The sequence below is a fragment of the Telmatherina bonti genome (genome assembly GCF_933228915.1).
Source record: "Telmatherina bonti genome assembly, chromosome: 10".
Classification (NCBI taxonomy): Eukaryota; Metazoa; Chordata; class Actinopteri; order Atheriniformes; family Telmatherinidae; genus Telmatherina; species Telmatherina bonti.
Window position 1 is genome coordinate 38,792,264 of NC_136628.1, and position 288,358 is coordinate 39,080,621.

General features: G+C 47.6%; 8 protein-coding genes and 1 pseudogene across 9 annotated transcripts in view; 3 read left to right on the plus strand and 6 right to left on the minus strand.

Annotated features, from left to right (window-relative positions):
* Window positions 1-5,113: 5,113 nt before the first annotated feature.
* On the minus strand, window positions 5,114-19,227 carry LOC306761370 (odorant receptor 131-2-like; the record flags this gene model as incomplete). Its single annotated transcript, XM_079247494.1, has 4 exons — window positions 5,114-5,227; window positions 10,016-10,954; window positions 18,505-18,730; window positions 19,223-19,227. The coding sequence occupies 4 exons, from the start codon at window positions 19,225-19,227 to the stop codon at window positions 5,114-5,116; spliced, it is 1,284 nt and encodes a 427-aa protein (XP_079103620.1).
* A 166-nt stretch (window positions 19,228-19,393) lies between these two features.
* On the minus strand, window positions 19,394-20,329 carry LOC306761371 (odorant receptor 131-2-like; the record flags this gene model as incomplete). The annotated part of the gene is made up of 1 exon (XM_079247495.1): window positions 19,394-20,329. One exon carries the CDS (start codon window positions 20,327-20,329, stop codon window positions 19,394-19,396), a length of 936 nt encoding a protein of 311 aa, XP_079103621.1.
* Window positions 20,330-54,233: 33,904 nt separating this feature from the next.
* LOC306761372 (odorant receptor 131-2-like) lies at window positions 54,234-55,184 on the minus strand (the record flags this gene model as incomplete). The annotated part of the gene is made up of 1 exon (XM_079247496.1): window positions 54,234-55,184. The coding sequence occupies one exon, from the start codon at window positions 55,182-55,184 to the stop codon at window positions 54,234-54,236; it is 951 nt and encodes a 316-aa protein (XP_079103622.1).
* Window positions 55,185-59,085: 3,901 nt separating this feature from the next.
* On the minus strand, window positions 59,086-60,053 carry LOC306761373 (odorant receptor 131-2-like; annotated as a pseudogene). Its single transcript has one exon. The product of its transcript is annotated as an odorant receptor 131-2-like (transcript).
* A 15,784-nt stretch (window positions 60,054-75,837) lies between these two features.
* Window positions 75,838-76,677, plus strand: LOC306761375 (odorant receptor 131-2-like; the record flags this gene model as incomplete). The annotated part of the gene is made up of 1 exon (XM_079247498.1): window positions 75,838-76,677. One exon carries the CDS (start codon window positions 75,838-75,840, stop codon window positions 76,675-76,677), a length of 840 nt encoding a protein of 279 aa, XP_079103624.1.
* Window positions 76,678-85,822: 9,145 nt separating this feature from the next.
* On the plus strand, window positions 85,823-132,434 carry trappc14 (trafficking protein particle complex subunit 14; the record flags this gene model as incomplete). Its single annotated transcript, XM_079247499.1, has 13 exons — window positions 85,823-86,015; window positions 87,483-87,817; window positions 91,166-91,261; window positions 91,359-91,488; window positions 91,913-91,999; window positions 100,894-101,014; window positions 101,171-101,318; window positions 106,727-106,809; window positions 108,930-109,081; window positions 118,665-118,801; window positions 118,882-118,960; window positions 132,095-132,209; window positions 132,278-132,434. 13 exons carry the CDS (start codon window positions 85,823-85,825, stop codon window positions 132,432-132,434), a joined length of 1,833 nt encoding a protein of 610 aa, XP_079103625.1.
* A 6,697-nt stretch (window positions 132,435-139,131) lies between these two features.
* On the minus strand, window positions 139,132-196,044 carry LOC306761377 (polyunsaturated fatty acid lipoxygenase ALOX15B; the record flags this gene model as incomplete). The annotated part of the gene is made up of 14 exons (XM_079247500.1): window positions 139,132-139,311; window positions 140,184-140,354; window positions 142,021-142,121; window positions 142,588-142,703; window positions 142,821-142,990; window positions 186,085-186,171; window positions 188,464-188,667; window positions 188,751-188,894; window positions 188,968-189,140; window positions 190,559-190,674; window positions 190,746-190,835; window positions 195,429-195,510; window positions 195,594-195,825; window positions 195,898-196,044. The coding sequence occupies 14 exons, from the start codon at window positions 196,042-196,044 to the stop codon at window positions 139,132-139,134; spliced, it is 2,013 nt and encodes a 670-aa protein (XP_079103626.1).
* An 11,632-nt stretch (window positions 196,045-207,676) lies between these two features.
* Window positions 207,677-222,084, minus strand: LOC306761378 (uncharacterized protein; the record flags this gene model as incomplete). Its single annotated transcript, XM_079247501.1, has 9 exons — window positions 207,677-208,212; window positions 208,347-208,393; window positions 208,985-209,146; window positions 209,596-209,769; window positions 211,502-211,675; window positions 211,770-213,546; window positions 213,652-213,856; window positions 214,019-214,097; window positions 220,976-222,084. The coding sequence occupies 9 exons, from the start codon at window positions 222,082-222,084 to the stop codon at window positions 207,677-207,679; spliced, it is 4,263 nt and encodes a 1,420-aa protein (XP_079103627.1).
* A 13,426-nt stretch (window positions 222,085-235,510) lies between these two features.
* Window positions 235,511-288,358, plus strand: part of LOC306761379 (rap1 GTPase-activating protein 2-like) — a gene marked incomplete at both ends in the record, with an annotated part of 87,437 nt that continues 34,589 nt past the window's right edge. The window contains 8 exons of the mRNA XM_079247502.1: window positions 235,511-235,554; window positions 240,755-240,790; window positions 282,918-283,002; window positions 283,426-283,461; window positions 284,465-284,512; window positions 287,528-287,560; window positions 287,731-287,943; window positions 288,016-288,119. Coding sequence (XP_079103628.1) covers window positions 235,511-235,554; window positions 240,755-240,790; window positions 282,918-283,002; window positions 283,426-283,461; window positions 284,465-284,512; window positions 287,528-287,560; window positions 287,731-287,943; window positions 288,016-288,119 — 599 coding nt within the window. The remainder of the gene's footprint in view (window positions 235,555-240,754; window positions 240,791-282,917; window positions 283,003-283,425; window positions 283,462-284,464; window positions 284,513-287,527; window positions 287,561-287,730; window positions 287,944-288,015; window positions 288,120-288,358) is intronic.

Below are 288,358 nucleotides of genomic sequence, written 5' to 3' on the forward strand. Positions count from 1 at the left end.
CCCCCCTCCCTCCCATTCCACACACCTCCTCCCATTCAATCCTTCCTCTCCCTCCCAATTCCCCCCCCCTCAGCGACAGCCGGAGCCGGAGGACTGCAGGCCCCAGACCTGAACTCCCCACATTCACACACCCCCACACACACACTTATGCAGCCAACCAGAGACCCTGCCGGCCCCCTCATGCGGCCCAGGCATCGCCCAGGACAGAGGGCCCCCCGCAGCGCCCCGTCCCCAACCCCCAGGCCAGCACCAAGCCCGCCCCCCGTACCCCGAGTGCTCCCCATGAAGAGGGGACATAGGAAGACTCCTGCCCCCCCACCCGCCCGCCTCTGTGGTGTGTGCATGGGTGGGTCGTGGTTGTAGTGCAAGTAAAAAAAGGGGTGGCCGTGGGGGGGTGGGACCAGCTGCTGCCAGACAGCCAGACCCCCCCTCCCCAGCATTCCCTTGTTTATGTGAGTGTGTGTGTGTGTGTGTGTGTTAAGTGTGTGTGCTGCTTGTGTAAATGTAATAGTGTCTAAGTTGTGAGTAAAATCGAGGGGAGAAAGACCCGAATGGGAGGGGATGGGCAAGGGCCCCCGCTGTAGCTCCTGTCCACCCCCCATGGCCAAGGCGCCTGTCCCCTCCAAACCCTAAATGTATATTGGTGTCTATGTTGCAGTTAAAATTTAGTGGGGCAGGTGGTCGCCGGGGTCCATCGGAAAATGCCCCTTAGGGTTCCCGGGACCACCGACTTCACCCCCCCACCGTGCCCTATATGCTGTATGTATGATGTCGGGTGGCGGAGGAGGAGGGGGGCATGGGGAGGGGCACAACCAGGGGAGAAGGACTCCTCCCCTGGGCGACCAACTCCTCAGCTGGCGCAGTAGGTGCCCCCACCTCACCGGGACAGCCCCAGGGCAGAAGGGCAAGCTCCGGCCTGCCAAGTGGAGCAGGAGGCAGCACCCCAGTTGTTCCCCCATTCCTGGCGGCCCAGCGCCAGCACTCCAGGGGCCGGAGAGTCCCCGGCTCCCACCCAGACATCCATCCAGGTCCGGGGCCCGGTGCCACCAGCAACGCCAAGACTGCCGCCGACGGGAGGAGACAGAGCCAGAGGGAGGATCCCCTCCGCCATGGACCCTATTCCTACCCCACCCATTCCCAACCATCCCCCTCCCTCACACGCGCCCCCCCCACGTCCACCCCCTCCTCTGCTGCCACCCCCCCTCCTACCCTCCTACACCACCCCCCCCTCCCACGCCGCCCTCCACCCCCACCTCCTTCGCGCCCCCCATGCCCCGCCCCCCCCCCCCCTCCCCCCACCAACCCGCACCAAACCCCATCCCTCTACAGACACATCACAATCCCCAGGGAACCCGCCAGGTACCATAGCAGCGCGACCCCGAGGGCATGCCCCAGGCGACCAAGGCCCCCCATGTCCAGTACAGGCCCCCCCATCCTGGAGGGAGGCAGCCCCAAAACCCGGGGGCCCCGGCCCCCCACGCAGCCCGCACAACAGCAACCCGGCTACCCAGCCCAGGCCAGCCCCTGACCACCCCGAACTCCCGGCCGCTCCCTGGCCCGCCCCCAAGCGACCCCAGCCTCTGGGCCACCAGAGCTCCAAGCCAGCCAGGCGAGCAGCGCCCAAAGCAATGACCCGCCTAGACCCCCGGCCCGAGAGCCGCCCCGCCCCAAGGACCCCAAGCCCCCCCAATCCACCCCCCAGGGCCGCCAAGGTCCCAGCCCCCAGTCCTACTAAGTGATGTGATTAATTAGCAGGGTCCAGGGAGAGCGAGCATTGGCCGATTCATTTTTGATGGAAGCAGATGTGATCTGGAGACTTATGTGTTCCAACAGGAGATTTTTTTAGTAATTAATACTTAGACTTCTTTTGGACTCCCAGTTTAATAGGATAGTTTTTTTTGCTATACATAGGGCCACAAGGATAGTGTGTGTGTTGTTGGGGTCCATGTTGATGTCACTAAGGTCTCCCAGTAAGCAAAGCTTGGGGCATGCAGGAATGCTGCATCTGAGCCATGTTGATAATTCCCCACAAACCTTATTCCAGACATTTTGAACAGGTGGACAGAGCCATAGAGCATGTAAATAATTATCAACTGCATTTCATGTGCACTGTGTGCAGATCTCTGAGTGATTTAGACCCATCTTGAACATTCTTTGTCCTGTGTAATGTGTTCTATGAAGGATTTTGTATTGGATGAGTTGTAGATTTGAACGGTCTGTCATATTAAAAGCATTTAGACATATTTGCAGCCAAGAAGGTTGACTGAGACTGATAGATAGGTCTGCCTCCCATTTGGAAGTTGGCAAGGAATTTGAATCATCTATTTTTGACATCGACCTGTATATTTTTGAAAGTAACTTTGGGCTACGAAGTTCCATAAATTCTGCTACTGTGGGAGGAAGTTCCAAGTCTATTTGATGAAGGGGGAATTTCGTAAGTACAATGGATTTGAGTTGCTGATATTCTAGAAATCTGCTACTATTAATTCCATATTGTGATGATAGTGTTATGATGAAGTGGAGATGTGGACCCAAACGCAGAGATGAGAAAGCAGGGAGGTGTAGATTCCAGAAGGTTTAATTAACAGAGGTACTCAGGGAGACTAACAACCATGTAAGGCAACAAAATGATCCAACACACACAACTGAAACAGAGGGGTATAAATACACTGGAACAAAACGAGACACAGGTGAAACCAATGAACCCAGGTGAAACCAATGAACAGAAAATCAATTAAGCTAAACAAGAACCAAGAGAACTAAACAGGAAAAACTACAAAATAAAACAGGAAACTAGAAACTAAGGCACTGAATGAAACCACCACATCAAAACAGAAACCACCACATCATAACAGATAGTGTCAAAAGATAAAATTCTTCTGTTATGGATAATATGCTCTAAATAATTAATTCCTCTATTAATCCATTGTTTAAAGTTGATCATATTTTTTTAGAAGAATGTCAGGGTTGTTCCAGATAGGTGTGAGTTTACATGGGATTATTGATGAATTGTTTTTTTTAAGAAATTCCCACCAAGCTGTCAGAGAGGTGCTAATGTTGACGCTTTTGAAGCACTTTAACTTTTTTACACTGAAGCTGAAGAATGGAAGATTAGAGATTTCCACATTGTCACAGAATGTTTGTTCTAAGTCTATCCATGGTTCATCTAATGGACTCAGTTTAAGCCATTTTAAGATATGTTGCAGCCTATTGGCTAAGAAATAATGTTGAAAGTTAGGCAAGTCTAAGCCTCCCCGATCTTTAGGTTTTTGTAATGTTTTTAAAATAATCCGGGGTGGTTTATTCTTCCAGAGAAATTGGGAAGTGTATGATTCTAGTGATTTGAACCAGGTGGAGGGAGGTTTCATAGGAATCATGGAGAACAAGTCGTTGATTTTGGGTAGAATCATCATTTTTATTGTAGCAACTCTCCCCAAAAGTGAAATGGGGAGTGACTTCCAGCGAGTGAGATCATCTTCTATTGTCTTAAGAAGGTTAGTGTAATTACATTTTATCAGTTCTGAGAGCCTGGGGGGAATATTTATGCCTAAGTATCTAATGTTACCTGATTGTAAATTAATGTTGGATGGATTTCTAAACCTACAGTTAATTGGTAGGACTGTGCTCTTAGACCAATTAATAGAGTAGTCAGATAGTGATGAGAATTTATTAATTATTGAGATTGTTTCAGATAATGATGTTAGTGAGTTTTGGAGGAATAGTAAAATATCATCGGCATAAAGGCTTATTTTATGAATTATATTTTTGGACTGGATGCCCTTTATAATTTGATTCTGTCGAATTGCAGCAGCTAGTGGCTCAATAAATACAGCAAAAAGTGAGGGAGAGAGGACAGGCAGTGGATAGGCTTCACTTTTAACCGCCAGAGGTTGCCCTTAGAACCCTTCTGGGCACTCAGCGTACGCGGGGCAGAGAAGGAGCTGTAGTGAATGGCAGAGCGGTTAACAGGGGGTGAAGCAGATTGATTAAAGAAGACAATAGGAAACACAATGATGATAGCTAAAATAACCAAGCAACACATTGAGCCCTTTAATGATCAGACATGAACCCTAAATGGAGGCCAGGGTTGATCTCTCTCCATGATGCTGGGTGGGCGGAGCTTGCATTGGAGCTTGGCACGCTACTGTTACAGATGGACACTAATTTCACTCCACACTGATCTTGCTTGAAAACAGCGGCTGGTCTTCAGGTGTGAGAGTAGACTGTCTCACTACCCACGCTACCACAGGGATTATTCTGCCCTCTGTCGGGTGGTGCGTTATTCTGCTGCGTCAGGTGTAGCAGCAAGCCGGGGAGCCACGGTCGGTGCAGGAACCTTTCTGCAGTGATACTATGGCAGTTGAATACTACGGGGACCAAAGTAGCATGTTTTCAGCCAAGTAGCACGTATTCAACCAAGTGGCACGGTCATCTGTCTGGGTCGCCAGAAGAATCTGAAATAGGTGGTCCCAGCACTGACGTTTGAAGCTTCTCATCAGGACAAAGTCTCCAGGCCGAAGTAAACAAAGCTGCTTAGATGCTGGTTCAGGAAGGCCTACAGCAACCTGAGAGCAAATGCCTGAAAAGGTTCACATGAGATCAGCACAGTATGATAAAACATTACTATCACACAGGGCCGTGTCTGGAGGGGGAGCCTCGGAGGGGCCCATGCCCATTCGGGTGGACCTGCGAACAGAATCTACGGGGGGACCTCATTGGTCCTCCCCTTTTACGCATGCGCATGGACAACAGCATGAGAGGAAGTGCTTTGGTCCAAGGAAGGCCTGAGAGAGACCAAGAAGGAAATCTCTCCATCTGTGGGCCGTGAGAGAAAAGAGGAAGTGAGAGGCTGCAAGAGGAGGGTGGGTCAGAGACACAGCCTTCATCTGCAGGAGAGTCGCCTGTAGAGACAGGGTCAGAAGAGTTAGTGCACATGTGCATACAGCAACCTGTCCAAGGAGCAAAGTGGCAGAAAGAAGGGAGTCAATAAGGCGATGGTGACGAACTGGGTCACCATCAGATGTCAGGAAACCACGGTGTTTCCACAGCGCTCCAAAACCCACACCTGGGTCTGGGTTCTGAGCCATCAACATAAAAATCAAGTCAGAGTCAACTAGAGGTTGGTCAAAGAGGTCAGGTCTGGGGGTGCAGAGGATGGCCAGTCCAGCCACACAGTCATGGAGCGTGTCATCGACAGGAGCGGGGAGTAGAGAGGCTGGATGTAGAACTGAGCATTGATTGACAGTCAAATCGGGAATAAAACATCCAACACTGATGTTAAAGATGATTTAATCTACTACAACAAGACTCACACACACACACACACGCCTATATGCACACACACACACACACACACACACACGTGCGCACGTGCACACTCACACCCACACACACAGCAAAACCTCCTTCTTGAGAATGTTTTTCACTGTTACACACACTTCTCCACTGGACTTAACACAAATGTGCGTATCAGAAAAGGCCAAGGCTAACGGTCTAGCATAACTAGCTTAACCTTGGAAAGATCAATATTATCCCAGATGATCGGCCTCATGTTTATGGTATTTTGAAGACCTACACGGTACAAATATTTGTTTGTTGAGCATGTTGACCCAGAGACCGGGCTGTCTACTGGCAGCCTTCACAAGAGTTGCTTCCCTTCGTCAAATAAAATCACTTGATGTGAAATTAATAATAACAGAGTTCAGATCAGGACTAAAACACCGGGCTGTCAGCAAATAAAAACATGGAGGATTCAAACCTTTCCTAATATTCTACTAAGATTGGTCACATTGCACCTGAGTGGCGTACACCGAAGCCAGGAAATTACCTTCTGATTTATTGTCATACAGTTAATGCAGCCTTATGTTGTCTGGGCTGAAAATTTAGAAATGTACACGAGCCGGGAATACTCAGAGATCATCTGTGTGCTGTCTTTAAACAGGTTTGCCACCGTAACAACTTGCCTGGTGCATGTTTTGTGAGAGACACTGAAGATAAATGTTTTGTGATAAGGCACAGCTAGAGATGTAGAGCGTGCCAGAGGTTGTTTTGTCTGTATGAACTGATGTTTAGTTTCACAGCAACAGAGCAGAGAAAACACTGGGACCTTGTTCAGTTTCAAAACTCTGCAGGACTGTATGCATGTTCAAAAGTGTAGTATGAAGCTAAGCAGAAATAGTGAGAAAATGTTTGATCTTTGGCCTAATTGTGTGGCCTGGTCATGTGGATACAATGCCAGGAATATATGTAGGTGTGTATAATCATTCAGCTCGGACCACTGGGTCTGCTCAGGAATCAGATCCACTACAGTCACCACGCCCCCCCCCCCCCCACCAATCAGCATACAAGCAGAAATTCATGCCAGGAAGTGCCCAACACATGTCTATTAAAGCTTCCTGGTAGATAAATCAGGTTCATATGTGTAATTAATAAAGACTGACATGTAAAGGATCAGAGAGGGGGGCAAAAGGTTCCAGGAAGCAGATCCAGGTTTTCCACAGTGAACTGAGTGAACACAACAGTCTTTCTGACAGAATCAGGGTGCAGCTTATTCCAGAAAACATCATCTGACTCTGTAGTCGGGGTGGGACTTGTGCTGCCTGCCGGCCACATCCATTAGTCTTTTACTTCCAGAAAATCCCACAGTCAGTCTGAGGACAAGGAGGATCCATCACCTTCAGAGGTCAAAGGTGAAAACCAAGCCCACATGTCCCCCATAAAATCCATATCCACACTGTTCACAGTCACAACCAGCAGGGCTCTGCCAGACCCTCTGGTTCTGGGATCCCCGGGCCCCATCAGCAGTGGCCGGGTCCCTGCAGTCACATCTGCATATCAGGTGCTGCTCCAGGACTCAGAGCTGACACAGGAGGGAGGTGGAGTGTTGCAGCATGTTGTAGGGACGGTTTCTGCTCCAGTGTCCTGACTGACAGCATGTGTGACACCCAGAACTCTGCAGTGGCCCAGACCAAAAACTCCCTCTTCCCCAGTCCTCCCGCTGAATCCCCCTCAGACATGATAGACATGTTGGGGTCCCTGTGGAGACCATGGGGCATGCTGACAAGGGTTAAAGGGGCGGTGAGCTGCCGTGGTCGACGCCGTGCAGCAGACAAGCTTCTGAGGCTGCATCTGAATCATTTAGTCATGTGATTATAGTCTCATAATTATAATGTTCTTCTGGTGAATACTGTTGCAAACATATCATCTGGACCATGTTCTGTGCTGTGAAAATCCTGGACTTTGGATCATAACTGTATCTGTGTGAGACTATAGTGGCAGTGGATCCATAAGTCAGTGTTTCCCTGGGAAAGCTGAACATGACCTTGCCAAGAAGATAACACAGCTTTAACACACGAAGATGATGTTGGTGTGCCGTTCCTGTTTTAAAGCTTGAGATTTTACCTTTTTTTTTTTCCTATAACACCATGCTTATTTTCAACATCTCTCAGCTGGGTATTTAACAAGCACAGCCCAAAGTCTTTCTCCGTTTATTTTCAGTCAACGTCAATTGTATTTGGTCATACTAAACATAAAAATAACTGTAATCTTAAAGAAACAAAAGTCACCATTTAATGTCTGAAAGGGATTAAACAGAAGCCCAAGCCCATCCAGTCCACGCAGTGCACACCAACCCAACAGAATCAGCTCCCAACGCCACACATCACATCCCTCATATTTCGGTTTATTCTTTACTTCATCCAATGTATTTTTACAACTAAAAATCTTCTCAGTTGATAGAATTGTGTTTCCTCTAGGAAAAGGGTTCCACATTCATACAAAGAGTGGCTTTTATGCAGTTACAAAAGCTTTAGGAAGAACCGCACAAAGCTAATTTACACAGGATTTTTGTTTGTTCCTGTCTACACATGCTATGACATCATCCTCTTCAGTGAGCATAAGGCCTTTAATGAACACCGTCTTCTTCCTCACTTCCCTCTCTCATGTTTTCCTTTCCTTTGCTCTGCCTTCCTCATCCAAGTTTCTCCTTATCTCCTCCACCTGCACTGATCAGTAGTTTGTAAAATACATGTAAACATGTTAGATGTGCTCTGAACTCGTCCTCTGCTTCCAACAGTTCTGTCTAAAGTTCTTAAAATTTGCCAAACTCTGCAATAATACATATTTGTCTGTCATTTAATCTCTAACCTCCTCTTCACTAAACTGTTAGAGGAAGATAATCTCTCTTTTCTTTCCTGGTCCATCCAGGCACGTTCTGTCACATCTAACAGAGTCTGCCTGAACCAGGCTTTACTGTCATCTTTTGGAGAAATGCCCGTGATCTGATTTTCAATCTTCAATATATATATTCTTGTTCTTAGACATTGACTTGAGAAAATTTGCTGAATCATTAGTGTGGATAGCAATTTTTGTATATAGTTTTGATGCTAGGTACAACAGATATGTGGATCCTCCAACCACTTTACCATTTGCAGATCTTTCACAGGACTTGCCACCATATGAGCAAACACACACACACTGATTTCTGTGTGAATGGCTGCTGTGGCCCTGTGATTTCTACCAAGCCAGCCAATCACAGTTTTAATTCACTCATGAAAAGAGTCACCAAAAATAACAAAAAATCTCCTACAATATTTCCACACAACTCTCCAGAGAATAGTAGGTCAGACCTCTACTTTTAATTCTTCTTATGGAGAGTGAACCAGCCCGCACATTAATTTCTTTTTCAGTTCCAACTTTTCCATCTGATACATGCTCATAAAGCTTCCTTCTGGAAACCCACATTCTTCACAGCAGACTGTTAAAAATTTACTTACGTCTCCACCATATTTCTGCTTTAAAAACACCATAATAGAATTTGGTTTAGGTTGCTCCTCCTTTCCCCCTACAGTCCCCATCGCCACCTGGTCTTATATTTCTGCAATGTCAGAATAGTCAGTCGTTTCTACTCACAGGACTTCGTTTAGTAACTTGATCTCGTACTCACAGGGCTTCGTTTTGGAACCTGATCTCGTAGAGTCTATGTCTCTATTTTTGTTTTATTTTTGCTTTATTTTTATTTATTGTCAAAGTCAGTCCTGTGGAAAGGGAGCACAACCACCATTATGATGAAAACAGTTGACAATTTTATAAACAAACTTTTTCAGTTCGATTAGCATGGAGAATTACTCAGTCTACAACATTATGTCAAAAATACTTTCAATCAGATCATAATTTGGAAAAATATATTTCTCACCAGATAAATCCACAGGTGGGTTGAGATCCCGTCATGCTCGACCGAAACCGGTAACTGTGGCCCTCGTCAGGTTTGAAGATGAATCTGTTTGGATTGAGGCAGCCTGCCCCTCAGTCCGGTCCTGGCAGAAACACATGGGATCCCACTTCTGACACCAAATTGTCGTGGAATTTATCCAATGAGGAATAAATCTATAAATCAACTGTTTTCTGTTCAGTTTATTGACCATGTACAGATGTTGCGGGCGAGAGGTCTCAAGAGCTCTGCCCCTGCTCAGAGTGCTACAGTGTTCTTTAGGCATACACAAACAACCTTTGCCTGGCAGCACGAGTCAAAACAACTGCTAGCTTGGAGATAACAACAGTCAAAGCTGAAACAGGTCTTGAACAGAACACTTAGTTTTATGCATGAATCTACTAAAACAAGCTTACTGAACTACTCTAACAATGCAGAATATATATCTTGTAATACTTAAAAGAAACTTAATAAATGAGTAACATATTAAAACTACACAATACGAATAATTCCACCACACCTGGTTAACCCCGTCCTAGCCCATCTACCATCTAGGGTGGAAAGTGGCAACAGGTGTGAACTCCGGAGCTAAAAGCCGCTAGTGTGTGAGAATCCCTCTAAAAACCAGCAAACGTGTGTGAAAGCAGCGTACGGTGGCCTGCTGGTACGACTTCTGCTATTGAGCTTTTCCACTGTAGGATAGCTAACACATTAGCATCTCTGATGTTTTATACAGCAAGTAACAGTAAATGATGCGACTCTTATGAAGCTTACAATGATTTTATAAAGATCTCAGGATGATCTTACGAAGCAACTGATGGCTCTGAGTTTCTGTCGACAACATAAATGACTGAGCAGAATCGGTCTGATGGTCTGGTCTCTTAGCCCATAGATGAGGGAACTCAGACATCTGGGGAAGAGGATAAACAATAGATAAAGAATTTCGTGTATGCGTATGAACACGGACCTCTCCACGACTCTGGAAAGCGCCACAAGCACCGGGTTGTAAATGGTTGAGGACAGACTAAGACTGAGTTGGACCAGATGCAGCAGCAGAGTGTTTCGAGCTTTCTGGATGGACGTTTTATCCGTGGAGGCCGACCTGGTGGCTAATACAACCCCAACAAAGGAAGAAGTTATGGTTCCAGCAGCTGCAACAAACAGAAAGCATGTGAAGCTTTTATCGTACAAATCAGACTCAGAGCCGAGCAACATGGCAACGTTAGAGCACAAATCTCTCATCTGCAGACTCTCCAGGTCTGCAAAGGGAAAATCCAGAAGCAAAACTACACGGATTACATTATCAACTGAACCAAAAACCCAGATAGCAAAAATAGCAATGGCTGTGTTTCTGATGGTGATGATGGAGCCGTGCCTCAGAGGATAACACACTGCCACATATCGCTCCAAGGACATGACAACCAGGGTGACAGGAGAGACGACGGTGGTGAGATTAGCCAGAGTGATGAGCGTTCCACATACAGGATACGTCAGTCTTACTCTGCAAACAGCCAGCAGGAAGAGGACCTGACTCTGGACCAGCTGACAGGTGTCCACAAACAGCAGGTTGTAGAGCAGAACGTAGCGGCAGGTGTCCCGAAACGCCGCTTTACTCCTCAGAGTCAACAACATGGTCCCGTTGATGAAGAGAAACACGCATGATGCTGCTGTACACAGAGAAAATGTCAGGACACTTTCCAGCGAGTGCTGGTTGGACTGGACGTCCACAGAGACGTTAGCCTGAGCCTGATGGACCGACAACATCACACATAACATTAACATCACACATAAATACAGTCAGAGCTCCTCCAATAGTCTGGAAACAACATCTAAAGACAGTTTTCTATCAGTCAGGCATGTCTCCACATGAAGCCAGAGACGCTCTGCAGGCTTTTTATGAACTCTACATGTTCATTACGTGATCCCTGATGGATGATGTCATCTAGTTATCCGCCCATCCAGTGACATCGATGGATAATGAAGGACTGTAACTGGGCCCATCCTTCGAAGTGATGGACAAACTGGTCTTTACCCAGTTAACATATGAGTGAATCCTCAGGAAAATGATTTTAAGCCTGTTTCATGAGACAAGTTTTATCTCACTGCGTTTCTATTATCCCTCAAATTACAGAAAAACCTAAATATCGCAACAAAAATCTGGAAGTGGAAGCATCGACAGGAAAGACTCCAGTATCTGTAATTATGCTCTTATGATCAGGTTTTTCCTGACATGTTAATACAGAAGAAGCGTAATGAAAAGATTTGTTTTCACATTTGCACATCAGGCATAACGTAAGAGGGAGAGGAGGGAGCAGGGTCACATGACCAGTTTATTTAAGGCATCTAGGGGTGACTTCTTTCGCAAAGCCATCGTCCTCAAAGTACAGTTTTACAGGACAAGGTTTTATGAGAGGAACGGTTTAATGCACTAAACACAGCCCAATAAAAACACCTGCAAGTTGCAATTGTACACTTTTATCTAGCGATGAAGGACATTTAGCAAAATATCCACAATGTCATGGTTAGTGGATGTTTTTACTGGAAAACGTTATGGCTTTATGGCTTTACGTTATGGTTATACAACGTTATGCCTAGACGAAGTTATAGCTCGATATAACTCAATGTTATGACTAGTGGATGTTAGGGCTACTGGAAAATGTTTTTTTTAATTTTTTTTAGATCAAATATTTATTTATTTGCTTGAGAAACAGCCAAGCATACAGCCACATACACAGAAAGCATATATACATGCTTAATTAAACAATCTGTATGTCTGGCTTAAACAAAAAAAAAAAATTTTCAACACTGTACAAACGACAACGACAACAACAATAACAAAACCCTTCCCCCCCACCCCAGTCCAGAGCACCATTCAGTGTTATTTTTTGCAAAACTGTTGGAGACGAGAAATGAAAGCTTGCCAAACCTCAATAGTGTCACTCTTAGCCCTATGTACTCTGGCAATAGAGAGTTCTAAATAAGCTATGTCTAAAAACATCAGTGACCATGCGTTAACAGAAAGACAATGTGGTGGTTTCCAGCATGTTGCTACCATTTTCTTGGCGGCCGTGAGGCCAGCCAATAAAATCCTTTGCTTGGCCACCTTTAAATTGACATGTGAGAAATTGTTTAAAATAAGCACATCTGGTGAGCAGGATAGAGAAATTCCAAGCAACCTCGAAAGGTTACCTGCAATCTGTTTCCAGAAATCCATCACTGGTGGGCATTCCCAAAACATATGCTTAAAAGTACCAACCTCATTGGTGACACACAACTTGCAAAAAGGTTCCGTAATTTGTTTCATAATATATAGCTTTTTGGGAGTTAAATATAATCGATGTATAAAGTTGTAGTGGATTTGTTGATGATCAGGATTTCTGGAAGATATGCTAATGCTTTCCCATACCCTGCTCCAGTCCAACTCGGGACTAAGGTCATTGAAATCAGCCTTCCATACAGAATCCAATGCCAGGGATTGGTAAGAACTAGTCAACAGAAGATTATAAAGCCTAGTGACATGCCCCCCCAATTTAGATGATGTAAACAATGTTTTCTTAATAGGAAGTTGATATAGTTTATTTTGTAATGGGACACCCTGTTCTTTCAGAACAGACCTCATCTGCAAGTAAAAGAAAAAGGTTGTCCGAGGTAGAACATACCTGGCACATAGTTCTGTAAAAGACCGCAAACCTGTGTCTCCAAATACATCTCCGAGAACAGCAATCCCTTTTTCTTCCCAAGCTAAACATTTCAGTGGTTGTTTGTCAATTTGCAATCTTTTAGTCTCAAAAAGTGGGATCCCAGGGTCCCAAGGGAAGTTTCCCCCACACAGTTTACCTGCTTTCTCCCAAATATCTAGTAATCGTGTCAAAATAGGGCCATAATTCCCTGCTCGGAAAGAACGCGGGTAAAAATTTAAAAATTTATGAAGAGGATAGGGATTGACAAAGCTTTCTTCCAACTCTCGCCATGACACCTGTGAGTTAGGATTTGACCAGGCAATCAGTGGTCTAAGTGTAAATGCCCAATTGTATAGTTTAAAATCTGGAAGTGATAAACCCCCATCTTTTCTTTTACGCTGCATTGTAAGTAGTTTAATTCGGGGTTTTTTCCCATGGCTACTGGAAAATGTTATGGCTGGACGACGTTATGGCTGGAAAACGTTATGGCTAGACAATGTTATGGCTAGATGACATTATGGCTCGACGATGTTATGGCTCGACGACGTTATGGCTCGACGACGTTATGGCTAAAAAACGTTATGGCTCGACGATGTTATGGCTAGTAGATGTTTTTTCTGGACGACGTTATGACTAGAGGAAGTTATGGCTAGGAAACGTTATGGCTCGACGATGTTATGGCTAGTAGATGTTTTTTCTGGACGACGTTATGACTAGAGGAAGTTATGGCTAGAAAACGTTATGGCTCGACGATGTTATGGCTAGTAGATGTTTTTTCTGGACGACTTTATGACTAGAGGAAGTTATGGCTAAAAAACGTTATGGCTAGACGATGTTATGGCTAGTAGATGTTTTTTCTGGACAACTTTATGGCTAGAGGAAGTTATGGCTAGAAAACGTTATGGCTCGACGATGTTATGGCTAGTAGATGTTTTTTCTGGACGACTTTATGTCCAGTGGATTTTGGGGCCAGACGACTTTATTGCAAGACGACTTTATGGCTAGACAATGTTATGGTTAGACGATGTTATGGCTAGATGACGTTAAGGCTAGACGAGGTTAAGGCTAGACAACGTTAAGGCTAACAATGACGCTATGGCTACACGAAGTTATGGCTACACAATGTTATGGCTAGATTTTGTTATGTCAACATGACATATGTAAGACAACATGATGGCGAGACGATCTAGACGACGTTATGGCTAGACGACGTTATGGCTAGACGATGTTTTGGCTAGACGACGTTTTGGCTAGACGACATTATGGCTAGTAGATGTTTTGTCTCGACGTCATTATGGCTAGATGACGTTATGGCTAGACGACGTGATTGCTAGTCGAGGTATGGCTAGACTGTGTTAAGTCAGGACAACATGATGGCTAGACAACGTTATGGCTAGATGACATTATGGCTAGACGACATTATGGCTCGAAGACGTTATGGTTCGATGATTTTATGGCTAGACGACATTATCGCTCGATGATGTATAGCAAGACGATGTATTGGCAGACGACATTATGCTAGAAAATGCTATGGCTGGACGACGCTATGGCTGGACGACGCTATGGCTGGACGACGCTATGGCTGGACGACGCTATGGCTGGACGACGCTATGGCTAGACGACGTTATGGCTAGATGACGTTATGGTTAGATGACGTTATGGTTAGACAATATTATGGCTATACTATGTTAAGTTTAGACAAAATGATGGCTAGACGACCAAGACGACGTTATGGCTAGACGACGTGATTGCTAGACGATGTATGGCAAGACAGTGTATGGCTAGACAACATGATGGCTAGACGACGTTATGGCTAGATGACGTTATGGCTAGACGACGTTATGGCTAGACGACGTTATGGCTAGACGACGTTATGGCTCGACGACGTTATGGCTCAACGACATTATGGCTCAATGACGTAATGGCTAGTGGATGTTATGGCTGGACAACGTTATGGCTAGACAACATTATGACCAGACGACCCCAAGCACTGGATCCAGTGCTTGGGGGTGGCTGCCGGTCACCTGGGTCTCGGGGTCCTCCTGGCCTGCTTCTGGCCTTTGTGTGGGTGGGGTCACATTGGCATGATCACTCTTCTCTGAACACATTCCACTCTGTATGTTCTGCATGTGAGACAGTCACTGAGTCATCTACAGGATCGTTCACTAACAGGAGCTTGTTTTTTTTTTGTCTCCCACTAATATTTAACCTGATAGTTTATGGTGCTCCTGACACTTGATAGTCTAGTCCTCTGCAGGGGAAATAAGAATCTAAGTTTGGCCTGTTTGTGTCTATGTGTGTGAATATGTAGGTACATAGGTCTATACAGGCAAATGCGTATGGGTGTATATGCGTACGTTTATGCAGATGTCTGTTTTTTTTCCCTTCTTTCTCTTTCTATCTCTCTCTTTTTCTCTATCTCTACAAAGTGTTTTCTTTCTTTTTCCATTTATCTTTCTGTTGCTCCTATCCTCTCTTGTCTGGTCCAGCAGTAGAAACTCAAACATTTACACACACAAAAAAAGAAATAAAATAAAAATCTAGAAAATCAAGGGGATCATCATACCAGTAATGCTCCCCTTGGCAAAGTAAATTTGATCAGCAGAACACAGCATCCAGACAATAATTCTGCTTGCTTAAATGCTGGACAAGACAAAAAAAAAGAAAGAAAAAAAGAACAGAATGAACTTATGAACTTATGAACGATGTTATGGCTAGTTGACATTATGGCTCGATGACGGTATGGCTCAACAACGTTATGGCTCGACAACATTATGGTTCAATGACGTTATGGCTCAACGACATTGTGGCTCGACAACGTTATGGGTCCACAATGTTATGGCTCAACGACATTATGGCTCAACGACATTATGGTTCGACAATGTTATGCCAAGATAACATTGTGGCTAGAAAACATTATGGGTAGACGACGTTATAGGTGGACGACGTTATGGTTGAACTACATTTTTGGCTAGACGACGTTATGGCTACACGGCGTTATGGCTGGAGGACGTTATGGCTAGACGACATTATGGCTAAACGACATTATGGCTAGACGAAATTATGGCTAGACGACGTTTTGGCGAGATGACGTTATGAATAGACGACGTTATGGCTAGACGACGTTATGACTCAATAATATTATGGCTCAAGGACGTTGTGGCTCAATAACGTTATGGTTTGACGGCATTATGGCTCGACGACATTGTGCCTAGACGACATTGTTACTGGAAAATGATATGGCTAGACAACGTTATGGCAAGACAACGTTATGGCAAGACAACATTATGGCTAGACGACACTATGGCTAGACAACCTTGACGATGTTATGGCTTGACAACGTTATGGTTTGACGACATTATGGCTCGATGAAGTTATGGCTCGACGACGTTATGGCTAGACGACGTTCTGGCTAGACGACGTTATGGCTAGACGACGTTTTGACTAGACGACGTTATGGCTAGACGACATTATGGCTAGACGACATTATGGCTAGACGACATTATGGCTAGACGACGTTATAGCTCGGCGATGTTATGGCTAGACAACCTAGACGATTTTATGGCTCGACGATGTTATGGCTAGACGGCGTTATGGCTAGACAACGTTTTGACTAGACGACGTTATGGCTAGACGACATTATGGCTAGACGACATTATGGCTAGACGACATTATGGCTAGACGACATTATGGCTAGACGACGTTATAGCTCGGTGACGTTATGGCTAGATGGCGTTATACCCCTTTTTGGGGTACTGGAGGGGGCATGGGAGTTTGCCCAACCAGTCTACATGTGCTTTGTGGACCTGGAGAAGGCGTTCAACCATGTCCCACGAGGGCTCCTGTGAGGGGTATTCCAGGAGTATGAGGTACCGGACCCCCTTGTACGAGCTGTCCGGTCCCTGTACGACAGGTGTCAGAGCCTGGTCCACATTGCCGGTAGTAAGTTGGATTAGTTTCCAGTGAGGGTTGGACTCTGCAAAGGCTGCCCTTTATCACCGATTCTGTTCATAAGTTATATGGACAGAATTTATATGCGCAGCCGAGATGTTGAGGGATCTGGCTTGGTGGCCTCAGGATTGGGTCTCTGCTTTTTGTGGATGACATGGCCCTTTTGGCTTCATCTGGTCGTGATCTCCAGCTCTCACTTGAGCGATTAGCGGCCGAGTGTGAAGCGGCTGGGATGAGAATCAGCACCTCCAAAGCTGAGACCATGGTCCTCAGCCGGAATAGGGTGGATTGCCCTCTCCGGGTCGGAAGTCAGGTCCTGCCTCAAGTGGAGGAGTTTAAATATCTCGCGGTCTTGTTCACGAGTGAAGGAAGGATGGAGCGGGAGTTTAAGAGACGGATCGGTGGAGCGTTTGCAGTAATGTGGACTCTGCGCCGGTCTGTTGTGGTAAAGAAGGCGCTGAGCCAGAAGGCGAAGCACTCGATTTACCAGTCTACATTTGCCAGAGTTGGCAAAAGTGGCTGGGGAGAGGGAAGTCTGGGCTTCCCTGCTTAGGCTGCTGCCCCCGCGATCGTCAGGTCGCTTATCCGGGGATAAGCGACCTTTGTTTACTCCCTTCCCACCCCATAATATCATCTATGTTATAATAATAAAAATGAATACCATAAAGTTTGTTTTTACAAACTGGGCTAAGTTCTCCAACTTTCCACTAAATACAGCTAAACTAAGTGTTGAAGTTCTCCTTGAAGAGCTGAGTCTTCAGCTGGGTCTTAAAAGTAGACAGGGACTCTGCAGAGCGGACAGAGTTTGGGAGATCATTCCACCATCGTGGAACAACAGAGGAAAAGAGTCTGGCTGGTGATTTAGTCCCACGTATTGGTGGTAACACGAGGCGTCTTTCACTGGTGGAACGTAGCTGTGGAGAGAGAATGTAGGTCTGGATTAGGGAGTGAAGGTAGACGGGAGCCGTTTGAGTTCTTGTTTTGTAAGCCAGAAGCAGAGCTTTAAATTTGATGCGTGCTGCGACCGGAAGCCAATTAAGAGCAATTAGCAGCGGTAGCATGTTATTACCTGCTGGGTCTTTACCAGCTGTATACAGGGCTGTAATAAACCTCCAGCTTTTAGCAGGTGGTGTGATTCTTGTGTTCCTCAGAGTGAAAGAAACTGGTGCATGATCGCTGATTGTGATGGGGTGGATCTGGGTTTCTAAAATTTCACTTAGAACTGCGAACCAGGAAATGATTTAACCTCAAGTCAGAATGGTGAACTGATAAAAACAAAGTGTTTAGATTGAGAGCTGAGGAAGAGGACCCCACAGTGGAAAAAAGCAGTTCCTGTTTAAGTGGGCAGGGTTTAGGCCTAGACCAGAAGCTTTCAGTTTTCCCAAAAGTAAGAACTTCAGGTTTATCCTCATTCATGCAGAGGAAGTTTAGCTCCATGTTCTAATGTTCTTTAAACACATTTTCTACACCACGGGATCCAACTGTCATGGTGTGAAGATGTTGGACCCACATGCACGATTAAGCAATCTGGAAATGTGAAAATGGTTTATTTGGTGAACTGAGGGGATGGTTCCGGAAAGACCCGAAGGCAGGGTTCTCTGCAAAGATAGATGTATGAGTAGTGGAAATGATGGAATAATTCTCAGGGAAGTGAAGGTGTCCTACTTGTTTCGGAGTTGCCGTGAATTCGGGTGGTGTCAGGAGGTCCGAGAGGATGGATGTTGGCAGTGGGTGCCAGTGAGGGTCCTCTCGGTGGAGGGCGGATAGGCAGCGACAAGCTGATCGGATCCGGAGGATAGCCAGTGAAGAGAAAGCCAGGTTATTGGTAGGGAGTGGTTGCTGGTGATGATTGGCTGCTGGGAGGAAAATCACAGGGAGCTCAGGAGTGTCTCTGGGAAAAAACAAGAATTCTTAAAGTTTCTCTCAAGGGTTAGAGGACACAGGAATTCACTGGAGGGCTTAGGTTTTACCACAGAGGCTCAACGCTCAAGCGACAAAGGACTGGCAATCAGCTGCAGATATAGTGCTGGCAGAAGATCTCTAATTCTCTACAGGTGTGCAGGTCTGCACACCTGTGGTGAAAACACCCTCCAGAAAATGGTTCCTCTGGCTCCCTCTGGTGGATCCTGAAAAGAACCCACACCCCCTGACACCAACAGACTTAAAGGAAATCTGAATGTTTTCAGCATAACAATGAAATGAAGATGATGATTGCGGTTTTATAACTGAGTAAACCAGGAAGCTTCATGTCATGATTTTAAGAGCAGGAGGTTTGTGTGATCCAGATAACCTGCACTGTTTATGATTCGGATTGCTTTTTTAAAGCTCATAGACAGACCGCAAATTTTATTTACATGCATTACTCCAAATCTCTGTACGGTACGTCATATATGGAAGTACCAGTGACATGTAAAGTATGGACAGAGATTTGTGATTTAGAAGGTGTATCAACTTCCTACTTACTGCAATGCTTCTTGCCAGTTTGGATTTGATATAGTTTAAAATGAAAAACATTCCGTCTAAATGAAAACCGGACTTTTTAACGACTGACAGCTCAGACTTTAAGATTCTGTCGACAGCATAGGTGGTAAATGAGAACCGGTCTGATGGTCTGATCTCTTAACCCATAGATGAGAGAACTCAAACATCTGGGTAAGATGATAAAACTGACATAAAAAGCATCCTGGACCCACACAAACATGATCCTTGGTAAAGTTCTGGACAGTGCTGTGATCAGAGGGTTGTAAACGGTTGATGTCAGACAGAGGCCCAGCTGCACCAGATGCAACAGCACAGTTTGGCGAGCCTTCCAGGCTGAAGCTTTGTCTGTAGAGGCTGACTTGGCTGCCACCACAACACCTACGTAAGAGAAAACAATGGCCAAACCAGCTGACACAAAAACAACACAGGTAAAGATGGTGTCGTAATGATGGGTCAAGGTTCCAAGCTGCACAGCTATGACAGAACAGATCTCCTCCGCTGGCATCTTTTTAAACGGAAACCGTAAAAATATCAAGACTTTAGCAAAGTTGTTCAGAAAGCTTACAGTCCAGCAGGCAGTAACAGCCACGGCAGTGTTTCTGATGGTGATGATGGAGGAGTGCCTTAGAGGATAACACACCGCCACATATCTCTCTGAAGACATGACAACCAGAGTGAGGGGAGAGATGACAGTGGTGAGGTTGGTGAAGATGAGGAGGGTAGCACAGAGAGGATAAGATGTGCTGACTCTGCAAACAGCCATCAGAAACAGGACTTGTGTCTGTGCCAGCTGACAGGTGTCTGCAAACAGCAGGTTGTAGAGCAGAACGTAGCGACAGGTGTCACAAAACACTGCTTTACTCCTCAGAGTGAACAACATGGTTCCGTTGATGAAGAGAAAGACGCAGGATGGTAGTGTACACACAGCACAAACCATCACCCGTTCCAGCAACCCCTGATACTGCGTTTCCATGGAGATGTTCGACAGGGATACGGAAAGATTCGGCATCCTACAGAATATTAAAACATGTCAAATTAAAATGAATTGATTCCACATTTCGTGTGTGACATACTCTTCCAGATTCACAAGAAAAACTAAATCATACATCAGGTTTCAGTCTGGGAATTTTCTGAGGGCAGAGCTGCTCTGCAGGGTTCACTTGGCTTTGCTCGTCATTTATAATCTCTGACTTCACGTGTTAACATGACATCTAACACGTATGACATTGTTCTGGGATCACCGCTGGTTGATGTAATGTGTTTTCCAGTTTTCAGTGCGTTTCTGTCTCCAAGGCTTCAAAGCAACGCTGTGAACTTCACCGAGTTAAGTCAAACAAAAGAAAGATATTTTAGAGGATAAACAAGATTTAATCTAACATAAAAACTTTATGGAAGTGTTTAAGAGATTTATATTTACATAAAAAACCTGAAAAAATATCCTTATATGCTCTTCCGGTTTAGATTGAGAGCTGAGGAAGAGGACCCCACAGTGGGAAAAAGCAGTTCCTGTTTAAGTGGGCAGGGTTTAGGCCTAGACCAGAAGCTGTCGTAAAGATCTATTTGGCATCTTGATGAAACTCTGTACGTTTGATGATGATCAGAGTCAATCTAGGTGTTTTATAGTGATTTATGATGTCATGGTGTCATGGCGCCATGGTCATGGCCTGCAGGTTGTGTTCACATGGCCAGACAAATTGATGTCCTCATAAAAAATAATGCTACTTGTCACCATAACTTTCTAGCATATTTCGATATAACTGATTGAAGGGTGAGTCTGTCTCCATCCCTTCCAAGTCTGGCTGAGATGAAATGTTTCTAGGACTTCCTGTTTCTTGGTCTCAGAGCAATTTTCACCTTGGTTACGTTTGATGTAGGAACTGGAGTTTTTGGGTTTTCTGTGGTGTTGCTAAGCATACCATGTAGTGAATGAAAAGAACAGATGTTTCAAACTGCTACCAAACTGACATTGGGGAGAAATTGTCTGAGCAATCTGTACTGAAACCTTTCTGATGGGCGATTTCGACAGGTTGCCACTTCATTTTATTGATATCAAATACGCATCTTATCATTTTTTGGCAAATGCTGTGAATGTCCAACATTCTGTGTGAAAGTTTCGATTTGATTTGGAACAAATGTCTCAAATTTCACACAATTATTTTGTTTTTATTTTCTGCCTTTGGTGTCGCTGTTTCCCCTTTCTCCAGATGTTGTGCGTACACCAGGGTCAGAGTTAGCGTGGAGGTCCAGACATTTTACCACCAAGTCGTGTTTTTATAAATCCCAGAAATTGACTAGAATTGGTGTACGCCAGGTTTTGTGTGACAGTTTTAGAAATGAGGCCCCTGGTTCGGGACAAAATGGGATGGATCAATACAAGACAGGCCAGTAGAGGATGGCTCTGTACCGAAGAGGTTGGTAAAGGTCGGGTCAGTAGGGGTGGGATCAGTAGGGGGTGGGTCAATACAGGGCACATTAGTACAGGACAGATCAGTGTGGGAGGGGTCAGTAGGGGACGGGTCACAATGGGAGGAGTTGGTAAAGGTCGGGTCAGTAGGGGAGGGATCAGTAAGGGATGGGTTGGTATGACCTGCTGTCCTTTTGTTGATTTAGTTTTTGTTTTAAGTTAGCCCGCTCCAGCTCGAGGTGTTTCAGGCCACAATTCGTGGTGACAAACTACTATTCAATTTTTGTGTTTTTTCCTTTCTTGGTCGCTCGTGCCCAAAAAGGATTTGTTCTCCGTGGTGCTCAGCACTGGTTTGTCAGATCCCGATTATTGTACATGAGATAAGTTGACTGATGGTGTGTAGTGGGTTGCCATGCAAACCAGGATGTACTAAGTGGGATAAGTTTTCCGTGTATTTTAGCAGATGAGCCACCCTGAGGTGTGCGTTTTTTAAAGGGCGAACTAATGCTGAGCCAGACGGTCTGAAAACAAGTAAAGGCAGCGATCGTACATGTAAAGAAATGATTAAACACTGTAAATGTTTCAATCTTTTATTTTAGTATTGTCTACATCCTCTCTCCTGTTACATTAAGGTGGTATGGTTAGCACTGGTGGGTCAGGGTTGGTTGGAACTGGCTCTGGGCTGGTTGACTTCTTGGGGTGGGCTGGGGAGGGGTGGCTCTGGACACCAGTGTCCAGGGCTGCCACACCTCCAGGTGGAAGGTCAGTTTGTGCTTGCGAGGTGTGAGTTGGTGCGACCTGCCAGTTGGTTTTCTAGAGCTCGGCCAAATGGGATTGGAGGGTGGAGGGACTGGGTTTGGAGACGGATGTAGGAACCAGGCTGGTGGGGGGGTAGTGGTGGGGGGGCGGAGGGGTGTTGGGTAGGGTGGGGGTACTGGCCTGATACACAAAACCTTTTCCATTTAATTGATTAAATATTATCACTAATAATAAATCCCTTTGATTGACCCTGGAAAACACTGACTTACAAATGTTTTGAATGAAAAATGCTTTAGAAAGATAAAATGATCAAACATGCAGAAAATTTTAAAATAATTTTTAATCTAATTCTTTATTCAGTTTCACTCATATATAGGGCCATTTCAATGCTTTTTCTCTTATGTGGTGTTTGGTTCTGTACTTTCCTGAAAACTTTGTTTTATATTTCAATGCTTTATTGGAGTTTTTAAACATAGATAACTTCAACAAAAACAACAAAAAAGCATGTCAGATTACACATTGTTGTCAAACCCCATACCGACAAAGGGGGAGAGGAGGAATAAGAGAAAAAAAAAGAGAAAAATTTATTAATTCATTTGTTTGTTCGTTCATTGATTAATTACAGATCAAACATCAAGGGTCAACTTAATCAGTTAATTTGTATGGTTGTTCTCAAAGTACATTAAAAATGGCTGCCAAAAACAGCTAAACTTTTGAACAGAGCATTGAGTTGTGTGTCTAAGCTGTTCCAGTTTCAGATGCGCCAACATGTTTATCATCAAACATCTATGAGAGGGTGCTTCTGTCTTTTTCCAGCCAAGCAAAATAAGCCGTTGTGCAAGAAGTGTGGTTCTGACAGGAACTATCTGAGGTGTTGATGTGATCCAGGCACCCTCAGTCGCAGGTTCTGGTCGGGCCCAATACTGAAGGGCTTTTAGGAGGGGGTTTTCAACAGCATTGCAACAGTGTGGCGTAAAGGGAGTCCCTTTAACCCTGTTGCAGGGCTTTTGGGGCTGGTACCACGGGACTGTGAAAATAGTTTGGTGAACTTGCTTTTGGAAAAGTGGAGTCTATGCAGCACGTTAAAGTGGAGCAGCCCATGTCTGATACATATAGATCAGTTATGCACCCGATCAATTGCTCTCTTCCATTCCGGTGGAGAAAGACTCAAGCCTAGTTCCATCTCCCACTGCTCTTCAATATGCTCCAGAGAAGAGTCTGTTGATTCTTGAAAGAGATCATAAGTAGTGGCCACTGGCCCTTTGGAGTGAACATTTAAGCATTCCTCCAACCACAAAGTTTATGGAGATCGGAGCGAAGGGGGGACATGTTTCTGATGAAGCTGTAGATATCTGAAAAAGTGTGGATTGTTGAATTTGGACCCTATATATATATATATATATATATATATATATATATATATCAGCCTGTCCTCAACTATATATATATATATATATATATATATATATATATATATATATATATATAGTTGAGGACAGGCTGATATATATATATATATATATATATATATATATATATATATATATATATATATATATATATATATATATAAATCCCTTGATTTTCAAAGCTGTACACCAGCTCAGAGGGATGTGATAGCCTGTACAGAGAGAAAGCAGATATAGCAGAAAAAACCTGTTTTACGCTGAGTTACTCCTACTGATGGATCCAGATATAAGGCAGTGGAGATCCACAATCCAAAAGCGTAGTGATTAAACAAACAAGGGTCAAAATTAAAAAAGGTCATGGGCATGACGGGTCATGCACAAGGAGATCGGAGGGGGTGCCTGGGTCAACGACAGGAGTCTGGGGACGAGATAAAACACTGGATACAACAAGGTGAGTACTGCTGACCATCTGGCAGGGAGGCAGAAACAGGAGATGGTTTAAGTGGGGTGGAGAACAGGTGAAGATGGTGGTAAATCAGGGAACTCAGCTAAAGGAGATGAGCTTGATGAGGAAAAAGAGGTTCCTATGGAGCTGCGATCATGACAGGTACAGGAAACAGCTCAGCCGAATGTTGAAGCAATCGCAGGTCAATGAGTAATGCAGTATGCATGCAGTACATGCAGTATTCTCTTCTAATCTAATCACTTCAGTGTCAAAGAAAACAATCGTTTTCCAGCTTTATTTCCTGCGCGTGGGTTTACAGGATCAACTCCTGAGTCTGAGTTCAACCCAGTTTGTTGAACCTCCTTTCTGAAGAGGCAAGCTGGTGCATCACAGAGAGACTTTAGCCTTAAGTGCGACACCTGGAAGTTTAATCCGACAGCACAGGTTGTACATGAGGACAGGTCGGATGGTCTGATCTCTGAGGCCGTAGATCAGGGAGCTCAGACATCTGGGAGTGATCATAATAAACAAATAAAAGACATTCTGGATGTGCGGAAACACACTGAGGGGAATGACTTTAAAGATGGCGTAAAGTAGAGGGTTATGCACAGTTGAGGACAGGCTGAAGCACAGCTGGACCAGATGCAGCAGCACCGTGTTACGAGCTTTAGTAGCTGATGTTCTGTCTGTGGAGGCCGATCTTGCTGCTATAATCACAATCACAAAGGAAGAAATGATCAGCAGCCCAGCAAAGAGGAACAGAACTGAAGAACAGGCTCGGTCGTAGTCAGAGATCCGAGGCGTGAGCATCATGGCTATCGTGCTACAAAAGGTTTTCATCTGCAGCGTTTCCAGCTCGTTAAAGGGAAATTCTAACAGAACCAGAACCCGAGCCAGAACATTCAGTAAACAAACAAACCAAACCAGGACCACGGACACGGCCGTGCTTCTGACGGTCACCACGGAGGCGTGCCTCAGAGGGAAACACACGGCTACACATCTCTCTGCAGACATCAACACCAGCATGAGCGGAGACACCTCATTGACCAGAGTCCCGAGCATGAAGAGGACGCCACACAGAGGATACGTCAGTATGACCCTGAAGATGGACAGCAAGTAGAGTAAATGACTCAGAGACAGGTGGATGGTGTCCACCAGCAGCAGGCTGTACAGCAGGACGTAGCGACACGTCTCACAGAACACGGCTTTACTCTGTGGTGGAAAATACTCTGGTCTTGAGAAGTTGTAATACATCTAAGAGTCAACTGTCTTCTTACAATGAACATTTTATTATAAACTAATACAAGCACACGCTGGAGCTTGGAGAGAGAACTCTCTCTGCAGATGCTGAAGTAACACCCAATTATAAACCATGCTTAACTCCTCCTAGTTGCTGGGCACACCATATGAAACAATCATTATCTCTTATTTAAGACTAAACTGAACTCACTAAGCATCAATCACTCACTATATTACTTTATTACCTTTAACCTCTAACCTTTAGACAACTGGTCAACCAAGCAGTTGACAAAACCCGATGCCCTGCATGAAACTCTTCCTGTCTCAGACTTTGTCTGCACATTCCAGACAAGGATCATATGACTTAAAGAAAGCTTTGTGCATAGACACAAAACACAGCAGGATCACAGCAAATCAATGCATATATGTCTAATACTTAATACAAACCAAACTCATAACAATTTTCCCCAACACTCTCCCTCCTCTTGGTCCTACAGGACCAACAATAAGAAGAGAAATTGTTATCAGAACGCAAAAATACATACAGAAGACAACATTCTCAAAACATCAGGAGCCTCATGCCTATCAGGTTTTAAAGAATCTTTCAGAAATTACAATAGTGAGGAGCCATTTGCTTCAGCTTCAAAATCTGAGTCTAACAATAAATGTAAGAAAAGTGGAAACAAATCATTCCTCTTAGGGGGTGACAGAGGTGCAGTGAAGACACTGTTGGCGTTCTGGTGGGACTTGGCATATCACAGTGGCAGTGGAGCGCTTTTTTTCACCTCACACTGATCTTGCTTGAGAGCGAAGGCTGGTCTTCAGGCGTGAGAGTAGACTATCTCACTTACCCACGCAACCACAGGGATTATTCTGCCCTTTGTTGGGTGGTGCATTATTCTTCTGTAATTTCAGACTGAAGAGCTTCAGGAGGTTCAAGCAATCTGTAGTGCCAAGCAGCTCACTCTGCGACCTTTACCGCTGTCTGGGTCGTCAGGAAAACCTGAAATGGCCTAAACCATCGATGTTGGTTCCAGCGCTGATGTTTAAAGCTTCTTATCAGGACAAAATCTCCAGGCTGAAGTGAATAGAGCTGCGTAGATGCTGATCCATGAAGGGCAGCTTTCACCTGTGTGCAAATGCCTGAAAAGGGTTCTTATGAGGTTACGACAATATGTTAAAACATTACTTTCACACAGAGCTGTGTCTGAACAGGCAGTCTTGGAAGGAACCATGCCCACTTGGGTGAGGGTCCTGCAAAAAGAATCACAAAAAGGCCCATGTTTCCATGTTACGCATGCGCATCAGAACCAGAAAAAGTACTTTTGGTCCAAGGAAGATCTGAAAAGAGAGCCAGAAGGAAATTTCCCCGTCTGCAACCTGTGGGAGGAAAACATTCAGGAAAATGGCATCCAGAAAGTCATTCATAAGAGAGCGCCAAAACATGGACTCGTTTTCAGCTAAAGAGTAAGCTCAAGTAACGAGAACTGAGACGGGAGAGCTGCAGCCTCCACCATGTCACAGTCAGAGCAAACAGCATCAAAAGGAAAATCAAGTCAGGGTCAACTAGAGGTCGGTCAGGGGCCAGGCCTGGGGGGTGCAGAGGATAGTCAGTTTAAGCTAAACAGTCATGGAGTAAAACATGAACAATACAAAGCAACAGTTAGGGCCACTCAGTTATCTGGTAGGTAAGCATTCAAAGTAACCAAATTCATTTAATTACTTATTGCAAAGTTCCTATCAGGTAGTCTCATCTTAACCAACAACCAGAAAAAATCCTCTACTACTGCATAGCAGGACATGTGTCAAACTGGACTCCCAGCAGTCTGACCAACACTTATCCATGCTGGAATTTCCTTTCTGATTTACTGCTCGTGTTGTTTATGTCATGTCCGCTAAATGACAGAAGCAGAACCACACTGAAGAATCTCTGCATATATTAAATAAAGCTCATTCAGAACTGTTGATTTAATCAGTAATGTAGTCTAGTTTAGTCTCATGGTTTACTCTGATTTGTCTCTCTTAGACTCCAACAGACCCATTCAGGAGCAACACACACAAAACTGAGATCATAATAAGACTGGCTTTCTATTCCAAATATATTGTGAACATAAGCATAAGCATAAAGCAACAAGATGTAAACCCATCTTTAACAGCTGGACTTCAGGTACTGAACAGCCAGAGACCTTCAGGTCATAATAAAGCTGTTTGTTTTCTATCTACATTTGAACTAAAGCAGCATTTAGAAACAAACTTCTAATACTGATGGTAAAGCTGTTTTCATCTACAACAACACGACGCACACATGTACGTGCACACACTCACAGCAGCACTTCTTCCTTAATGATTTTAATGCAAACGTGTGTAACAGAAAAGGCCAAGGCTAACGGTTTAGCATAGTTAGCTTAACTTTGGAAGTATCAATACTGTTACAAATAATCTGCCTCATATTCATGTTATTTTGAGGACATACAGGGCTTAAATGACTTGTTTGTTTACTTATTAAGCGTGTTAACTAAGAGACTGGTCTGTTTACTGGCAGCCATCGCAAGAGTTGGTTCTACTCTTTAAACAAAAATCATCTGATGTGTATTTTAACCGCTGAGCATATCTGCTTTAATTCAAAATAATGAGTTCAGATTAGGGATAAAACACCAGCTGTCAGCAAATAAAATACGGAGATTGTTGTACTTGTGTTGCATTCGCTGAAGTCAGGAAATTACAAAGCTACCTTCTTATTTAATGTCATATAGCGGCTTATTTTTTCTCTTTTGACATCTATTCTGTCTCAAACATTAAAAACTTAGTATTCATCACTTTTTTTTTTTTTTTTTTTTTTATAAGGCACAGCGTGCCAGAAGTTGACTAGTCTGTATGAACTGTTCAGCTTCCCTGCAGCAGAGCAGAGATGTCTGTGTCATTGTTCAGTTGCAGAAGTCTGCAGGAGTGCAAAATTTTATACATGCTCATAAATGTGGTATAAAGCTAAGCAGAAACAGTGAGTAAATGTTTGGTTGTAGGGCCTCATTTCTTGGCCTGGTCTTGTGGATAATCATTCAGCTCGTATCACTCGATCTGCTCAGGAGTCAGACGCGCCACAGCCACCATGCTCTCCTCCAATCAGCATACAATCAGAAATTCATGCCAGGAAGTGCCCGACACATGTTCATCAAAACTTCCTGGTAGATAAATCAGGTTCATATGTGTAAATAACAAAGAGTGACATGTAAAGGATCAGACAGTAGGCAAAAGTTCAAGGAAGGAGATCCAGGTTTTCCACAGAGAACTGAGTGAACCGAACAGTCTTTCTGACAGAATCAGGGTGCAGCTCATTCCAGAAAACATCATCTGACTCTGTAGTCGGGGTGGGATTTGTGCTGCCTGCCGGCCACATTGTTAGTCTTTTACTTCTAGAAAATTCCACAACTGAAACACAGTCTGAGGACAAGGAGGATCCATCACCTCCAGAGGTCAAAGGTGAAAATCCAGCTCACATGTCCACCATAGGAGCCATATCCACACTGTTCACAGTCACAACCAACAGGGCTCTGCCAGACCCTCTGGTTCTGGGATCCCCAGGCCCCATCAGCAGCGGCCGGGTCCATGCAGCCACATCTGCATATCAGGTTCTGCTCCAGGACTCAGAGCTGACACAGAAGGGAGGTGGAATGATGCTTTAGGTTGTAGGGACCGTTTCTGCTCCAGTCTCCTGACTGACCACGCGTGACACCCAGAACCCTGCAGTGACCCGGATCAAGAACTCACTCTCCCCCAGCCCCTCCTCTGAATCCCCTTCAGGCAAGATAGACATTTGAGGTCCCTGTGGACCAAGCTGCATGCTGACAAGGGTTTAGAAGGGAACGCTGCAATGTGTCCAACACCATACAGCAGACGAGCTTTTGAGACTGAACCATTTGGTCATGTGGTGTATTTTCTTCTCCAGTAAGGGGAAAATAAAGATCATAGCCTCATAATTATAATAGTTTTCTTCTGAATCCTGTGGCAAACATATTATGTGGACCATGTTCTGTGCTGTGAACATCATGTAACTTGAATATTACATTGTAATTGTGTGTGTGAGAGACTATATTATCAGTGGATTCATAACTCAGTTCTCTCCTGGGAAAGCTGAACATGATCTTGCTAAGAAGATACACTTGTTCTGAGAACTTCTCTTCTCGCCGTTAGCTCACATTTAGCTAAAGTGAACTTATTGCAAGGGAAATTTACTCTAGCACGTTGGTTCACCATTCCTATTTTAAGGTCAAGAATTTTCTTTTTTTCCTAACATTATGCTTATTTTCAGCATCCTTCAGCTGCATTATTTATTTCCAGTTTATCTAGATTTATTTAGACATGCTAGGCATAAATTTATAATTGCAGTAGTAAAGGAATAAAAATCACCTTATGAATGTCTGAAAGGGAACAGACAGAAACCTAAGCTTATTGCCTACACAATGTACAGTAATTTAACATAATAAGTTCCTAATACTATAAATCAAATCTCTCACATTTCAGATTTTTCATTCTTAATATGTTGTTGCTCTTTAAAATGTTCTCAGGTGATAATAGAGAATGCTTTTCCTTAGGAAAAGGTTTCCACATTCATACAGGGAGTGGCTTTTATGCTCTTATAAAAGCTTTAGGAAGAAAAGCACAAGCAGCTATTTTACACAGGATTTATATGTTTGTTTCTGCCTAACGTGCTATGACATCATCTCCTTCAGTGAGCAGAAGGCCTTTAATGAACACTTTTTTCTCACTTCCCTCTCTGGGCCTCCTTCATATCTGAAACTCTCTCATACATTTTTTGTTGTTGTTTTTTTTTCTTTTTTTTTTTTTTTTTTCTTACTGCAGTAAATTAGATTTTACACAAACAATTCACTTCAACAGTTGGATGAATGCATGTGAATGGGTCGTGCCCCCACGTTTGTCTACCCCCACACAAGCTTCTAGGCTCTCCTGCGAGAGTCCGGTGTGGCTTCACAAGACGTGGTTTTAATTCTCCACACAATCAGTCCAATCAAGTTTAACACAGGAAATTTTACACAACCACCCCAGTTTCCCCTCACATGAAGACAGAGATTTCAACTTCTTAATGGTGCTGTACATCAACCTCCTACTGCAAAGGAACTAGTTCTGTTTGCAGCGGATGTACACAGAGGGTCAATCCCACACCTTTGTAGAATTATCAGGCAAAACTCTCAATGTCTCCAGAAACCAGCCCACACAGTTTCTTCTCTGTTCCTCCTCACTCAAGATGGCTTTCCTCTCAGTTTTCTAACTCAAGGTTGGCCTGGTCTTGCTTCTCGAGCTCACAGGACTTACTGACTAATTTACTGGTCTCGGTCTTGTAACTCACAAGATTTACTGGTCTGGTCTTGCTACGTCTAGCTCACAGCACTTACGACTTGGTCTTGTTACTCACGATTTTTAACTTAAACTTTAACCTAAACTTAACTTAAACTCACAGGATTTTATTTATGACGTCAACCTGATCTCGTCTTAAGTTATTCTCTTATCCCTTGAGTTATTCTTTCGATGAGGAGGTGAGGAGGAGAATCCCTGTCACAATGAGAATAATGAAGACAATTGACCACAAAACAGACAAATATTGTGATTATTAATTAAGATATTGATTATTAATTTGTGATAAATTTCTAGTAATGTTTGACTCCAGTTTGAGTCTGAAAATTAATATAAATTTAGAATAACACTTCTCACCATTGTCTTTTCACACTGGTTCAGAAGGAGTCCTGGCGTAGTCGACCACGGGTGGGAGAAAGACGTCCTGTCCTCTGAAATACTCTAATTGAGGTTCTTAGGATGAATCTGTGGATTCAGGTGGCCAACCAGTCTATCACCAACCTGGGCGGACTGACGCAGGATCCCGAGACGAGCCCCCAAAAACTGTGGTGGAAAATACTCTGGTCTTGAGAAGTTGTAATACATCTAAGAGTCAACTGTCTTCTTACAATGAACATTTTATTATAAACTAATACAAGCACACGCTGGAGCTTGGAGAGAGAACTCTCTCTGCAGATGCTGAAGTAACACCCAATTATAAACCATGCTTAACTCCTCCTAGTTGCTGGGCACACCATATGAAACAATCATTATCTCTTATTTAAGACTAAACTGAACTCACTAAGCATCAATCACTCACTATATTACTTTATTACCTTTAACCTCTAACCTTTAGACAACTGGTCAACCAAGCAGTTGACAAAACCCGATGCCCTGCATGAAACTCTTCCTGTCTCAGACTTTGTCTGCACATTCCAGACAAGGATCATATGACTTAAAGAAAGCTTTGTGCATAGACACAAAACACAGCAGGATCACAGCAAATCAATGCATATATGTCTAATACTTAATACAAACCAAACTCATAACAATTTTCCCCAACAACTCCTCAGAGTGAACAACATGGTCCCATTAATGAAGAGGAAGATGCAGCAGGGGAGTGTGGTCAGACTGCAGTAGATCACTCTCTCCAGTAAAACCAGCTGGATGGTGGCATTGCTGGCAGACTGAGTGGGACTGGACATCTCACACACACATACAACATACAGTTCCCCTACACATCTGCAGACACGCGCTCCAGTTTACCTGCCGACAGCTGTTTCATCTGCATCCAAAGCTCAGCTCAGTCACAGGAAACTAGAACCTGGACTTGTAAACTGCTTAGATCCACCAGCGTGGAAGACATCATGTTACTGATCTCACCTACATGTTAACATGTAACACTTCCACCACTTCGTGTGTCTGCAGCCGGTCTGACAGGCTGATTTATACCCACCTCCCCTTCCTGGAAACCCGATCACATGATGCATCACATGGCAGGAAAGTTTATCTGTACAGAACCTTTCCATGTACAAGACCATTTAAAGTGCTTCACATGACACATTAAAAGGTCACAGATTGTGTAAAAACAAAAAGCACAAAAGACAACACAAAAAGCAAAATCACAAAAAAATAATAAATTATATTAAAATAATTAAAAGCAGAATTAATCATAAGTTACTGTGCAGATGTCATGCAGGCCCATGAGAAAAGAGATGTTTTTAACCTGGATTTAAAAGTGTCTCCATGTGGTGAGAGTTTCATCTCACTCTCAGATTGTTCCACTTGTTTGCAGCATAACAGCAAAATGCTGCTTCTCCATGTTTAGTCTGGACTCTGGTCTGGACTCTGTTCTGGACTCTGGTCTGGTCTCTACCCTCTGGTCTGGACTCTAGTCTCTGGTCTGGTCTCTGGTCTGGACTCTGATCTGGTTTCAAGCCTCTGGTCTACACTCTGGTCTGGACTCTGGTCTGGTCTCTGGTCTGGACTCTGATCTGGTTTCAAGCCTCTGGTCTACACTCTGGTCTGGTCTCTGGTCTGGTCTCTGATTTGAACTATGGTTTGGTCTCAAGCTTCTGGTGTGGACTCTGGTCTGGACTCTGATCTGGACTCTTGTCTGGACTCTGTACTGGTCTCTGATCTAGACTATGGTCTAGTCTCAAGCTTCTGGTCTGGGAAGTCCTGAACAGAAGGCGAGACGCAGCGAGATTTGGCAGGATCAACATGGCGCGCTACTGAAGTAAACAAAACCTTTATTACCAGGCTAACGGTAAGAAATTAAACGAATAATTTAAAACAGTTAAAAACTCCAATCACACCAACCTGGTCACTCTGGATAACAACGAAGAAGATCTCACCAGCCCGATAGAGGTAATCGAAGAAAGCTTCCAGCAAATCGTAATGGGGAAAACCAGCAACACCGCGGCGACGGCGTCCAAAACCGGTCCCACCTCCAAAAGAGTTCGCCCAGCGGATTCCCCCGAAGTAACCTCGCCAGGTTCTCCAACAGGTAGTGTTACAAAGTATATCCTAATCTCCATCGATGGGAAGTTATCCAGCCTAGACGCCAGGCTTTCCCTGCTGGAAGTTCTACACCGGGAGTTCCAGTCGTTAAAGCACAGTCTAGAATACAGCCAGCAGCAGGTAGAAGCTTCAGCTACGGAGAACAAAGCACTTAGAGACTCTGTTAAGACTCTCACGGATGGAGTATGCCGACTACCGGAGGAAAATAAAAAAATGAAAGAATTAGTCTTAGATATCCAGGCCCGTAGCATGAGAGATAACTTAGTTATTTCAGGGCTCGCTGAGCAGCCAGAGGAGGACGCAGAGGTAACCATGAAAGAATTCATCCGATCTAACCTGAAGCTTCCAGAGGAAAAGGTAAAAGCCGTCTCCTTTCACCGTGTTCATCGCATGGGAAGAAAAACATCGGAGGGCAGACCAAGACCAATAGTTGCTAAATTCGTGCTACACAAAGAAAAAGAAGAACATGAGCGATCAGTTCCCCAGAGAGATCCTGGAGTGTCGTAAGATCTTGTTCCCCATCAGGAGGAAATTCCTGGACGGAGGAGCCCGCGCGGTCATCTCGGTGGACAAGCTCTATGTCAATGGCCAGCTACATCGTGACCATAACACCACTCCCTGGCTCTACTAACCTCAGATATGTATCCACACTCTACACGCTTTGCACTGGTGATATTCAGGCTAATAAGTCTCACTGGGTTTAAATCAGAGTTTAATGTTTGCTCACAATAGTTAACAACACTGCCAGTCTCTTTCACAAAACAGATCTCCTTATGGGTTTGTTTTTCCTTTTCACCCACTTTCCTCTTTTGGTCAACTTCTGGCTCATCTTTTTCTCTCTCCTTCCATACTCTCTTCTTTCTTTCTTTTCTAGCTGCCACCTCACAGAACTAAATAACACAGATGCAAAACTACACAGTTCATTTCATAACACTTACATACATAACCCAACACTCTCACTGTTATTATTTCAAACATATTTAGTAACATTCAATACAGTCATACAACACAAGGCATACATACTTACACCTGCGCACACACTTATTCACATCAAGTGGAAGCATCTAACACCTACCCTGTCACCACAAGCATGACAGTACTTAGGTTTATCACACAGAGCTGGGACCAGAGAGAAGAGACTAAAAATCTTTAACAGGCTAAATGATCTACAGGCAGACATTGTGTTCTTACAGGAGATTCATATGACAAATACTTCAGTGGACGCTCTCTCTACATCCCAGTTTCCTCATGTTTACTCCGCCTGCTATAACTCCAGACAGAGAGGAGTTGCCATTTTGATAAATAGAAAAGTGACATTCACAGAAACCAACAGAACCACAGATCCAGAGGGAAGATTTATTATAGTGACATTAACTATTCAAAATATGAAGTTATGCTTAGCTAACATATATGGGCCAAATGTGGATGATTCCTCCTTCTTTCATTCCTTTTTTAAAACTGTCTCAGAACACTCAGACAGCACACTTATCATAGGAGGAGATTTTAATGTGGTAATGGGTCCCGTAGACAGGATGAATAATTCAGAAAACAATAGAAATTGGCAGTCTACAAACACTGTTAAACAATATATGGAGGAACTTGGTCTTTGCGATATATGGCGGTCTTTTCATCCTAACATCAAGGAATACACTTGTTTTTCCTCAGTTCACCACTCATATTCTAGGCTAGATTATTTCCTGGTTAGCAGCTCGTTGGTGTGTATGATTTCAGAAACCCAGATCCAGCCCATTACAGTCAGCGATCATGCACCAGTTTCCTTCACTGTAAGAAATACGAGAATCACACCACCTGCTAAAAGCTGGAGATTCAATACAGCACTGCTTAAAGACCCCGACTTTATCCGCTATTTCACAAAAGAATGGGCTGTTTACCTAGAAAATAATGATAAACCAGGAGTTTCAGCATGTGTTCTGTGGGAAGCAGGTAAGGCGGTAATGAGAGGAAAAATGATCTATTTTGCATCATATAAAAAAAAGAAGGATAACTCAAAAATATCAGAAGTAGAATTAAGAATGAAATCATTAGAGGATGCCTACAGTGCTTTACCAAATGAACAAACGTTGAATCAAATAAGGAAGGCAAAACTTGAATTAAACAAAATAATCAATGAAAGAACGGAGTTTCTGCTGCAAAGGTTACGCTTGGAGAGGTTTGAACACAGCAACAAATCTGGAAAATTTTTAGCCAATCAACTAAAAACAAACAAAGAAAGAGCAACTATTTCATCTGTTAAAGATCCAGCAGGTAATATCTTACATGACCCTGACACAATAAATAACATTTTTAGAGACTTCTATAAAAATCTGTATACATCCTGATTAGATCCATCAGATAATGACATAAATCAGTTTCTTAATAATATAGACCTCCCAGGACTACAGCAGGAACACGTTGCAGCCTTAGATTCCCCCCTTACAGCAGAGGAGCTACATGAAGCCCTCAAATATATGCCATGTAAAAAGCCCTAGGACCGGATGGCTTCCCAGCAGAGTTCTATCAAGTATTCTGGACAACACTGGCCCCTACGTTTTTCAAAATGGTGACACAAATAAAGGAAAATGGCTACTTACCCCAAAACATGAATTCTGCCAGCATAATTGTACTGTTAAAACCAGGCAAAGACTCCACACTACCATCTAGCTACAGACCCATATTACTGATAAATGCAGACCTTAAAATAATCTGCAAAGCTTTAGCTGCAAGGTTAGAGAAAGTAACTCCACTTATTATACACCCTGATCAGACAGGCTTTATAAAAGGCAGATATTCCTCTGTTAACATGCGCAGGCTAATCAATATAATAGATACCATCAATAACCTGGAAACAACTATAGTTTCTCTGGATGCAGAGAAGGCCTTTGATAGAGTAAATTGGAAATTCTTATTAGCTACTTTAAATAGATTTGGCTTTGGACCTTCCTTTCTTGACTGGATCAAAATCTTCTACAGCTCCCCTAATGCGAGAGTCAGGACAAACGATCAAACCTCTCCAAGTTTTAATCTTCAAAGGGGCACCAGACAAGGTTGTCCACTCTCTCCCTCACTTTTTGCTGTATTTATTGAACCACTAGCTGCTGCAATTCGACAGAATAAAATTATAAAGGGCATCCAGTCCAAAAATATAATTCATAAAATAAGCCTTTATGCCGATGATATTTTACTATTCCTCCAAAACTCACAAACGTTATTATCTGAAACAATCTCACTAATTAATAAATTCTCATCACTATCTGACTACTCTATTAATTGGTCTAAGAGCACAGTCCTACCAATTAACTGTAGGTTTAGAAATCCATCCAACATTAATTTACAATCAGGTAACATTGGATACTTAGGCATAAATATTCCCCCCAGGCTCTCAGAACTGATAAAATGTAATTACACTAACCTTCTTAAGACAATAGAAGATGATCTCACTCGCTGGAAGTCACTTCCCATTTCACTTATGGGGAGAGTTGCTACGATAAAAATGATGGTTCTACCCAAAATCAACTACCTGTTCTCCATGATTCCTATGAAACCTCCCTCCACCTGGTTCAAATCACTAGAATCATACACTTCCCAATTTCTCTGGAAGAATAAACCACCCCGGATTAGTTTAAAAACATTACAAAAACCTAAAGATCGGGGAGGCTTAGACTTGCCTAACTTTCAACATTATTTCTTAGCAAATAGGCTGCAATATATCTTAAAATGGCTTAAACCGAGTCCATTAGATGAACCATGGAAAGACTTAGAACAAACATTCTGTGACAATGTGGAAATCTCTAATCTTCCATTCTTCAGCTTCAGTGTAAAAAAGTTAAAGTGCTTCAAAAGCGTCAACATTAGCACCTCTCTGACAGCTTGGTGGGAAGTTCTTAAAAAAATCAATTCATCAATAATCCCATGTAAACTCACACCTATCTGGAACAACCCTGACATTCTTCTAAAGAAAAATATGGTCAACTTTAAACAATGGATTAATAAAGGAATTAATTATTTAGAGCATATTATCCATAACAGAAGAATTTTATCTTTTGACACTCTATCATCACAATATGGAATTAATAGTAGCAGATTTCTAGAATATCAGCAACTCAAATCCATTATACTTAGGAAATTCCCGCTTCATCAAATAGACTTGGAACTTCCTCCCACAGTAGCAGAATTTATGGAACTTCGTAGCCCAAAGTTACTTTCAAAAATATACAGGTCGATGTCAAAAATAGATGATTCAAATTCCTTGCCAACTTCCAAATGGGAGGCAGACCTATCTATCAGTCGCAGTCAACCTTCTTGGCTGCAAATATGTCTAAATGCTTTTAATATGACAGATAGTTCAAATCTACAACTTATCCAATACAAAATCCTTCATAGAACACATTACACAGGACAAAGAATGTTCAAGATGGGTCTAAATCACTCAGAGATCTGCACACAGTGCACATGAAATGCAGTTGATAATTATTTACATGCTCTATGGCTCTGTGCACCTGTTCAAAATGTCTGGAATAAGGTTTGTGGGGAATTATCAACATGGCTCAGATGCAGCATTCCTGCATGCCCCAAGCTTTGCTTACTGGGAGACCTTAGTGACATCAACATGGACCCCAACAACACACACACTATCCTTGTGGCCCGATGTATAGCAAAAAAACTGTCCTGTTAAACTGGAAGTCCAAAAGAAGTCTAAGTATTAATCACTACAAAAATCTCCTGTTGGAACACATAAGTCCCCAGATCACATCTGCTTCCATCAAAAATGAATCGGCCAATGCTCGCTCTCCCTGGACCCTGCTAATTAATCACATCACTTAGTAGGACTGGGGGCTGGGACCTTGGCGGCCCTGGGGTCCTCGGGGCGGGGCGGCTCTTGGGCCGGGGGTCTGGGCGGGTCATTGCTTTGAGCGCTACTCGCCTGGCCGGCTTGGAGCTCTGTTGGCCTCGTGGCGCCGGGTGGCGCCTGCCTGGAGGCTTCCACTGCTCTAGGCTCGGCGGACGGAGGCTCTCTCTGCTTTGCCTGCCCGGGCTCTGTGCGCGGTGGGCTTGCCGGGCCCTGGGGGCCTTGGTTTCCTCCCCTACACCTCGGGTCGTGGTCGTGCTCCCCTACAAGCACTCAGCTGATCTTTGATTGCATGATCACAGGTTGAACACTCACACGTGCACGCCCACAAAGCGCTCATCTTCCCATCTGCTTCCTACTAAATGTTGCTGATGACTCTCTGTAGGTATTTTTGATAACGGTTGGTATTGTAATTGTTATTTTATAAATTAATTTACTTTTTTTTTTACTTTCATTGCACATTTTTTGTCTGTTTTTGAATATTGTCACTATCCTACTTATGTCTTGTTGTATTTTTTCAGTACTTTATATTGTTTTGCAAATACTGTAACTTGAGCAGCTTAGACACGCCTTTCTTTTCTCTCTCTCTTTTCCTCCTTTCATTTCCTCTTTTTTCCTCTTCCCCTGCCAGGTCCAGCTCGGCCGTATCAAGACTGATGATGATTGCAAAATGATAAAAGGAAAAAAAAAATAATAATAAATAAACAAAATAAAATAATCATCATAATAATAAAAATATTCAGATTATCAAGGGCAGCTATATACATGAGATGTCTCCCTTGACAGAGCAAATCTGTCTGGCAAAAATATGGCACGCAGATTGCTGTTCTGTATGCTGAGATGCTGGACAGGACAGGTGTGGTGGAATCCTATTTTAAGATGTTACTCATTTATTAAGCTTCTTTTATGTAGTGCAAGTTATATATTCTGCATAGTTAGAGTAGTTCAGTAAGCTTGCTTTATTAGATTCATGCATAAAACCAAGTGTTCTGTTCAAGGCCTGTTTCAGCTCTGACTGTTGTTATCTTCAAGCTGGGAGTTATTTTGACTAGTGCTGCCAGGCAAAGGTTGTTTAAAGAACGCTATAACACTCTGAGCGGGGCAGAGCTCTCGAGACCTCTTGCTCGCAACATCTGTACATGATCAATAAATCTGAACAGAAAACAGTTGATTTATAGATTTATTTCTCATCGGATAAATTCCACGACAACAGGTTAAAACAAAACTAAACAAAAAAAGCTTCTGGTCTGGACTCTGGTCTGGACTCTAGACTCTGGTCTGGACTCTGGTCTGGATTCTGGTCTGGACTCTGGTCTGGACTCTGGTCTGGTCTCTGTTCTGGACTCTGGTCTGGTCTTTACCTTCTGGTTTGGACTCTGGTCTAGTCTCTGGTGTGGTCTCTGGTCTGGAATCAAGCCTCAGGTCTGGAGTCTAAACTCTGGTCTGGTCTCTGGTCTGGACTAGAGCCTCTGATCTGGACTCTAGTCTGGACTCTGGTCTGGTCTCTGGTCTGGTCTCAAGCATCTGGTCTGGACTCTGGTCTGGTCTCTACCCTCTGGTTTGGACTCTGGTATGGACCCTGGTCTGGACTCTGGTCTGGTCTCTGGTCTGGTCTCAAGCATCTGGTCTGGACTATGGTCTGGTCTCTACCCTCTGGTTTGGACTCTGGTCTGGACCCTGGTCTGGACTCTAGTCTGGACTCTGGTCTGGTCTCTGGTCTGGTCTCAAGCATCTGGTCTGGACTATGGTCTGGTCTCTACCCTCTGGTTTGGACTCTGGTATGGACCCTGGTCTGGACTCTGGTCTGGTCTCAAGCCTCTGGTCTGGTCTCTACCCTCTGGTTTGCTCTCTGGTCTGGTCTCTGGTCTGGTCTCTTGTCTGGACTCTGGTCTGGTCTCAAGCTTCTGTTCTGGACTCTAGTCTGGGCTTAGGTCTGGACTAGTTGACCTGCGTCATCTTGGTTTATATTTCTGAACATATCACAGATGTATTCTGTTCCTAAACCATTCTGGGAGTCTGTAAACAATCAGCAGGTTTTTAAATCTGATGGCCAGGGGTGCCCCCCGTCTCTTGGGGTTGGGATCAGCTTGAGGTCAGCTTGCACTGGTGGAGGGTTGGGCTGTCCTGGATTTGCTGCTGTGGTGGTGGCAGGTCTGTGCCCTGGTGCTTGGTTGTTTGGTGTGTGTGGTGGGTAGTGGTTTTGGCAGGGTGTGAGTGAGATGTACGGGTTTTGTGGCTGTGGGGTGGGACGTAGGGGTTTGGGGAGGGTGGGGGGGTGACGTAGGAGTTTTGGGAGGGGGTATGTACGAGTTATGGGGGATGCCATAGGCTGTATATAAAAGATGGGTGGAGACTCCGTGATGTTACACGTAGGTTTCTAAAAAGCTGAATTTAAGCTCACTGGACGGTTCCTACCATATCTCTTATCTACCATATCTAGCATAACGTGTTTTGTCTCTTCTGGACAATACAAAAATATGATGCCTAGGTAGCGTGGCTGGTGCACTGGGGTGTTGGGTCCTGGCTTTCCATTAGCGTGGGCTAGATCCTCTGACTGCAGGTTTGGGGGTTGCCTTCAGGCTCTTGGGGCCCGAGGGCTTGTGCTATGTTTGCCCTGGGCAAGGGCAAACATAGACCCACTTGGGTCTGTGACAGTGGGGGACTCTGGCTGGGGTCCCCCTCTACCACTTCCTGGGTGGTGTGCATAGCTGGCTCTGGAATGGGGCAGCTGGGGTCTGTGCTTGGGGCTGCTGGCTGCCCAGGTCTCGGGTTTCTCCTGGCCTTCCTCTCACCTTTGTGTGGGCGGGGTCACATTGGCATGATCTCTCTTCTCTGAACACGTTACACTCTGTATGTTCTGCATGTGACACAATCACTGAGTCGTCTACAGATTTATTCTCTGACAGCAGCTAGTTTTTTTCTGTCTTTCTGGTTTAACTTGCTAGTTTCTGGTTCTCCTGACAGTTGTTGGCTTTTTTCCTCCTGCAGGGTGACCATGAATCTGTGGTTGACTTATATTTGTTTATGTGTTTGTGTATGTTTTTCTCTCTTTCTCTGTCTGTACGAGGTGTTTGCTCTGTTTACTCCCTGCTCTCTAATGTGCTTTGCTTTCTGTCCCTCTTCTATCCTCTCTGGTCCGGTCCAGCAGTACATACTCTGAAATACAAACAATTGTACAAAATAAATAGAAAAATAAAATAATCCATCCATCTTCTGGCGGGATTTTCCCTGCTGACCTTAAAACGGCTGTAATGAAACTCCTCCTGAAGAACAATCTGGATCCTGATGTTTGTAGCAATTACAGACCAGGGTCAAACTTACCATTTTGAGACAAAATCTTAAAAAAGACTTGTTTTTATTCAGTGAACTGATTTTTTTTAAAAACTGCTCCATCTTTGATCATTTTAATCTGTATTTAGGATAAATCACAGTACAGACTCCACTACTGAACACTGTGAATGCTATCAGCTGCAACCTGGACTTATACAAGCTTACAGTCCTTGTGCTGCAAGATCTGAGAGCCACTTTCGATGTGGTAGTTCACCTGCTTCTTTTATATAAACAACAACACCCGGCCTAGTACTGCCCTTTACTGGTTTAGTTCCAGTCTTACAGAGAGAACTTTTGCTCTAAGTCTGGGTACTTGCACCTCAAGGCTCAGTTTTGGGTCCCATACTTCTAAATTATACATGCTACCGCTGGGAAACATAATCAGGAGGCATGGTATCCACCGTTATGCAGATGACACACAACTGTACAACTGACAAACTTCTCAGATGTATGTTGGATATTAAATCCTGGATGGCAGGAAACTAGAGCTGAAGTTTTAAATATTAATCCTCAGGCACAGAGACGAAAACTCCTTTTAAAAACTGCAAACCCTGTAATCCAACATATCAGGTGAATAATCTGGATGTTATCCTTGACTCTGAGCTCAGCTTTTTTCCAAATTAAACACATAACAAAAATAGGATTTTTCCCCGACCAGGGCCCCCATGACTACCACCCACCACCTCCAGAGCCCCGCCATCCCTCAGACTCCAGTCATGGAGTTCCTCAGGGTTCTGTACTTGGACAAATACTTTTCACATTATACATGCTTCCCTTAGAAAATATCATCAGGCAGCATGGTATAAATTTTAATTGCTATGTGGATGACACTCAGATCTACCTATCCATGAAGCTAGATGAAACCATTAAGTTTCTTAGATTACAAAGATGTCTTACAAACATCAAGACCTGGATGACTGAATTTTTCTCCTTTTAAACTCAGACAAGACAGAGGTCGTTATTTTTGGGCCTGAAAAACTTAGAATAAAATTATCCAGTTATGGAAATTATCTGGATGGCATTAATCTGGCCTCCAGCACCACTGTGAGAAATCTTGGAGTCATTATTGACCAGGACTTGTCTTTTAGCTCACATTTAAAACAGGTTTCTAGAACCACCTTCTTCCACCTGCGTAATATTGCAAAAATTAGGGGCATCTTGTCTCAGAAAGATGCAGAAAAATGAGTCCATGCCTTTATTACTTCCAGGGTGGATTACTGCAATTCCTTTTTCATGGGTTGTCCCAAATATGCCCCCTACAAGTCTCCAGCTGATCCAAAATGTTGCAGCGAGGGTTCTGATAAGGACTAGCAGGAGAGATCATATTTCACCAGTTTTAGACTCTCTACACTAGCTCCCTTGTCAGGAGGTGTGGGTTCTTTGAAGCTTTTTTCAGGTTCCACCAGAGGGAGCCAGAGGAACCCTTTTCTGGAGGGTGTTTTCACCACAGGTGTGCAGACCAGCACACCTGTGGAGAATTAGGGATCGTCTACCAGCACTATAGCTGGAGCTGATTGCCAGTCCTTCGTCGCTTGAGCGTTGAGCCTCTGTGGTAAAACCTAAGCCCTCCAGCGTATTCCCGTATCCTGTAACCCTTGAGAAACTTTAAGAATTCTTGTTTTTTTCCCAGAGACACTCCTTTGAGGACTCTCCCGAGCTACCTGTGATTTTCCTCCCAGCGGCCAATCATCTCCAGCAACCACTCCCTACCAATAACCTGGCATTCTCTCCACTGGCTATCCTCCGGATCCGATCAGCTTGTCGCTGCCTATCCGCCCTCCACTGAAAGGACCCTCACTGGCTCCCACTGCCAACATCAATCCTCTCGGACCTCCTGACACCACCCAAATTCATGGCAACTCCGAAACAAGTAGGACATCTTCACTTCCCAGAGATTTATTCCATCATTCCATTACTCATAAATCTATCTTTGCAGAGAACCCCGCCTTCGGGTCTTTCCGGAACCATCCCCTCAGTTCTCCAATAAACTATTTTCACATTCTCCAGATTGCTTGATCGTGCATGTGGGTCCAACATCTTCACACCATGACATCCCTGTTAAATCCAGGATAAAGTTTAAAATTCTTCTCCTCACATATAAAGCTCTCCATGACCAAGCTCCATTGTACATAAAAGATCTTATAGTTCCATATATTCCAAATAGAGCACTTGGCTCTCAGACTGCAGGTTTACTGGTGGTTCCCAGAGTCTCAAAGAGTACTATGGGAGGAAGGGCCTTTAGCTATCAGGCTCCTCTCTTATGGAACCAGCTCCCACCGTGGGTTCAGGAGGCAGACTCCCTCCACACCTTTAAGATGGAGCTGAAAACCTTCCTTTTCCATGATTCTTATAGTTAGGATATGAGCATCTCCTGAGTTGGAGTCTGCATGTACGGGACCCAACTGTCCAGGTTCTGCTCATTGCTCTTATAGTTATGGGTAGTCTAGCCATCCATTACTTATGTAGCAATGGGGATGTCACCTGATGCACTTAGAAGTACCTTTTCCGTCATGTACAAATACATGACAGTATTTCCATCATAAACATTTTTCTCCTCTTTCCGCAGGTCTTCCTGAATAAGTGCAGTTGTACATGTTGATCTGTCTTTCCTGTCCTCTCCACCCCAACCAGTCGAGGCAGATGGCTGCCCTCCCTGAGCCGGGTTCTGCCGGAGGTTTTCTTCCTGTTAAAGGGGAGTTTTTTCCTTCCCACTGTCGCCACGTGCAGCTCAGGATGGGGGGTTGGATCCAAGTCATGACTCGATGCAGTCAGTTGGTTTCTATTATAGGACATGTATGAATTGGCTCGAAATGATGTGTATGTTGATTCATGTATGTAAAGTGCCCTGTGACAACATTATTGTGAAGTGGTGCTATACAAATAAAGTTGAATTGAATTGAATATCATGAAGAAATTACATCAAATGGCAGAAAGTTTCCATTTTCTATTATATGTTCTAACTGCTTTATTCCTTTATTCTTCCACTGAGGGAAGTTAATCATCTTTCTGTTTTGCAGGATGTCAGGATTGTTCCAGAGGGGTGTGAGCTTGAACGGAATAAGTGCAGACTTGGTTGCTCTCATGAATTCCCACCAAGCCATTAGAGAGGAGCTGATGTTAATGCTTTTGAAACACTTATATGATTTAACAGTTGAACTGATGAATGGTAAATCAGAGATGAGTCTTCACACAATGCTTGCTCTACATCTAGCCATGGCTCATCTAGAGAACATTGTTTGAGCCACTTGGAGATGCACTGCAGCCTGTTACATAAAAAACTAATGATTGAAATTTGGCAGGTCCAACCCACCTCTGTCTTTGGTCTGTTGTAAAGTTTTTAGACTAATGCGGGATGGCTTGTTTCTCCAGAGAAATTTGGATATGTGGGAGTCTAATGATTTAAACCAAGTGGAGGATGGTCTGATGGGAATCATTGAGAAAAGGTAATTTACTTTTGGTAGAACCATCATTTTAATGGTGGAAACTCTCCCCATAAGTGATATGGGCAAGCGGTTCCACCTTGAGAGGTCATCCTCTACTGTTTTTAACAATTGATCGTAATTTAACTTTACTAATTCTGTTAGTCTGGGGAAAATATTTACACCTAAATATCTAATGTTTCCTGACTGTATAATGGTGTTAGAGATGTTTTTAAAGTTGCAGTTAATGGGCATTGCTGTAGTCTTTAACCAGTTAATAGAGTAGTCTGATATTGATGAGAGTTTATTAATGAGTGTGATTGTTTGAGATGTTTGCGAGTTTTGAAGAAAAAGTAAAACATCATCAGCATAAAAACTTATTTTATGTTCTATATTTTTTATAGGAAATCAATTCCTTTGATTTCTGTATTCTGTCTTATGGCAGCTGCCAAGGGTTAGATAAAAATGGCAAAGAGTGATGGAGAAAGTGGACAGCCCTGTCTGGTGCCTCTCTGTAAGCAGAAGCTTGGAGAGATTTGATCATTAGTCTTTACACATGCATTTGGGCTGCTGTATAATATTTTAATCCAGTCAATGAATTATGTATAATATTTTAATCCAGTCAATGAATTATGGCCAAACCCAAATGTGTTTAGAGTTGCAAATAAGAATTTCCAATTTACAAGGTCAAAAGCTTTTTCTGCATCTAAAGATATAACTGTGGACTCCAGATTATGTAGAGTTGAACAATCCATTATGTTAATTAATCTGCGCATGTTGGTATAGGAATGTCTACCTTTTATAAAGCCTGTTTGATCAGGGTGAATAATGAAATGGATTGTTTTTTCTATCCTTCTGGTTAGAGCTTTGTTGATTATTTTGAGATCTACATTCATTAATGAAATTGGACGATAACTGGATGGAAGTACAGGGTCTTTTCCTGCTTTTAATAGTACTGTAATATTAGCTAAGTTCATATTCGGGGGTATTCTTTGTTTTTCTTTTATTTCCGAAATCATGTTGTAAAAGGTTGGAGCCAGTGTTGTCCAGAATGTTTTGTAGAATTCAGCTATATAACCATCTGGACCTGGTGCTTTATTATTTGGCATGTGATGGAGAGCTTCATGGGGCTCATGAACTGAAATGGGTGAATCTAGAGCCATTTTATTTTCAGGTTTTAATTTTGGGAGATTCATATCACTAAGAAACTGATCTCTATTCTCATCTGTTGGGTTTATTTGTGATTTATACAATGTTTTGTAAAATTCTTTGAAAGTGTTTATCTTGTCAGGATTGTGGATGATATTTCCTTCTGAATCTTTAATAGAGGAAATTGTAGTTTTCTCCTTGTTTGCTTTAAGTTGGTTAGCCAGGAACTTTGCAGATTTGTTGCCATGTTCAAAATTTTCCAATCGACGTCTTTGCACCATGAATTGTGTTGTTTTTTTTTTTTTCAATCTAATATTTCATTAAGTTCTAATTTGGTTTTTCAAATATCGTTCAGTGTGTGTTCTTCTGGGGAGACATGGTAAGCTTCCTCTAGTGATTTAATTCTGAGTTCTAATTCTGATGTTCTCAAAGTTTCCTTCTTTTTCTTATGGGAAGAGAAGGATATTATTTTCCCTCTCATTACTGCTTTTCCTGCTTCCCAAAGAACACACGCTGAAGTTTCTGGTCTGTTATTGTTTTCTAGATATGAGGACCATTCTCTTTCAAAGTAACTGATGAACTCAGAATCTTTAAGTAATGATGTATTAAATCTCCAGTTTCTAGTGGCTGGCTCACTGTCCTTCCTTCTAAGGGTTAATGATACAGGTGCATGATCACTGATGATTATGGGATGGATCTTTATCTCTGATATGTTACTCATGAGTGAACTGCTGATTAGGAAGTAGTCTAGTCTAGAATAGGTATGGTGAACTGCAGAGAAGAAAGTGTATTCTCTCAGTGTTGGGTGATGAGAACGCCATGCATCGCAGAGACCAAAATCCTTCATGTACTGTTTAACCGTTTCAGCTGATTTCCAACCTCGATGCTTCCCTGATGAACTGTATTTGTCTAGAATAACATTTAAGTCCCCTGCTATAAGTAATGTGTTATCTAAGTGATCATAGAGCGAAGTAAAGAGGGAGTGAAAAAAGGTGGAGTCATCAACATTTGGACCATAAACATTTTGGATCTGTGATTGTTTGGTCAATATCAAAATGTAACTTTTTATTAATAAGAGTGGCTACTCCTCTTTGTCTGGAATTATAGCAAGCTGAGTAAACATGTGGAAACTGGTCTGTTGAAAGATTTATTGCTGAATTAGATAAGTGAGTCTCCTGTAAGAGAACAATGTCTGCCTTCATTTCCTGCAACTGATTAAAGATTTTTAACTTCTTCTCCCTTGTACCAGCTTCACGCACATTCCAAGTGGCAAACCTCAGTGTGTTCATAAACTGATGAAGATGAAGGCTATTTGCATATTACTATTGCGTGTGTCTGTGTGCAACCCACTGCTTGTGCACCTGTTAACTGTGTGGACCTAGATCTGAACGTAAAGTGTCTCCATGTGTGCTTTCCTCATCCTTATGTGTGTGTGTGTATTTGTGAATCGTGCCAAATGCTGGGTCTGATGTGCAATCATGTGCATGCGCCGCGAGTCATATTTATAAAACAGCAGGTGAAATTACTGACAGAGGTGAAATGGTTGAAAAAAAGTAAAGTGAAAAGCGAGACTGTGTGAAAGAAAGAAAATAATCTAAAAAACACATTCGGGAGCAGTGTAGTGGAAACGGGCAGTGAAACTATTAACCATTATTAGGCCATTAACTAGGTGACTCTTCACCTGCTCTTTCTGTTTGTAATTAACAAACTTTGGCACGATGGGTCTTGGTCTGCTGGCACCGGGTTTTTTTCCTCCCAGACGATGGATTCTGTGGAAGGAGATGGTTTTTTTTTACCATTTCTTCCGGGAGCTTCAGGTGAATTTGGATGAAGGTTTTCACCGTGGTTTAAGGGTCCTCCTGGGTCTGCTCTGGGATCCCCGAAAACACCAAATTCTCTCTCATACCCCGAGCCTGCAGATCGATCACCGTTTCTTTAATTTTTTTGTCTTTGTCCGAGAGTCAAGTCATTCCCTCGGTGAGGGTTTTTACCGACTCTCTGAGGCTGGAGTTCTCTGTAGCAAGCGCTTCCACTTGTCTCTGGCTGAATACCAGCATGTCGTGGATGGCCTGGAACTCCTTGTGGAGGATTTCCAGAAGGCTCAGATGGGCGTCAAGGCTGAATAGTTTCTTATCTATGACGATAAGAACGTCCGTTGAGTTTTCTCCAGGTGGTGAAATGGCTTCAGGTGAATCTGCGTCCCGCGGTCTCTTTGCCTTGGCTGAGGTGGATGGAGTTGACATCTGACTCGGCTTCCCCATGACGATTCTGTCATGACACTGATCTATGTAATGCGTCAGGCTGGCCAAGTCCTCCTCGCTGTGCTCCAGAGTTTACTCTTAATAAAACAATTTTCCTAGTTTACAAAGAAGATTAGTAACAGGTATGCAGTTATATAGACGGATTACTTGACATTTAAGCACGTTTTGTGGTCTGTATCTGCCGTCTCGCAGCAATTACGTCACTACAGCATAGCGTCACTTACCTGCGTCCCGTCTAGGTGGGCATGCACCCATTTTAACGTCACTGTATTGGCTCCATATGCATTGTAGGGTTCATTTTAAGGTTCTTTTAATAATTTTTAAATGTCTTGTGGTCCTGGACCTTCTTATCTTTCAGAATTGCTTCTTGTAAGCCTTGTCGGACCCTGAGGTCTGCCGATAATTTGATAATCCCCAAAGTTAGGACTCAGACTTACAGTGACGCATCTTTCCAGTATTATGGCCTCCATTTGTGGAAGACCCTGCTGAAGGACCTGAGGGCCATAGACTCAAGACCTACCTATTTCCTACCCTGCTCTCAGCGAAGGCAGATGCTTTTTCCTCTGCTCCGTTTCTTCCTCCCTCCCACTCTGGCCTGCTGCTTTATCCTGTCTGACTCAGAGCCTCACTTTACACCTCTTATTCTTCCATCCATCCATCCATCCATCTTCTGCCGCTTATCCGGGGTCGGGTCGTGGGGGCAGCAGCCTAAGCAGGGAAGCCCAGACTTCCCTCTCCCCGGCCACATTTGCCAACTCTGCGGGGGATCCCGAGGCGTTCCTGGGCCAGCCGAGAGATATAAACCCTCCAGCGTGTCCTGGGTCTTTCCCGGGGTCTCCTCCCAGAGGGACGTGCCTGGAACACCTCACCAGGGAGGTCCAGGAGGCATCCTGACCAGATGCCCGAGCCACCTCAACTGGTTCCTCTCGATGCGGAGGAGCAGCGGCTCTACTCTGATCTCCTCCCGGATGACCAAGCTCCTCACCCTATCTCTAAGGGTGAGCCCGGCCACCCTGCGGAGGAAACTCATTTCAGCCGCCTGTATACGAGATCTCCTTCTTTCGGTCACGACCCACAGCTCATGACCATAGGTGAGGGTAGGAACGTAGATCGACTGGTAAATGGAGAGCTTCGCCTTCTGGCTCAGCTCCTTCTTCACCACGACAGACCGGCGCAGAGTCCGCATTACTGCAGACGCCGCACCGATCCGTCTGTCGATCTCACGCTCCATCCTTCCCTCACTTGTGAACAAGACCCCGAGATATTTAAACTCCTCCACTTGAGGCAGGACCTCACTCCCGACCCAGAGAGGGAAATCCACCCTATTCCGGCTGAGGACCATGGTCTCAGATTTGGAGGTGCTGATTCTCATCCCAGCCGCTTCACACTCGGCCGCGAATCGCTCAAGCGAGAGCTGGAGATCACGACCAGATGAAGCCAACAGGACCACATCATCCGCAAAAAGCAGGGACCCAATCCTGAGGCCACCAAGTCGGATCCCTTCAACACCTCAGCTGCGCCTAGAAATTCTGTCCATATAAGTTATGAACAGAATCGGTGATAAAGGGCAGCCTTGGCGGAGTCCAACCCTAACCGGAAACGAATCCGACTTACTACCGGCAATGCGGACCAAGCTCTGACACCTGTCGTACAGGGACCGGACAGCCCTTACAAGGGGGTCCGGTACCCCATACTCCTGGAGTACCCCCCACAGGAGCCCCCGGGGGACACGGTCGAATGCCTTCTCCAGGTCCACAAAACACATGTAGACTGGTTGGGCGAACTCCCATGCCCCCTCCAGGACCCCAAAGAGGGTATAGAGCTGGTCCACTGTTCCGCGACCAGAACGAAAACCACACTGCTCCTCCTCAATCCAGGATTCGACTATGCGGCGGACCCTCCTCTCCAGGACCCCTGAATAGACCTTACCAGGGAGGCTGAGGAGTGTGATTCCCCTGTAATTGGAACACACCCTCCGGTCCCCCTTCTTAAAAAGGGGGACCACCACCCCTGTCTGCCAATCCAGCGGTACTGCCCCCGATGTCCACGCAATGCTGCAGAGGCGTGTCAGCCAGGACAGCCCCACAGCATCCAGAGCCTTAAGGAACTCCGGGCGGATCTCATCCACCCCCGGGGCCTTGCCGCCAAGGAGCTTTTTGACCACCTCAGCGACTTCAGCCCCAGAGATAGGAGAGTCCACCCCTGAGTCCGCCAGCTCTGCTTCCTCATCGGAAGACGTGTTGGTAGGATTGAGGAGGTCTTTGAAGTATTCCTTCCACCAACCCACTATGTCCCGAGTTGAGGTCAGCAGCTCCCCACCTCCACTGTACACAGTATTGATGGAGCACTGCTTCCCCCTCCTGAGCCGCCGGATGGTGGACCAGAATCTCCTCGAAGCCGTCCGGAAGTCTTTCTCCATGGCCTCGCCGAACTCCTCCCATGCCCGAGTTTTTGCCTCGGCAACAGCCGAAGCCGCATGCCGCTTAGCCCGCCGGTACCCATCAGCTGCCTCCAGAGTCCCACAGGCCAAGAAGGCCCGACAGGACTCCTTCTTCAGCTTGACGGCATCCCTCACTGCTGGTGTCCACCAACGAGTCCTGGGATTACCGCCACGACAGGCACCAACTACCTTACAGCCACAGCTCCGGCCGGCCGCCTCAGCAATAGAGGCACGGAACACAGCCCATTCGGACTCAATGTCCCCCGCCTCACTCGGGACATGGTTGAAGCTCTGCTGAAAGTGGGAGTTGAAGCTCGCTCTGACAGGGGGACTCAGCCAGATGTTCCCAGCAGATCCTCACAACACGTTTGGGTCTGCCAGATCTGACCGGCCTCCTCCCCCACCACCTGAGCCAACTCCCCACCAGGTGGTGATCAGTTGACAGCTCCACCCCCCTCTTCACCCGAGTGTCCAAGGCATGTGGCCGCAGGTCCGACGATACGACTACAAAATCCATCATCGAACTGCAGCCCAGGGAATCCTGATGCCAGGTGTACATATGGACACTCTTATGTTGGAACATGGTGTTCGTTATGGACAATCCATGACGAGCACAAAAGTCCAATAACAAAACACCATTTGGGTTCAGAGGGGGGGGACCATGCCTCCCAATCCTCCACTCCAGGTCTCACTGTCATTGCCCAGGTGAGCATTGAAGTCCCCCTGCAGAACAATGGAGTCCCCAGAAGGAGCACCCTCCAGCACTCCCTCCAAGGACTCCAGAAAGGGTGGGTACTCTGAACTGCTGTTCGGTGCATAAGCACAGACAACAGTCAGGACCCGTCCCCCCACCCGGAGGCGGAGGGAAACTACCCTTTCATCCACCGGGGTAAACCCCAACGTGCAGGCACCAAGCTGGGGGCTGATGAGAATGCCCACACCTGCTCGGCGCCTCTCACCATGAGCAACTCCAGAGTGGAAGAAAGTGCAGCCCCTTTCGAGGGTACTGGTTCCAGAGCCCAAGCCATGCGTCGAGGTGAGTCCAACTATATCTAGTCGGAACCGCTCAACCTTGCTCACAAGCTCAGGCTCCTTCCCCACCAGAGAGGTGACGTTCCACGTCCCTAGAGCCTGCTTCTGCAGCCGGGGATCGGACCTCCAGGGTCCCCGCCTCTTGCTGCCGCCCAGCTCACATTGCACCCGACCCCTACGGCTCCTCCCGCAGATGGTGAGCCCACGGGAGGTGGGGCCCATGTAACCCTTTCGGGCTGAGCCCGACCGGGCCCCATGGGCGAAGGCCCGGCCACCAGACGCTCGCTCTCGTACCCCACCTCCAGGCCTGGCTCCAGAGGGGGGTCCCGGTAACCTGCGTCCGGGCAAGGGAACATTCATGCCCAGGTTGGTCGTCATCGTAGAGGTCGATGAGCCGTGCTTGGTCTGGTCCCTCCCCTAGACACCTGTTTGCCATGGGTGACCCTACCAGGGGCATAAAGCCCCTGACAACATAGCTGCTAGGATCTTCGGGACGCACAAACCCCTCCACCACGATAAGGTGACGGCTCAGGGAGGGGACCTCTTATTCTTATTCCACAAAAAAAAAATTGAGGCTAGAAAGAAAAAGATGCATCTACACTGTTGGGCCCGTACCACCTCACAAATCCTTTGCCACATGGCTCAGAAAACAAAGAGCCCTGCGTTTCACGACAAATCCCAGCATGCCCAGCCATTCTACCAGACGGATAATCTCTACAGAACCAAGGCCTGCTGCAGGACCCAGTCTGCTAGGGCCTCCAGACCAGAACTACGAAGGATTAAAGAGGACTCCTCGCTGTTACCAAAAAGAGTGCCAGGTAAGAGGCTTCTGTGTCTGGGCAGAGATAGTTTAAAAGATTAATTTTTTTTCTTTTACTATCGATTAGGAAGCATCATATCTAATGGTCTAGCAAATGAAAGCGCTATCTCCCTTTGATTTGTGTTGTTTTGCTGCTGCTGGTTTGGTTATTTTTCTTTTATATTTGGTTCTGAGTTTATCTCCATTTATCTAATTTTTGGAGTCAATATTAAGCTCATTGTTTTGCAAACCTGTTTAAATCAACTGTTTGGCAATTGGTGTTGTCATTCTAAATTGTAGCCACAAATTGCATCACATTGATTGAAGTGTTTGACGTGAACCTGTTAAATGAAATCTGCTTAATAAATTCTAGTGTATCTAAAATGGAGGTTGCCTGTGTTTATTTTGCATTTGTTTGTGTCAGATTGTCAGTGCCTGATCTCAGCCTTCACTGCTGACTCTTGAGACTGAGGCATTGTTAAGTATCTTTGTTCCTGACTTGTCAGGTGGTGTCCCAAACTTTGGTTTACTTGGTAAATCTAACATACATCCTCAACACTTGTCTATGGACATCTGTCGAATATATATATAGATATATATATATATATCTATATATATATACATATATATATATATACATATAGATATATATACATATATATATCTGTATATATATATATATATATATACACAGATATATATATAGATATATATATATCTATATATATATTCGACAGATGTCCATAGACAAGTGTTGAGGATGTATGTTAGATTTACCAAGTAAACCAAAGTTTGGGACACCACCTGACTATATATAAATATATATATATATATATATAAATATATATATAAATATATATATATATATATATATATATATATATAAATATATATATAAATATATATATATATATATATATATATATATATATATATATATATATATATATATATATAAAAACCTCTCCAGCCCCAACAACACTTTTAATCTCCAGGAACAACAAACATTTACATGTGAGCATCAGGACTTGTACTGATCTGAATATCTTTGCTCTGACTACGAGAACACTGGCATGCACACTACATTGTATTCTCTTTGCTTTTACCCTGCACAGAAACAGTTTTCATTCCACAAGTGTGCAAATGCATTTTGTTTTCATACACGTGAAAGAAAAAGTGTTGTGTGGAAAAATTGAGCGTTAATCAGGGCGTTAGATGAGTGTCATGCAAAAGCTAAGATTACTACTTGTTTAATTCTCTTTAAAAACAACAGCATCCCTACGTCTTTTATTATGTAAAATGACCGATCCTAAAAATGATAAACAGCTGCGTTCAAGGCCAATAACAGATTCTAATGCTGTTTTCATGTCATTAGGTGGCACTATCAAGACAAAATGTTTATTTCATTGGGCAGAAAGAAAACTGAAGGCAGGAAAAACTTAATAAAAGCCAGTCCTTGTAGTTGTTTAATCAGTTAATTACAGAACAATATAACAAGCAAATATCAGACTTTTAGAAGCTGATTTTCATTTTCAGTCGACAGTATAGGTGGTACACAAGAACAGTTCTAATGGTCTGATCTCTTAGTCCATAGACAAGAGAGGTCAGACATCGGGGGAAGATGATGAAGCAAACATAAAATACATTCTGAACCCACAAAAGTGCGATTCTTGTTAAAATTCTAGAAAGAGCAAAGAGCATAGGGTTGTTAATGGTTGAAGAAAGACTGAGACAAACCTGCACCAGATGCAGCAGCAGTGTGTTACGAGCCTTACGGGCTAAAACCTTGTCTGTGGAGGCTGATCTGGCCGCAATGACCACACTAAAGTAGGAGACGGTGACTGCAGTGCCAGCCGATAAAAACAGCACGCAAGTATAGGCTCGGTCATATTCCTCGGTCAGAAATCCAAGCAGCAGAGCTATGTTAGAACAGAGGTCTTTCATCTGCGGGGATGCCATCTTTTCAAAAGGGAACTGTAAAAGCAACAAACTCCGAGTCAGATTGTTTAGTGAACTAAGCGCCCAGATTAAACTAACAGCCACGGTTGTGTTTCTGATGGTGACGATGGAAGCATACCTCAGCGGGAAGCACACAGCTACATATCTCTCCAAAGGCATCACCACAAGTGTGAGTGGAGAAATCCCAGTAGTGAGATTTGCCAACATGCTGAGCACAATACACAGAGAAAATGGCAGTTTTATCCTGCAAATGGACAATAAGTACATGGCTTGACTCTGAGCCAGCTGGATAGTGTCTGCAAGAAGGAGGTTGTACAGAAGAATGTAGCGGCAGGTCTCACGAAACACCCGTTTACTCCGCAAAACGTACAACATCGTCCCATTAATGTAGAGAAACACACAAGATGGAACTGTGGACAGAGTGGAAAATATACTTATCCTCAGCAGCCCCTGATTGAGCAGGTCATCAGAGACGTTGGAGGGAGACTGAGATACATTTGACATGACAGAAGATATTAAACATCAACCTGCTGATGACAGTGAAATATATTATCCAGGAAATATTCCTTCACCAGTTTTAGAAACAGATACCTGGTGTATTCCCAGTAAGACTTAACACCACACAGAGACCTCTGCATCTCTGCAGAGAAAAGGTGGAAGTCAAGCCAGGATCCCCGGTTTTATGGTCCTCAGACATCACATGATACATCACATGATAAGAACACTGTCATACTGATAAATGATGAACAATGCTAAATTAATGTCTAGTCATTGCCCCTAGATACTCTGTAATATATGTCCGTGAAGCCAATTGGTTGTTCAGTGACATCTTAAACAAAAATAAAAGACTTTTTTCTGAACTATACTCCACAGAAAGCAACATGTTTGGCCACTTCTGTAGTTTGGTTTGGCCTTGGCTTGTGATGCTGACTCCATGTGAGTTTAACAGTCACAACTAAGCCACAGAATGTCCACAAGCAACCTGCCTAGGACATTTCCATGTGTTTTAATCACTTCTGGCCAACACAATACTTAAATCATATCCAAAACATCGACTGACATTTGTACCACGTCTCCCACATAGCATTTCCCATCACCCATATCCAGGCTGGCAACTGACATCTGGACCTCATTTTGTCCACACAACATTTAAGCCATAGGCACCAAAAGTAGTCCAGATTAGTCCTAAATGTGTCTGCTACATGGGTCTCCAGTTCCTCCCGGGCATCCTGAAGCATTCCCAGATTTAAAAGGATTAGGTCTGGGAATTCTCTTCGAATGACGAGGGTCCAAAATGAACTTTTTGAAAACATTCCATGGCCATGAATGCTGGCCAAAATATAAACTTATTTACACACTTACCTTTAGGCACATATTATTTCTATAATATGATATTATGCTGGACGCAAACTCAGATGAAGTCACGGCAATGTTTAACAACAAGAAAAAAGAGGTTTTTTTTTATGTCTGAATGTCCTTTGTAATGTCTGAATTCAGTCACTGAAACCTAATCAGAGTTGCTATCCACACTACTCTTTCACAAAGTCCATGAAGTCTGGGCTCCCATTCCTGACACAGTCTTTGTGCGAAAGCATTACAGGCTTAGTGGGATAACACTCCCTGATGTCTGGAGAACACAAATCGACCATAAGCAGACTGGACAGTCACTCATCTTTTAGATTGGACTGGCAGTCGGTCTCAATGATGGACTTGGAGTAGTCCACAAGTATTTCCAGAATTTGTTTGTGCATCTGCAATACCCCAAATGAAGCAGGCCATCCTAGCAAACAAACTGGCATTTGCATTACTCACTAAACAAAAACTTACATGCATTTTGCACCTGGCAAGAGTTAATTTCAGATCTTGAGTATGATGTGTTCATAAAGCCTGCAATGCTAGGTGACCAGGAAGCATCCTAATCACAACAAAACACCTCAGCTGATTTCTTTAAGGCCCTTTTCCATTTGTACCAACTCTGCTCTATCTTACTCAACCCTACCAGGTTTCAGGGTGTTTCCACTTGTTTTTTTTTTTCTTTTTGTTTTTTTTTAGTTTTTTTGGGTGGAGTAGATACTTTGGTGGTACTACCATAGAGGTTCCAAATAGGGAAAGTTGGCCTAAAAGTGTGACGTGTATGGGCTGATGGGCATTGATTGCTCTGATGTAGTGATGCCACAAGATAGCGACTCTAAGCCCTGCTTTTAAATACCACTGGCAATAGTGGCTGTGTGACTGTAACAGTGTTTATATTACATATTTGTTTACTAACCACTAAAAGAAACAGACTGCAAATTGATCATGTCTTTAATAATCCAATTGTAAATGGCTGCTCAGAAACCATCTCTGTGGTCAAGGACACAGGGGAGACATTTCTCTGCTATGTGGTTGATGTTCATACCCAAACTGGTCTGAGTGGATCCAACTGAAAGGATTATAAGTTTGTCAAATGGTCTATAGCTTCAATCACAGTGGCAGCTTCAAAACTGACACTGGTACTCTGCTGTCCACACCTTCAATCACAGCAGTGGCCTTAAAACCGACACTGGTACCCTACAGTCTGCAGATTCCAGCTCCCTTCAGAGGTATGAGCTCTTCCCCCAGTCAGATTGAACCATGTCATCCACAAAAGAAAGGTCATTGCAGTCACTTGTTTACAATCTCAGTCCTGGAGTGATTCCCCAAATCTCACTGGAACAAGGACAAACCAGTAAATTCCATCCTTTTCCATTTGGTTCAGTTTCTCTTCACTATAACAGACTGGTGTAGATTTTCATCACTGCTTATGAATGGGTCATTTAGGGGAATATCCCCTCAAGCAGAAGTATTTGCAACTATGTGACATTTAGGTGGTTTGGTCTGCTTGTGCAAAGCGGAGTGTGAAAGCAAATGGAAATTTATTGACTTGAAGTAATGAGTTGGTCCTCCCTTGGATGCTGGATGGTGGTCAAAGCTTGTCAAAGCACTGGTTTGCTACATCCCTCAACAGCCTGACTCTGGACACTGCTGACAATGCCAAGTTTGTGGTGAAATAATTTCACGAAGAGTTCTGATGAGAAAGATCCACTCACGAGTTTTATTAAAAATCTGATGCACAAAGATAGTCACCACACAGAGTCCCAGGACACCAGAAACCCTAACAAAGATTTGTCTACACTGTTTATCCACAGGAACAACAACAACAGGAGGGTACTTGACATTGCCCAGTATCTTCTGCTAGCAGGTGTTGTCTGAACATGCAGAAATCTGTAGAAAAGTTCCCCTTTAACAGACATCAAATCAGCTTCAGAAGAGGCCACAACAATATATTTTTACATGCTGAACTTCTGACCATGCCGACTGTTTTACATGTAAGCATCTTAACTAATACTGATCTGAATAAATGTTCCATCACTACACATGGTGATACCTACTAAGATTAGTTCAATGGAATTCAAGGGTACTTAATTCTCATATATTTTCTTTCTGGAAGACCAGGAAGAACCCAGGACACAGTTTGCACAGTGCCCCCACACCCCCCCCAGAGTTGGCAAGTGTGGCTGGGGAGAGGAAAGTCTGTGCTTCCATGCTTAGGTTGCTGCCCTTGTGGGTGGATGGATGGATGGATTTTCCTAAAAGCTCAACAGGAAACAGGAATTGTAAATTAGCTTAATGCTATGCACTTTATGAAAAACACCAGTGGTTCTAAACTAAACTAATCAATATTAAAAAGAATCCAAAGTTAAAACCCATAGATGCAGTTAAAAAGAACACAGTCTGTTTACTGTCACATGTTCATGTTCATGTGGACGGAAACATGGAGAACATGATGGAGACTGGAGCTGCTGGTTAAAGTACTTAACTAGCTAAATAACTCACACGTTTTAACTTTAGGTCTGTTCAGTTTTGGTCAGGGATGTGCTCTGCTAATTTCATTTTGCTGTTTTAAAAGTAACTGCATTTTCCCAGAAATTAATAGTGCCTGAGTTTACAAGTCTGTGTTTATTGTTTGTTGAGTCATCCATTAAAATTGAAAAAAAAAAAAAAAAAAAGGCTTTTTTGAGGCACATATTTTGTAATTTATTAAGATTCATTAAATACAAAGCCTGAATTGATGATCTGACATTACTAAAACTGGCAAATAAATTACATCCATACGGGCCCAATAAGGACTAAATCTGGGCTTGAGCTGGACAAATTTTGCAGGACCCACGTGGTTTCAGTTCCATCAGCCCCCTATGTGAAGCACATGTGGGCCCCATAAGGGATGTAGGTGGACTTAGAGGGCATGGGCAGCAGATGTGAGCTGGCTGAAACTCAGATGTGCAAACTACCATGAGGCCAGCGTGGAAACTAGACAAACCCAGATTTGACCCGATGGGACAATTGGACACATTGGGAGGTTCCAGCAGTCCTGCAATAAATCATTTTACCCGACGGTGACACCTGTTCTGGCTGGTAAAAGCTTCATTCCACAGCATAGATAATAAATAAGTACAGGTCTGATGCTCTGATCTCTGATACCATAAATAAACGAACTCAGACATCTGGGGATGATGAAAACACACACATATAAAAGATTCTGGATTCGGACCAACACTATCCTTGTTAAAATTCTGGAAAGAGCAATGAGCAGAGGGTTGTAAATGGTTGAGGACAGACTGAGTCCAAGTTGCACCAAATGCAGCAGCAGTGTGTTACGAGCCTTAGCAGCTAAAGCTTTGTCTGCAGAGGCCAACCTGGCTGCTATAATCACACTAATGTAGGTGGAAATAACAATCAGACCAGCAGAAAGAAACAGAAAACAAGTAAATATCTTGACATACTGATCAGAAATGTAGTCAAGCAACATTGCCACGTCAGAGCAGAAGACATTCATCTGAAGGCTCGGCATGTCGTCAAAGGGAAATTCTAACAACAAAAACACTCGAGTGAGAATATTTAGCGAGCTGAACGTCCAGACCACAGCAATAGCCACAGCTGTGCTTCTGATGGTGATGACAGAGGTGTCTGAGTGGATAGCACACAGCCACATATCTCTCCAGAGACATCAGGACCAGTGTGAGAGGAGATATCCCCGTTGTAAGGTTGGCCATGAAAGTCAGAGCGCCACATACAGGATATGTCAGTCTTGTTCCACAAGCAGCTATAATGTAGAGCAACTGGCTCAGCGCCATCTGCAGCGTGTCTGCAAAGAGGAGGTTAAACAGCAGGATGTAGCGAGACGTGTTGCAGAACACAGCTTTACTCCTTAAGGTGAAAATCATTGTTCCATTAATGAAGAGAAACACACAGCATGGCAGAGTGGTCAGGGTGGGAAAACAAGACCTTCTCCAGCGTGCCCTGATATTGCTGTTCAGTAGTTAAATTACCCACAGACCCATTTGCCTTTGGCATTTTATAAACAGACAAAAAAACATTTAGCATATGAACCCCATAATTTCCAAAGACCCTCCTGCTTGTGTGCTGACCATCAAATATGACAGATGATTGATCTTCTGTGGGTAGGTAGAAGGTTTTATGTTGTTCTGCATGTAAATGAGCTTTGATGTCACTCCCAGTTTACATGACAGCGTAGCATTTTCACCTATAAAACTGCAGGAACACCTGAGATTTAAAGTTTTTATTTCTGTTTGTCATCCCCCCCATTTACACAAACACATCTTTTATCTTTCCGATTGAAACAAGGCTCCTAGAGTGAGACATTCTGGTCACGTGCAACCAAAAAGTTGTTGATCACGACTTATTTCTTCGCTGCGCCGCTTCGTCTGACAATTCTCAGGACTAAGATGTTGGACTATGCCTGTTCCTGTTTTTGGAGTTTCCTCCTTGCCCGAGCTGTAAACTTGATAAAAAGAAGAGGGTGGTCTTAACCTCCATATTTGTGTGCTTTATTTCTGATTTGAGAAAAAGATGGGCGAACATTCAAACCAGTTTGGTGAAGAACGATAAATGAAAATCGTTGAAAAATGTTTAATATAGTGACATTTGATCAAATGTGATTATTTTTGATTATCCTCACTAATATCACCTAAGCGACCCTGCCTAAGTGACATCCACCAGAAAAGCAGGTGTTTTGAGTACTGCAGTCACCTAACTCTCCCTCAGAAATTCAGCAGTGAAAATGAATAAACCCAACACTACATAGCTGTAGAAACTCTGATTTCATCTGATGCATAAAAGGGAACATACTGGCTGAAGAACCGTAGGAAATAAATAGGACTATCAATTGTGATCCAAGACGAGACTGGACGAAGATGATGGTGATTGGCCTATGTTCAGGGAGATCTCATAGAAGAGACTGGACGAAGAGGATAGTGGCTTGGCATACGTTCAGAGAGATCTCAGAGAAGAGACGTGACCAAGATGATGGTGAATCTGCTTATGTTCGGGGAGATCTCAGAGAAGAGACGGGAGGAAGATGATGGTGGATTGGCCTACATTAGAGGAGCTCTCAGAAAATAGACTGGACGAAGATAAAGTTGGATTGGCTTAAGTTCTGGGATATCTGAAAGAAGAGATGGGACCCGGATGATGGTGGATTGGGCTACGTTCGGGAAGATCTCAGAGAAGAGACGGGAGGAAGATGATGGTGGATTGGCCTACATTAGAGGAGCTCTCAGAAAATAGACTGGACGAAGATAAAGTTGGATTGGCTTAAGTTCTGGGATATCTGAAAGAAGAGATGGGACCCGGATGATGGTGGATTGGGCTACGTTCGGGAAGATCTCAGAGAAGAGACGGGAGGAAGATGATGGTGGATTGGCATATGTTTGGAGAAATCTAAGAGAAGAGACTGGACTAAGACAATGCAGAATTAAAATCAAATCAAAGATCAAAGATTCTTTATTTATTAAACAGTAAAAGCTGTTTACTGTTACTTCTGTTTGTTACTTCTGTTTGTCGGTAAAGGGCAGAATGATGCTGGAATCAGAGAAAAAGGACATCCAACCAGATATTATAATGTGGGGGTTTTGCTTTTGGACAGTCCGTGGTGTTTTATTCATACCTTAAACATTTATCTTTTAATGAAAAAAACCAAAGCAAAGTCAGGTGTCGAAATTAAGACTTTTTGTTTAAAACTTGCTCAACTAACTTCAAACTTGTTTGCATCAACAAACATCCAAAGTCATCGAATTTGCTAATAAGCACTCAGAGGAGAGATTTATTTTTTCAGTGTTTACAGGAAACATTCACCGCTTCACCTCTGAATATTTAATGCATCTAAATTACTTCTCAGGAGACATCATGGATGTTCCTATCTGCAGTGTGAAACCTCAGGGTGTTTCACCAAACTAAACAACACCATTCCTAGGGCAACAAAAACACATAATTTAGAAAGTTAAGTGAAACTCTAACTTTTACATGATTATGCATGACATTGTTTGGAAGACAAAGAAAACATTAAACTCTAAAGTAATGTGTGTTATTGCCTCACCTCCATCAGAGAAAATTCTGTTCTAAAGCACTTAATAATAATAAAAATAACAAGAATAATAAAGAAAAAACTAGCATGTCTTCAAATGTCAATGTCAAATATGTTATTTTTTATCATTGTGATTGTTTGTGCAGGAAAGCAAGCCAAAGTTAACTTTCATCAACATACTCTGAACTAGTTCTTAAACATCTCCACCATTCCTTTAGGATTCCAGCTTTCAACAACAAGCACTAATGAGATCAATATTTACTGAAAATTAAATGAGGAGTGTGTGTTTGGCAAGCTAGCTAATCTAAATGAGTCATTAAGGGACGGGAATGTCTCTCTGCGACATCTCAAGAGAATTCCAAACTTCATAACATAAACTTCAAAAACAATTCATAAACATGTTTTCATAACAATTGACCAACATGAGTTTGAGTTTAGTGGAACTTTAGTTTTCATCAACTTTGTTTTGCCTTTTATTCCTTTTAGATGTTTGCATATGAATGAAAATGTAAAGATGATACTTGATGGATTTTATACTTTGTATGAGGGCTATATGTGTGAAAACATAAGGTAAAATACAAAATGAAATAAAGGTACATCAGACAAGTTAGTCTCTAAACATTTGTCATGGCGAAGACACATTGACACTGCTGCTGTTTGGTTCACTTCAACAGGACCCTTGTTAGCTTCTAGGGATCATACAATTTGTTTGGTGCAGTATGAACACCAACCACACTCTGATGCGGACCAAAGAAGTGGACTTTGGTCTTTGAAAGCTGTCGGTCTCGTTGGCTCGTTGGACTATCCAGCAATCAGAAAGTGACGTCTACCAATCTCAATAAAGCCTGAAGAAGATGAAGCAAGTGTTGCAGATGTTGTTTGGGAGAAAAAACAAGGCAAACAGCAGAAAACCAAGACCAGAGTCCTGCACAGGTCCAGTTTTACTCACCAAAATCAGTCTTCGAAGCCCAGTGTCCTCCAGGGATTTAATGTTTAACCACTCCAATACACCTGATGCAAATAAAATAGATCTACGCAACTTTTTGTCAGCTACAGGAAATGTGAGACCCATCGCCACTTGATTCTACATTACAAAATATTAAGTTAAACTTTTGCTGTTAGCTAAACATTTATCTTCTGCACTACTATACAAATGAATTGTCTAAAAATCACAAGTGGTTTCCTGGATTTGTTTTACATTCCGTCTTTCATAGTTGAGGTGTATTGTTTTAAGAGGGATAACTTGAACAGAGAATGGATTAATATGTGGTGGTATGGACAGGACAAGCTTTATTTTGGATTTACAAATACCTAATGATGAGCTATGCAGCCTGCGTTTCCACAACAACCGTATGTTTAACTGCTAAAGGTTATAAGCCAGGTAACGATGACACTTCATCTACACAACTGCAATTTGTTGTGTAGTTTTCTTTCATAAACTGCAATGAAGAATGACACTCAGAAATGTTTGAAACCCAGTAGTTTATCTTCTATCTTGACATGTGGCTTTAAAAAACATTCACACAAATCTATTGTGTTTATACAAATGTTCCTGCTTTGTTCTTACTGCAGAGTTGCACAAGAGCCAGTGGATTACAGTATGTCAAGCACCACCCTTTAAGGCCATCTTTGCCAGGTGCAGGCGATGTATACTCACCAACAGTTTTGTTCAGTGTCCTGTGTTGAATTTGTGTCTTGGTAAGTTAGCTTGGAGTTAGCTATCCGTCACTTGACACATAAAATGAACAATACCACCAGATACCACGGGGGCAGTGTTGAGTTGTATAGCTGACATGCAACCCGAGAAAGCCACAAACCAGAAAAGAGTAAGAACAGGAAGACAATAACATAGAAACTGCCACATCAAAAGCACCTGAAAGAAGAACACCAAAAAAATAGTTGCAAAAAACTTTATAGTGGTGCATGATGGTGTGGCGGGTGGGTTAATTCAAGGTCATATTCTCATAGGAGTATGTAAGAGGGGTGGGTCTTGTGCCCCGGGAGCGCGGCTGGTGCACTGGGGAGCAGCCTGGCCTCCATTCGGCGGCCGCCTGGGGGATCCTGGCTCTCCATTGGTGGTTGGGGGGGGTGCCTTCGGGCTCTTGGGCCCTGGGGCCTGCGCTCTGTCTGCCCTGGGTGGCCGGTGCCCGGCGGGGCCTGTGTCCCCTGACTGAGGGGGACTATGGCTGGGGCTCCCCTCTGCTGCCTTCTGGGTGGGTCCACAGCTGGCTCCGGGGTGGGGTGGTTGGGATCTGTGCTTGGGGACGGCCTTCCGCTGCTCGAGCCTATTAAAGAATGCGTACCAGTGTGGTCGCTCCCCTAGACAGCTCTTTGCCCTGGGTGACCCTACCAGGGGCACAATACCCCAGACAACATAGCAACTAGGATCGGCAGGCCACATAAACCCCTCCACCATGACACAGTGGACACCGCAGGGAGGGATGTCGTCCAGCTGAAAAAGGAGTCCTGTCGAGCATTTTGGCCAATGGGTCTCTACAGGCAGCTGATAGGTATCGAAAGGCAAATCTGGAAGAAGCTTCAGCTGTCGCCAAGGCAAAAACTTAGGCATGGAAGGAGTTTGGTGAGGCCATGGATTACTTTTCTATAAAAAATTTGAAACTGGTGGCATTCAAGGTTCCAGACTTAAGGAGGAAAACCAGTTAATGGTGGTGTTTAAGGTTCTAGACTTAAGTCTGGTGTTCAAGGTTCCAGACTTAAGGAGGAAAACCAGTTACTGGTGGTGTTCATGGTACCAGATGACAGGAGGAAAACTAGTTACTTGTGGCGTTCAAGGTTCCATACTTGAGGAGGAAAACCAGTGAATGGTGGTGTTCAAGTTTCCAGACTTAAGGAAGGAAAACCAGTTAAACCAGTTAAAACCTTTTTCCACCATGCTAGTAGTCTGGATGAGGGAGAGGGCTTAACTCATTGTTAACTGTGGCACTCTTATTTACATTTTACACTATTTTAGACCATTTTTTTATTTTGGCAGACTGCAGGCTTCTACATGTAACAAAAAAAGCAGACGCCATGGCTGTTTTGCTGCTGCAAGTTGTTTTAAGCTTATCGTTTCCTGAATATGAGGAAAACTAAAATAGTTATTTTTAAATAATCTTCAAAATGTTTTAGTTGCAAGCAGAAATAAAAAAAAAAAAAATTAAAACCGCAAGCGGTGATATAGGCCCTCGCACCATGGCGCCGCTCTGCATAATGCCACCGCCTCCCCTGGCAACATCCTTCCCATGTCTCAACCTAAAGTGCAGCCAGACTGCACTTCAGGCCATTTAGGCCTTATGAAGGGTCACTTCCTGTCACCAAGGGGCGGGGCTAACTTATAATCTATTTATTGCCATGCACAAATGTGAAGGATATGACTGGCATCATCTGTAGCAAATTTGGTGCAGGTTGGTTGTTTTTTGTGGGAGTTATGTCAGTTTTCCTTTTCGTTGCATCACATCTGCTTTGCTGCCCCGCCTCTCCTAAATGATATCCCCTATTAAAAGCAATAACACAACTATTAATCACACATGTCTCTTGAGCATCCTGACTCATTTGGGTTAAAGTTGGATAAAATTCTTAGGAGGACTTCCTCAAAATGCATGGCAAAGAAAATGACAAAATGACCCCAAATATGTCACCTTTTTCAAAATGGCCAACTTCCTGTTTGATTTAGCCCATATGTCCAAGAGACATTTTTGAAGGTACTGGAATGGTCTACAAGTGTGGTGAATTTTATCCATGTCAGTCAATGCAGTGGGCGGGGCTGATTGATTGAAATATTGTAGGGGGCGCTATGGAGCCGTTTACAATCTTCTCCACTATATTGTAATTTTACTCTATTAAGGAGATAACTGTCATGACTCATGGCAAGTATGGTGAAGATCAAAGGTTTCATGGCTTTGTTACAGGTACTTCCTGGTTCATGATATCAGACACTTGTTGTTGCCAAGGGGTGGGGCTAGTTCATAGTCATGTTATTGCATTGTATATTTTGTTCATCATGGAACTGGCATCAAATGGGTCGATTCCTGTGCTGATATGTTGTTTTATGTGGGAGTTTTAGCAATAAGTCTTTGTTAATGAGACATAAAACTTTGAGGGCCCACCCCTCCTAAACTAAATCTTCTATTAGAAGAAATAACACAACTTTAAATCACACATGCCTCCTGAGCATCCTGACTCATTTGGGTTAAAGTTGGACAAAATTCTTAGGACAAGTTCCTCCAAATGCATGGCAAAGAAAATGACAGAAATGACCCCAAAAATGGCACCCTTTTCAAAATGGCCGACTTCCTGTTGGATTTAGCCCATATGTCCAAGAGACTTTTTTGAAGGTACTGGGAGGGTCTACAAGTTTCCCGAATCATATCCATGTCAGTCAATGTAGTGGGCGGGGCTGATTGATTGAAATATTGTAGGGGGCGCTATGGAGCCATTTACGATCTTCTCCACTATATTGTAATTTTACTCTATTAAGGACATAACTGTCATGACTCATGGCAAGTATGGTGAAGATCAACAATTTCATGGCTTTGTCACAGGTACTTCCTGGTTCATGATATCAGACACTTGTTGTTGCCAAGGGGTGGGGCTAGTTCAGAGTCATATTATTGCATTGTAGATTTTGTTCATCTTGGGACTGGCATCAAATGGGTCGATTCCTGTGCTGATATGTTGTTTTATGTGGGAGTTTTAGCAATAAGTCTTTGTTAATAAGACATAAAACTTTGAGGGCCCGCCCCTCCTAAACTAAATCTTCTATTAGAAGAAATAACACAACTTTAAATCACACATGCCTCCTGAGCATCCTGTGCAAGTTGGGTGTCAGTTGGACAATATCCCTAGGAGGAGTTGTTTAAAATGCATGGCAAAGAAATGACCCCAAAAATGGCACCTTTTTCTAAATGCCCGACTTCCTGTTGAATTTAGCCCATATGTCCAGGAGACTTTTTTGAAGGTACTGGAAGCTTCTACAACTGTGCTGAATTTTTTTCATGTCGGTCCATGTAGTGGGCGGCGCTGATTGATTGAAATTTTGTAGGGGGCGCTATGGAGACATGCTCCATTTATTCCATAATGTTTCAATGGGGCTTAGTTCAGGGCCTTACTGTCATCAGTCATGACAAGTATGGTGGCGGTCCAAGGTTCCATGGCTTGGTCACAGGTACTTCCTGTTTCATGGCGTTGGACCGCCATTCGCCATGTCCCGTTTAGCGTAGCGACTTGAGGTTTTTATTGTGGCATCATGAAAGGGTTTGACATGTTTTGGAGGAGTCTCAAGTGTTTGGGACCATTTGCTTAGAAGCATGACCCTCAAACGTGGAAAAAACCACTTCCTGTTGTAAGTGGGCGGAGCTTAGGTCTAGACCAGCAATGGTCACAATAATCTTTTCAGGACTGATCCCTTATTAATCCCTATAAGTTTTAGGGTGATCAGATAAAAATTGACAATTTTATAGTGATTTATGATGTCACGCCGCCGCATAGAACTTCGCCATGGCGTCACGGGCACGCCGTGCAGCGCAGAGCAACGTCCTTTACCAGATCTCTTCACCAACATGTTTTGTGATGCCTGAGTGAATTTGGGCCATGTGGTGTCCACCAAGCCAGAGTTATGGGTGTGTGAGCAAAAAACAACACTTTCGACCTCCAGGGGGCGTGGCTATTTCACAATCAAAATATTGACATATAGAACTCTGTAGGAGGGGACTGCCATCATATCTAGCAAATTTGTTGCAGAAATGTTGCTTTATGTGGGAGTTATATCCGTTTAATTTTTCATGGCGAGACATCAAACTTTGAGGCCCTGCCCCTCGTAAACTAAGTCTCCTATTAGAAGAAATAACACAACATTTAATCACACATGTCTCCTGAACATCCTGAGCAATTTGTGGCTCAGTGGGATAAAAGCTCTAGGACGAGTTCGTTAAAATGCGAGGTGCTAAAACGCCAAAATATTGACTTTGACCTAAAATGGCCGCCTTCCTGTCGACATTTCACCGTGACATTAAGAGGATTTTTTGTTCGCCCTAGCATGTAGATCATGTGTATGAATTTTCATAAAGATTAACGACATGCAGTGGCGGGGCACCTAAAATAGGTGGCGCTCTCGTTCAGTTTCGCCCAAACATTCTGGAGCACCTCAAAATATCAAATTTTTCGTATTCCCTTGGGGGGGTACGCAAAATTTGGTGAGTTTTCGAGCACGTTCAGGCCTCCAAAAAAGCACGCGAAGTGTCCGAATAAAAATAATAATAAACACTGCAAATACAATAGGCCTTCGCACCGCCAAGGTGCTCGGGCCTAATAATAATAATAAACGCTGCAATTACAATAGGCCTTCGCACCGCCAAGGTGCTCGGGCCTAATAATAATAATAAACACTGCAATTACAATAGGCCTTCGCACCGCCAAGGTGCTCGGGCCTAATGATAAGAACCAGCATATGCAGTTTATGTTCCTTTTAGATGTCAGAATATTTTGGTGGCAGGAAACGGGTCCAAACGGCTAACTGTTTAAAGTTTTATCATCTTAACCTTTTCATCTTTACAAAACTTTGTCATACTTTGTGTCTCTAACATGAGTCTTCAGGTCCCAGAGGTCAACATGTGAGCTAATTGCGCCAGTATGCATGTAATCCAGTAAGGAATACCTGTTTTAATATTTAATGAAGCTAAATGAATTATCAGGAGACCGGGTCAAACTACAAAACAATATTTCTATTACAAAAATTACATCATTTGAAAAGTTCTGTAGACCTTTACTTATCACTTTTTTTTGATTACTCACAACATTTTAATATATTTGAAAATTTCGCAAGCTAGTTGTTGGGAAACAAGCAACCAAACTGTAATTTAAATAAATTTTAACTACAGAAATTGTTAAATGCTGCTGTTGCATGCAGGATTTTTTATTCCTTATGAAAAAGAAGACAGAGAGGACATGTCTAATGAACATCAGTCCTCCTGTCCAGTAGAAGACAGATAAGAGCATAATGTCCTTTCCACCAACTGGTGCGGGCCGAGATAATTTTTTAGTGTTTCTAAACATGCAAGCTGGGAAGGGTACCCTAATATCTGACCTGAACAATCCAACTTCTCTGTTGTCCTTTGACTAGGTCAATCAGACCAATCCGACATACTGCAATGACTAGTTGAAAAGAGATGTTACTTCCTGTGAAACCTGGTATAAGAAGCAGGAATGGGGTCCTTGTTTAGAGCAATAGGTCTTTTTGTCGACTAACTAAATACCTGTTTAAACTATGAAGCACATTCTTCAGGATCATTGGGGGGGAAGAGGTCAAGATATTGGCCTCTATGGCAATCCAGCTGATGTTCCACCTCTCTGGAAAATATACAGAGAGTCGTAGGAATGCAACGCATTACAGGTAATCCTCCTGTCCTGACAGCTTAACACACACTGGAAACAACTGTGGAGTGAAAGTGAAGACCACCAACTCCTCACTCAGAACCATTGGCTGACCAACACAACAGCAAACCTGAAACCAGAGTGATGAGAATTGCAGGAACAGTTGGAAACTAGGTCCTACAGGCAGGATGGAGTCATGCAAAACTCACCCTATTCAGTGAGAAGCAAAGAGGTTTGAAGTAGACCACAGGAACTGGACTGTAGAAGACTGGAGTGATGTTGTCTTATCCGAGACCCAGTGGTTTTATGGTTAGATGGAGATCTGGAGAGGCCTACAAGCCCCCCCCCCCCAGTGAGGAGGTGTATAGTGTATCCCTGAGGAACCCCTGTTTTCAACCCATGCAATCTGGACACTTCCCCTCACCAGGATACTTTGAAGGATCTTCCTGTGAGGTAGGACGGGAACTATTAAAGGACAGATTCCATAAATACAAAACTTTGTCTATTCACATTCACTAGGCGCTTCATTCCTCTGGGCACTCATCCTGATGTATTCATGGAGCTTGGATGTTTCATCCTGGATTGTGGCCCTGATGCTCACAAGCCCTCGGTCTCCCTCTGTATTTCTGAGCTTTCATTGTCCACGTTAAAGTCTCCACGATTGTTAAACTCTCCAGGATTGTCAGAAACATTAATGAAACTTTATTAAATGTATCCAATGGGGAAAAGTCTGCTTATACCTTCATCGCTAATATTCCTTGCCCTTTTTCTTTTTTTTTTATCATGCCTAAGCATAAAGCCTGAATACCTGAGCTGTTATTTCAGCTTTATTACATGAAATAGAGAAGTATCATCCATCTTTCTCACAGTAGAAAGCAGGTGATTGAACCGTGTATGTGTCATTTGACGGATGATCAACTAGTGATGTTATGTCCATCATTTCCTTGGGATTGTACCAACCTGAGGGTGGGGAGTCTTTTAAATAGTTTGGAAGAGAAGATAAATCATGTAGACAGACTCTGGCCACTGGAACGTGCAAGAGGAGGTGGATTCAACCCAGCGTATTAAACTAAAAGACCATTTCAACTAAACACGTGAAAAGCAATTATAAAGCAAATTGGGTGAGGAGCTTGGTCATCTGGGAAGGGCTGAGATTAGAGACGCTGTTCCTCCGCATTGAGAGGAGCCAGTTGATGTGGCTCGGGCATCTGGTCAGGATGCCTCTTGGACGCTTCCCTGGTGAGGTGTTCCAGGCACGTTCCTCTGCGAGGAGACCCTGGGGAAGACCCAGGACAGGCTGGAGGGATCATATCTCTTAGGTGGCCTTGGAACCTCTGGGATACCACCGCAGAGTTGGCAAATGTGGTTGGGGAGAGGGAAATCTGGGATTCCCTGCTTAGGCTGCTGCCCCAGCGACCCGACCCCGGATAAGTGGCAGGAAATGGATGGATGGATGTCAAAAAAAATATGGCTCAAAGTGGCTTCCGCTGATTTGCACCTATCACAGGTGGCATCAACATTCAGGCAGATCTTAGCCAATGTGGACTTGCTAAAGTGTAATCTATGGACCACTTTAAATTCAATAAAACATACATCTTGTGGATTTTCTTCAGGACATCATCCCAGTCAAAACAGAATTTCTAGGATCGGTCTACTTGTTGAGGGGTACAACTTGGTGGACTTAGAATTGGATCTCTGTTTTCTGCAGATGATGTAGTTTTGTTGAGTACACGAGATTGTGATCTCCAGCTCTCACTGGAGCGATTCACAGCCAAGACCATGGTACTGATTTGAAAAAGAGTGGAGTATTCTCTCTGGGCTGGGAATGAGGACTTACTGTATATTCGTCTTGTTTGGAAGTGAAGGAAGGATGGAGTAGGAGATCAACAGGAGGATCAGTGAAGTGTCTGCACTGATGTGAACTCTGCATTGGTCCTTCCTGGTGAAGATGGAGCTGAACTGAAAGGAACTGGATTTACTGGTCCATATATGCTCTATTACAGCTGCTCACCAGCTGCTGTAGAGACCCAAAGTACCAGATCGCCAATACACCATTAGGTCCATGATGGCAAATCTCAGGCAGGCTGTTTCACAGGCAGGTACCATAATGGTGATGTTTTTAACATGATAAAATCCTGTTTTTGAGACATTTGTAGCATGTGTGGCAAAGGAATATATTGTTGATATTTATTGTGTGAATGCTTTTAAGCATTCACACAATAGTTTTCCTGTTTTTCTTTATTATTATCTATTTATTTTTATTGTGTGAATGCTTTTAAGCATTCACACAATATTATTATTCTCTATTTATTCTTACTTCTTCCGTACCTTTTTCGGCGCGTAATAACTTCAGTTGTGTTCAACCGATTCAAATAAATTTGGTATCAAAACGTTCAGCTCATTCCTGCTTCTATTCAACTTTTTGATATCTTCAACCAATTTCAAATTATTGGTCATTTTATTGATTTTCAGCTCTCATTGAAATGAATGGGAATTCCACAAAAACATTAAACTCTTTCAGCCTTTATAACTTCAGCATACTTTCAGCTCGAAACACCGTTCGAACTTTAACCAAGTCACAAGAAATTCAGCTATAAAACTTCTATTCAACTTTTTGATATCTTCAACCGTTTTCGAAATATCACAAATAAAATCGTTCAACTTTTTTGCCGATCACTTTTCGCTCTCATCGCTCTTAGTGCTGCATTTGATACAGTCGATCATAACATTCTGTTACAAAGACTAGAACAGGTGATTGGAATTACAGGTACAGCGTTAACCTGGTTTAAATCATATTTATCTAATAGACTTCAGTTCGTTCATGTAAATGACAAGTCCTCCTCCCAAACTACAGTAAGTCATGGAGTTCCTCAAGGTTCTGTACTTGGACCAATACTCTTCACGCTATATATGCTACCTTTAGGCAAAATTATTAAACAGCATGGAATAAACTTTCATTGTTATGCAGATGATACTCAAATATACTTATCCTTTAAACCAGATGAAACAAATCAGCCCAATAGGCTACAAAATTGTCTCATAGACATAAAGACTTGGATGTCTAGAAATTTTCTCCTCTTAAACTCAGATAAGACTGAAGTAATTCTCGTTGGATCTGAAAAACTCAGAGCTAAATTTTCCGGTTTTGTAATGAACCTGGATGGCATTACTTTAGCTTCCAGTGCTACAGTGAGAAACCTTGGAGTAATATTTGACCCTGACCTGTCCTTTGGCCCACATATTAAGCAGGTTACTAAAACAGCCTTCTTTCATTTATGTAATATAGCCAAAATTAGGGACATTCTGTCTCAGAGTGATGCAGAAAAACTGGTTCACGCTTTTGTTACTTCAAGACTAGATTACTGTAACTCTCTATTACTGGGCTGTCCTAAATATGCCCTGAAAACCCTTCAGCTGATCCAGAATTCTGAGTCCTGACCAGAACCAGCAGGAGAGATCATATTTCTCCAGTTTTAGCCTCTCTTCATTGGCTGCCTGTTGAATCTAGAATAGAATTTAAAATCCTTCTCCTTACATATAAAGCCCTCCACAACCAGGCACCACTATATATCAAAGACCTCATTGTTCCTTATATACCAAGCAGAGTACTTCGTTCGCAGACTGCAGGCTTACTTGTGGTTCCTAGAGTCTCAAAGAGCCGAGCAGGAGGCAGAGCCTTTGGTTATCAGGCCTCTCTCTTATGGAATAAGCTCCCAGTTAGTGTTAGGGAAGCAGACACCCTCCCCACCTTTAAGACTAGGCTGAAGACTTATCTTTTTGATAAGTCCTATAGCTAGGGATGGTTAGCATCCCTTAGTTATGCTGCTATAGGTTTAGACTGCTGAGGGACATTTCCTGATACACTGAGCTTCTTTCTCTTTATCGCTTTCTTTTACCCCCCCCCCCCCATAACAGTGTTGCATCATTAACATGTATGTCTCCTGTCTCAGCAGGTCTCCCTGGCCGGGAGTAGCAGTTCCTGTTGTCTGTTGTCTTTCTGTCCTCTTCCCCCCACACAGCAGAGGCAGATGGCTGCCTGTCCTGAGCCGGGTTCTGCCGGAGGTTTCCTTCCTGTTAAAAGGGAGTTTTTTCCTTCCCACTGTTGCCAGTGTGCTTGCTCAGGATGGGAGATTGAGTTGGACTCAACTCAATCTGTTGGTTTCCTTATATAGGCTGTTATGAATTGGCCTTCATTATGTTTTCCCCTCTGTCTGTAAAGCGTCTTGAGATGGCATTGCCGTGATTTGACGCTATATAAATAAAGTTGAATTGAATTGAATTGAATTCTAGCTCCACTCTAAATTTTTTAAATTTTCTGATGCACGAACAAATTCTCATAACTCCTTAGGCTTTTGCCCTACAGACACAAATTATACATCAAAACCTTGGAAATCTTGTTGGCTTTAACTCAGTCCAAGAATGAAAGAGCTGTGACCTACAGATTTTGAACTACGGCGCTCCAAGCGACCTAAAGTCTGCTTTTTCCCCATTCAAGCTGCCATAGAGAAAGGAAACATGACCTCTCCGCTCGCTGTCATTTAAATTCAGTTCACTCTAGGATAAAATAAATTACATCCCTGTGTTCCTGAAACCCTTCTGCCGCTCACGGTGAAAGAATTATTTTGATATCTCTTACGGTTTTTGTGTAACGTTGAGTAGTTTGGAAGGCTCACAGAGGGTCTGCGCAGCAAAAAGTCTCCCCCTCTCAGCCCCAGCGTGTCATTTTGGAACTGCAGTGAGTGAAGGGAGGGGCCGTTGTCATGACAACTAATAGGTCAAAGGTGTTCAGTGATGATTCAGCACTGTTAATACAGAGCTGTTTATGTCTCCTGTCCAGCTTAGGCCTCAACAAGAACATTTTAACCAAGTTTAACTGTCTTTTACTCATTTTTCAACCGTCGTCAACTGTCTTGCACTCATTTAAGTTCAACTTAACCCTCTTCACCCCTTTTAAACACCATTTCAGGCTTCATCACTTGTACTCATGGCTTGTACACTTCAGCGAAAGGCTTTCAGCCATGATATTTCAGCCATGTTATACTGTTTTCCGCACTTTTCAGTTCAACAGGCTTCAACAAAGACATTTCAGCCATGTTGAACTGTCTTTCACTGTTTTCAGTTCAACTTTCAACACTTTTTAATCCTTTTAAACACCATTTCAGGCTTCAAGACTTTTACTGCTTGCTTCATCTTCATAGTTATTTCAGCTAAAGGCTTCAACAAGGACATTTCTGCCATTTTTAACTGTTTTTCACTCGTTTTTCAGCCATGTTCAACTGTCTTGCACTCATTTCACAACCTTCAAACTTTCTACGCCTATGAGCATTACAGTTTAGCATTACAGTTCAAGCATTTCAGCATGAAAGCATTCACACTGCTGTTCTGCAAGAACAGCAATTTTAACCCTATATTTACTTTTACTATTGTATTAATCAGTTTCCTTCTATACAAGTCTGATGTGTTTGTGAACTTAATATGAGTCTCTTCACAGTGAAAGGTACAAAATCCTTAGAAGTACAAACTGAGATATAATTAATTTATTAAAAAGAAACTATTTATTTTCAGCTCAACCAGCTCTACTCCCTTCTAGGTTGTGGAGTTCCTGCAATACACAGTAAACCAGCTGCAGGGAATGAGGAGCTGGGTTGCAGGGACATATAGTCAGGGTTCAGACCTCAGATTACCTGAGCCGACCCACTTCTGTCTGCAACAGGGAGAGGAACTCTGAACCTGGATCCGTATTGTATATTTCGGAACTTGTAAATAAATATTTAAACTTTTACATGAGTGTGTGATTATGGATTTCCAACGTAAAAGATCTTGCCGAGAACTGGGGAGGTGGAAAAAAGTCAATTTCTCAACAGTAATGAAATCCAGCTCAGAATAAAAAAGGAAACCCAGATTTCTTACACACTGATAAAGTTTAAAGTTTATTAAAGTTTAGTCATTTTGGTGAAATGATCTCTCGTCTTCAGGACTTCAGGACTTCAAGACTTTTCAAGGACCTTAAATCTCTTAAAACATCTCAAATCATTCTGTAGCATGTTGAATTCAGCCATGTCAACAGCACTGAGGAATTATTTCATCTGGGGGTGGGAGTGCGGGGTAAGGACAGACAGGTAAGATAAATAGTAAGTGGAAGTAAAGAGAACCGACTAGAACAACGCTGGTCGGAGGACATGATGGGTTTGTCTGCAGGACTCTGAATATGTTAAGAAATATTCTCTCATTGTGTTTAAAACTGAAATGAATTTAATGTTTAAAATGTTCTTCGTGAATCAGACCAACAGCACTGCTGGGATCCAGAGACAGGGACTGGTGGGACTGGTGTTAATTTCCGTTGTGACAACACTGCCATGCTGCATCTTTCTCTTCATTAATGTGATCATGTTGTTCACTTTGAGGAGTAAAGCAGTGTTTCAGGAGACGTCTCGCTATATTCTTCTGTTCAACCTTCTGTTTGCAGACACTGTGCAGCTGCTACAGAGTCAGGTCATGTTTCTACTGTCTGCTGCACAAGTAGTGCTGTTGTACACAGAATGTTGTGTCCTAACAGCACTAATTACTCTGTCACACTTAATCTCACCTCTCACTTTGGTGGTAATGTGTCTGGAGAGGTACATAGCCGTTTGCTATCCACTGAGGCACGCTGCCATCGTCACCATCAGAAACACAAGGGTGGCTATCTGTGTAATCTGGGCCATAGGTTCACTCAATTTCATAACAAAGCTGACATTGATGTTGAAGGATAACTTTAAAGATTTGCAGCACATGATGATGAAGGACTTTTGTGGAAAAGACAGTCTGCTTCTTGATCTGGTGTCTAAGATTTATGACAAAGCCTCCACTTACTTTCTCTTTGCTTTAGCAGGTGTAAGTGTCACGTTCTCCTATGTTGGTATTATTATAGCAGCTAAATCAGCCTCCACAGACAAAGCTTCAGCTAAGAGGGCTCGTAAGACTCTGCTACTGCATCTGCTGCAGCTGGGCCTCACTATGTCTTCGACTGTACACAGTTCACTGCTCGCTTTTCTCTCCAAAAACCTGGAAAGGGTTTTTGCTATTAACATCCAGATTCTTCTTTATATTTGTGTCATTATAACTCCCAAATGTCTGAGTTCCCTGATCTACGGCCTCAGAGACCACACCATCAGACCCGTCCTCATGCTGCATCTCAGCTGCAGGTGCAGAGTTTTAACTGTGATCTCAACTAACACAAGAGTCTGAACATTTTCAGCCACCTTGTTACAGCAATGAACCAATATCACTTTTCATCTCAGAAGATATGACACAGGTACTCCTAACATCCTTTCCAAATTATTTCTACAACAATACTTTTATGGAATTGACATCTTGTCAACAGGAACTTTCACACAGTGACAATATTTTGTTAATTAAATCTAAGTTTAAATAGAATTGGCATTAAAATCCGGTGGACTGTGTAGACTGACAGATAATGGACTTCACCAAACATGCAAGTATATGTTATTTCGGTCCTGACCATAACAGCCAAGAAATCAAGCATTTCATTCTGTGTACGATGGCCCAGGTAGGTTGCATTTTTGGTTCTAGTCATCTTTTATTTAATTTTGGGATCATGCTTTAAATTGAGATTTTCCTGACTCTGCTCTCAGCAAAGGCGGACGCTTCTCTCTGCTTTTCTGTTTCTTCCCTCCCACTCTGGCCTGCTACTTTGTCCTGTCCAGTGCTTTAAGTGGAACAAAGTGGTGGTACTCCCTTAATGACTTGCTGTCAGTTTGTCGTGCAAATATGGGACAAAACCATGAGTGATATTTATATGTAGATCTATAAATTGATCTGTAGATTAATAGTTTTAAAGCACAGAAATGACAAAAAATAAACACAGCAAGTTCTAAATCAGATCCACATTTGCCAAATTCAAAGTGCCATGGAGACACTTTTATGAATTTCAAGCCTCACTGCTGGACAATAACACTGAAAACTAAATACATCAACTTAAAGTTCATTAACCCTTTCATGCATAAATTAATAATAAAAACATGGAAACATTTTTCACTTTTTTGTAAAAAAAAAAAAAAAAAAAAAAAAAGAAAGAAAGAAAAAAAAGTGGTTTATTTACAAAAATACCATCCTCATTCATAAATATGCAGAAAAAAGCTTGTAAATATGTCCCCACTACAGGGCCACTATGCATGAAAGGGTTAAAAACATAAAAAGTTCTACATTTAGACTTATTTAGCTTATTACCAGACTGGTTTAACAGTGTAGTACTATTACACTATTCCTCTGTCAGATATGTTTTCCCAGCTTCAGGCCTCGTCCATGCACCTTAGCAATACTACATTATCTTTAATCTAGAAATAATCTTCAAAAACTCAAAATACTGACCAGCGGTACACTTAGTTTGCAGCATCTGACCTTCATGGTTTGATGTAGTAAATGACTGTTAAGTAGTACTACTGTCATCACTCAACTCTGCTCCAGTTTGTAACATTACAGCTGCCATAGTTTTTTCCTCCACCTTTTCTCTCATTCAAAGAGCGTCCACTTCAATGTAAACACAGAAGCGAGTGAACAACGTGACGTGCGGCGTGACGCTACAACAAGCATTCTGCGTCTAAACCGGTCTTAACAATACATTTCTTTTGACGCAACTTTTTTTTTTTTTTTTTTTAAATTAAAATCAACAAAAATAAGTTGTAAAATGTGGTGAAGTCGTAGGAGGGTATACTGATTGCTGAAGAAAGCCGGTAAAAGTCCTGGTATGCACCATACGCTGTAAAAAGTAGTACCGGTACGCACTACACTGTAAAAGAAAAAGTCACGGTACGCAAAGGGATAAAATTAAAAAGTGCCGCGTACCGCTGCGTACCGGCCCCCTTAAAGCACTGGTCCTGTCTGACTCAGAACCTCACTTTACATCTTTTTCCTCAAATTTTTTACACCATGGATCTGATCGGCTGGTCTCTCAACGCAATCCATCAAATTTTCTCATCCTGGAGATCGGGCAGAGGGGAGCCCGCATGTCCTGAGGGGACGCTTCCGGCTGGATACGTTCAGGACTCATGGGCCAGATGGAGACCGATATATCTGGCAGTTCTGTGGTCTGAGGACGTGGAGGATGTTTACATCTTTGGATTATTAGTGATCGGGATTCTGCTGATTGGTGCTGGCGGAGTCCTGATCTACCTGAAGACCCGTGAGATTCTGACAGCAACTGTGACAAGCGGAACGTTTGTTGTTACATGTTCCTGGAGGGAGACTTTGTAGTGAAACTCCTCCCCAGGCTAGGGCTGTATGCAGGAATACGTGTTAAGCCAGTTGTTCAATAAAGTTGCAGTCAAACACTTACAGTTATCGTCCATTCTGTGAAGGTAGAACGTTAAGGAAACGTAAACAGAATGAAACAACAACTGGCAGGCTGCCTGAAACTCTGCAACAGAATGTGCCGAGCAAGCAGCGCGCAGACTCCTGCGTTGACCGGACTCGACCGTTTTCCTCACCTGGAACCCAAACAACAATCATATCTGGATTCGGCTTCCCAGCGGCCTTGGGCCAACGCAACTCCCACTGAGAACCGGTATCACTGGCTGCGGAGCCTAAGCTCAGTTCAGATCTGTAAATCTGTCATAAATGTTAAATGTCTGTATGTCCAACCTTGGACGAGCTGGGTTGAACTTTGAATTAAATCCCAGGGAGAAAATAAAGTTTCTTTGATTGGAATTGAATTGAATTGAATTGAATTGAATTGAATTGAATTGAATTGAATTGAAGTGAAGTGAAGTGAAGTGAATTGAAGTGAATTGAATTGAATTGAATTGAATTGAATTGAATTGAATTGAACTGAACTGAATTGAATTGAATTGAATTGAATTGAATTGAATTGAACTGAACTGAACTGAACTGAATTGAATTGAACTGAACTGAACTGAATTGAATTGAACTGAATTGAATTGAATTAAATTTGATTTGATTTGATGGGTGTTCCATTATAGCAATAAAAAATTCTCTTTATTGTGCCCTTAAGTTTAGCTGTTTTCCTTCTATATGCTACATTTTATGTGGCTGTGAGAAGCAAAGCGTCTGCTGGACTTTTTATATATTCTAGGCCTTCTTTCACTAGTTTCTCATACCCTGCATTCACTGAGGCTGGCAGAGAGCGCTCACTTTCAAGTGTCATCTTGTACTCTGCCCAATGCAAACATTGCATTACAATGGGGCTCAGAGTTTGCACCACAGTTGCCCCATTTCGGAACATAATGTTTTTCCTATTTTTAAACCCCTCTGTGTTGTGGTACCTGCTCTGGTGTGTGCTGCTGTGGGTGTGCCTGTTTCCCTGGCAACTAGGTCCGCACCGAGTCCTCATCTGGCAATCAGCAACCGCGAGATAAAAGCCCGGCTCAGTCCTCCAGTCATCGCTTGAACGTTGTTTCACCAGTGGTAACAGCTCTCGGACATTCTCAGTATTCCTGCCAAACTTATCCCTTGCCCTTTTCCCACCAGAGTGAGATTCTTTCCTGCCTGCCTGCCTGCCTGCCTGCCCCCCCACCATTCTGCCGAGGAAAACAATGAAACCCTTACTTGCATCCAACTACTTATCTGTACTTGGGTCCTTGTATTCTCCTACACCAAAACACTCTGATGTGAAAACTGTATCTCCTGAGCTGGGGAGACTAAAATGGCGACACGCATAGCAGTAGGAAGAGTTTGTAAGTTGTGAGTACTCCAACCACGTATGAATGGAGAACCACTAGTAACTGAAGCCCCGTCTCCTGTCGTGATACAAGGTCCTGGGGTAAAACTACAGGTGTGACTGTTTTGGGCCATCTGCCTGTGACTGGGATATGTCGGGAATGACAGAGAAAAGCAGTAATAATACAAATATGACGGGACCAGAAATGAGCTGCTAAACATCAATTTAACTTAACTCCGATAAGACCGAGACACTAATCATTGGTCCAGACAGTGAAATCCCCAACATAAAGGAACATTTAGGCATCCTGAGCTCTTCAGCCAAGCTGAGAAACCTCAGGGTTCAATGAGGCCATGTCATTAGACCATCATTCAAGACAGTTGGTTTTGTGTCCTCACGATTAGACTACTGCAACCGCCTGTTCACATGCCTTAACATGAAAGCACTGACTCGTCTTCAGACAGTGCAAAACTCAGCAGCGAGGCTTTTGACTTGAACCAGCAGGAGAGCCCACATCACACCTGTGTTAAAGTCCCTTCACTGGTTTCTGGTTGAATATCATATTAGTTTTAAAATCTTGGCTCTTACTTTCCGAGCCTTGCATGGACAGGGCTAGTTTCATCAAGGACTTAATGAAGCCCTACAGTCCGGATCTAAGTCTGAGGTCGACCAGGAAACACATGTTGATGGTTCCACGAACCCGTTTTAAAACCCGGAAGACCATTCTTTTAAAGCTTCCCCAGGATCTGGGCTCTCTGGATTCAGTAGATGCTTTTAAAAACCTCTTAAAACATATTTGATCAGGCAACATTTTAGCTCCAAATAGACTGTGACACTGCTGTGTATTTATACTGTTGGGTTTCTCCAAACGTCTAAATGTTTTTATTGTTATGAAGCACTCTGTGACCTTGTGTCTATGAAAAGCGGTATGCAAATAAATTTATCTTATCTTAATTCCACCATCAGGACAACATCCTCCTCACCTACTGGTCCATGAACAGGTCCACCACCTGGAGGCCTGGGCTGGTCAGAATTCAGCTGTTCTGATCCCGGTCCTGTAGGAGGGATACAGAAGAATGAAAATGAGTTATATCAGGCATTGAATGGTTTATTTGAAGGGGATTGGAGTTGTATAAAAAGATAGGAAAGAGGGAAAGAAGGGTAAAATATGCAACATTTATTTAATTTTACCATTAACACTTCATCCTCAGCTGGTAGACCACGGGCAGGTTCATAGGAAGTTCAAGGCCTAAAGGGGTCAGAATCCTCAGACTCTGAGCCTGCTACTGTAAAAGATAAGCGTAAATAAATCAATGACTTTGATTGATCATCATTTGGAAAGAAAAGAGCCTGCTGCATTTATCTTCTGAGTGTTACTACAGACCTCACATTACAACATCAGGATATAATATTTAAACTATCAGCACTCAGAGCCCTCTCCTGTTGAATGGATACAGGTAAGAATTATATTTAATGTGAAAAGTTCTTGTCAACATGGCATCACACTCAACATTAAACTATAAATAAAGCTGAAGAAATAAGATTTTATAAACTCTGCGATATTGTTCTGATAAATAAATGTAGCTCAAGTGATGTTTGAAGTCAGGGAATTGGCTCGATTTAAGTTACCTTCAGGAGACTCTCTCTGGCTGTCTATCTGAATCCCTGTGCTGATCTCCTGAAACTTTGTCTCTTAACAAACTATGACGACATATCCTTGGAGGGCTTTCTCTTCATTGTCTGCAGATTAACATAGCGTTAGCACACAGTAGCAACTTAAATCATGACACTATTATCCCACTTCTGTATTGTGTTAGCTGCCTGGCTGGGCAGTGGCATTCAGCCACTTAATCTGAGCTGCCATTAAAGACAAGTTCACACGGTTGTTAGAAACGTTCTCTATCTAATCTAGATACAGCTGATATTATCTAGCTAACCTGAGCAAACATTAACTTATGAATGACTTGATTTGATGAACACTGGCTAACGTTAGCGTGGTAGCATTAGCCCATGAAACAAGAACGGATTTTGTTATTCATTTTGAGTCACCTACACACGAGGATAAAATTGTTGGTACCCCTTCGGTCCAATGAAAGAAAAACTCACAATGGTCACAGAAATGAGTTGAATCTGACAAAAGCAATATTAAATAAAATTTATGAACTGTAACCAAAGAAAGTCAGACACTGCTTTTCAACCATGCTTCAACAGAAGTATATTAAAAAATAAACTCATTTAACAGGCCTGGACATGTGTACATCCACATGTCAGCGCTAGCCATCATGTCAGTAATCATTTTACACCCCGCTGAGAACTGGCATAAAGCCATTCATGTTTTATCATATACTTACTGACGGCTCTCTTGTGCTGCATGTGTCCATCCAATGACAACATCACTTTTTGAGCTTCCTGCTTCAGCGTCCTGCCCAGTCAGCAGCCTGCAGCAGTTAGAAGTCAAACCAAAAACTGCAGTTCCCCCTTCATCCACTAGGCGCTCCAAAACAGAGTAAATCCCCACAGACTCCCATGTTACAAAAGACCAACTTCACAGCAGAAATAAACATGTTTACAGCAGTAATAAACATGTTAACAGCCTAAATTAACATGTTTACAGCAGAAATAAACATGTTTAAAGCCTGCTACAAAAAACATTTAGGTTTAATAGGTCAGGTTAAATTCATGACAACTGTCAGGGGAGTGAATTTTATTGAAACTCCTTCATTTAAAAGTAATTTAATCTGGAAGTTCGGCATATTTAGGGGCGTGTCCTTTTGATTGAAAGGTACCCGATCTCCCGCTTCAAGTCAGAAGAACGTAGAACAACCGCGGTTTTTAGTCGTTTAACAACGTGACTTAGCTTTAGCCCGCTTACCTCCGTTAGCTGGTTAGCACCTGTTATCTCCGGGTTAGCTCGGTTAGCTCTTAGCTACAGAAAGCTCGGAGTTCACTTGATGTCAATCATCCAACTATGACGCTCACAGCCCCCCTCTCAGCTCCACCTCTTTGCCCATATTTGTATTTTCCAGGAGAGATGACACGCATGCCCCTGCCAAGATGTGATGGTAGGAACTCCATCCAATTCAGCTCTTCAGAAACCTACAGATGATGTTACAGAGGCTCCGCCCATCTTTGTATATACAGTCTATGGTCCTGCCTCTAAGGACCCTTTAGTAGGACCCTATATGAGGTCCCTCTGCCCGCCTGATTAAAATACATTTTTATTTATGTTTTACATTAACTTTTGAAACATATTCAGAATATCAAGGGTGCCATATATGATGTGTCTCCCTTGGCAGAGCAAATCTGTCAGAGACTGCTGTTTTGTATGTTATGATGCTGGACAGGAGAGGGTTAAAAATGAATAAATAAATAACAAATAAGGTCCAAGCCCCGAAGGTGATGCGAAGGCCTGTTGAAATGCAAGTGTTTATTATTATACTCACCATTTGATGGCATTTCTGGGGGCCTTAACCGATAACTAACCTAATTTTGCATGTGAAAAGTAAAAATAGCTCCCTCCATTTGATACACAAAGTGCTTTTTTTTTTTTTTTTTTTTTTTTTTTTAACACTGCGGGGTCCTCCTATTCAGGAATGAACCCCAGAAACTTGAAACTACAACATGTCAAATGTTAAAATACAGCTCTCGTTTTTTACTTGGACTACAGAAGAGAACATGCTAACAATAAAATCAGATTCAGGAGCATGAAAACAGAAGAATCCTTGAGTGCAAGAACCGGCATTATTAAAAAAGGGTTATAAAAAGGTTAAAAATTCCTGTAAAACACTTACACAACACAGTTTGATTTATCTCTAATATTCCCAAATATCTGACAGAAATAGTTTTGTTCACCATCTTCCACGAGTCTCTGTATTAACCTGCCAATTTCCTTAAAGATCCACAAATCTATGTAGGAATTATCTCACAATGCCACAGCTTTGATTCATAAGATACGTATATAGTAAAGCTAATGAAAGGGAAAGACGTGCCCATAAGGTTTGCTTTAATGTTTCCAGTTGTTTTTTGTGCTTTACTGTGAAAAAACTGTCATTTTTATCCTCCAAAGTCCGATATAAATAAAAATATATACTTACTGGATGTTGTAGGGCCACTTTACCGCAGCGGAGCCACATCTACCTGAGCCAGGTAGTCCACTTCCTATTGGTGCATGAACAGACGCTGGAAGAGGAGAATGAATCCTGAAAAGGCATCATAAAGCTGGTTCCTGATGAGAGATGATGCCTTTTCAGGATAATGGAAATTTTCAGAAAATAATTATTCAGTCATCTATCTATCTATCTATCTATCTAAAGTCCCTCCGTGTTTATGTGCTAGCTACTGCTGCTAGCTTCGATGCTAGCAGATCGAGTTATCAGCATATGACACTCTTAGCTAACTTCACAAAGCTGAAGTTTAACTAGGGTTTTCTGACTCCTTAAACCTGTCAGCTATGAATAAAAAACCATATTGAAACAGTTGACTTTTTATCCTCGGTTTCAGGGGTTGTAGCTGTGTTCACTGTTAGCATAAACCTGTGAAATAACGGAAAACTGGCTTCCTTTTTTTTTTTTGGCTGAAAACTTTATTTAAATTTTTTTTTTTTTAAAAAGGACAAACATCTTTTCATGAAGAATAGATCAATTGTCTGCAAAACAAAACCACAAAGAAACGGAATAAACTGAATTAAATGTGGGCGCTTGGCATAAACTAATGAGATAAAATAAAAGGCTCGAGCTTGCACCTGTTTGTTTTCACGGGCTCGTGTTGATCCGTCATTAAACGTCAGCGTGACGTTTTCCTAACGTCATCACCAGGTGCGTCGTGACGTACAGACGCACCTCCGCTGATAACTCAATGTAAATAATAAACCTTCTCTTTTAATTAATCCAACTAATCGGTTATTCTATTAGAGAAATCAGAATATTTATTATTATTATTATTATTATTATTATTATTATTATTATTATTATTATTAGCAGTAGTAGTGGTAGTGGTAGTAGGAATAGGAGTGGTAGTAGTATTAGTAGTAGTAGTATTGTTGCTGCAGCCTTTGTCATTGTTTTTTAAAGTTTGTAATTAAATTAATACATAAATTCAGTGAGAACAGAGAAGAATTTGTAAAAAGAAAAAATCACACACAAAAATGGAACTGTTTTCTTCTGTAAAATGAACTTGTTTTTCAAAAGATTTTAATTTTAAAAATACATCGAAGAATCATCAACTGGTTAAAAAAATAAAAAAATAAAAAAAACAAATAAAAAAAAACAATCCACTATCACCTTCCTACCATGTCCTCTACTGTTTGCTTTCATGCTTGTGTTGTTCTCAATCATATGTAAGTCGCTTTGGATAAAAGCGTCTTCTAAATTACTGTAGAATAGAATAGAATAGAATAGAATAGAGTGGTAAAAATCAAACAGATTTTTAAAATAATGCTGTCGGTTTTTAAAAAACAAATGTTATGTATTTGTAAGCTTGTTTGTGTATTTTATGTATTTCTGGAACCTGGGCCCGAACAGCGCTGCAGTTCCCTAAAACGTCCACTAGGGGCCGCTGGGTTGTAGTTTAACACTGTGTGACGTTAACGAGGCTTTTATTGTGAAAGTAGGAACCGGAAGTGAGTGTTTGATTGTTCGGGTCTCTGTCCGTTGACTCCTGGTCCTGGTCCCGCTTGCTCAGCCTCCTCCGGTCGTCGCTATGGTGCAGATGATGGAGTCGCAGTGCGAGTACTTCATGTATTTCCCGGCGGTTCCGATCACGGACCTGTCGGACCCGGCCCGGTACCGCACGCTGCCCCGGAGGAGCCACCTGTACCTGGGCGAGACAGTCCGCTTCCTGCTGGTGCTGCGCTGCAGAGACGGTGGGGCCACGCCGACGGAGCAGGGCCCCGGTAAGGAAGAGGGGAGCCGGGAGGATGCCCCCGTCCGGCCGGCTCCATCCGGGGTCCAGATCAGCCGGTCCGGAACCGGAGCTTCGCTCACCGTGTTTATTTCCGTTGTTAAGAAGCCAAACGCCTCGCGACTGTTGTTTAATATTTATGTGCATTCACCAGAAACATCCTGTTTGTCCCACAGAACGTAAAACACACACGGAGCGGGTCCGTGAACGCATCACCGTTGTAATAACAGCAGCATTAAGCCACATGTTATGGGATGTGATGAAACAACCAGGTCTGATCTAGGCTCATGGGGGGCATGCATCATGCCTGCACGTCATGCTGCAGCTCTTTTTGTTGTTACTATTGTTTATAAGTGTTTTCCAGCACTTTGAGATACGGATTGCATTCTGTCAGACCTCCAACCAAAGACCTGGGGGTCCTACCAGAAACTAAAGCTCCTGCTGGTATAGTTCTTAGGGTCACTGAGGCACCAAACCCCCTGACCACAATACGGTATCCATCAGGGGGTAACGGGATATAAATATTATAAATACATTAAAATAAGAAAGAAAAAAAAATCATCAAAGTTTTAACAACCAACATCATAACTAATGTCTCATTAGACTGTCCTACAACAATAAACTAAAATATTAAACTAAGCTGAAGTAGGCCAAGGGTGTCCAGCTCTGGTCCTCTGGGGCCACAATCCTGCAGGTTTTCTATGTATCCCTGCTCCAACACACCTGACTCAAGCTAATCAGTCATTGTGCAAAACATTGTTGGCTGTTGGATCCATTTAATGGAAGCCAGGTGTGTTGGAGCAGGGATACATGGAAAACCTGCAGGACAGCTGTTAGGCCGATCACAAACAACAAAAGCAGGGCAGAACGTCAAACTCCAGAACACAATAAGGTGTCAGAACCTCAAACAATAACCTCACATTTATATAAACATCAAGAACAAACAGAGTAAATGTTTTTCAAATGTTTTTCTTAATTTTGTTGATTTTTTTCTTTTTCTTTTTTAGAAACTCATTCCCTACTCTACAGTAACAGTCTCCTACTTTTCTGCCCCAAAACTCTGCAGATGTTTCCACACAGTGGACAGGTCCGTTTCACTTGGACATTTATTCAGAAACATCTGTTTTCCACAAGACAAACGGCTTGTTCTATCCTCCACGAGAAGCGAGAACTTTGTTCTGGCTCTAAAAGGGTTCCAAGAACCAGAATAAACATTTGCCAGCTCCATTCATTCTCCACGAGAAGCTCCATCGGCAGCAGGGCGGGTCGTGCACGCGGCTCGGTCCGTGTTTAAATGCTGTAAAAATGTTCTACTTTCTCACCACCTCGCCAGCTGTTTTACCAAAATGATCTGTCTTACAACCAGAAAAAATGGCACCTGGATGATGAAGTCCGGCTCGTGGTCTGGACCTGGTTGGTTCACGGTTCTGGATTACCCATCGTGTCTTCCGTCCAGCAGGGAACGCCGATTGGCCCGTTCCAGGGTTTGGGACGGAATCGGCCAGCAGCCGGGCGTGGCGGGAACTAGCCGGGTCTCTGTGTGCCGTGGCCAGTGTGAGTCCGGGGGAAAGCAACCGCCATCGGGGCAACCACCATCACCATGACTACCAGAGCAGCGGGGATGAGGCCAATGAGGACGGTGAGGACGACTACATGGCAGCGGCAGAGGCGGCCATCGCGGCACTCGGCAGCAGGGTGGACTCCCGGTGTCGGAGCTTCAGGGACTGTAAACCACTTCTGATCCACAACTCGTCTGGGACAGCGTCCAGGGACTTCCGCAGGGCACCTGTTCAGGTACATGACCACCTATATCTGTCAGTCAGCTAGTCCAGACCTGCACATCTGGGTGGTATCTGGACCAGACATATCTTACATATCGGGGTGGTATTTGGACCAGACATATCTTACACATCGGGGTGGTATTTGGACCAGACATATCTTACACATCGGGGTGGTATTTGGACCAGATATATCTTACACATCGGGGTGGTATTTGGACCAGACATATCTTACACATCTGGGTGGTATTTGGACCAGACATATCTTACACATCTGGGTGGTATTTGGACCAGACATATCTTACACATCGGGGTGGTATTTGGATCAGACATATCTTACACATCTGGGTGGTATTTGGACCAGACATATCTTACACATCTGGGTGGTATTTGGATCAGACATATCTTACACATCGGGGTGGTATTTGGACCAGATATATCTTACACATCGGGGTGGTATTTGGACCAGACATATCTTACACATCTGGGTGGTATTTGGATCAGACATATCTTACACATCGGGGTGGTATTTGGATCAGACATATCTTACACATCTGGGTGGTATTTGGACCAGACATATCTTACACATCTGGGTGGTATTTGGACCAGACATATCTTACACATCTGGGTGGTATTTGGATCAGACATATCTTACACATCGGGGTGGTATTTGGACCAGACATATCTTACACATCTGGGTGGTATTTGGACCAGACATATCTTACACATCTGGGTGGTATTTGGACCAGATATATCTTACACATCTGGGTGGTATTTGGACCAGACATATCTTACACATCTGGGTGGTATTTGGACCAGATATATCTTACACATCTGGGTGGTATTTGGACCAGACATATCTTACACATCGGGGTGGTATTTGGACCAGACATATCTTACACATCTGGGTGGTATTTGGACCAGACATATCTTACACATCTGGGTGGTATTTGGACCAGACATATCTTACACATCTGGGTGGTATTTGGACCAGACATATCTTACATATCGGGGTGGTATTTGGATCAGACATATCTTACACATCGGGGTGGTATTTGGACCAGACATATCTTACACATCTGGGTGGTATTTGGACCAGACATATCTTACACATCTGGGTGGTATTTGGACCAGATATATCTTACACATCTGGGTGGTATTTGGACCAGACATATCTTACACATCTGGGTGGTATTTGGACCAGATATATCTTACACATCTGGGTGGTATTTGGACCAGACATATCTTACACATCGGGGTGGTATTTGGACCAGACATATCTTACACATCTGGGTGGTATTTGGACCAGACATATCTTACACATCTGGGTGGTATTTGGACCAGACATATCTTACACATCGGGGTGGTATTTGGATCAGACATATCTTACACATCTGGGTGGTATTTGGACCAGACATATCTTACACATCGGGGTGGTATTTGGACCAGATATATCTTACATATCGGGGTGGTATTTGGATCAGACATATCTTACACATCGGGGTGGTATTTGGACCAGACATATCTTACACATCTGGGTGGTATTTGGACCAGACATATCTTACACATCGGGGTGGTATTTGGACCAGACATATCTTACACATCGGGGTGGTATTTGGATCAGACATATCTTACACATCTGGGTGGTATTTGGATCAGACATATCTTACACATCGGGGTGGTATTTGGACCAGACATATCTTACACATCGGGGTGGTATTTGGATCAGACATATCTTACACATCTGGGTGGTATTTGGACCAGATATATCTTACACATCTGGGTGGTATTTGGACCAGACATATCTTACACATCGGGGTGGTATTTGGACCAGACATATCTTACACATCTGGGTGGTATTTGGACCAGACATATCTTACACATCTGGGTGGTATTTGGACCAGACATATCTTACACATCGGGGTGGTATTTGGACCAGACATATCTTACACATCTGGGTGGTATTTGGACCAGACATATCTTACACATCTGGGTGGTATTTGGACCAGATATATCTTACACATCTGGGTGGTATTTGGACCAGACATATCTTACACATCGGGGTGGTATTTGGACCAGACATATCTTACACATCTGGGTGGTATTTGGACCAGATATATCTTACACATCTGGGTGGTATTTGGACCAGACATATCTTACACATCTGGGTGGTATTTGGACCAGACATATCTTACACATCTGGGTGGTATTTGGACCAGACATATCTTACATATCGGGGTGGTATTTGGATCAGACATATCTTACACATCGGGGTGGTATTTGGACCAGACATATCTTACACATCTGGGTGGTATTTGGACCAGACATATCTTACACATCTGGGTGGTATTTGGACCAGATATATCTTACACATCTGGGTGGTATTTGGACCAGACATATCTTACACATCTGGGTGGTATTTGGACCAGATATATCTTACACATCTGGGTGGTATTTGGACCAGACATATCTTACACATCGGGGTGGTATTTGGACCAGACATATCTTACACATCTGGGTGGTATTTGGACCAGACATATCTTACACATCTGGGTGGTATTTGGACCAGATATATCTTACACATCTGGGTGGTATTTGGACCAGACATATCTTACACATCTGGGTGGTATTTGGACCAGACATATCTTACACATCTGGGTGGTATTTGGACCAGACATATCTTACATATCGGGGTGGTATTTGGACCAGACATATCTTACACATCGGGGTGGTATTTGGACCAGACATATCTTACACATCTGGGTGGTATTTGGACCAGACATATCTTACACATCGGGGTGGTATTTGGACCAGATATATCTTACACATCGGGGTGGTATTTGGACCAGATATATCTTACACATCTGGGTGGTATTTGGACCAGACATATCTTACACATCTGGGTGGTATTTGGACCAGACATATCTTACATATCGGGGTGGTATTTGGACCAGACATATCTTACACATCGGGGTGGTATTTGGACCAGATATATCTTACACATCGGGGTGGTATTTGGACCAGATATATCTTACACATCTGGGTGGTATTTGGACCAGACATATCTTACAAATCGGGGTGGTATTTGGACCAGACATATCTCACACATCTGGGTGGTATTTGGACCAGACATATCTTACACATCGGGGTGGTATTTGGACCAGACATATCTTACACATCGGGGTGGTATTTGGACCAGACATTGTTGCACATCTGGGTTTGTCTCTAATTTGTGTTAAATTGTTTTGAAGGTGAATTTTCCGTCTTAAGCCGTACTGTGTTTGATCTTGGAAGCATGTTTTTGTGGGATCTGCAGTTCCAACAGATTAAAGCTGATGTGTCTTGTGTGGTTGTGCCCGAACAGTCTCCTCTGGATGAGCCGGTTGTCCTGACGGACGAGGTGATCTTCCCTCTCACCGTCTCGCTGGATAAACTCCCCGTCAGCACCCTGAAAGTAAAGGTCAGGAGAGGCGGCGTGTCCAAACCAGCATCTATCACAGGGTTTAGTGTCTCTCTGAAGGGGTTTATGAGTCCTAAGACAATGTTTTCTTCTTCAGGTGATGGTCACAGTGTGGAAGAGGGAGGCAGAGAAAGTGGAGGTGCAGGAACTGGGATATTTGAGCGTCCTGCAGCAGCGAGAGCCAACACACACCTTCAGACATGACCTAAACACCTTCAAAGCTCAAGGTTTGACACACACATCCTGTCTCTTTCACACTTCATTCCAGCTCCCCAGCAGGATTCCTCAACGTCCTCAACCACAGAAACAACCAAGTCATCAATCTGACGTTTAAAGACTTAAAATTTACTGTTGAGGTCGTTTAGTCAGACCTCTTTTAGACGTCAGACTAAAAGAGGTCAGAAAAAGGAAAAAATATGGATCTGTCCATTTTAAAGCAGTTTTATAGCAGCCAAAGTTCGCCCGCCTGATATGAGCGTGTGGTATGGCTGGCCAACATACGGGGGCTCTGTTCCTCTATCATCTTCCTTCATCATGACGTCCATGTTTTCATCACATGCTCGCTTCTCTGCGAGAGTCAACAGATGCTGCAAACCTTCCAGGCCAAAGTCATCCTCATGTAAAGGAATCTCTGGTTCTTCTCATCCACAGTGAGCACCACTCTGACCGTCCTGCCGCCTCCAGCCGTCCGCTGCAAGCAGATGACCGTCTCTGGGAGACACCTGGCCATCCTGAAAGGTACCACAGTCTGTCATACCGGACCCACAGCCGAGCAGCGTACTGGCGTGTAGGACCCTCGCTGTGGCGTATAGGACCTTCCCTGTGGCATGTAGGACCCTCCCTGTGGCGTGTAGGACCCTCCCTGTGCCGTGTAGGACCTTCCCTGTGGCGTGTAGGACCCTCCCTGTGGCGTGTAGGACCCTCCCTGTGCCGTGTAGGACCTTCCCTGTGGCGTGTAGGACCTTCCCTGTGGCGTGTAGGACCCTCCCTGTGCCGTGTAGGACCTTCCCTGTGGCGTGTAGGACCTTCCCTGTGGCGTGTAGGACCTTCCCTGTGGCGTGTAGGACCTTCCCTGTGCCGTGTAGGACCTTCCCTGTGGCGTGTAGGACCCTCCCTGTGCCGTGTAGGACCTTCCCTGTGCCGTGTAGGACCTTCCCTGTGCCGTGTAGGACCTTCCCTGTGGCGTGTAGGACCTTCCCTGTGGCGTGTAGGACCTTCCCTGTGGCGTGTAGGACCCTCCCTGTGCCGTGTAGGACCTTCCCTGTGGCGTGTAGGACCTTCCCTGTGGCGTGTAGGACCCTCGCTTTGGCGTGTAGGACCCTCCCTGTGGCGTGTAGGACCCTCGCTTTGGCGTGTAGGACCTTCGTCGTGGCGTGTAGGACCCTCGCTTTGGCGTGTAGGACCCTCCCTGTGGCGTGTAGGACCCTCGCTTTGGCATGTAGGACCTTCGTCGTGGCGTGTAGGACCCTCCCTGTGGCGTGTAGGACCCTCCCTGTGGTGTGTAGGACCCTCGCTTTGGCATGTAGGACCTTCGTCGTGGCGTGTAGGACCCTCCCTGTGGCGTGTAGGACCCTCGCTTTGGCGTGTAGGACCCTCGCTTTGGCATGTAGGACCTTCGTCGTGGCGTGTAGGACCCTCCCTGTGGCATGTAGGACCCTCGCTGCGGCGTGTAGGACCCTCCCTGTGGCGTGTAGGACCCTCCCTATGGTGTGTAGGACCCTCCCTGTGGCGTGTAGGACCCTCGCTGTGGCGTGTAGGACCTTCCCTGTGGCGTGTAGGACCCTCCCTATGGTGTGTAGGACCCTCCCTGTGGCGTGTAGGACCTTCCCTGTGGCGTGTAGGACCTTCCCTGTGGCGTGTAGGACCCTCCCTATGGTGTGTAGGACCCTCCCTGTGGCGTGTAGGACCTTCCCTGTGGCGTGTAGGACCCTCGCTGTGGCGTGTAGGACCTTCGTCGTGGCGTGTAGGACCTTCCCTGTGGCGTGTAGGACCCTCCCTGTGGTGTGTAGGACCCTCGCTTTGGCGTGTAGGACCCTCCCTGTGGCGTGTAGGACCCTCCCTGTGGCGTGTAGGACCCTCGCTGCGGCGTGTAGGACCCTCCCTGTGGCGTGTAGGACCTTCCCTGTGGCGTGTAGGACCCTCGCTGCGGCGTGTAGGACCTTCCCTGTGGCGTGTAGGACCCTCCCTGTGGCGTGTAGGACCCTCGCTTTGGCGTGTAGGACCCTCGCTTTGGCATGTAGGACCTTCGTCGTGGCGTGTAGGACCCTCCCTGTGGCGTGTAGGACCCTCGCTTTGGCGTGTAGGACCCTCGCTTTGGCATGTAGGACCTTCGTCGTGGCGTGTAGCACCCTCCCTGTGGCGTGTAGGACCCTCGCTGCGGCGTGTAGGACCCTCCCTGTGGCATGTAGGACCCTCCCTGTGGTGTGTAGGACCCTCGCTGTGGCGTGTAGGACCCTCCCTGTGGCGTGTAGGACCTTCGTCGTGGCGTGTAGGACCCTCGCTTTGGCATGTAGGACCTTCGTCGTGGCGTGTAGGACCTTCCCTGTGGCGTGTAGGACCCTCCCTGTGGTGTGTAGGACCCTCGCTTTGGCGTGTAGGACCCTCCCTGTGGCGTGTAGGACCCTCCCTGTGGCGTGTAGGACCCTCGCTGCGGCGTGTAGGACCCTCGCTTTGGCGTGTAGGACCCTCCCTGTGGCGTGTAGGACCCTCGCTTTGGCGTGTAGGACCCTCGCTTTGGCGTGTAGGACCCTCCCTGTGGCGTGTAGGACCCTCGCTGCGGCGTGTAGGACCTTCGCTTTGGCGTGTAGGACCTTCGCTTTGGCGTGTAGGACCCTCCCTGTGGCGTGTAGGACCCTCCCTGTGGCGTGTAGGACCCTCCCTGTGGCGTGTAGGACCCTCGCTGCGGCGTGTAGGACCTTCGTTGTGGCGTGTAGGACCCTCCCTGTGGCGTGTAGGACCCTCCCTGTGGTGTGTAGGACCCTCGCTTTGGCGTGTAGGACCCTCCCTGTGGCGTGTAGGACCCTCCCTGTGGCGTGTAGGACCCTCCCTGTGGCGTGTAGGACCTTCGCTTTGGCGTGTAGGACCTTCGCTTTGGCGTGTAGGACCCTCCCTGTGGCGTGTAGGACCCTCCCTGTGGCGTGTAGGACCCTCCCTGTGGCGTGTAGGACCCTCGCTGCGGCGTGTAGGACCTTCGTTGTGGCGTGTAGGACCCTCCCTTTGGTGTGTAGGACCCTCCCTGTGGCGTGTAGGACCTTCGCTTTGGCGTGTAGGACCTTCGCTTTGGCGTGTAGGACCCTCCCTGTGGCGTGTAGGACCCTCCCTGTGGCGTGTAGGACCCTCCCTGTGGCGTGTAGGACCCTCGCTGCGGCGTGTAGGACCTTCGTTGTGGCGTGTAGGACCCTCCCTGTGGCGTGTAGGACCCTCCCTGTGGTGTGTAGGACCCTCGCTTTGGCGTGTAGGACCCTCCCTGTGGCGTGTAGGACCCTCCCTGTGGCGTGTAGGACCCTCCCTGTGGCGTGTAGGACCCTCGCTTTGGCATGTAGGACCCTCGCTTTGGCATGTAGGACCTTCGTCGTGGCGTGTAGGACCCTGCCTGTGGCGTGTAGGACCCTCCCTGTGGCGTTTAGGACCCTCGCTTTGGCGTGTAGGACCTTCGTCGTGGCGTGTAGGACCCTCCCTGTGGCGTTTAGGACCCTCGCTTTGGCGTGTAGGACCTTCGTCGTGGCGTGTAGGACCCTGCCTGTGGCGTGTAGGACCCTCCCTGTGGTGTGTAGGACCCTCGCTTTGGCGTGTAGGACCCTCCCTGTGGCGTGTAGGACCCTCCCTGTGGCGTGTAGGACCCTCGCTTTGGCATGTAGGACCCTCGCTTTGGCATGTAGGACCTTCGTCGTGGCATGTAGGACCCTCCCTGTGGCGTGTAGGACCCTCGCTTTGGCGTGTAGGACCCTCCCTGTGGCGTGTAGGACCCTCCCTGTGGCGTGTAGGACCCTCCATGTGGCGTGTAGGACCCTCCCTGTGGCGTGTAGGACCCTCGCTTTGGCATGTAGGACCCTCCCTGTGGCGTGTAGGACCCTCGCTGCGGCGTGTAGGACCTTCGTCGTGGCGTGTAGGACCCTCCCTGTGGCGTGTAGGACCCTCCCTGTGGCGTGTAGGACCCTCCCTGTAGCGTGTAGGACCCTCCCTGTGGCGTGTAGGACCTTCCCTGTGGCGTGTAGGACCTTCGTCGTGGCGTGTAGGACCCTCCATGTGGCGTGTAGGACCCTCCCTGTGGTGTGTAGGACCCTCGCTTTGGCGTGTAGGACCCTCGCTGCGGCGTGTAGGACCCTCGCTTTGGCGTGTAGGACCCTCCCTGTGGCGTGTAGGACCCTCGCTTTGGCATGTAGGACCTTCGTCGTGGCATGTAGGACCCTCGCTTTGGCATGTAGGACCCTCGCTTTGGCGTGTAGGACTCTCGCTTTGGCGTGTAGGACCCTCGCTTTGGCGTGTAGGACCCTCCCTGTGGCGTGTCGGACCCTCGCTGTGGCATGTAGGACCCTCCCTGTGGCGTGTAGGACCCTCCCTGTGGCGTGTAGGACCTTCCCTGTGGCATGTAGGACCTTCCCTGTGGCGTGTAGGACCCTCGCTTTGGCGTGTAGGACCCTCGCTTTGGCGTGTAGGACCCTCCCTGTGGCGTGTCGGACCCTCGCTGTGGCATGTAGGACCCTCCCTGTGGCGTGTAGGACCCTCGCTTTGGCGTGTAGGACCCTGGCTTTGGCGTGTAGGACCCTCGCTTTGGCGTGTAGGACCTTCGTCGTGGCATGTAGGACCCTGGCTTTGGCATGTAGGACCTTCGTCGTGGCGTGTAGGACCCTGCCTGTGGCGTGTAGGACCCTCCCTGTGGCGTTTAGGACCCTCGCTTTGGCGTGTAGGACCTTCGTCGTGGCGTGTAGGACCCTCCCTGTGGCGTTTAGGACCCTCGCTTTGGCGTGTAGGACCTTCGTCGTGGCGTGTAGGACCCTGCCTGTGGCGTGTAGGACCCTCCCTGTGGCGTGTAGGACCCTCCCTGTGGCGTTTAGGACCCTCGCTTTGGCGTGTAGGACCTTCGTCGTGGCGTGTAGGACCCTGCCTGTGGCGTGTAGGACCCTCCCTGTGGTGTGTAGGACCCTCGCTTTGGCGTGTAGGACCCTCCCTGTGGCGTGTAGGACCCTCCCTGTGGCGTGTAGGACCCTCGCTTTGGCATGTAGGACCCTCGCTTTGGCATGTAGGACCTTCGTCGTGGCATGTAGGACCCTCCCTGTGGCGTGTAGGACCCTCGCTTTGGCGTGTAGGACCTTCGTCGTGGCGTGTAGGACCCTGCCTGTGGTGTGTAGGACCCTCGCTTTGGCGTGTAGGACCCTCCCTGTGGCGTGTAGGACCCTCGCTGCGGCGTGTAGGACCTTCGCTTTGGCGTGTAGGACCCTCCCTGTGGTGTGTAGGACCCTCCATGTGGCGTGTAGGACCCTCCCTGTGGCGTGTAGGACCCTCGCTTTGGCATGTAGGACCCTCCCTGTGGCGTGTAGGACCCTCCCTGTAGCGTGTAGGACCCTCCCTGTGGCGTGTAGGACCTTCCCTGTGGCGTGTAGGACCTTCGTCGTGGCGTGTAGGACCCTCCATGTGGCGTGTAGGACCCTCCCTGTGGTGTGTAGGACCCTCGCTTTGGCGTGTAGGACCCTCGCTGCGGCGTGTAGGACCCTCGCTTTGGCGTGTAGGACCCTCCCTGTGGCGTGTAGGACCCTCGCTTTGGCATGTAGGACCTTCGTCGTGGCATGTAGGACCCTCGGTTTGGCATGTAGGACCCTCGCTTTGGCGTGTAGGACTCTCGCTTTGGCGTGTAGGACCCTCGCTTTGGCGTGTAGGACCCTCCCTGTGGCGTGTCGGACCCTCGCTGTGGCATGTAGGACCCTCCCTGTGGCGTGTAGGACCCTCCCTGTGGCGTGTAGGACCTTCCCTGTGGCATGTAGGACCTTCCCTGTGGCGTGTAGGACCTTCCCTGTGGTGTGTAGGACCCTCGCTTTGGCGTGTAGGACCCTCGCTTTGGCGTGTAGGACCCTCCCTGTGGCGTGTCGGACCCTCGCTGTGGCATGTAGGACCCTCCCTGTGGCGTGTAGGACCCTCGCTTTGGCGTGTAGGACCCTGGCTTTGGCGTGTAGGACCCTCGCTTTGGCGTGTAGGACCTTCGTCGTGGCATGTAGGACCCTGGCTTTGGCATGTAGGACCCTGGCTTTGGCGTGTAGGACCCTGGCTTTGGCGTGTAGGACCTTCGTCGTGGCATGTAGGACCCTGGCTTTGGCATGTAGGACCCTGGCTTTGGCGTGTAGGACCCTGGCTTTGGCATGTAGGACCCTGGCTTTGGCGTGTAGGACCCTGGCTTTGGCATGTAGGACCCTGGCTTTGGCGTGTAGGACCCTGGCTTTGGCATATAGGACCCTGGCTTTGGCGTGTAGGACTCTGGCTTTGGCGTGTAGGACCCTGGCTTTGGCGTGTAGGACCCTGGCTTTGGCATGTAGGACCTTCGTCGTGGCATGTAGGACCCTGGCTTTGGCGTGTAGGACCCTGGCTTTGGCGTGTAGGACCCTGGCTTTGGCGTGTAGGACCTTCGTCGTGCATGTAGGACCCTGGCTTTGGCGTGTAGGACCCTGGCTTTGGCGTGTAGGACCCTGGCTTTGGCGTGTAGGACCTTCGTCGTGCATGTAGGACCCTGGCTTTGGCGTGTAGGACCCTGGCTTTGGCGTGTAGGACTCTGGCTTTGGCGTGTAGGACCTTCGTCGTGCATGTAGGACCCTGGCTTTGGCGTGTAGGACCCTGGCTTTGGCGTGTAGGACCCTGGCTTTGGCGTGTAGGACCTTCGTCGTGCATGTAGGACCCTGGCTTTGGCGTGTAGGACCCTGGCTTTGGCGTGTAGGACCCTGGCTTTGGCATGTAGGACCCTGGCTTTGGCGTGTAGGACTCTGGCTTTGGCGTGTAGGACCCTGGCTTTGGCGTGTAGGACCCTGGCTTTGGCATATAGGACCCTGGCTTTGGCGTGTAGGACTCTGGCTTTGGCGTGTAGGACCCTGGCTTTGGCGTGTAGGACCCTGGCTTTGGCATGTAGGACCTTCGTCGTGGCATGTAGGACCCTGGCTTTGGCGTGTAGGACCCTGGCTTTGGCGTGTAGGACCTTCCCTGTGGCGTGTAGGACCTTCGTCGTGGCGTGTAGGACCCTCCATGTGGCGTGTAGGACCCTCCCTGTGGTGTGTAGGACCCTCGCTTTGGCGTGTAGGACCCTCGCTGCGGCGTGTAGGACCCTCGCTTTGGCGTGTAGGACCCTCCCTGTGGCGTGTAGGACCCTCGCTTTGGCATGTAGGACCTTCGTCGTGGCATGTAGGACCCTCGGTTTGGCATGTAGGACCCTCGCTTTGGCGTGTAGGACTCTCGCTTTGGCGTGTAGGACCCTCGCTTTGGCGTGTAGGACCCTCCCTGTGGCGTGTCGGACCCTCGCTGTGGCATGTAGGACCCTCCCTGTGGCGTGTAGGACCCTCCCTGTGGCGTGTAGGACCTTCCCTGTGGCATGTAGGACCTTCCCTGTGGCGTGTAGGACCTTCCCTGTGGTGTGTAGGACCCTCGCTTTGGCGTGTAGGACCCTCGCTTTGGCGTGTAGGACCCTCCCTGTGGCGTGTCGGACCCTCGCTGTGGCATGTAGGACCCTCCCTGTGGCGTGTAGGACCCTCGCTTTGGCGTGTAGGACCCTGGCTTTGGCGTGTAGGACCCTCGCTTTGGCGTGTAGGACCTTCGTCGTGGCATGTAGGACCCTGGCTTTGGCATGTAGGACCCTGGCTTTGGCGTGTAGGACCCTGGCTTTGGCGTGTAGGACCTTCGTCGTGGCATGTAGGACCCTGGCTTTGGCATGTAGGACCCTGGCTTTGGCGTGTAGGACCCTGGCTTTGGCATGTAGGACCCTGGCTTTGGCGTGTAGGACCCTGGCTTTGGCATATAGGACCCTGGCTTTGGCGTGTAGGACTCTGGCTTTGGCGTGTAGGACCCTGGCTTTGGCGTGTAGGACCCTGGCTTTGGCATGTAGGACCTTCGTCGTGGCATGTAGGACCCTGGCTTTGGCGTGTAGGACCCTGGCTTTGGCGTGTAGGACCCTGGCTTTGGCGTGTAGGACCTTCGTCGTGCATGTAGGACCCTGGCTTTGGCGTGTAGGACCCTGGCTTTGGCGTGTAGGACCCTGGCTTTGGCGTGTAGGACCTTCGTCGTGCATGTAGGACCCTGGCTTTGGCGTGTAGGACCCTGGCTTTGGCGTGTAGGACTCTGGCTTTGGCGTGTAGGACCTTCGTCGTGCATGTAGGACCCTGGCTTTGGCGTGTAGGACCCTGGCTTTGGCGTGTAGGACCCTGGCTTTGGCGTGTAGGACCTTCGTCGTGCATGTAGGACCCTGGCTTTGGCGTGTAGGACCCTGGCTTTGGCGTGTAGGACCCTGGCTTTGGCATGTAGGACCCTGGCTTTGGCGTGTAGGACTCTGGCTTTGGCGTGTAGGACCCTGGCTTTGGCGTGTAGGACCCTGGCTTTGGCATGTAGGACCTTCGTCGTGGCATGTAGGACCCTGGCTTTGGCGTGTAGGACCCTGGCTTTGGCGTGTAGGACCCTGGCTTTGGCGTGTAGGACCTTCGTCGTGCATGTAGGACCCTGGCTTTGGCGTGTAGGACCCTGGCTTTGGCGTGTAGGACCCTGGCTTTGGCGTGTAGGACCTTCGTCGTGCATGTAGGACCCTGGCTTTGGCGTGTAGGACCCTGGCTTTGGCGTGTAGGACCCTGGCTTTGGCGTGTAGGACCTTCGTCGTGCATGTAGGACTCTGGCTTTGGCGTGTAGGACTCTGGCTTTGGCGTGTAGGACCCTGGCTTTGGCGTGTAGGACCCTGGCTTTGGCGTGTAGGACCCTGGCTTTGGCATGTAGGACTCTGGCTTTGGCGTGTAGGACCCTGGCTTTGGCGTGTAGGACCCTGGCTTTGGCGTGTAGGACCCTGGCTTTGGCGTGTAGGACCCTGGCTTTGGCGTGTAGGACTCTGGCTTTGGCGTGTAGGACCCTGGCTTTGGCGTGTAGGACCTTCGTCATGCATGTAGGACCCTGGCTTTGGCGTGTAGGACCCTGGCTTTGGCGTGTAGGACTCTGGCTTTGGCGTGTAGGACCCTGGCTTTGGCGTGTAGGACCCTGGCTTTGGCATGTAGGACTCTGGCTTTGGCGTGTAGGACCCTGGCTTTGGCGTGTAGGACTCCTGCTGGCAGAGCAGAGTGGTGGCGGCACGTCGGTCGGCATGGACACCGCCATGGAGGCGGCTGAGAGTATAACAGGAAAACATCCTACTTCAGGGGAGTCTGGCTCCGATACTCCAGGGCCAAAACCTCCTGGTTTCCCATGTGTCCCTGCTCCAGCACACTTGACTCGACTCTTAGGCCATTATGTGGAACTGTGTCGACAGTGTGTTGGAGCAGGGATACATGGAGAACCTAGCGGCCCTCCAGGACCGACCTCAGACCGTCTTGTCCTTGCTGCCGATGTGAAGCTTTCTCTTTTGGTGAAGCAGGAACATCCGTCCTCTGGGTGTCGGGAATTGAACCTGCGGTCTCTGGTCTCCTCAGTGCTGAACGAGTCGTCTCAGGAGGAGCTGAGCATCCGAGATGTGCGTGTCTTACCCAACCTGAACGCCTCGTACCTTCCCATGATGCCGGACGGCTCCGTGCTGCTGGTGGACAACGTGTGGTATGTAGGGTTTCTGTTACTACGGCGACGCCATATTATGGGATGTTGCAGGTGTTTTACATGAGCAGCGTTTGTTCCACAGCACAACGGTCCATTTGGTTTTACTCTGAAGATCGTGTTTTATTTACGCTCAGACCCTCCTGTCCTGCTCCACAGCCACCAGTCCGGTGAGGTGGGCATGGCGTCTTTCTGCCGCGTGGACAGCCAGGCCTGCCGCCTTCCCAGCACGCTGAGCGCTTTGGAGGAGCACGACTTCCTCTTCCAGCTGCACCTCAGTGACATGCCGCAGGACGACTCCAACGAGGTTGGTGAGACCATCACAGAGCTTCAGGTCCCCAGAGCCTGCCTGATCCTGGACCACATGAAGCAATGAGATCCGAGAAAAACCTGCTTCAGGTCCATGGATGCTGGTGTCCAGTCGGGATGCAGCGATTACTCGGGTAACTCGAGGACAAAAAATGATCGAGGCAAATTATCTGCCTCGAGGCGTCGTTTAATTAATATCACGTGGTGACATATGTTAATTTCTGCATCATGGCGGCGTTCTCAGACCACTGCACTGTTCGGAAGGACGACATCACTGCTTCAGTAAACATATAAAACTTCTAAACATGTATAAAATCTATAAAAGCAGAAGCTGTGGCCTACGGTGTGTCTGTACAGTCTGACTGTTTCAGCCGGACTGATGACGGACATTTCCACCAGCAGCGCTTTGCTTTCTGTCTGAAGATCCTCCTTGCTTTGGTCTCTAATGGCAGAGAATGAAGAAGAGGGGAGGAAAAGACCAAAAAGTGGCAGTGTGGGACCATTTCACACTGAAAAGGACAGAAAACGTAGTGCAGTGTGTGTGCTGTAAAGCAGGTCTTAATGCTGCAGCAGCTGGAAGAGAGCCTACACACACACACACACACACCATCCTGGTCCTGTCTCAGTCAGTGTTCTACCTGTTGCACTTCTGTGCATGACACTGAAATCAACGAAGTCAAGTAATCAAATATATCGTTCGCTGCTGTCGGACATCTTGAGGCGTTTTTTATTCCTGTCCCCACAGTGATACGTTTATAAACGCAGTTCAGCTGCAGTTAGGGGAACTCTATATTTGATTACTTGACTTCGTTGATTTCAGTGTCAGGTAGAACACTCTGATTAAGTCAGGACCAGAATGGCAGATGTGTGTGTGTGTGTGTGTGTGTGTGTGTGTACGCTACGTTCTCTCTTTCACCAAGGATCAGGGATCCTCTGATCAGGACTGCCGAAGCTCTGATTGGGTACAAAGCCTGAACATCCAGAGGCTGAGCCGTCAGAAGATAAAATATACATAAAACGCCACCGCGCCTTCAGATTCACAACGCGTAAAAAACGGCACATGCCGCTTTTTACAGTTTAGAATACGGCGTTAATTTACAATTATTCATACTAACGGCTTGCCATGTGTCAAAACGTCTTCAAAAAGCGCGTTCTCGACGCCTTCTGAGCACCTTCAGAACGTCTTGACATCCGTTAGTTGAGGACGATGGGTTAGGCCATTTCATTAAAAATGGTGGGGGCTGCAGGCGGCCTCACCCTCAGTTGTTGGTCGTCACCAGTGGGTTTTATTAGTCAGCTATTAGAATATGTATTATTGTTAATATGGTTGCATTTCATCCATAGTTTTTATAATGAATGGAAATTCATATAACAACAAATGAAAAACAGTTATGGTTGTCTAGCTTTTCTTAGTAGGCTATTATAATTATTATTATTATTATTATTGAGTGGTTTGCATTTCATCCACAGTTTTTACAATGAAATCAAATAAAAAATAACTGTCATTTGTTGTTTATTTGAATTTCCATTAAATAGGGATAGGGATGTAAAATAGGGATGTCTTACGGCTACCGACTGGTCTCAGAACATGGAAGCGACCTCTGAACTCAGCACTGCCCCCTACTGAACAAGCGGAAATGGGCCTTTAGTCTGGAATCCTGATGATTTTTGGTGAAAACGAGTTTAAATGAGCTCAGCAGAAGCTGGACTGGTTGATAGCCTGCTGGACTCTGTCTGATCTGGGACTTGGAGCAGTTCTGGATCCAGCCCCAGTTTGCTTCCACGTTGCTTTTTAGTCAACGCAGTCCCGTGTCTCCTGGGGTTGGGCTGAATCAGGGATTACTGGAGGATAGCGAAGCTCTCTGGGAGACTTTATTGTAACGGTGTGTTCAGACCAAACGTGTTCTGAGCGTCCAGAGCGGCAGGTTTCCATGTAAAGTCTATGTGGAGGCGCGACAAGGGGGCGGCGAGCTTTCCCACGCCGCGTTTTGAGCATTTTAGGCGTCGGCATTCCACACAGAACGTGAACGGGCCAAAGATTTAAGAAGTTGAACGCACGTCAAAAGCCAGTGATGGAAAAGCTGAACTTTGGTCGCTCGACCAATCAGAACGACCAGCTCGCAGGTCCTGGAGGATTCCTGTGGTGAACCCAGACACGGGGCTGAGATGCCATTACTGCACCGCCATCATTCAGACTGACCGGAAGGAAAGCTCCGCCTCCCTCTTCTCTTTTCCGCCGCGTCTGCCGCTTGTCTGGAGCGGCAACGTTTTGAGTGTTTTGGGCGTCGGACACAAAAGTGGCCGTTTAGTGAGCAGCGTCGAGCGTTTGGAGCGTTTTCGACGCTCAGAACGCATTTGGTCTGAACACACCGTCAGACTTCTAGACTGTCTTGGGTTTAAAGGTCTCTATGGACCCCCGGACTTTGTATGTATGGACACATGTCTTCCGTACACTGACTTCTGCCAGTAAGTCATTCATTTATGGAGACTTAGTCGGTGATGAGGTTCCAGCTGAGCGTCACACGATGACTGTGTCTCAATCAGGGTCTGCAGACTGCGTAGGCTGCGAAGTGTTCTACGACGTCTGTAGACAACCAGTAAGTCTGCTTCCTGCCAGTAAAATGAGACTGCTTATCTAGTGGACGAGAATTACCCATAGTGCTCCAGTCCTCCGTTGCCTAGCAACTAGATATGTCAAGATATGTTATCTCATTACTGATCCCATTCTTCTGCAAAAACATGAAAATATGTTTAACATGACAGAAAATGGTAGCAGTAGTTTAAATGAGATTTCTTTTCCTTTGTGTGTAAATGAGCAACATGAGGCGGTTTAGACGAGCTCTCCTCTGGCTGACAGCTCATCCTGTCAAGCTGACGTTAACTTCAGTGGAAAATAATCCTGGTTAGACACACATACAGTCGTCCTCATATGTATTCATACCCTCCCATTAAAGAAGGAGAAAACTGCTGCCTGGGAAATAACATGAAACTGACTAAAGTCATAATAAATAAAAGTTTGATGAAAATCATGACATTATTTTCTAATTCTGGTTCAACAGGAAGATTTTTTAAAAACCAAACAAACATGATAAAATAATAAATGTTCCATCAGTCATAAACTAATATTTAGTAGAAGAATCCTGTGATGTTTCCGCTCCAGTCAGGTGTTTTCTGTTCCTCCCAGTCAGACTTCTGCACCTGTTGACAGGTATTTTGTCCCCCTGTTCATCAGAAAAATGCTCTCATTTGTCCAGGACACATTTGTTTGTTTGTTTGTTTCTTTAACTCATTAAATGACCGTGTCTTATATGACTGGATTATAATTTAACATGTTTAATTATTGTTCCTTATTCCAGTCTGCAGTTATCTTGGTGACTGGAATAAATTCAGTCTTTTCTTGAAAGGAGACGAAGACATCTGAGGACGACTGGAATGAAATCCATTGTGGTTATTGGACACAATGTCCTCCCAGCTCGTCTGCCGGGACAAATATGTGTGTTTATACATAAAAATAAATAAATAAAGGGTCTGGCTGGTGTGGTACCGACACCGGCACTCTGCTGCTTCTTTTCTGTCAGGAACGCAATGCATTCTGGGATAGGAGAGGGCGCTGAGGATGCATCTCTGGTCGCCTTCGTTTTAAGCTGATCTGGAGCCAAACGAAGGGCGGACTGGGAGGACTGGGAGGACTGGGAGGACTGGGAGGACTGGGAGGACTGGGAGGACTGGGAGGACTGGGAGGACTGGGAGGACTGGGCGGACTGGGAGGACTAGGAGGACTGGGAGGACTAGGCGGACTAGGAGGACTGGGCAGACTGGGAGGACTAGGAGGACTGGGAGGACTGGAAGGACTGTGAGGACTGGGAGGACTGGGCGGACTGGGAGGACTAGGAGGACTGGGAGGACTGGAAGGACTGTGAGGACTGGGAGGACTGGGCGGACTGGGAGGACTGGGCGGACTGGGAGGACTAGGAGGACTGGGAGGACTAGGAGGACTGGAAGGACTGGGAGGACTGGAAGGACTGTGAGGACTGGGAGGACTGGGCGGACTGGGAGGACTAGGAGGACTGGGAGGACTAGGAGGACTGGGAGGACTGGGAGGGCTGGGAGGACTGGGAGGACTGGGCGGACTGGGAGGACTGGGCGGACTGGGAGGACTAGGAGGACTGGGAGGACTGGAAGGACTGTGAGGACTGGGAGGACTGGGCGGACTGGGAGGACTAGGAGGACTGGGCGGACTGGGAGGACTGGGAGGACTGGGCGGACTGGGAGGACTAGGAGGACTGGGAGGACTGGGCGGACTGGGCGGACTAGGAGGACTGGGCGGACTGGGAGGACTGGGAGGACTGGGCGGACTGGGAGGACTAGGAGGACTGGGAGGACTGGGAGGACTGGAAGGACTGGGAGGACTGGAAGGACTGGGAGGACTGGAAGGACTGGGAGGATTGGGAAGACTGGAAGGACTGGGAGGATTGGGAAGACTGGGCGGACTAGGAGGACTAGAAGGACTGGGAGGACTGGAAGGACTGGGAGGACTGGAAGGACTGGGAGGACTGGAAGGACTGGGAGGACTGGAAGGACTGGGAGGATTGGGAAGACTGGGCGGACTAGGAGGACTAGAAGGACTGGGCGGACTGGGAGGAATCAGAGGGAGGAATGGGAGGACTGGGAGGACTGGAAGGACTGGGAGGAATGGGAGGACTGGAAGGGCTGGGAGGACTAGGAGGACTGGGCGGACTAGGAGGACTGGGCGGACTGGGAGGACTGGAAGGACTGGGCAGACTGGGAGGACTGGGCGGACTGGAAGGACTGGGAGGACTGGGCGGACTGGGAGGACTGGGAGGACTGGGCGGACTGGGAGGACTGGGCGGACTGGGCAGACTGGGAGGAATGGGAGGACTGGGCGGACTGGGAGGACTGGAAGGACTGGGAGGACTGGAAGGACTGGGCGGACTGGGAGGACTGGGCGGACTGGGAGGACTGGGAGGACTGGAGGGACTGGGAGGACTGGGAGGACTGGGAGGACTGGGCGGACTGGAAGGACTGGGAGGACTGGGCGGACTGGGAGGACTGGGCGGACTGGGAGGACTGGGCGGACTGGGAGGACTGGAAGGACTGGGAGGACTGGGAGGACTGGACGGACTGGAAGGACTGGAAGGACTGGGAGGACTGGGCGGACTGGGAGCAGCCTTGGAACTGGGACAGAACCTGGCACCACTATGACGCATGCAGCCGATGAGTCGGCACTTGGAAGTGTGCAGACCCTAAATAGAGACACAGCCGATGTTTCCATGACAACAGGAAGTCGGACTGAAGGAGTGGACATGAAGTCCGGATGGACGTGACATGTAATGGGATACATTAGCTTCTGTTTCCATCCTGGTGACCTCGCTGTTGACCTTTTAGGGACTGGAGGTGCCTCTGGTTGCCGTGCTGCAGTGGTCAACTCCCAAGATGCCTTTCACCAACTGCATCTACACCCACTACAGGTGAGTACAAAGCAACAACCCAGAGAAGCGCCGGGAGAACAACGTTTAGGCATCTTTCACTGCAGAGCTATTCTATAAATCTATTTATGAAATGAAGTAATTATGTTTTTATCGGAACAACTTCATTATATTTAGAAAACAGTGGTGGAATCTGCAGCAGAAACAGTAGAATCTGGATTCAGCCGTGTTTCCGTTGATTTCCATCAACCTTTTGTTATGTTTTTCAGTCATTCATTCATTTTCCGAACCGCTTATTCCAATTCAGGGTGGCGGGGAAGCTGGAGCCTATCCCAGCCGGCTTTGGGCGACAGGCAGGGTACACCCTGGACAGCTCGCCAGTCCATCGCGGGGCTTGTTATGTTTTTATTGTTCCTAATTTATCCCAGCTGAGAAATAAAATCCCTCCCATGCAGGCTGCCAGGCCGCTTTCAGGGAGCAGCGGGGGTTTAGGGTTCTGTTCAGTAGTCCACAGCGTTTTTACTTCAATTGCCAAGTCAGAACTCCTCCTGACTCAAACCCTCCTTTGTTACCACAAATCCACCACTTCCATTTCAATAAACTAAGATCAAGACAAGAGATGCCTGATAAGAAGAAGAGGACAAGACTTGTATGGTGTCCATGTTATATACAACATACGGTATACATGTTATATACAACATGCAGTATACATGTTATATACAACATGCAGTATACATGTTATATACAACATACGGTATACATGTTATATACAACATACGGTATACATGTTATATACAACATACGGTATACATGTTATATACAACATACGGTATACATGTTATATACAACATACGGTATACATGTTATATACAACATACGGTATACATGTTATATACAACATACGGTATACATGTTATATACAACATACGGTATACATGTTATATACAACATACGGTATACATGTTATATACAACATACGGTATACATGTTATATACAACATGCAGTATACATGTTATATACAACATACGGTATACATGTTATATACTACATACGGTATACATGTTATATACAACATACGGTATACATGTTATATACAACATGCAGTATACATGTTATATACAACATACGGTATACATGTTATATACAACATACGGTATACATGTTATATACAACATGCAGTATACATGTTATATACAACATACGGTATACATGTTATATACAACATGCAGTATACATGTTATATACAACATACAGTATACATGTTATATACAACATACGGTATACATGTTATATACAACATGCGGTATACATGTTATATACAACATGCAGTATACATGTTATATACAACATACGGTATACATGTTATATACAACATACGGTATACATGTTATATACAACATACGGTATACATGTTATATACAACATGCAGTATACATGTTATATACAACATACGGTATACATGTTATATACAACATACGGTATACATGTTATATACAACATACGGTATACATGATATATACAACATACAGTATACATGTTATATACAACATACGGTATACATGTTATATATAACATACAGTATACATGTTATATACAACATGCAGTATACATGTTATATACAACATACGGTATACATGTTATATACAACATGCAGTATACATGTTATATATAACATACGGTATACATGTTATATACAACATACGGTATACATGTTATATACAACATACGGTATACATGTTATATACAACATACAGTATACATGTTATATATAACATACAGTATACATGTTATATACAACATACAGTATACATGTTATATGCAACATACAGTATACATGTTATATGCAACATACGGTATACATGTTATATACAACATATATTTACATGTTATTTACAACATACGGTATACATGTTATATACAACATACAGTATACATGTTATATACAACATACAGTATACATGTTATATACAACATACAACCTGGTTGAAATTAAGCTACATCTGCCGACAGCAGTTTAAGTGTCTGATGTGTTTAATAATCTGCTGCGTCTCCTGGTGCGATCTTCTTTCTGCAGCAACATATCTAAGATGGCCAAAGTCCAGCAAACCTGCAAGCATGAATGTGGGCCTGTCCACTTCCTGACCCTGTCTCTCTCTCCCAGACTTCCCAGTATCCGTCTAGACCGGCCACAGTTCGTCATGACTGCCAGCTGTCCGAGCACCGTCACGGTGAAGGAAAACTTTAAGGTCAAATACGTTCTCCTGAACAACCTGCAGGACTTCCTGGCCGTCCGGCTAGTCTGGACTCCCGAAGGTCAGTGTCCTGCTTTTCCACTGGTCACCCTGAGTCACATGGTCAGGGAACGGAAACAGCTGATTGGACCATGTGTCTACCATGTGTAGACAAACCACATCAGGATCTGGTCTACCACCAGACCTGATCCCCCTACGACCACATCAGGATCTGGTCTACCACCAGACCTAATCACTTTACTACCACATCAGGATCTGGTCTACCACCAGACCTGATCCCCCTACGACCACATCAGGATCTGGTCTACCACCAGACCTAATCACTTTACTACCACATCAGGATCTGGTCTACCACCAGACCTGATCCCCCTACGACCACATCAGGATCTGGTCTACCACCAGACCTGATCCCCCTACGACCACATCAGGATCTGGTCTACCACCAGACCTGATCCCCCTACGACCACATCAGGATCTGGTCTACCACCAGACCCGATCCCTTTACGACCACATCAGGATCTGGTCTACCACCAGACCCGATCCCTTTACTACCACATCAGGATCTGGTCTACCACCAGACCTGATCCCCCTACGACCACATCAGGATCTGGTCTACCACCAAACCTGATCCCCCAAAAACCACATCAGGATCTGGTCTACCACCAGACCTAATCCCTTTACTACCACATCAGGATCTGGTCTACCACCAAACCTGATCCCCCATAAACCACATCAGGATCTGGTCTACCACCAGACCTGATCCCCCTACGACCACATCAGGATCTGGTCTACCACCAGACCTGATCCCTTTACTACCACATCAGGATCTGGTCTACCACCAAACCTGATCCTCCAAAAACCACATCAGGATCTGGTCTACCACCAGACCTGATCCCCCTACGACCACATCAGGATCTGGTCTACCACCAAACCTGATCCTCCAAAAACCACATCAGGATCTGGTCTACCACCAGACCTGATCCCCCTACGACCACATCAGGATCTGGTCTACCACCAGACCTGATCCCCCTACGACCACATCAGGATATGGTCTACCACCAGACCTAATCCCTTTACTACCACATCAGGATATGGTCTACCACCAGACCTAATCCCTTTACTACCACATCAGGATCTGGTCTACCACCAGACCTAATCCCTTTACTACCACATCAGGATCTGGTCTACCACCAGACCTGATCCCCCAAAAACCACATCAGGATCTGGTCTACCACCAGACCTGATCCCCCAAAAACCACATCAGGATCTGGTCTACCACCAAACCTGATCCCCCATAAACCACATCAGGATCTGGTCTACCACCAGACCTGATCCCCCTACGACCACATCAGGATCTGGTCTACCACCAGACCTGATCCCTTTACTACCACATCAGGATCTGGTCTACCACCAGACCTGATCCCCCTACGACCACATCAGGATCTGGTCTACCACCAAACCTGATCCCCCAAAAACCACATCAGGATCTGGTCTACCACCAGACCTGATCCCTCTACGACCACATCAGGATCTGGTCTACCACCAGACCTGATCCCTTTACTACCACATCAGGATCTGGTCTACCACCAGACCTGATCCCCCTACGACCACATCAGGATCTGGTCTACCACCAGACCTGATCTCCCTACGACCACATCAGGATCTGGTCTACCACCAGACCTGATCCCCCTATGACCACATCAGGATCTGGTCTACCACCAGACCTGATCCCCCTACGACCACATCAGGATCTGGTCTACCACCAGACCTGATCTCCCTACGACCACATCAGGATCTGGTCTACCACCAGACCTGATCCCCCTACGACCACATCAGGATCTGGTCTACCACCAGACCTAATCCCTTTACTACCACATCAGGATCTGGTCTACCACCAAACCTGATCCCCCATAAACCACATCAGGATCTGGTCTACCACCAGACCCGATCCCCCTATGACCACATCAGGATCTGGTCTACCACCAAACCTGATCCCCCTATGACCACATCAGGATCTGGTCTACCACCAGACCTGATCCCTTTACTACCACATCAGGATCTGGTCTACCACCAAACCTGATCCTCCAAAAACCACATCAGGATCTGGTCTACCACCAAACCTGATCCTCCAAAAACCACATCAGGATCTGGTCTACCACCAGACCTGATCCCCCTACGACCACATCAGGATATGGTCTACCACCAGACCTGATCCCCCTACGACCACATCAGGATCTGGTCTACCACCAGACCTGATCCCCCTACGACCACATCAGGATCTGGTCTACCACCAGACCTGATCCCCCTACGACCACATCAGGATCTGGTCTACCACCAGACCTGATCTCCGTACGACCACATCAGGATCTGGTCTACCACCAGACCTGATCTCCCTACGACCACATCAGGATCTGGTCTACCACCAGACCTGATCCCCCTACGACCACATCAGGATCTGGTCTACCACCAGACCTGATCCCCCTACGACCACATCAGGATCTGGTCTACCACCAGACCTGATCTCCCTACGACCACATCAGGATCTGGTCTACCACCAGACCTGATCCCCCTACGACCACATCAGGATCTGGTCTACCACCAGACCTGATCTCCCTACGACCACATCAGGATCTGGTCTACCACCAGACCTGATCCCCCTACGACCACATCAGGATCTGGTCTACCACCAGACCTAATCACTTTACTACCACATCAGGATCTGGTCTACCACCAGACCTGATCCCCCTACGACCACATCAGGATCTGGTCTACCACCAGACCTGATCCCCCTACGACCACATCAGGATCTGGTCTACCACCAAACCTGATCCCCCAAAAACCACATCAGGATCTGGTCTACCACTAGACCTAATCCCTTTACTACCACATCAGGATCTGGTCTACCACCAGACCTAATCACTTTACTACCACATCAGGATCTGGTCTACCACCAGACCTGATCCCCCTACGACCACATCAGGATATGGTCTACCACCAAACCTGATCCCCCATAAACCACATCAGGATCTGGTCTACCACCAGACCTGATCCCCCTACGACCACATCAGGATCTGGTCTACCACCAAACCTGATCCCCCTACGACCACATCAGGATCTGGTCTACCACCAGACCTGATCCTCCAAAAACCACATCAGGATCTGGTCTACCACCAAACCTGATCCTCCAAAAACCACATCAGGATCTGGTCTACCACCAAACCTGATCCTCCAAAAACCACATCAGGATCTGGTCTACCACCAAACCTGATCCCCCTACGACCACATCAGGATCTGGTCTACCACCAAACCTGATCCCCCTATGACCACATCAGGATCTGGTCTACCACCAGACCTGATCCCTTTACTACCACATCAGGATCTGGTCTACCACCAAACCTGATCCTCCAAAAACCACATCAGGATCTGGTCTACCACCAGACCTGATCCTCCAAAAACCACATCAGGATCTGGTCTACCACCAAACCTGATCCTCCAAAAACCACATCAGGATCTGGTCTACCACCAAACCTGATCCTCCAAAAACCACATCAGGATCTGGTCTACCACCAAACCTGATCCCCCTACGACCACATCAGGATCTGGTCTACCACCAAACCTGATCCCCCTATGACCACATCAGGATCTGGTCTACCACCAGACCTGATCCCTTTACTACCACATCAGGATCTGGTCTACCACCAAACCTGATCCTCCAAAAACCACATCAGGATCTGGTCTACCACCAAACCTGATCCTCCAAAAACCACATCAGGATCTGGTCTACCACCAAACCTGATCCTCCAAAAACCACATCAGGATCTGGTCTACCACCAAACCTGATCCCCCATAAACCACATCAGGATCTGGTCTACCACCAGACCCGATCCCCCTATGACCACATCAGGATCTGGTCTACCACCAAACCTGATCCCCCTACGACCACATCAGGATCTGGTCTACCACCAGACCTGATCCCTTTACTACCACATCAGGATCTGGTCTACCACCAAACCTGATCCTCCAAAAACCACATCAGGATCTGGTCTACCACCAAACCTGATCCTCCAAAAACCACATCAGGATCTGGTCTACCACCAGACCTGATCCCCCTACGACCACATCAGGATATGGTCTACCACCAGACCTGATCCCCCTACGACCACATCAGGATCTGGTCTACCACCAGACCTGATCCCCCTACGACCACATCAGGATCTGGTCTACCACCAGACCTGATCCCCCTACGACCACATCAGGATCTGGTCTACCACCAGACCTGATCTCCGTACGACCACATCAGGATCTGGTCTACCACCAGACCTGATCTCCCTACGACCACATCAGGATCTGGTCTACCACCAGACCTGATCCCCCTACGACCACATCAGGATCTGGTCTACCACCAGACCTGATCCTCCTACGACCACATCAGGATCTGGTCTACCACCAGACCTGATCTCCCTACGACCACATCAGGATCTGGTCTACCACCAGACCTGATCCCCCTACGACCACATCAGGATCTGGTCTACCACCAGACCTGATCTCCCTACGACCACATCAGGATCTGGTCTACCACCAGACCTGATCCCCCTACGACCACATCAGGATCTGGTCTACCACCAGACCTAATCACTTTACTACCACATCAGGATCTGGTCTACCACCAGACCTGATCCCCCTACGACCACATCAGGATCTGGTCTACCACCAGACCTGATCCCCCTACGACCACATCAGGATCTGGTCTACCACCAGACCTGATCCCCCTACGACCACATCAGGATCTGGTCTACCACCAGACCTGATCTCCCTACGACCACATCAGGATCTGGTCTACCACCAGACCTGATCCCCCTACGACCACATCAGGATCTGGTCTACCACCAGACCTGATCTCCCTACGACCACATCAGGATCTGGTCTACCACCAGACCTGATCCCCCTACGACCACATCAGGATCTGGTCTACCACCAGACCTAATCACTTTACTACCACATCAGGATCTGGTCTACCACCAGACCTGATCCCCCTACGACCACATCAGGATCTGGTCTACCACCAGACCTGATCCCCCTACGACCACATCAGGATCTGGTCTACCACCAAACCTGATCCCCCAAAAACCACATCAGGATCTGGTCTACCACTAGACCTAATCCCTTTACTACCACATCAGGATCTGGTCTACCACCAGACCTAATCACTTTACTACCACATCAGGATCTGGTCTACCACCAGACCTGATCCCCCTACGACCACATCAGGATATGGTCTACCACCAAACCTGATCCCCCATAAACCACATCAGGATCTGGTCTACCACCAGACCTGATCCCCCTACGACCACATCAGGATCTGGTCTACCACCAAACCTGATCCCCCTACGACCACATCAGGATCTGGTCTACCACCAGACCTGATCCTCCAAAAACCACATCAGGATCTGGTCTACCACCAAACCTGATCCTCCAAAAACCACATCAGGATCTGGTCTACCACCAAACCTGATCCTCCAAAAACCACATCAGGATCTGGTCTACCACCAAACCTGATCCCCCTACGACCACATCAGGATCTGGTCTACCACCAAACCTGATCCCCCTATGACCACATCAGGATCTGGTCTACCACCAGACCTGATCCCTTTACTACCACATCAGGATCTGGTCTACCACCAAACCTGATCCTCCAAAAACCACATCAGGATCTGGTCTACCACCAGACCTGATCCTCCAAAAACCACATCAGGATCTGGTCTACCACCAAACCTGATCCTCCAAAAACCACATCAGGATCTGGTCTACCACCAAACCTGATCCTCCAAAAACCACATCAGGATCTGGTCTACCACCAAACCTGATCCCCCTACGACCACATCAGGATCTGGTCTACCACCAAACCTGATCCCCCTATGACCACATCAGGATCTGGTCTACCACCAGACCTGATCCCTTTACTACCACATCAGGATCTGGTCTACCACCAAACCTGATCCTCCAAAAACCACATCAGGATCTGGTCTACCACCAAACCTGATCCTCCAAAAACCACATCAGGATCTGGTCTACCACCAAACCTGATCCTCCAAAAACCACATCAGGATCTGGTCTACCACCAAACCTGATCCCCCATAAACCACATCAGGATCTGGTCTACCACCAGACCCGATCCCCCTATGACCACATCAGGATCTGGTCTACCACCAAACCTGATCCCCCTACGACCACATCAGGATCTGGTCTACCACCAGACCTGATCCCTTTACTACCACATCAGGATCTGGTCTACCACCAAACCTGATCCTCCAAAAACCACATCAGGATCTGGTCTACCACCAAACCTGATCCTCCAAAAACCACATCAGGATCTGGTCTACCACCAGACCTGATCCCCCTACGACCACATCAGGATATGGTCTACCACCAGACCTGATCCCCCTACGACCACATCAGGATCTGGTCTACCACCAGACCTGATCCCCCTACGACCACATCAGGATCTGGTCTACCACCAGACCTGATCCCCCTACGACCACATCAGGATCTGGTCTACCACCAGACCTGATCTCCGTACGACCACATCAGGATCTGGTCTACCACCAGACCTGATCTCCCTACGACCACATCAGGATCTGGTCTACCACCAGACCTGATCCCCCTACGACCACATCAGGATCTGGTCTACCACCAGACCTGATCCTCCTACGACCACATCAGGATCTGGTCTACCACCAGACCTGATCTCCCTACGACCACATCAGGATCTGGTCTACCACCAGACCTGATCCCCCTACGACCACATCAGGATCTGGTCTACCACCAGACCTGATCTCCCTACGACCACATCAGGATCTGGTCTACCACCAGACCTGATCCCCCTACGACCACATCAGGATCTGGTCTACCACCAGACCTAATCACTTTACTACCACATCAGGATCTGGTCTACCACCAGACCTGATCCCCCTACGACCACATCAGGATCTGGTCTACCACCAGACCTGATCCCCCTACGACCACATCAGGATCTGGTCTACCACCAAACCTGATCCCCCAAAAACCACATCAGGATCTGGTCTACCACTAGACCTAATCCCTTTACTACCACATCAGGATCTGGTCTACCACCAAACCTGATCCCCCATAAACCACATCAGGATCTGGTCTACCACCAGACCTGATCCCCCTACGACCACATCAGGATCTGGTCTACCACCAAACCTGATCCCCCTACGACCACATCAGGATCTGGTCTACCACCAGACCTGATCCTCCAAAAACCACATCAGGATCTGGTCTACCACCAGACCTGATCCTCCAAAAACCACATCAGGATCTGGTCTACCACCAAACCTGATCCTCCAAAAACCACATCAGGATCTGGTCTACCACCAAACCTGATCCCCCTACGACCACATCAGGATCTGGTCTACCACCAAACCTGATCCCCCTATGACCACATCAGGATCTGGTCTACCACCAGACCTGATCCCTTTACTACCACATCAGGATCTGGTCTACCACCAAACCTGATCCTCCAAAAACCACATCAGGATCTGGTCTACCACCAGACCTGATCCTCCAAAAACCACATCAGGATCTGGTCTACCACCAAACCTGATCCTCCAAAAACCACATCAGGATCTGGTCTACCACCAAACCTGATCCTCCAAAAACCACATCAGGATCTGGTCTACCACCAAACCTGATCCCCCTACGACCACATCAGGATCTGGTCTACCACCAAACCTGATCCCCCTATGACCACATCAGGATCTGGTCTACCACCAGACCTGATCCCTTTACTACCACATCAGGATCTGGTCTACCACCAAACCTGATCCTCCAAAAACCACATCAGGATCTGGTCTACCACCAAACCTGATCCTCCAAAAACCACATCAGGATCTGGTCTACCACCAAACCTGATCCTCCAAAAACCACATCAGGATCTGGTCTACCACCAAACCTGATCCTCCAAAAACCACATCAGGATCTGGTCTACCACCAGACCTGATCCCCCTACGACCACATCAGGATCTGGTCTACCACCAGACCTGATATCCATACGACCACATCAGGATCTGGTCTACCACCAGACCTGATCTCCCTACGACCACATCAGGATCTGGTCTACCACCAGACTTGATCCCCCTACGACCACATCAGGATCTGGTCTACCACCAGACCTGATCCCCCTACGACCACATCAGGATCTGGTCTACCACCAGACCTGATCCCCCTACGACCACATCAGGATCTGGTCTACCACCAGACCTGATCCCCCTACGACCACATCAGGATCTGGTCTACCACCAGACCTGATATCCATACGACCACATCAGGATCTGGTCTACCACCAGACCTGATCTCCCTACGACCACATCAGGATCTGGTCTACCACCAGACCTGATCTCCCTACGACCACATCAGGATCTGGTCTACCACCAGACCTGATCCCCCTACGACCACATCAGGATCTGGTCTACCACCAGACCTGATCCCCCTACGACCACATCAGGATCTGGTCTACCACCAGACCTGATCCCCCTACGACCACATCAGGATCTGGTCTACCACCAGACCTGATCCCCCTACGACCACATCAGGATCTGGTCTACCACCAGACCTGATCTCCCTACGACCACATCAGGATCTGGTCTACCACCAGACCTGATCCCCCTACGACCACATCAGGATCTGGTCTACCACCAGACCTGATCCCCCTACGACCACATCAGGATCTGGTCTACCACCAGACCTGATCCCCCTACGACCACATCAGGATCTGGTCTACCACCAGACCTGATATCCATACGACCACATCAGGATCTGGTCTACCACCAGACCTGATCTCCCTACGACCACATCAGGATCTGGTCTACCACCAAACCTGATCCCCCTACGACCACATCAGGATCTGGTCTACCACCAGACCTGATCCCCCTACGACCACATCAGGATCTGGTCTACCACCAGACCTGATCCCCCTACGACCACATCAGGATCTGGTCTACCACCAAACCTGATCCCCCTACGACCACATCAGGATCTGGTCTACCACCAGACCTGATCCCCCTACGACCACATCAGGATCTGGTCTACCACCAGACCTGATCCCCCTACGACCACATCAGGATCTGGTCTACCACCAGACCTGATCCCCCTACGACCACATCAGGATCTGGTCTACCACCAGACCTGATCTCCCTACGACCACATCAGGATCTGGTCTACCACCAGACCTGATCCCCCATAAACCACATCAGGATCTGGTCTACCACCAGACCTGATCCCCCTACGACCACATCAGGATCTGGTCTACCACCAGACCTGATCCCCCTACGACCACATCAGGATCTGGTCTACCACCAGACCTGATCTCCCTACGACCACATCAGGATCTGGTCTACCACCAGACCTGATCCCCCATAAACCACATCAGGATCTGGTCTACCACCAGACCTGATCCCCCTACGACCACATCAGGATCTGGTCTACCACCAGACCTGATCTCCCTACGACCACATCAGGATCTGGTCTACCACCAGACCTGATCCCCCTACGACCACATCAGGATCTGGTCTCAGGATCGACTATGACAAACCCTGTTAAACCACGTGTCGTGTTTGTATGTTCAGGTCGTGGTCAGGGTGAGGACGTAGCGCTGGCGGCGGTTGTCTGTCACACTCCGCTCAACAACCTCGGCCACTGTCGCAAAGGGAGCACTCTGTCCTTCAGCGTGGCCTTCCAGATCCTGAAACCAGGACTGTACGAGGTACATGGACCTGCTGGACCTCCATCTTTCTGCTCAAACAGGAATTCTCACCCCGTTTCCTCTCCTGCTTGCTTCTCCAGCTGAGTCAGCACATGAAGTTAAAGCTCCAGTTCACAGCGTCCGTGTCCAACCCGCCACCTGATGCTCGACCACTTTCACGTAAGAACTTTCACTGCCCTTCATGCACTCAGTACAGTCCTGATCCAAGTTCTTCCTGATCCACTTTCATCCTGATTCAGTTTAATCCAGATCTAGTTTAATTCTGATGTAGTTTTATCCTGATCCAGTTTCATCCGGATCTAGTTTCATCCTGATCCAGTTTCATCCGGATCCACTTTCATCCTGATTCAGTTTCATCTGGATTCAGTTTCATCTGGATTCAGTTTCATCTGGATTCAGCTTCATCCGGATCTAGTTTAATTCTGATGTTGTTTTATCCATTTACAGTTTCATCTGGGTCCAGTTTAATCTGGATCCAGTTTCATCCTAATCTAGTTTTATCCTGATTTGGTTACATACTGATCCAGTTTCATCTGGATATAGTTTCATCCTGATCCAGTTTCATCCAAGTCCAGTTTCATCCTGATCCAGTTTCATCCGAGTCCAGTTACATACTGATCCAGTTTCATCCCAATCCAGTTTCATCCTAATCTGGTTTTATACTGATCCAGTTTCATCCAGATCCAGTTTCATCCTGATGTAGTTTTCTCCTGATCCAGTTTCATCCTGATCCAGTTTCTTCCTAATCTAGTTTTATCCTGATCCAGTTTCATCCGAGTCCAGTTTCATCCTGATTCAGTTTCATCTGGATATAGTTTCATCCTGATCCAGTTTCATCCAGATTTAGTGTCAACCTGATCCAGTTTCATCCTAATCCAGTTTCATCCGGATCCAGTTTCATCCTGATCCAGTTTCATCCTGATCTAGTGTCAACCTGATCCAGTTTCATCCTAATCCAGTTTCATCCGGATCCAGTTTCATCTGGATCTAGTTTCATCCGGATCTAGTTTCATCCAGATCCAGTTTCATCCTGATCCAGTTTCATCCTAATCTTGTTTTATCCTGATCCAGTTTCATCCTAATGTTGTTTTATCCTGATCCAGTTTCATCCTAATGTTGTTTTTTCCTGATCCAGTTTCATCCTAATCTAGTTTTATCCTGATCCAGCTTCATCCAGGTCCAGTTTCATCCTGATCCAGTTTCATCCTAAGCTAGATTTATCCTGATCCAGTTTCATCCTGATGTAGTTTTATCCTGATCCAGTTTCATCCTAATCTTGTTTTATCCTGATCCAGTTTCATCCAGATCCAGTTTCATCCTGATGTAGTTTTCTCCGGATCCAGTTTCATCCTTATTCAGTTTCATACTGGTCCAGTTTCATCCTGAACCATTTTCATCGTGATTTAGTTTCATCCTGATTCAGTTTCATTGGGACATAGTTAATTTCTGAACCAGTTTTATAGTGATCCAGTTTCATCTGGATCCAGTTTCATCCTGATCCAGTTACATCCTAATCTAGTTCTATCCTGATTCACTTTAATCTGGATCTAGTTCAATTCTAAGGTAGTTTTATCCTGATCCAGTTTCATCTGGATCCAGTTTCCTCCTGATTCATCTGAAACTAGATTCATCCAGATCCAGTTTCATCCTAATCCAGTTGCATACTTATCCAGTATCATCCTGATCCAGTTTCATCCTAATCTTGTTTTATCCTGATCCAGTTTCATCCTAATCTAGTTTTATCCTGATCCAGTTTCATCCTAATCTTGTTTTATCCTGATCCAGTGTCATCCTAATCTTGTTTTATCCTGATCCAGTTTCATCCTAATCTTGTTTTATCCTGATCCAGTTTCATCCTAATCTAGTTTTATCCTGATCCAGCTTCATCCAGATCCAGTTTCATCCTAATCTAGTTTTATCCTGATCCAGTATCATCCGGATCCAGTGTCATCCTGAGGTAGTTTTATCCTGATTAAGTTTCATCCTGATCCAGTTACATACTGATCCAGTTTCAGCTGGATCCAGTATCATCCTGATCCAGTTTCATTCTAATCTTGTTTTATCCTGATCCAGTTTCATCCTAATCTAGTTTTATCCTAATCCAGTTTCATCCTAATCTTGTTTTATCCTGATCCAGTTTCATCCTAATCTAGTTTTATCCTGATCCAGTTTCATCCTAATCTAGTTTTATCCTGATCCAGCTTCATCCAGATCCAGTTTCATCCTAATCTAGATTTATCCTGATCCAGTTTCATCCAGATCCAGTTTCATCCTGATGTAGTTTTCTCCTGATCCAGTTTCTTCCTGATCTAGTTTCATCCTCATCTAGTTTTATCCTGATCCAGCTTCATCCAGATCCAGTTTCATCCGAATCTAGATTTATCCTGATCCAGTTTCATTCAGATCCAGTGTCATCCTGAGGTAGTTTTATCCTGATTCAGTTTCATCCTGATCCAGTTACATACTGATCCAGTTTCAGCTGGATCCAGTTTCATTCTTATCCAGTTTCATCTGGTTCCAGTTACATACTGATCCAGTTTCATCCTGATCCAGTTTCAACTTAATCTAGTTTTATCCTGATTCAGTTTCATCCTAATCTTGTTTTATCCTGATCCAGTTTCATCCTAATCTAGTTTTATCCTGATTCAGTTTCATTGGGACATAGTTAATTTCTGAACCAGTTTTATAGTGATCCAGTTTCATCTGGATCCAGTTTCATCCGGATCTAGTTTCATCTGGATCTAGTTTCATCCTGATTCAGTTTCATCCTGATTCAGTTACATCCTAATCTAGTTTTATCCTGATTCACTTTAATCTGGATTTAGTTCAATTCTGAGGTAGTTTTATCCTGATCCAGTTTCATCCTGATCCAGTTTCATCCGGATCCAGTTTCATCCTGATCCAGTTCATCCGGATCCAGTTTCATCCTGATGTAGTTTTATCCTGATTCAGTTTCATCCTGATCCAGTTATATACTGATCCAGTTTCAGCTGGATCCAGTTTCATTCTGATCCAGTTTCATCCTGATTCGGTTTCGTCCTGATTCAGTTTCATCCTGATTCAGTTTCATCCTGATTCAGTTTGATCCGGATCTAGTTTTATCCTGATTCAGTTTCATCCTGATTCAGTTACATACTGATCCAGTTTCAGCTGGATCCAGTTTCATCCTGATTCGGTTTCGTCCTGAATCAGTTTCATCCTGATTCAGTTTCATGCTGATTCAGTTTGATCCGGATCTAGTTTCATCCTGATTCAGTTTCATCCTGATTCAGTTTCATCTGGATGCATTTCCATCCGGATCCAGTTTCATCCTGATTCAGTTTCATCGGGACATAGTTCATTTCTGATCCAGTTTAGTCCTGATTCAGTTTCATCCTGAACCAGTTTTATCCTGATCCAGTTTCATCTGGATCCAGTTTCCTCCTGATTCATCCGAATCTAGATTCATCCAGATCCAGTTTCATCCTGATCCAGTTTCATCCTAATCCTGTTTTATCCTGATCCCGTTTCATCCTAATCTTGTTTTTTCCTGATCCAGTTCCATCCTGATGTAGTTTTATCCTGATTCAGTTTCATCCTGATCCAGTTACATACTGATCCAGTTTCAGCTGGATCCAGTTTCATTCTGATCCAGTTTCATCTGGATCCAGTTTCATTCTGATCCAGTTTCATCTGGATCGAGTTTCATCCTGATTCGGTTTCGTCCTGATTCAGTTTCATCCTGATTCAGTTTCATCCTGATTCAGTTTGATCCGGATCTAGTTTTATCCTGATTCAGTTTCATCCTGATTCAGTTACATACTGATCCAGTTTCAGCTGGATCCAGTTTCATCCTGATTCGGTTTCGTCCTGAATCAGTTTCATCCTGATTCAGTTTCATGCTGATTCAGTTTGATCCGGATCTAGTTTCATCCTGATTCAGTTTCATCCTGATTCAGTTTCATCTGGATCCATTTCCATCCGGATCCAGTTTCATCCTGATCCAGTTTCATCCGGATCTAGTTTCATCCGGATTCAGTTTCATCCTGATTCAGTTTCATCCTGATTCAGTTTCATCGGGACATAGTTCATTTCTGATCCAGTTTAGTCCTGATTCAGTTTCATCCTGAACCAGTTTTATCCTGATCCAGTTTCATCTGGATCCAGTTTCCTCCTGATTCATCCGAATCTAGATTCATCCAGATCCAGTTTCATCCTGATCCAGTTTCATCCTAATCCTGTTTTATCCTGATCCCGTTTCATCCTAATCTTGTTTTTTCCTGATCCAGTTCCATCCTGATGTAGTTTTATCCTGATCCAGTTTCATCCTGATCCAGTTTCATCCGGATCCAGTTTCATCCTGATGTAGTTTTATCCTGATTCAGTTTCATCCTGATCCAGTTACATACTGATCCAGTTTCAGCTGGATCCAGTTTAATTCTTATCCAGTTTCATCTGGTTCCAGTTTCATCCTGATCCAGTTACATACTGATCCAGTTTCATCCTGATCCAATTTCAACTTAATCTAGTTTTATTTCTGATTCAGTTTCATCCGGATCCAGTTTCATCCTTATTCAGTTTCATACTGGTCCAGTTTCATCCTGAACCATTTTCATCGTGATTTAGTTTCATCCTGATTCAGTTTCATCCGGATCTAGTTTCATCCTGATTCAGTTTCATTGGGACATAGTTAATTTCTGAACCAGTTTTATAGTGATCCAGTTTCATCTGGATCCAGTTTCATCCTGATCCAGTTACATCCTAATCTAGTTTTATCCTGATTCACTTTAATCTGGATCTAGTTCAATTCTAAGGTAGTTTTATCCTGATCCAGTTTCATCTGGATCCAGTTTCCTCCTGATTCATCTGAAACTAGATTCATCCAGATCCAGTTTCATCCTAATCCAGTTGCATACTTATCCAGTATCATCCTGATCCAGTTTCATCCTAATCTTGTTTTATCCTGATCCAGTTTCATCCTAATCTAGTTTTATCCTGATCCAGTTTCATCCTAATCTAGTTTTATCCTGATCCAGTTTCATCCTAATCCAGTTGCATACTTATCCAGTATCATCCTGATCCAGTTTCATCCTAATCTTGTTTTATCCTGATCCAGTTTCATCCTAATCTAGTTTTATCCTGATCCAGTTTCATCCTAATCTAGTTTTATCCTGATCCAGTTTCATCCTAATCTTGTTTTATCCTGATCCAGTGTCATCCTAATCTAGTTTTATCCTGATCCAGTTTCATCCTAATCTTGTTTTATCCTGATCCAGTGTCATCCTAATCTAGTTTTATCCTGATCCAGTTTCATCCTAATCTAGTTTTATCCTGATCCAGTTTCATCCTAATCTAGTTTTATCCTGATCCAGTTTCATCCTAATCTTGTTTTATCCTGATCCAGTGTCATCCTAATCTAGTTTTATCCTGATCCAGTTTCATCCTAATCTTGTTTTATCCTGATCCAGTGTCATCCTAATCTAGTTTTATCCTGATCCAGTTTCATCCTAATCTTGTTTTATCCTGATCCAGTTTCATCCTCATCTAGTTTTATCCTGATCCAGCTTCATCCTGATCCAGTTACATACTGATCCAGTTTCAGCTGGATCCAGTATCATCCTGATCCAGTTTCATTCTAATCTTGTTTTATCCTGATCCAGTTTCATCCTAATCTTGTTTTATCCTAATCCAGTTTCATCCTGATCTAGTTTTATCCTGATCCAGTTTCATCCTAATCTAGTTTTATCCTGATCCAGTTTCATCCTAATCTAGTTTTATCCTGATCCAGTTTCATCCTAATCCAGTTTTATCCTGATCCAGCTTCATCCTGATCCAGTTTCATCCTAATCTAGATTTATCCTGATCCAGTTTCATCCAGATCCAGTTTCATCCTGATGTAGTTTTCTCCTGATCCAGTTTCTTCCTGATCTAGTTTCATCCTAATCTAGTTTTATCCTGATCCAGCTTCATCCAGATCCAGTTTCATCCTGATGTAGTTTTCTCCTGATCCAGTTTCTTCCTGATCTAGTTTCATCCTCATCTAGTTTTATCCTGATCCAGCTTCATCCAGATCCAGTTTCATCCGAATCTAGATTTATCCTGATCCAGTTTCATTCAGATCCAGTTTCATCCTGATCCAGTTTCATCCTGAGGTAATTTTATCCTGATTCAGTTTCATCCTGATCCAGTTACATACTGATCCAGTTTAATCCTGATCCAGTTTCAACTTAATCTAGTTTTATCCTGATTCAGTTTCATCCTAATCTTGTTTTATCCTGATCCAGTTTCATCCTAATCTAGTTTTATCCTGATTCAGTTTCATCCTAATCTAGTTTTATCCTGATCCAGTTTCATCTGGATCCAGTTTCATCCTGATGTAGTTTCATCCTGATTCAGTTTCATCCTGAACCATTTTAATCGTGATTCAGTTTCATCCTGATTCAGTTTCATCCGGATCTAGTTTCATCCTGATTCAGTTTCATTGGGACATAGTTAATTTCTGAACCAGTTTTATAGTGATCCAGTTTCATCTGGATCCAGTTTCATCCTGATTCAGTTTCATCCGGATCTAGTTTCATCTGGATCTAGTTTCATCCTGATTCAGTTTCATCCAGATCCAGTTTCATCCGAATCTAGATTTATCCTGATCCAGTTTCATTCAGATCCAGTTTCATCCTGATCCAGTTTCATCCTGAGGTAATTTTATCCTGATTCAGTTTCATCCTGATCCAGTTACATACTGATCCAGTTTAATCCTGATCCAGTTTCAACTTAATCTAGTTTTATCCTGATTCAGTTTCATCCTAATCTTGTTTTATCCTGATCCAGTTTCATCCTAATCTAGTTTTATCCTGATTCAGTTTCATCCTAATCTAGTTTTATCCTGATCCAGTTTCATCTGGATCCAGTTTCATCCTGATGTAGTTTCATCCTGATTCAGTTTCATCCTGAACCATTTTAATCGTGATTCAGTTTCATCCTGATTCAGTTTCATCCGGATCTAGTTTCATCCTGATTCAGTTTCATTGGGACATAGTTAATTTCTGAACCAGTTTTATAGTGATCCAGTTTCATCTGGATCCAGTTTCATCCTGATCCAGTTACATCCTAATCTAGTTTTATCCTGATTCACTTTAATCTGGATCTAGTTCAATTCTAAGGTAGTTTTATCCTGATCCAGTTTCATCTGGATCCAGTTTCCTCCTGATTCATCTGAAACTAGATTCATCCAGATCCAGTTTCATCCTAATCCAGTTGCATACTTATCCAGTATCATCCTGATCCAGTTTCATCCTAATCTTGTTTTATCCTGATCCAGTTTCATCCTAATCTAGTTTTATCCTGATCCAGTTTCATCCTAATCTAGTTTTATCCTGATCCAGTTTCATCCTAATCTTGTTTTATCCTGATCCAGTGTCATCCTAATCTAGTTTTATCCTGATCCAGTTTCATCCTAATCTTGTTTTATCCTGATCCAGTGTCATCCTAATCTAGTTTTATCCTGATCCAGTTTCATCCTAATCTAGTTTTATCCTGATCCAGTTTCATCCTAATCTAGTTTTATCCTGATCCAGTTTCATCCTAATCTAGTTTTATCCTGATCCAGTTTCATCCTAATCTTGTTTTATCCTGATCCAGTGTCATCCTAATCTAGTTTTATCCTGATCCAGTTTCATCCTAATCTTGTTTTATCCTGATCCAGTTTCATCCTCATCTAGTTTTATCCTGATCCAGCTTCATCCTGATCCAGTTACATACTGATCCAGTTTCAGCTGGATCCAGTATCATCCTGATCCAGTTTCATTCTAATCTTGTTTTATCCTGATCCAGTTTCATCCTAATCTTGTTTTATCCTAATCCAGTTTCATCCTGATCTAGTTTTATCCTGATCCAGTTTCATCCTAATCTAGTTTTATCCTGATCCAGTTTCATCCTAATCTAGTTTTATCCTGATCCAGTTTCATCCTAATCCAGTTTTATCCTGATCCAGCTTCATCCAGATCCAGTTTCATCCGAATCTAGATTTATCCTGATCCAGTTTCATTCAGATCCAGTTTCATCCTGATCCAGTTTCATCCTGAGGTAATTTTATCCTGATTCAGTTTCATCCTGATCCAGTTACATACTGATCCAGTTTAATCCTGATCCAGTTTCAACTTAATCTAGTTTTATCCTGATTCAGTTTCATCCTAATCTTGTTTTATCCTGATCCAGTTTCATCCTAATCTAGTTTTATCCTGATTCAGTTTCATCCTAATCTAGTTTTATCCTGATCCAGTTTCATCTGGATCCAGTTTCATCCTGATGTAGTTTCATCCTGATTCAGTTTCATCCTGAACCATTTTAATCGTGATTCAGTTTCATCCTGATTCAGTTTCATCCGGATCTAGTTTCATCCTGATTCAGTTTCATTGGGACATAGTTAATTTCTGAACCAGTTTTATAGTGATCCAGTTTCATCTGGATCCAGTTTCATCCTGATCCAGTTACATCCTAATCTAGTTTTATCCTGATTCACTTTAATCTGGATCTAGTTCAATTCTAAGGTAGTTTTATCCTGATCCAGTTTCATCTGGATCCAGTTTCCTCCTGATTCATCTGAAACTAGATTCATCCAGATCCAGTTTCATCCTAATCCAGTTGCATACTTATCCAGTATCATCCTGATCCAGTTTCATCCTAATCTTGTTTTATCCTGATCCAGTTTCATCCTAATCTAGTTTTATCCTGATCCAGTTTCATCCTAATCTAGTTTTATCCTGATCCAGTTTCATCCTAATCTTGTTTTATCCTGATCCAGTGTCATCCTAATCTAGTTTTATCCTGATCCAGTTTCATCCTAATCTTGTTTTATCCTGATCCAGTGTCATCCTAATCTAGTTTTATCCTGATCCAGTTTCATCCTAATCTAGTTTTATCCTGATCCAGTTTCATCCTAATCTAGTTTTATCCTGATCCAGTTTCATCCTAATCTTGTTTTATCCTGATCCAGTGTCATCCTAATCTAGTTTTATCCTGATCCAGTTTCATCCTAATCTTGTTTTATCCTGATCCAGTGTCATCCTAATCTAGTTTTATCCTGATCCAGTTTCATCCTAATCTTGTTTTATCCTGATCCAGTTTCATCCTCATCTAGTTTTATCCTGATCCAGCTTCATCCTGATCCAGTTACATACTGATCCAGTTTCAGCTGGATCCAGTATCATCCTGATCCAGTTTCATTCTAATCTTGTTTTATCCTGATCCAGTTTCATCCTAATCTTGTTTTATCCTAATCCAGTTTCATCCTGATCTAGTTTTATCCTGATCCAGTTTCATCCTAATCTAGTTTTATCCTGATCCAGTTTCATCCTAATCTAGTTTTATCCAGATCCAGTTTCATCCTAATCCAGTTGCATACTTATCCAGTATCATCCTGATCCAGTTTCATCCTAATCTTGTTTTATCCTGATCCAGTTTCATCCTAATCTAGTTTTATCCTGATCCAGTTTCATCCTAATCTAGTTTTATCCTGATCCAGTTTCATCCTAATCTTGTTTTATCCTGATCCAGTGTCATCCTAATCTAGTTTTATCCTGATCCAGTTTCATCCTAATCTAGTTTTATCCTGATCCAGTTTCATCTGGATCCAGTTTCATCCTGATGTAGTTTCATCCTGATTCAGTTTCATCCTGAACCATTTTAATCGCGATTCAGTTTCATCCTGATTCAGTTTCATCCGGATCTAGTTTCATCCTGATTCAGTTTCATTGGGACATAGTTAATTTCTGAACCAGTTTTATAGTGATCCAGTTTCATCTGGATCCAGTTTCATCCTGATTCAGTTTCATCCGGATCTAGTTTCATCTGGATCTAGTTTCATCCTGATTCAGTTTCATCCAGATCCAGTTTCATCCGAATCTAGATTTATCCTGATCCAGTTTCATTCAGATCCAGTTTCATCCTGATCCAGTTTCATCCTGAGGTAATTTTATCCTGATTCAGTTTCATCCTGATCCAGTTACATACTGATCCAGTTTAATCCTGATCCAGTTTCAACTTAATCTAGTTTTATCCTGATTCAGTTTCATCCTAATCTTGTTTTATCCTGATCCAGTTTCATCCTAATCTAGTTTTATCCTGATTCAGTTTCATCCTAATCTAGTTTTATCCTGATCCAGTTTCATCTGGATCCAGTTTCATCCTGATGTAGTTTCATCCTGATTCAGTTTCATCCTGAACCATTTTAATCGTGATTCAGTTTCATCCTGATTCAGTTTCATCCGGATCTAGTTTCATCCTGATTCAGTTTCATTGGGACATAGTTAATTTCTGAACCAGTTTTATAGTGATCCAGTTTCATCTGGATCCAGTTTCATCCTGATTCAGTTTCATCCGGATCTAGTTTCATCTGGATCTAGTTTCATCCTGATTCAGTTTCATCCTGATTCAGTTACATCCCAATCTAGTTTTATCCTGATTAACTTTAATCTGGATCTAGTTCAATTCTGAGGTAGTTTTATCCTGATCCAGTTTCATCCTGATCCAGTCTCATCCGGATCCAGTTTCACCCTATTCCAGTTCATCCGGATCCAGTTTCATCCTGATGTAGTTTTATCCTGATTCAGTTTCATCTGGATCCAGTTTCATCCGGATCCAGTTTCATCCTGATCCAGTTTCATCCGGATCTAGTTTCATCCGGATTCAGTTTCATCCTGATTCAGTTTCATCCTGATTCAGTTTCATCGGGACATAGTTCATTTCTGATCCAGTTTAGTCCTGAATCAGTTTCATCCAGATCCAGTTTCATCCTGATCCAGTTTCATCCTAAGCTAGATTTATCCTGATCCAGTTTCATCCTGATGTAGTTTTCTCCTGATCCAGTTTCTTCCTGATCCAGTTTCATCCTAATCTAGTTTTATCCTGATTCAGTTTCATCCTGATCCAGTTACATACTGATCCAGTTTCAGCTGGATCCAGTGTCTTCCTGATCCAGTTTCATCCTAATCTTGTTTTATCCTGATCCAGTTTAATCCTAATCTAGTTTTATCCTGATCCAGTTTCATCCTAATCTTGTTTTATCCTGATCCAGTTTCTTCCTGATCTAGTTTCATCCTCATCTAGTTTTATCCTGATCCAGCTTCATCCAGATCCAGTTTCATCCGAATCTAGATTTATCCTGATCCAGTTTCATTCAGATCCAGTTACATACTGATCCAGTTTCAGCTGGATCCAGTTTCATTCTTATCCAGTTTCATCTGGTTCCAGTTACATACTGATCCAGTTTCATCCTGATCCAGTTTCAACTTAATCTAGTTTTATCCTGATTCAGTTTCATCCTAATCTAGTTTTATCCTGATCCAGTTTCATCCTAATCTAGTTTTATCCTGATTCAGTTTCATCCTAATCTAGTTTTATCCTGATCCAGTTTCATCCTAATCTAGTTTTATCCTTATTCAGTTTCATCCTAATCTAGTTTGATCCTGATCCAGTTTCATCTGAATCCAGTTTCATCCTGATGTAGTTTCATCCTGATTCAGTTTCATCCTGATTCAGTTTCATCCTGATCCAGTTTCATCCGGATCTAGTTTCATCTGGATCCAGTTTCATCCGGATCCAGTTTCATCCTGATCCAGTTTCATCGGGACATAGTTCATTTCTGATCCAGTTTAGTCCTGAATCAGTTTCATCCAGATCCAGTTTCATCCTGATCCAGTTTCATCCTAAGCTAGATTTATCCTGATCCAGTTTCATCCTGATGTAGTTTTCTCCTGATCCAGTTTCTTCCTGATCCAGTTTCATCCTAATCTAGTTTTATCCTGATTCAGTTTCATCCTGATCCAGTTACATACTGATCCAGTTTCAGCTGGATCCAGTGTCTTCCTGATCCAGTTTCATCCTAATCTTGTTTTATCCTGATCCAGTTTAATCCTAATCTAGTTTTATCCTGATCCAGTTTCATCCTAATCTTGTTTTATCCTGATCCAGTTTCTTCCTGATCCAGTTTCATCCTCATCTAGTTTTATCCTGATCCAGCTTCATCCAGATCCAGTTTCATCCGAATCTAGATTTATCCTGATCCAGTTTCATTCAGATCCAGTTACATACTGATCCAGTTTCAGCTGGATCCAGTTTCATTCTTATCCAGTTTCATCTGGTTCCAGTTACATACTGATCCAGTTTCATCCTGATCCAGTTTCAACTTAATCTAGTTTTATCCTGATTCAGTTTCATCCTAATCTAGTTTTATCCTGATCCAGTTTCATCCTAATCTAGTTTTATCCTGATCCAGTTTCATCCTAATCTAGTTTTATCCTTATTCAGTTTCATCCTAATCTAGTTTGATCCTGATCCAGTTTCATCTGAATCCAGTTTCATCCTGATGTAGTTTCATCCTGATTCAGTTTCATCCTGATCCAGTTACATACTGATCCAGTTTCAACTTAATCTAGTTTTATCCTGATTCAGTTTCATCCTAATCTAGTTTTATCCTGATCCAGTTTCATCCGGATACAGTTTCATCCTGATGTAGTTTTATCCTGATTCAGTTTCATCCTGATTCAGTTTCCTGCTGATCCAGTTTCATCCTGAACCATTTTCATCCTGATTCAGTTTCATCCTGATTCAGTTAATCTGGATCTAGTTCAATTCTGAGGTAGTTTTATCCTGATCCAGTTTCATCTGGATCCAGTTTAATCCTGATCCAGTTAATCTGGATCCAGTTTCATCCTAATCTAGATTTATCCTGATCCAGTGTCATCCTGAGGTAGTTTTATCCTGATTCAGTTTCATCCAGATCCAGTGTCATCCTGAGGTAGTTTTATCCTGATCCAGTTTCATCCTGATCCAGTCTCATCTGGATCCAGTTTCATCCTAATCTAGATTTATCCTGATCCAGTGTCATCCTGAGGTAGTTTTATCCTGATCCAGTTTCATCCTGATCCAGTCTCATCTGGATCCAGTTTCATCCTGATCCAGTTTTATCCCATCTTCTTCTCCTCTTTGTACTTTACTGATTTTGCAAATTAGACAATGACATAATTTAGCGACTTACCACACAGCCAATAGCGACCTTTCTACGTGGAAACCATGGAAACATTTGCATCCCCACATGAAGGGCGAAGGGACGATGACAGCTTCATGCGCCTTCTTCTTCTTCTTCTTCTTTTTGGGCTTATGCCTCACTGAGCATGTTCCATTTCTTCTTCTCTGTATTCCTGTGGCAGTCACAGCGCCTCCTGCAGGCCTCCATGATGTACTGCAGGTTTTTATGGAAAACTTTCTTAAAGCAGAATCAGTTCAGTGTGGACGTCATGTTGTCTTCTCTCCGTTCAGGTAAAAACAGTCCATCCAGCCCGGCGGTTCGAGACCTGCTGGACCGACACCAGGCCAGCCTGGGCCGATCTCAGTCCTTCTCCCACCAGCAGCCGTCCCGATCGCACATCATGAGGTAAAAGATGCAAAGTTTATAATAACCCTGCTTAACTTTCACGTAACGTGTCGTTTGGTGTGCGGCAGGACGGGCAGCGCCATGGAGCGGCGAGCCATCACGCCTCCTGTCGGATCCCCGGTGGGCCGGCCGCTGTACCTGCCACCGCAGGACAAAGCCCTGCTGTCGCTGGACAAGATCGCCAAGAGGGAGTGTAAAGTCCTGGTGGTGGATCCGGTCCACTAGGCAGTGAGGAAGCTTCAGTCTGGACCTTTACAGGATAAACTCGGCTTTTCATCGAGGAATCTTCCTCCGAACTTAAAAATTACAACAAAGCTGGAAAGAAGCAACTTGAAGCGTCACATTTAATGTATTATTATTATCTGCTGAATGTGTTCCTGAACGTTACCGGACACGTCGCCGCACATTTCCGCTCAGACTGTGGATAATTCCGAGGATGTTTCCGGCAACGAGCTGGAAAATGTCGCTTCCTCGTGTTTGTATTATTTAAAGGTGAGAAATGTTGCAGGAAGAGATGCAGAAGTTCGTCGCATTTCGGAGCTTTTTCGTGTTTACAGTCAATCGTCACATTTCTGAATGTAATGAAACATTGATCCCGTCACTGGAACGTTCCCATGACAACCACTTACATGTTTGGATTCTGAATCTGAACACCTCAATCAGACATCCTGTTGGTGACTCATCCTGCACCAGCCAATCAAATCCTTTATGCAAATTGCAGCAGCAATTCTAAATGGTGGGCGGTGCCTGATCTGACCAATCAGCTTCCAGGTCTCCATGTTGCCAACAGGATGCTGGTGTTTGTGTTGCAGGTGTAGCAACCATTAACATCATAAATTCCCCCTCTTTAAATGTAATAAAACCAGTAACGTCAAAACAAACCGATAATTTAATCATAACTGCGGATTTTATTTATTTATTCTATTATCAGCTGCAGTTGAAGAAACTGGATGAGGATTTTTTTCAATCTGGACCAAAACAACCAATAACTGAATAACTTATTACAATATTGTTTGTAAATATATTCACTTTATTGGATTAAAAATAGAGAACAAATTCCTGTTATCTCAGTGTTACCAGGTTGAATCACCATGGCGACTGATTCTGGAGTCTCTGTCTGACTCTTCAGTGACCTGCTGGACTTTTAACGTTTAAAGATGTGAAATTATTGTCATTTGTCTTTATTTAATAAAAATCCCTGAACTAAAAAAATGCTTCCGTCTTTATTTCAGACTCTGCTGCTTGATTGAAATCACGCCTGATTTTATTATTTTACCTTGTAGTGATGCATCTTAACCTCCCGTGGGCTCACCATCTGCGGGAGGAGCTGTAGGGGTCGGGTGCAATGTGAGCTGGGCGGCAGCAAGAGGCGGGGACCCTGGCGGTCCGATCCCCGGCTGCAGAAGCTGGCTCTAGGGACGTGGAACGTCACCTCTCTGGTGGGGAAGGAGCCTGAGCTTGTGCGCGAGGTTGAGCGGTTCCGGCTAGATATAGTTGGACTCACCTCGACGCATGGCTTGGGCTCTGGAACCAGTACCCTCGAGAGGGGCTGGACCTTCTTCCACTCTGGAGTTGCTCATGGTGAGAGGCGCCGAGCAGGTGTGGGCATTCTCATCAGCCCCCAGCTTGGTGCCTGCACGTTGGGGTTTACCCCGGTGGATGAAAGGGTAGTTTCCCTCCGCCTCCGGGTGGGGGGACGGGTCCTGACTGTTGTCTGTGCTTATGCACCGAACAGCAGTTCAGAGTACCCACCCTTTCTGGAGTCCTTGGAGGGAGTGCTGGAGGGTGCTCCTTCTGGGGACTCCATTGTTCTGCTGGGGGACTTCAATGCTCACGTGGGCAATGACAGTGAGACCTGGAGGGGAGTGATTGGGAGGCATGGTCCCCCTCCTCTGAACCCAAATGGTGTTTTGTTATTGGACTTCTGTGCTCGTCATGGATTGTCCATAACGAACACCATGTTCCAACATAAGAGTGTCCATATGTACACCTGGCATCAGGATTCCCTGGGCCGCAGTTCAATGATCGATTTTGTAGTCGTATCGTTGGACCTGCGGCCACATGCCTTGGACACTCGGGTGAAGAGGGGGCGGAGCTTCAACTGATCACCACCTGGTGGTGAGTTGGCTCAGATGGTGGGGGAGGAAGCCGGTCAGATCTGGCAGGCCCAAACGTGTTGTGAGGGTCTGCTGGGAACGTCTGGCTGAGTCCCCTGTCAGAGCGAGCTTCAACACCCACCTTCAGCAGAGCTTCAACCATGTCCCGAGTGAGGCGGGGGACATTGAGTCCGAATGGGCTGTGTTCCGTGCCTCTATTGCTGAGGCGGCCGGCCGGAGCTGTGGCTGTAAGGTAGTTGGTGCCTGTCGTGGCGGTAATCCCAGGACTCGTTGGTGGACACCAGCAGTGAGGGATGCCGTCAAGCTGAAGAAGGAGTCCACCTATGGTCATGAGCTGTGGGTCGTGACTGAAAGAAGGAGATCTCGTATACAGGCGGCTGAAATGAGTTTCCTCCGCAGGGTGGCCGGGATCTCCCTTAGAGATAGGGTGAGGAGCTCGGTCATCCGGGAGGAGATCAGAGTAGAGCCGCTGCTCCTCCGGAGAGGAGAGGAACCAGTTGAGGTGGGTCGGGCATCTGGTCAGGATGCCTCCTGGACCTCCCTGGTGAGGTGTTCCAGGCACGTCCCTCTGGGAGGAGACCCCGGGGAAGACCCAGGACACGCTGGAGGGATTATATCTCTCGGCTGGCCTGGGAACACCTCGGGATCCCCCCGCAGAGTTGGCAAATGTGGCTGGGGAGAGGGAAGTCTGGGCTTCCCTGCTTAGGCTGCTGCCCCCGCGACCCGACCCCGGATAAGCAGCACGAAGATGGATGGACCCTTCCTGCACTTATTAAAACTATTGAACACCAGTGTCCTGCTGTCTGTCCATCCGACCACCTGTCCATCCGACTACATCCCATCTCGCCTGGGATCAGGTTTTCAGCTCAGTTGGGTCTTTTATTGTGTTTCTTTTAAACAAGTATCTCAGTTCTGGATGCGTGCCATCCTCTTTTAAACACGCCACAGTGCAGCCTCTTTTAAAAGAGAAAAAAATTGGATCCACTGGTTTCGTCTAATATTAGGGCAATTTCTAACCTCCTAACCGGACAAAGAGACTCGTCACTGGCTGCTGCTTAGTTTAGAATTGATTTTAAGATTCTTTTATTTGTTTTGAAGTCTCTGAATGGCTCGGCGCCGCTATATCTATTCGACCTTGTTAACATCTATCAACCCTCCAGAGCCCTTATGTTAGCTTAGCTTTGTTAAAGTCCCCTGCTGTAACGTGAACACCATTAGGACGGGCACGCTGGTGGTGGATGATGACATTAAGCAACAGAGAAAGAGCTGCGTTTACATCAGCGTGCGGTGGAATGTAAACTGCAGTAATGACGACAACAACAGCTACTCTCCAGGCAGAAAAATGGGTCTACATCTCACAGACACAAACACCAGGTCCGGGGAACGTGTCTGTCCACAATATTGCTGCTGTTCCACCAACCTTCGTGCACGCAGATGCAGAGCCTCCCTCCTCTAGCGTGTGGCCTGCTAGCTGCAGTGTAGCATCCGGCATGTGTAGCCATGTTTCTGTGATGATGAACACGCAGCATTTATAGACATAACAATTCCCAGCCACTTGTTTGTCCAAGTTGTCCACTTTGTGTACCATGGATGTGGCGTTAGTGCGGTAGAGGCTCGGCCGTGGGGGTTTGAGTAGCTGTTTATTAGCCTAGCTAGTCTTCCGGCTCTGCAGACTCGCTTTTGTTTGTTCTCGTGCCGTCTGCATAGCCTGCCAAACCAGAGAACCTGCTGGTCACGTTATCTCGTGTGGAATGCTGGAAATATGATGAAAATCACTGCTTCGCTTGGAAACAGATTGTCTGTGTTTGCTCCTGGCGGTGGTGTTCTCTCCTCTGGGCTTTAGCTGGGCTGTGCAGGCTTCCTGGAGGCTCAGGCCAGAGTCTGGTCTCTGGTGGAACACACCTGCAGCTCATCTGGAACTGGCTTCTTTAGGAGCTCCGGTCTCCGCCAGATTACCGAACCATATCTGTGGTAAATCCGGCTCCTTTTGCGATTACAGTACAGTACCCTGTCCGTTTACTTGCTCCGCGACATAGTGCCACCTTGCCTCGCCTGGATCCAGCATTACCAGTCAACCTCTTAAAGCTCCATCTCCAGCCGATATGTCCTGCTGCCTAACCTGCCTGCTCACCCTGCCGTCTTGGTCTTCCTCACCATGCTCAGTGTCTTTTTCTCCCCTCTCCAGCCTGTCAACCACCTCTGGACACAGGAAGCCATATTTACCAAACCCATTTCCTAAGTCAACAACTTCCCTTTGGACTTCACTAATCTTCTCCTCCTCCTAGTGAGATACGTCCGGACAGAACTACCGTTTATAAACTTAAGCAATGAATTATCATTCAGTCCTCCACTCTGTCTGCATTTAGGTCCTGCATAGTGTGGCAGTTTGCCCTGCCGTGACGCCGACATCCACTCGGTCCAGTCGACTTCACCGCTGGAGTTTCCAGTTTGTGTGTGACAACAAGAACAGAAACGGCTTTGTGTTTAAATATATGCTGGATTTATTGTTATTTAAAGCTGGAAGTCCACAATTCTCCCCGTGCGGTTCTGGGTCAGCTTCATGTTGCACTGCTGTGACGTCACACCATTACATGCCTCATACATCTATTACAATGTGGCAAAGCACTATTTCCATCATGAGAGCAGAGCTGGAGGAGGACTACAGATACCTCGAAGTTCAGGCGGACCTGAAATGTAGCTCAGAAACATCTAGAAGAAAGGACAGACTACGTCTGGAGGAAGCTGAGATCCTTCACTGGTCGAGTTCAGTCAATGTTGGGCCACCATAACCAGTGAGAAACTGAAGTTCTGGTTCTGTTCTGGGGACTGATCTGGATCCAGTTTTTCCATTTTCATTCTATGATTTTATTATATTAGTTGAATATCAGCAGATCCGCTTGTTTAAAGCGGCTGCATCATTGATCAGCGGTCAGACCCCGCCCACATGTAGCCGGGTTTTTGTAAAACTGAATATTTTCCCCCTTCCGGACAAAAAAAACCTTGTTTTCCAAAAGCAAACCCATCCTCACATATCCACATCCCGGTGTTATTAAGCACCATCAGCATATCAGACCTTCAGACGGCGGTAGCGCCCTAATCCTGTCCAATCAGAATAACCTTCTGTCCGACCGCACTTCCACTAAACACGCCCCCAACGTGATCTGGTTAGGAGGAGGAAAACAACCGACCATCATCTCGTCCTTCGTCTTCGGTACGTCTACGTGGAGCGGTACTGACGGCGGTGTGAAAACACGCACGGCGTCTGGACAACCGACAACGCCAGCACAGTTCTGAGGACGTCCATGCTGTTGGAGACAAACGGTCGACATGTGACGTGGTGGTGTTTCTGTCGCAGACGGAGACGTTTCAACGCCTAAAACCCGGTTAAATATCTCCACACGGATAATTCACACATCTTCACTTTGGTCGGAGGATTTTAAAGAATTGTTTTTGATGCAGAAATGTGCGTTTTGCTGCGAATCGGAGAAAATATCTTGGTTTTGTGAGACGTGTGGACAAGGCCTCAGTCTGGTTTTCCTGAATCTGCCCCTGAAGAATATTCTGTGTACGTATTCAAGTGTCACTCGCACATGTTTGTAATGAGCAAAGGAGGTCAGAAGAGTTTATCTGCGTTGTATTTTCTTATTAAAGGCAGATTTCCTGACGGTGGAACAGCCTGGCAGCGAGCTGCAGGGACTCATGATGATGAAGTGAGCCTTCATCCTCAGCAGAAGAAGAAGAGCTTTTTTTTTTAACTCATCACTGAATTATTTGATTTCGTCTAAGTGCTATTTTTGTTTTTACTGTTTTGATTTCCTGAAGTGCACCATTTTATTAACTTTATTCTATTTATTTTTCATTTCTTTTATTACAAATTCCTTATTTTTATTTTTGTTACTTTTATCAGATTCTTTTTTAAACTTGTTGCTCCCGTGACTTCCTTCGCTCTGGTAGCTTCATTGCCTGGTCTCCGGGGTTGTTGCCATGGTAACTGCCCAGGCCCAGGAGGCTGCGAGGGTCGGCGGTGGATCGTGGTGGCTGTGGACATCTGGCATGGCAGCTGTTTCCTTCCTGGTCTGATGAAGCCTGGCTCACCAGACTGGAGCGCTCTATATATTCCATACAGAGAGACTCAGCTCGGAGTCCCTCCCCTTCACGGAGATTCGCACCAGTCTGAAACAAACCGGCCACTCTGATTGGTTGAGAGTCTGGCTTGCCAGGCTACGTCTGACGTGTTTCTGGGACCAACAGCAGTTTCATTGGTCTGTCTGGTTCAGCAGGTTGTTGGTGTTTCTTCACGAGAAATCCATGAAATCTTCCTCTATGACTGGAACAGTCCAACATTCAACCACTCTGGAATTGTTCTAATTTTCCTGCACACGACGACTCCGTGGAGATTTCCATGTACATCCGAGCTTCCTGTCTTCTCAACCTGTTGGTTTCCTTATATAGGCTATTATTAATTGGCTTTCAATGTTTTTTTTTCCTGTCTGTAAAGCGTCTTGAGATGGCAATGCCGTGATTTGACGCTGTATAAATAAAGTTTTTTTTAAATTGAATTGAATTGAATTGAATTGAATTGAATTGAATTGAATTGAATTGAACTGAATCGGCTGGTTACAAATACCTGCGAGTGGCGTGTGAATAAATGACTAAATACTCTTAATAATCCAAATACTTCTTGTTTTACTGCTGAAATAGTGCTGTGATCTGATCCGACTGCGTGATGGAGACATTAGTGAGTCTGGTTTCAAAGATTTAATTAAAATCAAAGATTGACAGCAGAAATGGGAGGACAGGATGATTTAAATGGCTACGCTGTTTTCGATGCGCTTGGGGCAGAGGTACGGGTACGGCAGGTCCAGCTTGTGGTTTCGTTCCATTATTTCCTTAGAAATGGCTTCCAGTTTATCCTGAACGTCCTCCACAAGCCTGCAGTGGGCGTCCTCTCTGAAGATGGCCTCCTTGTAGTGACACAGAGGAACCTGTAGAGGGAGACATGCTGAAGTCTGAATGAAGAACGTTAAGCTGTAATATTTCCTTAAACATCACTGCAGTGGGCAGTTTGGAGGCAGGAACCCTGTAAAACAATATAATAACAATATGATAAGACAATTCAAAGACCTCATTGTTCCTTATATACCAAGCAGAGTACTTCGTTCGCAGACTGCAGGCTTACTTGTGGTTCCTAGAGTCTCAAAGAGCCGAGCAGGAGGCAGAGCCTTTGGTTATCAGGCCCCTCTCTTATGGAATAAGCTCCCAGTTAGTGTTAGGGAAGCAGACACCCTCCCCACCTTTAAGACTAGGCTGAAGACTTATCTTTTTGATAAGTCCTATAGCTAGGGATGGTTAGCATCCCTTAGTTATGCTGCTATAGGTTTAGACTGCTGAGGGACATTTCCTGATACACTGAGCTTCTTTCTCTTTATCTCTCTCTTTTATCCCCCCCACCCCCCAATAACAGTGTTGCATCATTAACATGTATGTCTCCTGTCTCAGCAGGTCTCCCTGGCCGGGAGTAGCAGTTCCTGTTGTCTGTTGTCTTTCTGTCCTCTTCCCCCCACACAGCAGAGGCAGATGGCTGCCTGTCCTGAGCCGGGTTCTGCCGGAGGTTTCCTTCCTGTTAAAAGGGAGTTTTTTCCTTCCCACTGTTGCCAGTGTGCTTGCTCAGGATGGGAGATTGAGTTGGACTCAACTCAATCTGTTGGTTTCCTTATATAGGCTGTTATGAATTGGCCTTCATTATGTTTTCCCCTCTGTCTGTAAAGCGTCTTGAGATGGCATTGCCGTGATTTGACGCTATATAAATAAAGTTGAATTGAATTAAAAATTAAAGTAAGATGGAGTGACGCCTTACAAAGTCAACGCTGGGCTGCGACAGCATGGTCAGTGCCATCACAATGCGACAGCTGGCGTTGACGTCCGGTAGGTAAGACAGAATGTTGTCCTCCGTCACGGCGCCTTTGACCTCTGGAGGAGGATGAAACATGGAGACTGGACAGTTTGGTAACCAGAGAGCGAAATCCACCTGCAGGGTGCAGAGAGACGATGAGAGGACATGACAGAAAACATGGGTTTAAAAACACCACGACGCAGTGAAGTCTTCTGTCATCAGGCCAAGCTTGGACGCCATCGCAGCAGGGTGCAAAACGGAGCATCCTGAAGTCACCTTTCAGCCACAGTTACATGACCAGATGGAAACATCCCACAGTATGATGCTGCCGCCGCCATACTTCACTGTGCTGATGAAGCCTTGAGGTTTTCTGTTCTGGTCTCATCTGACCAGAAGAAACAAAACCAGAACTGAAATGCGGACAGCCTGATGGGCTGAACTGTAGAAGAAAAACGGATGAGAAACAGAGTGGATATGGACAGAAACTGATCTGATGTCTAAAGGAAAAAGGACAAATTTGACATTTACATGTTTCAGACGATGGAAAGACGCTGGAAAGAATTTAGTTTGGCTATAACGACATCTTGTTCCCTGTTTTCAGTCTGTTAAAGGGCTTTTCTGCTGCTTCTTTCACATGCAGGTACATCCACTTCACTGTCGTCACCATGCATCCTCAACGCTAGCGTGGTTGTAAGCCGATCTGTCCACCAGAGGGCAGCGCAGAGTTCGCCTCTTTTCAGACGGCTTAGAAGATGGTGATGGTCTGAGAGGACATTAAATACACCTATTTGTCCCTTTCTCTCGTCACACATCAGCTCTCCTCTTCAACACTGCCCCCAGTGGTTCATGGTGGTACTGCTCCATTTGTGTCCACAAGCTCTCAGAAAACTGATCCAAATTAGCAGGTAAAAGACGCAAGCGATGGATGACATGCTCGTGTCCGTCATTAGCGTATAGCAACAGCCTCCAACTCCGGTCCTCGTGAGCTATCATCCGGCAGGTTTTGGTGGTTCCCTGCTACAACACACTTGATTAAAATAAAAAAGGTTCTCCAACAACTTGTCATCTTTTGCACCTGCCTGGTAATGAGGTATTGATTTGGTTCAGGTGTGTTGCAGCGGGAAAACACTGAAACGTGCAGGACGGTGGCTCACGGGGGCTATTGGAGACCCCTGGCGTAGAGGATAAATGGACCTGATTCCACCTCAAGACTTGGGACGGTTTCTGTTCTGGAGAGGTGGATCAAAATGCAGAGACAAAAGGGCGAATGCAGAGTTGTCGCCGAACACAGACTTTATTGCGGACCATGGAAATCCGGTACGTAGACTCACAGAGAACACTAAGAATGGACCAGCTAGTGGGAACAGAAACCAAGGAGTACAAATACTGAGAAACAGAAGAAGACACAGAAAACTACAAAATAAAACAGGAAACCAAAAGGAAGAAAACACATGAAAGCACTATCTCCTAACAGGTTTTATTTGGTCAACTCTGATCTGGTTTCCACAGCAACCGCACCTTTACGGGGTATCGTCCACAAAGCAATAGATGCACAATGTGACTAGTTGTTGGGCTAAAGCGGGGTTGTGTAAATCTGGTCCTGGAGGTCTGCAGGTACAGGATGTTTCCCTGCATCAGCACACCTGATTGAAACAACTAGGTCGTTGTGTCCTGGAGGATCCCTGGGCCAAACCCAGCCTACCCCGCTTGAGTTCCTGTAATCCCTCACCTGGCCAGGTTTCTAACGGAACCGAGCCGCTCGGTGGGAACAGGGCTCTAATGTGCGTTTATTGCGACTCACCTGAGAGAAGTTAACGGCGGCGTGCAGAACTGAGCAGGAATAAATCAACATGGTGACATACTTGGAAAGTTCTGCCTTGGTGGAGAAGGACTGCGGGAAACCTGGAATTTCAGAGTCTGGTTAGAAGTAAATTGTGTCCACATTTACTTCTACGCGCAGAGGAAGATCAGCAAGGATTAGATGATTAATGAACAGCTGATTTAATTCTGTGTTGGATGTGGAAGTGATCATCTTTGTTTATAGAACGTCTTTGTTCCGTGTTGTCAGATCAGGAGCAAAACCATCCGTTAAACCCAACCAGGGATCGTTCACTTCCTCTTTCCTTCAAACAATTTTATTTTTACAGAAAACTTTAAAACCAAATTGGTTCCCTCTCTGTGGGCGGAGTCTACAGGAAGCTTTAGGGATGAGATCAGTTTGGGATGAAAAGATACCATCAAAGCTAAACATATTCAGATTACACAGACAGAAATGCTACATTTTATATCTGAAGATTTTTAGATTTTTCTTATATAAACAAAGTTTTCTGATTCTTCAACAAACAGGTTGAGAATGAAAAAAACACACCTGAGCTGCGTTTGAAGCTGTGTGTGTTGATTTCTGTGATCCAGTTGTGAAGTTCGGAGTCACTCTGGACCTCATGGTCTCCACTGTAATACAGGTCCACCCAGCCGGCCACAAATCTGCCGCACACACACACACACACACACACACCGAGGGAAGGAGAGTCCGTCCTGATCGCCAGACTTCACACTTTAATCTGCACCATTTTTAAACTCAGCTGAGGTGCGTTTGATTACCCATACAGCACGTCCCAGATTTTCTCTGCATCCTCTGCGTAGAAGCTGTGGGGCAGGTTGTCCACGCCGCGCTCTGACAGGTCATCAGGGACGCACAGGGACTGATAGGTAATCCTGGCGGACGCCCGCTTCAGAAGGACACGGATCGCCTTCAGACCAGAACCCACTGCCTGGAAGGACCGGAACACCACCAACATGCTCCCTGAAATTACTACTTAATTCACATTTTCTTATTCCAGGAGGGCTGAACCTGGTCCCCAACCGATCCTGGTCCCTAACTGAACATGGTCCCCAACAAATCCTGGTCCCTAACTGAACATGGTACCGAACTGATCCTGGCCCCCATCCAATTCTGGTCCCCAACTGAAAGTTGTCCCCAACCAATCCTGGTCCCTAAATGGACCTGTTCCCCAACCAATCCTGGTCCCTAACTGAACCTGGTCCCCAACCAATCCTGGTCCCTAACTGAACCTGGTCCCCAACCGATCCTGGTCCCTAACTGAACCTGGTCCCCAACCAATCCTGGTCCCTAACTGAACCTGGTCCCCAACCAATCCTGGTCCCTAACTGAACCTGGTCCCAAACCGATCCTGGTCCCTAACTGAACCTGGTCCCCAACCAATCCTGGTCCCTAACTGAACCTGGTCCCCAACCAATCCTGGTCCCTAACTGAACCTGGTCCCCAACCAATCCTGGTCCCTAACTGAACCTGGTCCCCAACCAATCCTGGTCCCTAACTGAACCTGGTCCCCAACCGATCCTGGTCCCTAACTGAACCTGGTCCCCAACCAATCCTGGTCCCTAACTGAACCTGGTCCCCAGCTGATCCTGGTCCCCAACCGATCCTGGTCCCCCACCAATCCTGGTCCCTAACTGGACCTGGTCCCCAACCATTCCTGGTCCCTAACTGAACCTGGTCCCCAACCGATCCTGGTCCATAATTGAACCTGGTCCCGAACCAATCCTGGTCCCTAACTGAACCTCGTCCCCAACCAATCCTGGTCCCTAACTGAACCTGGCCCCCAACCAATCCTGGCCCCTAAATGAACCTGGCCCCCAACCAATCCTGGTCCCTAACAGAACCTGGCCCCCAACCAATCATGGTCCCTAACTGAACCTGGTCCCCAACCAATCCTGGTCCCTAACTGAACATGGTCCCCAACTGATCCTGGTCCCCAGCCAATCCTGGTCTCTAACTGAACCCGGCCCCCAACCAATCCTGGTCCCTAACTGAACCCGGCTCCTAACCAATCCTGGTCCCTAACTGAACCTGGCCCCCAACCAATCCTGGTCCCTAACAGAACCTGGACCCCAACCAATCCTGGTCCCTAACTGAACCTGGTCCCCCACTGATCCTGGTCCCCAACCAGTCCTGGTCTCTAACTGAACCTGGTCCCCAATATGTCCTATTCCCTAACTGAACCTGGTCCCCAACCAATCCTGGTCCCTAACTGAACCTGGCTCCCAACTGATCCCGGTCCCGAACCTATCCTGGCAACCATCCAATCATGGTCCCCAACTGATCCTGGTCCCCAACCAATCCTGGTCCCTAACTGAACCTGGCCCGCAACCAATCCTGGTCCCTAACTGAACCTGGCCCCCAACCAATCCTGGTCCCTAACAGAACCTGGTCCCCAACCAATCCTGGTCCCTAACTGAACCTGGTCCCCAACTGAACCTGGTCCCCAACCAATCCTGGTCCCTAACTGGACCTGGTCCCCAACCATTCCTGGTCCCTAACTGAACCTGGTCCCCAACCGATCCTGGTCCATAATTGAACCTGGTCCCTAACCAATCCTGGTCCCTAACTGAACCTCGTCCCCAACCAATCCTGGTCCCTAACTGAACCTGGCCCCCAACCAATCCTGGCCCCTAACTGAACCTGGCCCCGAACCAATCCTGGTCCCTAAAAGAACCTGGCCCCCAACCAATCATGGTCCCTAAATGAACCTGGTCCCCAACCAATCCTGGTCCCTAACTGAATCTGGTCCCCAACTGATCCTGGTCCCCAACCAATCCTGGTCTCTAACTGAACCCGGCCCCCAACCAATCCTGGTCCCTAACTGAACCCGGCTCCTAACCAATCCTGGTCCCTAACTGAACCTGGCCCCCAACCAATCCTGGTCCCTAACAGAACCTGGACCCCAACCAATCCTGGTCCCTAACTGAACCTGGTCCCCCACTGATCCTGGTCCCCAACCAGTCCTGGTCTCGAACTGAACCTGGTCCCCAATATGTCCTATTCCCTAACTGAACCTGGTCCCCAACCAATCCTGGTCCCTAACTGAACCTGGCTCCCAACTGATCCCGGTCCCGAACCTATCCTGGCAACCATCCAATCATGGTCCCCAACTGATCCTGGTCCCCAACCAATCCTGGTCCCTAACTGAACCTGGCCCGCAACCAATCCTGGTCCCTAACTGAACCTGGCCCCCAACCAATCCTGGTCAATAACAGAACCTGGTCCCCAACCAATCCTGGTCCCTAACTGAACCTGGTCCCCAACTGAACCTGGTCCCCAACCGATCCTGGTCCCTAACTGAACCTGGTCCCCAACCGATCCTGGTCCCTAACTGAACCTGGTCCCCAACTGATCCTGGTCCCTAACTGAACCTGGTCCCCAACCAATCCTGGTCCCTAACTGAACCCGGTCCCCAACCAATCCTGGTGCCTAACTGAACCCAGTCCCCAAACAATCCTGGTCCCTAACTGAACAAAGTCCCCAAATGATCCTGGTCCCCAACCGATCCTGGCAACCATCCAATCATGGTCCCCAACTGATCCTGGTCCCCAACCAATCCTGGTCCCTAACTGAACCTGGCCCACAACCAATCCTGGTCCCTAACCGATCCTGGCAACCATCCAATCATGGTCCCCAACTGATCCTGGTCCCCAACCAATCCTGGTCCCTAACTGAACCTGGTCCCCAACCAATCCTGGTCCCTAACTGAACCTGGCCCCCAACCAATCCTGGTCCCTAACTGAACCTGGCCCCCAACCAATCCTGGTCTCTAACTGAACCTGGCCCCCAACCAATCCTGGTCCCTAACTGAACCTGGCTCCTAACCAATCCTGGTCCCTAACTGAACCTGGCCCCCAACCAATCCTGGTCCCTAACAGAACCTGGACCCCAACCAATCCTGGTCCCTAACTGAACCTGGTCCCCACTGATCCTGGTCCCCAACCAATCCTGGTCTCTAACTGAACCTGGTCCCCAATATGTCCGAGTCCCTAACTGAACCTGGTCCCTAACTGAACCTGGCCCCCAACTGATCCCGGACCCCAACTGATCCTGGCAACCATCCAATCATGGTCCCCAACTGATCCTGGTCCCCAACCAATCCTGGTCCCTAAGTGAACCTGGCCCCCAACCAATCCTGGTCCCTAACTGTACCTGGCCCCCAACCAATCCTGGTCCCTAACTGAACCTGATCCCCAATTGATCCTGGTCCCCAGCTGATCCTGGTCCCCAACCATCCTGGTCCCCCACCAATCCTGGTCCCTAACTGGACCTGGTCCCCAACCATTCCTGGTCCCTAACTGAACCTGGTCCCCAACCGATCCTGGTCCATAATTGAACCTGGTCCCTAACCAATCCTGGTCCCTAACTGAACCTCGTCCCAAACCAATCCTGGTCCCTAACTGAACCTGGTCCCCAACCAATCCTGGACCCTAACTGAACCTGGTCCCCAACCAATCCTGGTCCCTAACTGAATCTGGTCCCCAACCAATCCTGGAGCCTAACTGAACCTGGTCCCCAACCAATCCTGGTCCCTAACTGAACCTGATCCGTAACTTTACCTGATCCCCGACCAATCCTGGTCCCTAACTGAACCTGGTCCCCAACCAATCCTGGTCCCTAACTGAATCTGGTCCCCAACCAATCCTGGACCCTAACTGAACCTGGTCCCCAACGAATCCTGGTCCCTAACTGAACCTGGCCCCCAACTGATCCTGGTCCCCAACCGATCCTGGCAACCATCCAATCATGGTCCCCAACTGATCCTGGTCCCCAACCAATCCTGGTCCCTAACTGGACCTGGTCCCCAACCATTCCTGGTCCCTAACTGAACCTGGTCCCCAACCGATCCTGGTCCATAATTGAACCTGGTCCCTAACCAATCCTGGTCCCTAACTGAACCTCGTCCCCAACCAATCCTGGTCCCTAACTGAACCTGGCCCCCAACCAATCCTGGCCCCTAACTGAACCTGGCCCCGAACCAATCCTGGTCCCTAAAAGAACCTGGCCCCCAACCAATCATGGTCCCTAAATGAACCTGGTCCCCAACCAATCCTGGTCCCTAACTGAACCTGGTCCCCAACTGATCCTGGTCCCCAACCAATCCTGGTCTCTAACTGAACCCGGCCCCCAACCAATCCTGGTCCCTAACTGAACCCGGCTCCTAACCAATCCTGGTCCCTAACTGAACCTGGCCCCCAACCAATCCTGGTCCCTAACAGAACCTGGACCCCAACCAATCCTGGTCCCTAACTGAACCTGGTCCCCCACTGATCCTGGTCCCCAACCAGTCCTGGTCTCTAACTGAACCTGGTCCCCAATATGTCCTATTCCCTAACTGAACCTGGTCCCCAACCAATCCTGGTCCCTAACTGAACCTGGCTCCCAACTGATCCCGGTCCCGAACCTATCCTGGCAACCATCCAATCATGGTCCCCAACTGATCCTGGTCCCCAACCAATCCTGGTCCCTAACTGAACCTGGCCCGCAACCAATCCTGGTCCCTAACTGAACCTGGCCCCCAACCAATCCTGGTCCCTAATAGAACCTGGTCCCCAACCAATCCTGGTCCCTAACTGAACCTGGTCCCCAACTGAACCTGGTCCCCAACCGATCCTGGTCCCTAACTGAACCTGGTCCCCAACCGATCCTGGTCCCTAACTGAACCTGGTCCCCAACTGATCCTGGTCCCTAACTGAACCTGGTCCCCAACCAATCCTGGTCCCTAACTGAACCCGGTCCCCAACCAATCCTGGTGCCTAACTGAACCCAGTCCCCAAACAATCCTGGTCCCTAACTGAACAAAGTCCCCAAATGATCCTGGTCCCCAACCGATCCTGGCAACCATCCAATCATGGTCCCCAACTGATCCTGGTCCCCAACCAATCCTGGTCCCTAACTGAACCTGGCCCACAACTGATCCTGGTCCCTAACCGATCCTGGCAACCATCCAATCATGGTCCCCAACTGATCCTGGTCCCCAACCAATCCTGGTCCCTAACTGAACCTGGTCCCCAACCAATCCTGGTCCCTAACTGAACCTGGCCCCCAACCAATCCTGGTCCCTAACTGAACCTGGCCCCCAACCAATCCTGGTCTCTAACTGAACCTGGCCCCCAACCAATCCTGGTCCCTAACTGAACCTGGCTCCTAACCAATCCTGGTCCCTAACTGAACCTGGCCCCCAACCAATCCTGGTCCCTAACAGAACCTGGACCCCAACCAATCCTGGTCCCTAACTGAACCTGGTCCCCACTGATCCTGGTCCCCAACCAATCCTGGTCTCTAACTGAACCTGGTCCCCAATATGTCCGAGTCCCTAACTGAACCTGGTCCCTAACTGAACCTGGCCCCCAACTGATCCCGGACCCCAACTGATCCTGGCAACCATCCAATCATGGTCCCCAACTGATCCTGGTCCCCAACCAATCCTGGTCCCTAAGTGAACCTGGCCCCCAACCAATCCTGGTCCCTAACTGTACCTGGCCCCCAACCAATCCTGGTCCCTAACTGAACCTGATCCCCAATTGATCCTGGTCCCCAGCTGATCCTGGTCCCCAACCATCCTGGTCCCCCACCAATCCTGGTCCCTAACTGGACCTGGTCCCCAACCATTCCTGGTCCCTAACTGAACCTGGTCCCCAACCGATCCTGGTCCCTAACTGAACCTGGTCCCCAACTGATCCTGGTCCCTAACTGAACCTGGTCCCCAACCAATCCTGGTCCCTAACTGAACCCGGTCCCCAACCAATCCTGGTGCCTAACTGAACCCAGTCCCCAAACAATCCTGGTCCCTAACTGAACAAAGTCCCCAAATGATCCTGGTCCCCAACCGATCCTGGCAACCATCCAATCATGGTCCCCAACTGATCCTGGTCCCCAACCAATCCTGGTCCCTAACTGAACCTGGCCCACAACCAATCCTGGTCCCTAACCGATCCTGGCAACCATCCAATCATGGTCCCCAACTGATCCTGGTCCCCAACCAATCCTGGTCCCTAACTGAACCTGGTCCCCAACCAATCCTGGTCCCTAACTGAACCTGGCCCCCAACCAATCCTGGTCCCTAACTGAACCTGGCCCCCAACCAATCCTGGTCTCTAACTGAACCTGGCCCCCAACCAATCCTGGTCCCTAACTGAACCTGGCTCCTAACCAATCCTGGTCCCTAACTGAACCTGGCCCCCAACCAATCCTGGTCCCTAACAGAACCTGGACCCCAACCAATCCTGGTCCCTAACTGAACCTGGTCCCCACTGATCCTGGTCCCCAACCAATCCTGGTCTCTAACTGAACCTGGTCCCCAATATGTCCGAGTCCCTAACTGAACCTGGTCCCTAACTGAACCTGGCCCCCAACTGATCCCGGCCCCCAACTGATCCTGGCAACCATCCAATCATGGTCCCCAACTGATCCTGGTCCCCAACCAATCCTGGTCCCTAAGTGAACCTGGCCCCCAACCAATCCTGGTCCCTAACTGTACCTGGCCCCCAACCAATCCTGGTCCCTAACTGAACCTGATCCCCAATTGATCCTGGTCCCCAGCTGATCCTGGTCCCCAACCATCCTGGTCCCCCACCAATCCTGGTCCCTAACTGGACCTGGTCCCCAACCATTCCTGGTCCCTAACTGAACCTGGTCCCCAACCGATCCTGGTCCATAATTGAACCTGGTCCCTAACCAATCCTGGTCCCTAACTGAACCTCGTCCCAAACCAATCCTGGTCCCTAACTGAACCTGGTCCCCAACCAATCCTGGACCCTAACTGAACCTGGTCCCCAACCAATCCTGGTCCCTAACTGAATCTGGTCCCCAACCAATCCTGGAGCCTAACTGAACCTGGTCCCCAACCAATCCTGGTCCCTAACTGAACCTGATCCGTAACTTTACCTGATCCCCGACCAATCCTGGTCCCTAACTGAACCTGGTCCCCAACCAATCCTGGTCCCTAACTGAATCTGGTCCCCAACCAATCCTGGACCCTAACTGAACCTGGTCCCCAACGAATCCTGGTCCCTAACTGAACCTGGCCCCCAACTGATCCTGGTCCCCAACCGATCCTGGCAACCATCCAATCATGGTCCCCAACTGATCCTGGTCCCCAACCAATCCTGGTCCCTAACTGGACCTGGCCCCCAACCAATCCTGGTCCCTAACAGAACCTGGACCCCAACCAATCCTGGTCCCTAACTGAACCTGGTCCCCACTGATCCTGGTCCCCAACCAATCCTGGTCTCTAACTGAACCTGGTCCCCAATATGTCCGAGTCCCTAACTGAACCTGGTCCCTAACTGAACCTGGCCCCCAACTGATCCCGGACCCCAACTGATCCTGGCAACCATCCAATCATGGTCCCCAACTGATCCTGGTCCCCAACCAATCCTGGTCCCTAAGTGAACCTGGCCCCCAACCAATCCTGGTCCCTAACTGTACCTGGCCCCCAACCAATCCTGGTCCCTAACTGAACCTGATCCCCAATTGATCCTGGTCCCCAGCTGATCCTGGTCCCCAACCATCCTGGTCCCCCACCAATCCTGGTCCCTAACTGGACCTGGTCCCCAACCATTCCTGGTCCCTAACTGAACCTGGTCCCCAACCGATCCTGGTCCATAATTGAACCTGGTCCCTAACCAATCCTGGTCCCTAACTGAACCTCGTCCCAAACCAATCCTGGTCCCTAACTGAACCTGGTCCCCAACCAATCCTGGACCCTAACTGAACCTGGTCCCCAACCAATCCTGGTCCCTAACTGAATCTGGTCCCCAACCAATCCTGGAGCCTAACTGAACCTGGTCCCCAACCAATCCTGGTCCCTAACTGAACCTGATCCGTAACTTTACCTGATCCCCGACCAATCCTGGTCCCTAACTGAACCTGGTCCCCAACCAATCCTGGTCCCTAACTGAATCTGGTCCCCAACCAATCCTGGACCCTAACTGAACCTGGTCCCCAACGAATCCTGGTCCCTAACTGAACCTGGCCCCCAACTGATCCTGGTCCCCAACCGATCCTGGCAACCATCCAATCATGGTCCCCAACTGATCCTGGTCCCCAACCAATCCTGGTCCCTAACTGGACCTGGTCCCCAACCATTCCTGGTCCCTAACTGAACCTGGTCCCCAACCGATCCTGGTCCATAATTGAACCTGGTCCCTAACCAATCCTGGTCCCTAACTGAACCTCGTCCCCAACCAATCCTGGTCCCTAACTGAACCTGGCCCCCAACCAATCCTGGCCCCTAACTGAACCTGGCCCCGAACCAATCCTGGTCCCTAAAAGAACCTGGCCCCCAACCAATCATGGTCCCTAAATGAACCTGGTCCCCAACCAATCCTGGTCCCTAACTGAACCTGGTCCCCAACTGATCCTGGTCCCCAACCAATCCTGGTCTCTAACTGAACCCGGCCCCCAACCAATCCTGGTCCCTAACTGAACCCGGCTCCTAACCAATCCTGGTCCCTAACTGAACCTGGCCCCCAACCAATCCTGGTCCCTAACAGAACCTGGACCCCAACCAATCCTGGTCCCTAACTGAACCTGGTCCCCCACTGATCCTGGTCCCCAACCAGTCCTGGTCTCTAACTGAACCTGGTCCCCAATATGTCCTATTCCCTAACTGAACCTGGTCCCCAACCAATCCTGGTCCCTAACTGAACCTGGCTCCCAACTGATCCCGGTCCCGAACCTATCCTGGCAACCATCCAATCATGGTCCCCAACTGATCCTGGTCCCCAACCAATCCTGGTCCCTAACTGAACCTGGCCCGCAACCAATCCTGGTCCCTAACTGAACCTGGCCCCCAACCAATCCTGGTCCCTAACAGAACCTGGTCCCCAACCAATCCTGGTCCCTAACTGAACCTGGTCCCCAACTGAACCTGGTCCCCAACCGATCCTGGTCCCTAACTGAACCTGGTCCCCAACCGATCCTGGTCCCTAACTGAACCTGGTCCCCAACTGATCCTGGTCCCTAACTGAACCTGGTCCCCAACCAATCCTGGTCCCTAACTGAACCCGGTCCCCAACCAATCCTGGTGCCTAACTGAACCCAGTCCCCAAACAATCCTGGTCCCTAACTGAACAAAGTCCCCAAATGATCCTGGTCCCCAACCGATCCTGGCAACCATCCAATCATGGTCCCCAACTGATCCTGGTCCCCAACCAATCCTGGTCCCTAACTGAACCTGGCCCACAACTGATCCTGGTCCCTAACCGATCCTGGCAACCATCCAATCATGGTCCCCAACTGATCCTGGTCCCCAACCAATCCTGGTCCCTAACTGAACCTGGTCCCCAACCAATCCTGGTCCCTAACTGAACCTGGCCCCCAACCAATCCTGGTCCCTAACTGAACCTGGCCCCCAACCAATCCTGGTCTCTAACTGAACCTGGCCCCCAACCAATCCTGGTCCCTAACTGAACCTGGCTCCTAACCAATCCTGGTCCCTAACTGAACCTGGCCCCCAACCAATCCTGGTCCCTAACAGAACCTGGACCCCAACCAATCCTGGTCCCTAACTGAACCTGGTCCCCACTGATCCTGGTCCCCAACCAATCCTGGTCTCTAACTGAACCTGGTCCCCAATATGTCCGAGTCCCTAACTGAACCTGGTCCCTAACTGAACCTGGCCCCCAACTGATCCCGGACCCCAACTGATCCTGGCAACCATCCAATCATGGTCCCCAACTGATCCTGGTCCCCAACCAATCCTGGTCCCTAAGTGAACCTGGCCCCCAACCAATCCTGGTCCCTAACTGTACCTGGCCCCCAACCAATCCTGGTCCCTAACTGAACCTGATCCCCAATTGATCCTGGTCCCCAGCTGATCCTGGTCCCCAACCATCCTGGTCCCCCACCAATCCTGGTCCCTAACTGGACCTGGTCCCCAACCATTCCTGGTCCCTAACTGAACCTGGTCCCCAACCGATCCTGGTCCATAATTGAACCTGGTCCCTAACCAATCCTGGTCCCTAACTGAACCTCGTCCCAAACCAATCCTGGTCCCTAACTGAACCTGGTCCCCAACCAATCCTGGACCCTAACTGAACCTGGTCCCCAACCAATCCTGGTCCCTAACTGAATCTGGTCCCCAACCAATCCTGGAGCCTAACTGAACCTGGTCCCCAACCAATCCTGGTCCCTAACTGAACCTGATCCGTAACTTTACCTGGTCCCCGACCAATCCTGGTCCCTAACTGAACCTGGTCCCCAACCAATCCTGGTCCCTAACTGAATCTGGTCCCCAACCAATCCTGGACCCTAACTGAACCTGGTCCCCAACGAATCCTGGTCCCTAACTGAACCTGGCCCCCAACTGATCCTGGTCCCCAACCGATCCTGGCAACCATCCAATCATGGTCCCCAACTGATCCTGGTCCCCAACCAATCCTGGTCCCTAACAGAACCTGGTCCCCAACCAATCCTGGTCCCTAACTGAACCTGGTCCCCAACCAATCCTGGTCCCCAACCAATCCTGCTCTCTAACTGAACCTGGTCCCCAATATGTCCTAGTCCCTAACTGAACCTGGTTCCCGACCAATCCTGGTCCCTAACTGAACCTGGCCCCCAACTGATCCCGGTCCCCAACTGATCCTGGCCCCCAACCAATCCTGGTCCCTAACTGGACCTGGTCCCCAACCAATCCTGGTCCGTAACTGAACCTGGTCACCAATTGATCCTGGTACCCAACCAATCCTTGTCTCTAACTGAACCTGGTCCCCAACCAATTCTGGTCCCTAACTGAACCTGATCCCCAACTGAAAGTGGTCCCTAACTGATCCTGGTCCCTAACTGAACCTGGTACCCAACCAATCCTGGTCCCTAACTGAACCTCGTCCCCAACCAATCCTGGTCCCTAACTGGACCTGGTCCCCAACCATTCCTGGTACCTAACTGAACCTGGTCCCCAACCGATCCTGGTCCATAATCTAACCTGGTCCCTAACCAATCCTGGTCCCTAACTGAACCTCGTCCCCAACCAATCCTGGTCCCTAACTGAACCTGGTCCCCAACCAATCCTGGACCCTAACTGAACCTGGTCCCCAACCAATCCTGGTCCCTAACTGAATCTGGTCCCCAACCAATCCTGGAGCCTAATTGAACCTGGTCCCCAACCAATCCTGGTACCTAAATGTACCTGATCCGTAACTTTACCTGGTCCCGAACCAATCCTGGTCCCTAACTGAATCTGGTCCCCAACTAATCCTGGTCCCTAACTGAATCTGGTCCCCAACCAATCCTGGACCCTAACTGAACCTGGTCCCCAACGAATCCTGGTCCCTAACTGAACCTGGCCCCCAACTGATCCTGGTCCCTAACCAATCCTGGCAACCATCCAATCATGGTCCCCAACTGATCCTGGTCCCCAACCAATCCTGGTCCCTAACTGAACCTGGCCCCCAACCAATCCTGGTCCCTAACTGAACCTGGCCCCCAACTGATCCTGGTCCCCAACCGATCCTGGCAACCATCCAATCATGGTCCCCAACTGATCCTGGTCCCCAACCAATCCTGGTCCCTAACAGAACCTGGTCCGCAACCAATCCTGGTCCCTAACTGAACCTGGTCCCCAACTGATCCTGGTCCCCAACCAATCCTGGTCTCTAACTGAACCTGGTCCCCAATATGTCCTAGTCCCTAACTGAACCTGGTCCCCGACCAATCCTGGTCCCTAACTGAACCTGGCCCCCAACTGATCCCGGTCCCCAACCGATCCTGGCCCCCAACCAATCCTGGTCCCTAACTGGACCTGGTCCCCAACAAATCCTGGCCCCTAACTGAACCTGGTCCCGAACCGACCCTGGCCCCCATCCAATCCTGGTCCCCAACTGAAAGTGGTCCCCAACCAATCCTGGTCTCTAACTGGACCTGTACCCAAACCAATCCTGGTCCCTAACAGAACCTGGTCCCCAACCAATCCTGGTCCGTAACTGAACCTGGTCACCAACTGATCCTGGTCCCCAACCAATCCTTGTCTCTAACTGAACCTGGTCCCCAATAAGTCCTAGTCCCTAACTGAACCTGATCCCCAACCAATCCTGGTCCCTAACTGAACCCAGTCCCCAATTGATACTGTTCCCCAACTGTTCCTGGTCCCCGACCATCCTGGTCCCCAACCAATCCTGGTCCCTAACGGGCCCTTGTCCCCAACCATTCCTGGTCCGTAACTGAACCTGGTCCCCAACCGATCCTGGTCCATAATTGAACCTGGTCCCTAACCAATCCTGGTCCCTAACTGGACCTGGTCCCCCGACCATCCTGGTCCCCAACCAATCCTGGTCCCTAACGGGCCCTAGTCCCCAACCATTCCTGGTCCGTAACTGAACCTGGTCCCCAACCGATCCTGGTCCATAATTGAACCTGGTCCCTAACCAATCCTGGTCCCTAACTGGACCTGGTCCCCAACAAATCCTGGTCCCTAACTAAACCTGGTCCCCAACAAATCCTGGCCCCTAACTGAACCTGGTCCCGAACCGACCCTGGCCCCCATCCAATCCTGGTCCCCAACTTAAAGTGGTCCCCAACCAATCCTGGTCCCTAACTGGACCTGTACCCAAACCAATCCTGGTCCCTAACAGAACCTGGTCCCCAACCAATCCTGGTCCGTAACTGAACCTGGTCCCCAACCGATCCTGGTCCATAATTGAACCTGGTCCCTAACCAATCCTGGTCCCTAACTGAACCTCGTCCCCAACCAATCCTGGTCCCTAACTGAACCTGGTCCCCAACCAATCCTGGACCCTAACTGAACCTGGTCCCCAACAAATCCTGTTCCCTAACTGAACCTGGTCCCCAACCAATCCTGGTCCCTAACCGAATCTGGTCCCCAACCAATCCTGGAGCCTAACTGAACCTGGTCCCCAACCAATCCTGGTCCCTAACTGGACCTGGTCCCCAACCATTCCTGGTCCCTAACTGAACCTGGTCCCCAACCGATCCTGGCAAATAATTGAACCTGGTCCCTAACCAATCCTGGTCCCTAACTGAACCTCGTCCCCAACCAATCCTGGTCCCTAACTGAACCTGGTCCCCAACCAATCCTGGACCCTAACTGAACCCATTCGGCAAGTGATCCTGGACCCTAACTGATCCTGGTCACCAACTGAACCTGGTCCCAACCGATCCTGGCCCCCATCCAATCCTGGTCCCCAACTGAAAGTGGTCCCCAACTGATCCTGGTCCCTAACTGAACCTGGTACCCAACCAATCCTGGTCCCTAACTGAACCTGGCCCCCAACTGATGCTGGTCCCCAACCGATCCTGGTCCCCAACCGATCATTGCCCCCAACCAATCCTGGTCCTCAACCGAACCTGGTCCCCAACTGAACCAGGTCCCCAACCGATCCTGGTCCCTTACTGAACCTGGTCCCCAACCAATCCTGGAGCCTATCTGAACCTGGTCTCCAGCCAATCCTGGTACCTAACTGAACCTGGTCCCCAACAAATCCTGGTCCCCAACTGAACCTGGTCCCCAACTAATCCTGGTCCCTAACAAAACCTGGTCCCCAATGAGTCCTAGTCCATAACTGAACCTGATCCCCAACCAATCCTGGTCCCTAACTGAACCCAGTCCCCAATGGATCCTGGTCCCCAAATGATCCTGGTCCCCAACCATCCTGGTCCCCAACCAATCCTGGTCCCTAACTGGACCTGGTCCCCAACCATTCCTGGTCCCTAACTGAACCTGGTCCCCAACCGATCCTGGTCCATAATTTAACCTGGTCCCGAACCAATCTTGGTCCCTAACTAAACCCATTCGGCAACTGATCCTGGACCCTAACTGATCCTGGTCACCAACTGAACCTGGTCCCAACCGATCCGGGCCCCCATCCAATCATGGTCCCCAACTGAAAGTGGTCCCCAACTGATCCTGGTCCCTAACTGAACCTGGTACCCAACCAATCCTGGTCCCTAACTGAACCTCGCCCCCAACTGATGCTGGTCCCCAACCGATCCTGGTCCCCAACCGGTCATTGCCCCCAACCAATCCTGGTCCTCAACCGAACCTGGTCCCCAACTGAACCAGGTCCCCAACCGATCCTGGTCCCTTACTGAACCTGGTCTCCAGCCAATCCTGGTCCCTAACTGAACCCAGTCCCCAATTGATCCTGGTCTCCAACCAATCCTGATCCCTAATTGAACCTGGTCCCCAACTGATCCTGGTACCTAACCGAACCTGGCCCCTAACTGATCCTGGTCCCCAACTGACCCTGTTCCCAAATTGAACCTGGTTCCCAACCAATCCTGGTCTCTAACTCAACCTGGTCCCCAAATTATCCTGGTCCCTAACTGAACCTGGCCCCCAACTGATCCTGGTCCCCAACCGATTCTGGTCCCCAACCGATCCTGGCCCCCAGCCGATCCTTGTCCCCAACTTATCCTGGTCCCCAACCAATCCTGGTCCCTAACTGAACCTGATCCGTAACTTTACCTGGTCCCCAACTGATCCTGGAGCCTAACTGAACCTGGTCCCCAACCAATCCTGGTCCCTAACTGAACCTGGCCCCCAACTGATCCTGGTCCCTAACTGAACCTGACCCCCAACTGATCCCGGTCCCCAAACGATCCTGGCCCCTAACCAATCCTGGTCCCTAACTAAACCTGGTCCCCAACAAATCCTGGCCCCTAACTGAACCTGGTCCCGACCCGATCCTGGCCCCCATTCAATCCTGATCCCCAACTGAAAGTGGTCCCCAACCAATCCCGTTCCCTAACTGGACCTGGTCCCCAACCAATCCTGGTCCCTAACAGAATCTGGTCCCCAACCAATCCTGGTCCCTAACTGAACCTCGTCCCCAACTGATCCTGGTCCCCAACCAATCCTGGTCTCTAACTGAACCTGGTCCCCAATAAGTCCTAGTCCCTAACTGAACCTGATCCCCAACAGATCCTGGTCCCTAACTGAACCTGGTCACCAACTGAACCTGGTCCCCAATCAATCCTGGTCCCCAAATTGAACCTGGTCCCCAACCAATCCTGGTCCCTAACTGAACCTGGTCCCCAAGCAATCCTGGACCCCAAGTGAACCTGGTCCCAAACCAATCCTGGACCCTAACTGAACCTGGTCCCCAACCAATCCTGGTCCCTAACTGAACCTGGTCCCCAACCAATCCTGGTCCGTAACTGAATCTGGTCCCCAACCAATCCTGGAGCCTAACTGAACCTGGTCCCCAACCAATCCTGGTCCCTAACTGAATCTGGTCTCCAACCAATCCTGGTCCCTAATTTAACATGGTCCCCAACCAATCATGGACCCTAACTGAACCTGGTCCCCAACCAATCAGGGTCCCTAACTGAACCTGGTCCCCAACCAATCCTGGTCCTTAACTAAACCCATTCGGCAACTGATCCTGGTCCCTAACTGAACCTGGCCCCCAACTCAACTTGGTCCCCAACAATTCCTGGTTCATAACTGTACCTGGTCCCAACCGATCCTGGTCCCTAACTGGACCTGATCCCCAACCAATGCAGGTCACCAACTGAACCTGGTCCCCAACCAATCCAGGTCCCCAACTGAACCTGGTCCCCAACCGATCCTGGCCCCCATCCAATCCTGGTCCCCAACTGAAAGTGGTCCCCAACCAATCCTGGTCCCTAACTGAACCTGGTCCCCAACCAATCCTGGACCCTAACTGAACCTGGTCTCCAACCAATCCTGGTCCCTAATTGAACCTGGTCCCCAACTGATCCTGGTCCCTAACTAAACCTGGCCCCTAACTGATCCTGGTCCCCAACTGATCCTGGATCCCAACCAATCCTGGTCCCCAACTGATCCTGGTCCCCAACTGATCCTGGTCCCTAACTGAACCTGGCCCGCAACTGATCCTGGTCCCAAATTGAACCTGGTTCCCAACCAATCCTGGTCTCTAACTAAACCTGGTCCCCAACTTATCCTGGTCCCTAACTGAACGTGGCCCCCAACTGATCCTGGTCCCCAACAGATTCTGGTCCCCAACCGATCCTGGCCCCCAGCCGATCCTTGTCCCCAACTGATCTTGGTCCCCAACCAATCCTGGTCCCTAACTGAACCTGATCAGTAACTTTACCTGGTCCCCAACTGATCCTGGAGCCTAACTGAACCTGGTCCCCAACCAATCCTGGTGATTAACTGAACCTGGTCCCCAACCAATCCTGGTCCCTAACTGAACCTGGCCCCCAACTGATCCCGGTCCCTAACTGAACCTGGCCCCCAACTGATCCCGGTCCCCAAACGATCCTGGCCCCCAACCAATCCTGGTCCCTAATTAAACCTGGTCCCCAACAAATCCTGGCCCCTAACTGAACCTGGTCCCGACCCGATCCTGGCCCCCATTCAATCCTGATCCACTACTGAATGTGGTCCCCAACCAATCCTGGTCCCTAACTGGACCTGGTCCCCAACCAATCCTGGTCCCTAACAGAATCTGGTCCCCAACCAATCCTGGTCCCTAAGTGAACCTGGCCCCCAACTGATCCCGGTCCCCAAACGATCCTGGCCCCCAACCAATCCTGGTCCCTAATTAAACCTGGTCCCCAACAAATCCTGGCCCCTAACTGAACCTGGTCCCGACCCGATCCTGGCCCCCATTCAATCCTGATCCCCAACTGAAAGTGGTCCCCAACCAATCCTGGTCCCTAAATGAACCTGGTCCCCAACCAATCCTGGTCCCTAACTGAACCTGGTCCCCAAGCAATCCTGGACCATAACTGAACCTGGTCCCAAACCAATCCTGGACCCTAACTGAACCTGGTCCCCAACCAATCCTGGTCCCTAACTGAACCTGGTCCCCAACCAATCCTGGTCCCTAACTGAATCTGGTCCCCAACCAATCCTGGAGCCTAAGTGAAGCTGGTCCCCAACCAATCCTGGTCCCTAACTGAATCTGGTCCCCAACCAATCCTGGTCCCAAATTTAACATGGTCCCCAACCAATCATGGACCCTAACTGAACCTGGTCCCCAACCAATCCGGGTCCCTAACTGAACCTGGTCCCCAACCAATCCTGGTCCCTAACTAAACCCATTCGGCAACTGATCCTGGTCCCTAACTGAACCTGGCCCCCAACTCAACCTGGTCCCCAACCAATCCTGGTTCCTAACTGTACCTGGTCCCCAACCGATCCTGGTGATTAACTGAACGTGGTCCCCAACCAAACCTGGTCCCTAACTGAACCTGGCCCCCAACTGATACTGGTCCCCAAACGATCCTGGCCCCCAACCGATCTTGGTCCCTAACTAAACCTGGTCCCCAACAAATCCTGGCCCCTAACTGAACCTGGTCCCGACCCGATCCTGGCCCCCATTCAATCCTGATCCCCAACTGAAAGTGGTCCCCAACCAATCCTGGTCCCTAACAGAATCTGGTCCCAAACCAATCCTGGTGCCTAACTGAACCTGGTCCCCAACTGATCCTGGTCCCCAACCAATCCTGGTCTCTAACTGAACCTGGTCCCCAATAAGTCTTAGTCCCTAACTGAACCTGATCCCTAACCAATCCTGGTCCCTAACTGAACCTGGTCACCCACTGAACCTGGTCCCCAATCAATCCTGGTCCCTAAATGAACCTGGTCCCCAACCAATCCTGGTCCCTAACTGAACCTAGTCCCCAAGCAATCCTGGACCCCAACTGAACCTGGTCCCAAACCAATCCTGGACCATAACTGAACCTGGTCCCCAACCAATCCTGGTCCCTAACTGAACCTGGTCCCCAACCAATCCTGGTCCCTAACTGAATCTTGTCCCCAACCAATCCTGGAACCTAACTGAAGCTGGTCCCCAACCAATCCTGGTCCCTAACTGAATCTGGTCCCCAACCAATCCTGGTCCCTAATTTAACATGGTCCCCAACCAATCATGGACCCTAACTGAACCTGGTCCCCAACCAATCCGGGTCCCTAACTGAACCTGGTCCCCAACCAATCCTGGTCCCTAACTAAACCCATTCGGCAACTGATCCTGGTCACCAACTGAACCTGGTCCCCTACCAATCCTGGTCCCTAACTGAACCTGGTCCCCAACTGAACCTGGTCCCCAACCAATCCTTGCCCCCATCCAATCCTGGTCCCCAACTGAAAGTGGCCCCTAACCAATCCTGGTCCCTAACTGAACCTGGTCCCCAACCAATCCTGGACCCTAACTGAACCTGGTCCCCAACCAATCCTGGTGATTAACTGAACCTGGTCGCCAACCAATCCTGGTCCCTAACTGATCCCAGTCCCCAACTGATCCTGGTCCCTAACTGATCCTGGTTACCAACTGAACCTGGTCCCCAACCAATCCTGGTCCCTAACTGAACCTGGCCCCCAACTGATCCCGGTCCCCAACCGATCCTGGCCCCCAACCAATCCTGGTCCCTAACTGGACCTGGTCCCCAATCAATCCTGGTCCCGAACTAAACCTGGTCCACAACAAATCCTGGCCCCTAACTGAACCTGGTCCGGACCCGATCCTGGCCCCCATCCAAACCTGGTCCCCAACTGAAAGTGGTCCCCAACCAATCCTGGTCCCTAACTGGACCTGGTCCCCAACCAATTCTGGTCCCCAACTGAACCTGGTCCCCAACCAATTCTGGTCCCTAACTGAACCTGGTCCCCAACCAATCCTGGTCCCTAACTAAACCCATTCGGCAACTGATCCTGGTCCCTAACTTAACCTGGCCCCCAACTCAACCTGGTCCCCAACCAATCCTGGTTCCTAACTGTACCTGGTCCCCAACCGATCCTGGTGATTAACTGAACCTGGTCCCCAACCAATCCTGGTCCCTAACTGAACCTGGCCTCCAACTGATACTGGTCCCCAAACGATCCTGGCCCCCAACCAATCCTGGTCCCTAACTAAACCTGGTCCCCAACAAATCCTGGCCCCTAACTGAACCTGGTCCCGACCCGATCCTGGCCCCCATTCAATCCTGATCCCCAACTGAAAGTGGTCCCCAACCAATCCTGGTCCCTAACTGGACCTGGTCCCCAACCAATCCTGGTCCCTAACAGAATCTGGTCCCAAACCAATCCTGGTCCCAAACTGAACCTGGTCCCCAACTGGTCCTGGTCCCCAACCAATCCTGGTCTCTAACTGAACCTGGTCCCCAATAAGTCTTAGTCCCTAACTGAACCTGATCCCCAACCAATCCTGGTCCCTAACAGCACCTGGTCACCCACTGAACCTGGTCCCCAATAAATCCTGGTCCCTAAATGAACCTGGTCCCCAACCAATCCTGGTCCCTAACTGAACCTAGTCCCCAAGCAATCCTGGACCCCAACTGAACCTGGTCCGAAACCAATCCTGGACCCTAACTGAACCTGGTCCCAACCAATCCTGGTCCCTAACTGAATCTGGTCCCCAACCAATCCTGGTCCCTAACTGAATCTCGTCCCCAACCAATCCTGGTCCCTAACAGAATCTGGTCCCAAACCAATCCTGGTGCTTAACTGAACCTGGTCCCCAACTGGTCCTGGTCCCCAACCAATCCTGGTCTCTAACTGAACCTGGTCCCCAATAAGTCTTAGTCCCTAACTGAACCTGATCCCCAACCAATCCTGGTCCCTAACTGAACCTGGTCACCCACTGAACCTGGTCCCCAATCAATCCTGGTCCCTAAATGAACCTGGTCCCCAACCAATCCTGGTCCCTAACTGAACCTAGTCCCCAAGCAATCCTGGACCCCAACTGAACCTGGTCCCAAACCAATCCTGGACCCTAACTGAACCTGGTCCCCAACCAATCCTGGTCCCTAACTGAACCTGGTCCCCAACCAATCCTGGTCCCTAACTGAATCTTGTCCCCAACCAATCCTGGAACCTAACTGAAGCTGGTCCCCAACCAATCCTGGTCCCTAACTGAATCTGGTCCCCAACCAATCCTGGTCCCTAATTTAACATGGTCCCCAACCAATCATGGACCCTAACTGAACCTGGTCCCCAACCAATCCGGGTCCCTAACTGAACCTGGTCCCCAACCAATCCTGGTCCCTAACTAAACCCATTCGGCAACTGATCCTGGTCACCAACTGAACCTGGTCCCCTACCAATCCTGGTCCCTAACTGAACCTGGTCCCCAACTGAACCTGGTCCCCAACCAATTCTTGCCCCCATCCAATCCTGGTCCCCAACTGAAAGTGGCCCCTAACCAATCCTGGTCCCTAACTGAACCTGGTCCCCAACCAATCCTGGACCCTAACTGAACCTGGTCCCCAACCAATCCTGGTGATTAACTGAACCTGGTCGCCAACCAATCCTGGTCCCTAACTGATCCCAGTCCCCAACTGATCCTGGTCCCTAACTGATCCTGGTTACCAACTGAACCTGGTCCCCAACCAATCCTGGTCCCTAACTGAACCTGGCCCCCAACTGATCCCGGTCCCCAACCGATCCTGGCCCCCAACCAATCCTGGTCCCTAACTGGACCTGGTCCCCAATCAATCCTGGTCCCGAACTAAACCTGGTCCACAACAAATCCTGGCCCCTAACTGAACCTGGTCCGGACCCGATCCTGGCCCCCATCCAAACCTGGTCCCCAACTGAAAGTGGTCCCCAACCAATCCTGGTCCCTAACTGGACCTGGTCCCCAACCAATTCTGGTCCCCAACTGAACCTGGTCCCCAACCAATTCTGGTCCCTAACTGAACCTGGTCCCCAACCAATCCTGGTCCCTAACTAAACCCATTCGGCAACTGATCCTGGTCCCTAACTTAACCTGGCCCCCAACTCAACCTGGTCCCCAACCAATCCTGGTTCCTAACTGTACCTGGTCCCCAACCGATCCTGGTGATTAACTGAACCTGGTCCCCAACCAATCCTGGTCCCTAACTGAACCTGGCCCCCAACTGATACTGGTCCCCAAACGATCCTGGCCCCCAACCAATCCTGGTCCCTAACTAAACCTGGTCCCCAACAAATCCTGGCCCCTAACTGAACCTGGTCCCGACCCGATCCTGGCCCCCATTCAATCCTGATCCCCAACTGAAAGTGGTCCCCAACCAATCCTGGTCCCTAACTGGACCTGGTCCCCAACCAATCCTGGTCCCTAACAGAATCTGGTCCCAAACCAATCCTGGTCCCAAACTGAACCTGGTCCCCAACTGGTCCTGGTCCCCAACCAATCCTGGTCTCTAACTGAACCTGGTCCCCAATAAGTCTTAGTCCCTAACTGAACCTGATCCCCAACCAATCCTGGTCCCTAACAGCACCTGGTCACCCACTGAACCTGGTCCCCAATAAATCCTGGTCCCTAAATGAACCTGGTCCCCAACCAATCCTGGTCCCTAACTGAACCTAGTCCCCAAGCAATCCTGGACCCCAACTGAACCTGGTCCGAAACCAATCCTGGACCCTAACTGAACCAGGTCCCCAACCAAGCCTGGTCCCTAACTGAACCTGGTCCCCAACTGATCCCGGTCCCTAACTGAACCTGGCCCCCAACTGATCCCGGTCCCCAAACGATCCTGGCCCCCAACCAATCCTGGTCCCTAATTAAACCTGGTCCCCAACAAATCCTGGCCCCTAACTGAACCTGGTCCCGACCCGATCCTGGCCCCCATTCAATCCTGATCCACTACTGAATGTGGTCCCCAACCAATCCTGGTCCCTAACTGGACCTGGTCCCCAACCAATCCTGGTCCCTAACAGAATTTGGTCCCCAACCAATCCTGGTCCCTAAGTGAACCTGGCCCCAAACTGATCCCGGTCCCAAAACGATCCTGGCCCCCAACCAATCCTGGTCCCTAATTAAACCTGGTCCCCAACAAATCCTGGCCCCTAACTGAACCTGGTCCCGACCCGATCCTGGCCCCCATTCAATCCTGATCCCCAACTGAAAGTGGTCCCCAACCAATCCTGGTCCCTAAATGAACCTGGTCCCCAACCAATCCTGGTCCCTAACTGAACCTGGTCCCCAAGCAATCCTGGACCATAACTGAACCTGGTCCCAAACCAATCCTGGACCCTAACTGAACCTGGTCCCCAACCAATCCTGGTCCCTAACTGAACCTGGTCCCCAACCAATCCTGGTCCCTAACTGAATCTGGTCCCCAACCAATCCTGGAGCCTAACTGAAGCTGGTCCCCAACCAATCCTGGTCCCTAACTGAATCTGGTCCCCAACCAATCCTGGTCCCAAATTTAACATGGTCCCCAACCAATCATGGACCCTAACTGAACCTGGTCCCCAACCAATCCGGGTCCCTAACTGAACCTGGTCCCCAACCAATCCTGGTCCCTAACTAAACCCATTCGGCAACTGATCCTGGTCCCTAACTGAACCTGGCCCCCAACTCAACCTGGTCCCCAACCAATCCTGGTTCCTAACTGTACCTGGTCCCCAACCGATCCTGGTGATTAACTGAACGTGGTCCCCAACCAAACCTGGTCCCTAACTGAACCTGGCCCCCAACTGATACTGGTCCCCAAACGATCCTGGCCCCCAACCGATCTTGGTCCCTAACTAAACCTGGTCCCCAACAAATCCTGGCCCCTAACTGAACCTGGTCCCGACCCGATCCTGGCCCCCATTCAATCCTGATCCCCAACTGAAAGTGGTCCCCAACCAATCCTGGTCCCTAACAGAATCTGGTCCCAAACCAATCCTGGTGCCTAACTGAACCTGGTCCCCAACTGATCCTGGTCCCCAACCAATCCTGGTCTCTAACTGAACCTGGTCCCCAATAAGTCTTAGTCCCTAACTGAACCTGATCCCTAACCAATCCTGGTCCCTAACTGAACCTGGTCACCCACTGAACCTGGTCCCCAATCAATCCTGGTCCCTAAATGAACCTGGTCCCCAACCAATCCTGGTCCCTAACTGAACCTAGTCCCCAAGCAATCCTGGACCCCAACTGAACCTGGTCCCAAACCAATCCTGGACCCTAACTGAACCTGGTCCCCAACCAATCCTGGTCCCTAACTGAACCTGGTCCCCAACCAATCCTGGTCCCTAACTGAATCTTGTCCCCAACCAATCCTGGAACCTAACTGAAGCTGGTCCCCAACCAATCCTGGTCCCTAACTGAATCTGGTCCCCAACCAATCCTGGTCCCTAATTTAACATGGTCCCCAACCAATCATGGACCCTAACTGAACCTGGTCCCCAACCAATCCGGGTCCCTAACTGAACCTGGTCCCCAACCAATCCTGGTCCCTAACTAAACCCATTCGGCAACTGATCCTGGTCACCAACTGAACCTGGTCCCCTACCAATCCTGGTCCCTAACTGAACCTGGTCCCCAACTGAACCTGGTCCCCAACCAATCCTTGCCCCCATCCAATCCTGGTCCCCAACTGAAAGTGGCCCCTAACCAATCCTGGTCCCTAACTGAACCTGGTCCCCAACCAATCCTGGACCCTAACTGAACCTGGTCCCCAACCAATCCTGGTGATTAACTGAACCTGGTCGCCAACCAATCCTGGTCCCTAACTGATCCCAGTCCCCAACTGATCCTGGTCCCTAACTGATCCTGGTTACCAACTGAACCTGGTCCCCAACCAATCCTGGTCCCTAACTGAACCTGGCCCCCAACTGATCCCGGTCCACAACCGATCCTGGCCCCCAACCAATCCTGGTCCCTAACTGGACCTGGTCCCCAATCAATCCTGGTCCCTAACTGAACCTGGTCCACAACAAATCCTGGCCCCTAACTGAACCTGGTCCGGACCCGATCCTGGCCCCCATCCAAACCTGGTCCCCAACTGAAAGTGGTCCCCAACCAATCCTGGTCCCTAACTGGACCTGGTCCCCAACCAATTCTGGTCCCCAACTGAACCTGGTCCCCAACCAATTCTGGTCCCTAACTGAACCTGGTCCCCAACCAATCCTGGTCCCTAACTAAACCCATTCGGCAACTGATCCTGGTCCCTAACTTAACCTGGCCCCCAACTCAACCTGGTCCCCAACCAATCCTGGTTCCTAACTGTACCTGGTCCCCAACCGATCCTGGTGATTAACTGAACCTGGTCCCCAACCAATCCTGGTCCCTAACTGAACCTGGCCCCCAACTGATACTGGTCCCCAAACGATCCTGGCCCCCAACCAATCCTGGTCCCTAACTAAACCTGGTCCCCAACAAATCCTGGCCCCTAACTGAACCTGGTCCCGACCCGATCCTGGCCCCCATTCAATCCTGATCCCCAACTGAAAGTGGTCCCCAACCAATCCTGGTCCCTAACTGGACCTGGTCCCCAACCAATCCTGGTCCCTAACAGAATCTGGTCCCAAACCAATCATGGACCCTAACTGAACCTGGCCCCCAACCAATCCGGGTACCTAACTGAACCTGGTCCCCAACCAATCCTGGTCCCTAACTAAACCCATTCGGCAACTGATCCTGGTCACCAACTGAACCTGGTCCCCTACCAATCCTGGTCCCTAACTGAACCTGGTCCCCAACTGAACCTGGTCCCCAACCAATCCTTGCCCCCATCCAATCCTGGTCCCCAACTGAAAGTGGCCCCTAACCAATCCTGGTCCCTAACTGAACCTGGTCCCCAACCAATCCTGGACCCTAACTGAACCTGGTCCCCAACCAATCCTGGTGATTAACTGAACCTGGTCGCCAACCAATCCTGGTCCCTAACTGATCCCAGTCCCCAACTGATCCTGGTCCCTAACTGATCCTGGTTACCAACTGAACCTGGTCCCCAACCAATCCTGGTCCCTAACTGAACCTGGCCCCCAACTGATCCCGGTCCCCAACCGATCCTGGCCCCCAACCAATCCTGGTCCCTAACTGGACCTGGTCCCCAATCAATCCTGGTCCCGAACTAAACCTGGTCCACAACAAATCCTGGCCCCTAACTGAACCTGGTCCGGACCCGATCCTGGCCCCCATCCAAACCTGGTCCCCAACTGAAAGTGGTCCCCAACCAATCCTGGTCCCTAACTGGACCTGGTCCCCAACCAATTCTGGTCCCCAACTGAACCTGGTCCCCAACCAATTCTGGTCCCTAACTGAACCTGGTCCCCAACCAATCCTGGTCCCTAACTAAACCCATTCGGCAACTGATCCTGGTCCCTAACTTAACCTGGCCCCCAACTCAACCTGGTCCCCAACCAATCCTGGTTCCTAACTGTACCTGGTCCCCAACCGATCCTGGTGATTAACTGAACCTGGTCCCCAACCAATCCTGGTCCCTAACTGAACCTGGCCCCCAACTGATACTGGTCCCCAAACGATCCTGGCCCCCAACCAATCCTGGTCCCTAACTAAACCTGGTCCCCAACAAATCCTGGCCCCTAACTGAACCTGGTCCCGACCCGATCCTGGCCCCCATTCAATCCTGATCCCCAACTGAAAGTGGTCCCCAACCAATCCTGGTCCCTAACTGGACCTGGTCCCCAACCAATCCTGGTCCCTAACAGAATCTGGTCCCAAACCAATCCTGGTCCCAAACTGAACCTGGTCCCCAACTGGTCCTGGTCCCCAACCAATCCTGGTCTCTAACTGAACCTGGTCCCCAATAAGTCTTAGTCCCTAACTGAACCTGATCCCCAACCAATCCTGGTCCCTAACAGCACCTGGTCACCCACTGAACCTGGTCCCCAATAAATCCTGGTCCCTAAATGAACCTGGTCCCCAACCAATCCTGGTCCCTAACTGAACCTAGTCCCCAAGCAATCCTGGACCCCAACTGAACCTGGTCCGAAACCAATCCTGGACCCTAACTGAACCTGGTCCCCAACCAATCCTGGTCCCTAACTGAATCTGGTCCCCAACCAATCCTGGTCCCTAACTGAATCTGGTCCCCAACCAATCCTGGTCCCTAACAGAATCTGGTCCCAAACCAATCCTGGTCCCTAACTGAACCTGGTCCCCAACTGGTCCTGGTCCCCAACCAATCCTGGTCTCTAACTGAACCTGGTCCCCAATAAGTCTTAGTCCCTAACTGAACCTGATCCCTAACCAATCCTGGTCCCTAACTGAACCTGGTCACCCACTGAACCTGGTCCCCAATCAATCCTGGTCCCTAAATGAACCTGGTCCCCAACCAATCCTGGTCCCTAACTGAACCTAGTCCCCAAGCAATCCTGGACCCCAACTGAACCTGGTCCCAAACCAATCCTGGACCCTAACTGAACCTGGTCCCCAACCAATCCTGGTCCCTAACTGAACCTGGTCCCCAACCAATCCTGGTCCCTAACTGAATCTTGTCCCCAACCAATCCTGGAACCTAACTGAAGCTGGTCCCCAACCAATCCTGGTCCCTAACTGAATCTGGTCCCCAACCAATCCTGGTCCCTAATTTAACATGGTCCCCAACCAATCATGGACCCTAACTGAACCTGGTCCCCAACCAATCCGGGTCCCTAACTGAACCTGGTCCCCAACCAATCCTGGTCCCTAACTAAACCCATTCGGCAACTGATCCTGGTCACCAACTGAACCTGGTCCCCTACCGATCCTGGTCCCTAACTGAACCTGGTCCCCAACTGAACCTGGTCCCCAACCAATCCTTGCCCCCATCCAATCCTGGTCCCCAACTGAAAGTGGCCCCTAACCAATCCTGGTCCCTAACTGAACCTGGTCCCCAACCAATCCTGGACCCTAACTGAACCTGGTCCCCAACCAATCCTGGTGATTAACTGAACCTGGTCGCCAACCAATCCTGGTCCCTAACTGATCCCAGTCCCCAACTGATCCTGGTCCCTAACTGATCCTGGTTACCAACTGAACCTGGTCCCCAACCAATCCTGGTCCCTAACTGAACCTGGCCCCCAACTGATCCCGGTCCCCAACCGATCCTGGCCCCCAACCAATCCTGGTCCCTAACTGGACCTGGTCCCCAATCAATCCTGGTCCCGAACTAAACCTGGTCCACAACAAATCCTGGCCCCTAACTGAACCTGGTCCGGACCCGATCCTGGCCCCCATCCAAACCTGGTCCCCAACTGAAAGTGGTCCCCAACCAATCCTGGTCCCTAACTGGACCTGGTCCCCAACCAATTCTGGTCCCCAACTGAACCTGGTCCCCAACCAATTCTGGTCCCTAACTGAACCTGGTCCCCAACCAATCCTGGTCCCTAACTAAACCCATTCGGCAACTGATCCTGGTCCCTAACTTAACCTGGCCCCCAACTCAACCTGGTCCCCAACCAATCCTGGTTCCTAACTGTACCTGGTCCCCAACCGATCCTGGTGATTAACTGAACCTGGTCCCCAACAAATCCTGGTCCCTAACTGAACCTGGCCCCCAACTGATACTGGTCCCCAAACGATCCTGGCCCCCAACCAATCCTGGTCCCTAACTAAACCTGGTCCCCAACAAATCCTGGCCCCTAACTGAACCTGGTCCCGACCCGATCCTGGCCCCCATTCAATCCTGATCCCCAACTGAAAGTGGTCCCCAACCAATCCTGGTCCCTAACTGGACCTGGTCCCCAACCAATCCTGGTCCCTAACAGAATCTGGTCCCAAACCAATCCTGGTCCCAAACTGAACCTGGTCCCCAACTGGTCCTGGTCCCCAACCAATCCTGGTCTCTAACTGAACCTGGTCCCCAATAAGTCTTAGTCCATAACTGAACCTGATCCCCAACCAATCCTGGTCCCTAACAGCACCTGGTCACCCACTGAACCTGGTCCCCAATAAATCCTGGTCCCTAAATGAACCTGGTCCCCAACCAATCCTGGTCCCTAACTGAACCTAGTCCCCAAGCAATCCTGGACCCCAACTGAACCTGGTCCGAAACCAATCCTGGACCCTAACTGAACCAGGTCCCCAACCAAGCCTGGTCCCTAACTGAATCTGGTCCCCAACCAATCCTGGTCCCTAACTGAATCTGGTCCCCAACCAATCCTGGTCCCTAACAGAATCTGGTCCCAAACCAATCCTGGTCCCTAACTGAACCTGGTCCCCAACTGGTCCTGGTCCCCAACCAATCCTGGTATCTAACTGAACCTGGTCCCCAATAAGTCTTAGTCCCTAACTGAACCTGATCCCCAACCAATCCTGGTCCCTAACAGCACCTGGTCACCCACTGAACCTGGTCCCCAATAAATCCTGGTCCCTAAATGAACCTGGTCCCCAACCAATCCTGGTCCCTAACTGAACCTAGTCCCCAAGCAATCCTGGACCCCAACTGAACCTGGTCCGAAACCAATCCTGGACCCTAACTGAACCTGGTCCCCAACCAATCCTGGTCCCTAACTGAACCTGGTCCCCAACCAATCCTGGTCCCTAACTGAATCTGGTCCCCAACCAATCCTGGAGCCTAACTGAATCTGGTCCCCAACGAATCCTGGTCCCTAACTGAATCTGGTCCCCAACCAATCCTGGTCCCTAATTTAACATGGTCCCCAACCAATCCTGGTCCCTAACTAAACCCATTCGGCAACTGATCCTGGTCACCAACTGAACCTGGTCCCCTACCAATCCTGGTCCCTAACTGAACCTGGCCCCCAACTGATCCTGGTCCCCAACCAATCCTGGTTCCTAACTGGACCTGGTCACCAACCGATCCTGGTCCCCAACTGGACCTGATCCCCAACCAATGCTTGTCACTAACTGAACCTGGCCCCAAACTGATCCTGGTCCCAAACCAATCCTGGTTCATAACTGAACCTGGTCCCCAACCGATCCTGGTCCCTAACAAATCATGGTCACTAACTAAACCTGGTCCCCAACCAATCCTGGTCCCTAAGTAAACCTGGTCCCCAACCAATCCTGGACCCTAACTGAACCTGGTCCCCAACCAATCCTGGTCCCTAACTGATCCTGGTTACCAACTGAACCTGGTCCCCAACCAATCCTGCTCCCTAACTGAACCTGGCCCCCAACTGATCCTGGTCCATAATTGAACCTGGTCCCCAACCGATCCTGGTCCATAATTGAACCTGGTCCCGAACCAATCCTGGTCCCTAACTGAACCTCGTCCCCAACCAATCCTGGTCCATAACTGAACCTGGTCCCCAACCAATCCTGGTCCCTAACAAATCATGGTCCCTAACTAAACCTGGTCCCCAACCAATCCTGGTCCCTAAGTAAACCTGGCCCCCAACTAATCCTGGTCCCTAATTGAACCTGGTCCACAACCAATCCTGGTCCCTAACTGAACCTGGTCCCCAAGCAATCCTGGACCCAAACTGAACCTGGTCCCCAACCAATCCTGGATCCTAACTGAACCTGGTCCCCAACCAATCCTGGTCCCTCACAGAACCTGGTCCCCAACCAATCCTGGTCCGTAACTGAACCTGGTCCCCAACTGATCCTGGTCCCAAACCAATCCTGGTCTCTAACTGAACCTGGTCCCCAATAAGTCCTAGTCCCTAACTGAACCTGATCCCCAACTGATCCTGGTCCCAAACCAATCCTGGTCTCTAACTGAACCTGGTCCCCAATAAGTCCTAGTCCCTAACTGAACCTGATCCCCAACCAATCCTGGTCCCTAACTGAACCTGGTCCCCAACCAATCCTGGACCCTAACTGAACCTGGTCCCCAACCGATCCTGGTGATTAACTGAACCTGGTCGCCAACCAATCCTGGTCCCTAACTGATCCTGGTTACCAACTGAACCTGGTCCCCAACCAATCCTGGTCCCTAACCGATCCTGGCCCCAACTGATCCCTGTCCCCAACCGATCCTGGCCCCCAACCAATCCTGGTCCCTAACTGGACCTGGTCCCCAACCAATCCTGGCCCCTAACTGAACCTGGTCCCGACCCGATCCTGGCCCCCATCCAAACCTGGTCCCCAACTGAATGTGGCCCCGAACCAATCCTGGTCCCTAACTGGACCTGGTCACCCAACCAATCCTGGTCCCTAACTGATCCTGGCCCCCAACTGATCCCTGTCCCCAACCGATCCTGGCCCCCAACCAATCCTGGTCCCTAACTGGACCTGGTCCCCAACCAATCCTGGCCCCTAACTGAACCTGGTCCCGACCCGATCCTGGCCCCCATCCAAACCTGGTCCCCAACAGAATGTGGCCCCGAACCAATCCTGGTCCCTAACTGGACCTGGTCACCCAACCAATTCTGGTCCCTAACAGAACCTGGTCCCCAACCAATCCTGGTCCATAACTGAACCTGGTCCCCAACCAATCCTGGTCTCTAACTGAACCTGGTCCCCAATATGTCCTAGTCCCTAACTGAACCTGATCCCCAACCAATCCTGGTCCCTAACTGAACCCAGTCCCCAATTGATCCTGGTCCCCAACTGATCCTGGTCCCCAACCATCCTGGTCCCCAACCAATCCTGGTCCCTAACTGGACCTGGTCCCCAACCATTCCTGGTCCCTAACTGAACCTGGTCCCGAACCAATCCTGGTCCCTAACTGAACCTCGTCCCGAACCAATCCTGGTCCATAACTGATCCTGGTCCCCAACCGATCCTGGTCCCTAACAAATCATGGTCCCTAACTAAACCTGGTCCCGAACCAATCCTGGTTCCTAAGTAAACCTGGTCCCCAACTAATCCTGGTCCCTAATTGAACCTGGTCCACAACCAATCCTGATACCTAACTGAACCTGGTCCCCAAGCAATCCTGGACCCTAACTGAACCTGGTCCCCATCCAATCCTGGACCCTAACTGAAGCTGGTCCCCAACCAATCCTGGTCCCTAACAGAACCTGGTCCCCAACCAATCCTGGTCCGTAACTGAACCTGGTCCCCAACTGATCCTGGTCCCAAACCAATCCTGGTCTCTAACTGAACCTGGTCCCCAATAAGCCCTAGTCCCTAACTGAACCTGATCCCCAACCAATCCTGGTCCCTAACTGAACCTGGTCCCCAACCAATCCTGGACCCTAACTGAACCTGGTACCCAACCGATCCTGGTGATTAACTGAACCTGGTCGGCAACCAATCCTGGTCCCTAACTGATCCCAGTCCCCAACTGATCCTGGTCCCCAACCAATCCTGGTCCCCAACTGTACCTGGCCCCTACCTGATCCCTGTCCCCAACCGATCCTGGCCCCCAACCAATCCTGGCCCCCATCCAAACCTGGTCCCCAACCAATCCTGGACCCTAACTGAACCTGGTCCCCAACCAATCCTGGTCCCTAACTGAACCCAGTCCCCAACTGATCCTGGTCCCTAACTGATCCTGGTTACCAACTGAACCTGGTCCCCAACAAATCCTGGTCCCTAACTGAACCTGGCCCCCAACTGATCCCGGTCCCCAACCGATCCTGGCCCCAAAAACAATCCTGGTTCCTAACTGGACCTGGTCCCCAACCAATCCTGGTCCCTAACTAAACCTGGTCCCCAACAAATCCTGGTCCCCAACCAATCCTGGTCTCTAACTGAACCTGGTCCCCAATAAGTCCTAGTCCATAACTGAACCTGATCCCCAACCAATCCTGGTCCCTAACTGAACCCAGTCCCCAATTGATCCTGGTCCCCAACTGTTCCTGGTCCCCAACCATCCTGGTCTCAAACCAATCCTGGTCCCTAACTGGACCTGGTCCCCAACCATTCCTGGTCCCTAACTGAACCTGGTCCCCAACCGATCCTGGTCCATAATTTAACCTGGTCCCGAACCAATCCTGGTCCCTAACTGAACCTCGTCCCCAACCAATCCTGGTCCATAACTGAACCTGGTCCCCAACCGATCCTGGTCCCTAACAAATCATGGTCCCTAACTAAACCTGGTCCCCAACCAATCCTGGTCCCTAAGTAAACCTGGTCCCCAACTGATCCTGGTCCCTAATTGAACCTGGTCCAAAACCAATCCTGGTCCCTAACTGAACCTGGTCCCCAAGCAATCCTGGACCCAAACTGAACCTGGTCCCCATCCAATCCTGGACACTAACTGAACCTGGTCCCCAACCAATCCTGGTCCCTCACAGAACCTGGTCCCCAACCAATCCTGGTCCGTAACTGAACCTGGTCCCCAACTGATCCTGGTCCCAAACCAATCCTGGTCTCTAACTGAACCTGGTCCCCAATAAGTCCTAGTCCCTAACTGAACCTGATCCCCAACCAATCCTGGTCCCTAACTGAACCTGGTCCCCAACCAATCCTGGACCCTAACTGAACCTGGTCCCCAACCGATCCTGGTCCCTAACTGATCCTGGTTACCAACTGAACCTGGTCCCCAACCAATCCTGGTCCCTAACTGAACCTGGCCCCCAACTGATCCCGGTCCCCAACCGATCCTGGCCCCAAAAACAATCCTGGTTCCTAACTGGACCTGGTCCCCAACCAATCCTGGTCCCTAACTAAACCTGGTCCCCAACAAATCCTGGCCCCTAACTGAACCTGGTCCGGACCCGATCCAGGCCCCCATCCAATCCTGGTCCCCAACTGAAAGTGGTCACCAACCAATCCTGGTCCCTAACTGGACCTGGTCCCCAACCAATCCTGGTCCCCAACTGATCCTGGTCCCCAACCAATCCTGGTCCCTAACTGAACCTGGTCCCCAACCAATCCTGGTCCCTAAGTAAACCTGGTCCCCAACTAATCCTGGTCCCTAACTGAACATGGTCCCCAACAAATCCTGGTCCCTAACTGAACATGGTACCGAACTGATCCTGGCCCCCATCCAATTCTGGTCCCCAACTGAAAGTGGTCCCCAACCAATCCTGGTCCCTAAATGGACCTGTTCCCCAAACAATCCTGGTCCCTAACAGAACCTGGTCCCCAACCAATCCTGGTCCGTAACTGAACCTGGTCCCCAAATGATCCTGGTCCCCAACCAATCCCGGTCTCTAACTGAACCTGGTCCCCAATAAGTCCTAGTCCCTAACTGAACCTGATCCCCAACCAATCCTGGTCCCTAACTGAACCCAGTCCCCAATTGATCCTGGTCCCCAACTGATCCTGGTCCCCAACCATCCTGGTCCCCATTCAATCCTGGTCCCTAACTGGACCTGGTCCCCAACCAATCCTGGTCCATAACTGAACCTGGTCCCCAACCGATCCTGGTCCCTAACAAATCATGGTCCCTAACTAAACCTGGTCCCCAACCAATCCTGGTCCCTAAGTAAACCTGGTCCCCAACTAATCCTGGTCCCTAATTGAACCTGGTCCAAAACCAATCCTGGTCCCTAAGTGAACCTGGTCCCCAAGCAATCCTGGACCCAAACTGAACCTGGTCCCCATCCAATCCTGGACCCTAACTGAACCTGGTCCCCAACCAATCCTGGTCCCTCACAGAACCTGGTACCCCAACCAATCCTGGTCCGTAACTGAACCTGGTCCCCAACTGATCCTGGTCCCAAACCAATCCTGGTCTCTAACTGAACCTGGTCCCCAATAAGTCCTAGTCCCTAACTGAACCTGATCCCCAACCAATCCTGGTCCCTAACTGAACCTGGTCCCCAACCAATCCTGGACCCTAACTGAACCTGGTCCCCAACCGATCCTGGTCCCTAACTGATCCTGGTTACCAACTGAACCTGGTCCCCAACAAATCCTGGTCCCTAACTGAACCTGGCCCCCAACTGATCCCGGTCCCCAACCGATCCTGGCCCCAAAAACAATCCTGGTTCCTAACTGGACCTGGTCCCCAACCAATCCTGGTCCCTAACTAAACCTGGTCCCCAACAAATCCTGGCCCCTAACTGAACCTGGTCCCGACCCGATCCAGGCCCCCATCCAATCCTGGTACCCAACTGAAAGTGGTCACCAACCAATCCTGGTCCCTAACTGGACCTGGTCCCCAACCAATCCTGGTCCCTAACAGAACCTGGTCCCCAACCAATCCTGGTCCCTAACTGAACCTGGTCCCCAACCAATCCTGGTCCCTAACAGAACCTGGTCCCCAACCAATCCTGGTCCCTAACTGAACCTGGTCCCCAACTGATCCTGGTCCGCAACAAATCATGGTCCCTAACTAAACCTGGTCCCCAACCAATCCTGGTCCCTAAATGAACCTGGTCCCCAACTAATCCTGGTCCCTAACTGAACATGGTCCCCAACAAATCCTGGTCCCTAACTGAACATGGTACCGAACTGATCCTGGCCCCCATCCAATTCTGGTCCCCAACTGAAAGTTGTCCCCAACCAATCCTGGTCCCTAAATGGACCTGTTCCCCAAACAATCCTGGTCCCTAACAGAACCTGGTCCCCAACCAATCCTGGTCCGTAACTGAACCTGGTCCCCAACTGATCCTGGTCCCCAACCAATCCCGGTCTCTAACTGAACCTGGTCCCCAATAAGTCCTAGTCCCTAACTGAACCTGATCCCCAACCAATCCTGGTCCCTAACTGAACCCAGTCCCCAATTGATCCTGGTCCCCAACTGATCCTGGTCCCCAACCATCCTGGTCCCCATTCAATCCTGGTCCCTAACTGGACCTGGTCCCCAACCATTCCTTGTCCCTAACTGAACCTGATCCCCAACCAATCCTGGTCCATAATTGAACCTGGTCCCAACCAGTCCTGGTCCCTAACTGAACCTGGTCCCCAACCGATCCTGGTCCCTAACACATCATGGTCCCAAACTAAACCTGGTCCCCAACCAATCCTGGTCCCTAAGTAAACCTGGTCCCCAACTAATCCTGGTCCCTAACTGAACATGGTCCCCAACAAATCCTGGTCCCTAACTGAACATGGTCACGAACTGATCCTGGCCCCCATCCAATCCTGGTCCCCAACTGAAAGTGGTCCCCAACCAACCCTTTTCTCTAAATGGACCTGTTCCCCAACCAATCCTGGTCCCTAACAGAACCTGGTCCCCAATCAATTCTTGGTCAGTAACTGAAACTCGTCCCCAACTGATCCTGGTCCCAAACCAATCCTGGTCCCTAACTGAACCCAGTCCCCAATTGATCCTGGTCCCCAACTGATCCTGGTCCCCAACCATCCTTGTCCCCAACCAATCCTGGTCCCCAACCAATCCTGGTCCCTAACTGGACCTGGTCCACAACCATTCCTTGTCCCTAACTGAACCTCGTCCCCAACAGACCCTGGTCCATAATTGAACCTGGTCCCCAACCAATCCTGGTCCCTAACTGAACCTGGTCCCCAACCAATCCTGGTCCCTAAGTGAACCTGGTCCCAAACCGATCCTGGTCCCTAACAAAACCTGGTCCCCAACCAATCCTGGTCTCTTACTGAACCTGGTCCCCAAGCAATCCTGGACCCCAACTGAACCTGGTTCCCAACCAATCCTGGACCCTAACTGAACCTGGTCCCCAACCAATCTGGGTGCCTAGCTGAACCTGGTCCCTAACCAATCCTGGTCGCTAACTGAATTTGGTCCCAAACCAATCCTGGACCCTAACTGAACCTGGTACCCAACCAATCCTGATCCCTAACTGAATCTGGTCCTTAACCAATCCTGGTCACTAATTTATCCTGGTCCCCAACCAATTATAGACCCTAACTGAACCTTGTCCCCAACCAATCCGGGTCCCTAACTGAACCTGGTCCCCAACCAATCCTGGTCCCTAACTAAACCCATTCGGCAACTGATCCTGGACCCTAACTGATCCTGGTCACCAACTGAACCCGTTCCCAACCGATCCTGGCCCCCATCCAATCCTGGTCCCCAACTGAAAGTGGTCCCCAATTGATCCTGGTCCCTAACTGAACCTGGTACCCAACCAATCATGGTCCCTAACTGAACCTGGCCCCCAACTGATGCTGGTCCCCAACCGATCCTGGTCCCCAACCGATCATTGCCCCCAACCAATCCTGGTCCTCAAACGAACCTGGTCCCCAACTGAACCAGGTCCCCAACAAATCTTGGCCCCCAACTGAACCTGGTCCCCAACTAATCCTGGCCCCCATCCAATCCTGGTCCCCAACTGAAAGTGGTCCCCAACCAATCCTGGAGCCTATCTGAACCTGGTCTCCAGCCAATCCTGGTACCTAACTGAACCTGGTCCCCAACAAATCTTGGTCCCCAACTGAACCTGGTCCCCAACTAATCCTGGACCCTAACTGAACCTGGTCCTCAACCAATCCTGGTCACATACTGAACCTGGTCCCCAACTAATCCTGGTCCCTAAATGAACCCAGTCCCCAACTGATCCTGGTCCCCAACCGATCCTAGCCCCCAACCAATCCTGGTCCCCAACTGATCCTGGTCCCCAACCAATCCTGGTCCCTAACTGGACCCGGTCACTAACCAATTCTGGTCCCTAACTGAACCTGGTCTCCAACCAATCCTGATCCCTAATTGAACCTGGTCCCCAACTGATCCTGGTACCTAACTGAACCTGGCCCCTAACTGATCCTGGTCCCCAACTGACCCTGTTCCCAAATTGAACCTGGTTCCCAACCAATCCTGGTCTCTAACTCAACCTGGTCCCCAAATTATCCTGGTCCCTAACTGAACCTGGCCCCCAACTGATCCTGGTCCCCAACCGATTCTGGTCCCCAACCGATCCTGGCCCCCAGCCGATCTTTGTCCCCAACTGATCCTGGTCCCCAACCAATCCTGGTCCCTAACTGAACCTGATCCGTAACTTTACCTGGTCCCCAACCAATCCTGGAGCCTAACTGAACCTGGTCCCCAACCAATCCTGGTCCCTAACTGAACCTGGCCCCCAACTGATCCTGGTCCCTAACTGAACCTGACCCCCAACTGATCCCGGTCCCCAAACGATCCTGGCCCCCAACCAATCCTGGTCCCTAACTAAACCTGGTCCCCAACAAATCCTGGCCCCTAACTGAACCTGGTCCCGACCCGACCCTGGCCCCCATTCAATCCTGATCCCCAACTGAAAGTGGTCCCCAACCAATCCTGTTCCCTAACTGGACCTGGTCCCCAACCAATCCTGGTCCCTAACAGAATCTGGTCCCCAACCAATCCTGGTCCCTAACTGACCCTAATCCCCAACTGATCCTGGTCCCCAACCAATCCTGGTCTCTAACTGAACCTGGTCCCCAATAGGTCCTAGTCCCTAACTGAACCTGATCCCCAACAGATACTGGTCCCTAACTGAACCTGGTCACCAACTGAACCTGGTCCCCAATCAATCCTGGTCCCTAAATGAACCTGGTCCCCAACCAATCCTGGTCCCTAAATGAACCTGGTCCCCAACCAATCCTGGTCCCTAACTGAATCTGGTCCCCAACCAATCCTGGAGCCTAACTGAACCTGGTCCCCAACCAATCCTGGTCCCTAACTGAATCTGGTCTCCAACCAATCCTGGTCCCTAATTTAACATGGTCCCCAACCAATCATGGACCCTAACTGAACCTGGTCCCCAACCAATCCGGGTCCTTAACTGAACCTGGTCCCCAACCAATCCTGGTCCTTAACTAAACCCATTCGGCAACTGATCCTGGTCCTTAACTGAACCTGGCCCCCAACTCAACCTGGTCCCCAACCAATCCTGGTTCCTAACTGTACCTGGTCCCAAACCGATCCTGGTCCCTAACTGGACCTGATCCCCAACCAATGCAGGTCACCAACTGAACCTGGTCCCCAACCAATCCAGGTCCCTAACTGAACCTGGTCCCCAACCGATCCTGGCCCCCATCCAATCCTGGTCCCCAACTGAAAGTGGTCCCCAACCAATCCTGGTCCCTAACTGAACCTGGTCTCCAACCAATCCTGGTCCCTAATTGAACCTGGTCCCCAACTGATCCTGGTCCCTAACTGAACCTGGCCCCTAACTGATCCTGGTCCCCAACTGATCCTGGATCCCAACCAATCCTGGTCCCCAACTGATCCTGGTCCCTAACTGAACCTGGCCTGCAACTGATCCTGGTCCCAAATTGAACCTGGTTCCCAACCAATCCTGGTTTCTAACTAAACCTGGTCCCCAACTTATCCTGGTCCCTAACTGAACGTGGCCCCCAACTGATCCTGGTCCCCAACAGATTCTGGTCCCCAACAGATCCTGGCCCCCAGCCGATCCTTGCCCCCAACTGATCTTGATCCCCAACCAATCCTGGTCCCTAACTGAACCTGATCAGTAACTTTACCTGGTCCCCAACCAATCCTGGAGCCTAACTGAACCTGGTCCCCAACCAATCCTGGTGATTAACTGAACCTGGTCCCCAACCAATCCTGGTCCCTAACTGAACCTGGCCCCCAACTGATCCCGGTCCCTAACTGAACCTGGCCCCCAACTGATCCCGGTCCGCAAACGATCCTGGCCCCCAACCAATCCTGGTCCCTAATTAAACCTGGTCCCCAACAAATCCTGGCCCCTAACTGAACCTGGTCCCGACCCGATCCTGGCCCCCATTCAATCCTGATCCTCAACTGAATGTGGTCCCCAACCAATCCTGGTCCCTAACTGGACCTGGTCCCCAACCAATCCTGGTCCCTAACAGAATCTGGTCCCCAACCAATCCTGGTCCCTAACTGAACCTGGCCCCCAACTGATCCCGGTCCCCAAACGATCCTGGCCCCCAACCAATCCTGGTCCCTAATTAAACCTGGTCCCCAACAAATCCTGGCCCCTAACTGAACCTGGTCCCGACCCGATCCTGGCCCCCATTCAATCCTGATCCCCAACTGAAAGTGGTCCCCAACCAATCCTGGTCCCTAAATGAACCTGGTCCCCGACCAATCCTGGTCCCTAACTGAACCTGGTCCCCAAGCAATCCTGGACCATAACTGAACCTGGTCCCAAACCAATCCTGGTCCTTAATTTAACCTGGTCCCCAACCAATTCTGGACCCTAACTGAACCTTGCCCCCAACCAATCCGGGTCCCTAACTGAACCTGGTCCCCAACTGATCCTGGTCCCTAATTGAACCCATTCCGCAACTGACCCTGGTCCCTAACTGATCCTGGTCACCAACTGAACCTGGTCCCTAACTGAACCTGGTCCCTAACTGATCCTGGTCCCCAACCAATCCTGGTCCCCAACCAATCCTGGTCCCCAACCAATCCTGGTCCCCAACCAATCCTGGTCCCTAAATGAACCCATTCGGCAATTGATCCTGGTCCCTAACTGATCCTGGTCACCAACTGAACCCGGTCCCCAACCAATCCTGGTCCCTAACTGAACCTGTCCACAACTGATCCTGGTCCCCTACCGATCCTGGCCCCCATCCAATCCTGGTCCCCAACTGATCCTGGTCCCCAACCAATCCTGGTCCCTAACTGAATCTGGTCCCCAACCAATCCTGGAGCCTAACTGAAGCTGGTCCCCAACCAATCCTGGTCCCTAACTGAATCTGGTCCCCAACCAATCCTGGTCCCTAATTTAACATGGTCCCCAACCAATCATGGACCCTAACTGAACCTGGCCCCCAACCAATCCGGGTACCTAACTGAACCTGGTCCCCAACCAATCCTGGTCCCTAACTAAACCCATTCGGCAACTGATCCTGGTCCCTAACTGAACCTGGCCCCCAACTCAACCTGGTCCCAAACCAATCCTGGTTCCTAACTGTACCTGGTCCCCAACCGATCCTGGTGATTAACTGAACCTGGTCCCTAACCAATCCTGGTCCCTAACTGAACCTGGCCCCCAACTGATACTGGTCCCCAAACGATCCTGGCCCCCAACCAATCCTGGTCCTTAACTAAACCTGGTCCCCAACAAATCCTGGCCCCTAACTGAACCTGGTCCCGACCCGATCCTGGCCCCCATTCAATCCTGATCCCCAACTGAAAGTGGTCCCCAACCAATCCTGGTCCCTAACAGAATCTGGTCCCAAACCAATCCTGGTCCCTAACTGAACCTGGTCCCAAACCAATCCTGGTCCCTAACTGAACCTGGTCCCCAATAAGTCTTAGTCCCTAACTGAACCTGATCCCCAACCAATCCTGGTCCCTAACTGAACCTGGTCACCCACTGAACCTGGTCCCCAATCAATCCTGGTCCCTAAATGAACCTGGTCCCCAACCAATCCTGGTCCTTAACTGAACCTAGTCCCCAAGCAATCCTGGACCCTAACTGAACCTGGTCCCAAACCAATCCTGGACCCTAACTGAACCTGGTCCCCAACCAATCCTGGTCCCTAACTGAACCTGGTCCCCAACCAATCCTGGTCCCTAACTGAATCTTGTCCCCAACCAATCCTGGAACCTAACTGAAGCTGGTCCCCAACCAATCCTGGTCCCTAACTGAATCTGGTCCCCAACCAATCCTGGTCCCTAATTTAACATGGTCCCCAACCAATCATGGACCCTAACTGAACCTGGTCCCCAACCAATCCGGGTCCCTAACTGAACCAGGTCCCCAACCAATCCTGGTCCCTAAATAAACCCATTCGGCAACTGATCCTGGTCACCAACTGATCCTGGTCACCAACTGAACCTGGTCCCCTACCAAACCTGGTCCCTAACTGAACCTGGCCCCCAACTGATCCTGGTCCCCAACCAATCCTGGTTCCTAACTGGACCTGGTCCCCAACCGATCCTGGTCCCCAACTGGACCTGATCCCCAACCAATGCTTGTCACCAACTGAACCTGGTCCCCAAACCAATCCAGGTCCCTAACTGAACCTGGTCCCCAACCAATCCTGGACCCTAACTGAACCTGGTCCCCAACCGATCCTGGTGATTAACTGAACCTGATCGCCAACCAATCCTGGTCCCTAACTGATCCCAGTCCCCAACTGATCCTGGTCCCTAACTGATCCAGGTTACCAACTGAACCTGGTCCCCAACCAATCCTGGTCCCTAACTGAACCTGGCCCCCAACCAATCCTGGTCCCTAACTGGACCTGGTCCCCAACCAATCCTGGTCCCTAACTAAACCTGGTCCCCAACAAATCCTGGCCCCTAACTGAACCTGGTCCCGACCCGATCCTGGCCCCCATCCAAACCTGGTCCCCAACTGAATGTGGCCCCGAACCAATCCTGGTCCCTAACTGAACCTGGCCCCCAACCAATCCTGGTCCCTAACTGGACCTGGTCCCCAACCAATTCTGGTCCCTAACAGAACCTGGTCCCCAACCAATCCTGGTCCCTAACTGAACCTGGTCCCCAATATGTCCTAGTCCCTAACTGAACCTGATCCCCAACCGATCCTGGTCCCTAACTGAACCCAGTCCCCAATTGATCCTGGTCCCTAACTGATCCTGGTCACCAACTGAACCTGGTTCCCAATCAATCCTGGTCCCTAAATGAACCTGGCCCCTAACTGAACCTGGTCCCCAACTGATCCTGGTCCCCTACCAATCATCGTCCCTAACTGGACCTGGTCCCCAACCAATCCTGGTCCCTAACTAAACCTGGTCCCCAACAGATCCTGGTCCCTAACTGAACATGGTCCCGAACCGATCCTGGCCCCCATCCAATCCTGGTCCCCAACTGGACCTGGTCCCCAACCAATCCTGGTCCCTAACTAAACCTGGTCCCCAACAAATCCTGGCCCCTAACTGAACCTGGTCCCGACCCGATCCTGGCCCCCATCCAAACCTGGTCCCCAACTGAATGACGCCCCGAACCAATCCTGGTCCCTAACTGGACCTGGTCCCCAACCAATTCTGGTCCCTAACAGAACCTGGTCCCCAACCAATCCTGGTCCCTAACTGAACCTGGTCCCCAACTGATCCTGGTCCCGAACCAATCCTGGTCTCTAACTGAACCTGGTCCTCAATATGTCCTAGTCCCTAACTGAACCTGATCCCCAACCGATCCTGGTCCCTAACTGAACCCAGTCCCCAATTGATCCTGGTCCCTAACTGATCCTGGTCACCAACTGAACCTGGTTCCCAATCAATCCTGGTCCCTAAATGAACCTGGCCCCTAACTGAACCTGGTCCCCAACTGATCCTGGTCCCCAACCAATCATCGTCCCTAACTGGACCTGGTCCCCAACCAATCCTGGTCCCTAACTAAACCTGGTCCCCAACAGATCCTGGTCCCTAACTGAACATGGTCCTGAACCGATCCTGGCCCCCATCCAATCCTGGTCCCCAACTGGACGTGATCCCCAACCAATCCTGGTCCCTAACAGAACCTGGTCCCCAACCAATCCTGTTTCCTAACTGAACCTGGTCCCCAACCAATCCTGGTCCCCAACCAATCCTGGTCTCTAACTGAACCTGGTCCCCAATAAGTCCTAGTCCCTAACTGAACCTGATCCCCAACCAATCCTGGTCCCTAACTGAACCCGGTCCCCAATTGATCCTGGTCCCCAATTGATCCTGGTCCCCAACCATCCTGGTCCCCAACCAATCCTGGTCCCTAACTGGACCTGGTCCCCAACCATTCCTGGTCCCTAACTGAACCTGGTCCCCAACCGATCCTGGTCCATAATTGAACCTGGTCCCGAACCAATCCTGGTCCCTAACTGAACCTCGTCCCCAACCAATCCTGGTCCATAACTGAACCTGGTCCCCAACCGATCCTGGTCCCTAACAAATCATGGTCCCTAATTTAACCTGGTCCCCAACCAATTCTGGACCCTAACTGAACCTTGCCCCCAACCAATCCGGGTCCCCAACTGAACCTGGTCCCCAACTGATCCTGGTCCCTAACTGAACCCATTCCGCAACTGACCCTGGTCCCTAACTGATCCTGGTCACCAACTGATCCTGGTCACCAACTGATCCTGGTCACCAACTTATCCTGGTCACCAACTGATCCTGGCCCCCATCCAATCCTGGTCCCCAACCAATCCTGGTCCCCAACCAATCCTGGTCCCCAACCAATCCTGGTCCCTAAATGAACCCATTCGGCAATTGATCCTGGTCCCTAACTGATCCTGGTCACCAACTGAACCCGGTCCCCAACCAATCCTGGTCCCTAACTGAACCTGTCCCCCAACTGATCCTGGTCCCCTACCGATCCTGGCCCCCATCCAATCCTGGTCCCCAACTGATCCTGGTCCCCAAACAATCCCGGCCCCCAACCAATCCTGGTCCCTAACCGGACTTGATCCCCAACCAATCCTAGTCACCAACTAAACCTGGTCCCCAACCAATCCTGGTCCCTAACTGAACACATTCAGCAACTGATCCTGGTCCCTAACTGAACCTGACCCCCAACTGATCCTGGCCCCCAACCGATCCTGGCCCCCAACTGATCCTGGCGCCCAACTGAACCGAGTCCTGGATCGTACCTTGTCTAGGAAATGATCCTGGTTCCTAATTGAATTGGGTCCATGATTGTCCTGCAAACAATACTAGCCTCTAACAAACTGGGTTCCGGATTGCACTGGGTCTCACAAACTATCCTGGTCACCAACTGATCCAAGACCAAGGCTTGTCTAGGAGGAGTCAGTTTGTTCTCCAGCAGCAGGTGAAGTTTTACCTGATCGAACACTCCACCAGCGGCCAGCAACGTTGTTCGTGCCTGCATGTTTATCTGGAGGGACGTCCTGACGTGGGGCATCAGCAGCTTAAAACAAGAAACAACAATTCAGGGAGGAGAAAGGGATTCCTACTGAAACCCAGTCTGAACAGTCTGACGCACCACGTGGGTTTCCCTCCCTTCTGCTGGGTGTGCATAACTGCTGCTGGGTGTGTATACCTGCTGCTGGGTGTGTATACCTGCTGCTGGGTGTGTTTACCTGCTGCTGGGTGTGTATACCTGCTGCTGGGTGTGTATACCTGCTGCTGGGTGTGTTTACCCGCTGCTGGGTGTGTATACCTGCTGCTGGGTGTGTATACCCGCTGCTGGGTGTGTATACCCGCTGCTGGGTGTGTATACCCGCTGCTGGGTGTGTATACCCGCTGCTGGGTGTGTATACCTGCTGCTGGGTGTGTATACCCGCTGCTGGGTGTGTATACCCGCTGCTGGGTGTGTATACCTGCTGCTGGGTGTGTATACCTGCTGCTGGGTGTGTATACCCGCTGCTGGGTGTGTATACCCGCTGCTGCGTGTGCATACCTGCTGCTGGGTGTGTATACCTGCTGCTGGGTGTGTATACCTGCTGCTGGGTGTGTATACCTGCTGCTGGGTGTGTATACCCGCTGCTGGGTGTGTATACCCGCTGCTGGGTGTGTATACCCGCTGCTGGGTGTGTATACCTGCTGCTGGGTGTGTATACCCCCTGCTGGGTGTGTATACCTGCTGCTGGGTGTGTATACCTGCTGCTGGGTGTGTATACCCGCTGCTGGGTGTGTATACCTGCTGCTGGGTGTGTATACCCGCTGCTGGGTGTGTATACCTGCTGCTGGGTGTGTATACCCGCTGCTGGGTGTGTATACCCGCTGCTGCGTGTGCATACCTGCTGCTGGGTGTGTATACCTGCTGCTGGGTGTGTATACCTGCTGCTGGGTGTGTATACCCGCTGCTGGGTGTGTATACCTGCTGCTGGGTGTGTATACCCGCTGCTGGGTGTGTATACCCGCTGCTGGGTGTGTATACCTGCTGCTGGGTGTGTATACCCGCTGCTGGGTGTGTATACCTGCTGCTGCGTGTGCATACCTGCTGCTGGGTGTGTATACTCGCTGCTGGGTGTGTATACCCGCTGCTGGGTGTGTATACCTGCTGCTGGGTGTGTATACCTGCTGCTGCGTGTGCATACCTGCTGCTGGGTGTGTATACCCGCTGCTGGGTGTGTATACCCGCTGCTGGGTGTGTATACCCGCTGCTGGGTGTGTATACCCGCTGCTGGGTGTGTATACCTGCTGCTGGGTGTGTATACCTGCTGCTGCGTGTGCATACCTGCTGCTGGGTGTGTATACCCGCTGCTGGGTGTGTATACCCGCTGCTGGGTGTGTATACCCGCTGCTGGGTGTGTATACCTGCTGCTGGGTGTGTATACCCGCTGCTGGGTGTGTATACCCGCTGCTGGGTGTGTATACCCGCTGCTGGGTGTGTATACCTGCTGCTGGGTGTGTATACCCGCTGCTGGGTGTGTATACCCGCTGCTGGGTGTGTATACCCGCTGCTGGGTGTGTATACCCGCTGCTGGGTGTGTATACCTGCTGCTGGGTGTGTATACCTGCTGCTGGGTGTGTATACCCGCTGCTGGGTGTGTATACCCGCTGCTGGGTGTGTATACCCGCTGCTGGGTGTGTATACCCGCTGCTGGGTGTGTATACCTGCTGCTGGGTGTGTATACCTGCTGCTGCGTGTGCATACCTGCTGCTGGGTGTGTATACCCGCTGCTGGGTGTGTATACCCGCTGCTGGGTGTGTATACCCGCTGCTGGGTGTGTATACCCGCTGCTGGGTGTGTATACCCGCTGCTGGGTGTGTATACCCGCTGCTGGGTGTGTATACCTGCTGCTGGGTGTGTATACCCGCTGCTGGGTGTGTATACCCGCTGCTGGGTGTGTATACCCGCTGCTGGGTGTGTATACCCGCTGCTGGGTGTGCATACCCGCTGCTGGGTGTGTATACCCGCTGCTGGGTGTGTATACCCGCTGCTGGGTGTGTATACCCGCTGCTGGGTGTGTATACCTGCTGCTGGGTGTGTATACCTGCTGCTGGGTGTGTATACCCGCTGCTGGGTTTGTATACCTGCTGCTGGGTGTGTATACCTGCTGCTGGGTGTGTATACCTGCTGCTGGGTGTGTATACCTGCTGCTGGGTGTGTATACCCGCTGCTGGGTTTGTATACCTGCTGCTGGGTGTGTATACCCGCTGCTGGGTGTGTATACCTGCTGCTGGGTGTGTATACCTGCTGCTGGGTTTGTATACCCGCTGCTGGGTGTGTATACCCGCTGCTGGGTTTGTATACCTGGTGTAGTGGGTGGAGTTCCGGGAGCTGCCTCAGTGTGGCCACGCAGCACAGCTCTGCCATCATGTGAGTCCGCAGGTAATGGGAGATCAACTGGTGACACTGGAAATCTGCGTTGTGAACCCAGATCTTAGCTAGCAGCCAGTCACCGGGGGAGTCGGAGGGCAGGAAGACCGGGTTCTGAGGACCAGGTGTCTGCTGCAGCTGAAGGATGAAAACATGAGGAATTGATTCAGAAATGCATTCAGATTAAGACCACAGATATTAAAACCCAATCCCTGTTTCACCTGGATGGCAATTGGGACTAGCTGACCCTGCGGGTTTAGGTGGAGAAGACACAGGGGGGCTGACAGGTACGTCTGCTTCCCATTGATTATGTTTGAGGGGATTCCATCCAGTACCTCGTAGTCCAACAGGTAAATGGTCCCTTTCTGCCACATCAATACAGTCAGATGGTTTCCACATCTGTGGCAAGAAGAGCTGGAATCCCAAACACATGCTCACCTGCAGCTCGAGTACAAGGGAGGAGCTACCAGGCAGGAAGGGGCGGAGCATGTCAGCGGTAACAGCCAGGTTTGGAGGCAGGAGGCGGGTCTGACGCAGCAACAGAGGGTTGCAGCCGTTCAGACACTGATAGCCAAAATACCAGTCCTCTTTCCAATGAGCCTTCACGAATCCTGAAAAATAAATTATTGACACTTGGAGCGTGAAGTACGAAGCAGGTTGAGTTAGATATGAAGAGAAGATCAAGAAAGATGCAGAAAAATGTAAGAAAACAACAACCATTTAAAAAGGAAAAATCAAGCATGAAATGCAAAACATGTCAACATTAACACATTGAATATGAACATTATGAACACAAACTTCAAACAAGACTTTAGACTTAAGAAAACTTAACAAAAACCACAAACGGTCCAGGTTCACGGAGGATCTGGACCCAACAGCTGCATACTGAGACAGGCAGATGCAGAAACAACCTGATGACAGTAACAACGGCATGCCGTTATCACACCGATACCACACGGACACCACGCCGATACCACGTCGACACCACACTGATACTACGCCGATACCACGCCGATATCAGGCCACGCCGATATCAGGCCACACTGATATCAGGCCCATACCACGCCGATATCACGTCGACACCACACCGATATCACACCCATACAACGCTGATACCACGCCGATACTACGCCGATACCACTCCAACACCACGTCGACACCACGTCGACACCACACCGATACTAAGCCGATACCACGCCAACACCACGGCGATACCACGTCGATACCATGCCGATACCACGCCGATATCACACAGACACCACACCGATACTATGCCGATACTACGCCGATACCACTCCAACACCACGCCGATACCACACCGATACCACGCGGACACCACGTTGACACCACACTGATACCACGCCGATACCACTCCAACACCACGCCGATACCACGCTGACACCACGCTGATACCATGCCGATACCATGCCGATACCACTCCAACACCACGCCGATACCACGCCGACACCACACTGATACTACGCCGATACCACTCCAACACCACGCCGATACCACGCTGACACCACGCTGATACCATGCCGATACCATGCCGATACCACTCCAACACCACGCCGATACCACGCCGACACCACACTGATACTACGCCGATACCACTCCAACACCACGCCGATACCATGCCGACACCTGCCGTCCATGTGGCGGCCAGGAGGTGATGCTGCAGGAGCCTGATGCGTCCACACGTGTCCACTCCGTCGTCGCTGATGCTGGATGTGGATCGAGTTGCAGGGTTACGAAGTAGGCAAGTATAGAAATATGCGTTTAATGAAGCGGTAAAATAACATGACTAAAATACACAACCAGACCCAAAAGCCAGAGACCATGACACGGACTCTGATTCATGACTTCAACAAGCTGCAAACCAAGAGGATAATGTTGGGATGGATCAGACCTGTTCTGGCTTGCTGGACCGCATCCTGACTAGCTGGACTTCTACACTCTTGTACCTTCAACATCCACAGCAAATGTGACGATCTATTTCTCCTCGTCTGTGTGATTGCTCGGATCTTACTGGCAACGTTGTTCTGGAGTCCACTGAAGGCAAAAACCGTCTCCAGCTCTGAGAAACTGGTCCAGGACTCTGCTCGGTCTGCAAACCCTTTCAGGTAGTGCATGTTGGTAGCTGGACTGAGGCCGGAGAGACAAACACAGCTCAGAGTCCCGTCCTCACACATCTAATTCTGAGGAGTGTGTTGTACCTTTTGAACGAGTAGCTGAGATTCGGCCCGAGTTCAGACACTCTGGTCAGGTCGACGCAGTGTGGAGCTCCGTCCACGAAATGATGCCACCTGCGAGGAGAGGAGGCTTTAATCACATTTATATTGACAAAGCATGACAGCAAGGTCCGACTGGATCTGAGCTGGTAAACATGTTTATTCCTGCTGTAAACATGTTTATTTCTGCTGTAAACATGTTTATTTCTGCTGTAAACGTGTTTATTTCTGCTGTAAACATGTTTATTTCTGCTGTAAACGTGTTTATTCCTGCTGTAAACATGTTTATTTCTGCTGTAAACATGTTTATTCCTGCTGTAAACGTGTTTATTTCTGCTATAAACATGTTTATTCCTACTGTAAACATGTTTATTTATGCTGTAAACGTGTTAATTTCTGCTGTAAACATGTTTATTTCTGCTGTAAACGTGTTTATTCCTGCTGTAAACATTATTTCTGCTGTAAACATGTTTATTTCTGCTGTAAACATGTTTATTACTGCTGTAAACATGTTTATTTCTGCTGTAAACGTGTTTATTTCTGCTGTAAACGTTTTTATTTCTGCTGTAAACGTTTTTATTTCTGCTGTAAACATGTTTATTTCTGCTGTAAACATATTTATTTCTGCTGTAAACGTGTTTATTTCTGCTGTAAACATGTTCATTACTGCTGTAAACGTGTTTATTTCTGCTGTAAACGTGTTTATTTCTGCTATAAACATGTTTATTCCTGCTGTAAACGTGTTTATTTTTGCTGTAAACTTGTTAATTTCTGCTGTAAACGTGTTTATTTCTGCTGTAAACATGTTTATTTCTGCTGTAAACGTGTTTATTCCTGCTGTAAACATGTTTATTTCTGCTGTAAACGTTTTTATTTCTGCTGTAAACATGTTTACTGCTACTGTGAACGTGTTTATTTCTGCTGTAAACATATTTATTTCTGCTGCAAACGTGTTTATTTCTGCTGTAAACATTATTCCTGCAGTAAACATGTTTATTCTTGCTGTAAACATGTTTATTTCTACTGTAAACGTGTTTATTCCTGCTGTGAACATGTTTATTTCTGCTGTAAACATGTTTATTTCTGCTGTAAACGTGTTTATTTCTGCTGTAAACATGTTTATTCCTGCTGTAAACATTATTTCTGCTGTAAACATGTTTATTTCTGCTGTAAAGATGTTTATTCCTGCTGTAAACATGTTTATTCCTGCTGTAAACATGTTTATTCCTGCTGTGAACATGTTTATTTCTGCTGTAAACATGTTTATTTCTTCTGTAAACATGTTTATTTCTGCTGTAAACGTGTTTATTCCTGCTGTAAACATGTTTATTCCTGCTGTGAACATGTTTATTTCTGCTGTAAACATGTTTATTTCTGCTGTAAACGTGTTTATTTCTACTGTAAACATGTTTATTCCTGCTGTAAACATTATTTCTGCTGTAAACATGTTTATTTCTGCTGTAAAGATGTTTATTCCTGCTGTAAACATGTTTATTCCTGCTGTAAACGTGTTTATTTCTGCTGTAAACATGTTTATTCCTACTGTAAACGTGTTTATTCCTGCTTTAAACATGTTCATTCCTGCTGTAATCATGTTTATTCCTGCTGTGAACGTGTTTATTTCTGCTGTAAACGTGTTTATTTCTGCTATAAACATGTTTATTCCCGCTGTAAACGTGTTTATTTCTGCTGAAAATGTGTTTATTCCTGCTGTAAACGTTTTTATTTCTGCTGTAAACATGTTCATTCCTGCTGTAAACATGTTTATTTCTGCTGTAAACGTGTTTATTTCTGCTGTAAACGTGTTTATTCCTACTGTAAACATGTTTATTTCTGCTGTAAATGTGTTTATTCCTGCTGTAAACGTGTTTATTCCTGCTGTAAACATGTTTATTCCTGCTGTGAACATGTTTATTTCTGCTGTAAATTTGTTTATTTCTGCTGTAAACGTGTTTATTCCTACTGTAAACGTGTTTATTTCTGCTGTAAACATTATTCCTGCAGTAAACATGTTTATTTCTGCTGTAAACATGTTTATTTCTGCTGTAAACGTGTTTATTTCTGCTGTAAACATGTTTATTCCTGCTGTAAACATTATTTCTGCTGTAAACATGTTTATTTCTGCTGTAAAGATGTTTATTCCTGCTGTAAACATGTTTATTCCTGCTGTAAACATGTTTATTCCTGCTGTGAACATGTTTATTTCTGCTGTAAACATGTTTATTTCTGCTGTAAACGTGTTTATTTCTGCTGTAAACATGTTTATTCCTGCTGTAAACATTATTTCTGCTGTAAACGTGTTTATTCCTACTGTAAACATGTTTATTTCTGCTGTAAATGTGTTTATTCCTGCTGTAAACGTGTTTATTCCTGCTGTAAACATGTTTATTCCTGCTGTGAACATGTTTATTTCTGCTGTAAATTTGTTTATTTCTGCTGTAAACGTGTTTATTCCTACTGTAAACGTGTTTATTTCTGCTGTAAACATTATTCCTGCAGTAAACATGTTTATTTCTGCTGTAAACATGTTTATTTCTGCTGTAAACGTGTTTATTTCTGCTGTAAACATGTTTATTCCTGCTGTAAACATTATTTCTGCTGTAAACATGTTTATTTCTGCTGTAAAGATGTTTATTCCTGCTGTAAACATGTTTATTTCTGCTGTAAACATGTTTATTTCTGCTGTAAACGTGTTTATTTCTGCTGTAAACATGTTTATTCCTGCTGTAAACATTATTTCTGCTGTAAACATGTTTATTTCTGCTGTAAAGATGTTTATTCCTGCTGTAAACATGTTTATTCCTGCTGTAAACGTGTTTATTTCTGCTGTAAACGTGTTTATTCCTACTGTAAACGTGTTTATTCCTGCTTTAAACATGTTCATTCCTGCTGTAATCATGTTTATTCCTGCTGTGAACATGTTTATTTCTGCTGTAAACATGTTTATTTCTGCTGTAAACGTGTTTATTTCTGCTGTAAACGTGTTTATTTCTGCTATAAACATGTTTATTCCTGCTGTAAACGTGTTTATTTTTGCTGTAAACTTAATTTCTGCTGTAAACGTGTTTATTTCTGCTGTAAACATGTTTATTTCTGCTGTAAACGTGTTTATTCCTGCTGTAAACGTTTTTATTTCTGCTGTAAACATGTTCATTCCTGCTGTAAACATGTTTATTTCTGCTGTAAACGTGTTTATTTCTGCTGTAAACGTGTTTATTCCTACTGTAAACATGTTTATTTCTGCTGTAAATGTGTTTATTCCTGCTGTAAACGTGTTTATTCCTGCTGTAAACATGTTTATTCCTGCTGTGAACATGTTTATTTCTGCTGTAAATTTGTTTATTTCTGCTGTAAACGTGTTTATTCCTACTGTAAACATGTTTATTCCTACTGTAAACATGTTTATTCCTGCTGTAAACATGTTTATTGCTGCTGTGAACATGTTTATTTCTGCTGTAAACATGTTTATTTCTGCTGTAAACGTGTTTATTTTTGCTGTAAACTTGTTAATTTCTGCTGTAAACTTGTTTATTTCTGCTGTAAACATGTTTATTTCTGCTGTAAACGTGTTTATTCCTGCTGTAAACGATTTTATTTCTGCTGTAAACATGTTCATTACTGCTGTGAACATGTTTATTTCTGCTGTAAACGTGTTTATTTCTGCTGTAAACGTGTTTATTTTTGCTGTAAACATGTTTATTCCTGTTATAAACGTTTTTATTTCTGCTGTAAACATGTTCATTACTGCTGTGAACATGTTTATTTCTGCTCTAAACATGTTTATTTCTGCTGTAAACGTGTTTATTCCTACTGTAAACGTGTTTATTCCTGCTTTAAACATGTTCATTCCTGCTGTAATCATGTTTATTCCTGCTGTGAACATGTTTATTTCTGCTGTAAACATGTTTATTTCTGCTGTAAACGTCTTTATTTCTGCTGTAAACGTGTTTATTCCTACTGTAAACATGTTTATTCCTGCTGTAAACATTATTTCTGCTGTAAACATGTTTATTCCTGCTGTGAACATGTTTGTTTCTGCTGTAAACATGTTTATTTCTGCTGTAAACGTCTTTATTTCTGCTGTAAACGTGTTTATTCCTACTGTAAACATGTTTATTCCTGCTGTGAACATGTTTATTTCTGCTGTAAACATGTTTATTTCTGCTGTAAATTTGTTTATTTCTGCTGTAAACGTGTTTATTCCTGCTGTAAACATGTTTATTTCTGCTGTAAACATGTTTATTCCTGCTGTAAATTTGTTTATTTCTGCTGTAAACGTGTTTATTCCTACTGTAAACATGTTTATTTCTGCTGTAAACGTGTTTATTCCTACTGTAAACATGTTTATTTCTGCTGTAAATTTGTTTATTTCTGCTGTAAACGTGTTTATTCCTACTGTAAACATGTTTATTTCTGCTGTAAACATGTTTATTCCTGCTGTAAATTTGTTTATTTCTGCTGTAAACGTGTTTATTCCTACTGTAAACATGTTTATTTCTGCTGTAAACATGTTTATTCCTGCTGTAAATTTGTTTATTTCTGCTGTAAACGTGTTTATTCCTACTGTAAACATGTTTATTTCTGCTGTAAACGTGTTTATTTCTGCTGTAAACGTGTTCATTCCTTCTGTAAACATGTTTATTTCTGCTGTGAAGTTGGTCTTTATACCTGATGACTTCCTGTCGGCGCTGCAGCTGTTGGAGTCGATGCTGTTTCCGTTTCTCTTCACGTTCATCTGCCAGCAGACACACTGCAGACAGACAGACAGATAGATAGACAGACAGACAGACAGACAGACAGATAGATAGATAGATAGATAGATAGATGTCTCACACTGTCCACCCGCCAGCTCAACGTCTCCGTCTTCTGTCCTCAGCCATCGGTCGCACAGGAACACCTGAGTCTCTGGATCTTCAGGGGAGTCCTGACCTCTAGTCTGCCTGCAGACCTGAATCCTGCTGCAGTGCCAGTCCAAGTTTGGGAATCCAGTTCGAGCCTCCATCCGGAGTCGGACCAGGACTATCTGGCCCAAAGGACCCTTGGACCGGACCTGGATCAGAGACGTCTGCTGGGACAAAAACATAAAAGGCTGAGTTTGTGAAAGCAGATGGTTCTGGTTCTGGTGGAAGAAACTTACCGATCCAGGCTGGAGATGGTGTTCTGGGTTCAGGCTGATGGACGGACTCTCATCCTGCGAGCCAACTAGAGTAAGCCACAGCCTGTTAAAGGTTCCACAGGTGGGACCAGGTGAGGTGTGGACAGTCACATCAAACTGGAAGGACATGATGGTGGATCAGGAAGACTTGGTGATGTCGCTGCAAGAACAGGATCAAGTATGACTGACTGATCACCTGCTCATCATGTCTTCATTCCTCTTTCCAGCGAATAAAACCTTGTGTGTTTACCTGATATTTGACTTGGAAATGTGCAGCGTGGGCATCCAATGGTCACAAACACACAAACACACACAGCTCATTCATGTGTGACTTCCTCCTCTCAGACTTACCTGCTCACACACCTGTCCAGGTGACGTAGGGAACAACAAACTCTCTTTGTGGACATTTTAACTCAAACTAAAGAAGAAATTCTACTCAAATCAAACCATATAGATTTTAACAAGGAATATGGATGTAAATATTCCACTTAAACTGTAAACTTTATATTCAGAGATATTTTTTTAGTTTAAATTCTGACACAAAATCCTGACACAAAAGTAAACAAACAACAAAATACTTCCTCTCAGTGTTTGTTGGGTTTTATAACAAAGGAATAAAGAAAATCTAACAAGTGAACACACCTGCAGCTCTGGCCTCTGTCCTCTTTAGTAGGTGATGATGATGATGATGTGACATGATGTGTGTGTGTGGTATCTTTATATACCTCCGCCCACTGAAACACACACCTGGTGAAAAGAACGCCACCTGCCAAGTCCATGTCCTGTATAAAACGTCACCTGCAACCCTGGTATGCCGTTCAGGTTCCATAGTGTAGCGGTCATCACGTCTGCTTTACACGCAGAAGATCCTGGGTTCGAGCCCCAGTGGAACCAGCTTAATGCATCCATTTTCATAAACTGTCGTGTTTATTGAGCAGAAAATTGTGTGACAGAGGCTTGTCCCTTCCGTAGTTTGTCCGACAGAGACGTGGAGCGGACAAATAGCATCTCATATTCCCGACCGTAGGGGAACAAGAATTCTGTTTATGTTCAGCGGGAGGCTCCTTCAGGTCCAATTCACGGCTGAAAGATACAGAAGCTCATTCCTGCCAGCAGTCATTAGCCTCCGGAACAAGACCTCCTCAAATTAATTGTTATTATATACTACGATGTTGAATTTCCCTTTGGGAATTGATAAAGTATTTTTCATTTTATTTCATGATCTGTCATCCGAGACTCCCTGCATGCTGGGAAACGAACAGGCCGTAACGCCTGTGGCAAAATAAAGCAATGGAGATGCCGGGGATTGAACCCGGGACCTCATACATGCGAAGCATGCGCTCTACCACTGAGCTACATCCCCGAGAGTCGCCCGAGTAGGACATGTCAGAGTGATGTCGTGAAAGTTTATGTACAGCCCGATCATCGTGTAATAGTAAGAATGGAACAGCAGAGACATTTTAAAAGTAACGTTTTAAACGGTGCCTTTCAAAATAAAGTTCCTGCTCAAGCAGACATGGTGAAAGTTGTATTATTAAACAAAGTGTGAATTTTATTGTAAAAACCATCGTTGGAAACAACTTTATCCGACGTTTTCCACCCGCCTGATGTATTTGTACATGCCCTTGTTAACACTGTAACACTGTAGAAAGCTCAGAAAACTCGAAATACCATAATAGCACCCCTTTAAACAGACAATACATCTGTAACACCATATAATGTAATCACGTAAAAAAAAACACACAGAACGTGGTCATCAGTACAAATATGCACGTATTGCCCATGTGTGACGTCAGCTGCGATGGCCGCACCCGCCAGCGATCAGACTGTAACACAAGTCCTAACCAAATCCGAACGGAGTCCTAACAAGTCCTAATAATTCCGAACAAAGTCCGAACGGGTCCTAACCAATCCTAACAACTCCTCACAATTCCTAACGAGGGAACCAATTACGAACGCGTTTGTCTAGCACGTGACATAAACGTCATCGTGGAGCGCCAGAAGCAAACGAAGAAAAACAAATGGCGAGTAGGGTGACAGCTTCATAGCTTTAAAACATTTTTCCAGAATTTTGTGCAGCAACATTTGCAGTGTATTTTCAGATACTTTAATAGGTTATTTCTGTTTTTATTTCATTGTCGATACGTGCAACTGAAAGGTTTTTTTTTTTTCGGTCGTGACGCTTCGCAGTTTTTTTTTTTGTTTTTTTTTTTTAGCTACACGTTTCCCTGTTTACGGAGACTGTCTTACATATTTTCTGACTTACATATTTTCTGACAGTTACAGTCATGACTAAAACCGGCAAACCCGATTCATATTGGGTAGGTGTTTTATGTCTGTATGCTCAGGGAAAGTACAAGTTTACCACCGGTAAAAAGCCCGGAGCCAAGAAGTGGAAGGCTGCTATGCAGCTTATTGAGGCCTGTCCACTGACTCCCTTATATAGCTACAAAGTCCGGGAGTATGATATTTTTGGAAAGAAAATCCCGTGCAAATGTGGATATCATAAGGTAAGTGGTGATTGTTATCATTCCGATACATAATGTACCTGATAAGTTTGTCTAAATTATTTTATTAGCAATTAATAGCTTCAGCCTAAACGTTTCAAGTTACAAAGAAAATACTGTGCTTTTTTCCTAAGCAATGCAATTCACATCTTTTTTTTTTTTACTTGCTGTCCAGATGTTCTTAGTGACAACTTTTAGGCTTTGGGATTAAGAAAGTTGTTTTTTTTTATTCACAGTTAGCTGTGCAGACAGGTGCATCAGGCAGTCAGGCAGAGAGCAGTTCAAGCGCAAGCACAATTAAAGCAGACACTGCCACACAGAGCAGCACAGGTACAGGAGCAGGTACAGGAGACCTCACCCCAAGAAACAGTGCAGGAGCAGGTACAGGAGACCTCACCCCAAGAAACAGTGCAGGAGCAGTAACAACAGACCTCACCCCAAGAAACAGTGCAGGAGCAGGTACAGGAGACCTCACCCCAAGAAACAGTGCAGGAGCAGGTACAGGAGACCTCACCCCAAGAAACAGTGCAGGAGCAGGTACAGGAGACCTCACCCCAAGAAACAGTGCAGGAGCAGGTACAGGAGACCTCACCCCAAGAAACAGTGCAGGAGCAGGTACAGGAGACCTCACCCCAAGAAACAGTGCAGGAGCAGGTACAGGAGACCTCACCCCAAGAAACAGTGCAGGAGCAGGTACAGGAGACCTCACCCCAAGAAACAGTGCAGGAGCAGGTACAGGAGACCTCACCCCAAGAAACAGTGCAGGAGCAGTAACAACAGACCTCACCCCAAGAAACAGTGCAGGAGCAGTAACAACAGACCTCACCCCAAGAAACAGTGCAGGAGCAGTAACAACAGACCTCACCCCAAGAAACAGTGCAGGAGCAGGTACAGGAGACCTCACCCCAAGAAACAGTGCAGGAGCAGGTACAGGAGACCTCACCCCAAGAAACAGTGCAGGAGCAGGTACAGGAGACCTCACCCCAAGAAACAGTGCAGGAGCAGGTACAGGAGACCTCACCCCAGGAAGCAGCACAGATCCTTGTCAAATGTCCTCAGTCAGACAGATTGCAGAGTACATAAAGTGTGCTCTTTGTAGCAAAGACATTACTGTGGACCATTTCTCTGAACACTTGTCTGATTTCCACACAGAAGAAAGTTGCAGTCAGTGTGGGAAAAAGGTAGCTGGTGCAATTGGCCTTCTAAACCACATTGAAGAAGGCCATGAGCCTGTATTCCAACCAGCAGCTCCACCGCTTCCCCAGCAACCAACACCATCACCAACACTACAATTACAAAGACCACCCCCTTCACAGCCATGTCCGCCACCACCACCACCATTTCCTTGTCCATCTATTGCTACATCACAAGTTGTCTGCCTGCGGTCTCCAGAGGTGAACTGGTTAAGTTTCCTTCCTAAACAGTTTATGCGGGTCATCAAGCCAGCAGATAGGGAATGGATTGCGCAATGCCTCTATGACTCCACAGGACAACTGAAGCAACAGTTCACTCAAAACTGGTTCCAGCCACCAAGTGTGCCAAAACTGACAACTGCACCACCGGATCCCATGGCTTACTTCAGACAACAGATGTTTTTGTGGGCACCTATGAGGATGTGGGGGATTCCACTGAAATGTCCTCAGTGCAACACTAAGATGCACCACTCTGGGATCTATACTAAAGTGAGGGAAGTCATTGATCTTGATTCCAGATACTACCTGATTGGGGGAGATTATCCACGCTGCAGTAAATGCATGATCCCTGTGTGCCCTTGGAGCTCTGAAATGTTGAGTCAGTTAGATCCTGCCCACAGAAACAAATTCCCAGCTATTCTCACCATTCAGTTGGCTCTGGACAGAAAGTGTGTCACCATTCTCAGACCGCGCACTGTAGGGAATAGTTCCAGTTTTCTGCAGCAGGTACTAGAGGAGATTCACAGTGAGGAATGGGCAAGGCGTACCATTGAGTATTTGTCTGACTGTGAGCTTCACAAAAAAAGATGCACTTTAACCCAGTGCGAGGCAGCTATTTATCGCCATCCACCACCCTACTGCCCCCTTCCTCTTGCCCAGTGGTTTGAGACTGTCCATGCCAACGATATCCTCAGCCATTTGAATGAAATGAAAGGTGTGATTACCTCCACATATGGGAGGATTTTAAAGCTCGACTCGACAAAAAAGGTACATGAAATGAATGCACAATTTTGAAAAAATATTTATTTTCATTGCTGTCTGTTGGAATTTAAATATTTATTTATCTTTAATTAATAGATCACAAAGAAACTTGCTGGTAGTATTGCAGACACAGCCACATGGATGACAAATGTCAGCAATGAATGTGGCCACGTGTTAAACTGTGTGCTGACAACTGGTGAGGGAGCAGGCCTGCATGAGTTGTGTCAAGGGATTGTGAAGCTCTATGAGAATGCTGGAGAACCAGAGCCAGAGGTCATATATGTTGACCGAGACTGCTGTAGTGGAAAAGGTATGTGTTTTTTTTTTGGTTTTTTTTTAATGTTTTTTTTTAAATTATTTTTATTTTTTGGATATAAATGTATTCTTTTTATACAGCCCCAAAGCTCAACAACTGAAGCAAATACACAAAAAACTACTTAATATAAACTTGGTTTATTTCTAACCAAATGAAACCAAAATGTTTTAAATTGTTTAAAGTTTTTACATGTCAGTCATGGAATCCATGCAGATCTTTTTACATTTTCCCTTTTTTTCCTCTTTTTCAGGTCCACCCCCTGTTCTTGAGTGGTTTAGACCTTGGAGAACCAAAGTAAAACTGGACATTTTTCACTTCATGAGGCGATTTACAGCTGGCCTCACGACAGAACACCATCCTCTGTATGGAACATTCTGTTCCAAGTTGTCTAGTTGTATTTTTGAGTGGGACCAAGATGACATCACTAGGCTCAAGGAGGCAAAAAGGTCAGAGCTCAAGAAAAAACATGCTGGACTTTCACCCACAGATGCTCAGATTCTGGCCAGCATTAGCACTGGAGAATTGGCCAAGCATTGCAGAAGAAGAACCCGGGGGATTGAGGAAACACGTAACCTTATCCAGGGTCTGTTAACATCGATGTGGGAACTGACAGACACATCAGGCTTACATCTCATTAACCCTGAGAGCATGGCACATGTGTGGGAAGTGCAGCAGAAGCACCTGCCATGCATCCAAGATCCACCTGGTGTTGAACTTTACACCAAACTTGGCAAAGGGGTCCAAAAGGGAGACAAAGTTTTAAATGTCTTCAGATGTGCTAGAGGGTCATCTTCTGTTGAAAGTTTCCATCGCCACCAGTGCACTTTCATTCCAGGTAAATATAATTTTTTGTTATGATTTTATATCCTGTACATCAGTGTTTGCCTATCCTGATCCTCAGATTCCACTTCCTGGTATGTTTTAGATACTTTTTAACTTCAAACCACCAGATTCAGTTGATGAATCTCTATAAGTTCTTTGCTCGCCTGTTAATGACCCATTCATTTCAACCAGTTTTGTTAAAAGTATATAAGTATTTAAAACAGACAGGACAGTGAGTTCTGGGGAAACTTGTCAAAAAACCTAAGTTATGCTTTCTCAAGAACATGATTTTCAGAGAAATGACTGCTGGTGTGAACAAATGTGTTTTATAAAAATAATAACCCCCCCCATAAAGGATGGCGAAGCAATGCCATGCACACCCAGATGTACATGCTTGAGGGTGGATCAAGGTGGAATCTGAATCGGGCCCTTGAGGCAGTTGCTACGAGTGTGACATCCAACACCAGAATATATGACATTCGTCTGATGTCTAACGTGAACACCCTAAGTGACAGGGTTCTGGGATCTGCACTTTTGCCTGAATTCATGCCCCCTGGCAGACCCACTGGTAAAATCCTCTTGAAGTCATCATTTTGCTTTCATCTACTTCTTACAGATAAGTTTATTTGTTAAATGTTTTCTTTTCCATTTTATTTTATCTGATCTTTTTTCCCCCACTGTATTGGGTCTTTGTTTTAGGTGAGCGTATTGCCGTAGAGTACTTGTTAGCTCAGTGTGACAAAGGAGACCTCAGTGGCCCTCAGCAACACAGTGAACTAGGGACTGTTTTGCCAGACCTCAAAGTTGATGTTCAGGAGGAGGAAACTGTTGATGTTACAGTCAGTGATGTAGCGGACATCATCACAAAGAGCCATGCTGAAGAGCCCACGTATGAAGACCAACTAGACATGTCACCTCCTCATAGTCCATCTCTTTGTGGAAACCCATCTACTTCTTTGCAGGTGATCTGATTTACTACAGTCTTATCTGTCATTGTAATTTATGGATCACAAACTCTAGTCTTGAGTTCAACTGTCCTTCAAGTTGAAATGTTTCCCTGCTGCGATTCTTTATGACTTAAATGACTGAGTCATTAACATTATACAGAGCTCAACTATAACCTGTTGGAGAATGATTTAATCACTAGAAAGTATGTAAAAACGGGGAAACATCTAAAACCTTCAGGGTAGTTGCCTTTATAAATACAGTTGGTAACTAATTAAGAATTATTGGGTTGTACACGTCATGAGATCTCCTGTGGCATAAATATAATGTCATTTGGAGAATGACTTGTATATATATAATCTTCTTTATTTTGATATGTTGGATTAAAATTTTATGGTGTAGTTAAATACCACAGAGGTCTATTCATGAGTCAATATTTATCTGGTATGTTCGAGCAACAAAACGTGTTTGAGGGTTTCAGACACTGATGTGAACCAAATTGGATTTTTTTTTTTCAAAAGTTTCAACAATGAAAAGATATTTTCTTTTATTTATTAAAACACCTCCAGGAAACCAGTTTTGCTGCAAGTACTGACCCACAGAGTCCCATCACTCCAGGACAAGATGTGCTTACTGAGGACAACTGCAGTGAACCAAGCACATCATCCCAAGTAAGATTGTCTTACTTCATTCTTTATGATGTTTTATGGTTGCAGTACATGATCTGCATTTTTTTTTCATTTTAAAGGATGGGAGATGTGATACAAGAGGTGTTCCTGGATGGGAGGCTGTTGACAACTTGGCGGAGTACCTTATCAGTCTCAATCGCACCATAACTGCTTTGTCAAATGCAGAGATAGCTGAGATTATGAGACTGTATTCACATCTACATCCCATGGACAAGCAACCCTCCAAATATCAGCTGAAGAGCAAAAGAAAGATTTTGCCAGGACCATGGAGAGCTTCCAGGAAGCGCAGTGGCTCTGCACCTGGTCAACAAGCAGCTGAACGGTAAGCTGAGTGGACACAATGCACACAAGTGGCCTGAAAACATATTTATATAGTTAATCTTAAACCCCCCTACCCTCATTTGGACTAGAGTTATGGAACTATGAAATATGGTATGATTTAGAATTTTGGCATAATTTCTCCAGTCAAATGAATAGACCGAAACCTAATGCTTTATAACTGTCACCTGGATTGTCATCATTGTCCTTAACAGACTCTTCATGACCCATGGCCAAGCTGCTCAGAGACCTGACACAAACAGAATATCTGAATGTGTTTGCCTCAAGCTGTCAAAAGAGTACCTGCAAGCTCGTAACAGACCAACAGACTGTAAGGGAAAAGTTCTACCCATCCCACAGTCTATTGTTAAGACATACAGCCACATAAAACAACTGCTTGAAGACAGCAGTGTTATACAGAATCAGACCAACATGGTATTAGTAACCATCAACAACACCACAGTGTGTTCCTGGTAAGATGTTCACAATTTTTTAGCCATCACAATATAAATGCATTTAACCAGCGCTGATTTCATGAAATAACAAATTTTGCATATGGTTTTATCTGGGATAGTAATGCAATTCTATTGTAACTTTTTTTCCAGGTTGCAAGCAAGACAAAAGAGAACAGATCAGGACTCCTTGCTGCAAGGAGTGCAGCTTCCAGAGAAAGTCTCTGTGGCGGCAAATCCCTTGCCACAAGCAAGAAACCTTCCATCTGCTGCAGTGGAACATGGACATGAAACAATGCAATTCCATGAACCGGAAAATCGCGAAGGTGAGGCAATGATACGCCCACGCCACAGTGCCAGAACTGGCTCAGCACAAAGTGGTCCTCTGTCTTTCCCATTCTCTGGTTCCTCTTCCACCTCTTCATACCAGGCTGGTCCCTCGCCGCCTGTCTCATTTCCTGCTTGGAACTCAAATCAGCAGAATCAGCCTCTTGCACCACCTTATGCTCCATCAGCCCAGATGTGGTCCTCACATTTCACCAGATCCACCTGCTGTCTCATCTGCATACCTGCAGCGCTATCCACAGCCATCCCCATACTTTGGCTGGTCCCCACAGCTGCTTCCACCTAATCCCTCTCAGCACCCTTGCCTTTCAACCTCATATCATCCGTATTATATGCCACAATCTCAAGCAACAGCATCCACTTCAACAGCAAATTCATCTCAGTCATCAGTACCTTTAAATCGTTACAGAGAATGGAGACAGAAAAAAGCAGCACAGGAAGACCAGGAGCGCATTGCCAGAGGTGAGCCACCAAAAAAGCGACCCATCAAGGACAACTACGTCTACCAGTGCACACAGTGTGGACAGTCTAAAAATAAAAGCACTGGTCATTCCCAAAAAAAAGGGAAGTGGTATTGTCCAGCATCTGGACAGTCATTACAAGACTGGAAAGAAAGTCTTGAAAAGCATTGAGTGGTGGTTTGTTGTTTGTAAATGTTATTATTATCATTATATTATTGTTCCGTGTTGTGAGTTGAAGACAGAGCACTGTCATTGTTAGACTGACTGTTTGGTCAAAAAGTGTATGAAACATTTTTTGTAAATTGTAGAATTAAGAAAGAATCAATATTTCCAGTCCAAGAGATTCACTGTCCTTCAGACCTGAACCATATCTGGGTATCCCTGCTTTAAGTGTTCATTGACAGACAAGGAAAATGCCAGACTGACTTGGAAACAGTGTTCTTGCAACAAAGTCTTTTATAATTCAACAGTTAATATTGTAAACCTTTTTGGCATAACATTTCTTAGTGTATTGTAAGAAAGAGGTGTAAAGGTTGAGGCAATAGTTTTAAAAATTATTTAGGTTGTGTGAAATTGTTTTTTAGTCTGTCAGACAACAAAAACAAGTAATTCAAACTTGTAAATAGGGTTTTGGAAACTCTTGATTCAATAAACAAACCAGAGAATAACGGAACTTGTCTGTTTGCATTTGTAAAAGTAAATCCAGGTAAATTATGAAGGGTTAGAAGTCAATTGAATTTTGTCAAAATTGAATAGTTATTGATGCTTGTTTTTACAATCATAAAAACCATTTGACTTTTTCAGCCAGTTTTTTTTTCTTCCCTCCCCCCTTTTCCCCCTTTTCCCCCACCGTAGCAGTGGTTCAGGTTCCATAGTGTAGCGGTCATCACGTCTGCTTTACACGCAAGTGGTTAAGGCGTTGGACTTGAAATCCAGTGGGGTCTCCCCGCGCAGGTTCGAACCCTGCTCGCAGCGGGAAGCCAAGTGTCTTTACTTGTTTAATTTTTTTTTTTTATATCTTTTTTTTTTTTTTTATTACACACAGTTTTCCAACAACTTTTTGCCATCTTCTGCACCTGCCTGTCAATGAGCAGTTGATTTGGTTCAGATGTGTTGGAGCAGGGAAACACTGAAACCATTAGAAACTTTCAAAAGTTTCTAATGAAAAGACTCTCCAAGGTGTCAGGTGCTGCAGACAGAATGTGAAAGAAGAGGAGCCAAAAGCAGAGGTATATCTGAGTTCATTTACATTAACGCAGCATTAGCTAACTTTTTCCTTTGACATAGACAGTGGGATAACATTTGTTAAAAAATTTTTACAGGCCATTTTACAGATTTTTACACGCTTTTTTTTACAGGCTGCTTCCCAGACTGTTTTACGGGCTGTTTTACAGACTTTTACAGGCTGCTTTACAAACTGTTTACAGGATGTTTTACAGATTTTTCAGGCTGTTTTAAAGACTGTTTACACACTATTTTAAAGACTCTTTATAGACTGTGTACAGTCTTACAGTGTTTTACAGACTGTTTTACAAATTGTTTTACAGACTCTTACAGGGTGTTTTAAAAACTGTTTACAGACTGTTTACAGGCTGTTTACAGACTGTTTACAGGCTGTTTACAGGCTGTTTACAGGCTGTTTACAGGCTGTTTTAAAGGCTGTTTACAGACTGTTTACAGGCTGTTTACAGGCTGTTTACAGGCTGTTTTAAAGGCTGTTTACAGACTGTTTTAAAGGCTGTTTACAGACTGTTTACAGGCTGTTTACAGGCTGTTTACAGGCTGTTTACAGGCTGTTTTAAAGGCTGTTTACAGACTGTTTACAGGCTGTTTTAAAGGCTGTTTAAAGACTGTTTACAGGCTGTTTTACAGACTGTTTTATAGACAAAATCATCAGCAAAAAGAAAATCTACAGAAAAAGAGGCACAGGAAGAAGACAATGCAGAAACCGCCAAATTACAAGCACTCCAAGGCATTGTAAAGAGACCAATAAACTACTTTATGGTTTTGGAGTTTATAGTGGTGCGTTACCACATAGAACAAATATGGAAGTATGGTGATGGAGACGTAGGTCAACATTTGAAACCTTGTTTATGTACGTAAGGAGCAGAAATGGGCTTTAAGACTAACATGAGGTGAATGTGAAGAAAATCAGAATAATACCTGGAAACTGATACTGGCTGAAGTGCACCACATGTGCAGCAAACTAGCAGCCACTAACATCAACTTAATGGTCCCTGTTTAGATACAACATGGTGAAAAACATCTGGATCACAGCTTCCATTGTTACTGGATATGGAGAAATAAATTTCATGTAAGATTGGAACAAATATATGTGCTTGTATACGCCTATCTCAGCATAATTAAAAAAAAGTAAATTCTTGTTTGAGTAAAATTGCACATAGAATGTTTAGTGTGTGAAACTCCAATTTAAAAGGCATCAACACTCATTTTCTGGATTCTTCCTGAATCCACGCAGTAATTTCCAGTGGAGAATCACGTCAGCCTTTCATGCAGAAAATCCCCAGCATCCAGCCTTGTCCGAAACATACAGATTCCTTCTGATTCTCTGAATCTGTAGAGGATATTAGACTTTACATCGGGGACCATTTTTCTGAAATTCTTTCACTTTGTTTAGACCCAGTTTGCTGCAGACTGGTGAACTTCTGTGACATAGAAAGACCAACGTTTGTACCTGTTCAACAGTTTCTCTGACAGAATTAAATACTTTCTCAACAGAGAGACATAGAGGACCCAGACCAGAGGGTAAATCCAGCATAGATAGGTTGAGTAAATGTGGTGATGAAGGTGTGGAGGTGGATCAGGGAGTCAGAGGAGACTCTGTAGAACGACAAAGAGCCAGCAGGACAGTCCACATACACTGCTACTCTGTTAGAGGTGGAGGAGGAGGAGGAGGAGGAGGTGGATATTCCTTCCTTATTGTGCCAGACAGAGTAGCCACAACCAGCAGAGCAGTCCAGACTCCAGGACTGCTTGTTCCAGCCAAACACACAGTCTTTAGTGTCTCCTCTCCGGCTGATGTCTCTGTAACTCACGGACACATCAACGTTGCCACTCCACTCCACCTCCCAGTAACAGCGACCAGTCAGAGCATCTCGACACAGAACATGAGGCCACTTGCCATCAAATCTGTCTGGATGATCAGGATATGACTGAGGCTTCGCCACATGTGTCAGCCTCCTGTTGTCTTCAGACAGTTTGACGTTTCTGTTCACTGTGTTGACATCGACTGTGAGTTGGCAGGAATCTGATGGAGAGAAAATAACAAATTAAAGATCTAGCTCAGAAACTCATCTTTTGACACTTTGATTCTGGTTGATGATGGTGATTACAGTGTGAAGTCTTCTGGTTAAATGTGAAGAATCAATGAAAAACCCTTACATTTCCTTGGACCTGGTATCAGCCACTGTTCTCCAGCAGGTTCCACTCTGAGAGGAGAAAATAACACACCAGATTTTCCTATGCAACTATGAGAAATGCACAGAACAACTTTACCCTTCCTCTACTGGTAAGATCATCTAATGATCTGCTACTCAAACCTCCACCTACGCATTCAGGCCTGGAGGCCACAGACTGGAATTGTGAGCCACATGGACATGACATCAATGAGCGGGTGACGGATTACATTAACTGTAACTTTACTGTGGTTAGCATCATCCACCTGACAGCAGTCAGACAGCTTGACAGTAAGTCCAGGACCACCTGTAACCTGCTGACAGCAGTCAGACAGCTTGACAGTAAGTCCAGGACCACCTGTAACCTGCTGACAGCAGTCAGACAGCTTGACAGTAAGTCCAGGACCACCTGTAACCTGCTGACAGCAGTCAGACAGCTTGACAGTAAGTCCAGGACCACCTGTAACCTGCTCAGAACAATGTTTCAGTGAGGAACTCTTCCTAGTCCGCTAAAACAAGTGTATAAGTGAGTTGTGGTGGAAGGATGTGTGGTCAGTGGAGTAAAGGACAGGAAGTGACTGCAGTTCCGACAGACATAGTGTGGCTGGAGCAGCCTTTCCATACCTGAGTCTGTGTGGATCCTTCAGTGCAGCCATCAGCAGTTTCACTCCAGACTCTCCTGGATGGTTGTGGCTCAGGTTGAGATGTTTTAGATGGGATGGGTTGGAGGTCAGAGCCGAGGCGAGAGAAGCACAGCCTTCCTCTGTGATCAGACATCCTGACAGGCTGCAGAAAGCAACGCATATTATTAGGCTTTTTCATTTTAATTGACCATTCATGTTTATTTGTTGGGGACAAATAAACAAAAACATTCATCTCAGAGGGGAAAATGATCCATTATATCAGTTTTTATAGCATTTAGCAAAATGTGATCATGACTCTTTCTTGTGTAATTTTTTCTGGGACTATACTCATTGTCTTCATTGTTTTTAATGTTTGTTTTTAATAAATTTTTTCATGACTTACAATTTATTCTGTGCCTTGAGGTGACTGCACCTTCACTTACATTGTTCCTTTTACTAAGCAATAGTGAAATTAGGATAGATTGCCAATGGCAAAAGATATTTCCATTTGTGGATGCAGTTAAAGTAAACAATTACAAATGCACAAATACAATTAAAAAAATAAATGCCCAAATGTTATTATTTCCATTATTCTGCTTGATAAAGTCTGACCTGAGGGTTTCCAGTTTGCAGGTTGGACTCTTCAGTCCACCAGACAATAGCTTCACTCCTGAATCCTGCAGGTTGTTGTTACTCAGGTCCAGTTCTGTCAGACTGGAGAACTGGAAGCTGAGGACTGAGGTCAGATCTTCACAGCTTCTCTCTGAAAGGTCACATACCCAGAGCCTGCATAGACAAAATATGTCATACATATTAGTGATAAAAGAAATTCTAAAATCGGAGACCCGGATCTACTAAAGATTTGCATGTTGTTAAATGTGTGCAAACTCACTGACCACGCAAAAAAGTACAAACTGCTTTACGAACAGTGTGCACTAATGGTTGTTTCTTTCAGAGATGCATTTGACCATCTGGCTAGAATGTCTGCTGCAATGAATATGCAATATGAGGCGTTCATATGCTATTCTGCGTGTTGGGAGGATAAAATGTAAATATATTACTTTAGCAGCAGCAATGTGATCTATCAAAGCTGAGATCAATGTTGCTGATAGAAATTGCGTCGATATTTAACATGTTTCAAAAAGATGTGCAGTCTCTGCATGTAGTTGTGCACATGTCTGCATGTGCACATGTCCACATCCACCCTGAGGAACTCAGGATGGATGTGGAGAGGAGTCATGCACACCTGCAGATGACAGATTTGTGTCACAGCTGGGATCCTCCAGATGTGCTGTTCAAGTCCTAAATGCCATGTGTCGCCGGATGGTTGCAGTTATTAGGTTTCCACTCTGCAGTCATTAACTGAGACCAAACAAGTTTTTTTTTTTCTAGCAGCTGGATTTCTATGATTGCAGCCATGTAAAGAATATGCCGGGTCAGTGCATGATGCTTTAATTTAAAAAAAAAACAAACAATCTTCTTTTCTATAAGTTGCAAACTGGTGAGTTTCCTGACGGCTGGCTTGTAGGTGGGTAAGTTTATTAAATCTTTTGTAAAAGTAAATTTGGCCTTTATTAGAAACAAGAGACTATGTCATATTCATCATGTTTTCTTTCTTTTTTCAGCCCATAAAGACCCAACACATGAAAAAATGATCAAACAAATTCCATTTCTGTAATATGAATTTTCTATTTGTCCCTTTAACAAAATATCAAACAAAATAGCACCAAAATTTGTTAGGAATATTTACAATTTATTACTGTGATAGTTCAAAATTAGACAGATCCTACAACTGTCCCACAGACATCCTAAAGTCTGTCCTGAAGTGGCCGCAGTCTAACTTCTGGACGTTCTCTGTTTTCTAGAACAGGATGAACTCGGCACCTCTTTCTGTCTTTTGTTTTGCAGCATCAACACATATGTCTTCATGTGGAATCCACCTTGCCGGTTTGTTATATTTTCATAATTTATTCATAATTTCACATCTCAATTGGTGTGCAAAGATAGAAACATAGATAATTAATCTCTGAATTTTTTCACAATTTTCTGTTTATTCGCATTGGCCACGGTGTGTAAAGGCCTTTATAGGTTAATATGACAGTACATTCACCCTACACCTCCTCCTATTTTATTATGTCGATTTTTCTTCTGTTCACCTTCTAATGTCTTTATATGTCTTTTTACTTTGTCCCCTGTTCACATAATTTTATGGACAGCATTGACTTTTTCATAAATTTGATCCCATACTGCGTTTATTTGTGCATCGGTCAGATTTCTTTGGTGTAGGCCATGTTTTCTCTCCAAACTTGCCATGCTGCAACCACGTCACAAGAAAGGCCTCATTTAAACTGGGAGTCTGCAACATGTTTACACCCGCCACCCAATTACACATCACTCTTACTAAATCACCTGCAAATTGTTGTTCAGCCCCACACGCAGAATTCTAGATGCACACGCAAATTGCTACTTGCACACTGGGATCTCAGTAGATCTGGGCCTGAGTTTGATTAATCCTGACCTGAGGGTTTCCAGTTTGCAGGTTGGACTCTTCAGTCCACCAGACAGCAGCTTTACTCCTGAATCCTGCAGGTTGTTGTTACTCAGGTCCAGTTCTGTCAGGCTGGAGGACGGGGAGCTGAGGACTGAGGACAGAGCTGCAAAGCTTCTCTCAGAGAGGTTGCAGCTACTCAGTCTGAGGGAATAAAAAGAAAAGTAGTAAAGTGACACAGTCTGATGTATTTTTAATCAGCAGCTGTATGTTTCAATATCCTTCTGTCTGTACTTGCATTGCTTTGTTGGAGGCTTTGACCACCGGCAGCAGCCTCAGAAGAGCTTTTTCAGAAGCAGAGTATTTCTTCAGGTCAAACAAAGCCAAATCTTCTTCTGATGACAGTAAGATGAAGATCAGAGCTGACCACTGAGCAGAAGAAAGATGATATCTGGAGAGATTTCCTGATTTCAGGTACTGCTGGATCTCCTCCACTAGAGAATGATCATTCAGCTCATTCAGACAGTGGAACAGATTAATGTTTCTCTCTGCAGAGAGATCCTCATTGAGCTTCTTCTTGATGTACTGAACTGTTTCCTGATTGGTCTGTGAGCTCCTTCCTGTCTGTGTCATCAGGCCTCGTAGGAGTCTCTGATTGGTCTCCAGGGAAAGACCCAGGAGGAAGCGGAGGAACAAGTCCAGGTGTCCATCTGGACTCTGTAAGGCCTCGTCTACAGCACTCTGATGGAGATCTTTTACATCATCTCTGAATAATTTAAACCTCTTCTGTCTGAACAGATTGACTCCAGACTTGATGAAGGTCCGACGGACATGAAGAGCAGCCAGAAACTCCTGAAGACTCAGATGGATGAAGCTGAACACCTTCTCTTCCTGCTGGTACAGTCCTTTCTCCTCTTTAAAGATCTGTGTGAAGACTCCTGAGTACACCGAGGCTTCTGTGATATCGATGCCACACTCTTTCAGGTCTTCTTCATAGAAGATCAGGTTTCCTTTCTGCAGCTGATCAAAAGCCAGTTTTCCCAGAGACTCAATCATCTTCCTGCTCTCTGGACTCCAGACTGGATCTGTCTCAGCTCCTCCATCATACTTGACCTTCTTGACTTTGGTCTGAACCAGCAGGAAGCGGGTGTACATCTCAGTCAGGGTCTTGGGCAGCTCTCCTCCCTCTCTGGTTTTCAGCTCATCCTCCAGAACTGTAGCAAGGATCCAGCAGAAGACCGGGATGTGGCACATGATGTGGAGGCTTCGTGATGTCTTCATGTGGGAGATGATCCTGCTGGCCTGCTCCTCATCTCTGAACCTCTTCCTGAAGTACTCCTCCTTCTGTGGGTCAGTGAACCCTCTGATCTCTGTCACCATGCCAACACAGTCAGGAGGGATCTGATTGGCTGCTGCAGGTCGTGTGGTTATCCAGAGGCGAGCAGATGGAAGCAGTTTCCCCCTGATGAGGTTAGTCAGCAGCACATCCACTGAGGTGGACTCTGTAACATCAGTCAGGATCTCATTGTTGTGGAAGTCCAGAGGAAGTCGACACTCATCCAGACCGTCAAAGATGAAGACGACCTGGAAGTCTTCAAAGCTGCAGATTCCTGCTTCTTTAGTTTCAGTAAAGAAGTGATGAACAAGTCCCACCAAGCTGAACTTTCTCTCTTTCAGCACATTCAGCTCTCTGAAAGTCAGTGGAAATGTCAACTGGATGTCCTGGTTGGCTTCGTCTTCAGCCCAGTCCAGAGTGAACTTCTGTGTTAAGACAGTTTTCCCGATGCCAGACACTCCCTTTGTCATCACTGTTCTGATTGGTTCATCTCTTCCAGGTGGGGGTTTAAACATGTCTTCTAGTCTGATGGTTGTTTCTGGTCTGTCTGCTTTCCTGGATGCTGCTTCAATCTGTCTGACCTCATGTTCATCATTGACCTCTGCAGCCCCTCCCTCTGTGATGTAGAGCTCTGTGTAGATCTCATTCAGAAGGGTTTGCTTTCCTGCTTTAGCGATCCCCTCAAACACACACTGGAACTTCTTCTTCAGAGAAGATTTTAGTTTCCGGCCACAAAGTTCTAAATGAAAACAAGGAATAATCAGTATGATCATGTAAAACATGTCAACCCTCTGAAGACTGAGGATGTGAATATGTGTCAATAGCCCATCAGCTTCAGTCTTACTGCTCTGCAGACGCTCAGCCAGCTCCTCCTGCTTCATTCTCCTCAGGAAGTCCACTGTGATCTTCACTAATGCCTCTCTGCTGCTCTTCCTCTGCTCTTCATCCTCACCCTCCAACACTGAGCATTCTGGGTAATCTGGACTCAGAAGCTTCTGGATCTTCTTCAGCTCCTTCTTCACAAAAGTGATGATGTTGTCCTCCAGCAGCTGGAAGAGAAAACCACATGAAGGACACAGTCAGACTGAAAGCATGGAGCCAAACATCAGATCCATGTTGGACACGCTGACAATCCACTGGTCTACAAAGTGCAGCGTGGAGATGAGTGTGAACAGAAGAGATGGAGAAGTAGTTGTTGTACATGTACACACCAGAAATATGGAGTCCAGCTGTGTCTGATGCTGCTGGGCAGACTGACCACTGGGAAGCTCTGAGCTCTGCTGCTCCACCCTGGGGAGGAATCATGAAGGATCAGCTGATGTTCTGTCCGTCCGCACAGAGACAAACACAAGGTCCATGAAGTGATGCGAGGATGTGAACATTGAATCGGAGGACTCTGACAACCAGCAGCTCAGTCAGTTCTTACCTACACCTGAGTCAGACGGATAGGTCATTGTGCAGAACGTGACAAGAACCATTTCACGTGATTCGGCTGTATTGAAGCAGGAAACACGTAAAGGACAGCAGCCCTTCAGGACTGAGTTCGTATACAGGTGTGCTAGCATTTCAGGGGTCAGCTTCTCTGTCATGACGGCAGGAAACAAAGCAGAAAGTTGTCTTCTGCCATCCTGGGTACCAAATGATTCGATTATTGAACAACTTTCAGGATTTTCATGGATCTTTTTTTTTCACCTATTGAGCATTTTTTCCCTCACTCCTTGGTTCCCTTATGCTCCATTCATTCAGTCAAGTGCTGTGGAACCATAAATACATTTAACACACATTAATCATATTTTTATACTGTCTTTAAATTTCTCTGGGAATCTCCGGTAAAAATGCAATAAATAACCTGGGCTGAGAACGGAGCTGCTGTCACATTTCTATTATTAGATTTTATTTTGGCTTTGAACAGCTTCCATATGCAACAAGTCTTGTCCAGGTGTTGTCTTTTCTCATGTCCAAAAAACCCCCCAAAATGTTTCCAAACGGTGCCTTCAGACCCCATCATTAAATCCCCTGCTCAGTAACAGTAGCTACAAGGCTAGCTCTTAGCTGCTTCTTCACCATTCAGCTGACTAGATGCGACTAAGGCATATTGCTACCATTTACCATTCCATGTTATCTTAGTCAGGCTGCATCAGCCTTCCTCATATGCTCTCTACAACATCAAGAGAATCAGACGTACCTGACAGAACACACGACTCAGCTGTTGGTTCAGGTTCTGGTCATCTCACGCATCGATTACTGCAGTTCCTCTACTGGCAGGTCTGCCTGCATGCTGGTTAAACCTCTGCAGATGATCCAGAACCAGCAGCACGACTGGTTTTCAACCAGTCCAAATGATCTCATGTCACTCCGCTGCTAATCCCTCTTCACTGGCTTCCGGTCGCAGCACGCATCAAATTTAAAGCTTTGCTTCTGGCTTACAAAACAATAACTCAAACGTCTCCCATCTACCTTCACTCTCTAATCCAGACCTACACTCCCTCTCCACAGCTACGTTCCACCAGTGAAAAACTGTGGTGGAAAATACTCTGGTCTTGAGAAGTTGTAATACATCTAAGAGTCAACTGTCTTCTTACAATGAACATTTTATTATAAACTAATACAAGCACGCGCTGGAGCTTGGAGAGAGAACGCTCTCTGCAGATGCTGAAGTAACACCCGATTATAAACCATGCTTAACTCCTCCTAGTTGCTGGGCAGACCACAGAAAACAATCATTCTCTCCTCCAAAGCTAAACTGAGCTCACTAAGCATCAATCACTCACTATATTACTTTATTACCTTTAACCTTTAACCTTTAGACAACTGGTCAACCAAGCAGCTGACAAAAACAGATGTCCTGCAGGAAACTCTTCCTGTCTCAGACTTCATCTGCACATTCCAGACAAGGATCATATGACTTAAAGAAAGTTTTGTGCAGAGACACAAAACACAGCAGGATCACAGCAAATCAATGCATATATGTCTAATATCTAATACAAATCAAACCCATAATAATTTCTCCAACACTCCCTCCTTTTGATGCTACAGGACCAACAATTTGGAAGAGAAATTGTTATCAGAACGCAAAAATACAGAGACACAAGACAACATTCTCAAAACATCAGGAAACTCATGCCTGTCGGGTTTTAAAAGAATCCTTCAGAAATGACAATAGTGAGGAGCTATTTACTTCAGCTTCAAAATCTAAGGATAAATTTAAGAAAAGTGGAAACAAATCATTCCTCTTGAGGGGTGACAGAGGTTTAGTGAAGACACAACGGGCGTTCTGGTGGGACTTGGCATGTCACAGTCGCAGAACCACACTGAAGAATCTCTGCATATATTAAATAAAGCTCAGTCAAAACTACAACTGTTGATTTAATTAGTAATGCAGCCTAGTTTAGTCTCATGGTTTACTCTGATTTGTCTCTCCCAGACTCCAACAGACCCATTCAGAAGCAACACACATATAACTGAGATCATGATAAGACTGGCTTTCTATTCCAAATATATTGTAAACATAAGCATAAGCATAAAGCAACAAGATGTAAAACCATCTTTAACAGCTGGACTTCAGGTACTGAACAGCCAGAGACCTGCAGATCATAATAAAGCTGTTTGTTTTCTATCTACATTTGAACTACTGATGGCAAAGCTGTTTTAATCTACAACAACACGACACACACATGTACGTGCACACACTCACAGCAGCACTTCTTCCTTAATGGTTTTAATGCAAAGAAAAGTCCAAGGCTAACGGTTTAGCATAGTTAGCTTAACTTTGGAAGTATCAATACTGTTACAAATAATCTGCCTCATATTCATGTTATTTTGAGGACATACAGGGCTTAAATGACTTGTTTGTTTACCTATTAAGCGTGTTAACTAAGAGACTGGTCTGTTTACTGGCAGCCATTGCAAGAGTTGGTTCTACTCTTTAAACAAAAATCATCTGATGTGTATTTTAACCACTGAGCATGTCTGCTTTAATTCAAAATAATGAGTTCTGATTAGGGATAAAACACAAAGCTGTCAGCAAATAAAACACGGAGATTGTTGTACTTGTGTTGCATTCACCAAAGTGGGGAAATGACAAAAACCACCTTCTTATTTAATGTCATATAGCATTGTTTTTTTTTTCCTTGACATCTATTTTGTCTCAAACATTAAAAAAATGCCTCGTGTTACCACCAATACGTGGGACTAAATCACCAGCCAGACTCTTTTCCTCTGTTGTTCCACGGTGGTGGAATGATCTCCCAAACTCTGTCCACTCTGCAGAGTCCCTGTCTACTTTTAAGACCCAGCTGAAGACTCAGCTCTTCAAGGAGAACTTCAACACTTAGTTTAGCTGTATTTAGTGGAAAGTTGGAGAACTTAGCCCAGTTCTTTGCAACAAACTTTATGGTATTAATTCTTTGTATTGTAACATAGGTGATATTATGTGGTGGGAAGGGAATAAACAAAAAACAAAAAAATAAAATAAATAAATAGCACTTCATGCAAGGACCTGCATCCAACTGGACAGTCCACTAGCATCTTTCTACGATGTCCTCTACTGTTTGATTTCCTGCTTGTGTTGTTCTCACTCATATGTAAGTTGCTTTGGATAAAAGCGTCTAAATGACTGTAGAATAGAATAGAATAGAATAGAATAGAATAGAATAGAATACACTCTTATATCTGCAGATACAATAATCTGACGCAAATAGTCCACCACCTTCTTGATTTTAGCTCAACTATCCAGATTGAGCAGTGTTTATACACTGAAGACTGTTGTTCTGGTCCTCGCTGCTGGTTTCCTGATATCTGTTGTTTACCGTTCAGAGCAAATCCCGGGCAACCAAGGGAACATGGACCTAAAAGGTCAACTGGTCATCCACCATGACACCAAGATTCCTGGTAAAAGATGTAGGCACAAGAGTCGAACTGCACACTTATTTGCAGAGAACTTGCTGGACAGACAATGAGCTCGGTGTTGGACAGAGTTAGATGAAGGTGGCGAGGCTTCATCCATGCAGAGATATCAGCAAGGCAAGCTAACATTATCTAAGATGGAAAATAAGGAAACCTCCTGCTTCTGATGAAGGAACAAGAGACTGAATCTGATAAGAACAGCCGAACTGATGCTGACATCAGTTGTTCCACGGAATCTGGAATATGATCCTGCCCCAGCCAGGCTAAATACTTACTGTTTGTCCGATGAAACACTTTTACTGAAATTAATTATCTCTTCCTTTGAGCAGTCACTCCTCAAGGACACACAGCTGGGTCCAAGTACAGGTCCAAGTCCAGGTCCAGGTCCAGGTCGCTTCCTGTACAGATGTTTGGTGATGTGAATGCAGAGTCCTGGCGTGGAGAAGAGTGATGGACAATCAGAGCTGATCATCTCACCTCTGATCCTTGATCTGGTCTTTATGTGCCCCCAGACTGGTTTCAGTGGGGGGGGGGGGCCTTCTTGTCTGACTTCACACTCATCCATGATGCTGAATTCACATCAGCTCGAACACGATTTTACCTTCACCTGCAGACGAAACACAAATCACATTACCAGGAATCATCCGTGCTGTGGTTAGATAATGTTGCTGTTTATCTGATTGGCTCAAATTTTCTGGAGACGCATGATGATGATGATGATGACGATGGTGATGATGGTGATGGTGATGGAGTAACATGTCTAGTCACTGACTTATTGGTGTCTTCAGTAAATTTATATTCATTGAACAGCTGATGGATTTAGCTGATCATCAGAGTTAAACATCAGAATAATTCTGACTGTTGTGTAAGATCGGGGACTCGATTGGATCAAGTACTCTGTCCGTTTGGGGACTCGGTCCGGTTGGGGACTCGGTCCGGTTGGGGACTCGATCCGATCGGGGACTTGATCCGATCAGGGACTCGATCCGATTGGGAACTCGATCCGACCGGGGACTCGATCCGATCGGGGACTCGATCCGATTGGGAACTCGATCCGACCGGGGACTCGATCCGATCGGGGACTCGATCCGATTGGGAACTCGATCCGACCGGGGACTCGATCCGATCGGGGACTTGATCCGATTGGGGACTTGGCCGGGTTGGGGACTCGGTCCGGTTGGGGACTGGGTCCAGCTGTAGGGGGGTGTATCCATGCGGACCAAGATCGTGTTCACACTGCACTTTGGTGAAACCAGCCAAACCAGTAGAATAATATCTCCCCATTCCCACCAGAGGTGGCGCTGCACTAGTATTTAGCAGAAGAGAGGACCAGACCGGCGTGAAGAAGAAAACTCTGTTTCCTCCACCTGCCAGTTAAACATGGAGACCAAACTATGGCTGTTTTGGGTTTTTATTGTGTCTTATGCAAGTATCCTGCAGAAATCCACTGCAACAATGGACGCAGTATGAACACCAGACGAGGCAGAGGACCCTTGACGCCATCCCTATGGATTTACCCACAATGCAACGCTACGCCACATGCAGGAAGGGACTTGTTATGTAGTCCACTTCCTGTATTTGGTCTGCTTGAAACGGGCCGAGACCTGCGTTTGTAGGCGGACCGAGTCCGGTTCCTTGGTCCGAATCAGGATTTGTTTGGTGCGTTCACATTTCCCCAAATGAAGAGACTTTTCCAGGAATCGGACTCAGATCAGAAAGGCTGATGTGAACGTGACCTTAATTTGATCACCTGACTGCCGGCTGTCACCACGGCAACCACCTCGTGTCGTTCCAAGTCCAATCAAAACTCCTGTGAAAATATTTTAATATCTAATGTTGTATTTTATTCTTTCTTTGTTAAATATTTATTCAATAAATAATAATATAAAATGAATTATTTATAGTTTTTAACCTGCTTTGACCTTCGTGTCACTTTGAACTCCAGCTGAAATGCATTGTGGTCCATATTGACCCGTCTAGTGACCATCGATGCTCACAGCTTTTCAAGAAGCATCGTGGGTCCTTTAGAGTACACTACTTTTTTCTCTCTGGACATTTGGACAGCCCTAGAACATGGCGTAAGCACGATGTAGGGAACTGGGTGCAACCAGCCGATTCCCTTCTTCATGGTAGTGGTGTCCTTCAGAGCCACAATTTTGCAGGATTTTAATGTTCCCCGCTCCAACACACCTGATTAAAGGCCTTCACACACCTACTACAATTATTTCATCCGAATAATTTGCACAGCGATATTATTTATCATGTCAGTGTAAGATCACTGACATGAATGACAGTAACAAAATTCTGTCCGGTGATTTCACAAGTTTTATTTTTTCAAACTGAGGTGGATGTTTTTAAATACGAGCATCCAAGAGATACATTAGCGACCAATCAGAGAAGGCATGTTGACTGATATATCAGTGGTTGCAGCCATGCAGACGTCGCTTCTGCTGATGTTTCATTCCCACTTTGTATCGACATGATGAGCATCTTCATCATGTCTTCTCTGCTTCTTAAAGGCAAGCAGCAAAAGCAGATCCTCCTACTGTCCCACGGATGTACTCAAGTCCTCCCTGAAGCGGTCGTGGTCCTGAAGCGGTCGTGGTCCATAACTTCGCATCACACTCGGTGTGCAGAAACAGAAACGTTTCTGCACACCGACACTTATTCCGTGTCGTCGGTTGGCGGTCTCGGGTCTCGGTGTTTACAGGACTTCACCAGGCTCCAGACTTCCCTGTTTCTGGAGCTGCCATGTTTCCGACCACTCAGGGAAGAAACTCCAGGTTCTGTGTACCCTGATTTGTGGAAACAGGAACCTGTGAATCTGTTTTGGTTCTGTTCACACTGCATGCTGAGCTTCTCACAGCAGATAGGAACCAGAAATACATTTAAAACATTTCCACTAACCTTCAGATGAGTTTCATGCAGCTTTTCAGCTGCGTCACCAAGAAGTCAATGAAAGTGAAACTTAACCAGAGAGGCGTTCAGGGACAGCTTAGAAGTCCGACACATCACAACTGGAACTGTCCTGGAGGTTTCTTCATACATTCAGCATTTTAGCTTTTAATTAAAACTCTCCTTAAATTCACTTTACTGGGTTTACTGGTTCACTGTTCTTTTTTCCTTTTTTCCATCTTTATTTTTTCTTTCTTTCTTTCTGTCTTGTTTCCCGCTGGGTGTTTGATGGTGGAGGAGCATGTGCTGACGTTAGATGACAGTCTCTTTTTCTCGGTTTGTTTTTCTACTTACCACTTATTTCTTACCTGAAGTAAACGTTTGTGACTGTTAAGAGCTTGGTGTCGGGTGGTGGCCAGCGGGTGGTGGCCAGCGGGTGGTGGCCAGCGGGTGGTGGCCAGCGGGTGGTGGCCAGCGGGTGGTGGCCAGCGGGTGGTGGCCAACGGGTCGTGGCCAGCGGGTGGTGGTCAGCGGGTGGTGGCCAACGGGTGGTGGCCAGCGGGTGGTGGCCAACGGGTGGTGGCCAGCGGGTGGTGGCCAGCGGGTGGTGGCCAACGGGTGGTGGCCAGCGGGTGGTGGCCAGCGGGTCGTGGCCAGCGGGTGGTGGCCAGCGGGTGGTGGCCAGCGGGTGGTGGCCAGTGGGTCGTGGCCAGCGGGTGGTGGCCAGCGGGTCGTGGCCAGCGGGTGGTGGCCAGCGGGTGGTGGCCAACGGGTCGTGGCCAGCGGGTGGTGGCCAGCGGGTGGTGGCCAGCGGGTGGTGGCCAGCGGGTGGTGGCCAACGGGTCGTGGCCAGCGGGTGGTGGCCAGCGGGTCGTGGCCAGCGGGTGGTGGCCAGCGGGTGGTGGCCAGCGGGTGGTGGCCAACGGGTCGTGGCCAGCGGGTGGTGGTCAGCGGGTGGTGGCCAGCGGGTGGTGGCCAGCGGGTGGTGGCCAGCGGGTGGTGGCCAGTGGGTCGTGGCCAGCGGGTGGTGGCCAGCGGGTCGTGGCCAGCGGGTGGTGGCCAGCGGGTGGTGGCCAGCGGGTGGTGGCCAGTGGGTCGTGGCCAACGGGTGGTGGCCAGCGGGTCGTGGCCAGCGGGTGGTGGCCAGCGGGTGGTGGCCAACGGGTGGTGGGGGGGTTTCAGGTGTTCCTGACCAGGTAACTGTGGGGTTGGGTGGTGTGGGCGTGTCGACTGGGGGGGTTTCAGGTGTTCCTGACCAGGTAACTGTGGGGTTGGGTGGTGTGGGCGTGTCGACTGGGGGGGTTTCAGGTGTTCCTGACCAGGTAACCGTGGGGTTGGGTGGTGTGGGCGTGTCGACTGGGGGGGTTTCAGGTGTTCCTGACCAGGTAACTGTGGGGTTGGGTGGTGTGGGCGTGTCGACTGGGGGGGTTTCAGGTGTTCCTGACCAGGTAACTGTGGGGTTGGGTGGTGTGGGCATGTCGACTGGGGGGGTTTCAGGTGTTCCTGACCAGGTAACTGTGGGGTTGGGTGGTGTGGGCGTGTCGACTGGGGGGGTTTCAGGTGTTCCTGACCAGGTAACCGTGGGGTTGGGTGGTGTGGGCGTGTCGACTGGGGGGGTTTCAGGTGTTCCTGACCAGGTAACCGTGGGGTTGGGTGGTGTGGGCGTGTCGACTGGGGGGGTTTCAGGTGTTCCTGACCATGTAACCGTGGGGTAGGGTGGGGTTGGGTGGTGTGGGCATGTCGACTGGGGGGGTTTCAGGTGTTCCTGACCAGGTAACTGTGGGGTTGGGTGGTGTGGGCATGTCGACTGGGGGGGTTTCAGGTGTTCCTGACCAGGTAACTGTGGGGTTGGGTGGTGTGGGCGTGTCGACTGGGGGGGTTTCAGGTGTTCCTGACCAGGTAACCGTGGGGTTGGGTGGTGTGGGCGTGTCGACTGGGGGGGTTTCAGGTGTTCCTGACCAGGTAACCGTGGGGTAGGGTGGGGTTGGGTGGTGTGGGCGTGTCGACTGGGGGGGTTTCAGGTGTTCCTGACCAGGTAACTGTGGGGTTGGGTGGTGTGGGCGTGTCGACTGGGGGGGTTTCAGGTGTTCCTGACCAGGTAACCGTGGGGTAGGGTGGGGTTGGGTGGTGTGGGCGTGTCGACTGGGGGGGTTTCAGGTGTTCCTGACCAGGTAACCGTGGGGTTGGGTGGTGTGGGCGTGTCGACTGGGGGGGTTTCAGGTGTTCCTGACCAGGTAACTGTGGGGTTGGGTGGTGTGGGCGTGTCGACTGGGGGGGTTTCAGGTGTTCCTGACCAGGTAACCGTGGGGTTGGGTGGTGTGGGCGTGTCGACTGGGGGGGGTTTCAGGTGTTCCTGACCAGGTAACCGTGGGGTTGGGTGGTGTGGGCATGTCGACTGGGGGGGTTTCAGGTGTTCCTGACCAGGTAACCGTGGGGTTGGGTGGTGTGGGCATGTCGACTGGGGGGGTTTCAGGTGTTCCTGACCAGGTAACCGTGGGGTTGGGTGGGGTTGGGTGGTGTGGGCGTGTCGACTGGGGGGGTTTCAGGTGTTCCTGACCAGGTAACCGTGGGGTTGGGTGGTGTGGGCGTGTCGACTGGGGGGGTTTCAGGTGTTCCTGACCAGGTAACCGTGGGGTTGGGTGGTGTGGGCGTGTCGACTGGGGGGGTTTCAGGTGTTCCTGACCAGGTAACCGTGGGGTAGGGTGGGGTTGGGTGGTGTGGGCGTGTCGACTGGGGGGGTTTCAGGTGTTCCTGACCAGGTAACTGTGGGGTTGGGTGGTGTGGGCATGTCGACTGGGGGGGTTTCAGGTGTTCCTGACCAGGTAACCGTGGGGTAGGGTGGGGTTGGGTGGTGTGGGCGTGTCGACTGGGGGGGTTTCAGGTGTTCCTGACCAGGTAACTGTGGGGTTGGGTGGTGTGGGCGTGTCGACTGGGGGGGTTTCAGGTGTTCCTGACCAGGTAACCGTGGGGTTGGGTGGTGTGGGCGTGTCGACTGGGGGGGTTTCAGGTGTTCCTGACCAGGTAACCGTGGGGTTGGGTGGTGTGGGCGTGTCGACTGGGGGGGGTTTCAGGTGTTCCTGACCAGGTAACCGTGGGGTTGGGTGGTGTGGGCATGTCGACTGGGGGGGTTTCAGGTGTTCCTGACCAGGTAACCGTGGGGTTGGGTGGGGTTGGGTGGTGTGGGCGTGTCGACTGGGGGGGTTTCAGGTGTTCCTGACCAGGTAACCGTGGGGTTGGGTGGTGTGGGCATGTCGACTGGGGGGGTTTCAGGTGTTCCTGACCAGGTAACCGTGGGGTAGGGTGGGGTTGGGTGGTGTGGGCGTGTCGACTGGGGGGGTTTCAGGTGTTCCTGACCAGGTAACCGTGGGGTTGGGTGGTGTGGGCGTGTCGACTGGGGGGGTTTCAGGTGTTCCTGACCAGGTAACCGTGGGGTAGGGTGGGGTTGGGTGGTGTGGGCATGTCGACTGGGGGGGTTTCAGGTGTTCCTGACCAGGTAACCGTGGGGTTGGGTGGTGTGGGCGTGTCGACTGGGGGGGTTTCAGGTGTTCCTGACCAGGTAACCGTGGGGTAGGGTGGGGTTGGGTGGTGTGGGCGTGTCGACTGGGGGGGTTTCAGGTGTTCCTGACCAGGTAACCGTGGGGTAGGGTGGGGTTGGGTGGTGTGGGCATGTCGACTGGGGGGGTTTCAGGTGTTCCTGACCAGGTAACCGTGGGGTTGGGTGGTGTGGGCGTGTCGACTGGGGGGGTTTCAGGTGTTCCTGACCAGGTAACCGTGGGGTAGGGTGGGGTTGGGTGGTGTGGGCGTGTCGACTGGGGGGGTTTCAGGTGTTCCTGACCAGGTAACCGTGGGGTAGGGTGGGGTTGGGTGGTGTGGGCGTGTCGACTGGGGGGGTTTCAGGTGTTCCTGACCAGGTAACTGTGGGGTTGGGTGGTGTGGGCGTGTCGACTGGGGGGGTTTCAGGTGTTCCTGACCAGGTAACTGTGGGGTTGGGTGGTGTGGGCGTGTCGACTGGGGGGGTTTCAGGTGTTCCTGACCAGGTAACCGTGGGGTAGGGTGGGGTTGGGTGGTGTGGGCGTGTCGGCCCCGGGACGAGAGCTGGTTTCAGTCAGGAGAGGGAACAAGGTGAGCTGTGGGGAGGCGGTGCCTGTCTGTTTTCCAGGTGTACACACACACTTCTTTCCAGATGTGGAGAAGTTTATCAGGAGTATGAACACGTTGCAGAAGGTGGTCTGGCTGGATTTACTGGACGAGAAGGAACGGTTTATGCTGTGGAAACAAGTAACTCACATGAAGAAGGCCTTAAACCTGATGGGTTTCTGGGAGGTTCAGAACCAGTAAGTGACGTTATGGTGAGACTATTGCAGTTGGTGTTTCTTCCCGTGGGCTTTCTCCCTTGCTGTTGTGGGTAAGTTGAGCGTGGGCATGTTAAATATTAATGTTGGGAGGGATCAGCAGAGTAGGGCAGCTATCTCAGAGATGGTTTCACAGAAAGGACTTCATGTGGTTTTCTCACAGAAAGCCATATGGATTAAAATAATGAAGTGGAATTGGAGTTATGGTGGAAGGGTCGGTTGGTTTTCTCTCATGGCACAAACCTGTCTGCTGGGGGGGCCTCTCTTTTCCCCAGGGTTGGATGTTACATCTACCTCGGAGGTGGTGGTGGGAAGAGCTCTGGTTGTTGGGCTGAAATTCATGGTACCCATTTGTTTCCTCAATGTTTATGTTGCTGATTTGGGCTTGGAGAGGCTGGAATTTTTCCAGAGACTGAGGTGATGGGAGAGACTGGAACTGCACCACGGGAATTGCTCTGGATAGGATTGGACAGGAACCTTACATCTTGTCATCTGCCTCTCTGTCCCGACTTCCGATGTGGTGGGTGTGTGGAGGGTTAAACATCCCCAGGTAAGGCGGTACGGCTGGGTTAGACTGGTGGGTGGGGGTGTGAGTGCAGCCAGGTTAGATGGGGTTTATCTTTAATAGCTTATGTAACAGGGTCTTACCCAGTTGGTTTTACTGATCACCATTTGCTCCCGATGGATCTTCATGTTTCCCAAACTACTAAATGTAGTTCAAATTGGAACTTTAATATCAAACTGCTTCAGGATGGGTGTTTCTATCAGATGTTTGAGGGTTTTTGGCCAGTATGGCGGTGGAGGAAGAGTGTTTCCTTCTTGGTGTCAGAGGTGGGAAGTGGGAAAAGGAGTTTTCCTGGGTCACTGAGCGTCTGGCAGCGTTTGTGGGAATCTGAGGGAAGCGAGATGAGCTGACTTTCTGCCGGTTTGTGGGAATACTACTGTTAGATGTTCTGGTTGGAACAGTTTGTGTTTGTTTGTCTGAGTTTCTGTTTTTATTTCTGTTGTTTTGTGTGATTTTAATAAATCCTTTTTGAAGCTAAAACTTTCTTTGTGTTATGTATCTTTGTGACACACTGAATTTGCGAGCAGCTGACATTTTTCCAACATCAGATTAGTACTTGATGGAACTGGCTTCTCAGATTTATGCTCTGATGAAAAGCTTTTCCTGTTTTTAGATTTTCATACAGTCTGTGTCCTGATGCTGCTTTTCTTTTAGAAGGGGGGCAAAAGGGAAAAGGTTTCAGGTCCCCAAAGCATGATGTATTTTCTGAAATGAAGGAAAGAGTATTATTGTGTTCCTGTCTGAACAAAATGTCCCCGTCACCATCAGGACCGTCCAGCTCCCCCCCCACCATGCTGGCAGCGCTACGTGTCCCACGGCTCCGTATGCTCTGAGGATGACCTGCCAGACTTCCACTGAGACAGAGATTTCGTTTGTTTGACATCCGGGTTTTTGGTTCAGATGCTGAGAAATCTTCAGGTGGAAATGTGTCTGATTTATCACAAATCATCCTGGACCGTTAAATGACATGTTATTATTATTATTTTAATTTATTTATCTCAAACACATAGACAGCGTAATACAGTACAATAACAAGGATGCATATTTGAGTAACAATAAAGCTTGTTGGAGAAGGAGCAGAAGGAAAATCTCCTTATTTAAAGTCTTTAGTTTACAGTAATAAATCAAACCTTTACATACTGAAAGTCATCAGTCAGAAGACTAAATTAAAACAGCAAATTAAATCATGAATTGTTTTTTCATATTTATCCAACAATAATTTCCAAATAATATTATTACATAATTTAAAATCATCACGGAACGGTACTGGATCCCTGTCATCTTACTGGTACGGAACGGTACTGGATCCGTGTCATCTTACTGGTACGGAACGGTACTGGATCCGTGTCATCTTACTGGTACGGAACGGTACTGGATCCCTGTCATCTTACTGGTACGGAACGGTACTGGATCCGTGTCATCTTACTGGTACGGAACGGTACTGGATCCCTGTCATCTTATTGGTACGGAACGGTACTGGATCACTGTCATCTTACTGGTACGGAACGGTACTGGATCCCTGTCATCTTACTGGTACGGAATGGTACTGGATCCGTGTCATCTTACTGGTACGGAACGGTACTGGATCCCTGTCATCTTACTGGTACGGAACGGTATTGGATCCGTGTCATCTTACTGGTACGGAACGGTACTGGATCCCTGTCATCTTACTGGTACGGAACGGTACTGGATCCCTGTCATCTTACTGGTACGGAACGGTACTGGATCCCTGTCATCTTACTGGTACGGAACGGTACTGGATCCCTGTCATCTTACTGGTACGGAACGGTACTGGATCCGTGTCATCTTACTGGTACGGAACGGTACTGGATCCGTGTCATCTTACTGGTACGGAACGGTACTGGATCCCTGTCATCTTACTGGTACGGAACGGTACTGGATCCGTGTCATCTTACTGGTACGGAACGGTACTGGATCCCTGTCATCTTACTGGTACGGAACGGTGCTGGATCCCTGTCATCTTACTGGTACGGAACGGTACTGGATCCGTGTCATCTTACTGGTACGGAACGGTACTGGATCCCTGTCATCTTACTGGTACGGAACGGTACTGGATCCCTGTCATCTTACTGGTACGGAACGGTACTGGATCCGTGTCATCTTACTGGTACGGAACGGTACTGGATCCCTGTCATCTTACTGGTACGGAACGGTGCTGGATCCCTGTCATCTTACTGGTACGGAACGGTACTGGATCCGTGTCATCTTACTGGTACGGAACGGTACTGGATCCCTGTCATCTTACTGGTACGGAACGGTACTGGATCCGTGTCATCTTACTGGTACGGAACGGTACTGGATCCCTGTCATCTTACTGGTACGGAACGGTGCTGGATCCCTGTCATCTTACTGGTACGGAACGGTACTGGATCCGTGTCATCTTACTGGTACGGAACGGTACTGGATCCCTGTCATCTTACTGGTACGGAACGGTACTGGATCCCTGTCATCTTACTGGTACGGAATGGTACTGGATCCGTGTCATCTTACTGGTACGGAACGGTACTGGATCCCTGTCATCTTACTGGTACGGAACGGTACTGGATCCGTGTCATCTTACTGGTACGGAACGGTACTGGATCCCTGTCATCTTACTGGTACGGAATGGTACTGGATCCGTGTCATCTTACTGGTACGGAACGGTACTGGATCCCTGTCATCTTACTGGTACGGAACGGTACTGGATCCCTGTCATCTTACTGGTACGGAACGGTACTGGATCCGTGTCATCTTACTGGTACGGAACGGTACTGGATCCGTGTCATCTTACTGGTACGGAACGGTACTGGATCCCTGTCATCTTACTGGTACGGAACGGTGCTGGATCCCTGTCATCTTACTGGTACGGAACGGTACTGGATCCCTGTCATCTTACTGGTACGGAACGGTACTGGATCCCTGTCATCTTACTGGTACGGAATGGTACTGGATCCGTGTCATCTTACTGGTACGGAACGGTACTGGATCCCTGTCATCTTACTGGTACGGAACGGTACTGGATCCGTGTCATCTTACTGGTACGGAACGGTACTGGATCCCTGTCATCTTACTGGTACGGAATGGTACTGGATCCGTGTCATCTTACTGGTACGGAACGGTACTGGATCCCTGTCATCTTACTGGTACGGAACGGTACTGGATCCCTGTCATCTTACTGGTACGGAACGGTACTGGATCCGTGTCATCTTACTGGTACGGAACGGTACTGGATCCCTGTCATCTTACTGGTACGGAACGGTACTGGATCCCTGTCATCTTACTGGTACGGAACGGTACTGGATCCGTGTCATCTTACTGGTACGGAACGGTACTGGATCCCTGTCATCTTACTGGTACGGAACGGTACTGGATCCCTGTCATCTTACTGGTACGGAACGGTACTGGATCCCTGTCATCTTACTGGTACGGAACGGTACTGGATCCGTGTCATCTTACTGGTACGGAACGGTACTGGATCCGTGTCATCTTACTGGTACGGAACGGTACTGGATCCCTGTCATCTTACTGGTACGGAACGGTACTGGATCCGTGTCATCTTACTGGTACGGAACGGTACTGGATCCGTGTCATCTTACTGGTACGGAACGGTACTGGATCCGTGTCATCTTACTGGTACGGAACGGTACTGGATCCGTGTCATCTTACTGGTACGGAACGGTACTGGATCCCTGTCATCTTACTGGTACGGAACGGTACTGGATCCCTGTCATCTTACTGGTACGGAACGGTACTGGATCCCTGTCATCTCACTGGTACGGAACGGTACTGGATCCGTGTCATCTTACTGGTACGGAACGGTACTGGATCCGTGTCATCTTACTGGTACGGAACGGTACTGGATCCCTGTCATCTTACTGGTACGGAACGGTACTGGATCCCTGTCATCTTACTGGTACGGAACGGTACTGGATCCCTGTCATCTTACTGGTACGGAACGGTACTGGATCCCTGTCATCTTACTGGTACGGAACGGTACTGGATCCGTGTCATCTTACTGGTACGGAACGGTGCTGGATCCCTGTCATCTTACTGGTACGGAACGGTATTGGATCCGTGTCATCTTACTGGTACGGAACGGTGCTGGATCCCTGTCATCTTACTGGTACGGAACGGTACTGGATCCGTGTCATCTTACTGGTACGGAACGGTACTGGATCCGTGTCATCTTACTGGTACGGAACGGTACTGGATCCGTGTCATCTTACTGGTACGGAACGGTACTGGATCCGTGTCATCTTACTGGTACGGAACGGTACTGGATCCCTGTCATCTTACTGGTACGGAACGGTACTGGATCCGTGTCATCTTACTGGTACGGAACGGTACTGGATCCCTGTCATCTTACTGGTACGGAACGGTACTGGATCCGTGTCATCTTACTGGTACGGAACGGTACTGGATCCCTGTCATCTTACTGGTACGGAACGGTACTGGATCCGTGTCATCTTACTGGTACGGAACGGTACTGGATCCGTGTCATCTTACTGGTACGGAACGGTACTGGATCCGTGTCATCTTACTGGTACGGAACGGTACTGGATCCGTGTCATCTTACTGGTACGGAACGGTACTGGATCCGTGTCATCTTACTGGTACGGAACGGTACTGGATCCGTGTCATCTTACTGGTACGGAACGGTACTGGATCCGTGTCATCTTACTGGTACGGAACGGTACTGGATCCCTGTCATCTTACTGGTACGGAACGGTACTGGATCCGTGTCATCTTACTGGTACGGAACGGTACTGGATCCCTGTCATCTTACTGGTACGGAACGGTACTGGATCCGTGTCATCTTACTGGTACGGAACGGTACTGGATCCCTGTCATCTTACTGGTACGGAACGGTACTGGATCCGTGTCATCTTACTGGTACGGAACGGTACTGGATCCGTGTCATCTTACTGGTACGGAACGGTACTGGATCCGTGTCATCTTACTGGTACGGAACGGTACTGGATCCCTGTCATCTTACTGGTACGGAACGGTACTGGATCCGTGTCATCTTACTGGTACGGAACGGTACTGGATCCCTGTCATCTTACTGGTACGGAACGGTACTGGATCCGTGTCATCTTACTGGTACGGAACGGTACTGGATCCGTGTCATCTTACTGGTACGGAACGGTACTGGATCCGTGTCATCTTACTGGTACGGAACGGTACTGGATCCGTGTCATCTTACTGGTACGGAACGGTACTGGATCCCTGTCATCTTACTGGTACGGAACGGTACTGGATCCGTGTCATCTTACTGGTACGGAACGGTACTGGATCCCTGTCATCTTACTGGTACGGAACGGTACTGGATCCGTGTCATCTTACTGGTACGGAACGGTACTGGATCCGTGTCATCTTACTGGTACGGAACGGTACTGGATCCCTGTCATCTTATTGGTACGGAACGGTACTGGATCCGTGTCATCTTACTGGTACGGAACGGTACTGGATCCCTGTCATCTTACTGGTACGGAACGGTACTAGATCCGTGTCATCTTACTGGTACGGAACGGTACTGGATCCGTGTCATCTTACTGGTACGGAACGGTACTGGATCCCTGTCATCTTACTGGTACGGAACGGTACTGGATCCCTGTCATCTTACTGGTACGGAACGGTACTGGATCCGTGTCATCTTACTGGTACGGAACGGTACTGGATCCGTGTCATCTTACTGGTACGGAACGGTACTGGATCCCTGTCATCTTACTGGTACGGAACGGTACTGGATCCGTGTCATCTTACTGGTACGGAACGGTACTGGATCCGTGTCATCTTACTGGTACGGAACGGTACTGGATCCCTGTCATCTTACTGGTACGGAACGGTACTGGATCCGTGTCATCTTACTGGTACGGAACGGTACTGGATCCCTGTCATCTTACTGGTACGGAACGGTACTGGATCCGTGTCATCTTACTGGTACGGAACGGTACTGGATCCGTGTCATCTTACTGGTACGGAACGGTACTGGATCCCTGTCATCTTACTGGTACGGAACGGTACTGGATCCCTGTCATCTTACTGGTACGGAACGGTACTGGATCCCTGTCATCTTACTGGTACGGAACGGTACTGGATCCGTGTCATCTTACTGGTACGGAACGGTACTGGATCCCTGTCATCTTACTGGTACGGAACGGTACTGGATCCGTGTCATCTTACTGGTACGGAACGGTACTGGATCCCTGTCATCTTACTGGTACGGAACGGTACTGGATCCGTGTCATCTTACTGGTACGGAATGGTACTGGATCCGTGTCATCTTACTGGTACGGAACGGTACTGGATCCGTGTCATCTTACTGGTACGGAACGGTACTGGATCCCTGTCATCTTACTGGTACGGAACGGTACTGGATCCCTGTCATCTTACTGGTACGGAACGGTACTGGATCCCTGTCATCTTACTGGTACGGAACGGTACTGGATCCCTGTCATCTTACTGGTACGGAACGGTACTGGATCCGTGTCATCTTACTGGTACGGAACGGTACTGGATCCCTGTCATCTTACTGGTACGGAACGGTACTGGATCCGTGTCATCTTACTGGTACGGAACGGTACTGGATCCGTGTCATCTTACTGGTACGGAACGGTACTGGATCCCTGTCATCTTACTGGTACGGAACGGTACTGGATCCCTGTCATCTTACTGGTACGGAACGGTACTGGATCCGTGTCATCTTACTGGTACGGAACGGTACTGGATCCCTGTCATCTTACTGGTACGGAACGGTACTGGATCCGTGTCATCTTACTGGTACGGAACGGTACTGGATCCCTGTCATCTTACTGGTACGGAATGGTACTGGATCCCTGTCATCTTACTGGTACGGAACGGTACTGGATCCGTGTCATCTTACTGGTACGGAATGGTACTGGATCCCTGTCATCTTACTGGTACGGAACGGTACTGGATCCGTGTCATCTTACTGGTACGGAACGGTACTGGATCCGTGTCATCTTACTGGTACGGAATGGTACTGGATCCGTGTCATCTTACTGGTACGGAATGGTACTGGATCCCTGTCATCTTACTGGTACGGAACGGTACTGGATCCCTGTCATCTTACTGGTACGGAACGGTACTGGATCCCTGTCATCTTACTGGTACGGAACGGTACTGGATCCGTGTCATCTCACTGGTACGGAACGGTACTGGATCCCTGTCATCTTACTGGTACGGAACGGTACTGGATCCGTGTCATCTTACTGGTACGGAATGGTACTGGATCCGTGTCATCTTACTGGTACGGAACGGTACTGGATCCCTGTCATCTTACTGGTACGGAACGGTACTGGATCCGTGTCATCTTACTGGTACGGAACGGTACTGGATCCGTGTCATCTTACTGGTACGGAACGGTACTGGATCCGTGTCATCTTACTGGTACGGAACGGTACTGGATCCGTGTCATCTTACTGGTACGGAACGGTACTGGATCCGTGTCATCTTACTGGTACGGAACGGTACTGGATCCGTGTCATCTTACTGGTACGGAACGGTACTGGATCCCTGTCATCTTACTGGTACGGAACGGTACTGGATCCGTGTCATCTTACTGGTACGGAACGGTACTGGATCCGTGTCATCTTACTGGTACGGAACGGTACTGGATCCGTGTCATCTTACTGGTACGGAACGGTACTGGATCCGTGTCATCTCACTGGTACGGAACGGTACTGGATCCGTGTCATCTTACTGGTACGGAACGGTACTGGATCCGTGTCATCTTACTGGTACGGAACGGTACTGGATCCGTGTCATCTTACTGGTACGGAACGGTACTGGATCCGTGTCATCTTACTGGTACGGAACGGTACTGGATCCCTGTCATCTTACTGGTACGGAACGGTACTGGATCCCTGTCATCTTACTGGTACGGAACGGTACTGGATCCGTGTCATCTTACTGGTACGGAACGGTACTGGATCCCTGTCATCTTACTGGTACGGAACGGTACTGGATCCGTGTCATCTTACTGGTACGGAACGGTACTGGATCCCTGTCATCTTACTGGTACGGAACGGTACTGGATCCGTGTCATCTTACTGGTACGGAACGGTACTGGATCCCTGTCATCTTACTGGTACGGAACGGTACTGGATCCGTGTCATCTTACTGGTACAGAACGGTACTGGATCCCTGTCATCTTACTGGTACGGAACGGTACTGGATCCGTGTCATCTTACTGGTACGGAACGGTACTGGATCCGTGTCATCTTACTGGTACGGAACGGTATTGGATCCGTGTCATCTTACTGGTACGGAACGGTACTGGATCCCTGTCATCTTACTGGTACGGAACGGTACTGGATCCGTGTCATCTTACTGGTACGGAACGGTACTGGATCCCTGTCATCTTACTGGTACGGAACGGTACTGGATCCGTGTCATCTTACTGGTACGGAACGGTACTGGATCCGTGTCATCTTACTGGTACGGAACGGTGCTGGATCCGTGTCATCTTACTGGTACGGAACGGTGCTGGATCCGTGTCATCTTACTGGTACGGAACGGTACTGGATCCGTGTCATCTTACTGGTACGGAACGGTACTGGATCCATGTCATCTTACTGGTACGGAACGGTACTGGATCCGTGTCATCTTACTGGTACAGAACGGTACTGGATCCCTGTCATCTTACTGGTACGGAACGGTACTGGATCCGTGTCATCTCACTGGTACGGAACGGTACTGGATCCCTGTCATCTTACTGGTACGGAACGGTACTGGATCCGTGTCATCTTACTGGTACGGAACGGTACTGGATCCGTGTCATCTTACTGGTACGGAACGGTACTGGATCCCTGTCATCTTACTGGTACAGAACGGTACTGGATCCGTGTCATCTTACTGGTACGGAACGGTACTGGATCCGTGTCATCTTACTGGTACGGAACGGTACTGGATCCGTGTCATCTTACTGGTACGGAACGGTACTGGATCCCTGTCATCTTACTGGTACAGAACGGTACTGGATCCCTGTCATCTTACTGGTACGGAACGGTACTGGATCCGTGTCATCTTACTGGTACGGAACGGTACTGGATCCCTGTCATCTTACTGGTACGGAACGGTACTGGATCCGTGTCATCTTACTGGTACGGAACGGTACTGGATCCCTGTCATCTTACTGGTACGGAACGGTACTGGATCCCTGTCATCTTACTGGTACGGAACGGTACTGGATCCGTGTCATCTTACTGGTACGGAACGGTACTGGATCCCTGTCATCTTACTGGTACAGAACGGTACTGGATCCCTGTCATCTTACTGGTACAGAACGGTACTGGATCCCTGTCATCTTACTGGTACGGAACGGTACTGGATCCGTGTCATCTTACTGGTACGGAACGGTACTGGATCCCTGTCATCTTACTGGTACGGAACGGTACTGGATCCCTGTCATCTTACTGGTACGGAACGGTACTGGATCCCTGTCATCCTGCTTAATGGTCCAGGTATCGGCTTTTCTCCGCCTCGCCCTGAATGTTCATCAGCATGAAAATAATTCCATTATTTTCTGCCAAGTCGTTGCTGCATGTCGTCCAGTTTCTCCTCCAGCAGTTGTTGAGGCTGAAACATCATTACATAACATGAAACGCAGTAAACTGACGTACACTTCATCCATTTATCTCCATTCATTATGTATAAGTTTTCAGGCTCTGCTGTCAGGCTATGTCTCTCTCTCACCCTCCCTCTCTCTCTCTCTCTCTTCCTGTCTGTGTGCTGTGAAGTGAAGTGTGAGATCGAGACGAAGAAGAGAAACATTAACAGCAGGAGGAGGTGCAGAGGGAGGCGTAGGAGCGTGTGGCCTGGATGGGGGTATTTATAGGTGGAGATGAGGAGGTAGAACGCCAGTGAGGAGGGAAGGAGGAAGGCAGAGGTACAAAGAAAAGAGGGAGGAGGATCCCGACACAGAAAGAAGAAAAGGGAGACAAAGAGGAGCGAGGGGCACCATGCTGAGGAGGAAGAGGAGTGTATCCTTCGGCGGCTTTGGATGGTAAGGATGTCTGTTTCATTCCTGCAGGAACACGAATCAGCTCGTCTTCTTCACACTTTCAGGGTTTTAAGTACATTTCCATCCTGAGCTGCACCTCTTTCCAAAATCCAGCCAATAAAATCTGATGTTTCCTGAGCGGAGACAAAGAGAGGTGGATGGAAAACTTCTTCCTCGACTTCATCCATCTCCTCTTGTGTATAATCGACTGAGCGGACAATCAGAGCTTCGGTTAATAAACAACTTCCTGTGTTTGCAGGATGTGATGTCATCCTGCAACCTGCAGGTTAACTAGGAAGAAAGTAGATGTTATTTTGAAACCCTGATGGATTCCACCAAGAATGATCTGGTCGCTCAGCAGCTGCCATGGAAAGTTTCTGGATCTATGATTTATTTCAAGTTTCAGTGACGGTTCCACCATCGTCTTCATCATTTTCTTCCAGTCTCTTCTCTGAGACCAGAGGACGACTAATCCGGCGTCTCTGAGCAAAACCTGACTTCCGTCTCTGTGTCCAAAGATGACAAAGATTCTCCAGCAGGACATGAGACGTCTACATATATAACTACATAATAAGAACCAGTTTCGCTGCTATTTTTATTATAAATGTGAAGTAGCAGCTCAACACCAGCATATTACTTCACTTTCTGCAGCAGCTGAGAAGGAGAAGAAAGATAGACCACCGAACACGGGAGGTAAAACAACGCGCGTCATCGGGACAGGACAAGGTAACGAGCATGCTCAGAACGAGCGGAGTTAACTTAGAGCGGAATGAAGGTTTACATGTGAATAAACCAGCCACTTACATCAGAATGAAGTTTAATACCTCCATCCCACAGCCCAGTCAGTCCCGTGTCATGTGGGTCTGGTTCGGAGTTCTACTTTGGTCCAATTAGATCTGTAAGGTCCGTACCATCAAGCAATAACCACAGACAATAAAAACTATGAATAAGCTAGGAACCTCCGTGGGGTGCAGGTTCTGGGTTACAGTGACAGACCCGTTTTTCCAGGATTTGTCACATTTATCAGCAGTCCGTGTCGGGAAAACGTGACTCGTTGGATTCTTCACGATGTCCAGTCAGAAATTGACTTTGTGATCGTTGTTTTCTGGCTTCCTGCTAGCAGCGTTTCCAGCTAATATCCATCTCAGACTTTTCCCAGGTAAATCAGACTGAAACTGACATCAGGGTCCAGACGAGCTGTTGATCTGGTCTCCTTTACAGTTTCCATCCAATGGGGGGAAATTCTGGGGCAAAAACCATGCAGGGGACCATCGTTCCTGTGCCGTAACGCTTTACTGTTGGTGTTACGAAGTATCGTAAAACATCTGGTAGTTTTACGATATGATCTGCCTTTTTGGTTTTATCCCCTCCTTCCTTTTGTCCAGAGGGTTTGATGCTGTGACTGAAGGTGTCTGACCTGGACATCCAGGTTGTAGCTGCCTAGGAGCTGCTGGAAAGCCTCCGACCCGTCACCCGGAGACGCCACGCAGGATGATGTGACACCTGATGTTTCAGTCTGCTGCTGTGAACGTCGAACGTCTTGCATTGCTTTCAGTCTTTTGGTTTTTTATGCCAGATATTCATGTTCCATGCAGATCGTCTGTTTAGGCATTTTTAAGGAGAGATTTATCTCCTCATCTAGATTGGAGTGGTATGTTTAGTCCTTCCATTGCGCTTGGGGAGTGGGGTCACATGGGCGACTCAGACCGGTCGGCGGGGCCGGTCTGTAGACCTCCAGGCAGAGCAACGACATCCCGCTGCTCTTCAGAAAGCTGCAGTCCGAGGAGATTAAAACCAGAAGTCTGTTCTGGGTACTAAACTCATTTTAATAATTCCAATCTGATCAAACATCCTGATAGGAGGTGCAGACCATCGATCCAGACTGGCTCTCGTGTCATCTGTTACGGGAGTGTAACAGCACCGGGCGCCTGGGTCCTTGGTCATTATATACAGTTCATGTTCCACTTAAACTCCTGCAAATGTCTCCGGTTGGTAACCAAGATCTGAGCTTCCTGAAACATTCAATCCATTAGGAAATGAATTGATAATAATCAGGACTGTATTGATCGGATTCCTCTCAGCTTCATCAGAGTTTTGCTGAGACGTGTCTCCTCCATCTTGTTTCCCGGCTACGTCCCGCAGAGCATCAGTCCCGTTCTGGATGTGGAGGAGTGGAGACGAGGAAGAGGAGGGATGAAGCAGCCTCCTCACTGCATCTCCATCCTTCCTCTCATCCGCCTCAGCATCCCTCCATCTGCCGTTTGGACGGGTGGAGCTGCAGACTTTCATATCGCAGCCGCTCAGCTTGACCAGAACCAGGTCAGGACCAGAACCAGGACAGAAAACCTCCATCAGAACCAGAACCAGGACAGAAAACCTCCATCAGGACCAGAACCAGGAGAAAAACCTCCATCAGGACCAGAACCAGGAGAAAAACCTCCATCAGGACCAGAACCAGGAGAAAAACCTCCATCAGGACCAGAACCAGGAGAAAAACCTCCATCAGGACCAGAACCAGGACGGAAAACCTCCATCAGGACCAGAACCAGGAGAAAAACCTCCATCAGGACCAGAACCAGGACAGAAAACCTCCATCAGAACCAGAACCAGGACAGAAAACCTCCATCAGGACCAGAACCAGGAGAAAAACCTCCATCAGGACCAGAACCAGGAGAAAAACCTCCATCAGGACCAGAACCAGGACAGAAAACCTCCATCAGGACCAGAACCAGGACAGAAAACCTCCATCAGGACCAGAACCAGGAGAAAAACCTCCATCAGGACCAGAACCAGGACAGAAAACCTCCATCAGAACCAGAACCAGGACAGAAAACCTCCATCAGGACCAGAACCAGGAGAAAAACCTCCATCAGGACCAGAACCAGGAGAAAAACCTCCATCAGGACCAGAACCAGGACAGAAAACCTCCATCAGGACCAGAACCAGGACAGAAAACCTCCATCAGGACCAGAACCAGGAGAAAAACCTCCATCAGGACCAGAACCAGGAAGGAAAACCTCCATCAGGACCAGAACCAGGAAGGAAAACCTCCATCAGGACCAGAACCAGGAGAAAAACCTCCATCAGGACCAGAACAGAAATAAACATGTTTACAGCAGAAATAAACATGTTTACAGCCTGGTACAAAAATCCATTTTAGGTTTAATAGGTCAGGTTTACCTTCATGACAACTGTGAGGGGAGTGAATTTTTTTCTAACTCGTCCGTTTAAAAGTAATTTAATCTGGAAGTTCGGCAAGTTTAGGGGCGTGTCCTTTTGATTGACAGGTACCCGATCTCCCGCTTCAAGTCAGAAGAACGTAGAACAACCGCGGTTTTTAGTTTCTTAAGCCTGTTCCATCCTCCACAAGAAGCAAGAACTGAGTTCTTGTTCTCGAGGCTGCAAGAACAAGAAAAAACGTCTTGTTCATCAGGTCCATACATCCTCCAGGAGAAGCACGTCTGCAGCGGGGAGGGATCACTGCGGGGGGGCGATGTCTGCTTCATGTGCAATGAACCCGGTTGTTACCTCCGCCGAGGAGGTTGTTTTCCCGGCGTCTTTTTGCTCAAGATAACTTAAAAGGTTACGGAGGGATTTTATAAATATTTCAAGAGTTGTTGCAAATGTAAAAATGAGGAGGTGATTAAATTCTGGTGGTGATCCGGATCACCGTTTGGATCCAGGAATGTTTTAAAAGGATTCTTAAACATCGGGCTTGGAGGAGGTTTCTGCTCTCCGCGTTTCTAGTTTCATATTTAACGAGCAGCTTCGTCCGCGGCGGGGCGGGTCGTGCACGCGGCTGGATCCGGGTGTTTTAATGCCACATGTAAAAATGTTGGTACTTTCTCACCACATCGATCAGCTGTTTTATCAAAACAATCCGTTTTGCCGGCAACAGCAAACACACGGAAGCAGCAACTCCACTTCCTGCTTTCTCCGTGTTAACCACGCCCACCTCACATGTCCGACCAATCACACGACACTTCTCGCAGTCCCGCAAGAAAAAAGTTCTGCCAGCCCGGTGTGTCAAGAACTGTCCTCAAACACGTCCGCGAGAACGAAATGACGTCATTTTCTTCTCGGAGCCTCGAGAACAAGAAAAAAGTTCTCGCTTCTCGTGGAGGATGTAACAAGCTTCAGCCCGCTTACCTCCGTTAGCTGGTTAGCTCCTGTTATCTCCGGGTTAGCTCTGTTAGCTCTTAGCTACAGAAAGCTCGGAGTTCGCTCGATGTCAATCATCCACCTCTCAGCTCCACCTCTTTGCCCATATTTATATTTACCAGGCAGTCTATGGAGACATCAGGAGACATTTTCTTCTTCTTTGTTCTTTTACTGTTGTGTCATCACAGAGACGAATCCACACTTCTAGTTTTTACTTTCATTTTCACATTTTTTAACTGTCAATGTATTTTTTATTTCCTTTTTCTTTGTGTTGCACATGGGGACAGTAAAGGATTCTATTCTATTCTATTCATCCATAAACTCTGTTGAAATGAACCAGACGGTGGAATGTCCGCCCCCTCCATCGTCATCCTTCCTCTCCACATGTCCTACGCAGCTGAACATCTGCAGGAGGATGATCGTGGGACTGGTGGACCGCCTTCTGAGGTGGTGGTGGGACTGACCACCACCCTCCCAGTGAGGGAGGGAGGGGCTGCGGTTGTGACATTATGGGAATTCAGTGGTCTCTGGGTCAGATGGACCGCGCAGATCCACCAGGAAACCTGTTAGATGGATGGAGATGCTGTCCAGCTGCTTCTATGTGCCATCAGCACCAAGGCCCGACATACCATGCCTGGAGGGGGCGTACAGAAACAAGTCTGAGCCGGTTTTCTTCCAGTGGAGACGCAGGTCCTTTACTACCTGCAGCATGAAGCTGGACGAGCTGCTGGGAAACATGGACAACAGCTCTATGAGACACTGGACTTGTCGGGCAGCGTCGTCCTCTCTGCTGCGTCCATTCAGACACGTCATGCATCCCAACCAGCCGTCTGCTTCATGGCGCCTTCGGCCTCCAGAGCTGCCGCTCTTTAATAAACAGCTGTTTTATTGCAGGAGATCTCAGCTGCCTCACACACACTCAGGTTACTCAGCTTGATAGAGAAGGAGGTTATAAATCCATCAGAGTGCCTCGGCGTTGTGATGTTCCTACTGTTATCACAGCAGCTTGCATTAACTGCATGTCCTCTCTGTGTCTCTGCAGGATTGATAAGTCGACGGTCAGCGCATTGAGAGCTCGGTGAGTTACAAACCAAACCAGCAGCAACATGGAAAACAACCACAAGCAGACAGAAACAGTTCAAGACTGACTCGTCTCATTCCCAGCAACGATCAGGTGGAAGTTTAAAGCTTCTCACAGATCAGTATTTATGATATTTGTCAGCTTACAGATCTCAGTTCTGTTTGGTTTTATCCCAGAACTGCTTCGTCACGTAGATCTTTTTACCTGAAAACCTTCCAGATTCAGTCAGTTTTTCACTGGTTTCTGTCAAATTTAACACAAAGAAGCTTTAAGTTTCACCAGGTGGTTTTAAATCACAACAAATGAAAATCCTCTCAGGAGTTCATCAGGGACCAGTTCTCACAGCTTTAGAGGTGGCTACAGACCTGGCGTGCAGACATATCAGCAGAAGTAGCATACAGACATAGCTACAAGCATAGATGTAGACATAGCTGCTGACGTAGCTGCAGACGTAGCTGCAGACGTAGTGTGGGAGTAAGAGTGTTTCAAGGTTACTGCTAATTTCTGTGCTTGGTAAAAACAACAGGTGGTTGTTGCAAAGCATAGCAACCGTAGCAGCAACAACACTCAACAGATGTTTAACTTTAACAGAGTATAATTATAACCTGTGTAGATGAGACACGATTTTCCATGAAAGGCAGTATTTCTGCAGGGGGCTACAGGAAAACACTCTGCTGTCAGCAGCCTAACTGGTGTAAACACTGAATCTCTGTCAGGTTGTCTGGATAATTAAAGAAGCCTTCGCCACTCTCCATCCTCATGTCTCTGTGGTGTCATGAGGATTTCCTTTGACTTTTTTCCACAACAGTAGCATACAGACGTAGCATACAGACGTAGCATCAGAGATAGCATACAGACATAGCATCAGACATAGCATACAGACGTAGCATCAGACATAGCATACAGACGTAGCATCAGACATAGCATACAGACATAGCATACAGACGTAGCATACAGACATAGCATACAGACATAGCATCAGACGTAGCATACAGACGTAGCATACAGACGTAGAATCAGACATAGCATACAGACGTAGCATCAGACATAGCATACAGACGTAGCATCAGACATAGCATACAGACATAGCATCAGACATAGCATACAGACGTAGCATCAGACATAGTATACAGACGTAGCATCAGACATAGCATACAGACATAGCATACAGACGTAGCATACAGACGTAGCATACAGACATAGCATACAGACATAGCATCAGACGTAGCATACAGACGTAGCATACAGACGTAGCATCAGACATAGCATACAGACGTAGCATCAGACATAGCATACAGACATAGCATACAGACATAGCATACAGACGTAGCATACAGACATAGCATACAGACATAGCATCAGACGTAGCATACAGACGTAGCATACGGACGTAGCATACAGACGTAGAATCAGACATAGCATACAGACGTAGCATACAGATGTAGCATACAGACATAGCATATAGACGTAGCATACAGACGTAGCATCAGACATAGCATACAGACGTAGCATACAGATGTAGCATACAGACATAGCATACAGACATAGCATACAGACGTAGCATACAGACGTAGCATCAGACATAGCATACAGACATAGCATCAGACGTAGCATACAGACGTAGCATACAGACGTAGAATCAGACATAGCATACAGACGTAGCATCAGACATAGCATACAGACGTAGCATACAGACATAGCATATAGACGTAGCATACAGACGTAGCATCAGACATAGCATACAGATGTAGCATCAGACATAGCATACAGACATAGCATACAGACGTAGCATACAGACATAGCATCAGACGTAGCATACAGACGTAGCATACGGACGTAGCATACAGACGTAGAATCAGACATAGCATACAGACATAGCATCAGACATAGCATACAGACGTAGCATCAGACATAGCATACAGACATAGCATACAGACGTAGCATACAGACGTAGCATCAGACATAGCATACAGACGTAGCATACAGACGTAGCATCAGACATAGCATACAGACGTAGCATCAGACATAGCATACAGACATAGCATACAGACGTAGCATACAGACATAGCATCAGACGTAGCATACAGACGTAGCATACGGACGTAGCAAACAGACGTAGCATCAGACGTAGCATACAGAAGTAGCATACAGGCGTAGCATACAGATGTAGCATCAGACATAGCATACAGACCTAGCATGCAGACGTAGCATGCAGACCTAGCATGCAGACGTAGCATGCAGACGTAGCATGCAGATGTAGCATGCAGACGTAGGATGCAGATGTAGCATGCAGACGTAGCATGCAGACGTAGCATACAGACGTAGCATGCAGACGTAGGATGCAGACGTAGGATGGAGACATAGCATGCAGACATAGGATGCAGACGTAGCATGCAGACGTAGGATGCAGACATAGCATGCAGACGTAGCATGCGGACGTAGCATGCGGACGTAGCATCAGACGTAGCATGCAGACGTAGCATGCAGATGTAGCATGCAGACATAGGATGCAGACGTAGCATGCAGACGTAGCATGCAGACGTAGGATGCAGACATAGGATGCAGACATAGCATGCAGACGTAGCATCAGACGTAGCATGCAGACATAGGATGCAGACGTAGCATGCAGATGTAGCATGCAGACGTAGGATGCAGACGTAGGATGCAGACATAGCATGCAGACATAGCATGCAGATGTAGCATCAGACGTAGGATGCAGACGTAGGATGCAGACATAGCATGCAGACATAGCATGCAGATGTAGCATCAGACGTAGGATGCAGACGTAGGATGCAGACATAGCATGCAGACATAGCATGCAGATGTAGCATGCAGACGTAGGATGCAGACGTAGGATGCAGACATAGCATGTAGACGTAGCATGCAGATGTAGCATGCAGACGTAGGATGCAGACATAGCATGCAGACATAGCATGCAGACATAGCATGCAGATGTAGCATGCAGACGTAGGATGCAGACGTAGGATGCAGACATAGCATGCAGACATAGCATGCAGACATAGCATGCAGACATAGCATGCAGATGTAGCATGCAGACGTAGGATGCAGACGTAGGATGCAGACATAGCATGCAGACGTAGCACGTAGACGTAGCATGCAGATGTAGCATGTAGACGTAGCTTGCAGACGTAGCATCAGACGTAGCTGTAGATGTAGCATGAAGACGTAGTTTCAGCTGCAGACAAGCAGGTTTTATTTTTTAACATTAAAACATGGCTGCATTTAAAGGGACAGTCCAGATACTCTCTCTAAACACAACACAGCATGTAAATATGAGAAAGTACCTATCCTGCTGTATCTGAACATGTGGAGGCGGTCCCAACACACAGTGTTGTGGGACTCATCCTACATCATCATGATTTGTTGGAACGGGAGATTCTCATGGTGATGAGGTGGAACGGGAGATTCTCATGGTGATGAGGTGGAACGGGAGATTCTCATGGTGATGAGGTGGAACGGGAGATTCTCATGGTGATGAGGTGGAACGGGAGATTCTCATCATGATTAGGTGGAACGGGAGATTCTCATCATGATGAGGTGGAACGGGAGATTCTCATCATGATTAGGTGGAACGGGAGATTCTCATGGTGATGAGGTGGAACGGGAGATTCTCATGGTGATGAGGTGGAACGGGAGATTCTCATGGTGATGAGGTGGAACAGGAGATTCTCATCATGGTGAGGTGGAACGGGAGATTCTCATGGTGATGAGGTGGAACGGGAGATTCTCATGGTGATGAGGTGGAACAGGAGATTCTCATGGTGATGAGGTGGAACGGGAGATTCTCATCATGGTGAGGTGGAACGGGAGATTCTCATCATGATGAGGTGGAACGGGAGATTCTCATGGTGATGAGGTGGAACGGGAGATTCTCATGGTGATGTGGTGGAACGGGAGATTCTCATGGTGATGAGGTGGAACGGGAGATTCTCATCATGGTGAGGTGGAACGGGAGATTCTCATCATGATGAGGTGGAACGGGAGATTCTCATGGTGATGAGGTGGAACGGGAGATTCTCATGGTGATGAGGTGGAACGGGAGATTCTCATGGTGATGAGGTGGAACGGGAGATTCTCATCATGGTGAGGTGGAACGGGAGATTCTCATCATGATTAGGTGGAACGGGAGATTCTCATGGTGATGAGGTGGAACGGGAGATTCTCATGGTGATGAGGTGGAACGGGAGATTCTCATGGTGATGAGGTGGAACGGGAGATTCTCATGGTGAGGTGGAACGGGAGATTCTCATGGTGATGAGGTGGAACGGGAGATTCTCATCATGATGAGGTGGAACGGGAGATTCTCATCATGATTAGGTGGAACGGGAGATTCTCATGGTGATGAGGTGGAACGGGAGATTCTCATCATGATGAGGTGGAACGGGAGATTCTCATCATGATTAGGTGGAACGGGAGATTCTCATGGTGATGAGGTGGAACGGGAGATTCTCATGGTGATGAGGTGGAACGGGAGATTCTCATGGTGATGAGGTGGAACAGGAGATTCTCATCATGGTGAGGTGGAACGGGAGATTCTCATGGTGATGAGGTGGAACGGGAGATTCTCATGGTGATGAGGTGGAACGGGAGATTCTCATCATGGTGAGGTGGAACGGGAGATTCTCATCATGATGAGGTGGAACGGGAGATTCTCATGGTGATGAGGTGGAACGGGAGATTCTCATGGTGATGTGGTGGAACGGGAGATTCTCATGGTGATGAGGTGGAACGGGAGATTCTCATGGTGATGAGGTGGAACGGGAGATTCTCATCATGGTGAGGTGGAACGGGAGATTCTCATCATGATTAGGTGGAACGGGAGATTCTCATGGTGATGAGGTGGAACGGGAGATTCTCATGGTGATGAGGTGGAACGGGTGATTCTCATGGTGATGAGGTGGAACGGGAGATTCTCATGGTGATGAGGTGGAACGGGAGATTCTCATGGTGAGGTGGAACGGGAGATTCTCATGGTGATGAGGTGGAACGGGAGATTCTCATCATGATGAGGTGGAACGGGAGATTCTCATCATGATTAGGTGGAACGGGAGATTCTCATGGTGATGAGGTGGAACGGGAGATTCTCATGGTGATGAGGTGGAACGGGAGATTCTCATGGTGATGAGGTGGAACAGGAGATTCTCATCATGGTGAGGTGGAACGGGAGATTCTCATGGTGATGAGGTGGAACGGGAGATTCTCATGGTGATGAGGTGGAACGGGAGATTCTCATGGTGATGAGGTGGAACGGGAGATTCTCATGGTGATGAGGTGGAACGGGAGATTCTCATCATGGTGAGGTGGAACGGGAGATTCTCATCGTGATGAGGTGGAACGGGAGATTCTCATGGTGATGAGGTGGAACGGGAGATTCTCATGGTGATGAGGTGGAACGGGAGATTCTCATCATGGTGAGGTGGAACGGGAGATTCACATCATGATGAGGTGGAACGGGAGATTCTCATGGTGAGGTGGAACGGGAGATTCTCATGGTGATGAGGTGGAACGGGAGATTCTCATGGTGATGAGGTGGAACGGGAGATTCTCATGGTGATGAGGTGGAACGGGAGATTCTCATGGTGATGAGGTGGAACGGGAGATTCTCATGGTGATGAGGTGGAACGGGAGATTCTCATTATAATGTGGTGGAACGGGAGATTCTCATGGTGATGAGGTGGAACGGGAGATTCTCGTGGTCATGAGGTGGAACGGGAGATTCTCATGGTGATGTGGTGGAACGGGAGATTCTCGTGGTGATGAGGTGGAACGGGAGATTCTCATGGTGATGTGGTGGAACGGGAGATTCTCGTGGTGATGAGGTGGAACGGGAGATTCTCATGGTGATGAGGTGGAACGGGAGATTCTCATGGTGATGAGGTGGAACGGGAGATTCTCATGGTGATGAGGTGGAACGGGAGATTCTCATGGTGATGAGGTGGAACGGGAGATTCTCATCATGATGAGGTGGAACGGGAGATTCTCATGGTGATGAGGTGGAACGGGAGATTCTCATGGTGATGAGGTGGAACGGGAGATTCTCATGGTGATGAGTTGGAACGGGAGATTCTCATGGTGATGAGGTGGAACGGGAGATTCTCATGGTGATGAGGTGGAACGGGAGATTCCATTGGTGATGAGGTGGAACGGGAGATTCTCATGGTGATGAGTTGGAACGGGAGATTCTCATGGTGATGAGGTGGAACGGGAGATTCTCATCATGATGAGGTGGAACGGGAGATTGTCATCATGATGAGGTGGAACGGGAGATTCTCATGGTGATGAGGTGGAACGGGAGATTCTCATGGTGATGAGGTGGAACGGGAGATTCTCATGGTGATGAGGTGGAACGGGAGATTCTCATCATGATGAGGTGGAACGGGAGATTCTCATGGTGATGAGGTGGAACGGGAGATTCTCATGGTGATGAAGTGGAACGGGAGATTCTCATGGTGATGAGGTGGAATGGGAGATTCTCATGGTGATGAGGTGTAACGGGAGATTCTCATGGTGATGAGGTGGAACGGGAGATTCTCATCATGATGAGGTGGAACGGGAGATTCTCATGGTGATGAGGTGGAACGGGAGATTCTCATGGTGATGAGGTGGAACGGGAGATTCTCATGGTGATGAGGTGGAACGGGAGATTCCATTGGTGATGAGGTGGAACGGGAGATTCCATTGGTGATGAGGTGGAACGGGAGATTCCATTGGTGATGAGGTGGAACGGGAGATTCTCATGGTGATGAGTTGGAACGGGAGATTCTCATCATGATGAGGTGGAACGGGAGATTGTCATCATGATGAGGTGGAACGGGAGATTCTCATGGTGATGAGGTGGAACGGGAGATTCTCATCGTGATGAGGTGGAACGGGAGATTCTCATGGTGATGAGGTGGAACGGGAGATTCTCATGGTGATGAGGTGGAACGGGAGATTCTCATCATGGTGAGGTGGAACGGGAGATTCACATCATGATGAGGTGGAACGGGAGATTCTCATGGTGAGGTGGAACGGGAGATTCTCATCATGATTAGGTGGAACGGGAGATTCTCATGGTGATGAGGTGGAACGGGAGATTCTCATGGTGATGAGGTGGAACGGGAGATTCTCATCATGGTGAGGTGGAACGGGAGATTCTCATCATGATGAGGTGGAACGGGAGATTCTCATCATGGTGAGGTGGAACGGGAGATTCTCATGGTGATGAGGTGGAACGGGAGATTCTCATGGTGATGAGGTGGAACGGGAGATTCTCATGGTGATGAGGTGGAACAGGAGATTCTCATGGTGATGAGGTGGAATGGGAGATTCTCATGGTGATGAGGTGGAACGGGAGATTCTCATGGTGATGAGGTGGAACGGGAGATTCTCATCATGATGAGGTGGAACGGGAGATTCTCATGGTGATGAGGTGGAACGGGAGATTCTCATGGTGATGAGGTGGAACGGGAGATTCTCATGGTGATGAGTTGGAACGGGAGATTCTCATGGTGATGAGGTGGAACGGGAGATTCTCATCATGATGAGGTGGAACGGGAGATTCCATTGGTGATGAGGTGGAACGGGAGATTCCATTGGTGATGAGGTGGAACGGGAGATTCCATTGGTGATGAGGTGGAACGGGAGATTCCATTGGTGATGAGGTGGAACGGGAGATTCCATTGGTGATGAGGTGGAACGGGAGATTCTCATGGTGATGAGTTGGAACGGGAGATTCTCATGGTGATGAGGTGGAACGGGAGATTCTCATCATGATGAGGTGGAACGGGAGATTGTCATCATGATGAGGTGGAACGGGAGATTCTCATGGTGATGAGGTGGAACGGGAGATTCTCATGGTGATGAGGTGGAACGGGAGATTCTCATGGTGATGAGGTGGAACGGGAGATTCTCATCATGATGAGGTGGAACGGGAGATTCTCATGGTGATGAGGTGGAACGGGAGATTCTCATGGTGATGAAGTGGAACGGGAGATTCTCATGGTGATGAGGTGGAACGGGAGATTCTCATGGTGATGAGGTGGAACGGGAGATTCCATTGGTGATGAGGTGGAACGGGAGATTCGATTGGTGATGAGGTGGAACGGGAGATTCCATTGGTGATGACGTGGAACGGGAGATTCTCATGGTGATGAGTTGGAACGGGAGATTCTCATCATGATGAGGTGGAACGGGAGATTGTCATCATGATGAGGTGGAACGGGAGATTCTCATGGTGATGAGGTGGAACGGGAGATTCTCATGGTGATGAGGTGGAACGGGAGATTCTCATGGTGATGAGGTGGAACGGGAGATTCTCATCATGATGAGGTGGAACGGGAGATTCTCATGGTGATGAGGTGGAACGGGAGATTCTCATGGTGATGAAGTGGAATGGGAGATTCTCATGGTGATGAGGTGGAACGGGAGATTCTCATCATGATGAGGTGGAACGGGAGATTCTCATGGTGATGAGGTGGAACGGGAGATTCTCATGGTGATGAGGTGGAACGGGAGATTCTCATGGTGATGAGGTGGAACGGGAGATTCTCATGGTGATGAGGTGGAACGGGAGATTCTCATGGTGATGAGGTGGAACGGGAGATTCTCATTATAATGTGGTGGAACGGGAGATTCTCATGGTGATGAGGTGGAATGGGAGATTCTCGTGGTCATGAGGTGGAACGGGAGATTCTCATGGTGATGTGGTGGAACGGGAGATTCTCGTGGTGATGAGGTGGAACGGGAGATTCTCATGGTGATGTGGTGGAACGGGAGATTCTCGTGGTGATGAGGTGGAACGGGAGATTCTCATGGTGATGAGGTGGAACGGGAGATTCTCATGGTGATGAGGTGGAACGGGAGATTCTCATGGTGATGAGGTGGAACGGGAGATTCTCATGGTGATGAGGTGGAACGGGAGATTCTCATCATGATGAGGTGGAACGGGAGATTCTCATGGTGATGAGGTGGAACGGGAGATTCTCATGGTGATGAGGTGGAACGGGAGATTCTCATGGTGATGAGTTGGAACGGGAGATTCTCATGGTGATGAGGTGGAACGGGAGATTCTCATGGTGATGAGGTGGAACGGGAGATTCCATTGGTGATGAGGTGGAACGGGAGATTCTCATGGTGATGAGTTGGAACGGGAGATTCTCATGGTGATGAGTTGGAACGGGAGATTGTCATCATGATGAGGTGGAACGGGAGATTGTCATCATGATGAGGTGGAACGGGAGATTCTCATGGTGATGAGGTGGAACGGGAGATTCTCATGGTGATGAGGTGGAACGGGAGATTCTCATGGTGATGAGGTGGAACGGGAGATTCTCATCATGATGAGGTGGAACGGGAGATTCTCATGGTGATGAGGTGGAACGGGAGATTCTCATGGTGATGAAGTGGAACGGGAGATTCTCATGGTGATGAGGTGGAATGGGAGATTCTCATGGTGATGAGGTGGAACGGGAGATTCTCATGGTGATGAGGTGGAACGGGAGATTCTCATCATGATGAGGTGGAACGGGAGATTCTCATGGTGATGAGGTGGAACGGGAGATTCTCATGGTGATGAGGTGGAACGGGAGATTCTCATGGTGATGAGGTGGAACGGGAGATTCCATTGGTGATGAGGTGGAACGGGAGATTCCATTGGTGATGAGGTGGAACGGGAGATTCCATTGGTGATGAGGTGGAACGGGAGATTCTCATGGTGATGAGTTGGAACGGGAGATTCTCATCATGATGAGGTGGAACGGGAGATTCTCATGGTGATGAGGTGGAACGGGAGATTCTCATGGTGATGAGGTGGAACGGGAGATTCTCATGGTGATGAGGTGGAACGGGAGATTCTCATGGTGATGAGGTGGAACGGGAGATTCTCATCATGATGAGGTGGAACGGGAGATTCTCATGGTGATGAGGTGGAACGGGAGATTCTCATGGTGATGAAGTGGAACGGGAGATTCTCATGGTGATGAGGTGGAACGGGAGATTCTCATCATGATGAGGTGGAACGGGAGATTCTCATGGTGATGAGGTGGAACAGGAGATTCTCATGGTGATGAGGTGGAACGGGAGATTCTCATGGTGATGAGGTGGAACGGGAGATTCTCATGGTGATGAGGTGGAACGGGAGATTCTCATTATAATGTGGTGGAACGGGAGATTCTCATGGTGATGAGGTGGAACGGGAGATTCTCGGGGTGATGAGGTGGAACGGGAGATTCTCATGGTGATGTGGTGGAACGGGAGATTCTCATGGTGATGAGGTGGAACGGGAGATTCTCATGGTGATGAGGTGGAACGGGAGATTCTCATTATAATGTGGTGGAACGGGAGATTCTCATGGTGATGAGGTGTAACGGGAGATTCTCATGGTGATGAGGTGGAACGGGAGATTCTCATCATGATGAGGTGGAACGGGAGATTCTCATGGTGATGAGGTGGAACGGGAGATTCTCATGGTGATGAGGTGGAACGGGAGATTCTCATGGTGATGAGGTGGAACGGGAGATTCCATTGGTGATGAGGTGGAACGGGAGATTCCATTGGTGATGAGGTGGAACGGGAGAGTCTCATGGTGATGAGTTGGAACGGGAGATTCTCATCATGATGAGGTGGAACGGGAGATTGTCATCATGATGAGGTGGAACGGGAGATTCTCATGGTGATGAGGTGGAACGGGAGATTCTCATGGTGATGAGGTGGAACGGGAGATTCTCATGGTGATGAGGTGGAACGGGAGATTCTCATGGTGATGAGGTGGAACGGGAGATTCTCATCATGATGAGGTGGAACGGGAGATTCTCATGGTGATGAGGTGGAACGGGAGATTCTCATGGTGATGAAGTGGAACAGGAGATTCTCGTGGTGATGAGGTGGAACGGGAGATTCTCATGGTGATGTGGTGGAACGGGAGATTCTCGTGGTGATGAGGTGGAACGGGAGATTCTCATGGTGATGAGGTGGAACGGGAGATTCTCATGGTGATGAGGTGGAACGGGAGATTCTCATGGTGATGAGGTGGAACGGGAGATTCTCATGGTGATGAGGTGGAACGGGAGATTCTCATCATGATGAGGTGGAACGGGAGATTCTCATGGTGATAAGGTGGAACGGGAGATTCTCATGGTGATGAGGTGGAACGGGAGATTCTCATGGTGATGAGTTGGAACGGGAGATTCTCATGGTGATGAGGTGGAACGGGAGATTCTCATGGTGATGAGGTGGAACGGGAGATTCCATTGGTGATGAGGTGGAACGGGAGATTCTCATGGTGATGAGTTGGAACGGGAGATTCTCATGGTGATGAGGTGGAACGGGAGATTCTCATCATGATGAGGTGGAACGGGAGATTGTCATCATGATGAGGTGGAACGGGAGATTCTCATGGTGATGAGGTGGAACGGGAGATTCTCATGGTGATGAGGTGGAACGGGAGATTCTCATGGTGATGAGGTGGAACGGGAGATTCTCATCATGATGAGGTGGAACGGGAGATTCTCATGGTGATGAGGTGGAACGGGAGATTCTCATGGTGATGAAGTGGAACGGGAGATTCTCATGGTGATGAGGTGGAATGGGAGATTCTCATGGTGATGAGGTGTAACGGGAGATTCTCATGGTGATGAGGTGGAACGGGAGATTCTCATCATGATGAGGTGGAACGGGAGATTCTCATGGTGATGAGGTGGAACGGGAGATTCTCATGGTGATGAGGTGGAACGGGAGATTCTCATGGTGATGAGGTGGAACGGGAGATTCCATTGGTGATGAGGTGGAACGGGAGATTCCATTGGTGATGAGGTGGAACGGGAGATTCCATTGGTGATGAGGTGGAACGGGAGATTCTCATGGTGATGAGTTGGAACGGGAGATTCTCATCATGATGAGGTGGAACGGGAGATTCTCATGGTGATGAGGTGGAACGGGAGATTCTCATGGTGATGAGGTGGAACGGGAGATTCTCATGGTGATGAGGTGGAACGGGAGATTCTCATGGTGATGAGGTGGAACGGGAGATTCTCATCATGATGAGGTGGAACGGGAGATTCTCATGGTGATGAGGTGGAACGGGAGATTCTCATGGTGATGAAGTGGAACGGGAGATTCTCATGGTGATGAGGTGGAACGGGAGATTCTCATCATGATGAGGTGGAACGGGAGATTCTCATGGTGATGAGGTGGAACAGGAGATTCTCATGGTGATGAGGTGGAACGGGAGATTCTCATGGTGATGAGGTGGAACGGGAGATTCTCATGGTGATGAGGTGGAACGGGAGATTCTCATTATAATGTGGTGGAACGGGAGATTCTCATGGTGATGAGGTGGAACGGGAGATTCTCGGGGTGATGAGGTGGAACGGGAGATTCTCATGGTGATGTGGTGGAACGGGAGATTCTCATGGTGATGAGGTGGAACGGGAGATTCTCATGGTGATGAGGTGGAACGGGAGATTCTCATTATAATGTGGTGGAACGGGAGATTCTCATGGTGATGAGGTGTAACGGGAGATTCTCATGGTGATGAGGTGGAACGGGAGATTCTCATCATGATGAGGTGGAACGGGAGATTCTCATGGTGATGAGGTGGAACGGGAGATTCTCATGGTGATGAGGTGGAACGGGAGATTCTCATGGTGATGAGGTGGAACGGGAGATTCCATTGGTGATGAGGTGGAACGGGAGATTCCATTGGTGATGAGGTGGAACGGGAGATTCCATTGGTGATGAGGTGGAATTGGAGAGTCTCATGGTGATGAGTTGGAACGGGAGATTGTCATCATGATGAGGTGGAACGGGAGATTGTCATCATGATGAGGTGGAACGGGAGATTCTCATGGTGATGAGGTGGAACGGGAGATTCTCATGGTGATGAGGTGGAACGGGAGATTCTCATGGTGATGAGGTGGAACGGGAGATTCTCATCATGATGAGGTGGAACGGGAGATTCTCATGGTGATGAGGTGGAACGGGAGATTCTCATGGTGATGAAGTGGAACGGGAGATTCTCATGGTGATGAGGTGGAACGGGAGATTCTCATCATGATGAGGTGGAACGGGAGATTCTCATGGTGATGAGGTGGAACGGGAGATTCTCATGGTGATGAGGTGGAACGGGAGATTCTCATGGTGATGAGGTGGAACGGGAGATTCTCATGGTGATGAGGTGGAACGGGAGATTCTCATTATAATGTGGTGGAACGGGAGATTCTCATGGTGATGAGGTGGAACGGGAGATTCTCGGGGTGATGAGGTGGAACGGGAGATTCTCATGGTGATGTGGTGGAACGGGAGATTCTCGTGGTGATGAGGTGGAACGGGAGATTCTCATGGTGATGTGGTGGAACGGGAGATTCTCGTGGTGATGAGGTGGAACGGGAGATTCTCATGGTGATGAGGTGGAACGGGAGATTCTCCTGGTGATGAGGTGGAACGTGAGATTCTCATGGTGATGAGGTGGAACGGGAGATTCTCATGGTGATGAGGTGGAACGGGAGATTCTCATGGTGATGAGGTGGAACGGGAGATTCTCATGGTGATGAGGTGGAACGGGAGATTCTCATGGTGATGAGGTGGAACGGGAGCTTCTCATCATGGTGATGGTGGAACGGGAGATTCTCATCATGATGAGGTGGAACGGGAGATTCTCATGGTGATGAGGTGGAACGGGAGATTCTCATGGTGATGAGGTGGAACGGGAGATTCTCATGGTGATGAGGTGGAACGGGAGATTCTCATGGTGAGGTGGAACGGGAGATTCTCATGGTGATGAGGTGGAACGGGAGATTCTCATCATGATGAGGTGGAACGGGAGATTCTCATCATGATTAGGTGGAACGGGAGATTCTCATGGTGATGAGGTGGAACGGGAGATTCTCATGGTGATGAGGTGGAACGGGAGATTCTCATGGTGATGAGGTGGAACAGGAGATTCTCATCATGGTGAGGTGGAACGGGAGATTCTCATCATGGTGAGGTGGAACGGGAGATTCTCATGGTGATGAGGTGGAACGGGAGATTCTCATGGTGATGAGGTGGAACGGGAGATTCTCATCATGGTGAGGTGGAACGGGAGATTCTCATCATGATGAGGTGGAACGGGAGATTCTCATGGTGATGAGGTGGAACGGGAGATTCTCATGGTGATGAGGTGGAACGGGAGATTCTCATGGTGATGTGGTGGAACGGGAGATTCTCATGGTGATGAGGTGGAACGGGAGATTCTCATCATGGTGAGGTGGAACGGGAGATTCTCATCATGGTGAGGTGGAACGGGAGATTCTCATGGTGATGAGGTGGAACGGGAGATTCTCATGGTGATGAGGTGGAACGGGAGCTTCTCATCATGGTCATGGTGGAACGGGAGATTCTCATCATGATGAGGTGGAACGGGAGATTCTCATCATGGTGAGGTGGAACGGGAGATTCTCATGGTGATGAGGTGGAACGGGAGATTCTCATGGTGATGAGGTGGAACGGGAGATTCTCATCATGGTGAGGTGGAACGGGAGATTCTCATCATGATGAGGTGGAACGGGAGATTCTCATGGTGATGAGGTGGAACGGGAGATTCTCATGGTGATGAGGTGGAACGGGAGATTCTCATGGTGATGAGGTGGAACGGGAGATTCTCATGGTGATGAGGTGGAACGGGAGATTCTCATCATGGTGAGGTGGAACGGGAGATTCTCATCATGATGAGGTGGAACGGGAGATTCTCATGGTGAGGTGGAACGGGAGATTCTCATCATGATTAGGTGGAACGGGAGATTCTCATGGTGATGAGGTGGAACGGGAGATTCTCATGGTGATGAGGTGGAACGGGAGATTCTCATTATAATGTGGTGGAACGGGAGATTCTCATGGTGATGTGGTGGAACGGGAGATTCTCATGGTGATGAGGTGGAACGGGAGATTCTCATGGTGATGAGGTGGAACGGGAGATTCTCATGGTGATGAGGTGGAACGGGAGATTCTCATGGTGAGGTGGAACGGGAGATTCTCATGGTGATGAGGTGGAACGGGAGATTCTCATCATGATGAGGTGGAACGGGAGATTCTCATCATGATTAGGTGGAACGGGAGATTCTCATGGTGATGAGGTGGAACGGGAGATTCTCATGGTGATGAGGTGGAACGGGAGATTCTCATGGTGATGAGGTGGAACAGGAGATTCTCATCATGGTGAGGTGGAACGGGAGATTCTCATCATGGTGAGGTGGAACGGGAGATTCTCATGGTGATGAGGTGGAACGGGAGATTCTCATGGTGATGAGGTGGAACGGGAGATTCTCATCATGGTGAGGTGGAACGGGAGATTCTCATCATGATGAGGTGGAACGGGAGATTCTCATGGTGATGAGGTGGAACGGGAGATTCTCATGGTGATGAGGTGAAACGGGAGATTCTCATGGTGATGTGGTGGAACGGGAGATTCTCATGGTGATGAGGTGGAACGGGAGATTCTCATCATGGTGAGGTGGAACGGGAGATTCTCATCATGGTGAGGTGGAACGGGAGATTCTCATGGTGATGAGGTGGAACGGGAGATTCTCATGGTGATGAGGTGGAACGGGAGCTTCTCATCATGGTCATGGTGGAACGGGAGATTCTCATCATGATGAGGTGGAACGGGAGATTCTCATCATGGTGAGGTGGAACGGGAGATTCTCATGGTGATGAGGTGGAACGGGAGATTCTCATGGTGATGAGGTGGAACGGGAGATTCTCATGGTGATGAGGTGGAACGGGAGATTCTCATCATGGTGAGGTGGAACGGGAGATTCTCATCATGATGAGGTGGAACGGGAGATTCTCATGGTGATGAGGTGGAACGGGAGATTCTCATGGTGATGAGGTGGAACGGGAGATTCTCATGGTGATGAGGTGGAACGGGAGATTCTCATGGTGATGAGGTGGAACGGGAGATTCTCATCATGGTGAGGTGGAACGGGAGATTCTCATCATGATGAGGTGGAACGGGAGATTCTCATGGTGAGGTGGAACGGGAGATTCTCATCATGATTAGGTGGAACGGGAGATTCTCATGGTGATGAGGTGGAACGGGAGATTCTCATGGTGATGAGGTGGAACGGGAGATTCTCATTATAATGTGGTGGAACGGGAGATTCTCATGGTGATGTGGTGGAACGGGAGATTCTCATGGTGATGAGGTGGAACGGGAGATTCTCATCATGGTGAGGTGGAACGGGAGATTCTCATCATGATGAGGTGGAACGGGAGATTCTCATGGTGAGGTGGAACGGGAGATTCTCATCATGATTAGGTGGAACGGGAGATTCTCATGGTGATGAGGTGGAACGGGAGATTCTCATGGTGATGAGGTGGAACGGGATATTCTCATTATAATGTGGTGGAACGGGAGATTCTCATGGTGATGTGGTGCAACGGGAGATTCTCGTGGTGATGAGGTGGAACGGGAGATTCTCATGGTGATGTGGTGGAACGGGAGAATCTCATGGTGATGAGGTGGAACGGGAGATTCTCATGGTGATGAGGTGGAACGGGAGATTCTCATGGTGATGAGGTGGAACGGGAGATTCTCATGGTGATGAGGTGGAACGGGGGATTCTCATGGTGATGTGGTGGAACGGGAGATTCTCATGGTGATGAGGTGGAACGGGAGATTGTCATGGTGATGAGGTGGAACGGGAGATTCTCATGGTGATGAGGTGGAACGGGAGATTCTCATGGTGATGAGGTGGAACGGGAGATTCTCATGGTGATGAGGTGGAACGGGAGATTCTCATGGTGATGTGGTGGAACGGGAGATTCTCATGGTGATGAGGTGGAACGGGAGCTTCTCATCATGGTCATGGTGGAACGGGAGATTCTCATCATGATGAGGTGGAACGGGAGATTCTCATGGTGATGAGGTGGAACGGGAGATTCTCATGGTGATGAGGTGGAACGGGAGATTCTCATGGTGATGAGGTGGAACGGGAGATTCTCATGGTGAGGTGGAACGGGAGATTCTCATGGTGATGAGGTGGAACGGGAGATTCTCATCATGATGAGGTGGAACGGGAGATTCTCATCATGATTAGGTGGAACGGGAGATTCTCATGGTGATGAGGTGGAACGGGAGATTCTCATGGTGATGAGGTGGAACGGGAGATTCTCATGGTGATGAGGTGGAACAGGAGATTCTCATCATGGTGAGGTGGAACGGGAGATTCTCATCATGGTGAGGTGGAACGGGAGATTCTCATGGTGATGAGGTGGAACGGGAGATTCTCATGGTGATGAGGTGGAACGGGAGATTCTCATGGTGATGAGGTGGAACGGGAGATTCTCATCATGGTGAGGTGGAACGGGAGATTCTCATCATGATGAGGTGGAACGGGAGATTCTCATGGTGATGAGGTGGAACGGGAGATTCTCATGGTGATGAGGTGGAACGGGAGATTCTCATCATGGTGAGGTGGAACGGGAGATTCTCATCATGATGAGGTGGAACGGGAGATTCTCATGGTGAGGTGGAACGGGAGATTCTCATCATGATTAGGTGGAACGGGAGATTCTCATGGTGATGAGGTGGAACGGGAGATTCTCATGGTGATGAGGTGGAACGGGAGATTCTCATTATAATGTGGTGGAACGGGAGATTCTCATGGTGATGTGGTGGAACGGGAGATTCTCGTGGTGATGAGGTGGAACGGGAGATTCTCATGGTGATGTGGTGGAACGGGAGAATCTCGTGGTGATGAGGTGGAACGGGAGATTCTCATGGTGATGAGGTGGAACGGGAGATTCTCATGGTGATGAGGTGGAACGGGAGATTCTCATGGTGATGTGGTGGAACGGGAGATTCTCATGGTGATGAGGTGGAACGAGAGATTCTCGTGGTGATGAGGTGGAACGGGAGATTCTCATGGTGATGTGGTGGAACGGGAGAATCTCGTGGTGATGAGGTGGAACGGGAGATTCTCATGGTGATGAGGTGGAACGGGAGATTCTCATGGTGATGAGGTGGAACGGGAGATTCTCATGGTGATGAGGTGGAATGGGAGATTCTCATGGTGATGAGGTGGAACGGGAGATTCTCATGGTGATGAGGTGGAACGGGAGATTCTCATGGTGATTTGGTGGAACGGGAGATTCTCATGGTGATGAGGTGGAACGGGAGATTCTCATGGTGATGAGGTGGAACGGGAGATTCTCATGGTGATGAAGTGGAACGGGAGATTCTCATGGTGATGAGGTGGAACGGGAGATTCTCATGGTGATGAGGTGGAACGGGAGATTCTCATGGTGATGAGGTGGAACGGGAGATTCTCATGGTGATGAGGTGGAACGGGAGATTCTCATGGTGATGAGGTGGAACGGGAGATTCTCATGGTGATGAGGTGGAACGGGAGATTCTCATGGTGATGAGGTGGAACGGGAGATTCTCATGGTGATGTGGTGGAACGGGAGATTCTCATGGTGATGAGGTGGAACTGGAGCTTCTCATCATGGTGATGGTGGAACAGGAGATTCTCATCATGATGAGGTGGAACGGGAGATTCTCATGGTGATGAGGTGGAACGGGAGATTCTCATGGTGATGAGGTGGAACGGGATATTCTCATGGTGATGAGGTGGAACGGGAGATTCTCATCATGATGAGGTGGAACAGGAGATTCTCATCATGATGAGGTGGAACGGGAGATTCTCATGGTGATGAGGTGGAACGGGAGATTCTCATGGTGAGGTGGAACGGGAGATTCTCATGGTGATGAGGTGGAACGGGAGATTCTCATCATGATGAGGTGGAACGGGAGATTCTCATCATGATTAGGTGGAACGGGAGATTCTCATGGTGATGAGGTGGAACGGGAGATTCTCATGGTGATGAGGTGGAACGGGAGATTCTCATGGTGATGAGGTGGAACGGGAGATTCTCATGGTGATGAGGTGGAACAGGAGATTCTCATCATGGTGAGGTGGAACGGGAGATTCTCATCATGGTGAGGTGGAACGGGAGATTCTCATGGTGATGAGGTGGAACGGGAGATTCTCATGGTGATGAGGTGGAACGGGAGATTCTCATGGTGATGTGGTGGAACGGGAGATTCTCATGGTGATGAGGTGGAACGGGAGCTTCTCATCATGATGATGGTGGAACAGGAGATTCTCATCATGATGAGGTGGAACGGGAGATTCTCATGGTGATGAGGTGGAACGGGAGCTTCTCATCATGGTGATGGTGGAACGGGAGATTCTCATCATGATGAGGTGGAACGGGAGATTCTCATGGTGATGAGGTGGAACGGGAGATTCTCATGGTGATGAGGTGGAACGGGAGATTCTCATGGTGAGGTGGAACGGGAGATTCTCATGGTGACGAGGTGGAACGGGAGATTCTCATCATGATGAGGTGGAACGGGAGATTCTCATCATGATTAGGTGGAACGGGAGATTCTCATGGTGATGAGGTGGAACGGGAGATTCTCATGGTGATGAGGTGGAACGGGAGATTCTCATGGTGATGAGGTGGAACAGGAGATTCTCATCATGGTGAGGTGGAACGGGAGATTCTCATGGTGATGAGGTGGAACGGGAGATTCTCATGGTGATGAGGTGGAACGGGAGATTCTCATGGTGATGTGGTGGAACGGGAGATTCTCATCATGGTGAGGTGGAACGGGAGATTCTCATGGTGATTTGGTGGAACGGGAGATTCTCATGGTGATGAGGTGGAACGGGAGATTCTCATGGTGATGAGGTGGAACGGGAGATTCTCATCTTGATGAGGTGGAACGGGAGATTCCATTGGTGATGAGGTGGAACGGGAGATTCCATTGGTGATGAGGTGGAACGGGAGATTCCATTGGTGATGAGGTGGAACGGGAGATTCCATTGGTGATGAGGTGGAACGGGAGATTCTCATGGTGATGAGTTGGAACGGGAGATTCTCATGGTGATGAGGTGGAACGGGAGATTCTCATCATGATGAGGTGGAACGGGAGATTCTCATGGTGATGAGGTGGAACGGGAGATTCTCATGGTGATGAGGTGGAACGGGAGATTCTCATGGTGATGAGGTGGAACGGGAGATTCTCATGGTGATGAGGTGGAACGGGGGATTCTCATGGTGATGAGGTGGAACGGGAGATTCTCATGGGGATGAGGTGGAACGGGAGATTCTCATGGTGATGAGGTGCAACGGGAGATTCTCATGGTGATGAGGTGGAACGGGAGATTCTCATCATGATGAGGTGGAACGGGAGATTCTCATGGTGATGAGGTGGAACGGGAGATTCTCATGGTGATGAGGTGGAACGGGAGATTCTCATGGTGATGAGGTGGAACGGGAGATTCTCATGGTGATGAGGTGGAACGGGAGATTCTCATGGTGATGAGGTGGAACGGGAGATTCTCATCTTGATGAGGTGGAACGGGAGATTCCATTGGTGATGAGGTGGAACGGGAGATTCCATTGGTGATGAGGTGGAACGGGAGATTCCATTGGTGATGAGGTGGAACGGGAGATTCCATTGGTGATGAGGTGGAACGGGAGATTCCATTGGTGATGAGGTGGAACGGGAGATTCTCATGGTGATGAGTTGGAACGGGAGATTCTCATGGTGATGAGGTGGAACGGGAGATTCTCATCATGATGAGGTGGAACGGGAGATTCTCATGGTGATGAGGTGGAACGGGAGATTCTCATGGTGATGAGGTGGAACGGGAGATTCTCATGGTGATGAGGTGGAACGGGAGATTCTCATGGTGATGAGGTGGAACGGGAGATTCTCATGGTGATGAGGTGGAACGGGAGATTCTCATGGTGATGAGGTGGAACGGGAGATTCTCATGGTGATGAGGTGGAACGGGAGATTCTCATTATAATGTGGTGGAACGGGAGATTCTCATGGTGATGAGGTGGAACGGGAGATTCTCGTGGTGATGAGGTGGAACGGGAGATTCTCATGGTGATGTGGTGGAACGGGAGATTCTCGTGGTGATGAGGTGGAACGGGAGATTCTCATGGTGATGTGGTGGAACGGGAGATTCTCGTGGTGATGAGGTGGAACGGGAGATTCTCATGGTGATGAGGTGGAACGGGAGATTCTCATGGTGATGAGGTGGAACAGGAGATTCTCATGGTGATGAGGTGGAACGGGAGATTCTCATGGTGATGAGGTGGAACGGGAGATTCTCATGGTGATGAGGTGGAACGGGAGATTCTCATGGTGATGAGGTGGAACGGGAGATTCTCATGGTGATGAGGTGGAACGGGAGATTCTCATGGTGATGTGGTGGAACGGGAGATTCTCATGGTGATGAGGTGGAACGGGAGATTCTCATGGTGATGAGGTGGAACGGGAGATTCTCATGGTGATGAGGTGGAACGGGAGATTCTCATGGTGATGAGGTGGAACGGGAGATTCTCATGGTGATGAGGTGGAACGGGAGATTCTCATGGTGATGAGGTGGAACGGGAGATTCTCATGGTGATGAGGTGGAACGGGAGATTCTCATGGTGATGAGGTGGAACGGGAGATTCTCATGGTGATGAGGTGGAACGGGGGATTCCATTGGTGATGAGGTGGAACGGGAGATTCCATTGGTGATGAGGTGGAACGGGAGATTCCATTGGTGATGAGGTGGAACGGGAGATTCCATTGGTGATGAGGTGGAACGGGAGATTCTCATGGTGATGAGTTGGAACGGGAGATTCTCATGGTGATGAGGTGGAACGGGAGATTCTCATCATGATGAGGTGGAACGGGAGATTGTCATCATGATGAGGGGGAACGGGAGATTCTCATGGTGATGAGGTGGAACGGGAGATTCTCATGGTGATGAGGTGGAACGGGAGATTCTCATGGTGATGAGGTGGAACGGGAGATTCTCATCATGATGAGGTGGAACGGGAGATTCTCATGGTGATGAGGTGGAACGGGAGATTCTCATGGTGATGAAGTGGAACGGGAGATTCTCATGGTGATGAGGTGGAACGGGAGATTCTCATCATGATGAGGTGGAACGGGAGATTCTCATGGTGATGAGGTGGAATGGGAGATTCTCATTATAATGTGGTGGAACGGGAGATTCTCATGGTGATGAGGTGGAACGGGAGATTCTCATGGTGATGAGGTGGAACGGGAGATTCTCATGGTGATGAGGTGGAACGGGAGATTCTCATGGTGATGAGGTGGAACGGGAGATTCTCATGGTGATGAGGTGGAACGGGAGATTCTCATGGTGATGAGGTGGAACGGGAGATTCTCATGGTGATGAGGTGGAACGGGGGATTCTCATGGTGATGTGGTGGAACGGGAGATTCTCATGGTGATGAGGTGGAACGGGAGATTCTCATCGTGATGAGGTGGAACGGGAGATTCTCATGGTGATGAGGTGGAACGGGAGATTCTCATGGTGATGTGGTGGAACGGGAGATTCTCATGGTGATGAGGTGGAACGGGAGCTTCTCATCATGGTGATGGTGGAACGGGAGATTCTCATCATGATGAGGTGGAACGGGAGATTCTCATCATGATGAGGTGGAACGGGAGATTCTCATCATGATGTGGTGGAACGGGAGATTCTCATGGTGATGAGGTGGAACGGGAGATTCTCATGGTGATGAGGTGGAACGGGAGATTCTCATGGTGATGAGGTGGAACGGGAGATTCTCATGGTGATGAGGTGGAACGGGAGATTCTCATCATAGATCTGACGTGTACCAGAAGGCCCTGATGAAGAGGATGACCCAATGCTAGAAGGTGGACCTGTTTGACATGTTTGGGCCGGATCTGGGCTACCTATCTCAGTTATGGCACTGGTCAGATGTGGGCCAGATGTCAGTTGTTGGCCTGGATGTGGACATATTGTGTGGAACTGGTCCTGATGCAGGAAGGTTTCCCTGTTGGCCACATGTGTTGGTCGTGTCACTGACGGCTAGACTGACGTTGCGTTGAACGTTACATGCAGTGAGAAAGTTTGAGATGTTCTGAAATTGTTCTGAACTCAGCTACATGATATGACTGGAGAAGTCCATGACATGCTTTTAGTATCTTGCATTTGATCTTTTTTTTAGTTTATTTATATTTGTTTATAATTGTTTATGTATTTTATATGATCTATTTTTATAGATTAGTATATGTTTATTGTTATTACACATTTTTAGGTTTTTGAGGAGACAGATTCTCCCAGTTGGACAGCCTGTAAGTAAAGGATAAATATCATTAACATATTTATTATTCAACTGTAGTTTATTTTAATTTAGTCTTTTTCTTCTGTTATGGTCTTTTTTTATTGGTATATGTATTCATTTTTTTCATCTATTTTTTATGTATTTTTAAAATTATTTTTATGTATTTATTGTTAATGTATATAAAAGTTTGATTTGACATTTTTTTGTATTTAAATTTTGATTATTTCATTTTTTAATTGATATTTATTTGTGGTTCATTTGAATCTTCTTTTTCTACATTTTGTAGTCATAAAACTAAATTAATGCAGGAGTTGGGGGCATTAAAATACAAGAAAATATTGCATATCTGGGTGGAAATGAATAAGAATGACTTCATTAAACCTTTTATTTTACTTTGATAGTTGATGTTTTCTTCAAATCTGTAAAAATAAAGAAAATAAAAACCAGTTTACTTTTTACTTTGTTCCTGCTTACAGTTTTAAATGAATTTTTAACATTTTTATTAACATCTAAATTTAAGACAGATGAGTAGTTTTAGTAGTTTTGTGACATTCCGGTCGTTCCGATCAGCCGAACAGACAGATCCAGACGATGCCGCTACGTCTGGATCTTTCCGGTCTGATGGAGCAGCCTCCTCCTCCTCCTCTCTGCTGCTCTTCATCGCCTCCTGTCATTTTCACATTTTTCGTCCATCTGCTGTTCTGAGTGATTAAGGCGGCGTAATCCTGATGCTGTGTGACACTACGGCAGAGAGGAAGATGAACAGCAGGAGGAGGAGGGACAATGCTGCTCTGGTAGATTGTAGTGAGATGCTCAGTAACCGACAGCAACGCCACAATGCTGCACATCCAGTGGTGAGTCTGGCATTTCCTCCGTCTCTCTGTGTTTACATTGTTCTTAGTGTGTGAACACAAATCTCCTGTTCCATAAAAATCTTGATGCATTTATTTGCCGCAAGTCAGAATGATGTGTCGTGTGTTAAGTTCTGTACGGTTCTCCTGGTGCTCTCGTTGTGGACAAATTGTTATGTTACATCTATTTTAAAAACCCAATGGCTTTTCTGAAACATGTCTGCCATGTTTGGGCAGAATTTTGTTTCCAAGAATGAACAAAGTGGCTGCAGAGAAGTGAGTCAGAGGAAGAAAACACGTCTGCATCGCAGCATGTTTCATAACACCAAATATTAAAACTTGTGTTTTATGATATCAGTCCACTAGATATAAACTAAGACCTTTCTGTATGAACCTGAAAAGCTTTAGTTGTGTTTGTGCTAAACTACACTGGTGTGTTTGTTTGCTACACATTCAGTGTGTTTTAGATGTTGGGATGATGGACATGTTGGAACGACCTTGACAGGACTGTTATTTTATTTAAGGTTCTGCTTTGGCTCCGAGTTCTCATAAGGAATAGTCTGTGATGATCCCCACAAAGCTAGTAGTACAAACCAGTGTGTGTGTGTGTGTGTGTGTGTGTGTGTGTGTGTGTGTGTGTGTGTGTAGCTAAAGGGCAGATACTCCGTCTGTCTAGAAAGTGAAGCCAGCAGTGTCTCTTTTCTCCCGCTGCTGTTTCTAATGTTGTTTTCTTTTTTTACGCCGGTGTTGACAGCAGTGACTCATTCGCCACCCGACGGTAACAATGAGCCCTCATCACGAAAACTGGAGGGGGGGGGTCGATGTCCCTGCAGGGACACAGGCGCAGGTTCCTGACAGAACACCAGCACACATAGTTTTACTTGTTGCACACAAGGTGGTGAGTGTGATGATGGAAAAACCAGTGTTTGTATGAAATTAAAAGACTGTCGCCCCAGTGGCGCCCCCTAAAGGCTGCTGCATTTATTACAAAAGTACACAGTAAAATTCCTCACACCAGGTAAGGGCATCGGCAGCCAGGTAAGGGCATCGGCAGCCAGGTAAGGGCATCAGCAGCCAGGTAAGGGCATCGGCAGGTGGCTGAAGTCTGGCCATTCATATCTGTAACTTTCCAAAACTCTCAGTTTATTCCCTACATGAAGTTCAGTAGCACGAGAACATTCGTTACGACCGTCAGTGTTTCCAGCAACTGGAGCATTTAAACTCCATAAAGCTCATTTCATCATGTCACACGGGGTTCTGATGGACTGGAAGCATGTGGTTCTGATGGACTGGAAGCATGTGGTTCTGATAGACTGGAAGCACGTGGTTCTGATGGACTGGAAGCACGTGGTTCTGATAGACTGGAAGCACGTGGTTCTGATGGACTGGAAGCACGTGGTTCTGATGGACTGGAAGCACGTGGTTCTGATGGACTGGAAGGATGTGGTTGTGATGGATTGGAAGCACGTGGTTCTGATGGACTGGAAGGATGTGGTTCTGATGGACTGGAAGCATGTGGTTCTGATAGACTGGAAGCACGTGGTTCTGATGGACTGGAAGCACGTGGTTCTGATAGACTGGAAGCACGTGGTTCTGATGGACTGGAAGCACGTGGTTCTGATGGACTGGAAGCACGTGGTTCTGATGGACTGGAAGGATGTGGTTGTGATGGATTGGAAGCACGTGGTTCTGATGGACTGGAAGGATGTGGTTCTGATGGACTGGAAGCATGTGGTTCTGATAGACTGGAAGCACGTGGTTCTGATGGACTGGAAGCACGTGGTTCTGATGGACTGGAAGCACGTGGTTCTGATGGACTGGAAGGATGTGGTTGTGATGGATTGGAAGCACGTGGTTCTGATGGACTGGAAGCATGTGGTTCTGATGGACTGGAAGGATGTGGTTGTGATGGATTGGAAGCACGTGGTTCTGATGGACTGGAAGGATGTGGTTCTGATGGACTGGAAGGATGTGGTTGTGATGGACTGGAAGCACGTGGTTCTGATGGGCTGGAAGCACGTGGTTCTGATGGACTGGAAGGATGTGGTTCTGATGGACTGGAGGCACGTGGTTCTGATGGACTGGAAGGATGTGGTTGTGATGGACTGGAAGCACGTGGTTCTGATGGGCTGGAAGCACGTGGTTCTGATGGACTGGAAGGATGTGGTTCTGATGGACTGGAAGCACGTGGTTCTGATGGACTGGAAGGATGTGGTTGTGATGGATTGGAAGCACGTGGTTCTGATGGACTGGAAGGATGTGGTTCTGATGGACTGGAAGGATGTGGTTGTGATGGACTGGAAGCACGTGGTTCTGATGGGCTGGAAGGATGTGGTTCTGATGGACTGGAGGCACGTGGTTCTGATGGGCTGGAAGGATGTGGTTCTGATGGACTGGAGGCATGTGGTTCTGATGGACTGGAGGCATGTGGTTCTGATGGGCTGGAAGGATGTGGTTCTGATGGGCTGGAAGGATGTGGTTCTGATGGGCTGGAAGCACGTGGTTCTGATGGGCTGGAAGCACGTGGTTCTGATGGGCTGGAAGGATGTGGTTCTGATGGACTGGAGGCACGTGGTTCTGATGGGCTGGAAGCACGTGGTTCTGATGGGCTGGAAGGATGTGGTTCTGATGGGCTGGAAGCACGTGGTTCTGATGGGCTGGAAGCACGTGGTTCTGATGGGCTGGAAGGATGTGGTTCTGATGGACTGGAGGCATGTGGTTCTGATGGGCTGGAAGCACGTGGTTCTGATGGACTGGAGGCATGTGGTTCTGATGGGCTGGAAGCACGTGGTTCTGATGGACTGGAGGCATGTGGTTCTGATGGACTGGAAGCACGTGGTTCTGATGGGCTGGAAGGATGTGGTTCTGATGGACTGGAGGCATGTGGTTCTGATGGGCTGGAAGCACGTGGTTCTGATGGACTGGAGGCATGTGGTTCTGATGGGCTGGAAGCACGTGGTTCTGATGGACTGGAGGCATGTGGTTCTGATGGACTGGAAGCACGTGGTTCTGATGGACTGGAAGCACGTGGTTCTGATGGGCTGGAAGGATGTGGTTCTGATGGACTGGAAGCACGTGGTTCTGATGGGCTGGAAGGATGTGGTTCTGATGGACTGGAAGCACGTGGTTCTGATGGACTGGAGGCACGTGGTTCTGATGGGCTGGAAGCACGTGGTTCTGATGGACTGGAGGCATGTGGTTCTGGTGGGCTGGAAGCACGTGGTTCTGATGGGCTGGAAGGATGTGGTTCTGATGGACTGGAAGCACGTGGTTCTGATGGACTGGAGGCATGTGGTTCTGATGGGCTGGAAGCACGTGGTTCTGGTGGACTGGAAGCACGTGGTTCTGGTGGACTGGAGGCATGTGGTTCTGATGGGCTGGAAGCACGTGGTTCTGGTGGGCTGGAAGCACGTGGTTCTGATGGGCTGGAAGCACGTGGTTCTGGTGGACTGGAAGCACGTGGTTCTGGTGGGCTGGAAGCACGTGGTCCTGGTGGGCTGGAAGCACGTGGTTCTGGTGGGCTGGAAGCACGTGGTTCTGGTGGGCTGGAAGCACGTGGTCCTGATGGGCTGGAAGCACGTGGTTCTGGTGGGCTGGAAGCACGTGGTTCTGATGGGCTGGAAGCACGTGGTTCTGGTGGGCTGGAAGCACGTGGTTCTGGTGGGCTGGAAGCACGTGGTTCTGATGGGCTGGAAGCACGTGGTTCTGTTCCATACTGGAACAAACCTGTTGCTTGTTTATGTGCTGCTGAAGACTCAGGTTCTGTCGGTGTTGTAAAGTCACAGCGGTCGAAGAGCGAAGTGGATCTGGTCAGAACCTGAAGGTCCAAAACAGGAAAAGAAAACAGCAGATGGTCTGGAGGCTCCATCATTTAGTTCTTGTGTTGTCATGGACCTGGGGAGCTGTGAGAGTATCGAGGAAACCGGGATGGCCAGGTATTCCTGCTGGTATTCCTGCTGGTATTCCTGCTGGTGTTCCTGCTGGTATTCCTGCTGGTATTCCTGCTGGTATTCCCGCTGGCATTCTCATTGTTGTTCCTACTGGTATTCCTGCTGGTGTTCCCGCTTGTGTTCCTGCTGGTGTTCCTGCTGGTATTCTCGTTGGTGTTCCTGCTGGTATTCCTGCTAGTATTCCTGCTGGTGTTCCCGCTGGTGTTCCTGCTGGTATTCTCGTTGGTGTTCCTGCTGGTATTCCTGCTAGTATTCCTGCTGGTATTCTCGTTGGTGTTCCTGCTGGTATTCCTGCTAGTATTCCTGCTGGTGTTCCCGCTGGTGTTCCTGCTGGCATTCCTGCTGGTGTTCCTGCTGGTATTCTCATTGGTGTTCCTGCTGGTATTCCTGCTAGTATTCCTGCTGGTATTCTCGTTGGTGTTCCTGCTGGTATTCCTGCTAGTATTCCTGCTGGTATTCCTGCTGGTATTCCTGCTGGTGTTCCCGCTGGTGTTCCTGCTAGCATTCCTGCTGGTATTCCTGCTGGTATTCCTGCTGGTATTCCCGCTGGTGTTCCTGCTTGTATTCCCGCTGGTATTCCCGCTTGTGTTCCTGCTGGTATTCTCGTTGGTGTTCCTGCTGGTATTCTCGTTGGTGTTCCTGCTTGTATTCCTGCTAGTATTCCTGCTGGTGTTCCCGCTGGTGTTCCTGCTGGTATTCACGCTGGGATTCCTGCTAGTATTCCTGCTGGTGGTGTTACTGCTGATATTCCTGCTGGTATTCCCGCTGGTATTCCTACTGGTATTCCTGCTGGTATTCCTGCTGGTATTCCCGCTGGTATTCCCGCTGGTATTCCTGCTGGTATTCCTACTGGTATTCCTGCTGGTGTTCCTGCTGGTATTCCTGCTGGTATTCCCGCTGGTGTTCCTGCTGGTATTCCTGCTGGTATTCCTGCTGGTGTTCCTGCTGGTATTCCCGCTGGTAATCCTGCTGTTATTCCCGCTGGTATTCCTGCTGGTATTCCCACTAGTAATTCTGCTGGTATTCCTGCTGGTTTTCCTACTGGTATTCCCGCTGGTATTCCTGCTGGTTTTCCTGCTTGTATTCCCGGTGGTATTCCTGCTGGTATTCCCGCTGGTGTTCCTGCTTGTATTCCCGCTGGTATTCCCGCTTGTGTTCCTGCTGGTATTCTCGTTGGTGTTCCTGCTGGTATTCTCGTTGGTGTTCCTGCTTGTATTCCTGCTAGTATTCCTGCTGGTGTTCCCGCTGGTGTTCCTGCTGGTATTCCTGCTGGGATTCCTGCTAGTATTCCTGCTGGTGGTGTTACTGCTGATATTCCTGCTGGTATTCCCGCTGGTATTCCTACTGGTATTCCTGCTGGTATTCCTGCTGGTATTCCCGCTGGTATTCCCGCTGGTATTCCTGCTGGTATTCCTATTGGTATTCCTGCTGGTGTTCCTGCTGGTATTCCTGCTGGTATTCCTGCTGGTGTTCCTGCTGGTATTCCTGCTGGTATTCCTGCTGGTGTTCCTGCTGGTATTCCTGCTGGTAATCCTGCTGGTTTTCCCGCTGGTATTCCTGCTGGTATTCGCACTAGTAATTCTGCTGGTATTCCTGCTGGTTTTCCTACTGGTATTCCCGCTGGTATTCCTGCTGGTTTTCCTGCTGGTTTTCCTGCTTGTATTCCCGGTGGTATTCCTGCTGGTATTCCCGCTGGTATTCCCACTTGTAATTCTGCTGGTATTCCTTCTGGTACTCCTGCTTGTATTCCCGCTGGTATTCCTGCTGGTATTCCGACTAGTAATTCTGCTGGTATTCCTACTGGTATTCCTGCTGGTATTCCAGCTGGTAGTCCCGCTGGTATTCCTGCTGGTATTCCGACTAGTAATTCTGCTGGTATTCCTACTGGTATTCCTGCTGGTTTTCCTGCTGGTATTCCCGCTGGTGTTCCTGCTGGTATTCCCGCTGGTGTTTCCGCTGGTATTCCTGCTGGTATTCCCGCTGGTGTTCCTGCTGGTATTCCCGCTGGTGTTTCCGCTGGTATTCCTGCTGGTATTCCTGCTGGTATTCCCGTTGGTACTCCTGCTGGTATTCCCATTAGTAATTCTGCTGGTATTCCTGCTGGTATTCCTACTGGTATTCCAGCTGGTATTCCCACTGGTATTCCTGCTGGTATTCCCACTAGTAATTCTGCTGGTATTCCTGCTGGTTTTCCTGCTTGTATTCCCGGTGGTATTCCTGCTGGTATTCCTGCTGGTATTCCCGCTGGTATTCCTGCTGGTATTCCTGCTGGTATTCCCACTTGTAATTCTGCTGGTATTCCTTCTGGTACTCCTGCTTGTATTCCCGCTGGTATTCCTGCTGGTATTCCCACTAGTAATTCTGCTGGTATTCCTACTGGTATTCCTGCTGGTATTCCTACTGGTATTCCTGCTGGTATTCCCGCTGGTATTCCTGCTGGTATTCCCGCTGGTGTTCCTGCTGGTATTCCTGCTGGTGTTCCTGCTGGTATTCCCGCTGGTGTTCCTGCTGGTATTCCTGCTGGTGTTCCTGCTGGTATTCCCGCTGGTATTCCTGCTGGTGTTCCCGCTGGTATTTTCGCTGGTATTCCTGCTGGTATTCCCACTAGTAATTCTGCTGGTTTTCCTACTGGTATTCCTGCTGGTATTCCTGCTGGTATTCACGCTGGTATTCCTGCTGGTATTCCCACTAGTAATTCTGCTGGTATTCCTACTGGTATTCCTACTGGTATTCCTGCTGGTATTCACGCTGGTATTCCTGCTGGTATTCCCACTAGTAATTCTGCTGGTATTCCTACTGGTATTCCTACTGGTATTCCTTCTGGTATTCCTGCTGGTATTCCTGCTGGTGTTCCTGGTGGTATTCCTGCTTCCATGCAGCCGACTAAACAACCTGACTGAAGATGAATATTCTCTTCCTCCTAAAGATAAAACTGAATGTTTGTGTCAGCAGAGAAAAATTAATTAAATATGTATAAAAATCTGGTTTTCCAAACTAAATACAGTGCCGTTATCGCCACCTTTTACATCTGCCGTGCTAGAGACTGATGTTGCTTCCTGACTTACCTTTAACTCAGTTTACGTGAGGAAAACTCAGAGAACAAAGACGCATTAGCGTCCTGTACGCCTCGATGTTCAGGTCAGCTGCTTTCAGTTTGGCCTAATTTGTACAGTGCTGCTTTACAGTGACGTCATCTCAGGACACTTTACCGTCACTTCATAATAAAAGTCTAACTAAGGAAAACCGACTTGGAATCGACTTGGATGGGTGGGTAAATGGTGGGTGGATGATAGGTGGATGGTGGATTGGTGGATGATGGGTGGATGGTGGGTGGGTGGATGATGGGTGGATGGTGGGTGGATGGTGGGTGGATGGTGGATGGATGGTGGGTGGATGGTGGATGGATGGTGGGTGGATGGTGGGTGGATGATAAGTGGATAGTGGATGGATGGTGGGTGGATGATGGGTGGATGGTGGGTGGATAGTGGATGGATGGTGGATGGATGGTGGGTGGATGGTGGGTGGATAGTAGATGGATGGTGGATGGATGATGGGTGGATGGTGGGTGAATGTTGGGTGGATAGTAGATAGATGGTGGATGGATGATGGGTGGATGGTGGATGGATGATGGGTGGATAGTGGGTGGATAGTGGGTGGATGATGGGGGGATAGTGGGTGGATGATGGGTGGATAGTGGGTGGATGGTGGATGGATGGTGGGTGGATGGTGGGTGGATGGTGGGTGGATAGTGGATGGATAGTGGATGGATGGTGGATGGATGGTGGGTGGATGGTGGGTGGATAGTGGATGGATAGTGGATGGATAGTGGATGGATGGTGGATGGATGGTGGGTGGATGGTGGGTGGATGGTGGGTGGATTGTGGGTGGATGGTGGATGGATGGTGGGTGGATGGTGGGTGGATGGTGGGTGGATGGTGGGTGGATGATGGGTGGATGGTGGGTGGATGGTGGGTGGATGGTGGGTGGATAGTGGGTGGATGGTGGGTGGATGATGGGTGGATGTTCACCAGCGGGATCTACAGGAACTGGTTGATAGTTGATGACAACTGGTTGATGACAGACTCTGCAGGCTGTTCCATTCCAGGAGCAGCCTGCAGGAGGATGGTGCATTGTGTTGGTAGCATGTGGAGCATGTTGCAGCTGATGTGATCCGCTGTGGCAGGCAGCTGTCAGAGGAGGTCACAAATCAGCTGAAAGCTTCCAACAGAGACTGGTTTTATGTCACTGAACTGGTCATCTTAGCCACCAAATCTGTGGCGCTGCAGGAACATGTAACACTTTCTCTGTCGATCGTCTCAGTTTCAGCACTGATCCAGATGTAATCAGAGTGATGATGTGGAAAATAATAAAAGAAATGATCGAAACATAAAGGCTGCAACAAACGATTATTTTAATAGTCGACTAATCTGTAAATAATTTTTTCCATTAGTCCCGATTATTTCTGTCCCACCCACCATCTGTGCTTCCAGGTGACGCAGCTCTTTTTACTGGTTCCACTATGTTTTAGCCCACTCTCTCCATCTGCATCATGTGAAGGTCCTTCTGATTCCCAGTCAGTCCCAACATAATGTCCTTTAATACGTTAACAGAATCCTGAACCAATTGGATATTAAGCTTAACAACTCACTACTAATTTATTCTGAAACATCCAAACTTAGCTATAGTGTCGTATCCAAGCTGGACAGAATTTACCTCAAAAGAAAAACAAAATAAAATATTTTAACGTCTTAATTTTGGTAGAATTGCATTGAAATGATTATTTACATCTTGAAAAAGCCTGTTTTGTAGGTAAACAAGGACCAGAATCCTTTAAAACATTCCGGTGGTGATCCGGATCACCACCAAAATTAAATCACTTCTTCCTTTTCACATTTCCAACGACTCCTGAACATTTCATGAAAATCTCTCCATAACTTTCTGAGTTATCTTGAACACAAACAGATAAACGGCGGTAAAACCAGAAGCTCTTTGGCAGCGGTAACAACAGCACACTGCTACTCGCTAATGCTAACTTTAGCTAATGCTAACTTTGCCATCAGGAACACTGGAAACCATGACTCCGAGGTGCTTTCCTTCCAGATGATCATGCATGACCGTCGTGCTGCCGTGGTACGCCAACTCTGCGTGGCAGACGACACATTTCACCTGTTTGACACTTTGTTTAGCATGAAATGTCCCCAAACTGTGGAAACAGGTCGCACCGCTGCGAGTTTCTTCTTCATTGGTTAAACAAAGACGCTGCAGGACGATACTGCCCCCAGAACTTCCTGTGGTGCTTTGCGTCATTTGCTCGGTGGTTAGAGTTCTTCTACTGTCTGAAAAGCCGCGGTGGAGCAGCGTTTTATTAGCAAAGCCGTTAGGGCATTTATAACGCGACGCGTCAACAAGGAAATTTAACATTGATGAACTTTGTTGCAGCCTTAACATTTAATCATTTATTTACATGTACGATCGCTCCCTTCACGTCTTTTCAGACCATCTGGCTCAGCATTAGTTCACCCTTCCAACAACGCACACCACGGGGCGACTCATCCACTAAAATACACAGAAAACTTTTCACACTTAGTACATCCTGGTTTGCACGGCAACCCACTACACACCATCAGTCCACTAATCTCATGCACAATAATCGGGATCGGACAAACCAGTACTGAGCTCCACGGAGAACACGGAGGACTTTTTTGGGCGGGAGTGACCAAGAAAGGAAAAAAAGATAGAAAAACGAGTTGTGGCCTGAAACACTCAGAGCTGGAGCTGAATAAATTTTTTAAAAAAAACTAACTTCCAGTCTAAAACTGCCAGAGACCAGCCCTGCCATACAAAGCATGTTAAAACCACGACATGTAAGATCCAACTTACTAAAACCTAAATTTTTCCAGATTGTGGCTTAGCTCCAACACTTCCCCAGAACGTCATGATACTGGTCTTACCTGGAAGACTGCCTCTTCCCCTTTCAAATGAACCTGCCCCAGAGGCCGGCGACTCCCCGAGGTACCGCCTCAGAGGCTGGCGACTCCCCGAGGTACCGCCCCAAAGGCCATTGACTCCTCAAGGTATCGCCTCAAAGGCCGGCGACTCCCCGAGGTACCGCCCCAGAGGCAGGCGACTCCCCAAGGTACCGCCCCAAAGGCTGGCGACTCCCTGAGGTACCGCCCCAGAGGCCGGTGACTCCCCAAGGTATCGCCCCAAGGCTGGGGACTCCCCAAGGTATCACCCCAAAGGCCAGTGACTCCTCCAAGGTACCCGCCCAAAAGCCCAGCGACTCCCCAAGGTACCGCCCCAAAGGCCAGCGACTCCCCGAGGTACCGCCCCAAAGGCCAGGGACTCCTCTATGGTACCTGCCCCAAAGGCCAGCGACTCCTCCGAGGTACCTGCCCCAAAGGCCGGCGACTCCCCGAGGTACCGCCCCAAAGGCCAGGGACTCCCCGAGGTACCGCCCCAAAGGCCAGGGACTCCCCGAGGTACCGCCGCAAAGGCCAGGGACTCCCCAAGGTATCGCGCCATAAGGCCGGCGACTCCCCGAGTTACTGCCCCAGAGGCCGGGGACTCCCCAAGGTATGACCCCAAAGGCCAGTGACTCCTCCGAGGTACCTGCCCAAAAGGCCAGCGACTCCTCCGAGGTACCGCCCCAAAGGCCAGCGACTCCCCGAGGTACCGCCGCAAAGGCCAGGGACTCCCCAAGGTATCGCGCCATAAGGCCGGCGACTCCCCGAGTTACTGCCCCAGAGGCCGGCGACTCCCCGTGGTACCGCCCCAAAGGCCAGGGACTCCCCGAGGTATCGCCTCAAAGGCCAGCGACTCCCCGAGATACCGCCCCAAAGGCCAGGGACTCCTCTGAGGTACCTGCCCCAAAGGCCAGCGACTCCTCCGAGGTACCTGCCCCAAAGGCCAGCGACTCCTCCGAGGTACCGCCCCAAAGGCCAGGGACTCCCCGAGGTATCGCCTCAAAGACCGGTGACTCCTCAAGGTATCGCCTCAAAGGCCGGCGACTCCCCGAGGTACCGCCCCAAAGGCCAGGGACTCCCCGAGGTACCGCCCCAAAGGCCAGGGACTCCCCGAGGTACCGCCCCAAAGGCCAGGGACTCCCCAAGGTATCGCGCCATAAGGCCGGCGACTCCCCGAGTTACTGCCCCAGAGGCCGGGGACTCCCCAAGGTATCACCCCAAAGGCCAGTGACTCCTCCGAGGTACCCACCCAAAAGGCCAGCGACTCCCCGAGGTACCGCCCCAAAGGCCAGGGACTCCTCTGAGGTACCTGCCCCAAAGGCCAGCGACTCCTCCGAGGTACCTGCCCCAAAGGCCGGCGACTCCTCCGAGGTACCGCCCCAAAGGCCAGGGACTCCCCGAGGTATCGCCTCAAAGGCCAGCGACTCCCCGAGGTACCGCCCCAAAGGCCAGGGACTCCTCTGAGCTACCTGCCCCAAAGGCCAGGGACTCCTCCGAGGTACCTGCCCCAAAGGCCGGCGACTCCTCCGAGGTACCGCCCCAAAGGCCGGCGATTCCTCCGAGGTACCGCCCCAAAGGCCAGGGACTCCCCGAGGTATCGCCTCAAAGGCCAGCGACTCCCCGAGGTACCGCCCCAAAGGCCATGGACTCCTCTGAGGTACCTGCCCCAAAGGCCAGCGACTCCTCCGAGGTACTGCCCCAAAGGCCAGGGACTCCCCGAGGTACCGCCCCAAAGGCCAGCGACTCCCCGAGGTACTGCCCCAAAGGCCAGGGACTCCTCTGAGCTACCTGCCCCAAAGGCCAGCGACTCCTCCGAGGTACCGCCCCAAAGGCCAGGGACTCCCCGAGGTACCGCCCCAAAGGCCAGCGACTCCCCGAGGTACCGCCCCAAAGGCCAGCGACTCCCCGAGGTACTGCCCCAAAGGCCAGGGACTCCTCTGAGCTACCTGCCCCAAAGGCCAGCGACTCCTCCGAGGTACCGCCCCAAAGGCCAGGGACTCCCCGAGGTACCGCCCCAAAGGCCAGCGACTCCCCGAGGTACCGCCCCAAAGGCCAGCGACTCCCCGAGGTACCGCCCCAAAGTCCAGCGACTCCCCGAGGTACCTGCCCCAAAGGCCGGCGACTCCTCCGAGGTACCGCCCCAAAGGCCAGCGACTCCCCGAGGTACCGCCCCAAAGGCCAGTGACTCCCCGAGGTACCGCCCCAAAGGCCAGCGACTCCCCGAGGTACCGCCCCAAAGTCCAGCGACTCCCCGAGGTACCTGCCCCAAAGGCCGGCGACTCCTCCGAGGTACCGCCCCAAAGGCCAGCGACTCCCCGAGGTACCGCCCCAAAGGCCAGCGACTCCCCGAGGTACCGTCCCAAAGGCCGGCGACTCCTCCGAGGTACCGCCCAAAGTCCAACGACTCTCCGAGGTACCGTCCCAAAGGCCGGCGACTCCTCCGAGGTACCGCCCCAAAGGCCAGCGACTCCCCGAGGTACCTGCCCCAAAGGCCGGCGACCCCTCCGAGGTACCTGCCCCAAAGGCCAGCGACTCCTCCAAGGTACCGCCCCAAAGGCCGGCGACTCCCCGAGGTACCTGCCCCAAAGGCCAGCGACTCCTCCGAGGTACCTGCCCCAAAGGCCAGCGACTCCCCGAGGTACCGCTGGCTGGGAGGTGCAAACTGCACAAAGCCTAAACTTGGCATAAAAGACTGGTGACAGAAACACCTGGACTTCCTAAAACCGGCCCAGACGAAGATTGGACACCTGATGCTGTTTCACCTGTCCACGTTGAAATATGTCGCGGACGTTTAATGGAAACGTGACGTCGTGGTCGAGTGATCTGGTCGTTTCATGTGTGTGTGTGTGTGTGTGTGTGTGTGTGTGTGTGTGTGTGTTTTACAAATAATAAAAGGAAAATAAAATACCTGCCATTCAACCTAAAACCTAAATATGAAAATAAAATCTGGGAAAGAATAAAGACACTAGAACATATCTAGATAATCTAGATAATTATTTTAACGCTCTCCTTCTGTGGTTTTCCAGACGAGGCAAACGGCTCACATGACCAGAAAGATGGCTTCTGAATGGCTCCTTTTGTTTTTAACCATCTTCTCCACAATGTTTCGAATTTCCATCGTCCTCACAGCGACGAGACTTTACCAGGATTACGGCTTCATCTGCTTCATCCACGTTTATGTAATAAATAACCTGAGAAGCACACGGAATGACCTTTTCTCTCTCAGCAGGTTTTCTATCTCTGACCTTTATCTCCCGTCCTCATCTCTTCGGACTCGCCGAAGACTCGCGAGGAAGAAAACTAATTAACCGCTGAGGACAGAAAGCTGTCGTCACTGGTCAGCTCACATGTCTCAGACCACATGCGAGGTTTCACGCTCCGAGATTAGTTCTTCATTCCTGCAGTCGGACCGGCCAGATCCATCCCGCTGTCTGTGATACCAAGGCTCGTCTCAGTGTTAGGTAATACCGTCATCCCTCGACGCCACAATGAGATCGGTGTTTGACCTGAAGAGGACTTCTGGGTCAAAAACCCGAAGAATGTGAACCAGAACCAAACAGACTTTGTTTCTCTCCAAGTCCAAGTTGTTATTTTATGTTGTTTACAAACAGAAAAGATTAAATTAAAATTTAATTTTAAAAAATGTAACAAAACATGTACTTTTTAAAAATTATGACTGTAAAGCCTCATTAATAAATAACTCATGTAAAAAGTATTAATATCAGTATCGACGATACTTGCCCTGGATCTATGCTGAAGTTTGTGCTGCGTCGGACCAGGTCCAGAACCAGACCTGGACCTACATGCTAACAAACTGTTTTCATGATGCTAGTTAAACGTGTTTCCAGTTTGTCGTGCTGGAGTTTGCAGTCAGAGCAGATATGAAGCCAGAAACCCGACCTGAACACGGAAACGCCAAAGCGCCCAATAAGCACGCTCTGTGCACACGTCCTGCGCTCGGGATCACCTGATCTGGTCCTGGAGGATCCACCTGATCTGGTCTTCGAGGATCCACCTGATCTGGTCCTCTAGGATCCATCAGATCTGGTCCTCTAGGATCCATCAGATCTGGTCCTGGAGGATCCACCAGATCTGGTCCTGGAGGATCTACCAGATCTGGTCCTGGAGGATCCATCAGATCTGGTCCTGGAGGATCCACCAGATCTGGTCCTCTAGGATCCATCAGATCTGGTCCTCTAGGATCCATCAGATCTGGTCCTGGAGGATCCACCAGATCTGGTCCTGGAGGATCTACCAGATCTGGTCCTGGAGGATCCATCAGATCTGGTCCTGGAGGATCCACCAGATCTGGTCCTCTAGGATCCATCAGATCTGGTCCTCTAGGATCCATCAGATCTGGTCCTGGAGGATCCACCAGATCTGGTCCTGGAGGATCTACCAGATCTGGTCCTGGAGGATCTACCAGATCTGGTCCTCTAGGATCCATCAGATCTCGTCCTGGAGGATCCACCTGATCTGGTCCTCTAGGATCCATCAGATCTGGTCCTCTAGGATCCATCAGATCTGGTCCTCTAGGATCCATCAGATCTGGTCCTGGAGGATCCACCAGATCCGGTCCTGGAAGATCCACCTGATTTGGTCCTGGAGGATCCACCAGATCTGGTCCTGGAGGATCCACCAGATCTGGTCCTGGAGGATCCACCAGATCTGGTCCTGGAGGATCCACCAGATCTGGTCCTGGAGGATCTACCAGATCTGGTCCTGGAGGATCCATCAGATCTGGTCCTGGAGGATCCACCAGATCTGGTCCTCTAGCATCCATCAGATCTGGTCCTCTAGGATCCATCAGATCTGGTCCTCTAGGATCCATCAGATCTGGTCCTGGAGGATCCACTAGATCTGGTCCTGGAAGATCCACCTGATTTGGTCCTGGAGGATCCATCAGATCTGGTCCTGGAGGATCCACCAGATCTGGTCCTGGAGGATCTACCAGATCTGGTCCTGGAGGATCCACCAGTGTTCCGATAATACCCGACGCCACGCTAATGTGAAGAACTGGAGCTGCCAAAAAGATGATGTTCTCGCACGCCGACTGTTGTCAGACGGCCTCTGTAAGACGCCACCGCTCGCTGCTCACCGCTTGTGTTTGTCTGTAGAGGTTAAAGTTCGATTATCTGTCAAGTTCTTTTTCAATCCATTATTTATTTCACTTGCCGCGGTGATTTCTTGCAATGTTTCTGTCTGTAGCAGAGCTGTAGACCCTTCCAAAGGCTCTTAAAATGTTTCTGTTTTCCACGGTTACAAACTCTGTCAGGTCATCAGGTAGTCGTGTTTTCTACCTCTGCATTTCTAGTCTTATCCAGGCCAGGCCCCAACAAGCCACGCCCCTTCCTACTGGTTGGTTCTGCTGTTGTGATGTCACCCTGAATATGAAAATCAGTTCCTTTCTTTTGATTTTTGTTTCGTGTCGTCTCATCATGTACCAGCCGAGAACCGCGCGGAAACCGTCTCACTCCAGTCTCTGGACTGCCCGATCGGGTCTGCTGGGGCGGTCTCTGGACTGCCCGGTCGGGTCTGCTGGGGCGGTCTCTGGACTGCCCGGTCGGGTCTGCTGGGGCGGTCTCTGGACTGCCCGATCGGGTCTGCTGGGGCGGTCTCTGGACTGCCCGATCGGGTCTGCTGGGGCGGTCTCTGGACTGCCCGGTCGGTCTCTGGACTGCCCGATCGGGTCTGCTGGGGCGGTCTCTGGACTGCCCGGTCGGGTCTGCTGGGGCGGTCTCTGGACTGCCCGGTCGGGTCTGCTGGGGCGGTCTCTGGACTGCCCGATCGGGTCTGCTGGGGCGGTCTCTGGACTGCCCGATCGGGTCTGCTGGGGCGGTCTCTGGACTGCCCGGTCGGTCTCTGGACTGCCCGATCGGGTCTGCTGGGGCGGTCTCTGGACTGCCCGGTCGGGTCTGCTGGGGCGGTCTCTGGACTGCCCGGTCTGGTCTGCTAGGGCACGCGCTGGACTGCCCCTGTTCTCACTGGCGTTGGGCCGGACCTTCCAGGGGCTGGTGGATGGCTTGCGGGCCTGCAGGGTCCGGGGTGCTGACTCAGGCATAGGGGGGCTGCCAGGCGGGGCTGGGTCTGGCTTTCCTCTGCCTCCTCCTGTCCCTGTAGCAGCCGGCCTCGGCTCCCCCCCGCATTGGCTGCTGGCTTCTGGGACTCAGGGTCCCCTTAGTCGGCCGCTGATCCTTGGAGGGGGTGTGGCTTAATACACCTGTAACATGTACACACACACTCTCGCGCACACGCTCTCACACACACCTGGTTGCTGCTTTTCCCTGTGGTTTTTCCTGATGTCTGTTGTCTTCTTCTCCGTCTTCCAACCCCCCAGCAGAAGTGGTAAATAACACATGATATACTGTGAATAATACAGAATAAATTGTAAGAATGAAGGGGGGGGGGGGATCAGATCCAGAGGAAACGTGTTCATCCAGACCATCATCCTGCCGCCATGATGCTGGGTCATAAAAAGAGGTCACATGGTCTCTGAACACAGTGAAACTTATGTCCGGGTTAAATAAACGAGCTCCTGTGTGGAACATGGAGGTCTGAATCCAGAGGAACCTGCAGAAAGTTGCTGTTTATGTGATTGAACTGATCACAATCATCTGGAGATATGATCAAGATCTCCTCATGCTTCATCGTCCTGCAAGGATCCGAGGCGGCAGGATGATAAATAAGTTAAACTTTCCCTCATTCAGCCATGAATCAGCAGTTAGTCTAATGTGACTCAGCGATATTCTCATGTGGGTTGTCATCCAGAGTGTCACTAATCAATATCTGTTTGTTAATGATCAATAATTGACAGTGAGCGCTCAGTGCTGACATTAAGTTTTGATTAATATTCAGATCAAATGTACGAGCTGTCCGGTCCCTGTACGACAGGTGTCAGAGCTTGGTTCGCATTGCCGGTAGTAAGTCGGATTCGTTTCCGGTGAGGGTTGGACTCCGCCAAGGCTGCCCTTTATCACCGATTCTGTTCATAACTTATATGGACAGAATTTCTAGGTGCAGCCGAGGTGTTGAGGGGATCCGGCTTGGTGGCCTCAGGATTGGGTCTCTGCTTTTTGCAGATGACGTGGTCCTGTTGGCTTCATCTGGTCGTGATCTCCAGCTCTCACTTGAGCGATTCGCTGCCGAGTGTGAAGCGGCTGGGATGAGAATCAGTACCTCCAAATCTGAGACCATGGTCCTCAGCCGGAATAGGGTGGATTGCCCTCTCCGGGTCGGGAGTTAGGTCCTGCCTCAAGTGGAGGAGTTTAAATATCTCGGGGTCTTGTTCACGAGTGAGGGAAGGATGGAGCGCGAGATCGACAGACGGATCGGTGCGGCGTCTGCGGTAATGCGGACTCTGCGCCAGTCTGTCATGGTGAAGAAGGAGCTGAGCCAGAAGGCGAAGCTCTCCATTTACCAGTCGATCTACGTTCCTACCCTCACCTATGGTCATGAGCTGTGGGTCGTGACCGAAAGAACCAGATCTCGTATACAGGCGGCTGAAATGAGTTTCCTCCGCAGGGTGGCCGGGCTCTCCCTTAGAGATAGGGTGAGGAGCTCGGTCATCTGGGAGGAGATCAGAGTAGAGCCGCTGCTCCTTCACATCGAGAGGAACCAGTTGAGGTGGCTCGGGCATCTGGTCAGGATGCCTCCTGGACCTCCCTGGTGAGGTGTTCCAGGCACGTCCCTCTGGGAGGAGACCCCGGGGAAGACCCAGGACACGTTGGAGGGATTATATCTCTCGGCTGGCCTGGGAACGCCTCGGGATCCCCCGCAGAGTTGGCAAATGTGGCTGGGGAGAGGGAAGTCTGGGCTTCCCTGCTTAGGCTGCTGCCCCCGTGACCCGACCCCGGATAAGCGGCATGAAGATGAAGAAGAAGGTTCGGATCAAATCATGACTCGTTGATATTGGGTTCTACGTCTAGACAAGCTGAAATGGTATTGGCTGCTGACAAGTTCAGGTTGCTGTGTTTGTGGGCCAAACCATGTAACCATGGTAAGAGCGGGAAAATGGTTGGCTAGTTGTCAAACGGGTCAAGCTCACATGAAGCCTGACGCATGTGTCAAGCGCATGATCATACATTTTAACGAAGGTGATGAAGATGATGATCAACCTGTCGATAAATGTCATCAATAATGTTTATTGATAACTGATTACTGATGATTTCCTCCTGTATTGCAGCAAACAGGACCTCCTGGCCGTCTCCAATGTTCCCCAGGCGGACTGCCCCCCCTCGCCCCCCCGTACGGCCCCGCCCACCATGAAGGTAATCAGATCAGAGTACGGTCCAGACTTGGCCCAGTTTAGCCTACTTTGTCTCTGTACTTGTGGTCTGGATCTGTCCGTCAGGTCCACATACGATTATTTGAATCAGTCTAAAACTGGATTCAACATCAAGTCCAGTTCCCCCTAAACCACTTTTCATCTTAGTTTCGGTTCCAAATGCAGAACCATCTGGTCTCCAGTAGGTCAGATTAGTACCCCCTAAGCCACTCGGGGGTTTGCCTCTTGATCCTGATCTGAACCAGATCCATGCCAGATCTAGGCCAGATCTGAGCTGGATCTGAGCCAGATCTAGGCCGGATCTGAGCCAGATCTGAGCTGGATATGTTTCCAGTCAGATTAGAGTTTTTAGTCTGACTGAATTTTATCTACAAAGAAACATTAACATTCATCTGTTTTTCTGCAGTCGGCTCACTTCTTTGATACAATGGACAAGATGGAGGTAAGACTATCCTGTTGGACATGGATGATGGATGGATGGATGGATGGATGGATGGATGGATGAATGAATGAATGGATGGATAGATGGATGAATGGATGGATTGATGGATGAATTGATATATGATGGATGGATGGATTGGTGGATAGATGGAAGAATGGATGGATAGATGTATAAATGGATGGATGGATGATGGATGGAAGTATGGATGGATAGATGTATGGATGGATGGATGGATGGATGGATGGATGATGGATGGAAGAATGGATGGATAGATGTATGGATGGATGGATGGATGGATGGATGAATGGATGGATAGATGGATGAATGGATGGATAGGTGGATGAATGGATGGATGGATGATAGATGCATGAATGAATGGATGGATGGATGGATGGATAGATGGATGGGTGGATAGATGGATGGATGGATGGATGAATGAATGAATGGATGGATGGATATATGATGAATGATGGATGGATGAATGGATGGGTGGATGGATGGATGAATATATGATGGATGAATGGATGAATGGATGGGTGGATTGATGGATGGATGAATGGACGGATGAATGGATGGATGGATGAATATATGATGGATGGATGGATGGATAGGTTAATGGTTGGATGGATATATGATGGATGGATGGATTAATGGATGGATAGATGAATGGATGGATGAATCGATGGGTGGATGGTTGGTTGGATGGATGGAGGGACGGATGGATGAATGGATGGGTGGATGGCTGGTTGGATGGATGGAGGGATGGATGGATGAATGGATGGGTGGATGGCTGGTTGGATGGATGGAGGGACGGATGGAAGGATGGAAAACATGTTTCTTTTTTCCATCCACAGTCTGTAGTTTATTTACACTCAGATTTTCCACCACATGTGTATTAATGCACCAGAGAAAGTAGTTCCACAGCAGATGCGGTTAATGCCAGGTGTGGAGATGAAAGGATGAATCAGAATTATCCCATTTTCTCTTTCTGACACAAACGCAGCAGGTTCCGGAGACGGCTGAGATGAAGACGATCCCTCAGAGACAGAAGGCATGTCCGTCCTCATGTCCGTCCACACTCATGTTTTATGAAAAAGCAGCGCTTGGTTGTTGATCCGTGTAGAGAAGTTGTTGTACTCTAAAACCGCTGATAGGCTGGGCCAGTTTTCGTTCCGCTTTAAGTCAAAGGGAACAGAAAATCTCTTCTAAAGGGAACCTTGAACCTGCAGCGGTTAGCCAGCCACCGAAAAGTCTTCGTTAGCTGTTTTCTCCTCATTCTAATTTCTTTTCCCAGAACAAAAATGTTTAGAACCAAATAAAAACAAGCTGCTGCTGAGATTCTGCCTGTTTTCCATCAGTATCTGCTTGTCTCAACTTAACTCGTCTCAGCTTGGTCCAGTTTCTTTTCCATTACAGTTTAGTACCAGGTCTAAAAGGGGCGGGGTTTGTGTGAAATCATTGTGACGTCAGTGTTGTGCATGACAAGCTCTCTAACAACACAGGACCGAGAGGCAATCTGCTACTTGGTCTAAGGCTCGCCTCTCGCTACCATAAATCGTTTCCATCTGTTGAAACCACGTCCAGTCTCCCGGTTTGATCCATTCCGACCATTGTGGTCCTTGACCTGCCGATACTCACTTCAGAGCTTTTTCAGCTTCTCTTGTGCTGGAAACTCCGTTGCTAGCCGTAGACATTGAGTCGGAAAGCTCCTGATAGATGTTTTCATTTCGTGTCGCTCCATCTGGTTCCCTCTGTATCCTTTCCTCACCAACCTGAGACATGTCTCCACCTCGGTGTTGGACCACAGAACAGACTTCTGTTGCGCCGTTGCTTGTCCCGTGATGTAAACAACTTGCGAGTTGGAGTTGCTCTTCCAGTGATGTCACTCCCTGACCTCTGATTGGCCGCGCCCCTGACCAATAGCAGCATGCAATCTGGCGACGTCGCACACAACCCGACTCAGCTCGCTGAGAACCTGGGCTGAGGAGTTACGGGAAAGAACCAGTAAATGGGTAGAAAGCCGAGTGAAAAACCTTCCACACGGAGCCGAGGCGAGTTGCAACGAGACAAGATGATACTGATGGAAAAGTTTAATAAGATGGGTTCGTTAGCAAACTTAGCTAGCATCATTAGCTAACCTCGCTAAGCTAATGAAGCTTCTGCTTTTACACTGGCTCCCGATTTCCCCCAAAGCCCTGACAAGGACCCAAACCTCCGCTGTGTTATCCTTCATGTTCACCATTTCATCGTTTCATCATTTCATCGTTTCACCATTTCACCGTTACATCATTTCATCATTTCACCATTTCATTGTTTCACCATTTCACCGTTTCACCATTTCACTGTTTCACCATTTCATTGTTTCACCATTTCACCATTTCATCGTTTCATTGTTTCATCATTTCATTGTTTCACCATTTCACCGTTTCACCATTTCACCATTTCATCGTTTCATCATTTCATCGTTTCACCATTTCACCGTTACATCATTTCATCATTTCACCATTTCATTGTTTCACCATTTCACCGTTTCACCATTTCATTGTTTCACCATTTCACCATTTCATCGTTTCATCTTTTCATCGTTTCATCATTTCATTGTTTCACCATTTCACCGTTTCACCATTTCACTGTTTCACCATTTCATTGTTTCACCATTTCACCATTTCATCGTTTCATCGTTTCATCATTTCATTGTTTCACCATTTCACCGTTTCACCATTTCACCATTTCATCGTTTCATCATTTCATCGTTTCACCATTTCACCGTTACATCATTTCATCATTTCACCATTTCATTGTTTCACCATTTCACCGTTTCACCATTTCATTGTTTCACCATTTCACCATTTCATCGTTTCATCTTTTCATCGTTTCATCATTTCATTGTTTCACCATTTCACCGTTTCACCATTTCACCATTTCAGCATGTCATCATTTCATCATTTCACCATTTCATTGTTTCACCGTTTCACCATTTCACTGTTTCACCATTTCATTGTTTCATCGTTTCATCATTTCACCATTTCATTGTTTCACCATTTCACCATTTCATTGTTTCACCATTTCACCGTTTCACCATTTCATTGTTTCACCATTTCACCATTTCATTGTTTCACCATTTCACCGTTTCACCATTTCACCATTTCATTGTTTCATCATTTCATCGTTTCACCATTTCACCATTTCATTGTTTTACCATTTCACCATTTCAGCATTTCATCATTTCACTGTTTCACCATTTCACCATTTCATTGTTTCATCGTTTCATCATTTCATCATTTCATTGTTTCACCATTTCATTGTTTCACCATTTCACCATTTCATTGTTTCACCATTTCACCATTTCACCATTTCATTGTTTCACCATTTCACCATTTCACCATTTCATTGTTTCACCATTTCACCGTTTCACCATTTCATTGTTTCACCATTTCATTGTTTCACCATTTCACCATTTCATTGTTTCACCATTTCACCGTTTCACCATTTCACCATTTCATTGTTTCACCATTTCATTGTTTCACCATTTCACCATTTCATTGTTTCACCATTTCACCGTTTCACCATTTCACCATTTCATTGTTTCATCGTTTCACCATTTCATCATTTCATTATTTCACCATTTCATTGTTTCATCATTTCACCGTTTCACCATTTCACCATTTCACCGTTTCATCATTTCACCATTTCACCATTTCACCGTTTCACCATTTCACCATTTCACCGTTTCACCATTTCACCGTTTCATCATTTCACCGTTTCACCATTTCACCATTTCACCATTTCATTGTTTCACCATTTCACCATTTCATTGTTTCATCATTTCATCGTTTCACCATTTCACCATTTCATTGTTTGACCATTTCACCGTTTCACCATTTCACCGTTTCATCATTTTATCATTTCACCATTTCATCTTGTCATCATGCATGAAGAAGCAAAGCTGCAGTCATGTGTTCATTTAAACCATAAAAAGTCCATTTCCCTCCAGAAGGAACGTTTTTCTCCACTCTGACATGAACTCATTAAAATGACTTTCTTTATTCCTGCTTGTTTCCGTCAGGACGACTACATTCCCTACCCGAGGATCGAAGAGGTGAGACACGAAGACACAGATGTCCACAAGACGCCGGAAACTGCTTTCGTTTGCTTTTTCATGTTTCATCATTTTATTCTGTTAAACATTTTTTAAATATTTTTTGATGACGCTCAAAATCACAAAGAGGACGTAGAGAGGAGATCCGTCCTCACGAGTCTGTGTTTCAGGTGTTGGAGAGGGGCGGTCCATACCCCCAGGTCATCCTGCCGCAGTTCGGAGGTTACTGGATCGAGGATCCCGAGTCTCCGCTTCCTCCCACCTCTCTGGTCAGCAGGACTGAGGAGGAGGATGAAGGACTGGAAGGAAGGCAGGATTGTGGGTACCAGCTGGAGGAGATGAACGCAGCAGCTCAGGCGTACAGGAAGCACTTCATGGGCAGGGTGAGGAGGACGTCCTTATGTCTTTATGACCCCCGTGTCTGTTTGTAATGCCTGTTCTGTTGTGTCTGTCAGGAACATCTGAACTTCTCCTGCTCGTCCAGCGGTCTGGGAAATCTGCTGCTGTCGGTGAGACACGAGGAGGTGAAGGACCACGAGTACCTCCACGTCATCGTCAGGTACCTGCGTGTCCACCGGTGGCGTCCTCAGACCTTCAGTCTGAGTCCAGCCTGAAGCAGCAAACCATGTGAAACATGACAAACGTCCATTCAGAAGCAACTTTGTCTCTTTTCTTTGTTGGATATTTTAGAACCTGAAAAAAAATAACATCTCTAAAATATTCATCAGGTGTTTATTTAGTTTCAACCTTAATTTACAAGTTTTGGTCCAAAGAACCGATTTCCAACTGCCGGATTAC